At 35.3% G+C, this 288,358-nt stretch overlaps 1 protein-coding gene and 1 pseudogene across 8 annotated transcripts; both read right to left on the bottom strand.

Annotated features, from left to right (window-relative positions):
• Positions 1-1,496: 1,496 nt before the first annotated feature.
• Positions 1,497-1,848, bottom strand: LOC100438947 (NADH dehydrogenase [ubiquinone] 1 alpha subcomplex subunit 5-like; annotated as a pseudogene).
• A 125,139-nt stretch (positions 1,849-126,987) lies between these two features.
• Positions 126,988-273,479, bottom strand: CSNKA2IP (casein kinase 2 subunit alpha' interacting protein). 8 transcript variants are annotated; one of them, XM_063721870.1, is made up of 5 exons: positions 273,222-273,479; positions 269,336-269,419; positions 264,158-264,189; positions 168,547-168,714; positions 127,570-130,082 (listed from the first exon to the last, which is right to left on the bottom strand). In XM_063721870.1, exon 5 carries the CDS (start codon positions 129,810-129,812, stop codon positions 127,605-127,607), a length of 2,208 nt encoding a protein of 735 aa, XP_063577940.1. In that variant the 5' UTR covers positions 129,813-130,082; positions 168,547-168,714; positions 264,158-264,189; positions 269,336-269,419; positions 273,222-273,479; the 3' UTR covers positions 127,570-127,604. The 8 variants fall into 8 exon arrangements, with proteins under 8 accessions (XP_054407660.2, XP_063577940.1, XP_054407653.2 ...); XM_054551685.2 differs by lacking the exon at positions 168,547-168,714 and having other exon boundaries at positions 126,988-130,082; positions 273,222-273,471; XM_054551678.2 differs by lacking the exon at positions 269,336-269,419.
• Between the last annotated feature and the right edge of the window lie 14,879 nt (positions 273,480-288,358).

The following is a 288,358-nucleotide window of genomic DNA, read 5'->3' as shown; positions in this document are numbered from 1 at the left end:
CTAGCTTTGTAGAGTGTGACCTTAGATTGTCTATTTGTGCTTTTTCAGACTTTTTGATGTAGGCGTTTAATGCTATGACTTTTCCTCTTAGCACCACCTTTGCTGTATCCCAGATATTTTCATAGGTTGTGTCACTATTATCATTCAGTTCAAAGAATTTTTAAATTTCCATCTTGATTTTGTTGTTGACCCAGTGATTATTCAGGAGTAGGTTATTTAATTTCCCTGTATTTGGATGGTCTTTAAGGTCCCTTTGGAATTGATTTCCAATTTTATTCCATTGCAGTCTGAGAGAGTGCTTGCTTATAATTTAGGTTTTCTTAAATTTGTTGAGACTTGTTTTGTGGCCTGTCGTATGGTCTATCTTAGGGAATGTTCCGTGTGCTGATTAATAGAATGTATATTCTGCAGTTGTTGGATAGAATGTTCTGTAAATATTTGTTAAGTCAGTTTGTCGAAGGATATAGTTTAAGTTCATTGTTTCTTTGTTGACTTGCTGTCTTGATGACCTGTCTAGTGCTGTCAGTGGAGTATTAAAGTATTAAAGTCCCCCACTATTATTGTGTTGCCATATTCCACTTTACAGTCATATGACTATGATGTTTTAAACATAAGCCTATTCATATGCCAGATAAACTTTAGAAACTATTAATGTCTCTATTACAAAAATTCTGCCTCTATCCTTATGTAATTAGGTTGATTTAGAAAATTAAAGGCCACAGGCTAGAAAAGTGATTTCCATAAATGCAACAAAACGAAAGTTTTTCCAACTACCTCTATGCAATGGGAAATCTTTTTTTTAAGCACCTAATCAATTTCTTCAACTGTACAATGTATTCCTATTTGATAGTTTTCAAATATAGTAACAACAAAATATAATAAAATTAAGACTATATAAAAACCAAGTAAATGGTATGATTCTAATAATGACTAAAATAAAATGATATGTATTATTAATTTTACAATCTATATAATTATATGTTTAAATCTTACTTTACATATGTAAGGTCACTGCCAAGGAGGTTAACCATAATTTCAAATTTTATCACCAGCCACTTGTGCTATTTTATCATATTTGAAAATATTCAAATAGTGATCTATAATTTTTTTGACAATAATAATTAAGGACCTTTTCTTCTTCAAGATAATTTTTAAAATTAAATGATGTATTGAACATACTACCAAAAACCTTTACTTTTTGATTATGGCCTCTACATTGAAGATCTTTCAGAATTATTTAAATTAATTTTAAAATCTTCCCATGACCCCTCTGTTCAAAGAAATATCATCTTTGAAATAATTTGTGTGAATATTTACAAATCAAAAATTGATTCACAAGACCATATTGCCATAATCACTAATTTTAACATTCTCCTAAACATTTTCTATATCACTTTTCTTGATTATAAAATGTCAATAATATGGACACACTCTTAATATAACAGAATATTTAAATTACATCAATTTCCCATCAACCCACCAAAGTCATTCAATAATTATATTGGCCATTTCCACTGATGGGCAGGAGGCTCTTCCACTAATGGCTTCCATGTTTTCCACTGCATCATTTGTCTTGCCAGACTTAGTTCATTTTTACCCAGGAGAATCTCTCTCCTATTTGGCCACCTTCAAGTTGGTCTTCTAATTTTTGAACATCTGATTCCACTATGATCATAGCCGGCTTCTCATTAGTAATCTCTTCTGTATACTTTCTGTATACTTTCTCTATACTGCATTTTTACAGATTTGCTCAAGAACATCAAGAAAATTTGTGTACAATATTCTTGGCCTCTCATGTGGACTCTTGCGTACCGCAAGGCCAGTGGTCTTCTTCAGCACACTCGCCATGACAGACAAAAATGTATATGAAGTTTGATAATCAATCCGGCACCTCTCAAATTACATCACGATAAACTACTTTTTAAAAACCTGAATAATTGTAACATGATACTAAGTAATCTTAATAAACAATTAAATGTTACAATTTAAGAAAACATTCAACTATAAATTATAATCCAAACATTAATATAGAGAAAAATAGGATATCTAAAGAAATATGCAATAAAATACAGGATAGAACAAAACCAAATTTTTTTAAGTATTAGTAAAATTTGATTTATTTTGCTTCTTAATGTTAATAGCCGTCCAATATTCATGACATGGATCTTATACAACATCAGTAGTTTGGAATTATCTTAACAAAGATTTGGTTCAATTACGAGTAGTATAATAGAAAACTCAAAATAACAGTAGCTTAAGCAAGATAGAAATTTATATTTCTTATGTAATCTAAACCAGTCTAAATCTAATATGAAAGTTTTATAATCAGGGTTTTTCAGATTTCTTTGCTAACATTGTCTTGTGATCCTCCCCATACATCATGTCAAAAGAGCCTGCTTGAGCTCAACCATCACAGATACATTTCAACATACGCATTTTAGCCTAAAAAAAAGGAAACAAGGATGAAGAAGAATGTGCATTTCTTTAAAGAATACTTGTCAGAAATCACAACATTCCATCGGCTACCACTGAGTCACCTGTACTCACCTAGCCATAAGGGACTCTAAAAATTTTGGTGTTTATTTATTATGTCCAGCAAAAATCAGGATCCTATTACTAAGAAAGAAACTGAAAGTAGTTATCGGGCAACAACTAGCAGTCTCTGCAATAAAGTCATAATTATAAGTTTGGTATTTCAACAGAAAATCAATCTTCTAACTTTCTTCAACAAAGGATGGAAGTGTCACTATTTAAGCCAAGGTCAGAGAATGACTTCTAGAATCTGAGTGAGATCTACAAGATAGGAACTGGTTTATCTTCAGAACATAAGAACTGGACTTACGTTCTGGACTTTTGTCACGCTCTGAGCCTGAAGCCAGTAGAGCAACTGGTCAGATCCTGACAACAGGGCCAATGGAGAACCAACATATTGATCTAGTAATGTCACTTGAAATTTGAATCAAACTGTGCCTGGAGCCATTTCTATTTATATGTGTCAATAAATGTGTTTCCTTGGTATGCAAGAAGAGGTTAAGAGAAATAAATACATAAATACATAATAGAAAGAAAGAAAGACAGAAAGAAAGACAGAAAGAAAGAAAGATAATTTATGCATTTATTTAAGAGAAATAAATGCATAAATATATAATAGAAAAAAGAAAGAAAGAAAGAGAAAGAAAGAAAAAAGAAAGAAAGAAAAGAAAAGAAAGAAGGAAGGAAGGAAGGAAAGAGAGAGAAAGAAAGAAAGGAGGGAGGGAGAGAGGGAAGGAGGGAGGGAAGTAAGGAAGGAAGGAAGAAAAGAGTTTGTTTCCATAATGATAAGTCCATTTTTGTCAATATTTTCAAACTACTGCTAGGCACAATACACATAAGATAGTGCCCTATATTCACAAAGGCAATGCATGTCTGCTTGTTTATTTTAAATACATTCAAAGGTTTATATATTAAGGTGATACACATTTGCACAATCGCATCAGATCACAGAACATTCCTATAAAGAAACATATAATTAATAAAGTTTTAACATTTCATTTATATATTCTAGACGAATGCTGTCTGGTATAAATACAATGCACACCACAAATGTAAGCCACATGTATAATGTAAATTTTTTTCATTAGTCATATTTTAAAAGGTAAAAAGAGACATAAAATTAAATAATATATTTTATTTACTCAACCTGTCCAAATATTAACATTTCAATCTGTAATCAATATAAAAATATTAAAAATATATTACATTCTTTTTGTCATGTCTGTAAAATCCAGTATGTTCTTTATGCTTGCAGTTCATCTCAATTCAGACTAGACACATTGCAAGTGCTCTATCCACATGTACCTAGTGGCTACCATATGGAATGGCAGTGCTCCAGGCTAAGTTAATTCATAAGGATAATCCATTACATAAAAAGTAGAAGTAATTCATCTATAAAGCAACTGGATCTTATAAATTTGTATGTGAAAGAATGGGTACATGTGAAGAAGTGTGATTATGTTTATACTTCTTTAGGTCTTTGTAAATATATTTTTATAATTTATATTTTTCCTCCATATAGAGCTGAAAATTTATAGGCTAAAAGATCATATAAGCTAAAAGATCACTGGAGCTGTTTTGGTTAAAAGTAACTAAAAACCTAATTTTAACTGACTAAGAGGGGAAAAGAAAAGAATGAATTGGATTGTGTAATTATAAAATCCATGGGTAGGCTCAGATGCTTAAAAGTTAAGATCTAGGAGCTCAACTCTATTATGATCTATGTTGGCTTCACTTTCAATAAGGTAGGCTCTCTTTTTGTGGTAGCTCCACAGAATTCTAGATTTTTGTCCACTTGTTTCAAGTTCAACAGAAAAGAACATGATTTTCCAACTATATCCATAAAACATCCCAGCCTGATCCCTATTGGCCTAAACGGACTCACATGCGTAATTCCTGAAGCAATTATTGGCGGTGACGTGGAAATTTGAGTAAATTGAAATGATTTATTATCTTAGGCCCTATGTCAAAACCTGGAACTGATGACAGAAACTGTACCACCCTGAACCAAGTGTGGACAGTGGGCATTTCTTCAAAGAAAAATTGAAGAAACAGATATAAGAATGAAAAAAACAAGCAGCTGGTATCTGTAGGCTGTTAGCCCTACAGTTCTGGAATCTCAGGGGCAGCGCTACTCCCACACCTCTACTCTGCATTGCCTTAGTGAGGCTCTTTGTGGTGACTCTGTCCCTGTAGCAAGGGACTGAGCTGTCTAAGATGGACAGCCTCAGGGCCCAGGCAGAGACTTGCTACAGGGAAAACTAGGTGGAGGTAGCCATGCCCTACAGGGAAAACCAGGTGGAGGTAGCACTTGCATTCTGCAAGCCTGCATAGTTAGTGCCACAAGGACTTGGCCAAAGCTGATAGCTTATGCCCTCTGGAGTGGAGGTTCAAGCTGCACCTGGGTCCACTTGAGCTATTACCAGGGTAGTTAAGAAGCACTAAACCAGAAGGCAGAGAGAAAAGGTTTGAGAAGACCCTGGGCAGTGAGCATAGATGTTCCCTGTGTGCCCTGGGCCTCTCCCTGGAAATAATTCTGTTCTCTGGAGTCTAGCACTCTGGTCCTGTAATGGGTGGGACAGCCCCAAAAGATCTCTGAAATGCCTTTGAGGTCATTGTCCCATTGTCCTGATAAATAACACCTGGATTCGTTCTATTCATAATAATCTCGTTAGCAAATGGTCTCTTGGCCACACCCTTGGCTTTCTCCCCAAAATGCCTTTTTGTTTTCTTTACATGGCTGGCTGAGAGTTTGACAACATTACATTCTGTTTTCCTCTTAATTATAAAATCTATCTTTAAACTGTTTCTCTCTTCTCATATTTTAGAATGCACCATTAAGGGAAGACAAGCATGGTCCTGATACTTTGCTGCTCAGAAAATTTTTCTGCCAAATATCTTAGTTCATGACATTTAAATGCTGCCTTCCACAAAGTCCTGAGATATGGATATAATTGATATAAGTTCCTTGTCACTTTCTAACAAGGATGGCCTTTCTCCTAGTTTCCAGTAAGATATTCGTTATTTCCATCTAAGACCTCATGTCCATATTTCTACTAACATTCTGTTCACAATCACTTAAGTAATCTCTAGGAAGATTCAGCTTTTCCTACAGCTCTCTCCTTCTGACCCCTCACCATATTCACCCTTAGTGTTCATGGCAATACATGCTTTTTCCACCGTTCACTTCAATTTCTACCTATTACACAGTCTCTACCTATTACCCAGCTCCCAAGCAACTTCCACATTTTTAAGTATTTGTCTGGCAATATTCCACTTCTTTGATACCAGTTCCTATATTAGTCTGTTTCTGCTGCTATAACAGAATACCTAAGACTGGGTAATTTATGAAGAAGAGAAATTTATTTTCTTAGGATTCTCGAGGCTGGGAACTCCAACATAAGGCACCTGCATCTGGTGTCTGGTAAGGGCCTTCTTGCTGTGTCCTCACATGGCAGAAGGGAGAAATATAAGTTAAAAAGCTAGACAAACACCTCATGATGCCTCTCTTAGAAGGGCCTTTGTCCCATTAAGGAGGGGAGAACCCTAATGGCCTAATCATCTCTCAAAGGCCCCACTTCTTAATACCATCACATTGGTAACAGTTACATTTTGGAGAGGATGCATTCAAACCATAACACTTGTGGTGTTTGTTTCCAGTTACACCCATAGTTGCCTGTAATTGTAGTAGGCAACAGGAAAGAATTTGAGGAGTTTTACTGCTGTGCTGAGTCATATAATTATTTTTCCCATGTCTGATGTGTCATCCCAAAGTTTGATTTAGCCCTTCTGCCTCATTTCATCTGTTCTGAACATTAACATTAGGAGACTGAAATGGCAAATGCTGGCATTAGTTACAAATAGTTATTTTCATGTTCGATTAAATTATTTTTATCACATATGTTATTTCTTTGTTCTCTTGATTTTACTAACTTTTTACAATAACCATATATAATGCTACAGCCAAAGAACAGTAAATGTTATCTTTTTTTAAAAAATTAAGTACATTGTGAAAACATTTTCAATTATCCAATAATACAGTCTTAGTTTGTAAATATCCTCTTCTAAATCTATCATGAGCCTTGTAAGATTTTGTTTTTAAAAAGACTGAAACAAAACAGAACTGCTCTGATTTTTCCTAACCCGTGTGTCTGGCCAGGTGTTCGGAAAGGAAGCTTTCACGGGTATCCTTTTCTATAGTCCCTTGCCCAAGGATTGAAATCAATGAATTCAGTTGCCTAAGGTCACAACTAGCCTGCAATTACTTGAATTCTTATTACTCCTTATTTTTATCCTAAAGCTGTACTTTTTGTGTTTTGTTTGTATGGCTGATTTGACAAAAAAAAATCACACCTAACATTACTGAAACTATTTATCTAATTAGAAGTCTACTTCGTCTTTACTCCTTCAGTAAGCCAAACAGTCCATTTTCCAACTGACTGTTTTTTTCTAATGCCTTTTAGCTGGAAGAAAAAGAGCTATACATGCCATCAGTTAATGGGCTTTATTAAAATAATTCTTACTGATACAAGCATAACATTTTAGGAATTTTTTTTATGTGTCTTTCCTCTTGTATTTAGGTGTCTTATGTGGCCTCTTTTCCTCTCACAGTTTATCAAAGAAAATCTCTTTAAGATACACATTTGATTGTATTTTAAACAATAATCTTTCCTCTTCTGTTGCAAACTAGATTGAGTTTGTAGATCTTTTGAAAGAGTCTATAAAATGGGTGTTCATCCCTCTGCTCCTTGAAAAGAACCACAGTTCTACCTAGTCTGAGAAATACCCCATTAGAAACTACCTATATTGACACACATATCTTTAATTATATAATATGCAAACACAAATCTTAGTTTCACACAGAAGTTATTTCATTTTCTGTGGTAAGAGAAGTAATTCTGGTATCCTTACTATTTTATCCAATAGTAAACTAGCTTAATTTGACTGAGAGAATATTGTTTCATTGGAGATAAATGTTCATTTCTTAAAATCTTTTTATTTAATAGAAATATTTGTACAGTAATAAATAATTTACACTTGATTCACACAAGGTTTTCATAGTGCTAAATTTTTATAATTTTACATTTAAAAACACTCATTTTTGTGCTGAGTCACTTAATCAGCCATTTAAAGCACTTGGCATTGTGCCAGGTGCTCCCTTAAGTGCTAAAATTTTGCAGTAAAGAAAGCTTTTTTGTTCCCTGCCCACATGCGGCTTAGGGACATGTGACTGAGAAGGATGTTGATTGTATGATTAAGGCAAATAACTACATAATTAAATTTCCTGTAAAGAAAACTCCAAGCACTATTTAAAAAGTAATAGGAGGACTAACTTGGAAGTTACACTGAAGCTGAGATCATAAGAATGAGTAGGGATTGTCCAAGATAATGAGAAGCAAGAATATTCTTGATTAAAGGAATGGCATGTGCAAAGGGCATGGGGCAAGAAGAAGCATGACTTGATTGAGAAATTGAAAGAAGGACCAAGTCATTGAAACTCATTAAGTACTAGGAGAAATGGTGTGAAATGAAATAAGATCATACTTCCTAAAGCTAAATGTCTTGCTCCCAAGATCTCCTTCCACAGTTGTATTTTCTTACTGACTCCTGATATCTCAACCTCTAAAGAATCATTAACCAATGTACCTATATATATATAAAGCTCATCTTGCCATCACACCTTCTATCATGTACCTAAGTATTCTCAGTTCTTCCCTTTCCGTCTCATCTGACCCTGAGTGCTGTCCATCTTCTAGGGAACAAAATCCTCTGCAAAATCCAGGCCAGACCCATGGCAGGATGAAGAAGTTTTCTTGTATCTTATCCCTCTCCTTAGGCCTGCTGTTGCTTTATTGCTCTGTCAGGTTTTAAAACTACATAAATTTTTAACTCTATGCGGTTCACTCACTCCTTATCTTCAGAAAATGATGCCGTTTCTAACAGAAAAGATAACACACACCAGACATAGTTGTTTCTGGTCTCCAGAAATCAATACAGAAAGTCTCCACGTGAAAAGGGTGAGGATGTCACTGAAAAATATAAGCAACTATGTATTGTAAGCATATGCTTCAAAAATCATTTACCTAAATTCTTGGCTTCCACCAGACTGGTTCTTTGGCAATATTTTGGACTGTCTAATCATTCATGGCTCAGGGTAGACATTTTATTCACTGTTCATGATTAAATCTCCCCAGGAATCTGTTTTCAGCTCTGTTCTCATACTCTATTACTTCTTTCTTTCTTTTTTTTTCTTTGAGACGGAGTCTTGCTCTTTTACCCAGGCTGGAGTGCAGTGGTGCAATCTCAGCTCACTGCAACCTCCGCCTCCCGGGTTCAAGCAATTCTCCTGCCTCAGCCTCCCGAGTAGCTGGGATTACAGGTGCACGCCACCATGCCCGGCTAAATTTTGCATTTTTTTAGTGGAGACGGGGTTTCACCAAGTTGGCAGGATGATCTCGAACTCCTGACCCTGTGATCCGCCTGCCTCAGCCTCCCAAAGTGCTGGGATAACAGGTGTGAGCCACCGTGCCCGGCCCTCATACTCTATTATTTCTTTCAAATGGGCTGTACCATCTGATTTTACTGCTACCCTTTGAAATCTTTCTATTCTCTGATGGACAAACTACCTAGGTCTTTACCCTCCTCCCAGAACATTCTTGCTGTCCACTGGCCTTAAGTAAAACCTGGCTCTTCACCGGGGATACAACTTCACCTTCTCAAATACAAACTGCTCACTCTTCACATGCCTTACCCTGCAGGGAGAGTGACAGTGAATCCTCCTCTCTTCACACTAAGATGGACAGATCCAAATTTCTCCACCCTGTTAACTAGAAGCCCTTTGCCTCCTTTGCGCTGACATGACTTCTCATCAGGCCCCTTCATCTGTCAGCTGGCTTTGCACTTGCTCCCAGATTTCCTCACCCTAAATCCTGCAATGATCATGGATTACTTACTGTCCAGAAGGTTGTTGAATTTGACATTCCAGTCTCTCACTTTTCTACTTGCTCAACTACGGCTTTCACCACTTCCCACTATCTACTAATCCCTTTTATGAGCCGATTCTTTGTTCATCCAATTCAAATCCCATTGTCCATAATTTTAAACCATTTTATCTATGTCCACAACTTTTTTCACTCCTCTGTCTGACAAAACCTATCTGGGAAATCTTAACCCTTGATAAATTCAACCTCACCCAGCTTACTGGATAGAGACGAAAAGAAAAATTTAACTGTGCAGATTAGGGCTACTATAGCTTCATGATCTTCAAATTCATTCATGTCTGGCCATGCATTGATCTTTGTCTGATCTGCTTACTACCTCACTTTCCAGGGTGATTATTCTAAGTTGCTTGTTTTACTCAAACCTCTGAGCATAACTACTTCTCTATTTTGTCCTATAACTTTGCTTTCTGCTTCAAAACAAAGTAAAATCTATTAGCAAAGAACTGACAAACTTGCAACTATAATTGTGTCTGCGTCTATTATTTCTTCCTTAGTTCCTCTTGTAATAAAACCTCTATGGCTCTTTCTCTCACCTGTGCTCTGCATCCATTCCCTTCCTACATGCCCCATGAGCTTGTCTGATCAATTATCCTTATGCCTGCATCGTCAGCCCTCACAGCTGAAATACGGAAAACTTCCTTCTGTCTCATGTTCCCCACCAGCTTCTCACTCTCTCTCCCTTTCCCTTTACAACAAAAAGTATTGAATACTCTCTCTTCATTGTCTTTACTACCTTTATGGTCTTCATTATCTTTATTGTCTTCAATTCTTAACATATTATTTATTCCTAAAACAGACTAACCTTATTTTCTCCTACAACACCCAAAATTTCTTAAAATTGTTGTCTCCAAATTCACCTGATGTCCTTGCCCCAATCAAGTGGAAAATTCTTAGGTCTTAATTTACTCAGTTATTCTTTCTTATCACAGTCATTTCCATTGACTTCCATAACATGAAACTTCCCTGGGTGCCTTCAATTTTTTGTTGTTGTTGCCTTATTATACAATTGATTAATCTTGGTAAAATTTACCATTATTCACTATGCCTTGTAAATAAAATATCTATATATCAATATTCAATATAATAATAAATAGCAATACATCCATATTATTTATTATTTTTGATATCTATTTTATTCTTAACATCATTTCTTTTTTCTTTAAGTTTAATTTATTTTACTTATTTCTAGCTCCCTGTATTTAACACACTTGTCATATATATTTTCAGCTGTTCATTTTGTACTTTAACGCTATTGGTTACCCTCAGTTTGCCACCTTTTAATGCATCCTCAGGCTTTGATGACAGATATGTTAACTGACATTTTGTAGTAAGTATTCATTATTTTCTTTTTTAAAACGTCTATTTTAAGTTTAATGGTACTACTGCAGGTTTGTTACACAGGTAGATTTGTGTCATGGAGATTTTTTATACAGATTATTTCATCACCCAGATATTAAGCCTAGTACCTATGAGTTATTTTTCCTGATCCTCTCCCTCCTCCCACCCTCCACCCTCCAATAAGCCCCAGTGCGTGTTGTTCCCCTCTATGTGTCCGTGTGTTCTCATCATTTAGCTCCGACTTCTAAGTAAGAACAAGCAGTATTTGGTTTTCTGTTCCTGTGTTAGTTTGCTATGGATAATGGCTTCAAAAAATAACAGATGCTGGTGAGGTTGTGGAGAAAAAGGAACGTTTATACGCTGTTGGTGGGAGTGTAAATTAGTTCAGGCATTGTGGAAGACAGTGTAACGATTCCTCAAAGACCTAAAGACAGAAATATCATTCAACCCAGCAATCCCATTACTGGGTATATACTCAAAAGACTATAAATCATTCTGTTATAAAGACACATGTATGTGTATGTTCATTGCAGCACTCTTCACAATATCAAATATTCATTAGTTTCAATCTTATTTTCTTTCTTGCTTAAGGGTTAACTATAAGTATGCTTTTTAAGTGTCCCCAGTATGTGAAGAAAGTAATTATTTTTTTTTTGTGGCTGAAATTAATTTAATTTCAAACGTGTTTTCCTGTTTTCTTCCTATTTCTCTGTTCACTTCTCTTCAAATGCATCTGAAAACTACTTCTTCATCTTCTCATTTTCATTTATACTCTCTTTGAAATATTGGACTTTGGACTCAAACTTCCCCTGAACAATATATTCATTTTCATATCTCCAATAAATATTTCTGAATAAATAAAATCTTTAAAATGTTCAACTATGAAATTGTTGAAAAAATCCCTAGACACAGAGAGATTGACAACACAACTTTAGTCATTGAACTGTTATTTATTCAAGAATTCAAATATTCAAACACTATATTAATTTTAGTCCTTATTTAGATGGCACACTTTTAAAAGTCAGCATAATGATTTCTTAAATATTCAAATTATGGCTCCTTAAATTTTAAAAAATGGCAAAATTAATACCCTCAATAAGCTATGGGTGAAAACAAAAATTTGGCTATACCTTTTTGAAATCATATTATACAATTACTCCTAGTCACATAGAGACTTTGATATTTTTATTAACAGGTAAATGAAAAGTTTCAAGGCTCAGTGGTGTTATTTCTAACTATTTACCCACATTTTTTGCCTGAACTACAAAATGCAAAATTGTGGTAACTTAGAACTATGCCATACAGCTCAGGAATGAAAAGAACACATTTGGCATATAAAAATAATTAGATCATTTGTCTCAAAGTGTTTTCGAGGGAAATCTCACATCATCTGGGGTGATTTTTAAAAATACAGATTCCTAGATGCCAACTAGACTAATATAACAGAGACAGCTGGGGATGGGGGAAGGATGGTGGAGGATGGGGATGGGGATTGGAATGGGGGTGGGGTCCCAAGACTCTGCATTTTATAAACTCAATGGTTATTCTCATGCATCTTTACTTTAAGAACCAATAAAATAAATAAATCTGGTGAGACAAATGTGCTCATTTATGTATGTTTCCAGAACACATACACTGTTCAAGTCTTTGATTGATTTACAGGAGCTCTTTTTATGTTGTAAGGAAAAAATTTAACAGAAAAAGCAAATGTCTACAACTTAAGGAATGGTCACTGGTTTCTATATAAGACGGAATATTATGAAAAAAATTCTGGTTTCAAAAACATACTAATTCTAAATGCTTAGAGTTTGTTTAAGTATTAGAGAGCAGTGCTCTCCAATTCAATAAGTAGAAAATTCATCTATGAAATGTATGAATATGCAGATTCAAAAGGACTGGGACAGGAAGGAGATTCTGAATTTCTAAAATATTTCCAGGTGAGGACACACTTTGAGTAACAAGATTATAGGAAAGAGCTGGCTCATGGTGACAGTCATAACAGTTGGTAAAGTTTCTGTATCATTGCCCTTTCTTTTAAAATATTCTTCAATTATTTCCATTCAGCAAGATAAAAAATATAGAATCTTTGATTCAAAGAAAAAATATGAATGAGATATTTCTGAAATTCTTCTTGATTTTGAAAATTTCATTGACATCATCTTACTTTTACAAAAAGATGCCCTTCTCTACTAATGATGTAATGCAATATAATTAATTACTCAGCAATGAATACCACTATAATATTACTGAGAACAAAAACTTCAGGAACAAAGCGCAATACACAGAATTGTTTTAAATAATTTTGCCTGTAAGGGGTAATATTTTTTAATAGTGTAATCAGAGAAAATGCACAGCAAAAGTGAATACATTTCTGAGGAGTCAAATGAAAAAAAGCACTTTTTAAAAATGAATCCTAAAAAATAATCTTACTGCCTAAGAAGTATTACCCTCACAATATAAAAGTTTAAGATACAAACATAAAAACTGAATAATTTAGGAGTTTGAATTTTATTCCAAATGGACAGAAGTGGCTAACATATGGGAGTGTTCAGATTTGAGAGTAGTTCAGGCTATTTGTGAGAGCTGAAGTCTTAGAGATTCCAACTACAGTAGCTGAGGCTGTATTTGGAGTAACCAGAGGGATTGGCTATTATTCAAAATAATGACACTTTTAAAGGGTAAAGGCCCTGAAAACCCAGTAATGCTGACTCATAAGCATACATTTGTTCTGGGCTTCTAAGGGAATTAGACATGCAATTCCCATTAACATTAACAGGAGACAGAAGTTCTATATCTAATTTCCCTCTCAGCAGGCTAGAAACCAACCCCATAATTTGAAGGATTTGGAGCTTTACGCAAGCTACATTGTGATCAAAAATTGCATATGATGAAATGGAAATGATGGAAAAAAATGCCTTATCCCTAATTTTAAATGACCTTGTGTTCCACAAAGCATCTCAGGCACAAATTAAAATAAAGAACAGTTGTACTGGAGAGTAGCCTTTATTCTTAAACATGAGAGTTACAGCCCTAGTGCCCTGATCTATTAAAAATGGTGAATTCAGCTTGTTGAAATGCCACTTTGAGAATCCATTTTGTGTGAACTGTACAATTTTGTCAGTAAAACAGTTCAATCTGGGTTTACTGCCTAGAGTGGAATATAATGATTAAAAGAATTGTAATGCTTCTCTTAGAAAGGGAAAGGCCATATGTATATAAAAATACTGAAGATTCATTGCTAGCATTGTTATTTTAATTAACATATGTGGTCCTACTTTTGCAGAGTTACATCAGATAGAGGGGAGTTTTTCTTCATTGTTGACATGGATAACAATTATAAAAAATGCACAGGAGTCATTGAAAAATCATGTTAAGGCAAAAGTTAATATTACTCTTACATAATTATGTGAGCTGAAAAGAAAGCCTGTCACTGGAAAAAAGTTGAGATACTTGTCCCCTTAACTCCATTGTTTAATAATAAATAAATTAATTAAAAACTATTCATTAGTTTGAAGAACAGTGTGTCAGAAAATTGGAGTTCGATGCCAACTACCTAAGATTACAGAATCAAACGGCACAAATTACAACTGTAACTTAAATGTTTTTCCAGGCACAAAAGAATTCCCAACATAATATATTGGAGGAAGGGGTGGAAAGGGATAAGATTAAGAGATACCGACAATAAAACAGACAAAATCCAAAAAAAGGGTATTTCAAGAAGGGAGTGGTATAAAATGTCGACTACTGAGATTTTGCCAAATTCTGGAGTTTTTTTTTTTTTTCTCACTTCTCATCCTTACTAATTTCTTATCTTCCTCTTCACTCACTCATCACTCTTACAAGTAGATATTATTTTTGTTTCTGCATTTATTTCCCCCCTTTATTTTCTTGTTGTTGTTGTTTTCCCTGAAGAAGTGATGAGCCTTCCAGATTGAATCCTAATTGATATGGCTCTTTGGGGCAGTCGAGAGTGTTTCATGTGCTCATTTTCCTTCTCCCACAATCTGATCTGGCAATTACTCAGACATGAGGTTTTGGAATTATAATTACAAGAACGTCCCAACTAGTTCTCTCTGCCTTCATTTTCTTTCTGTCCCAATATTTTACCTACTGGACTTATTTTTTAAAACAGTACTTTGATCAAGACATTTGCTTTTTCAGAATGCTTCTACTACTGGCCATTGACTAATGGCATACCATAAACTAATTAACCTGGCCTTTGTGTCATATCACAATGGGATCATCTGTAGCCTTTCTAAGTGAATTTTCCATGATCATGCACACACATCTCCTACTTCAGACAAAATGGACTATTCCTGCAAAAGTACTCATGGTTTCTCTCATTCTGAGCTTTTGCCATTGTCCAAAGCCTTTCCGTTTTCTTGAGTCTGATGTGACTCCTCCTGAATCTTCTTGCACTCAGTTTTTATTTTCATTTCAAGACATATTTTTCATTATATTATGTGTATTAAGTTAACTGCTTTATTCCTTCTGATGGAGTCTATGTTTATAGGAGGCAGAGATGGCTGCCTGGTATTGATATTCTCTGCATTTTCTAATACAAAGCCTGGTAAATCGTATCCACTTAAAGGTACTTTTGATTTTATAAATAAGGCTAAATATTTAAAAGTTATTTATTAGATAGGTTTATGTAAAACTGTATATTTTATGTAAAACTATAAAGATTTATATAAAAATATAAATGATTCATTTAGAAAATCATCACTGAACTCTTGATTCCAAGAAGAGCACCTGGTGTATAGTAGGCATACAATTAAAATCTATTAAACGACTAAATGAATATATGATTAGTACCCACTTCATTCCCAATAGACTCTATTTTATATCACTCACAATTTGTGCCTCTTATTCCCAAATACATAATTCTGGCCAGTCTGATTAAAAAATCTAAGCATATATGTGAGCCTTCCTGACACATGAAATCTAAACAGCATGAAAAAAACAAAGGATGAGAAAATTCAAAAGAAAAGGTATTTCTGTTTGTTACTACGTGGACCATTTGTTAGTAATACTAAAAATTTTGATGATGTTGATAATTATATTATCACCATTTCTAAATTTAATTTTAACTAAAACAGGTTTATCAAAGTGTTCAATAAAAATTTTAATAGTGAGGAACATGTGAAGAAAGCATTTTTTTAAATCATACCAAATGCTGTAAGACCACCAAATTATAAGGTATATTATTTTCTATGAAAAAAATGTCCATTGTATGAAATGTTTTTATGTAACACATCTGGAGATAGGTATCCACTGGGTGGGGTGAAATTTCCTATAACTTCCAGCAGTGAACACCAGTTGACACCATGTCACTGGGACTCTACAGATATTCTGAAGATGACCTCGTGGCTAGAAGCAGTCAAGAGAGAATTTTTTTGTTATCACCCTTTCATGCTTTGAAATGCAACAGATTTATTAAAACTCTTAGATAGAGCCATAAAAGAACTTCATATTATTTTACTAGAGTTACAGAAAAGGAATCTAAAAATAAAATTTCCTCTCTGCTCCTGGGGTCTAGCCACTTCATGTAGCTTTGTGATTTGACATCACAAGCAATTCCAAGGGAGGCTGTGCAAGCAGGGAGGAAGCTGAGGTCAAGGAGCAGCAGGTTCTGGACCTGTGCTTGACTTACTTTGATGATCTTATTTGTTATATCAAATGGAGCAGAAAAAAAGAGGCTCTCCAATGAGCATAAGAAGCTACTCTTGGTTTTAATTCACCCTCTTTGATTTCCCTCAGCAAAACAGATTAAAGATGGGTCTTTCTTTTCTCTTGGTGTTTCTCACTGTGGTACTCACTAGGAGAAAGAAAGAGCTGGCTTTAAAGGGTTCTTTGTCCAGCGTGGTCTCTTTAACTACCGAAACATCTTCCAGGATGAAGTGCTGAGGTGTTTGATGTTGGCTGAACTAGAAATCACTTTCTGTCAATCAAATGCAAACCCAGTAACTGGCAGCCTAGTTATCAAAATCACTCAAAATGATATAGAAAGAAAAAAAAAAGCTCCACATTTTAAATTCAATTTTGAACTACCTTACTCCATTCATTTACATAAATATTTAAGTGCCAACTGGAAGAAATCATTAAAACAGCTCAACTGAAATGAAAAGGATTGTTATGAAGGGCTAGTCTCTAGCACCCGGAGCACACACCTCCCAGGGCGCACAATGCTTAGAGTGCAGAAGTCACGGCCCATTCACCTATTAGTTGATAATGAATGTTGTGGCTGATGTTTCCAAATCAGCAACCATTGCCGGCCCACAAGAGCAAACATGTTTTAAACATATGTTTTACATGGTACAATCACTCCATAAACCACTAGTGTATCTAATGCCATGTATGTGATATTAATACAACCTAAGAGTTGTGCTACAGAGAGATAACACATTTCCCAGCTCATTGGAGGCTCTAATTCATCCCTTATGCCTCACAGCACTTTCCAAGGAGTGTGTTATCTGGAAGTAACACACCCTTGGCTTATGCCTTATTGCTTAATTGTAATCCAAAAATGTCAGATCCAAATAATTACCAACCCGATTTGCCAATACCCATTGTAAGGTTTCTTACTTAAGTGAGCATTTTTAAAATATGTTAAAGTTTTATTGACCTAGAAAAAAGAGATTCCTTTACTCCTTTTTTTAATGATTATCCATGGTGAGCAGAGAGTACTTGGGGAGAAAAGCAGAGAATCAAGGAATTCGACATTTCTACATTTTTTGTTTTTAACGTAGTCCAGCTTCATATCTTTACCTACATTTTCTGCTATATCAAATGAGGCTGGCAATGCATATTGTTAGCAGTATATTTGAGAAAGTAAACTTTTTTTGCCTTTTACTGGAAGATGACAAGACTGAGGCAACTCGATAGGCTATACCTCTAAGATGCAATTTTGTCTTTCATCTACCCTTCTATGTATAGCATTTATTTGTACTAACAATGCTTTGGTACACCTTACAGTGCGATCCTCCCTCACCACCCTCCAAAATGAGTAAAACATCTCTTAATGCATTGGCTTAGTAGTATTACTTCTCTATTTTTGCCCAAAGCAGAGTTTTTTAACCAGATTCTCTGCTGCAAGTAGTTTTCTCTGCCTCTCATCCTACCTACAACTGCCAGTCATTGTTAGAAACACAGCTCTGTGTCATTTGGATTCTAAAAAAAAAAAAAAAAAAAAGTCTTAGGCTGCTATTCTTCTTAGAATCAATGTCTTAAGTTTTTATCTAGAATTAGAAGTTCTAAACTATAGGACCTCAGTTTCCTCAAATGGCTTCCAGTGCATCACCCTCACTTACCTCATGATTAAACTAAACTCAAAAAACATGCTGCACTCGCCCTTTGCTTTCCAACATCTGTGTTTTCTTGCGCTGTTTCCACTTGCATGAATTCCTCTCCCCAAGGCTTTGAATCCGAATTGCATTCCATTTCTCATTTTTTGAATCCAGTTTCACGTATTTCTAAGATTTCTAGACTCCTATCTGATTTGTTCTCTACCTCCACACTGTCAGACTCTATTGGATGCTCATGTGAGCAAATGAATTGAAGTAATTTAACATTTCACATGTAAATGTTTGTAGTTTGAGAAGTGCTATAATAGTAGTTTGAGAAGTGCTATAATAGTAGTTTGAGAAGTGCTATAATAGAGGCAGCACAGGGGCAAAAGGTGCCCAGATGAGGGTTACATAACTCAACCTCTGTAGTCAAGGAAGGCTTCCTGAAGGAGGTAAACCTTGAGCAACAATTGAAGGAAGAGTTTGAAGGAGAAATGATAAGGGCTTTCCAGGTGGAGTGAACACTGTGCACTGCTGGTCCCAGATTATTTCTGTATGTGGTGTCATTGGTTCTGCTCAGAAACTCTCTGACTCTTACCTGGATTCCTTTGACAGTCTTCCTAAAGCCATTCCAGCTGCCACATTACAATCAGAGAGCTTTTCATGGAGGTTGAACACAATTACTTTAAGCTCCAGTTCCTGGACCTTTTCAAGCTTCCCTACACCCATTGGAAGCATTCATGCCCCAGTGGCATGTGCATTTTATTTCATCTGAATGACATATCCTTGCCCCAGTTTTTCATCTAGTTTTATGTAGTTCCTTCTTGTACTTCACAAAGCAAAATTAGTTGATCCCTACTCTGTGTTCTTATGCAAGCTGTTTATCCTTTGATCATAACTATTCCCATTTTATAGCCAGATGGGAATATTTATTTATGCACCTCCAGTGGCGGTCAGGTTGTCATTTTGTGTGTTGCCTGGCTCACAAAACATTCATTTCCATATTTTCAAGCTCTGCTAAGAGAACTCAATTCCATGATTTTTATTTTTCTCTTTTAACAGTGTGGCATGATAGCTAAATAAATTTTTAGATAATATTTCAATTTTTTATCAGTTTAAGGAGAAAAATTATCTGACTTATATTGCAAGCTACTATGATGTCTCCACTTCTCTCTCTCACACACACATACACACACACATACACACACATATGCACACACACACACACACCACCACTGTCACCACCAACAACAATATTAATAGCAGAGACAAATGCTAAGAGGACACTATCTGACAGATATGGTAAAAGGCATAGGGATTAAGAACCTCATCTAAGGATAAGCAGCTTGTGAAAGATAAAACCAATATACAAACTCAGGTCTGTCCTTCCCCAAGGCCACTGCCCTTGTCTTACAGCACACAATATTTTAAGTTATTTTTATTAGTGTTCTATTTTATAATATATGTGGGATTCTTATTGTGTCTTACTTTCCTTATTTCAAAAACATATCCACTCTTCCTCACTGTAGACAGGAGCACTTCCATGCCACCCATATTATGAAAGGGAGGGGGAAGCCTCTCTTTGTGTTCTTCAACTTTATCATGACACTCATCACCTTATAATTAAAGAACAGTTTTATTTCTTGTAAAAGTTTTGGATATTTGAAGTAGTCTGTTTCAAGTTTGATATAGAATAGATTTTTATCCAGTTTGTTTAACTTTGAATGGCAATTTCAGCCCCAACTCAAATCGTGACCTCTGTTAGTTAGGGTTACACAAACTTCTATAACATGTAAACCCAAAATTTCAAAGGCTTAAAAGAATAGAGATTTACTTCTTGCTCACAAAGGGTGTTCATACTGTCAGTGGAGTAGTGAATCTCTGTGCCATAGAATCATTTAGGCTGATGAATGCCCTAGGCATTAGTATCCATCCAACAGAAAGAATAACAACATGAAGAAGCACAATTTATTTCTTAAAAGCCCAGGCTAAAAATTATAAATACACTTTTGTTCACAATCCTTTGATGAGAACTAGTCTTGTACCCTTATCTGGATGTAAAAGGGGACTGTAATTTTCAAATACTACAGGTTCTGATGCTTATAAAATGCTAGAGCTTCCTTCTGATGTAAAAAAAAATACAAATTATTAATACAAAATGAGATATAAGGCTTTGGAAGAGCCTTTCGAAGTGAGGGACCTTAAGGCTTAAGCATTACTAGTATAACAGCTCGTCAGCGTCTAGAGGCTAAAAAAATACAGCCTCTGGCTTGGCAGCTACCACCCAATGATAACCCCTCTATAAAAGGAGAGAACAAGAACTTGGTTATTGTACTTGTTATAAGACAGTTATTTCTCTCTGCCTTACAAATTAAGTGACAATCCCTACCAAGGTAAGATAGGATGTCAAATAATATCTATTATCATATATTATTTATTAAGCAAATTAATAACATAACAAGTTCTAAACATTTCCTAAAGCAAATTGAGCTCTGGTCAATCTGATTTTATTATGTAAAACAAATTATCTAAACAGAGTGTTCATTTTTTGTTTATTTGTTTGATGCTAACATTATTTTGAGAGCCCAGAGCTTTCTCTGACATATATTCTAAAAAGGAGATTGGATGCTGAATTTTAGTCAGAACTATTATGTCCACAGAAGTACACTGCACCACCGCTCAAATGTATGCTCAGTAAATATTACACACTAAGTAGTCATTCTAACCTGTTTGCATTTATAGCTTCTTAAGGGGTGTGTGTGTGTGTGCGTGTGTGTGTGAGAGAGAGAGAAAGAGAGACTTAATATTTCAGATAGTAATTTTACTACAGTGACACAAGTATTTGAATTATGTAAATCAGCCTGGACTGTGAGTGAAAACAGCCCAGCTTTCTTCTCTGGCTCTGCTTTTCCTTGTGGTGAAATGTTACTTAGTTGTCCTCTGTCTGTAAAATAGGAACGTTAATATTTACCCTGTTCACTTGAAAGGTTTCTATACAAACCAAACACATTGCTGTGTGAAAAAGCATTTAGTGGTGATAAGGTACTCAACAGATGTGATATATTACTGGTTATGATAGTCATGATCATAAAAATGATAAAATCCTAACCTTGTTAGGCAAATTACATACATAATGTACAAGTCAGATATTCGTGTGAAAGTTCGCCACTCACTAATTAGGAGATTTTGAACAAGATACATAATTTTTCCATGCCTCAGACTTCTCTTTAAGAGGATGATTTTATATTACACTATCTGCCCCACAGAGATGACATATGAGGATTAAAGTAGAATATATAAAGAGTTTAAAACAGTATCTGTATATTCATTAGATCAAAAACTTATTTTGAATACAAACTTGTTTTCTTTCAAAATCACCTAATTTTTTTAAAGACAGGTAAAATCCAAATTTTATGATGCTAACTCTATCGACCCATCTACTTTAAACCGTCTCTTATTTTCTATTAAATTTGATTCGTTGTTAAGATAAACTCTAGCCATATTTCTTTGGGAGGATGAGTACAATTTGGAATGTGTTTAGTTGTATACTGAAGAATGTGGATTCTGTGGTTTTTGAGTGTGAGAGTGAAGTGAATATAACTTCAAAGTATCTTTATTACTAGTCCCATGTAAATATATATCCATTTCTATATCCATTTCTTCTGATTTCTGAAGCACTGATTTTTTAAAACAAGGCTTTCTCTATCAAACCTCACAAAGTGTTTTTAGAGAGCATTATAAATTCCATAATTGTTTTGAAAGTATGTCAATAATAGCCAAGGCAATTGTTCCACCTTTGTTCAAATTCTCTTGCTAGAAAGTTGTTTTCTTGTTTGATTTATGCTTGTCTTTTGTTATTTCATGTTTTAGAATCTCTAATATCCTCATTATTCTTCGAATCTTTTCAGCATGTTTCTATTATTGGACAGTAGAAATGCCTGAATGTTATTATTTTGTGAATTGTTAATTCAGGGTCTTCACATTGCATTTGAGATATAGCAGAGTGATATAGGAGAGTATGTTATCATCTTGTTCCCATATTTACAAGTACGAACAACTGAGAAAAAATTTCCCCTAAACAAATTCAGGTTATGGTTGTAGGAAAAGCTGCAACTCCTTCATTTTGTTTTTATTTATAAATTGATATTTTATTAAACACTGACAAATATACATTGTAGTTAATTTCATTTATATTCTGAAACACATTGTGAAATGCACTTCAGAGCTCAAGCTATTGATTGCTTGTTTTATATTCTTGTCTTTTAAATTACCTTCTAAAAGGTACATTTCATTATCAGTCACGGTAAGTGAATTAAACAATGTGTAAAGGCGTTCCTCTGTGTATTTTTATCTATAAAAATTTTTACACCATTTGAAATTTGAGTCAAGTTCATGGATCTATCTCTTCTATTGCTTCCTCATTGTACAGTCATAAGAACAATACTTTTTTCATGTCCTTCGCCCACTTTTTGATGGGGTTGTTTGTATTTTTCTCGTAAATTTGTTGGAGTTCATTGTAGATTCTGGATATTAGCCCTTTGTCAGATGAGTAGGTTGCGAAAATTTTCTCCCATTTTGTAGGTTTCCTGTTCACTCTGATGGTAGTTTCTTTTGCTGTGCAAAAGCTCTTTAGTTTAATTAGATCCCATTTGTCAATTTTGGCTCCTGTTGCCATTGCTTTTGGTGTTTTAGACATGAAGTCCTTGCCCATGCCTATGTCCTGAATGGTAATGCCTAGGTTTTCTTCTAGGGTTTTTATGGTTTTAGGTCTAACGTTTAAGTCTTTAATCCATCTTGAATTGATTTTTGTATAAGGTGTAAGGAAGGGATCCAGTTTCAGCTTTCTCCATATGGCTAGCCAGTTTTCCCAGCACCATTTATTAAATAGGGAATCCTTTCCCCATTGCTTGTTTTTCTCAGGTTTGTCAAAGATCAGATAGTTGTAGATATGTGGCGTCATTTCTGACGGCTCTGTTCTGTTCCATTGATCTATATCTCTGTTTTGGTACCAGTACCATGCTGTTTTGGTTACTGTAGCCTTGTAGTATAGTTTGAAGTCAGGTAGTGTGATGCCTCCAGCTTTGTTCTTTTGGCTTAGGATTGACTTGGTGATGAACAGACACTTCTCAAAAGAAGACATTTATGTAGCCAAAAAACACATGAAAAAATGCTCACCATCACTGGCCATCAGAGAAATGCAGATCAAAACCACAATGAGATACCATCTCACACCAGTTAGAATGGCAATCATTAAAAAGTCAGGAAACAACAGGTGCTGGAGAGGATGTGGAGAAATAGGAACACTTTTATACTGTTGGTGGGACTGTAAACTAGTTCAACCATTGTGGAAGTCAGTGTGGCGATTCCTCAGGGATCCAGAACTAGAAATTCCATTTGACCCAGCCATCCCATTGTTGGGTATATACCCAAAGGACTATAAATCATGCTGCTATAAAGACACATGCACACGTATGTTTATTGCGGCATTATTCACAATAGCAAAGACTTGGAACCAACCCAAATGTCCAACAATGATAGACTGGATTAAGAAAATGTGGCACATATACACCATGGAATACTATGCAGCCATAAAAAATGATGAGTTCATGTCCTTTGTAGGGACATGGATGAAATTGGAAATCATCATTCCCAGTAAACTATCGCAAGAACAAAAAACCAAACACCGTATATTCTCACTCATAGGTGGGAATTGAACAATGAGAACACATGGACACAGGAAGGGGAACATCACACTTCGGGGACTGTTGTGGGGTGGGGGGAGGGGGGAGGGATAACATTGGGAGATATACCTAATGCTAGATGACGAGTTAGTGGGTGCAGCGCACCACCATGGCACATGTATACATATGTAACTAACCTGCACATTGAGCACATGTACCATAAAACCTAAAGTATAATAATAATTAAAAAAAATAAAAAAATAAAAAAAAGAACAATACTTTTTTTAGTAACACCCTTAGCATAGGGAATGGAAGTGTCAATGTTCTATAACTTTTTTTGCAGTGGGGCAGGTGGTGGGGGACAGAGTCTGGCTCTGTTGCCCTGACTGGAGTCCAGTGGCGCGATCTCAGCTCACTGAAATCTCCACATCCTGGACTCAAGAAATTCTTGTGCCTCAGCCTCCCAAGTAGCTAAGGCTACAGGCGCACACCACCACACCCAGCTAATTTTTGTATTTTTTGTAAAGATGGAGTTTCACCATGTTGACCAGGCTGACCTGGAACCCCTGGGCTCAAGGGATCCATCCGCCTCAGCCTCCCAAACTGGTGGGATTACAGGCATGAGCCATGACACCCAGCTTATTTTTTATCTTAATAATTATCAATACTGTTGTAATTTTAAAACTTCATATTGAGGTAAGTACTCCAGGAATTTTACTTTAGGAGAACCTAAGAACTAAATAAAGAATGTGGTTGCAGCAAACCTTAAATCATCTTGTTTTTTCTGTGTTCTTTCCATAATAAAAAGTACTAATCTTTGATGTCATAATGTATACTACGAACTCTGTTCAGTGCTTCACTACCTTAGTTTATTTAACCCTTTTGAGGGACTGTGAGGAGGTATTATGCCTGTAGAATAAATCTGAAAACTGAGCTACAGACTGGTTTGTAACAATAAGTGACAATTCTTAGAAATAATCAGACAAATTATTTTTAATAATTAGCTATACACTTAGCAAATGGTAAAACATGGATTTGCAATCATGTGTACCTAATTTTAATGTTCTACTTACTTCCCCCCTTTGACTATAGCATAATTATAGCTATTTCTTATATGCCCTTCATGTAACTGATTATCAATAATGTCTTCATGTCATCTTTTTGTATGTGCAACATTCATAAATTATAATCTCTTTGTGGGCAGGTTTCATTTCATGTATTTTCATATGCAACAAATATTTTAACAAGGTGACATAAATATATTTCCAGAGGAATATATAAATTATGATCAAATAAATGAAAATATCCTAAATTTGCTATGGATTGGAAAGTAGGAATAAATTTTTCATCTTTGTCTTTGATGCTAAAGTATTTCCCTAACCATTATGACTGGCAGTGACAAGACCTTGATAGACCACCAAATTTGGGGCTCCCAGGTGGTCCTATTTAACCAGCTTCCCCAGGGGCAGTTTTTCTCCTTCAGTCTGATTCCCACTAAAGGTAACTCTTAGGCACCATCTGATACTCAAGCAGTTTATTCTGGCAAGGATCTTATAAGACAGTTAGCAGGAACAGGCCCAGTGACCTGGGACAGACACAGTCAGGGGTCAGTTAACTGACTTACTGAGAGGATCTCCCTTTGGAGACTATTCTGAGAGTTTGAGGGATTCTTTCCTCTTTCCTATATCTATATTCAGTCCAGGTCAGTTACTAGGTGCTTCTTTCATAAAGGGACTTTAGCTATTCTTGTAAGGGCAAGCTTTGTTATAAGGTTCATGAAAATTGCATCTATGCTGAGGTGGCCTTGTCTCTAGGGCAACCAGGGTTTTTAGGTCCCATTGTTAAACAGACTTTGTAGTCCCCAGTCCAGTTTGCATTGTACTGCTAAGTGACACTTAGTGAAAGCTCTGCAAAATGTTTGTGTGGGCCTTATGGCTATTGTTCATCTTACAGGTACAATATGTCTCTTATAATTACTATACTGATTTCAATAGAAACCACACATGATTAAGCCTTGCTAAGCTACAAATATTTTAAGAGTGATCCATATTTACATTTATCCTATTCAGAAACAAAACAAATGATTGAGAGTCCATGTATCCCAAATAAATATATATGACAATAACTGAAATAGAACTTTGACTCAGGATGCTGTGCAGTTTCCTGAATAAGAAATTTATACATATATATAAAATATATATATAATTAGGATTATATATATAAAATATATATATGTATATATAGATATATATGCATAATTATATATAATCCTAATTATATGTATATACATATATATACACATATAGATTTATATGTATATACATATATGTATATATATAGATAAATATGTATAATTAGGATATATGTACATATATGTATAATTATATATATCCCTAATTACATACATATTATGTAATTAGTAAATACATATATTTATGTATTTACTAATACAATACATAAATACATATATTTATGTATTTACTAATACAATTATGTATTAGTAAATACATAATTGAATAAATACATATATAATATATATGTAATTAGGGATATATATATATAATTATACATATATGTACATATATCCTAATATATAATTATATATAAATATATATATAAATATATATAATTATATATATATTATATATATTTTATATATATTATATATATATTTTATATATATAATATATATATATTTTATATATATATATATAAATTTCTTACTCAGGAAACTGCACAGCATCCTGAGTCAAAGTTCTGTTTCAGTTATTGTCATATATATTTATTTGAGATACATGGACTCTCAATCATTTGTTTTGTTTCTGAATAGGATAAATGTAAATATGGATCACTCTTAAAATATTTGTAGCTTAGCAAGGCTTAATCATGTGTGGTTTCTATTGAAATCAGTATAGTAATTATAGGAGACATATTGTACCTGTAAGACGAACAATAGCCATAAGGCCCACACAAACATGTATATATATGTATATATATATACCTAATTTAAGCCGAAAAATATAATAACAGCTGCAAATACAATAGCGTGTACAATGTCAGTTTCTTGATGTCAACATCTGATTTTTTTCTGAAGACATAATAACTACGTTTGGTTTATTAAGATCCAGTCTGGCTTTTTCTTCTAGTTTAAGCAGACTCTCCATTTGATCCCACGCTGTTGTTCCTCTTTACTTCTGCTAAAATTGGTCAATTTCTTAATCAGTGACCTTTCTTAGTCCTTGTAGATTAGCCTGAGATATGGCTAATCTAATTCTCAAAGTTTGCTTCAAATATCAAGTCTTTAATGATGCTTTCTTCAGAGGCTTGCTTTTGTTGATAAATTGCAAAATGCCCACTGTTATTAACCACAAGGGCTTCCCCGTGTATCCTGAGTACCCCTAGTAAGATCTATATGCCTTCCTTTTAGGTTCTGTCTGAATTCTGCTGTTTTCTGGAAATACATTGCTTCCCTTAGTGGAAAATTTACTCTAATTCAGAACAGAAAATGCTAGATGACAAGTTGGTGGGTGCAGCGCACCAGCATGGCACATGTATACATATGTAACTTACCTGCACATTGCGCACATGTACCATAAAACCTAAAGTATAATAATGATAATAATAATAATAATAATAAAAGAAAAAAAAAAACAAATGAATTTCCATTCATTGAACAGAAACATGAGTCCCAACAACATACTTTTTCCTTTCTAAAGCATAAAGGTTGGGAGTGCATTTTTATTTAATGGTGTAATGCCTAAGCTTATGCTGGCTACCGCTGGAACACTTAAGTCATGCAAATATTCCTTAACTAGAGCATTTCAGACCAATGAGGGTCCAGAATTTGCTCCCCTCCTCAGCTGTCAGTTGACGTGATTCTGCTAAGAGTATCAGCCTTCTACCAGGAAACTTAGAGGAACAATTTGTCAGCAAATGATAGCGACCTTCATGAAAGGTATACTAAAATATACCTAATTTGGAAATAGCTCATTAAATATTTCTGATTACCCATAAATATAAGCATCAGGTTTTGGCCAAATAAGACCTTCAAAGATAAAGCAAACTGTACCATTTTTGAATGATTGTTTCTAATCTGTAACACACTATAAGAAATATGTAAAAAAAAAAACTCTAGATTATTATTTTGGAAAATAAAAAGATCTGTTAATATGACTTAATTTGTGAGTATGTAGAAATTTCTCCTTTGCTAAAGCATCAACTCTCTTTAATTTAGCTGCATTGGAAATCTCAATTGAGGAGTTATCACTCGTTTTCTCATTTTTCATTTATAGGCAAGCTGTCAAGTCATGTGAGGTACCATTGTTCCACAATACCCAGACTTTGGATTTTGCATGTGTTGACTAATATTCAAAATGATGACATAATTGTAGTTTTCCTATTCTTTAGAAGAAGGTAAAAACTAAACAAAGGTACAGTATTTTGCCAATTATTGGGACTTATTCATTATATTTTTCTACTTGAAATGATTTCTACTATTTTGTTTCTTTTCATGTGAACTATTAAAATAATAACACCATCTGGAGAGTTAACTGAAATAGAACTGAAGTGCTCAGTGTATGAAATTATGTGACTGTGGGTAGTATAGCCCTAAATAATTTATGCTCAAGTACAGCAAAGAAAGCTTCAAAGTGTATTCCTGTGCTCCATCACAAAGTTATACCCCATTTTCAGAACCACTTGAAAACTATTTTTCTGTGGAAAAGTTAAAGTACCCCTTTTTCTAAAACATATATCTGAATTGTTTTTAATACATCAGTTGCTTTTCATGGAAAATTAAAGAAACTAAACACTACTCTACAAACGTCAGAGATTATGTAATGGGACCACTTCATCTGATATGAAAACTGAGAAAGATCACTGGTCTCTCCTGCCTCAGGTCCTTGGAACTTACTGTTCTCTCTGCTTGGAACATTCTTCCCCTTCTCTCTTTGTAAATCTTGACTGACTCTTTCAAATTTTGGCTCAAATGTTGTATGTCAGAGAGGTCTAATATGACCACAGTATTAAAATAGTACCATTTTCTATTCATTCCATCTATCTCTCTATATTATTGCCCTGCCTTTTTGTCTCTTTGACGTTCATTCCACTTGATATTTATGTACCTTTCTGTGTACTCATTGATTTTCTGTCTCCCTATACTAAAATATTAATTTCATGAAAAACAAAAAAATTACTTTTTATAGTTCTGTGTTTCCAGTGCCTAAAATACATCCTGGCTAATAGTAGGACCTCAACAGATGTTTGTTATTAAAAGAAATAAATAAATGAATAAATGGATAAATAAATGAATGAACTGAAAAAAATCTTAATTATATACACCATGTTTTATAAGAACCTCTCAGGATAAGTTAATGGTTATTTTTTATTTACCAACTTCACTGCATGGCTCACTTCCCTCCCTATCTATATACACATAAAACCATAAATAATTTCTAATTTTTTAACTTAACTGTTGTTTATAACCTCAGCGTTCCTACCGATTTCTCAGTATGGAATACTTTTCCTACCATTCCCCACCCCAATTCCAACTATAGGCATTCTGATCATCTTTCAAAGTTCATATTAAAAGATATTTTCTTCACAAAGCTATATTTCTAGTAATAATGAATTAATTATAGTTTTCCCTTCTATTGCCACTGCTGTATTTCTGTTATAATTCTTACTTTAGTTTTGTTTCTGGCTGTGCCCAGGCAGATACTAGAATTTAAACTCTTGATTAGTAAAGGAATTAATTTATCTCTCAATACCATGAGGTATACAACACAGTGCACTGCCTGTTTAAGTTACTTAAAATATTTTGTGGTAGAAAAGAAAGAATAATTTAATCTGATTCAATGTTTTTAGTAAATGTCCACAATAATATTGAGGCTTAGAGAGACTGATGCTAAATGCATCTCAAATTATATTTAATTAATTTGATCTACCTTTTAAAACCATGAAGTCAATTTAGTTGATCAGCTTATGTAGAATTTTTTTTAAAATCAGCAAAATTGTCTCTTCCCTCCAAAAAATATCTATCTATATATGAATTTGGGGAAAGTATGTTTATAGACTGAATGAGGACTACTCTAAACAGCAAAATAAAAAAAAATCTATGTAATCTGCAGAAATTGACAGCCAGATGTTTCTTTAGCTATAGTAATTCATGTGTATTAGAAAATGTTGAAGCTATTACATGTAGTCCTTAGTTTGCCATTGCATTTATTCAAAAATAGATAATATCTAAGACAAGAATACATTTCGACTGTATGTCTAATATATATACACACACATTATAGTTAGCCTGGTGATGATAAAACTTCATGAAAAAAGCTGTGAGGCTGTTCTTTTCATCCAGGCCTTCCAGGTTTCTAAAGACGTTTCCTGATGGGTGGGCAGCCAATAAGTATCAGCACTGCCAACAACTTGACAAAGCATCTGATCCTGCTCTTTGTGGCCATTTCTTAGCATTAGTGGGAAGCAGCACATATTGATACTGAAATCTATTTAAAAGCGAGGTTCCTGACAACTGAACTTCAAGAAGGCAGAGACTTAAAAAATGCACATAGACACATTGTGTTGACAGCAGGCGCTATTGACTTTTCCCGCTGTACAATCCCACGCCAAGGGCTCAGTAAAGGCACAGAAGCCCGAGGGAGAAAAGGAGCTGGTTTTTCTTAAAAACTACCTGCTGTCAGTCAGTTTGGCATCATTTGGGACAGCGGGTGCTCTATAGATAAAACGAAAGATTGTTAGAGATTTTTTCTTTTTTTTTTCTGTTTTATGACAACTCATTGATGGTAGGACCAAGTTGTGATAAAAGTTCAGTTTATCTTGACAAGATAGCTTTTTTTCCAGTCTATTAACCTGATTACTGGCCTGTGACAGATTAAGGAGAGGAAAAACATAGAAATTTGACTTTCCCCGTCTCCTCTTTTTTTTTTTTTCACACACAATCTACAGCTGGATAGTGATAAACCACGCCTGCATTTCAAACACAACTTCCCAAAACCAATTACAATGCAAGTGCCTTGTATTTGTTGTGTTTTTAAAATCTGTCCCTTTTGACATCTCTGATCTACAGGAAGATTATATTTTGCACAGTGTTACCAAGCCATATTGTATGAGGTGAATGAACTGATTGTAAGGTCAGTAGATTGAATGCAAGTAACTCCGTGTTATAGGATTGGTCATAATTTATCAACAGGAAATACAGTGTTCATTGTCAAAATTTCAAAACTAGAATTCCTATTCTGTGACGATAATATAAGGATGCTTTGTGTCTGATTAAGGAGAAAAATTATATGGCTATCTATCGAGAGGTCACAGAAAAGTCTATGGAAGATGCTAAAGCTGATGGAATGTCAAATGTTACAGGAAACAGTGGGCAAACCATGGATGTGTTTGATAAATGCATTTGAACATTATAGATTAAAAAATAAAACAGATGACGGGGGCATTTGTTTTAGGCAATGAATTAATTTTAAGTCAAAGCTGTCACGATTATAACTGAAGAAAGAGAAAAACTTCAAAATGCTCTTGTAAAAAGTGAATTAACAAAGAAAAGGAAAGCAAGGAACCATATGCAACAAGCACAATTTAAAAAATTAAATTTAAAATCTAACTTTTATTCATTTAATTAGGTTCACACATAAATATGTAATTAGAATGAGAAAAATGATTTACCGTAAATTATTAAATGTAAAACTGATGGATACTACAAATAAAATTAAAATCAACATGGCATAATATTCTGAACAGTTAATTTCCTAATACTTTTTTCTACACTGTTGGATTACATAGTCCTTGCTTAGCCTCCCCCTGACAATTATTTTTGTAATGTCTGTTTCTACAGCGAGAATAGAAAACTAGTTCAGACATTCCTCTAGCAGAGTTGATCAAAACTTGTTCTTTAGAATCAATAGTTTAGAAAAGATTCCTTCAGCTTCACAGCTCATTGGTAATGACATACCAAGACTTGATCTGGCCTGGTGACATGCATAAAACATGCAGCTTCACACGCAGGCATCCTCAGCATTTGTCATGCTGCTGCAAGGTTGTGCTCTACAAACAGAAGTCCTGCATAATTCCCAGCCTAAAAGAAAGCAAATGTATGGTGCACTTTTAATTCTTTACAACCATAATTAGAAATATTCCTCAGGAACATTTAATGCTAATATTAAATATTAATTTAATATTAAATTATTAAATATGTAATTAATATTAGTCAAATATTCCTGAAGAATATTCCCCACAGGAAAATACCTTTGACGAGGCATTCATAAGTACAAAATTATTCACTAAATTGTCTAATAATTGAAAGAAATTTTTAAAACTTTTGTGGATACATAGCAGATGTATATATTTATGAGGTGACATATTTTGATACAGGCGTACAGGGTAAATGGAGTATCCATTGCCTCAAGCATTTATCCTTTACTTTGTGCATACAAACAATTCAATTGTACTCTTTAGTTATTTCTGTTTTTTATTTTTTAATTTGTATATATTTTTTGAGATAGAGTCTCACTCTGTCGCCCAGGCTGAAGTGCAGTGGCACAATCTTGGCTCACTGCAACCTCCGCCTCCTGGGTTCAAGTGATTCTCCTGCCTCAGCCTCCCAAGTAGCTGGGATTACAGGCACTTGCCATCACGCCCGTCTAATTTTTGTTATTTTTTTAGTAGTGACGGGGTTTCACCATGTTGGCCAGGCTGGTCTCAAACTACTGGTCTCAAGTGATCCATTCACCTTGGCCTCCCAAAGTGCTGAGATTATAGGCATGAGCCACCGGGCTGTCTTTTAGTTATTTTTAAATACATAATAAATCATTGTTGATTAACCCTTTTGTGCTATCAAATACTATATCTTATTCATTGTATCTAACTATATTTTTAAACCCATTAACCATCTTCATTTCCCCTCATACCCCCCACCTACCCTCATCATTCTTCTCTGTCTCCGAAGATTCACTTGTTTTAGTTTTCAGCTCTCTCAGATAAGTGAGAATATGGGAAGTTTGCCTTTCTGTGCCTGGCTCAACTTAACATAAAGTCCTCCAGTTCCAGTCATGTTGCAAATGACAGATCTCATTCTTTTTTGTGGCTGAATAGTGCTCCATTGCTATATAAATCACATTTTCTTTATGCATTTGTCTGTTGATTGACACCTAGGTTGCTTCCTACCTAGGCTATTGTGAATAGTGCTGCAATAAACATGGGAGTGCAGATATCTCTTTCTATACTCATTTCCTTTATTTTGGGTCTATACCTGGCAGTGAGATTCCTAGATCATATGGTAGCTCTATTTTTTTTAGTTTTTGGAGGAACCTCAGTACCACTCCCCATAGTAATTGCACTAATTTATATTCCCACCAACAGTGTACAAGCATTCTCTTTTCTCCACATCTTCACCAGTATTTGTTATTAGTTGTCTTTTGAATAAAAGCTCTTTTAACTGGGATGAGATGATATCTCATTGTAGTTTGGATTTGTACTTCTCTGACAATCATTGATGTTGAACACCTTTTCATATGTCTGCTTGCCATTTGTATGTTTTTGTTGAGAAATGTCTATTCAGATTTTTGCCCATTTTTAATCAAATTATTAAATTTTTTTCCTATTGAGTTTTTGAGTTCCTTGTATGTCCTGGTTATTAATCCCTTATCAGATGGATAGTTTAAAAATATTTTACCCATTTTGTGGGTCATCTCTTAGCTTTGTTGATTGTTTCCTTCACTGTGCAGGAGCTTTTTAAATTAATGTGATCCCATTCACTTATTTTTGCTTTGGTTGCCTGGGCTTATGGCATATATATGGCACAAGAAATATTTACCAAGATTTCTTAGTTTGGGGTTTTAGATTTAAGTTTTTAATCCATTTTGATTTGAGTTCTGTATATGGTGAGAAATAAGGAGTCTCATTATTCTGCATATGAATATCCAGTTTCCCCAGCACCATTTATTGAAGAGACTGTCCTTTTCCCAGTGTATATCTTGGCACTTTTGTCAAAAATGAGTTCACCGTAGATGTATGAATTTGTTTCTGGATTCTTTATTCTATTCCATTCATCTGTATGTCTTTTTGTATACCAGTACCATACTGTTTTGGTTACTATAGCTCCATAGTATAATTTGAAGTCAGGTAATTTGATTCCTCCAGTTTTGTTCTTTTTGCTCAGCATAGCTTTGGATATTCTGGGTCTTTTGTGGTTTCATATAAATTTTAGGATTTTTTTATTTCTGTGAAGAATGTAATCACTATTTTAACAGTGATTGCATTGAACCTATAGATTGCTTTGGGTAGTATGGACATTTTAACAATACTGATTTTTCAAATCCATGAACATGGAATATTTTCTCATTTTTTATATCATCTTCAATTTATTACACCAATGTTTTATAGTTTTTATTGTAGAGAACTTTCACTTCTTTGGTTAAGTTTATTCCTAAGTATTTAATTTTATTTGTAGCTATTATAAATGGGATTACTTTCTTGATTTCTTTTTCAGATTGTTTGCTGTTGGCATAAAGCAATGCTAGATTTTTCTATGTTGATTTTATATCCTGCAACTTTAGTGAATTTGTTTATCAGTTCTAATAGTTTTCTGGTGACATCTTTGTTATTTCCAATATAAGATTATATCATCTGCAAACAAGGATAATTTGACTTCTTCCTTTACAACTTGGATGCCCTTTATTTCTTTCTCTTGTCTGATTGCTGTATCTAGAACTTCTATTACTCTGGTGAAAGTGGGCATCCTTGTTGTGTTCTGGATTTAGAGGAAAGGCTTTCAGTTTTTCCCCATTCAGTATATTAGCTGTGGATCTGTCATATACGGCTTTTATTGTGTTGACGTATGTTCCTTCTCTACCTAGTTTTTTGAGGCTTTTATTATGAAGAAACCTTGAGTTTTATCAAATGATTTTCAGCATCAATTGAAATGACCATATGGCTTTTATCCTTAATTGTGTTGATACAACATATCACATTGATTGATTTGCATATGTTGAATCATCCTTGCATCCCTGGGATAAATCCCACTTGGTCATGAAGAATGATATTTTTAATGTGTTGTTGAATTTGGCTTTCTAGTATTTTGTTAATGATTTTGCATCAACTTTCCTCATGGATGTTGGCCTGTAGTTTTCTTTCTTTTTTTTTTTTTTTTTTTCTGATGTGTCTTTGTCTGGTTTGGAGATCAGGATAACACTTGCCTTGTAGAATCAGTTTGGAAGTATTCCCTCCTCCTCTATTTTTTGGAATAATTTGAGTAAGATTGGTATTATTATAGCTCTTCTTTAAATATTTGGTAAAATTCAGCAGTGAAACCACTGGGTTCTGGGCTTATCTTTGCTGGGAGAGTTTTGTTATAGCTTCAATCTCTTTACTTGTTAGTGGTCTGTTCAGGTTTTTTAATTTGTTCGTGGCTCAATCTTTGTAGGTTGTATGTGCCTAGGAATGTATCTGTTTCTTCTAGGTTTTCCAATTTATTGGCATATAATTGCTCATAGTAGCCTTTAATGATCCTTTCAATTTCTCTTTTATCAGTAATAATGTTTCCTTTTTCATCTCTGATTTTGTTTATTTGAGTCTTCTCTCTTTTTATCTCAGTCTAGCTAAAGGATTGTCATTTATTTATCGTTTCAAAAATCCAACTTTTCATTTTATGTATCTTTTGTATTTTTTATTTTAGTTTCATTTATTTCTACTCTGATTATTCCTTTTCTTCTACTAATTTTGGGTTTGGTTTGCTCTTGCTTTTTTAGTTCTTAAAGATGCATCATTAAATTGTTTATTTGAAGTTGGTTTTTTTTTATTACTTTTTTGATGTAAGTGCTATTGCTATAAACTTTCCTCTTAGTACAGCTTTCACTTTTTTGGTATGTAGTACTTCCATTTTTATTTGCTTCATTTTTTAAAAATTTCTTTCCTAATTTCTTCATTGACCCACTGACCATTCAAGTGCATATTGTTTAATTTCCACGTCTTTGTATAGTTTCCAAGTTTCTCTTGTTATTGACTTCTAGTTTTAGTCTATTGTAGTTAGAAGATACTTGATATAATTTCAATTCTTTTGAAGTTTTTAAGACTTTCAAAACTTTTGTGGCATAACATATGGTATCTCCTTGAGAATGACCCATGTGCTAAAAAGAAGAATGTGTATTCTGCAGCTGCTGGATGAAATGTTCTCTAAATATCTGTTAGTTCCATTTGATCTATAGTGCAGGTTAAATCCAATGTTTCTTTTTTGATTCTCTGTCTGGATGGTGGTCTGTCCAATGTTCAAAGTGGGGTTTTGAAGTCTCCAGCTATTATTATACTGGAGTCTATCTCACTGTTTAGTTCTAATGATATTTCCTTCATAGAACTGGGTGATCCAGTGTTGGATTCATGTATATTTAAAATTGTTACATTCTCTTGCTGAATTAATCTTTTTAGCCTTATATAATGACCTTCTTTGTCTGTTTTTGTATAGTTTTTGTCCTGAAATCTATTTTACCTTATATAAGTATAGCTATTCCTGCTCTTTTTTAGTTTCCATTTGCCTAGAGTATCTTTTTCCATTCCTTTATTTTCAGTCTGTGTGTCTTCACAGATGACGTGTGTTTCTTGTAGGCAACACATTGTTCATCCTTGTTTATTCATTCAGCCACTCTATGCCTTTTGATTAGACAGCTTAGTCCATTTACATTTAATGTTATTATTAATAAGTAAGGACTTACTCCTGACATTTTGTTATTTGTTTTCTGGTTGTTTAGAGGTTTTCTGTTCCTTCTCTCCTTCCTTCCTGTCTAATTGGAAGAATTTTTAACAGACCAGTATCTGTCTCTGTGTATGTGCTGGCAATGTAGAAGCGGCAGGCTGTCCAATTTGCTTGGGCTCCAGACTAGTAGACTCCAAGCTCAAGCTGAGGAGTTTGTCCTTATTACAGCAGTAGTAGACTGATTAAAAGGCTGTTCATTTTGTTTCGATCTGTATGTTTTTTAAACAGCATTATTGAAATATAATTTATATGCAATACAGCACACCCATTTAAAGTTTACAATTTCTTGGGTTTTAGTACATTTAGCATTGTGCAATCATCACCACAATTTGGTGTGAATATATAATATCACCCCAGAAAGTTCTTACCTTTTAGGAATCACTCCTAACTTCCCTTCTCCCAGCCACTGACAATCACTAATCTAACTTCTGTCTGTATGTGTCTATTCTAAACATTTCATACAAATAAAGTAATATTATATTATTCTTTTGTGTCTGGCTTCTTTCAATTACAATAATGTTTTCAGGGTCGATTCATCTTGTACTTCATTCTTTTTTATTGCCGAATAATATTCCATTATATGGATATATCCTGTTTCACTTATTCATTCACAATTGAAGAACATTTGCAGAGTTTCCATTTTATGGCTACTATGAATTTTGTGCAGACATGGGTTTTCAGTCATCTTATGTAACTGTTAAGAAGTCGAATTGCAACAACAGTCCCCAGAGTGTGATGTTCCCCTTCCTGTGTCCATGTGTTCTCATTGTTCAGTTCCCACCTATGAGTGAGAATATGCGGTGTTTGGTTTTTTTTCTTGCGATAGTTTACTGAGAATGATGATTTCCAATTTCATCCATGTCCCTACAAGGGACATGACCTCATCATTTTTAATGGCTGCATAGTATTCCATGGTGTATATGTGCCACATTTTCTTAATCCAGTCTATCATTGTTGGACATTTGGGTTGGTTCCAAGTCTTTGCTATTGTCAATAGTGCCGCAATAAACAAACGCGTGCATGTGTCTTTATAGCAGCATGATTTATAGTCCTTTGGGTATATACCCAGTAATGGGATGGCTGGGTCAAATGGTATTTCTAGTTCTAGATCCCTGAGGAATCGCCACACTGACTTCCACAATGGTTGAACTAGTTTACAGTCCCACCAACAGTGTAAAAGTGTTCCTATTTCTCCACATCCTCTCCAGCACCTGTTGTTTCCTGGCTTTTTAATGATTGCCATTCTAACTGGTGTGAGATGGTATCTCATTGTGGTTTTGATTTGCATTTCTCTGATGGCCAGTGATGGTGAGCATTTTTTCATGTGTTTTTTGGCTGCATGAATGTCTTCTTTTGAGAAGTGCCTGTTCATGTCCTTCACCCACTTTTTGATGGGTTTGTTTGTTTTTTTCTTGTAAATTTGTTTGAGTTCATTGTGGATTCTGGATATTAGCCTTTTGTCAGATGAGTAGGTTGCGAAAATTTTCTCCCATTTTGTAGGTTGCCTGTTCACTCTGATGGTAGTTTCTTTTGCTGTGCAGAAGCTCTTGAGTTTAGCTAGATCCCATTTGTCAATTTTGGCTTTTGTTGCCATTGCTTTTGGTGTTTTAGACATGAAGTCCTTGCTCATGCCTATGTCCTGAATGGTAATGCCTAGGTTTTCTTCTAGGGTTTTTATGGTTTTAGGTCTAACGTTTAAGTCTTTAATCCATCTTGAATTAATTTTTGTATAAGATGTAAGGAAGGGATCCAGTTTCAGCTTTCTACATATGGCTAGCCAGTTTTCCCAGCACCATTTATTAAATAGGGAATCCTTTCCCCATTGCTTGTTTTTCTCAGGTTTGTCAAAGATCAGATAGTTGTAGATATGCAGCATTATTTCTGAGGGCTCTGTTCTGTTCCATTGATCTATATCTCTGTTTAGTAACCAAAACCATGCTGTTTTGGTTACTGTTGGCTTGTAATATAGTTTGAAGTCAGGTAGCGTGATGCCTCCTCTTTGTTCTTTTGGCTTAGGATTGACTTGGCGATGTGGGCTTTTTTTTGGTTCCATATGAAATTTAAAGTAGTTTTTTCCAATTCTGTGAAGAAAGTCATTGGTAGCTTGATGGGGATGGCATTGAATCTATAAATTACCTTGGGCAATATGGCCATTTTCACGATATTGATTCTTCCTACCCATGAGCATGGAATGTTCTTCCATTTCTTTGTATCCTCTTTTATTTCATTGAGCAGTGGTTTGTAGTTCTCCTTGAAAAGGTCCTTCACATACCTTGTAAGTTGGATTCCTAGGTATTTTATTCTCTTTGAAGCAATTGTGAATGGGAGTTCACTCAAGATTTGGCTCTCTATTTGTCTGTTATTGGTGTATAAGAATGCTTGTGATTTTTGTACATTGATTTTGTATCCTGAGACTTTGCTGAAATTGCTTATCAGCTTAAGGAGATTTTGGGCTGAGACAATGGGGTTTTCTAGATTGGGGTTGGTGGAGGGGAGAGGGATAGCATTAGGAAATATACCTAATGCTAAATGATGAGTTAATGCCGTGCTAATACACGGCAGCATGGCACATGTATACATATGTAACTAACCTGCACATTCTGTACATGTACCCTAAAACTTAAAGTATAATAATAAAATTAAAAAAAGAAAAAAATGTAGAATAAAAAGTGATTTATGTACTGTGATAGCCACAATGTAAAATATGTTTATAGATGCATAGAGAAAAGCCTTAGGAAATATATTACAAAAGATTAACAGTGATTATATCTGGGTAGCAGGATTATATGAATTTTTATCACATTTTTTGCAATAAGCATACAGTGTATTGATAACATAAAAAAATTTTTTTTCAAAGTGAACAAATATGTAAATGTGGGGTAAAGTCAAAATAGGAAAGCTAAATATGTATGGTTAACTAGGAAACCCACCAAGTATCTTAATGATGAGATGAAATGAAGAATTTTCTAATAAAATCTCAGGTAAATAAATTTAGGCTTTATTTAAAAAAAAAAAAAGAAGTCGAATTGCTAGCTCTTATGGAAACTTTATATTTAATGTTTTAAGGAATTGCCAGATTGTTTTCCAAAGCAGTTATACCATTTTACCTTCTCACCAGAAGAACATTAGGTTTACAATTTCTCCACATTCTCCCTGAATGTTTTGTTATCTGTCTTTTTAATCGTAGTCATCCTAATGCATGTGAAATAGGGTTTCATTATGGTTTTGATTTGCATTTCCCTAATGACTAATTCTCATATTTTCATGTGCATATTGGTCATTTGTATATCTTCTTTGAAGAAGTGTCTATTCAATATCTTTGCCCATTTTCATAAATGAATATATACGTGGTATATAACTTATATGTAATATAATGTACAAATCATAAGTGTTATGTTCAGTAAGGATGGGTAATTATACACATCCATGTTAATACCATGCTAACCAACATATGGAATATTGCCATAATCTCTGAAAGTTCAATAATGTTCCTTTCCCATAAATTCCTCTCACCTAACCAGGTAAAACCTCTGATTTCTATCAGCATAGACTGTATACCTTTTCTTGCAATTTACATACATGAATCATCAAATATATGCTCGCTTCTTTTTGTACTTTTTCACTCAACATTATGTTTCTGAGACTAATTCATGTTGTTGCAAGCCTCTGAAAATTTGGGGATTTTATTACTAAGTAATATTCCACTGTAAGACTATAGTACAATTTCTATAGTACTCATTCTCCTTAGTAGACAATGGAATTATTTACTATTAATAAGATTGTTATAAACATTTTTATAGGTCTTTTGATGGGAATATGTTTTCATTTTTCTGGAAATGGAATTGTTTTGTCATTATGTAGATGCATGGTTAGCTTTTTCAAAAATTATCAAACAGTTCTCCTAAGCAATTTTAACACTTTTGCACTTTCACTAGCAATATACGAGCTTCCAGCTACTCCACATTCTCAACATTTCATATGATTAGTCTTTATGGTTTGTTATTGTGATTTAATAATCACAATAAGCTAGTGGTAGCTTATTGTGATTTCAATATGTATTTTTTTCCGAGTACAATGATGTGCTTGTTGAACATTATATATCTTTTTTTTTTTTTTGATGGAGTCTTGCTCTGTCATCCAGTCTGGAGTACAATGGCACTATCTCGGCTCACTGCAATCTCCGCTTCCTGGGTTCACACCATTTTCCTGCCTCAGCCTCCCAAGTAGCTGGGACTACAGGCGCCCACCACCACACCCAGCTAATTTTTTTGTATTTTTAGTAGAGACAGGGTTTCACCATGTTAGCCGGATGGTCTTGATCTCTTGACCTTGTGATCCTCCAGCCTCAGCCTCCCAAATTGTTGGGATTACAGGCGTGAGCCACTGCACCTGGCCTATATATCTTTTTTTAATGAAGTGTGTATTAAGTCTTGTGCCCACTTATATTGGGTTCTTTTTTTTCCTCTGTGTATTAAGGAAACAAGTCTTTTGTCGTGTCGTGTGTGTGTGTGTGTGTGTGTGTGTATGCACGTGTGTATGTATTATTTTCTTCTGGTCTATCATTATCACAAGCCTACAAAGTTTGTCAATATCTTTTGAGGGGCAGATGTTGTCAATTTGATGAAAACTAATTTATCATATTTTTCTTTTGATGACCAAAGAAATTTATGCAAAAGTAAATGATATTTTTAAGAGAAGCCAAGGAATGCTGATAATCTTTAAAAATTGAAAAAGGCAAGGAAATGGATTCTCCCTTGGAGCCTCCAAAAGAGAAAACAACCCTGTCAACATCTTGATTTTTAGTCCATCGAGATCTGCATTGAATTTCTAACCTACAGAAACTTAGGTTGATAAATCTGTATTGTTTTAAGTTGCTAAAGTTGTGATAATTTGTTACAGTAGCAATAGGAAACTAACAAAATAAGAAAGTGTGTTAAAGTAAATAACAGGTATTATGAAAATGGTGTTGCTAATAGAAGGATTGCTTACCTATTTGAAAAATCAGACATGATATAAATGGTAAAGAATAGGGGATTCCTTAGATAATGGGTTATCCAAATTCTTTAATAATAAACAACCATTTTTAAAAGTGGTCATATAACTACATGTCTTTAAAACTGGGAAAATATTTGTAATAGCTTGTGAAGAAAAAAGTGAGTTAGGCTCATTATTAGTTTGTTCACTTTTTGTAAAACTAAATTTATTTACATATGTACATATTAGAATGCCTATCAAAATAGTAACTATCACTTTCTTTATCCATACTATTTAAAGTGACTTTAATTTTTTTCGTTTTTAGTTATCTGTGTTTTCTAGCTTCCAAGAAGAAAACCTTTGACCAGCCTGCTACCATCAGAGATTCTGTGAGAAGACATTATAAAAGCTACTTCCTGTATGCATAATATTTATTATTTGCCTAAGTATTTCCTCCAAAGATTAATGTAATCTGCTTGCCTCATAAAAACAACAAATGCCAAATACTTCTTTTATTATTTTAGCTTACATCCTATCCTGGCAACAGACATGGTTAACTAGGTTATTTCTATGCCCTTTCCTCTGAGTCCCCCCTTGAGCATAATTGACGGCCTTTATGGTGCTACTTGAATTAAAGGAGGTCAAAGACAGAGAACAAATAGCAAGAATGTTGATTCTTTTACTTCTTCCAATGCACTTTGTATATTTTATGACTGTATTGTTCCTTTCAGTAGAGGTATATTTTAATATTAAAATGAAAAATAAGAAAGTTATATAGCCAATTGAGAAAATAACAAATAAATAGAACCCAGGTGTTTGCTCCTCTCCGTACCTTTTTCTAATCTAGTAATCACATACTGAAAAAATAATAATTTGTTTTAGTAGTTTTGTTTTCAAGGAAAGATATGGAAGGTTATTTTCTGATTCAATTCTGTTCCAATTCAGTTCAAAAAATATGAGAATGTTAATAAGTATTTCCTTGGAAAGAGAATTTGATATTGGTTTATAGAATTGACAGGATTTGAGTGAGTGTTCTCACTATTTTCTTCATTTTTTTCTGCCTTCATAACTTTTTGCTGCATTCGTGAATCTAAAGTTATACATCTTGCAAATTTCATATATTTATTGGAGGTAAGTGCAGAGCTTGCAATGTATTTATTCAATTGTATAAAAGGGGTACTTTATCTTGTCTGCTCTATGTATGTTAAAAACCAGAATGTCTACAGCTTTCTTAACTCTAATGCTTTAGTAGTTTGAAAGATAAAAGTATGCAAAATAATGACAAAAAATGGTGAAAAGGTTTTTAGCACAGAAATTTGCATAAGTAAAAAGAAGCAGAATGTTAATAGCCAAGACAGTGGGCAAAATATCTCCAGGACACTTCAGAGATTTTCAAGGCAGCCCCACCCACCAATCACAGGCCCAGAGGCATAGGAGGGAAAAATGGTTTCATGGGCCAGACCCAGGGCCCTGCTGCTCTATGCAGACTTAAGACATGGCACCTTGTGTCCCAGCTGCTCCAGATCCAGCTGTGGCTGAAAAAGGCCAAGGTACAGCTTGGACAGCTTCAGAGGGTTCAAGCCCCAAGCCTTGGTGGCTTCCATTTGGTGTTCCCAGAAGACAAGAGTTGAGGTTTGGGAACCTCTAACTAGATTTCAGAGGATGTGTGGAAACCCCTGGATGTACAGGCAGAAGTCTGCTGCAGTGATGGAGCCCTCATGGCAAACCTCTACTAGGGCAATGAAGGAGGGAAGTATGGGGTTGGATCCCTCACACAGAGTTCCCACTAGGGCACTGCTTTTTGGAGCTGTGAGAAGACAGCCATCATCCTCCAGCCCCCTAAGTGGTAGATCCACCTACACCTTGCACCATGCACCTGGAAAAGCTGCAGGCACTCATTGCTAGCCTGTGAAAGCAGGCTATTACCCTATAGAGCCACAGGGGCAGAGCTGCCCAAGGCCTTGGGAGCCCACCTCTTGCATCAACATGCACTGGATGTGAGACACGAAGTCAAAGGAAATTATTTTGGAGCTATTTTGGAGATTATTTAATGAGTGCCTCACTGGGTTTTGGACTTGCATGGGGCCTGCAACCCCTTTGTTTTATGTTTACTTTAATACTGACACAACACAAAAGCATAATGAAGATAAAATTTAAGTAGATATTTAATTTATATTACTTTAAGTTTGGCCTCTTCCAGGTGGGTCTCTCTCATAATCCAGCACAAAAAAGCTATAACTAGTCAATGTTTTAAAAGCACAATTCTGATCAATACCTTATTGTTACACTGTGGATTTAAACATACTGCAAATTATATATATCGCCTAATACTATTTGAGATCTGTTTTCTTAAAATTTTTTTTGCCATTACAATTTAAGAACTGACAATTGTCTAGATCAGGGACTGTCAAACTGTGGCCCATAAGTCAAATTCAGCTGTAAGTAAAGTTTTATTTTTAACAAGCCCATGCCCATTCATTTACATATTGTTATGGATGCTTTCGCACTGGATAAAGTTGAGTAGTTGCAACAGAAACTCTATGATGTGCAAAGCCTAAAATATTTATCATCTAGCCTCAAAAAAAAAAGCTTGTTGATTCCTGCTTTAGCTGGAAAATAAACATAAATGTTGTAAAAGTATTTTACCAGTGGACATCCATCGACTTTAATAAGTGGAGACAGCAAAGTGAATAATGAGTGGAGAGTTTTCATTAGAAAAGTTTTCAATAGCTGGATAGTAAATTGTACTTTATGCAATCACTGGATTATTGATTACTAACAGATTTTGTTGGAATAACATTTTCAAAATACTTAAATTATGTATTTAAAAAGTAGAGTTATATAATGTAATGGCAATCAAAATCAAGCCACCACAATGATAATTAAAATCTGTCACTTGGTTTATAATTCAGCATTATGATGATCACCCTTGTTAATACAGTTGTTTCGAAAGCATGTATTGCCATTTTCTACTCTACCTAAATTAGTGTGTGGTTAGCTTAATGCATATTGACTTATTTAAGAAGAAATCAAATATCCTGGGTCAATTCTCTATGAAAATATAATGAACCCATCAAAATTACTGGTGTTTATTTACTCACGTGAAGGATGTGCTTATGCCAAAAAGGGTTCTATTTTCAGGAAAACTGTTATACTAGCTCTTACTTGTTTCTAACAATCACTACTAATACATATTTATGTGTATCTACATTTCACAACCTACTCATCTGACAAAGGGCTAATATCCAGAATCCACAATGAACTCAAACAAATTTACAAGAAAAAAACAAACAACCCCATCAAAAAGTGGGCGAAGGACATGAACAGACACTTCACAAAAGAAGACATTTATGCAGCCAAAAAACACACGAAAAAATGCTCACCATCACTGGCCATCAGAGAAATGCAAATCAAAACCACAATGAGATACCATCTCACACCAGTTAGAATGGCAATCATTAAAAAGTCAGGAAACAACAGGTGCTGGAGAGGATGTGGAGAAATAGGAACACTATTACACTGTTGGTGGGACTGTAAACTAGTTCAACCATTGTGGAAGTCAGTGTGGCGATTCCTCAGGGATCTAGAACTAGAAATTCCATTTGACCCAGCCATCCCATTACTGGGTATATACCCAAAGGATTATAAATCATGCTTCTATAAAGACACATGCACGCGTATGTTTATTGCGGCACTATTGACAATAGCAAAGACTTGGAACCAACCCAAATGTCCAACAATGATAGACTGGATTAAGAAAATGTGGCACATATACACCATGGAATACTATGCAGCCATAAAAAATGAGAAGTTCATGTCCTTTGTAGGGACATGGATGAAGCTGGAAACCATCATTCTCAGCAAACTATCTCAAGGACAAAAAAACCAAACACCCCATGTTCTCACTCAGAGTTGGGAATTGAGCAATGAGTACACATGGACCCAGGAAGAGGAACATCACACACCGGGGCTTGTTGTGGGGTGGGGGCAGAGGGGAGGCATAACATTAGGAGCAATACCTAATGTTAAATGATGAGTTAATGGGTGCAGCACACCAACATGGCACATGTATACGTATGTAACACACCTGCATGTTGTGCACATGTACCCTAAAACTTAAAGTATAATTAAAAAAAAAAAAAGAAAGAAAGAAATGCTTCATCTGTTCTCAAAGGGATTGGAGAGTGCTTTAGGAAAAAGTATCACCAAAGCAAACGTATCAAATATATCTCTATCTCGTCTCATTTAAATATGGATTATCCAGTTTTATCACTATAACACACCCATTAAGTAAGTCCAGTGTAATTGATATTTTACAGATAATGAAATTGAATCTCAGAAATCTGTAAGTCGAGTTCAATCACATCACACAGGGGTTAATTAGGATTCTAACTCAGGCCTATGTAAATCTAATATCTTTGCTTATTTTTTCAACATTAGAAAATTATTACATGCTGTATATCATACAAATGTATAACATATATAAATACATATAGCATTAGACATTCAGTATTTTTATAACATCACTAGCAAACATAGGGAGCACTGAGTCTGTCTGTTCCTTCCCCACTGATTTTCTTGAGTACTTTGAGGTTGATGAGTGGATGGGTGTGCATATAGCTCTCTCCTTGGCCAGGTGTGTTTATTTGAAGCAAGTGAGACAGGAGAGGGAGAGGGTGCCAAAAGATAGGCGCTAACGTTTCAGGAAAAAGGAGAGTTTATAGAATGCCACAGGGTGGCTCATTCCTAAACTTTACCTCCATCTCTTCAGCCTAATTATATTCTGTAGAAGTTCAGGTTAATACCTGAAATCTTCTTCCCTTGAATTGTTCTAATGCTATATATCTAGCATCAAGAATTGACCTTTTTAAGAATGTCTGGGCTGTGTTATTTTAAGTTTTTATTCCCATAGTTTTTTGAGGAACAGGTGATATTAGGTTACACGAGTAAGTTCTTCAGTGGTGATCTGTGAGATTTTCGTGCACCCATCACCCAAGCACTATAAAGTAAACCCAAGTTGTAGTCTTTTACCCCTCTCCCCTTTCCCACTCTTCCCCCCCAAGTCCCCAAAGTTCATTGTATCATTCTCATGCCTTTGCATCCTCATAGCTTAGCTCCCACTTGTAAGTGAGAATGTACAATGTTTGGTTTTCCATTCCTGAGTTACTTCACTTAGAATAATAGTCTCTAATCTTAACCAAGTTGATGTGAATGCCGTTAATTCATTTGTTTTTATGGCTCAGTAGTATTCATATATATATATGTATCTACTCATTGATTGATGGGCATTTCAGTTCATTCTGTATTTTTGCAATCGCAAATTGTGATGCTATAAACATGCATGTACAAGTACCTTTTTCATATAATGACTTATTTTCCTCTGGATAGATACCCTGTTGTGGGATTGCTGGATCAAATGGTAGAACTACTTTTAGTACTTTAAGGAATCTCCAAACTGTTTTCCATAGTGGTTGTACTAGTTTACATTCTCACCAGCAGTGGAGAAATGCTCCCTTTCACCACATCCATGCCAACATCTTTTATTTTTATTTTTTATTTTTTGATTATAGCCATTCTAGCAGGAGTAAGGTGGTATTGCATTGTGGATTTAGTTTGCATTTCCCTGATCATTAGTGATGTTGAGCATTTTTAATATGTTTATTGGTCATTTGTATGTCTGCTTTTGAGAATTGTCTATTCATGTCCTTAGCCTACTTTTTGATAGGAGATTGGTTTTTTTTTCTTGCTAATTTGTTTGAGTTCCTTATAGATTCTGAACATTAGTCTTTTGTTGGATGTATAGATAGTGAATATTTTCTCCCACTCTGTCAATTGTCTATTTACTGGTTGAGTGTTCCTTTTGCCATGCAAAAACTCTTTAATTAATTTTAATTAAGTCACACTTATTTATCTTTGTTTTTGCTGCATTTGCTTTTGGGTTCTTGGTCATGAAATATTTGCCCAAGCCAATATCTAGAAGGGTTTTTCTGATGTTATCTTCTAGAATTTTTGTAGTTTCAAGTCTTAGATGTATGTCTTTGATCCATCTTAAGTTGATTTTTGTATAAGGTAAGTGATGAGAATCCAGTTTCATTCGCCTACATGTGGCTTGCCAATTATCCCAGCACCATTGATTCAATAGAGTATCCTTTTCCAACTTTATGTTTTTGTTTGCTTTGTCAAAGTTCAGTTGGCTGTAAGTATTTGGCTTTATTTCTGGGTTCTCTCGTCTTTTCCATTAGTCTATGTGCCTATTTTTATACCAGTACCATGTTGTTTTGTTGGCCTTATAATATAGTTTGACTTTTATGTGATGTCTCCAGATTTATTCTTTTTGCTTACTCTTGCTTTGGCTATGCAAGCTCTTTTTTGGTTCTATATGAATTTTAGAATTTTTTTTCTATTTCTGTGAAGAATGATGATGGTATTTTAATGGGGTTACATTGAATTTGTAGATTTCTTTTGTCACTATGATCATTTTCACAATATTCATTCTACCCATCCATGAGCGTGGAACATGTTTCCATTTGTTTGTGTCATCTATGATTTCTTTCAGCAGTGTTTTGAGGTTTTCCTTGTAGAGGTCTTTCACCTCCTTGGTTAGGTATATTCCAAAGTATTTTATTTTTTCTTCATCTAAAAGTTTGTAAAACATATTTATGGGAATAATCAAAGAAAACTTTCCCAGCCTTACTAGAGATTAAAGTCAAGATGAAAGAAAGAATCTTACTAGCTGTGAGGCAACAGCAACAGGTAATCTATGAAGGAAAATCTATCAGATTAGAAGCAGATTACTCAGCAGAAACCCTACAAGCTAGAAGGGATTGAAGCCCTATCTTTAGCCTCCATAAACAAAACAATGATAAGCCAAGAATTTTGTATTCAGCAAAACTAAGCTTTATAAATGAAGGAAACATAGTCTTTTCCTGACAAAGCAAGACTAAGAGGATTCATCACTAACAAGCCAGCACTATAAGAACTGCTAAAAGGAGCTCTAAATCTTGAAAAAAATCCTGGAAACACATCAAAACTTAACCCCTTTAAAATCTCATGGGACGTATAAAACAAAAGTACATTTAAAAAACCCAAGGTATACAGGCAACAAATAGCACAATGAATGGAACAGTACTTCACATCTCAATACTAACACTGAATGTAAATGGCCTGAATGCTCCACTTAAATGATGCAGAATTGCAGAATAGATAAGAATTCACCAACCAAGTATCTGCTGCCTTCAAGAGACTCACCTAACAAATAAGAACTCACATACACTTAACATAAAGGGGTGGAAAAAGACATTCCATGCAAATGGACACCAAAAGCAAGCAGGAGTAGCTATTCTTATATGAGACAAAACAAACTAAAGCAACAGCAGTTAAAAAGACAAAGAGAAACATTATATAATGATAGAGGGCCTTGTCCAAAGGAAAATATCACAATCTTAAATATATATGCATCTAACACTGGAGCTCCCAAATTTATAAAACAATTACTACTAGACCTAAGAAATGAGATAGATTGCAACACAATAACAGTGGGGCAGTTCAATATTATGCTAACAGCATTAGACAGGTCATCAAGACAGGAAGTCAACAAATAAGCAATGGATTAAATTATACCCTAGAACAAATGGACTTAACAAATATTTACAGAACATTCTACACAATAGTTGGGGAATATAAATTCTATTCATCAGTGCACGAGACTTTATCCAAGGTAGACCATATGACAGGCCACAAAACAAGTCTCAGTAAATATAAGAACATTGAAATTATATCAAGTATCAGACCACAGTGGAATAAAATTGGAAATCAACTCCAAAAGGAACCCTCAAAACCATGCAAATACATGGAAATTAAATAACTTACTCCTGAATTATCATTGGGTCAACAATGAAATCAAGCTAGAAATTAAAAAATTCTTTTGCCGAGTGCAGTGGCTCGTGTCTATAATCCAAGCAGTTTAGGAGGCTGAGGTGGGCAGATCACAACGTCAAGAGTTGGAGACCATCCTGGCCAACATGGTGAAATCCAGTCTCTACTAAAAATACAAAAAAATTAGCTGGGTGTGGTGGCACGTGCCTGTAGTCCCAGCTACTCAGGAGGCTGAGGTGCGGTGGCTCACGCCTATAATTCCAGCACTTTGGGAGGCCGAGGTGGGCAGATCATGAGGTCAAGGGATCGAGACCATCCTGGCCAACATGGTGAAACCCTGTCTCTTCTAAAACCACAAAAAAATTAGCTGGGCATGGTGGCGTGTGCCTGTAGTCTCAGCTAGTTGGGAGGCTGAGGCAGGAGAATCGCTTGAACCTGAGTGGCAGAAGTTGCAGTGAGCCAAGATCATGCCACTGCACTCCAACCTGGTGACAGAGTGAGACTCTGTCTAAAAAAAAAAAAAAAAAATATTATTTTAACTGAATGGTAATAGTAACACAATCTATCAAAACCTCTGGGGAACTAGAATTATTGCTAAGAGGAAAATTCATAGCCTTAAATGCCTACACCTGGGCAGTTTTTAATATACAAAGTGCATTATAGCAGAATTTTTTCTGAAAAATATAAATTTGCCCTAAAATAATTTTTTTAAATAGAAAATCAACCTCACAAAGCATCTGAGATATCTTCAAACCTAAGGGAACTGTCAGGTTATCAACGGCAATTTTATAAATCTTCATCAACTTCTCAGCAGCAAAACACAAAACTGCACAGAGGTTACCTACCATGATCTACCATAATGTAGGTCAACCACATTATCATAGCTTCTAAGGAAAGCATATGTTATATGTGTGCGTGTGGGTGATATCTGTCATAATATTTTGCCACATGTTTATTAATAATCAAGTCCTAGACTGACTTCACATATCTAAGGTAAGACAGGCCTGGAATCTAAGCATTCTAGTGGATTATGTGATTTGACCCATGGACAAATAATATAAATGCTTTCTCCATTCAACTCTCAAGCAAGTAGACTTCATCACTCACAGGACCAGTGACCACTGGGTTAAAATTGGCAAGTGTGCTTTCAAGCCTATTAGCATATTGCTACAGGGGCTTTTTGGTTTGTTTTTTTTTTTGGTTTTTTTTTTCATTGCAAGAAGCTATGTTGTAAAGGACATTCATTCACCTTCGAGCAGCCCTATTTCTCACAGGGATTTTCAATCGTCCAGTTCCTGCAATTATACACTGCCTGAGAAATATAAAAGTAAGTACATCTGTCCTGAAGATGTTTTGCCTATACTTCTTCATTAAAAACAATATAGAACATAAAACAGTCTGCTAAATATTACCAGTAATAATAAATCATATTGACTTTGTTATAATAATCAGAGAAAAAAAGGAGAAATTAGAAAAATACAGCTATAGTTAGAATAAATTACTATAAGATTTTAATTTATATATTCTTTATGTGTTGTTTAAACATAAATATTCTTACAAATAAAAATGTATGACACTCTATTGTAAGTTTTTTCTAATCATGTATTCCTTTTTATTTTTTATAAAAAATGGTATATTAGGGACATATACTTTAAAGTAATACATTCAGAACACCTGGAGAAACTGTTACAACATAGATTCTAATTAAGTTGTGCTGGGTGGGTGCTGATATTTTGCATAATGCTGCTACCTTTAGTCTGGGATAGTATTTTAAGCAGTAAGGTTATAGTAAGGAGCATAGAAATTTGTACCTACTCCATCCAGATAAACAATATCTGTCTGACCAAAAGATCGTAAATATATGTAAATGAGATAAGTCACTGCAAAGTAGTTCTTAATCTAGAAATATATAATGTAAAAATTTATTTTGATGAACAATTTCATTATGTCATTTATTTATTCAGTAATGAAATTTCTACCCTATTCAATTAACTAATTTATTTAACAAATTCTTATATAATCCTCAAATAATTGTATAATGCATAAGCCAGTCCCTTCTCCACATATTTTGTGGTCATGAACTTTATTCTTTTTTACAGTAACCCTATAATGTCGTTGCCATTTTTATCCTTACTTTCCCAGTGAGGAAACTAAAATGTAGAGTAATTGCATAACTTATGTCACAAAATCCATTAATTGTAGCATTCCAGTGACTAGAATATTTCTAGATTTTCATTACAGGGTTACAAATTACACTATGCTAAGGTTTTCTCATATCATTTGCTAAATTGTTCCAGGATAGTCATACACAACATTATGTATTTATCACCTAATATGTGCCTCGTATTCTGTGTAGAGTTTTGTTTGTTCTTATTGAATTTTCTTATTAACCCTATGAGACATCTGTTATTATCACCAGCTTGCAGGTAAAGCTGCAAAGACCTAAACGAGTAAAGTAATTTAAGTTGTAAATTCTGGGCAGCCCCAGCATTCATATCTATAGCATTCAAGTTAGCCTTTAGAAAAGTGTTTGTTGGCTGGGTACGGTGGCTCACGCCTGTAATCCCAGCACTTTGGAAGGCCATGGTGGGCGGATCACAAGGTCAGGAGATTGAGACCATCCTGGCTAACACAGTGAAACCCCGTCTCTACTAAAAATACACAAAATTAGCCAGGCGTGGTGGCACGCACCTGTAGATACTCAGGAGGCTGAGGCAGGAGAATCAATTGAACCTGGGAGGCAGAGGTTGCAGTGAGCCGAGGTCAGGCCATTGCACTCCAGCCTGGGCGACAGAGTGAGACTCCATCTCAAAAAACAAACAAACAAAAAAACAAACAAAAAAAGTGTTTGTTGGCTGGGCACAGTGGCTCATGCCTGTTATCCCAGCACTTTGGGAGACCGAGGTGGGTGGATCACGAGGTCAGGAGTTGGAGACCAGCCTGACCAACATGGTGAAACCCCGTCTATACTAAAAATACAAAAATTTAGCCAGCCGTGGTGGTGCATGCTTGTAATCCCAGCTACTCAGGAGGCTGAGGGAGGAGAATCGCTGGAACCCAGGAGGCAGAGGTGGCAGTGAGCCAAGATCGTGCCACTGCACTCCAGCCTGGGTGACAGAGCAAGACTCCATCTCAAAAAAAAAAAAAAAAAAAAAAAGTGTTTGTCATATTGTTTCCCCAAAATAAAAATCACCTGAGAATGATAAAAAAAAAATGAAAAAAAAATAGAATTCCTCCTAAAAATTGGAAATTTCTATAAAATATATGGAGCATATGATTTTTGTTTTGAGACAGGATCTTGCTCTGTCATCCAGGCTGCAGTGCAGTGGCATAATTATGGCTTGCTGCAATGTCAACCTCCCATGCTCAAGTGATCCTCCTACCTACGCTTTCCCAGTAGCGAGAATCACAGTTGTGCACCACTGTATTAGTCTGTTTTCACACTGCTAATAAAGACATACCAAGACTAGGCAATTTACAAAAGAAAGAGGTTTAATGGACTTACAGTTCCACGTGGCTGGAGAAGCCTCACGATCATGGTGGAAGGCAAGGAAGAGCAAGTCATGTCTTACATGGATGGCAACAGGCATGCGCCATCCATGTAAGAGAGCATGTGCAGGGACCTCCCATGTTTAAAACCATCAGATCTCATGACACTTATTCACTATCACGAGAACAGCACAGGAAAGACCTGCTCCCATGATTCAATTACCTCCCACTGGGTACCTCCCACAACACATGGGAATTCAAGATGAGATTTGGGTGGTGACACAGCCAAACCACATCATTCCACCAGAAGCCCCTCCCAAATCTAATTTCCTCTCATTTCAAAACCTATTATGCCTTCCCTAAAGTCCTCCAAAGTCTTAACTCATTTCAACATTAACTCTAAAGTCTGGAGTCCAAAGACTCATCTGAGACAAGGCTTCATCTTCCATCTATGAGCCTGTAAAATCAAAAGCAGTTTAGTTACTTCCCAGATACAATGGGGGTACAGGCATGAGGTAAATACAGCCATTCCAAATGGGAAAAATTGGCCAAAACAAAGAAGCTACAGGACGCATGCAGGTCTGAAATCCAGTGGGGCAGTCAAATCTTAAGTTTTCACAATGATCTCCTTTGACTCCATGTCTCACATAATGGTCATGCTGATGCAAGAGGTGGGCTCCCACTGTCTTGGGCAGCTCCACCCCTGTGGCTTTGCAGGTTACAGCCTTCTTACTTGTTGCCTTCACAGGCTGGTGTTGAGTGTCTGCAGCTTTTCCAGGTGCATGGTGCAAGCTGTCAGGGATCTACCATTTTGGGGTCTGGAGAATGGTGTCCCTCTTCTCACAACTCCACTAGGCAGTGCCCCACTGGGGACTCTGTGTGGGGGCTCCGACCCCACATTCCCTTCCACACTGCCCTAGCAGGGGTTCTCCATGAGGGCATCACCCCTGCAGCAAACTTCTGCCTGGGCATCCAGCCATTTCCATACCTCTTCTGAAATCTAGGCGGAGGTTCCCTAACCCCAATTCTTGACTTCTGTGCACTCACAGGCTCAACGCCATGTGGAAGCTGCCAAAGCTTGGGGCTTGCACCCTCTGAAGTCGTAGCCCAAGCTGTACCTTGGCCCCTTTTAGCCAAAGCTAGAGTGGCCGGAACACAGGGCATCAAGTCTCTAGGCTGCACACAGCAGGAAGGCCCTTGACTCTACCCACAAAACTATTTTTACCTCCTAGGCCTCTAAGCCTGTGATAGGAGGGGCTGATGCAAAGGTCTCTGACATGTCATGGAGACATTTTCCCCATTGTTTTGGTGATTGACATTTGACTTCTCATTACTTATGCAAAGTTTTGCAGCCAGCTTGAATTTCTGGTCAGAAAAAGAGATTTTTCTTTTCTATTGCATATCAGGCTGCAAATTTTCCAAACTTTTATGCTCTGTTTCCCTTTCCCTTTGGTGCCTTAAACAGCACCAAAATCACCTCTTGAATGCTTTCTTGCTTAGAAATTTCTTCTGCCAGATACCCCAAATTATCTCTCTCAAGTTCAAAGTTCCACAAATCTCTAGGGCAGGGGTAAAATGCCATCAGTCTCTTTGCTAAAACATAATAAGAATCACCTTGCTCCAGTTCCCAACCAGTTCCTCATTTCCATCTGAGACCACCTCAGCCTAGACTTTATTGTCCACATTGCTATCAGCATTCTGGGCAAAGCCATTCAGCAAGTCTCTAGGAAGTTCCAAACTTTCCCACATTTCCTGTCTTCTGAGCCCTCCAAACTGTTTCAACCACTGCCTGTTAGCCAGTTCCAAAGTCACTTCCACATTTTGGGGTACCTTTTCAGCAACGCCCCACTCTACTAGTACCAATTTACTGTATTAGTCCATTTTCATGCTGCTGATAAAGGCATACCCAAGACTGGGCAATTTACAAAAGAAAGAGGTTTAATGGATTCACAGTTCCACATGGCTGGGGAGGCCTCACAATCATGGCAGAAGGCAGAGAGGAGCAAGTCACATCTTACATGGATGTCAGCAGGCAAAGAGAGAGAGCATGTGCACAGAAACTCCCATTTTTAAAACCATCAGATCTCGTGAGACTTATTCACTATCATGAGAATAACACTAGAAAGATGGGCCCCATGATTCAATCATCCCCCACTGGGTCCCTCCCACACATGTGGGAATTCAAGATGATATTTGGGTGGGAACACAGCCAAACCATATCAACCACCATGCCCAACTAAATTTTTATTTTTAGGAACAGTGTCTCCCTACATTGCCCAGGCTGGTCTCGAACTCCTCAGTTCAAATGATTCTCTCACCTTGGCCTCCCAATGTGCTGAGATTACAGGCATGAGATACCACACCCAGACTATCGTTTAACATTTTTTGTTTTTCCCAGTTTAAATAAGCTGATATTTTTTATTTATACTAGTTAAACGATACATAGCTCAATGTCCAATAATTATTTAATGTATTCTTCTTAAAAAGATAATTATTTGCTGATAATTATATAAGAACCATAATAATTTTGAAGACAGGGATATTACTTCAAATTAACAAAATGCTTATAAATAACTAAATTAGTTTTCAGTTTCATGAAAAAATCATATATGGGGGATTAAACTGATGTTTTCTTTTTAGGGGACTATTCAGGATGCTCTTGATATTGATTTAATCAAATACAGTAATATATAGCTGTGTTGCTCACTGCCGATTTAATTATCAAAGTTTTCTGAGAAATATCAGAGGGAAGAGACACTAGGACACAGCAACTAAAAAAAATAATGACCATTTCATCCTAAAAATGTAATAGTATAAATAAAATTGTATCCATAAACACAGAAGGTAAGAGGAGACAAAACCCTGGGAAAGCCACTGACACTAGAGAACAGGCAGAGTGAGTAGGTGCAGCTGCTAGATGTCATTTACTCAGAGATGGTATTACTGTAGTACAGAAACCAATCTGCAACTGCCAGTCAAAGACATAACCTTCACAGTCACCTTTTGCAAATTATCGGGACCATATCCTCCTAATAATAGGGACACATGCAATGGATATGTATTGGGAGTGACACCTGGCTTAAAAGGTTAACCCACATTTTAAAATAAATGTCTCATACTGACAGTATACAAAAAATTAATCACTTTGGATTTTACTACTTTTTTTTAATACTTCTTTCCAACATAAATGTTGGACCATTGATCACATTCATTCTTTTCTCTCTCCTCCTCCCTTCTTCTTGTCCTTGCCTCTTCCACTTTTTGTTTCCTTTTTCATCTTTTTCACTTGCCACAGGGTCCCAGTTCCCAACCAGTTCCTCATTTCCATCTGAGTCCAACTCAGTTCCAGGGCAGGGTACAGATTAAACAAAGGCCAGAGGACTTCCAAGCAAGCCGATAATGTTAGGGCTTCAGCAAACAAATGAATTGTATATATTTTCCCATTTCTGTGTGAGACTTAGGAGCAATTGACTTTCTCTGTATAAAAACTAAAAGCCTCTTTATTTGTCTCTTCATGTTCTTAACCCCTCCCGTTCCCACCACCACCCCAACACACACCACACAAAGCTCCACATCACAAGAACCAGTAGCAATCCACAGAGATTTTACCTAATATACTATAAAAGACCTAAAAGGAATTTACTAACAAAACACACACTTTTGGTTTTGTTTTTTAACGATCCTCTTACTCTCTGTTCTTAGCCTACAGCCATCAATCTCTGCTTTCTCTGTTTCTTTCTCTAACACTAAGCCTTCTGGGCTCCCTATTCCTCCTTCTTGGATCTCACCTGCTCTAGGGATTCTCAATTCTTTTCTTTTTGTCCCCATCTTAATCTCTATACTTGTATGTACACATTGTTACTTAATACCATTTTAAAGTATGTCAAAACCAGTAGATCAGGCACCATTTCCCAAGTGTACCAGCCATACACCTGCCTGCAGTTCGATTATAGAGACCTCTTCCATCACAGCCAGAGCACAGATTCACCCTTACTGGAATAGACCCACATATTCTATATTTGCATTGTCTTTTCTGCCTTTTCTGTCTTTGCAATCACCACCATTTGTGGATTTCAAAAGCATAGTTCACTCTCATGGCATTCCATGTCACATTATTTCTGATCAAGAAATTCATTTTACATAAAAGAAAATTCAGCAATGCACTCCTGCCCATGGAATTATCTAGTTTCACCACGTACTTCACTATCTGGGAATGTTTTGCCTGAGTTTGGAAAAACTAATTACACACTCTGTATAGGAGCTGTATATTCAAAAAATGAATATGTTATATTCACACAAATGATTTTTCAAAGACAAAAATATTACATTGGTTTAAAAGGGTCAGTATTTTAGAATGAAAACAAAATTTGAAAAAAATACGTATTTAGGCCAGGCACGGTGGCTCATGCCGGTAACCGCAGCACTTTGGGAGGCCAAGGTAGGTGGATCACCTGAGGTCAGGAGTTCAAGACCAGCCTGGCCAGCATGGTGAAACCCCATCTCTACTAAAAATACAAAAATTAGCCAGGCATGGTGGTGCACACCCATAATTCCAGCTACTCTGGAGGCTGAGTCAGGAGAATCATTTGAACACCGGAGGTGGAAAGGTTGCAGTGAAACAAGATTGTGCCACTGCACTCCAACCTTGGGCAACAGAGCAAAAAACTCTGTCTCAAAAAATAAATAAATAAATAAATAATAAAAATATATATTTAAAAATCATTATACACCAAATATCTTTGCATTAAGTTACACAAAAAGAAAGTAGAAATAACAAAAATTGATATAAACTCAGTTTTACTGGGATATATAACATTCTGATTCTAAAAACTTACCAAAGATAAATAGAATAATCAAGAACTTAGAATAATTCAGTTAATCAATAGGTTTTTAATTAGTTATATATTGAACATTAAACAACACAGGAATTATATATCCTTGTAAGATACCCATGAAATAGTAACCCAAGAATTTCGCGTTGTAGATCCCAAATACAAACACAATAAATTATCCAAATTAAAAATGAACCAATCGCACACAAATCACAATGCAGTAAAGTTAAAAACACAAAATAAGTCACATCTTTATGTTACTCTGAATTCAAGGCAAGTACATTGATTAAATTCATATACTAAACAATAAAAATTATAAGAAAGTATAAGTTTACCTAATTTCAAGAAGAGCAAAAAATGCTTTTTTGCATAATACTAAAGTAAGAAACCTTGAAGAAAAGAATAAGATAAATATTTGAGTCAAAAACAAAGGAAAAAACATGAATATGTAATCCATATAGGAAAAAAATGGTCAATACACATACAGAAAAATATCTATCTCAGTGGTAATATTTACAAAAGCAATGAGATATTTCTTTTCAATTTCCATATTGTTCAAGATTTAAAGTTGTGATTATAAACAAGTTGGCAAATACAGGGAAATACGTTCTGATACCTTCTGCCAGAGGGTGTGTAAGTTGGTGCAATCTGAAGGCCAATTAGAAAAGCGACCTTTTTGTTTTAATGGTATAGGATGTTCTTTCTAATGGCATGCAGAAGCAGATTGACAGAGAAGCTAATGACGCTGACACCTGATAGCCCTGCACCATCCTGAGCCTCCTCCAAGACTGGGAGGATCCTAGCAACATGTTCACATGGTCCATATGTTTTTCAAAAATTTGCAAAAGTGAGGGGATTTTTGTTTTTACCCATGAAAAATGCCTACTCCAATCAATTAGGTGTCAATGTAGGTTTCTCAAGTGTAAAACTTGTACACATCTGGCAGAGGATATTGATAATGGGAAAGGCTACACGTGTGTGGAAGCAGGGGCCGTAAGGGAAATGTCTGTAGCTTCCTGCTAAGTTTACTGTGAACCTAAAACTGCTCTAAGTAATAAAATCTATTCTTGTAAATGCCCATCTTGCAAAACTGTATCCGTCTAGGCCTCACAAAACTGAATCTAACCTAAAGGTATATTCTTATTTAAAGAAACAAAGTGGAGGGGAAAGAAATAAATATTCAATTAGAAATTTCTCAATGTAATTATGTTTAACAGATTTTATGAATATTTGAGAAGCATATACAGTTCCGTCTGTAAATCTTATAATGTAGTTTTCCTTTTATATAGCTTAACTTTTTTTGCATTACTTCTACCGTATCGGCATTTATTTTTTAAATTCATTTGGCCCCTTTTTTACAGTGCAATAGAACTGTTCCTACATATGCTAAACTAAAAAAAGAAAAAGTCAACATGTAAAGAATAATCAGGTATCCTGAATTTACATGAAGATTCTTTGTATTCTATGAAGAAAGAGATAGAGGATTTCTTTGGAAATCCAGAATGTTAACAATATCAGTATTCATGGAAGCACATGTGAAGGTAGGATGAGAACATAAGGATGCTTTGCCTTCTGTTGGAAAAAAATGTCACTTAACTATGTCCATAAAACAGATTAATTTAGCACAAATGAGTTTATGAATAGCATGAAAAATCAGTCTTGCTATTCTAAATGGTAGTCCAAACATCTTATGGAATATCAGGCACTACATTAATTTTATAAGATGGTTTTAAAATCTAGCATAAAAATTTGTTAAAAGTTTGGTGTGATTTTCTTAATAAATATTCATAACAGTTTCTCATGGGCTTGCTATAAAATCAATGGCTTCTCATAATTAACAAATGGCCACATGACGTTAAGTTGAACTGCCAAGGCAGCCAGCCTTTGGAGACAGCAGATGAACCTGGAGGAGGGTTTCTCCACGTTGCAGGAGATTGGACATCCCAGAACACTGATTCCTCCAGTCTTTTACACTGACCTCTCGGGCTGCAGGCTGGGTTTAGGAAAACAACTCCTTCTTTTTCCTTCAAGACTGTACCTGATTAAAAAACAAATAAATAAAACTAATTTTACTAGTATAAGGGTAGTAAGCATAAAGGGGGAAAGTATAATCTACACTGGAATCTATATTTCTCAGAAATAGCTTTAGTATCACACAAATAACAGACAATCTTCCCATTCTTTTAAAAATGTGGATTGCATCCCACACTACCAAACCCACGTGGGTAGAAAAATCTTGATAGATTGAGAGGCACATTAATGAAAGTTACTATTTTAAACCAAACTCTTATGTTTAATGTATTTTTCTTTGTGCTGTCCAGTTATGTTCTATATTACTTTGGTTTTCTATTATTTACAATATTCAGGTAGATTTTAACAACTACCTAAGATTATTATTTTTATATATTAAAGCTGTAAATTAATGATACTCAGCCCAGAAGTTTGAGGCTGCAGTGAGTTATGAGCGCACCACTGCACCCTAGCCTAAGCGATGGAGTGAGACTCTCTCTCTGGAAAAATTAAATTTTAAAAAAAGATAGCAAGATAGCAAGAGATCAAAAAACAACCCATAGAGCAAAAAATAAATGTATTTTTATTATATGCTTTTTATACAGGTAGCAAATTATTACGAAAGGACATATTTTTCAAAACAGATCCATGATATTTCTAAAAGTGCAACAGAAGTTTTGAATTCTTACGATTCCTGTTTAGGCAAATATTGTACCTCTTGAATAGAAAAACCTAAAAGCAAAAAATAAAAAAAAACGAGTATACATATTAAGCCTGTGCCTATTCTAGATATAGAATCTGTAGTTTTGGGAATCTTTCCCAGAATAAAACATAGTAACAACTTATATTAAATTACCACAAAATAAATAATAGAAAGGCAAAGCATAATATAGGATAAGAACCAGTTATATTGAGAAGGATCAGATGAAAATATAATTACCTCCCAGTGAACACACACATTCACAAAAGAAATACAAATCCACATCACCTGCCAGATCATTTTTCGTTTTTATGAAACAGGAAATTTAAAACACACAATTTATTCTACCTGTTGAAGTAATGTAAATGAAGGTGGGTTTAGTCTGATAACTACACTCCTCTTTAGGTTTACCAAATGGAAAATAGGCCACTGGAGCATATATGCTATCAAATCAGGTTGACATTCAGTCAAAATCTTGTAAAATATCATGTGTCATAGGAAGAAAAACATAATGCAGCAACTATAATAGCAAAATAATGAATTATGAAAGTTTGAATATTTTAGCTTTCCTGAAATAGGAAGGAAATATATACCCATATAGTTTTAGTATTTGTGGCAAACCATATGACTTAGTCATTCTAAAAGTCAGTTTCCACATCCACAGAATGGATTTAATAATATTACCTACTTATTTATAAAAATACTATAAGATGATGATTGTAAGGAACTTATCTTAGTCCCTGAAACGTGATATGCATTTATAAACATTAATTGTTATTGTTTGGTAAATTAGTTTGCTCAAACACAAAGCCAGGTCTTTCTGTCCCCACATCCGTAGTTTTTGTTGCTGCTATCAGTTCCTATAAAACTGATTAAAGATATAACTCATTTTGCTTTCTCTAAATTCAGATAATAAAAAATAAACCTGAGTCTAATTAGGGTAATCCCGTTATCAATGCCTTCTGAAATTGAAATAAACGGCCTCTTCATTAATCCACATATTTTGGTTTTATCTCCACTGCCTGTGTTTCTACATTTATTGAAATATATAGAGGAAACTTAGAGTTAATAATCCAGAAGTAGCTTGTCCTATCTGAAGCAAATCTTAACGGATATATCTATCAATTTATTCCAAAAAGCACTATTGAGCACCTACTAACTGCAAAACACTCTGTGAGGCATTACATGTCAATAATCCTAAAATTTGATAACATACTGTAATTTGTGAATGTGTGGGGAACTATGCGCTCTCATCCTTTACTGCGTATAAGTAGGTATAACTTCCATGAAGGCCAACTTGACTACATCTGTGAAAATTTTAGATGAAAATACCCTTTGAAACAGATTTACCTTTGTTTACACTAGAGATATTGAAAGATTGCAGCATTATTTGTAATAGTAGATGTGGCAACATACTAAATATATATCAAAAAGGAATAAGATACCAATTTTATTGCAAACATGCAACTCAATATGAGGTAACTGTAAAAAAGAAGGAAAGTATACTGTATGTAGTAATAAAAAATTTCTCTAAAGTTCAGATTTATTGCTTAAACTAGTGTGATATTATGCAAAAAATAAATACAAAATATGCCCCTAAAAATATAAAATATGCCCAAAAAACTACATTTACATTTGCCAACAAATTGAAAAAATAAATGTTAAAGAATACATAAGATCTAAGCAGAAGGATACTTACGGGGAAGGGAGTAGGAACTAGGCAAATGAGAGATCAACTTTTCACTATATACCACTTTTCTATTTTCTGCATTTGAAATGGTAAATATTTTACCATTACAAAATAATATTTTTGGATACTGACTACTCTGAATTCTACTAGCTGCTACTAGAAAATAAATTGTAAGAGAACAAAGTAGGCAGCAAAGACATCAGTTAGGGTGCTATTGCAAAGATTCAGGCAACAGAGAATACAGTTGATCCTGGATATATTTCAAAGATACAGCAAAAAAGATTTGGCGAGATTGAATATGGAGTTTAAAACAAAGGGGAGTGTCAAAAAACACATACTAGATGATATCACAGAAGACATGATTTGTGAAAAAAAATTTAAAGAAGTGCTTTATTAGGGGGACATGTGATGCTAGGAATACAAAGAACTGAAATCAAGATGACATCTCTGTGTAAAAAGGATTAGGTAAGTTAGAGACTAGAGATAAGTGGGAGCAATTAAAGACTATTTTACGTTTTATAATTAGTCCATCCTCAATAGCGTGGTAAAAAATGCAATGGAAAGACAAAAATTAGATGAAAGAAACATAAATTTGAAGTTATAGAATTGTTTATTTGTTCATCTATCCTTTATGTAATTATTTATTATAGCTGTTTGCTTACTTGTCACAAACTGTGAAGAAAGTATCTCATGCTTCCACAGTTTGAATTTGTCTCGGGGATATTGTCTGTCGGTTGGTTTGGAGTTCTAAAATGCTATTGTAAAATAATTTCAATTTGAATGTCTTTGGATAGGTGTATTAGTTTGTTCTCACACTTCTATAAGGACATATCCAAGACTGGGTAACTTATAAAGAAAAGAAGTTTAATTGACACAGTTCCACATGGCTGGGGAGGCCTCAGGAAACTTACAATTACGGCAGAAGGCACCTCTTCACAGGGTGGCAGGAAACAGAATGAGTGCCCAGCGAAGGGGGAAGCCTCTTATAAAACCATCAGATCTTGTGAGAACTAACTCACTATCATGAGAATACGATGGAATAGGATGGGGGAGACTGCCCCCATGATTCAATTTTCTCCACTTGGCCCCTCCCATGACACATGAGGATTATGGGAACTACAATTCGAGATGAGATTTGCGTGGGGATACAGCCAAACCATATCAATAGGGAAGTATCCTTTTGTTCCCATGGGGCCTTCCTCTTCTGATTTTCTTATACTGCTAGTGTTTATGCATTGATGTTTGTCTTCTGTAGGCCTGAGTTGCCTTCCCCCAAAATTAAGAGCATCATAAAAAGATATATATGCATCTATATATTCTGCAATGAAAAAATAATAAAGGAAAACTAAAAAGAAGAGTAGGAAAATTTCTATAAAGCCTCCTTCTAAAAATACATTCCATATGGCAGAACACAAATTTGGCTTTGAGCTTTGCCAGCTACCAGTGAGAGGGAGAAGTACATGATTCACAGAGCCTAGATGATAAAAACAAATGAATTGCTATGGGAAAAATAATTGAAAAGTAAGGAGAGGAGAGCAGCAGAAGAGAGGAAAGCAGAGAGGTGGAAAGAGTAAGGGAGGGAAGGAGGGAGAAGCAGACAAAAATAGCCTTTTGTAAGCTATTTAAATCATTCTCCAATAAGCCTTTATAAATATCTGTAATAACATCTCTGAATTTATCATCAGTCCAATAAAACATTTGGATAAGCTTAGTTCTTAAGATATCTTTTAAGGCAGAGAGATGTTAAAATGAAATCCCCATATGAAATTATGTAAGTCACTAGAATAACATGTCATAATAGACAGTTTTTAAAAACACATAATATTGTATATACTGAAAAGTCTTTAGAAATTTATTAATAGAAACTATTATTGGAATCACACTTTTATTAAGTTTGGGATTACAAACCCTTTTAAATGTTTCTGAAACCATTTGTACGTTAAGGGAAGATTTCAAATTTTTTTAAAGGCAGCATGCTAGATGAAAAAAATGCTAGAGACAGGCAAGAAACCACCTATAAAAGAAGGAAATACCACGTCACCTCTGCAGGAGATGGCTTAGAAAAATAATCTGGATCTGCTTCAATTTGCTGAAAAATCCAATGGACAATTAAGGTTCTTAAATCCCACCTGACATAGTGGTATTAATCAAAGTATTGTAACAACATGATGCATTACTGTTAATCTTGCAGTCTGATATAAGTCATTTGTTAAAAATATTAAGTATGAAAGCTTGTGAATGGTTTATGAGAGAGTAAATTTTTATATAATTTACTTTTTTGTAAATTTAACATTAACATTTCAGTACAGTTAACTAGCTGAAGTTTTCAAACGGCATGATATTTCCATCCCCCCATAGCACCCACCACCCCCAAATTTGCCCTTCATCATCTTGTGTATGTTATTGTTTCTCTTAAGATAGAAAAATTTTAGCTATACCTATTTATTCTAAAAAAGAAAACAAATGATAGAAATAGAGGGTCACGTGATCCAAGAAAAATAGAGTAGGCATAATTTTTTGTTTAATACACATGTAATGAAGCACTTTCACTCATTTGCATTGACTACCTGATTCCCAGAGGCATTTGAATTTGTCTACAAAGCTTCCTGGGCAAAGGAAGGACATAGCTAAAAAGAATGTCATGTGGCTGGGTACTAGTGGATGAAGGCAAGAAGTGTCAAAAAGGCGAATAAAAAAAGAAAAGAAAATCTCTAGTTTTATGAACTCATAAGCATTGAATTGTATCTGAAATCATCATCACAGCAAAAATGTGATCAACATATCAGCCTTGATTTAAGATTACACCGAGTCTTTAAGGAAGGCTCCAGAAAAGTGTTCTAGAACTTCTTTCTTATAGAGCCTAGTGCTTGTAGAACACCCAGCATCAAAATGGCCTTGCAGTGCTAAAGATGATGAGTGACCATTAAGCAGCTCACATTAATCTGGGTTTTCCAGAGAGGTATTAGTCAGGGTTCTCCAGAGAAATAGAACCAATAGGATATGTGTATATATAGAAAGATATTTATTTCAAGGAATTGGCTTGCATGATTAGGGATGACAACTCCAAACTTTGCAGGGTGGGCCTACAGGCTAGAGACCCAGGAAGAGTTGATGTTACAATTCATGTCGAAAGGCCAGTGATGGCAGAAGGCCCTCTTGCCCGTCTTTGTTCCATTTAGGCCTTTGACTGAGTAGACAAGGGCCAACCACATTATGGAAGGCAAACTGCTTTACTTAAAGTCTACAGATTTAAAAGTTAATCTTATCCAGAAACACCCTCACAGAAACACCTAGCGTAATGTTGGACTACATATCTGGGAACCATGGCCCAGCTAAGCTGACACTAAATTTAACCATGTGATTATCTTAGTAAATTCTATGTCAGTCAACAGTTACACTCTAATAGGAATTCACACATATTCCTTTATAAGAAATTCATTTCTTTTGTTTACGAAGCAATATGAAGAAAAACATTCAACACAGAAAATTGTAAAGCATCCAGAAATAGTTAATCAGGACCTCCCATAGTAAACTTAAAGAAATATAAAAATTTGTTCATTTATTTAGCTGGTTGTGATTTTCAGAGTATGTGCTTAGTGGTTATAAAAGATGGAAAATGACATCAATTTATGAATTTATTATTTCTATTAATATTTACTTTGCAAGACTATCAGGGACCAGTAGTTCCAAATTAAATCTACATATCTAATTATATCAGTAGTCACAGCCTGTATTCCTGACCCAGTACATAACACGAAAAATCTGCCAGGTGGCGTGAAATGAGGATTTGTACAAACCAAATCAATTTACCTGTGAGTTTCAGAGATGTTAGCATTACCATCAGTGCCTGTTTTGTCTTAAAGCTAATCATGCTTACAAATATCTCTCATAAAGTTATGCTGTGTGATAATCATTAGCTGTGCTAACTTTAGACTATGTCACTTGAATAAAATTGTTGCTCTTCTGTTTAGAGACTTGGATCTAGTGGAGTACTTGCTTCTAATTTTCAGAAGTTAGATATGTGCTGGCAAGAGTGAGTTGGTATCCAATTACTTTTGGATATAGTATACAATGTGTAAAATATCTGTATTATTTAGAATAGCAATATTATTGACAAGTAGCATTATTATTCTTTTTAATTTGAGAGATGACTGGGATTTCTGAAAGATTATTATGCATAAGTTTTATGGCTGATTCAGTTAACTTTTTGGATAGAAAAAAAATACATGGGTTCTTTTTAAACCATTCAGCAGAGAAAGGATATTAAATGAATACATTTTTAAAGCAGGCTAATGCAAATGGGATCTTCAAAAGCACTCTAAGAGGGTTATTTAACTTGTCTACCAGGATGTAATCTATAATTATTAATAGTAGTTTCCACAAGTTTTTAAAAATTGGAACTGCTATTACTGATTGCTATTTTTCCATGGATGTATTTACTAAGAGGACTCTAAGAAGGTAAATCACTCAAATATTTTTCTAATATATTTTTTCATGTATTTGCCCCATGTTATTGTTTCCTTGCTATGAGCAATTTTATAGCATATGATAGATTCATGAGCATCACATAACATCTTTGACAGCTTATTGATATAAGGCTTAAGTTTCCAAAGAATATTCTTTTAAAGAAGAGTTGTTTCCCTTTAATACAATGCTAAGCTTTCCTTTTAATTTTTTACATTAAAAATTAGATTTCCAATTTAATTAAAACTGAATTTCCTTTTGGATCTATTTCGTGTTCCATGTTAAAATATTTATAGAAATATTCTTAACATGGTATAAGTCAAATTGTCAATTCAGATTTTCATTGCATAAATATTTTGTGGCCTAGAATGCAGTGGACGCTAAAAAATTAGAGACATATGCTTACCAATTTATCAGTCTCAGTTACATTCAAAAGGAGTAAAACTATACCTGAGAAATCTTTTTATTCTGCTGATGTCTAATATTTCATTTTCATTACTTTTGTCAACTAATTAATCAATAATAAGTTAATTAATAAATATTCAAAAGCAGAGCATCTGAAAATAAAAAGAATTCGGATAAGTGAAAATGTCCTCAGTCTTTTTAAAGCCAAGGAAAATTCACCACTGTCTGTGAAAGGTATATTAAAGCTCATTGTGTTGAAAATAATAATAATAATAGCCATAGTGAATTTTCTTTTTTTGGGGGGGAGCTTTGAATTCTTTTTTTTTAATTTAATTTAATTTTATTATTATTATACTTTAAGTTTTAGAGTACATGTGCACAATGTGCAGGTTAGTTACGTATGTATACATGTGCCATGCTGGTGTGCTGCACCCATTAACTCGTCATTTAGCATTAGGTATATCTCCTAAAGCTATCCCTCCCCCCTCCCCGCACCCCACAACAGTCCCAGAGTGTGATGTTCCCCTTCCTGTGTCCATGTGTTCTCATTGTTCAGTTCCCACCTATGAGTGAGAATATGCGGTGTTTGGTTTTTTGTTCTTGCGATAGTTTACTGAGAATGATGATTTCCAGTTTCATCCATGTCCCTACAAAGGACATGAACTCATCATTTTTCCATTTAAACAGTCATTTTCATATTTTATTGCCCAATTCAGTGGATATTTTAAACTGACTTCTAAGTGCATATGTAAGTTTTTGCATATCTGACTCCTAGTAGTGTACATACTTTTTTAGGTAAGGTTTTCTTTGACTTTATTACTTAGCATATAATTATATTTTTGCATGTAATTATTTAAGGCAGTGATTTGATTAACACATCTGGATAGCTTGAATACCTGTCATCTTTTCTATATATAGTAAGCCCAGGGGGATTTTTTAAGATAAATTAGTACATATATATTTTTTCTCTTGAAAAGTATGTTTATAATTGTATTGTTTAAGTTTATCAATAATAGATTAAAAGGTTTTATTACAAAGACTTGCAAAGAATCTTTTATAAACTAATAGTTCTTTTGTCAAAATGCTCATTGCTTTTGGTGCCTGAACTCTGTCTAATTAAAGATTTTCCATATGAGTTACTCAGTTTGTGTCTTACGAAGCCAATGGGAACTAAATAACAGTATAGAAATTAACAAAGTATTACATTTTGATTTATGTATGGTTTGAATTGAATATTCAAGGTCATATGAACTACCAATTTGAATAATTTATCTTACACAAATGTAGAGGAAACTAAATATGCATCAACTTCATATGGATGAAGGAACAATTCCCACCGAAATTCATGCTAAAACTTTTAAGTCACAGCTTTTTCCCTGAAAATACACCTTGACACATATGAAAAAATTATTAGAAAATATGAGTCTATGTCCAAACCATTTTGAATCATCTTAAATGGAATGTACCTTTTCCATGGAGCATAACATATATATTTAAGTAAAGTAAAAATGTATTTACAATAAAAAATAGTTACAATTTCACTTAATGATTCAAATTATATTTTTGATTAGCTGCATTCTTTCGTATTCTTCACTAGATGAAGAGCTACATTCAAGCTAGTGGCTTCCTCCCTTGGACTAAATGCAAGAAATTTCAGGAAAATATAACAAATATCAGAAAATAAATATCAAGATTAAGGAGATGAAAGCATGATGATACTGTGTAGTGGGAGGCAAAAATAGTGTACTTATAACCTTTAACATCTTGATGAGGAAAAATATTAATGCAACAAGTAAGGAATAGATATCAGTTGCAGAGAATAGAGCTCATTTATGAAACTAGTGTACCAAAGTTTTTTCATAGCAGTTCAACAAATAAAAATTAATTTTACTTACAAGCAAGACGGTAAAAATTCTAAATATCTTAGCCAACCAAATCTTCAATGTATTAAAATATAATTAATCATCTCAAATAGAGTTTATTGCAGAAGTATAAGGATGGTATAACTTTATAAAATTAAATTAATAAAATTTCTCTTATTTTGGCAAATGAAGAAAAGTTGTATCTAGAAATTAAATATAGAGGCAACAAGAGGTTTTATGACTATCTACACCATGTGTAATAAAGTATCTTAAAATATTAGAATGAGGCAAGAAATCTCTTAGCCGATAAAGATTATTTCAGAAAAACCTGCAGCAAATATACACTTAATATAATTCTAAACGTTAGAAGCATTTCCTTAAGATAAGGACTAAAGCAGATATCCACTATGTATGCTACTCTTCAACTTTGAACTAAAGTTCTGGCTAAGAAAATTACACAGGAAAAAATAAGTAAAACATAGAAACAGTATTTAAATTAACGTGTTCAGAAAGATAACTAGATATATGGATGAACAAGGGCAAGCAATAGTTTTCCTATAATAGAATAGTCAATTAGGGAATATAATAGACAAGAAGTTACCATTGGATAAAATTTGTAATCACAACAAAAAAATAAAACGCACATAGGTATTTATGGCCACACATGCATAAAAGCTTACATAGATAATTTCAAAATGTCTTTATATAGCACAAAAAAGATGTGCATAAATAATATATTTAGTCTATCAATTGATTTAAAATTTCAGATGATTAATATATAATTTTTGTACTAACTTATAAATTTCATGTATTCTAATAAAAAATCCAGCATTAGTTTTGGAGATTTTGATGAAAAACTCTATACTATATAAGAAAAACTTTTGATAGTTAAGATAATTTTAAAATCACAAAAAAGATGTTCAGTGTGTCACCTTATCAACATGAAAAATTAAAAATTATTGCAGTAGATATAGACACAAGAACAGATAGACTATATGTAGTCTATCTATACATAGAACAGATATATCTATCTATCTAGATAGATAGATAGATAGAGATATATATATAGATATATATATCTAAACGTTTTCTGGCTCTTCTCAGGCTTCTTGAGAGCCTACATAGGAAGCTGTCTATTTTCCAGATTAACTTTAAGTAATATACTATTACACGCTTCTGAAACTGGAACAGGCACAGCCTCAATTCTGTGGAGGAAAGATGCACAAGAGCAGAACATCCATGGTCCACCTTTTCAGAACATCAATTTTACTGCAGGATTTGGAAAAAAAAAATTTAGTTGATTTCCAAGCTTAGTTAAAACAAACTTACATAAAGAAATAGAGCAATGTCCCAGAGAAGAGCCAAGATAGCTGAATAGATGTAGCCAGGAAGAGCATCTCCCACTGAGAGAACAGATCACCAAGAAGACTAGCATACTCTAGCAGCTCTTTGGAGTGAAAGCATTCAGAATGGATGAAGGGAGAGACCCTGGCTAAAAGAGGAAAAAGCTCAGAGCCCTGAAGAGGGCTGCCAAGCACCAGGACTCATTACTGGCCCCAAGCAGCTCCTGGGAAAGGGGTGAGCTAATAGGTAAGGAATGGTTTACTCTCACGATGGTTCTCTGGAATCCTAGCTGCAATTAAGACCTCACAACTGCCATGGACATTTGAGTTGACAGTGAGAGCTACTTGGAGAGGGGCAAGGAAGGGAGTCCAGCCTGTGTGGAGCCCAGAGGGCTTGGCACAGGAACAGCTGCAATGGAGCATGGCCAGGGATACCCATCCTCCAAGTCTCACCATACTCCTCTATGTGGCTTTGGCTTTGATTGACTATTGAACCTTGACAGAGCAAGTCTGTCTTGCCTGTGGGATGGGACCACTCAGATCAGAGTACCCTCCTGTCTGCTGGCCTCTCTTAGAGCCCTACCTTGCTGTACTAACTTGCCATGCAGTCTTGCATGCCCGACCAGGGCCCTCCTAAGCAGCTGCTACCAGAGCTTCACCAGCAAACCCTGCCTGTCAGAGAGCTCCAGAAGATGGGCCCCTGCTGACACACACCCACCCACCTATGGCCTCCCTCTACCTCTTTGTTATGCACTCACCTCCCCCTTCCCCCTACTGCTTTGCTAGTATGTGTATGTAGACCTCACAACCTCACTGCCAACAAGGCAGATGCACATAGAACTTGCCTGCCCCGCCAGCACGTGTGTGTACGTACCCTGCCATGCCACACCATCAGTGGTGCACACACTACCCACCACCTCGAAAGCCCTGATGCCACTAGCATGTATGCACACATACACAGGCACCACCACACAGTTACTGCCATGGCACATGTGCATATGGACCCTGCCATGCCACCATCTCACCACCACTGGCTCATGTATGGGAGCACAGACCACACTGCCACTGCCCTGAAAAGCACTTTTGTCACCACCACCCATCACAGATTGTTGCCAGCAGGCTAGTGCCACCTTGGCCCCTCCAGTAGGTGCTTAACCTCAAGGAGCCAGAGAACAAAGCTGTGGACATGGTCCCAGTACCTCCTCCCCTACCCAGAGTAAGAGCACATAGTCCAGGAGTGCTGAGCTGAGACTTGGCCCCATGAAATTGTGCAGAAATTAAGCCAGTCAACAGAACCCAATTTATAGCACAGTCAAACCTTCAGGGAGATCAAATAATACAAAAGCAAAAAGCCTCATCCAAATGGCAGCAACTTCAAAGATTAAATGATAATCAGCTCACACAGATGAGAAAGAACAAGTAAAAGTACCTTGGTAACTCAAAAGCCAAAGAATCTTCTTACCTCCAAATGACCTCACTAGCTCTTCAGCAATGATTCTTCACTGAGCTGAAATTGTTGAAATTACAGACATAGAACTCAGAATCCAGATAGCAACGGAGATCATTAAGATTCAAAAGAAAGTTGAAATACAAACCAAGCAATCTAAAGAATATGGTAAAATGATACAAGTGTTGAAAGACAAAATAGCCATTTTAAGAAAGAACCAAACTGATCTGATAGAGCTGAAAAACTTACCATAATAATTTCATAACACAATCGGAAGTATCAACAGCAGAATAGAACAAGATGAAGAAAGAATCTCAGAGCTCAAAGACCAGTTCTTCAAATCATCTGAGTCAGACAAAAATAAAAAAGAACAAAAAAGAATAAACAAAACCTCTGAGAAATATGGAATCATGTAAGAAAACCAAACCCACAACTCATTGGCATTCCTGAAAGAGGGAGAGAGAGCAAGTAATTTGGAAAACATCTGAGGATAGTGTTCATGCAAATTTCCCCAACTTTGCTAGAGTGGTCAACATTCAATTTCAGGAAATTCAGAGAACCCCTGTGAGATACTACACAAGAAGACCATCCTCAAGACACAGTCATTAGATTCTCCAAGATCAACATGAAAGTAAAAGTATTGAAGATTAATATTGATATTTGTGCACTTGATTATGTCATCATGTTCCTGGCATGCTACAGAGAAAGGGCAGGTCACCTACAAAGGGAACCCTATTAGGCTAAAAGCAGAACTTTCAGTAGAAACTCTACAACCCAGAAGAGATTGGGGGCCTATATTCAGCATCCTTAAAGAAAAGAAAGTCCAACAAAGAACTTCATATCCAGCCAAACCAAATTTCATAAGTGAAGGAGAAATAAACTCCTTTTCAGACAAGCAAATGCTAAGGCAATCTATTACCACCAGACCTGCCTTACAAGAGGTCTTTAAAGGAGTGCTAAACATGGAAACAAAAGACCATTATGAGCACCAAAACCAAAACAAAACAAAACAAACCACATTTAAGTACATAGACAATTGACACTATAAAGCAGCCTCATAATCAAGTCTGCATAACAACAAGCTAACAACATGATGATAGAATCAAGTGTGCACATATCAAAATTAACCTTCAACATAAACAGTCTAAATGCTCCACTTCAAAGATACAGAGTGGCAAGTTTGTTCAAGAAACAAGATCCAACTGTATGTTGTCTTCAAGAGACCCACCTCACATTCAAGGACACTCATAGGCTCAAAGTAAGAGAATGGAGAAAAATCTACCAAGCAAATAGAAAACAGAAAAGAGCAGCAGTTGCTACTGTAATTTAAGACAAACAAGACTTTAAACAAATAATGATCAAAAAAGACAAAGAATGGCATTACCTAATTATTAAGGGCTCAATTCAAAAAGAAGACTTAACCATCTTAAATATATATGTACCCAACACTGAAGCACCTACATTCATAAAACAAGTTCTTAGAGACCTATGAAGAGAATCAGGTAACCACACAATCATACTGGGAGAATTCGATTCACCACTGACACTATTAAGTCATTAAGGCAGAAACCTAACAAAGATATTCAAGAGCTAAACCTGACACTTGACCAAATGGACCTAATACATATCTAAGAAATTTCCACCCAACAACAGCAGAATTGTACCTGTTTCTCATCTGCCTATGGAACATACCCTAAAGTTGACCACATGCTCAGCCATCAAACAATTCTCAACAAATTCAAGAAAACCAAACTCATACCAGCCATATTCTTCGATCACAGTGCAATAAAAATAGAAATCAATACTATAAAAACTCTCAAAACAATACAATTACATGGAAATTAAATAATTTGCTCCAGAATGACTTTTAGGTAAACAGTAAAATTAGGGCAGAAATCAATAAGTTATTTAAATCTAATGAAAATGATGCTACAACATACCAGAATTTCTGGGACATAGCTAAAGTAGTGTTAAGAGGCAAGTTCTTGTGCTGAATACCCACATCAAAAAGTTAAAAAGGAGAAAGATGACAGGTAGCAAGGAGGACTAACTTGCAGCTCCCACTTGGACAGACAGAGCAATGTGTGGAGACGCATATTGTGAATTTTTGCTCCAAGAACTACCAGAGGAAGATACCAGGAAAGCTGAGAGAATCCACCAACTCTTTAAAGGAGGTTGATTGCCACTTCAGCCTCTGTAGGACAACCAAGGAACTCCAAAGACAAATGACATAACCTTTTTGGAGCTCTATGGCCCCATCCACCACCTGATCATCCCTATACTACTGCAGTTAATGTGCTCTTGAAAGTGCCACCTCCTAACTGGAGGCCAACCAACACAAAACCAGCACACTTAACAAATATAAAACCAAGGACCATGACAGAGTCCACTTCACTCCTCCGCTACCTCCACTGGTGCAGATGCTGGTATCCACAGCTGAAAGACATGAGGACAGATCACATCACAGGACTCTGCAGACACTACCCAAGACCAGAGCCTGGTAGCTCTATCAGGTGGCTAGATCCAGAGGAGAAATAACGATCACTGCAGTTATGCTCTCAGGAAGCTCCATAACAAGAGAAAAAGAAAGAGCACCACATCAAAGGAGCACCCTGTGGGATCAAATAATCTGAACAGCAGTTCTTGAGTTCCAGATCTTCTCTCTGACATAGTCTACCTGAATGAGAAGGAGTCAGAAAAACAATTCTGGTAACATGACAAAATAAGATTTTTTAACACCCCCAAAAGATCACATTAGCTCACCAACCACGTATCCAAACCAAAACAAAACTCTGAATTGCCAGAAAAAGAATTCATAAAGTCAACTATTAAGCCAGTCAAGGAGGTATCAGGAAAAGGTGAAGTCCAACTTAAAGAAATAAGAAAAATTGACACAGGATGTGAATGAAGAAATCTTCAGTGAAATAGAAGGCATAAATTAAAAAACAATCACAACTTCTGGAAATGAAGGACACACTTAGAGAAATGCTAAATGCATTGGAAAGTCTCAGCAATAGAATTAAATAAGTAGAAGAAAGAACTTCAGAGTTTGAAGACAAGACTTTTAAATTAATCCAATATGACAAAGACAAAGACAAAAAATATTTTTTAAATGAACAAAGCCTCCAACAAGTCTAAGATCATGTTAAATGACCAAACCTAAGAAAAATTGGTGTTCCCAAGGAAGAATATAAATCTAAAAGTTTAGATTTATCTACATATTTGAAAGAATAATCAAGGAAAACTTCTGTGGTCTTGCTAAAAGTCTAGACATTCAAATACAAGAAGTTCAAAGAACACCTGGGAAATTCAACACAAAAGGATCATCACATCTGCACATAGTTATCTGGTTATCTAAAGTCAAGACAAAGGAAAGAATCTTAAGAACTGTGAGGCAAAAGCATCAGGTAATCTATAAAGGAAAACCTATCAGATTAACAGTAGGTTTCTCAGCAGAAACCCTATAATCCCAGAAGAGATTGAGGTCCTATCTTTAACTTCCTTAAACAAAACAATTATCATCCAAGAATTTTGTATCCAGCAAAACTAAGCCTTATAAATGAAGAAAAAAATACAGTCTTTCTCAGAAAAATGAATCCTGAGAGAATTCACCACTACCAAGTCAGCACTACAAGAACTGCCAAAATCAGCTCTAAATCTTGAAACAAATCCTCAAAATACACCAAAATAGAATGTTCTTACAGCATAAATCTAACAGGGCCTAGAGAATGACAACACAATATTAAAAAAAAGTTATTTAGGCAACAAATGGCACAATGAATAGAAAACATCTCAATACTAATGTTGAATGTAAATGGCCTCAATGCCCTCATAGAAAAGATATAGAATGGCAGAATGGAGAAGAATTCACCAACAAAGATGTCTTGAAGAGACTCACTTGACACATAAGGACTCACATAAACTTAAGGTAAAGGGGTGGAAAGAGATAACCCATGCAAATGGACACCAAAAGTAGAGGAGTAGCTATTCTTATACCAGATTAAAAAAAAACTTTAAAGCAACAGTAGCTAAAAAAGACAAAGAGGGACATTATATAATGATAAAAGGACTAGTCCAACAGAAAAATATCACAAACATAAATATATATGCACCTACCGCTGGATTTCCCAAATTTATAAAACAATGACTGCTCCTAAGAAATGAGATACACAGCAACACAATAATGATGGGGAATTTCAATACTCCACTGACAAAACTAGACAGAAAGTCAACAACAACAAAAAACTTAATCTATACCCTATAATGAATAGACTCAACAGATATTATATTTACAGAACATTCTACCCAACAACTGCAGAAAATATACTCTATTCATCAGCACATAGAACATTCTCCAAGATGGACCATATGAGAGGCCACAAACCAAGTCTCAACAAATTTAAGAAAACTGAAATTATATCAAGTACTCTCTCGGACCACAGTGGAATAAAATTGGAAATCAACTCCAAAAGGTACCTTTAAAACCATGCAAATACATAGAAATCAAATAACCTGCTCCTGAATGCTCACTGGGTCAAAAATAAAACCAAGATGGAAATTTAAAAATTCTTTGAACTGAACAAAGTAGTTGCACAGCTTTTCAAATTTTCTGGTATACAACAAAGGCAGTGCTAAGAGAAAAGTTCATAGCATTAAATGCCTACCACAAAAAATATGAAAGAGCACAAACAGGCAATCTGAGGTCACATTTCATGGAACTGTAGAAGCAAGAACAATCCAAACCCAAACCCAGCAGAAGAAAAGAAATAACTAATGTCAGAGCAGAACTAAATGAAATTGAAATGAAAAAAAAAAATACAAAAGAAAAAGGAAACAAAAAACTGGTTCTTTGCAATAGACCGTTACTGAGATTAACCAAGAAAAGAAGAGAGAAGATCCAAATAAGCTCAATTAGAAACAAAATGGGAAAAACTACAACTGATACCACAGAAATACAAAAGATTATTCAAGGCTACTATGAACACCTTTATGCACATACACTAGAAAACCTAGAAGAGATTAATAAATTTTTAGAAATATACAACCTTGCTAGATTAAACCAAAAAGATATAGGATCTCTGAAGAGACCAATAACAAGCAAAAAGATTAAAATGGTAATTTAAAAAATTATACGCCCCCAAAAAATGTCCAAGACCAGATGGATTCATGGCTGAATTCAATCAGACATTCAAAGAGTTGGTACCAATACTATTGACACTATTCCAAAAGATAGAGAAAGAATGAATTCTCTCTAAATAATTTTATGAAGCCAGTATAACCCTAATATCAAAACCAGAAAAGGATATAACAAAAAAAGAAAACTACAGATCAATATTCCTGATGAGCATAGATGTAAAAATTCTCAACAAAATACTACCAAAATGATTCCAACCGCATATCAAAAAGATAAACCACCATGATAAAGTGGGTTTCATACCCAAGATGCAGGAATGGTTTAACATATGTAAGTCAATAAATGTGATACACCACATACACAGAATTAGAAACAAAAATCACATGATCATGTCAATAGATGCAGAACAAGAGTTTAACAAAATACAGCACCTCTTTATGATTAAAACTCTCAGCAAAATCAGCATAGAAGGGACATACCTTAAGGTAATAAAAGCCATCTATGAAAACCCCACAGCCAACATTGTACTGAATGGGGAAAAGTTGAAAGCATTCCCCCTGAAAACTGAAACAAAACAGGGATTCTCAGTTTCACCACCTCTATTCAACATAGTACTGGAAGTCCTGGCCAGAGCAATCAGACAAGAGAAACAAATAAAGGTCATCCAAATTGGTAATGAATTCAAACTATTGCTGTTTGCTGATGATACAATCATATACCTAGAAAACCCTAAAGACTCATCCAAAAAACTCTTAGAACTGGTAAATCAGTTCAGCAAAGTTTCAGGATGCAAAATTAATGTACACAAATCAGTAGCTCTGTTATACACCAACAGCAATGAAGCTGAGAATCAAATCAAGAACTCAACCCCAATAGCTGAAACAAAAACAAAAACAAAAGCACTTAGGAATTTACCTAGCCAAGGATGTGAAAGACCTCTACAAGGAAAACTACAAAACACTGCTGAAAAAAATCAGATGACACAGACAAATGGAAACACATCCCATGCTCATAAATGAGTAGAATCAATATTGTGAAAATTACCATGCTGCCAAAAGCAATATACAAATTCAATGCAATTCCCATCAAACTACCACCATCACTCTTGAAAGAACTTGAAAAAAACAGTCCTAAAATTCATGTGGAAATAAAAAAGAGCCCAAAAAAGAACCAAAGCAAGACTACGCAAGAAGAACAAATCTGGAGGCGTCACATTATCTGACTTCAAACTATACTGTAAGGCCATAGTCATCAACACAGCATGGTTCTGGTATAAAAGTAGGCATGTAGACCAATGGCACCCATAAGTAAAACCCATAAATAAAACCCATAAATGAACCCATAAATAAAACCAAATACAGCCAACTGATCTTCAACGAAGCAAACAAACACATAAAGTTGAGAAAGGACACCCTATTCAACAAATGGTGCTGGGATAATTGGCAAGTCACATGTGGAAGAATGAAACTGGATTCTCATCTCTCACCTTAAACAAAAATCTATGAAGATAGAACAAAGACTTAACTCTAAGACCTGAAACCATAAGCATTCTAGAAGACAACATTGGAAAAACCCTTCTAGGCATTGGCTTAGGCAAAGACTCCATGACCAAGAACCCAAAAGCAAACACAACAAAACAAAGATAAGTAGACAGGACTTAATTAAACTAAAAAGTTTATGCACAGCCAAAGAAATAGTCAGAAGAGCTAACAGACAACCCACAGAGTGGGAAAAAATTCTTCACAATCTATACATCTGACAAAGGACTAATATCCAGAATTTACAAGAACTCAAAGAAATCAGCAATCAAAAATCAAACAATATAATCAAAAAGCGGGCTAAGGACATGAGTAGAAAATTCTCAAAAGAAGATGTACAAATGGCCAAAAACATATCAAAATGTTTAACATCACTATTTATCAGGGAAATGCAAATGAAAACCAAAATACAATACTACTTTACTCCTGCTAGAATGGCTATAATAAAGAAAATAATACACTTTGGCATGGATGTGGTGAAAAAGGAAAACTTTTACACTGTTGGAGGGAATGTAAACTAGTATAACCACTATGGAAACCAGTGTAGAGATTCCTTAAAGAACTAAAATAAGATCTACCATTTAATCCAGCATCCCACTCCTGGGTATCTACCCAGAGGAAAGGAAGTCATTATATGAAAACGATACTTGCACATGCATGTTTATAGCAGCACAATTTACAATTGCAAAAATATGGAACCAGCGCAAATATCCATCAATCAAAAAGTGAATAAAGAAAATATGAGATATATATATACACAACTATATATATGTGTATATATATGTATAGGTATATATACACACAAACATCATGAAATCCTACTCAGGCATAAAAAGGAATGAAATAATGGCATTTGTAGTAAGCTTAATGGAATTGGAGACCATTATGCTAAGTGAAGTAACTTGAGAATGGAAATCCAAACATGGTATGTTCTCAGTCATACGTGGGAGCTAAGCTATGAGGACACAAAGGCATAAGAATGATACAATGGACTTTGGGGACATCGGGGAAAGGGCAGGAGGGGAATGAGGGATAAAATACTACATGTTGGGTACAGTGTACACTGCTTGAGTGATAGGTGCACTAAAATCTCAGAAATCACTACTAAAGAACTTATTCATGTAACCAAATACCACCTGATCCCAATAAACCTATTGAAATTTTTAAAAAATGTTGAAAAGACCTCAAATTAACAACCTAACATCACACTTAGAGCAACTAAAAAAATAAGAACAAACCAACCACAAAGCTAGCAGAAGAAAAGAAATAACCAAAATCAGAGATGAACTGAATGCAATAGAGAGGTAAAAGAACCACACAAAAAAATCAATGAAACCAAAAGCTGGGTTTTTTTATGGAAAAATAAATAATATTGATAGGCCACTAGGAGACTAATAAAGAAAAAGAGGGAGAAGATACATAGAAAGCAATCAGAAATGGCAAAGAGAACATTACCACGGACCCCATAAGAATGCAAAAAATCTGCAGAGACAATTATGAATACCTATATGCACACAAACTAGAAAACCTAGAATAAACTAATAAATTCCTGGAAACATATGACCTCCCAAGATTGAACCAGGAAGAAATTGAAACTCTTAACAGACCAATAACAAGTTCCAAAATTGAATCAGTAATAAAACCAGAAAAAGCCTACTAACCAGAAAAGCCAGGACTAAACAAATTCACAGCCAAATTCTACCAAATATATAAAGAAGTGCTAGTATCAATCCTACTGAAATTATTCCAAAAAATTAAGGAGGAGAGACTTTTCCCTAACTCACTCAATGAGGCCAGCATTATTCTGATACCCAAACCTGGCAGAGAAACAACAAAAACAGAAAACTTCAGGCCACCATCCCTGATGAACATAGATATGAAAATCCTCAACAAAATACTAGCAAAGGAAATCCAGCAGCACATCAAAAAGCTAATCTACTGTGAACAAATAGGCTTTATTTCTGGGGTTCAAGGTTGGTTCAACATACACAAATAAATATCATACACAAATCATATCATGATTCATCATGATATGGTTTGGCTCTGTGTCCCCACCCAAATCTCACCTTGAATTGTAATAATCCCCATGTGTCAAGGGCAGGACCAGGTGCAGATAATTGAATCATACGTGTGGTTTCCTCCATGCCGCTCTGATGATAGTGAGTGAGTTCTCACGAAATCTGATGGTTTTGTAAGGGTTTTATAAGAGTGCCCCATTTGCAGCCAGCAGAGGTGGCTCATGCCTGTAATTCCAGCACTTTGGGAGGCCGAGGCAGGGGGATCATCTGAGGTCAGGAGTTCGAGACCAGCCTGACCAATATGGAGAAACTCCGTCTCTACTAAACATACAAAATTAGGCATGGTGGCGCATGCCTGTAATCCCAGCCACTGGGGAGACTGAGGGAGGAGAATCACTTGGACCCAGGAGCCAGAGGTTGTGGTGAGCCAAGATCGTGCCATTGCACTCCAGCCTGGGCAACAAGAGCAAAACTCCATCTCAAAAAAAAAAAAAAAGTGTCTTCTTCACTCGGCACTCACTCTGTCTCCTCCTGCTCTGTGAAGAGGTGCCTTCTGCCATGATTGTAAGTTTCCTGAGGCCTCCCTAGGTACACAGATCTGTCAGTCAATTAAACCTCCTTTCTTTATAAATTAGCCAGTCTTGAGTATTTCTTTATAGCAGCATGAGAACAGACACATCACATAAACAGAACTAAGAACAAAAACCACATGATTACCTCAATATATGCAGAAATGGCTTTCAATAAATTTCAATATATCTTTGTGTTAAACCCTCAACAAACCAGGCATCAAAGAAAAATACATCAAAATATTAAGAACTATCTATGATAAACCCACAGCTAATGTTATACTAAATGAGGAAAAACTGGAAGCATTCCCTTGGAACTAGAATAAAACAAGGATGTCCATTACTACTCCTATTCAATATAGTACCAGAAGTCTTAGCCACAGCAATCCAGCAAGAGAAAGAAATAAAAGGCATGTAAATAGGAAGAGAAGAGTTATATTATCTCTTTTCACAGAATATTATTTCATACCTAAAAAACAGCGTAGCCCTTTCCAAAGGCTCCTAGATCTGATAAACAACTTCAAAGTTTCAGAATTCAGTAGCATTTCTGAAAAACCAACAACATCCAAGCTGAGAGATGAATCAAGAACACAGTCCCATTCACGATAGCCACAAAAAGAATAAAATACCTAGGAATACAACTAACCAGTAAGGTGAAAAATCTCTACAATGAGAATTATAAAACATGGCTCAAATAAACACAAATAAATAAATAAATATTCCATGCTCATGGATAGAAAAAAATAAATATTGTTAAAATGGCCATACTACCCAAAGCAGATTCAATGTTGTCTCTATGAAACTACCAAAGACATTTTTCACAGACTTAGAAAAAACTATTCTAAAATTCATATGAAACCAAAAAAGAGCCTGAATAGCCAAAGCAATCCTAAGAAAAAAGAACAAAGACAGAGACATCACACTACCCAACTTCCAACACTACAAGGCTATAGTAACTAAAACATCATAGTACTGGTACCAAAACAGACACATAGACCAATAGAATGGGTTAGAGAATCCAGAAGTAGAGCCACACACCTATAACATATGATCCTTGATGAAGTAGACAATAACAACCAATGGGGAAAGAACTCCTTATTCAATAAATGCTGCAGGGATAACTGGTAAGCCACATACAGAAGATTGAAACTCAACCCTTCCTTTCACCATATACAAAATCAACTCAAGGTGGATTAAGGACTTAAAGTTAAAACCTAAGACTATAAAAACTCTAGAAGGATACTTAGGAAATATCATTCTAGACATTGGCCCTGGCAAAGATTTCATTACAAAGACACCAAAAGCAATTGCAACAAAAGCAAAAATTGGAAAATGGGACTTAAAAAACTAAAGAGCTTCTGCAGAGCAAAAGAAACTATCAACAAAGTAAATAGACAACCTACAGAATGGGAAAAAATATTTGCAAAGGATGTTGCAACAAAGTTCTGTAACCCAGAATCTATAAGGAACTTAAGCAAACTAACAAGCAAAAAAATAACTTCAATAAAAAATTGGCAAAGGACCTGAACAGCCACTTCTCAAAAGAAGACATACACATGGCCAACGAGCATATGAAAACTGTTCAACTTCACTAGCCATTAAAGAAATGCAAATCAAAACCACAATGAGATGTACCTCTAACACCAGTGAAGATGCTGGTGAGGTTGTGGAGAAAACAGATTGATTATACACTACTGGTGGTAATGTAAATTAGTTCAGCCACCATGGAAAGTAGTCTGGAGATTTCTCAAAGAACTAAGAGTTGAACTACCATTCAACCCAGCAATCGCATTACTGGGTATAAACCCAAAGGAATGTAAATCATTCTACCATAAAGACATATGCATGCATATGTTCATTGCAGCACTATTGACAATAGCAGAGACATGGAGTCAACCTAGATGCCCATCAATAGTGTACTGAATGAAGAAAATGTGGTACATAGATCCCATGGTATACTACAAAGTCATAAAAAGGAAAGAGATCATGTCCTTTGGAGCAACATGGATGGAACTGAAGGCCATTATCCTAAGTGAATTAATGCAGAAACCAAAAACCAAATACCACATGTTCTCACTTATAAGTGGGAGCTAAATGATGAAAATACATGGACACAAAGAAGGAAACAATAATTACTGGGTCCTGCTTGAGGGTGGAGGACAGAAGAAGTGTAAGAATTCAAAATGTTTATTACACAGGTGAGTAAACCCCCACAACACACAATTTACCCATGTAACACATCTGCACACGTACCCCTGAGCTTAAAATAAAAATTAGACAAAAACAGAAAATAACTATAAACACAGAAGTTAACCCTTTCTCTCTATGTATATACATATAAGTATATATATGTGAATTCCAATACAAATATTTTGAAAGTCAACAATAAAATGCAGAAACACAATAGAAAAATAAAATGAGTAGGAAACTTGCACATAAAAAACAAAATTTTAAAAGATAATACAAATATAAAGAGACTATCAGCATCATTTTAAGCAAAAAAAAGTAAAAATTCTAAAACATGCTCATTTTTACTGTCTAATTAGCAAAATTTAATAGTGAATTATTACCAGGAGCTGGTGAGGATGTAATGACAAGAATTGCCCCTTAGTCACTGCCAATGATGGCATGGAAACTGATCAGGCATTTTGTCATAGTTTGGAGGCATGCACTGGATATGAATAAACAGTACAGTCCTGCAATTCCACCCTCACATTATACTTTTAGAGATTTCTCTCAGCATTGAATAAGTAGCCATGGGGATGATAATCTTTGCTGCATTATTTTAGTAACAAAGAGTTGGAAACGTCAATGTCAACTCAGCAAAGTGGCTAGATAAATGTGGTAGCTTCAAATAATGAAATTATGAAAGACAATTTAAAATGAATGGTATTTATCGTTCTGGAAGAATTTGTAAAACATAATAAAGAAAGAAGAAACAAGAGAATACTTAGCACCTACATAAATTAAATAAGGAAGAGTTGGAAATGGAGGGGAAGATAATAAGATTAGGGAGAAGGAAATAAAAGAACCAAAAGTAAAACAAAATGAAAACACAAAAGAGATAATGCATGGGTTAATAGCATGTCCAAACTAAACTATTTCTCATTAAACCTTCTAGAAATACATTTTTCATCTACCAGTACATTATGTGTACTTTTTGTGTAAAAAGGATCATATTTTATATAATTTTCTGAGCCTTGTTTTTTTTAACATGTTATAGATAGCTTTCTCTATCTGAGCATAGAGAATTTTGTCATTTTCTAAGGAACTGTATGTCTTTCCACCATACAGACTAATCCAAATTTACTTAATAATTCCCTTACTGGTGGACATTTAGATTACTTGTTCCTTTTCAAAACAATGCTATGATGAACATTTTATAATATTTTTGTAAATGTATGAAACATAACTGTACTTTGTTTACTTAAATATAACTGTAGAATAAATGCCTAAACTTTGAATTGCTGAGTTTAAAATTATTTAAATTCTAATTTTGGTAAATTTTACCAAATTATTCCATAAGTTTTATATCACATGGAAAAGATCTTTTTATTTGAAAACTGTGAAGAAACTTTTCTATTTCTTTGGTGCATTTATGGTTTCTTTTTTATATTTAAATCTCTGAGCCATCTGGAATTTATTTTAGTATAAAGAAAGAAGTTGAGATATAACTTTATTGGGGTAGCCAGTTGCCCCAGCTAGGACTAAATAAACAACATTTTCCCACATTTTCTATCTGTTACGTCTTTCTCTGGATTTTAGTTTCTCATTTATTATCCTTCTCTCAACACAGAACTTAATATTATAACTTTATGTTGTGTATCTAAATGTGGTTGTTCTAGTTCTCTCTCATAAATATTATTTGTATAGTTTCCCTTATATTTTTCTCATGACTGTTTTTCCTGATGAATATAGCATAATTGTATCACATTTGAGAAAAACTGTGTTAGTATGTGGATCACATTTTATTTGGATCACGTTTTATGTGGAGCACATTTTATTTATCGACTACTACACAAATAATTTAAACAAAAAATACTGAATATTTTCAAACAAGAAAAAGATATGCATTACATATTTTCATCTTCTTTTATATCCTGAAACAGCTGTAAAATTTCTTCACCTAAATATTTTAAAGTTCTTGTTAGGTTTATTTCTAGATATTTTATCTTTTAATTATTTTTATAAATAACATTGTTCCATTGTATTTCTAAATGGTTGTTGTATAATAAGATAGTTTTTATATATTAATTTTGAGAACAACTAACTTACCAAATATTTATAATATCTCATAAATTTTCCAGTCATACAATCATATTATATGTACTAAGAATAATAATTTTACATTTTTCTTCCAATTTTGATATTTATTATATCTTTCTTTTGACAATTGACATTGGCAAGAATTTTTAAAACAATGTTAACTAGTAACAGTGGTAGGGAATACTCCAATTATTCATTGCTATATAATAAACCACCTGAAAAGAGTGTATAAAACACCATCATTGATTTTCTTTTTTTATAGTCATATTTTGATTATTCTTTTTTTCTTTCTTTCTTTCTTTATTATTATTATACTTTAGGTTTTAGGGTACATGTGGGCAATGTGCAGGTTAGTTACATACATATACATGTGCCATGCTGGTATGCTGCACCCACTAACTCGTCATCTAGCATTAGGTATATCTCCCAATGCTATCCCTCCCCCCTCCCCGCACCCCACAACAGTCCCAGAGTGTGATGTTCCCCTTCCTGTGTCCATGTGTTCTCATTGTTCAATTCCCACCTATGAGTGAGAATATGCGGTGTTTGGTTTTTTGTTCTTGCGATAGTTTACTGAGAATGATGATTTCCAATTTCATCCATGTCCCTACAAAGGACATGAACTCATCATTTTTTATGGCTGCATAGTATTCCATGGTGTATATGTGCCACATTTTCTTAATCCAGTCTATCATTGTTGGACATTTGGGTTGATTCCAAGTCTTTGCTATTGTGAATAATGCTGCAATAAACATACGTGTGCATGTGTCTTTATAGCAGCATGATTTATAGTCCTTTGGGTATATACCCAGTAATGGGATGGCTGGGTCAAATGGTATTTCTAGTCCTAGATCCCTGAGGAATCGCCACACTGACTTGCACAATGGTTGAACTAGTTTACAGTCCCACAAACAGTGTAAAAGTGTTCCTATTTCTCCACATCCTCTCCTTCTCTGACAGTTGTGTCGGTTTTCTCAGCTTGATGGGAAGTTCTGCTTGTCTTACTTAAGGTTGCTCATGCAGTTGCCCTCAAATTGTAGTTGGAGCTGGAGTTGTCTGGAGACCTGATGGGGATAATATAGCAATGGGTTTCTCTCGTATCCATGTATTCATAAGCCCTTTCCACTGGCCATGTTCTCGCAACATATTCCCTCCTGCAGTGATGTTATACTTCTTACGTGGTGGCTGAAAGCTCTCCAAAGTGCAAAAGTAAAAGTGGCCTAGATCCTCTTAAGACTTAAGTCTGCAACTGGCTAAGAATTACTTCTATCACCTTCTATTAGGTAAACAGTCACTGTGTCACCCAGATTCGATTGACAGTAAAATAAACTTGACCACTCAAGGCAGAAGAATATGCTGTCATCTTTAAACCTATTAGTCAGCCTTTTGCCTACAATTATTTATACTCCTGTCCCATGTAAAGTACACTGACCTCCCTCTAGGACCCCAAACAATTTTATCAGATGTTCTAACTTCAAGAAATCATTAAAATGAGATATGAATGTGGCTCAGGCTCCTGAGAAGGAGTTACTCTTGAGCTATGATCCTTAGAATTAAGAGGTACATTTTTACCTTCGTGTACCCAGGATGCAGCTTTCTTGTGCATCAGGTATATTCTACTCAAGCAGACAAAAGCCACACCTACGTAGCTTTTTCTTGTAGGCCCCACTCTCCCTTGAACTGAGAGTCGAAGTACTGTAGAACCACACCACTAGGATTCTCAGAAGCCCTATTGTCTAGCAGACAGAGGCTGATAAGCGGCATCTTATATTATTCTGAAGTACTAATAGAGTCTTATATCTGCAAGCTCCATATATGAATTCACAGTTTTTTCTTTCCAGTGCCATAAATTTGATCTTTTCTTGAAACTATTTTTGTTTTATTATTATTATACATTAAGTTCTGGGGTACATGTGCAGAACGTGCAGGTTTGTTTCATAGGTATACACATGCCATTGTGGTTTGCTGCCCCCATCAACCCGTCATCTACATTAGGTATTTCTCCCAATGTTATCCCTCCCCTAGCCCCCGGCCCCCAGACAGGCCTCACTGTGTGATGTTCCCCTCCCTGTGTCCATGTGCTCTTGTTGTTCAAGTCCCAATTATGAGTGACAACATGTGGTCTTTCGTTTTCTGTTCCTGTGTTAGTTTGCTGAGACTGATAGTTTCTAGCTTCATCCATGTCCCTGCAAAGGACATGAACTCATCCTTTTTTATGGCTGCATAGTATTCCATGGTGTATCCATGGAATACTATCATTGATGGGCATTTGGGTTGGTTCCAGTCTATCATTGATGGGCATTTGGGTTGGTTCCAAGTCTTTGCTATTGTGAACAGTGCTGCAATAAACATACGTGTGTGTGTCTTTATAGTATATCCTTTGGGTATATACCAAGTAATGGCATTGCTGGATCAAATGGTATTTCTGGTTCTAGATCCTTGAGGAATTGCCACACTGTCTTCCACAATGGTTGAACTAATTTATACTCCCATGGTAGTTCTATTTTAAACATTTTGAGGAAACTCTGCATTGTTTTCCATAATGTCTGTAATAATTTACATTCCCATGATTAGTGTGTAAAATGTTTTCTTTTGTCTGCATCCTCACCAGCACTCATTATTTTTTGTTATTTAGATAGTGGTCATTCTAACTGGTACGAGGTGATATCTCATTATGGCTTTGATTTGCCTTCCCTAGTGAAATTGAATACTGTTTAATATATCTGTTGGCCATTTCCAGATTTTTTATTTTGAAAAATGTGTATTCAGTTTCTTTGCCCGTTTTTTAATTGGGTTGTTTTTTGCTGTTGTTTGGAGTTCCTTATATAGTTTAGATATTAATCTCTTACCAGATACAAGGCTTGCACATATTTTCTCCCATTCCAAAGTTTCCTTTTTTACTCTGCTAATTGCTTCTTTTGCTGCACAGAATCTTTTTATTTGAGGTAGTTCTACTTATCTACTTTTACTTTCATTTCCCATGATTTTAGTGGTATAGCTAAAAACATCATCGCCCAGACCACCGTTAATAAGCTTCTTCCCTAGGCTATCTTCTAGTAGTTTGCTGTTTTGTGTCTCACATTTAAGTCTTAAATCCACTTTGAGTTTATTTTTGTGCACAGTGTGAGATAAGTACCCAATATCATTCTCTTGTGCATAGTGTGAGGTATCCAATATCATTCCAATATCATGTGAATATCCCATTTTCCCTATACTATTTATTGAAGAGATCATTCTTTCCCCATTGTGTGTTCTTGGCACCTTTGTTAAACATCAGTTGACTGTAAGTATGCGGATTTACTTCTTGTGGTGTTTTATCTGAATTTGGTATCAGAGTGATGATGGTGTCAAATGAGTTTGGAAGTGTTTACTCTTCTGTTTATTTTTGTAATAGTTTAAGAAAAAATGATATTAATTATTCTTTGAAGGTTTGGTAGAATTCACCTGTGAAGCCATCTAGTACTGGGTTTTTATTTGTTGGAATGCTTTTGGTTACTGATTCAATCTTTGCATTTGCTACCTCTTTTTTTGAGACAGAGTCTTGCTCTGTCACCCAGGCTGGAGTGCAGTGGCGCAATCTCGGTTCACTGCAACCTCCGCCTCCCAGGTTCACGCCATTCTCCTGTCTTAGCCTCCCAAGTAGCTGGGACTACAGGCACCCACCACCACACTTGGCTAATTTTTTGTATTTTTAGTGAAGATGGGTTTTCCCCATGTTAGCCAGGATGGTCTCGATCTCCTACCTCGTGATCCGCCCGCCTCGGCCTCCCAAAGTGCTGGGATTACAGGCGTGAGCCATCACGCCCGGCCTACCTGACTAATTTTTTATATTTTTTTGTGGAGACAGGGTTTCATCATGTTTCCCAGGCTAGTCTTGAACTCCTACTCTCAAGCAATCTGTCCATGTTGGTCTCCCAAAGTGCTGGGATTACAGGGATGTGCCACCATGCCTGTCAGTCTTGAGAGTTTCAAAAAATTCTTTTTGATTTTCTCTTTGACCCAATGGCTGTTAAAAAATGTATTGTTTAGTTTCCATATATTTGTGAAATTTCCTGTTTACTTATTGTTACTGATTTCTAGTTTCATTCCATTGTGGTTGTAAAAGATACTTGAGATGATTTTGATCTTAAATGTTGTTAAGTCTTGTTTTGTAACCTAATTATTAATCTATCCTGAAGAATGTTTTCTGTGTTGTTAGAAGAATGTGTATTCTAATGCTTTTGGATGGAAAGTTCTGTATATGTCTATTTGTTTTATTTGGCCCATAGTTTTGTTCAAGTTAATGGCTATTGATTTCTGTCTGGATGTTATATACATTATTTAAAGTAAAGTACTGAGTCTCCCACTAGTCGATTTTTCCCTTTGGATCTTGCTTTATATATTTAGGTTCTCTAATGTTAGATGTGAATATGATTATAATTATTTTATCTCCCTGTTGAATTGACCCTTTTATCATCATATTATGACCTTATTTGTCTCTATAAAGTTTTTGCTTAAATTCTATTTTGTCTGATATAAAAGTAGATACTCTTGCTTTCTTTTGAATACCATTTTCATGGGATATCTTTTTCCATCCTTCGCTTTCAGGGTGTGTGTATCCTTAAATATATAGTGAGTCTCCTGAGACAGCATATCACTGCTTATTGCCTTGTTTTTTTTTCTTAATCCTTTCTGCCACTTTATGTCTTTTGATTGGAGAGTTTTATCCATTTATATTTAAAGTAATTATTTCTCACAGCTCTGAAGGCTGGATAGTCCAAGATTAAGTTGCTGGCAAGATAGGTTCATTTTGAGACATCTTTTGGCTTATAGGCAGGTGTCATCTGTATGTGCTCACATAGCCTTTCCTCTGTGTGTAAATGCAGGAAGAGAGAGGGAAATGTCTTTTCCTGCTTCTTCTTACAAACTCACCTACCTTATCAGGTTAGGGTCCCACTTTTATGATCTCATTTAACTTTATTTCCTTATAGACTCTGCATCCAGCTACAGTCATATTGGGGAATTGGGGCTTCAACAAATGAATTTGGAGAGGCGAGAGTTTCAGTCCACAGCATATTAAATAATGCACAAAGCTGAAGGTTTGTGCCCTAATATAATAATATAATAAAGAGGACACATCCATATAACTAACAACTTGCCAAAAATTAGAACATTACCAGTTCCTCAGATATCCCTTTGAGCCAATTCTCAAGCTATCCACCATTCTCCCCAAAGGAAACCGCCATCTTGATTCTAACACCATAGATTAGTTTTCTCAATGTTCGTATTCTATCTCGCTTTATTTTTCCTCAATATTATGCTGATTCGATATATTCATATTGTTGCTGAAACAATATGATGTTATTTTAGTGTTGTTTAGTGATCCATCCTTAGAAGAAACAAAATCACAAGATATAATTTTGGATTTATTGTGTGGTCAATATTTGCCATTCACTCTCCCCAAGACTGTTGAATTTTAAGATAGTAATCAAGTCTAACTTTACGTATTTTATCTCCAGATCTTGGTATTCTGATTGGTCCACAGTTGACACTGGATGAGTATTTGGTGATTGAAGAATCAATTAACTCTCTTTGGGAGATAGGATAGGATGCATGTCTATGGTTTCAATTGTCAGATCCATGTGTATTTCTATGTGCTTGAATCTTTGTTTTGCCAAATGAGAAGGAAACTCCAAGAGGAATAGTACAGGGAATAGGGATGCCTGTAAAGCTGTAGAGTTGCTTTCATTTCCCAGTTGGATGTTTGTTTAGGCAATGGCTTATCAGATCAGACTCTGTGCTATATGAGCAGGAAAGAAAGGAATTAAGCAGGTGGCAGGGATGAGAGAATGGCATGCAGTGGAGCAGTGCACATTCTCATCATGTGCTGTGATCAGCATGTGAGAGTTTCCTTTTATTCAAGGAACACAACCAAAGATACCCAAACGTCAGCTCCCATAACCATACTTCACAATAGAGTACCAGTCAGTGGGTAAAGGGAACCTGGCGGATCTTGCATAACTAGTCAGATATAAGTAGATTCCCATTTGAGGTGGGCTTCAGGGCTTTCCAGATAACTCAAAAGTGAAACAACCACCAGCTATTTGATGCTTGACATTCACAGAAGGTACTGATGAACAGGTTAGTGTAGATGCAGCAATACAGTAATGACCAATACAGAAGGTTAAAAAAAAATGATCCTGCAGCCCTGAGAAGTAGGTTCTTAAAGAAGGAGTGTTCCTGTGAATCAAAGTAATAGCATGATCACTTCGTCTATATTAAAGCAACCATGGGTCACTGAAAACCTGAAATTGAGATTGAAATTAAAACTTCTAGCGGGAATACAATTTTAATAACTATAAGAATGCAAAACATTATAGATGATTCCAGAGGTGATGGTACAGAAAAAAAATATTCAGCAGTTATGGCTAAAAATCAATCACTAAAAAGATTTTAATATATTATTTTGAGTTGTAATTTTGCCATAACCATTGTCATGTACTTTTGACTTTTAAAAATACTATCATACATGTATTCCCATTTGATCTTCAAAACAATCCTATGAAGTAGGTGGGTACATCAGATTAAATAGTAAGTTTAGGGTCAAATGTCACTGGGCCAGTTATTTGGGCTAAGTAGAGTTTTGTGCTGTTGAGGCTAATGTAAGATGTTAAAATCTTTCAGAGAAAATGTGTTTTTGTCTCAGACTACTGTCGTAGCCTTTGAGATGATGTGAGATATGGCAAGCATGTGAGTGAAAATATTTTATTGTATTGTATTTCTGCAATTCAGAATAAAAATTGTTTACTTAGTAACATCTTTATGTCAGTGGCAGGAGCTACTTACCTACAAACAGATAATCTAGAAAATGTATAAGACATAAATCTCAATGAAATCATTTCAACATACTTGTACAAGGTAAGTAACTTGGTTTTAAATTGTTCAGTCTAATGGAGAAAGCACTTGTTTTGCCAAAAAGCATGTGTGCTTTAAAGAAAATAAGATGTTATATTTATGATGTCCACAGTCATTAGAATTAGTTGTTTCTCTAATCAAGACATTTTTAAGAAAGTTAATCTGATTGTTACACTGAAATAGAATGCAGATTGTTATGAAATGTTTTATTATTTGTGATTCCATTTATTATTTTGTCACGTGAACCTTACATTTCAAAATAAGCTATTCTTACATTTTAAAAAATTTGGTTAATTTTTCTCCTTTTCTGTTAATCAAAACACCAAAAATGTACTTTGAAAATGAAGGTCAAAATCAAAAGTCAGAAATTTGATGTTGGAGTTAGTCTATAAAGCCATAGTGCTGAAAAAAATACATATATATATGTATATGTAAAAAATATACATATATATTTACTTTACTACTTTAAAAAAAGCTAGTGGAGTCCTGTGAGTAAATCCATGGACTTGCAAGCTGGGATCCCATTTGGGGAAATAACAATTTTACCACTTTAATAATGTTATGGTTTTTTTGATTCAACTTTGGCTGATTCAAATTTTTTATCTCTTCACATTAATTTCATTTTATGGGGAAATAATTGTTTAATGTACAAAAATAATAGAGAATTGTCCATGTGCTAAATTCACAATTTATCAGACTTCAAAAATGATGCCTAAACGTGGCCCAGGCAGGCCAGAGATTGCACTAAAGTTAGAACTCTACAGAGAAAATTAACGTGGCTCCTATGCAAAGATAAAAATTCATAAACTGTTTTTTATTTTTTATTGTTTCTGACTCTAATTCTGGATTGGAAGTCCTTTCTATATGTTATCTTAAAAACTGTACTCTCTATACTGTGGCATTTCCCAAATTATACTGTAAGCTTAAGCTTATTTTATTATAACTTTCCTACTATAAGTTCCATACAAGGACAGACTGTAATCATCTTGCTTAACATTGTATTTCCAGCATATTAGCACAGACTTTGGCACAACCTGAGTTCTTGCTTACACATAAAGAGCTAAATGAATGAAGAAATAAAATAAGAAAATAAGAAGTGTTCTAAGACAATAATGGAAAATGTTAAATGAAAATGAATATATTTTAGGAAATATTTTTAAAAATCCTTTTCTTTTATAATCAAATCCTCTCCTCACTACAAGCATAAGTTAATATAGAAATTGATTAGGAAACCAAGGGTGAATACATATGACAGAAGGAAGAGTTTGTACCGTAGTGATTTAAATAAAATCAGCAATAGATTTTGGCATGATTATAGACTGGAGACCAGATGTACATGTTGAACTCTGGGTTTCTCATATTTTTCTTATTTAATTAATGTAGTTAAATTATCATGCTTGTTTTCGTGAATACTCAATTATATACTTTAAATATTGTTAATAATTTTGGAATACAATAGTAAATTTGAAATTTACTTTGTTTATCCCTTTGAGACACAATTCTAATATAACAATAGCATTTAAAAAGTAAACATTTTACTAAATGGCAGAAATTTCAAAGTTGACTAAGTCGAACTTTAAAAGTCAAATGTAAAAAATATAATTAGATAATGATCAGAACAATAATCAGTTACTTTAATTCCAAATATTTGGTTCATTAATATATATTTACTGATAAAATAAAATGTTAGCTCTCCCTAAAATAGAAATAATACAATTACATGAAGAATTTGGCTTTAGATTAAATATTACGGAGTAATGCATTTTAATTCAATTTTTTTCTTCTAAAACTCATAAGAAACAAGAGAAAACAAAAGTAACAGAGAGAAAAATATGGTTTTCAGTGAGACAGAAATACATATAACCTCAGATCTTTAGCTGAGAATGAATATGTGTCAATTACATATAATTGGGGCCAAATGAAAAAAAGTATTTAGAATCAATTAGATATTAAGATCTTTGGCTAGCTTCTGTTTTGTACGTGTGATAGACCTGAAAATTTTCTATATACCATTTCTCCATTCTTCTATATAAATATAGCCTGAAGTGAGCCTGAGTTGAGGTAGGAGGACTTTCTGTTAATTTGATCATACCTCCCTTCTCTCTTTTATAATATGAGCATCTTGGTCCACTGTATGTGATTATGATTCTGTTATTTAAACTTACTTATTTTTCACACAACATAGTCTCTACATTCAAACCCATATTTCATCTGGTGCTCAGGGAAACATAAATCTCTTCCAATGCAGCAAGAAAACTTCGCTTCATTGGATTTACTGAGAAATGGTATGCTGGGTTTCAAGTCACACATTGCCCCCCAATTTTTTCACAGTAGATTTCCTATTCCAGATTTTTACTCCATGAAATTATGAATGATGACATTCTTTTGTAGATAAACTGTTTCCTAATATAATCAAAAGTGGAAGAAAGCCAACATGTACAAAATTATAGTTTGGAATAGGTAAGTTTTTCAAGCACAGAGAAATTTAAAGAATATTCGCTCAATTTTCTATGAACTTTTTTGGACGTATGTAATTTTCTTGGGAAATAAAAATGAGGAAATCAATACAGGTGAAAAAATTTAAAACCAATAGAGCAATAACTATAGAATAAAACAAGAAAATTTTTTGGAGAGTTTAAACATGTAAAAAATAATAGGCCATCCCAGATGGGTTCACAGATGATCTGCTTTGCAATTCCATGGAATATTAAGAATGAATTTACACTCTTCCAGACCAGAGGACAAAAAAAGGAACTCTTCCAAAATATTTTGCACAAAGCTAGAATTATAGTGGTACCCAAACTTGACATGTATAATACACACTTACATATAACTACACAATGGCCCCATGTTCAATTACTGATGCAGAAATATTTAAAAAATCAAAAAATCCACAATACACTAAAGAAGTTTGTAAATTGACCACAACATTTTACTCTAGAAATTCAAGGATGGTTCAGTATAGGAGCATGCATTCATAACTTTACCATATTCATATATAAAAGGAGAAAAATACAGTATTATCTTAATAGAAACTAAATGACATTTGTAAAATGTGCAATATCCATTTCTGATAGTAACTCACAACAAGAGGAAAAAAATAGAATTTCCCATAGCCTGACTTTGAAAAACCCACAAAACTCTTTAATTCCAAATTTTAAAAAATCCTCCTTAATGCTGAAATATGCAAATTTCTACTGAAGTGAAAAATGAGGCAAGGATATACTGTTTGATATAAAATGGCCACAAATTTTGTTTCATTCTGTCATTAGGAGCTAAAGTTTATTTTATTTTTCTTAGTCTTGCTCTGTGACTGTTAATCAGTAGAAATAGTGCCAGTTTCAAGAGAAACCTTAAAAAAGGCTGGATAGCTTTTGCTTTTGAGGAGCTCTGCTATGTGAGAAATATAAGCAGCCTGCTAGAGAGACCACATAAACAGACCAAGTGGAAAAACTTGGAATTTTTTTTTGTTTTTGAGACGGAGTCTGCCGCTGTCACCCAGGCTGGAGTGCATTGGCAGGGTCTCAGCTCACTGCAATCTGTGCCACCCAGGTTCAAGCGATTCTCCTGCTTCAGCCTCCCAAGTAGCTGGGATTACAGGTGTGTGCCACCACAGCCAGCTAATTTTTGTATTTTTATTAGTGATGGTGTTTCGCCACATCGGCGAGGTTGGTCTCGAACTCCTGACCTCAGATGGAGTCTTGTTCTGTCATCCAAGCTCTAGTGCAGTGGTGCGATCTCGGCTCACTGCAACCTCTGCCACCTGTGTTCCAGCAATTCTCCTGTCTCAGCCTCCCATGTAGCCGGGATTACAGGAGCTCACCAGCATGCACGGCTAATTTTTGTATTGTTATTTTTCATTTTTTTTTTCTTTTTTTTAACTTTTATTTTGAGTTGAGGAGTATGTATGCAGGTTTGTTACATAGGTAAAATTTTTGTATTTTTAGTAAAGACAAGGTTTCTTGTGTTGGCCAGGCTGGTCTGGAACTCCTAACCTCAGGTGGTCTGCCCACCTTGGCCTCCCAAAGTGCTGAGATTACAGGCGTGAGCCACCACACCTGGCCAGTAGAAGCTTTGAGACTACATGGAGCAGCCATCTCAGCAACCCACCTGAACCCCCAACTGTTGCCACTTGGGTGCAACTGCAGGAGAGAACCTAGGCAAGACCAGCACATGAACCCCCAGTTGAGCCAATGTGACCAACGTATCTATAAGACATGGAAAATAATTTTTGTTTTGAGCCTTTATGAGTTGAAGTAGATTGTTATAGAGTAAACAATAGCTGAAAAAGAACTGTTACTTAGAAGTTGCTCCTGTAATACAAAACTAACACACGTGGCATTGGCTTTGGGGTCTAGTGGTGAGCAGAAGCCGGAGGATTCCAAGAGGCACGTTAGTACAGATTAGAAGGACAGAGAAACAATTGGTTTTAGAGGCTGGAAAAAGACAACTTGTGCTATGAAGTGCTGGAAAGTTTGGCATCAGTGTTGCTGGAAGTACTGTGAAAACTTATATATGTAGTTGATCCTCATTATTCATGGATTCTGTGTTTTTAAGTTTGCCTATTTGGTAAAATATTTGTAATCCCCTAATCATTACTGTCATTTGTAGATATGTGCATAGCAGTGAGAAATCTGAGTCACCCAACACTACGGTCCAGCTGAGGCGAACAGGGCAGTTCTCCTTGTGTTTCAGCTCCCTTACTGTATGTGAATGTTCTTTTTGCGGTCTATTTAGTGCCACAATTTTTACATTTTTGTGCTTTTTATTGGTGATTTCACTGTCTAAAAATTACCCCAAAGCATATTGGCAAAATGCTATCTAATGTTCTAAAGCGCTAAAAGGCTGTAATGTGCCTTATGGAGAAAATACATGTTAGATAAGCTTTGTTCAAGCATGAACATAGGAATGTTGGCTGTGAGGTTTGATGTTAATTAAATCAAAAGTACATATTAACTAAAGTTGCTTTATACAGAAATGCACATAAAACAAGGTCATGCATTAGTCAATTGACAAAAATACTGTAAATAGAGGCTCATGGGAATCTAACCCTGTATTTCCCTTGGGCCAATGATTCAGTATACACTAATTCAGTGTTCACCAGAAACTTATAACATTACTACCTCAAATAAGGAGAAATGGCTTACATATAAATACATACGTGTAGACACTGATAAGCAGATTTCCAGACAGAAGGTTGGTAATGCTAACTGATTTCATGTACATGAGCGTAAGAAAGGAAAAAATTAGTATTCAAGTAAAACCTAAAATAGTGTTTCCAACCTGTGGCTTGCAGTTTGGAAAATAAACTCCTTCTTAGTCTCAGATTATCCAGGCGTCAAAATACTATTAAAACATAGTTTCTTTGTAGCAATTGAGAATGGGTGTTCACTCATGCTTTGGCTCTCTGTTTGTCTATTATTGGTGTATAGGAATGCTTGTGATTTTTGCACATTGATTTTGTGTCCTGAGACTTTGCTGAAGTTGCTCATCAGCTTAAGGAATCTGGGGCTGAGACGATGGGGTTTTCAAAATATACAATCATGTCATCTGCAAACAGAGAGAATTTGACTTCCTCTCTTCCTATTTGAATATCCTTCATTTCTTCCTCTTGGCTGATTGCCCTGGCCAGAACTTCCATTTGAAGTTCTGTGTCCTATGTTGAATAGAAGTGGTGAGAGAGGGTATCCTTGTCTTGTGCCGGTTTTAAAGGGAATGCTTCCAGCTTTTGCCCATTCAGTATGATATTGGCTGTGGGTTTGTCATAAATAGCTCTTATTATTTTGAGATAACGTTCAATCAATACTTAGTTTATTGAGAGTTTTTAGCATGAACAGGTGTCAAATTTTATCAAAGGCCTTTTCTACATCTATTGAGATAATCATGTGGTTTTTGTCATTGGTTCTGTTTATATGATGGGTTATGTTTATTGATTTGCATATGATGAGCCAGCCTTGCATCCCAGGGATGAAGTCAACTTCATCGTGGTGGAGAAGCTTTTTGATGTGCTGCTGGATTCGATTTGCCAGTGTTTTATTGAGGATTTTCACTTCGATGTTCATCAGGGATATTGGCCTGAAATTTTGTTTTTTGTTGTGTCTCTGCCAGGTTTTGGTATCAGGATGATGGCTGGCCTCATAAAATGAGATAGGGAGGAGTCCCTCTTTTTCTATTGTTTGGAATAGTTTAAGAAGGAATGGTACAAGCTCCTCTTTGTCCCTCTAGTAGATATTGGTTGTGAATCCGTCTGGCCCTGGGCTTTTTTTGGTTGGTAGGCTATTAATTACTACCTCAATTTCAGAACTTGTTATTGGTCTATTCAGGGAATACAACTTATAAGGGATGTGAAGGACCTCTTCAAAGGGAACTACAAACCACTGCTCAAGGAAATAAGCAAGGACACAAACAAATGGAAAAGCATTCCATGCTCATGGATAGGAAGAATCAATATCATGAAAAAGGCCATACCACCCAAGGTAGTTTATAGATTCAATGCTATTCCCATAGAGCTACCATTGACTTTCTTCATGGAATTGGAAAAAAACTACTTTAAATTTCACGTGGATCCAAAAAACAACTCGTATAGCCAAGACAATCCTAAGCAAAAAGAGCAAAGCTGAAGGCATTAGGCTACCTGACTTCAAACCATACTACAAGGCTACAGTAACCAAATCAGCATGGTACTGGTACCAAAAGAGATATATAGACCAATGGAACAGAACAGAGGCTTCAGAAATGATGTCACACATCTACAACCATCTGATCTTTGACAAACATGACAAAAACAAGCAAGGGGGAAAGGATTCCCTATTTAATAAATGGTGTTAGGAAAACTGGCTAGCCATATGAAGAAAACAGATACTAGACCCCTTCCTTATATCTTATACAAAAGTAACTCAAGATGGATTAAAGACTTAAATGTAAGACCTAAAACCATAAAAACCCTAGAAGAAAACCTAGATAATACCATTCAGAAGATAGGCATGGGCGAAGACTTCATATCCAAAACACCAAAAGCAACGTCAACAAAAGCCAGAATTGACAAATGGGATCTAATTAAACTAAAGAGCTTCTGCACAGCAAAAGATACTATCATCACAGTGAACAGGCAACCCACAGAATGGGAGAGCATTTTTGCAATCTATCCATCTGAAAAAGGGTTAATATCCAGAATCTGCAAAGAGCTTAAACAAATTTACAAGAAAAAAACAAACAACCCCATCAAAAAGTGGGCAAAGGATATGAACAGACAATTCTCAAAAGAAGATATTTATGCAGCCAAAAGACACATGAAAAAATGCTCATCATCACTGGCCATCACAGAAATGCAAATCAAAACCACAATGAGATACCATCTCACACCAGTTAGAATGGCGATTATTAAAAAGTCAGGAAACAACAGGTGCTGGAGAGGATGTGGAGAAATAGGAATGATTTTACACTGTTGGTGGGAGTGTAAAGTAGTTCAACCATTGTGGAAGACTGCGTGGCGATTCCTCAAGAATCTAGAACTAGAAATACCATTTGACTCAGTGATCCCATTACTGTGTATATACCCAAAGGATTATAAATCATGCTACTATAAAGACACATGCTCTCACTCTTAGGTGGGAATTGAACAATGAGAACACTTGGACACAGGAAGGGGAACATCACTCACCAGGGCCTGTGGGGTGGGGGAATAGGGGAGGGATAGCATTAAGAGATATACCTAATGTAAATGACGAGTTAATGGGTGCAGCACACCAACACGGCACATGTATACATATGTAACAAACCTGCACATTGTGCACATGTACCCTAGAACTTAAAGTATAACTAAAAAAAAAGACACATGCACACGTATGTTTATTGCAGCACTATTCAAAATAGCAAAGACTTGGAACCAACCCAAATGTCCATCAATGATAGCTGGATTAAGAAAATGTGGCACATATACACCATGGAATATTGCATAGCCATAAAAAAGGATGAGTTCATGTCCTTTGTAGCAACATGGATGAAGCTGGAAACCATCATTCTGAGCAAACTATCACAAAGGCAGAAAACCAAACACCGCGTGTTCTCACTTATAGGTGGGAATTGAACAATGAGAACACTTGGACTCAGGGCAGGGAACATCACACACCAGGCCTGTTGTGGGGTTGGGGGAGCGGGGAGGGATAGCATTAGGAGATATACCTAATGTAAATGATGAGTTAATGGGAGCAGTAAATCAACACGGCACATGTATACATATGTAACAAACCTGCACTTTGTGCACATGTACCCTAGAACTTAAAATATAATAATAATAATAAATAATAATAAAAATAAAGGAAATCCTGCCATTTGCAAAAACATGGATGCACCTAGAGGACATTATGCTACGTGAAATAAGCCAGACAAAGACAAATATTGCATGATATCACTTTTGTGTGGAATGTGAAATAGTCAAACTCATACAAGCAGAAAGTAGAATGGTGGTTGTTAGGGCTGGGGGCAGGGAAAAATGAAGAAATTTTGGTCACAATCTACTAAGTTTCAGTTTGCAAGATGATTAAGCTCTGAAAATCCAATGAACAACATGGTGACTATAGTTATAAATACTGTATGGTGTACTTAAAATTTGCAAGGAAGATAGATCTTAAGTGTATTCATCACATGAAAAAAAAGCAAAAGAAAAAATGGTAACTTCTTGAAGTTATGAATATGTTTATTAGCTTTAACACCAATGCATGTATATATCAAAACATCAAGTTGTACATCTTAAATATAAACATACAATTTTTATTCAATTATACCTCAGTAAAGTTGATGGGGGAAGCTAATATAGTGAAGAGAACAGCAGAAAGATGCCAGTTTGATTAGGTCAATGACTGATTTGGAAGTTAGGAAATGGTGACAGACAGCAGAGACAAATTCATTCAGAAGTTTAAATTTTAGGAGATTAACAAGAATAATGGAAGTGAACTATCCAATGAGACTGTTTTCATGTTTTCTTATTTGTTTTAATGGGAGAGTCCTAAAGGAAACCAAAAAAAGATTTATTAAAATGGGAGCTTAATATATAAGAGAAAGAAGGTATAATCTTTTATGTAAATTCCCTGCAGTGAAGTTGACATCCTAAACACCAGTGGAAGCATCCCCCTTAGATGAAAGGAGGACATTGCCTTGACATTGTTAGCAGCAGGAAAATATAGGATGTGGACAGATGTAAGTCTGTGTGTGTATTTGGTATCATCAGGTTGAGAGCATTGTCCTCTGGCAAATCCTTTTCTTCAGTTAATCAGAAGGTGAATAATTACTGAAACTGATTGAGGACGATGAGAAGATTGAAAATTTCAGTAGAGTGGAGAAGGTTTGAAGAGGGCATTGTTTAAATGGAATTATGGTCCTTTTTTCAAAGTCGTGTACTAATACTTCTGAGCAATGTTGAGGGGCTCATTTAAGATCAGTGATCATACATTTTCAGTGAAACCAGGAGGCCCTGGTAGCTAACTCCTTGCTATACTGCTGGACTACTTCGGTTCAAGTACAAAGAAATTGTATGATAGGTTTCTTTCAGGATAGGGATTCTGTCAAATGGATACAATTGAAAAAGAGAGAGTCATGAAAGTTTGTGATATTGGAAAGATAATTCTTGGAAATATGACCCAATTAATCTAAGCTGAATAACAAGAAAATGAAAAAAAAGGAGAAGGCCAATGTATTAGGATAAAAAATTTCAATAGACTACAGTTTGATTGCAGTGAAAAATTATAGTGGGAGGACTTAAATAAACAAAATATGAGAGAAACCTGTGGACACAGTGGGCTGCTGAAGATATTAGGGCAGATAAAATGGAGTAGGAAGTTGAAAGGGAATAAATGTGGATGACTCTGGTGATAAGAAGGTCAAGTACGACATGTGAGGTTAAATAAACTACTTGAGCATTGAAGTGACCCAAGAAGACGGCAATGCTTCTGTTCTTAAGGAGAGTCCATAAAATATATGTTGAAATCTTTTAAAGATTAGAGAGAATTATCTGGAAGCCATCAAATGACAAGAACAAGGAAGGATTAGGTGATATATATGAAGGTCTTAGCTATGTTTTGGTTTTAGTTTTATGAAACACTGGATGACAATGATCTGGATTTAACAATGAGGGGAGGAATAACATAATTCTCACCTTATGTCCTTGAAGTTTGAAAAAAGAAACAGGCACTTCTTGAAAACATTATGCCCGATAAATTTCCACATGAAAGAGGGGGTTTCACTTAAGATAAGGACATTAAGAAAACATTCTTAGAAAAGTTTGCAAATTGAAGGGATTTTGCTAGTTATGAAACTGTGATTCTGGTGGGCACAGTGAAAGGATTTCTGCAATGAAGCAGCAGATTGAGAGTGTGGGCTGAATCAGTACAACAAAGAATTTAGGTGATGTTTTTGGAGAATTTATGATGCAGGGCTTCCATGCTTTTGCTGAAAACCGAGAGGGAAAACATGTATTAATTTAGTCTGAAAACTTGATTTAAGGAGAGTAAACATTAAATGGTTGTTTTCTCTTTTGGCGAAAGTGATGGTAAATACAAGGGTCATGTATTTCTCTTGCTAGCATGTTCACTCTAAGAGGATCCAGAATTCAGACTCAACGTTCTTCGTAGGCTGGATTGTTAATGGTGAATGCAAACGTTATCAGCAGCATTAGTATCAATAATACAACACATACTATGTGCCAAGGCAACACTATCGTAGTATATTATAAATACTAAGCTTATTTAGACTTATTTCGATCACTCAACAACTCTAGGACATAGTGCCTACTATCATTACTATTATATGAGGGAGAAAACTGGAGAATGCAGGGATTAAGTCACTTCCTAGGATCCCAAAGCTAATAAATGGTGAAGCTGAGATTTGAAATCTGGCAGTGTGGGTATATTTATTCTTTTTTAAGACAGGATAGGATTCAAAATGCTTAAATATTGATGAAAAGAAGTTAATATAAAAGATGAGGTTGTAGAGACAGGAGAAAGAAGGTAGATACACAGGAGCCAAGATGGCTAATCACAATCAATATCTCTCTTCTCTTTATTCTTTAAAATAATTCAAATTTTATTCCAGATGATGATGTTACCATTAAAGTATTTTATTTCCCAACCTTCTTTGTATTAGACATTACAACATGACTTTGTTCTCCCCAAGAGTAGAGTGTAGAGTAGTAAGAAGTCAGCTTACTCATTTGAAATGAGATCACTTTTGCTCTCCTGTCTCCTTCTTCTGACTTTCAATGTAGACATAATAGCTAGAGCTCCAATAGCCACATTGGACCAAAGGTACCTTGAGGGATGGCACTGCAAAGTAGGATCCTAGATCCTCAGTAATACCCTGAAGCTGCGAGATCGCCCTGCACTTCCTAACTTCAGAACTATTTTGTATGAGAACAAAATACACGTTTTGTTTTAGCCATTGTTTCAATACTTTTCTGTTAAATGCAGTAAATCATTACGTAAAGCCAAGAAGATATGGTGTTCTGAAGCCAGTGAAAAATACTATTCTTAAAGTGAGAAAAATGCTGGTACTTTATTAGAGAGGAAGTAAGACAATGACTGAAATGTGCTTATTGGATAAGCCCATTTATGCCTAGTGTTCCATTATTGGAACGCTAAGCTTGTGGGAATTATTTATATCCTACTGCTTTAGGTAATCACCAAGGTCTGATTTTTCACCAAAAAAAAAAAAAATTTAACATCAGGCATAAATAGGTTAAACAAAAGGAGGCCATTGATGACTTTAGCAAAAAAAGTTTGAGAAGTATATAACTTCAGGTAAAGACAATAGTGATTGTAGAAGTAGTACATAATAGCAAATAGTAGCAAATAGAAGATAAGAAAATAAAGACAATTTGAGTATATAATGTACTAGAAAATTGTCTCTGAAGGAGAGTATAGAGATAAGTTGGTAAATGGAAGGAGTATAGGATCTAAAAAGGTCTATGTTTTTGGTTTGTTGGTTTTGTTTTATATTAACAGAAAGAATAAACTAGGACATAGTTGACTTATTTTCCAAATTAAAATCCAGTGTATTTTCTTTCTGACATGGTAGAAATTATAAATACATATAATTTAAATATATATGGTGGAGCGAGAGTGAGAGAAAGAGAGAGAGACAGAGACAAAGTGAGAGGTATTTTTAAATGGTGCAAATTTCTATTATTTGTGATGCTATGGGTGAAATTTCCAAATAAAGTAAAATTAATTTAAGAAGACCTTCAAATGAAATAAATAAACATAATAATTAAAGAGAGATAAGTGCCACATATTATAGCACAGGATATAAGTTCGCACTTTCATAGTCTTAATTTGCAAAATCTTGCTAGTTATTGCTAATTATGTCAGAATATTTTTAATAAAATATGTTTAACCTTGTGATTCAGCTCACTTTAGTATGTCACTTGATTTCCAATTTCTAAATAAGAGTTTATTCTGTGAGAATATCTTAGCAGTGAAATATCTGAAATTGAAACAGAATTTCATGCTGCATTTGAGAAGAAAGATTTCAAGAAGATTTCTATAGCAAATAGTTTAGCTGTCACTACATTTTCCAATAGATATTTCACCAGTCTGCTGAAATTTCATCCAAGAAAAATAGAATATGGAATAAATTTATTTCATGTTCTGTTTTCCCTCAAAATAGTAGTTAAAAAAAAACCTACAAATTTTTACCATGTGCTCCTTAGAACATCTTTATACCTAAGACCCAGAAAAGTATGAAATGTTTGTTCGGAAGAGACAAGCAACCTACACATTAAATTATTTGCAGAATTAAGTTAATATATTTGTAATTTAAACTTATGTAGAAAATACATTATGCATTCTATATTGAGACCCTATTGGGTGCATTATCAGAGTTATAATAAGCAATAACATGATTTCATATGCTTAAAGATTATGAGTGAAATGTTTTGAAGTATGAAATAGTTTTGGAGCAAATAAAATCACCCTTTTTTACTGGTCTATCAATCTTCTAACAACGGATCTTCAATAAAGTTTTAGAAGTCTTTCCCAAACACTATATTATCACACTTACACATGGAGGAATGCATGTGAGGCATAAATTCTGCTATATCCTTGCTATGCTCATTTGTCTGTCTTATTAAGCTCATTACAATAAAAATGGACAAAGATAATGTATCTAGTGATGTCCAAAATTAGATATAATTTTAATTTTCCAATATCCAATACACATTCCCACTTCCAAACAATATTCCTCCTAAGATAATATTTAGTAAAAAGAAATATATATGTGAAATTGTGTCAACTGATTTTTCAAAAGGCATTTTCATTTATACCCTAAAAATCTTTCATGAAAGATACTTCTTTTTACAGCTTATTTATATATTTTATTTTATTATACTTTAAGTTCTGGGATACATGTGCAGAACGTGCGGGTTTGTTACGTAGGTATACACGTGCCATGGTGGTTTGTTGCACCCATCAACCCATCATCTACATTAGGTATTTCTCCTAATACTTTCCCTCCCCTAGCCCCCAACCCCCCGACAGGCCCTTCCTGTTCCCCTCCCTGTGTCCATGTGTTCTCATTGATCAACTCCCACTTATGAGTGAGAACATGCGGTGTTTGATTTTCTGTTCTTGTGTTAGTTTGCTGAGAATGATGGTTTCCAGCGTCATCCATGTCCCTGGAAACATATTTCTTTTTTATTTACCTTGTTAAAATTATTGCCATCTTAAAACTATGCCCAATCATCACCAACATGTAAGAACTGAGGAAAGATAAGAATGTAAGACTTCTATGTATGTATTTATTTATTTATAGATATTTCAGTAGATAATATGCACAATGTGGTTTCCAAAAATTGTAAATGATACAAATGGGAATATGAAAAATCTGTTTCTTACATCTTAGTCTTTCATTTTCCCAGAGGCAACAACTGTTAGTTGTTTATTATTTATTATTGCAGAGACAATTTGTGAATATATAAACGAATCAATATGGAAAGAGATAGAGAATCTTTTTAACAAATGCAAAAGGTAGCATATTTCTATGAATGGTTAAACCAGCATCTTGCTGTATTTAATGAAACCTTACTCCAAAATCTTAGATAAAACATCACTCCCCACTATTCCCCTGACCCCAGCCAAAGCCAAAGCAGTACCCATAACCACTTTGGGTCATTTTACATTGTTTTATCTTCTGTACAGTAGTTCACTGTATTTTAGATTATCTTTTACAATTTTGCGTACATTTTTGTTGCCTGTCTTTTACTACTAGAATATAAGTGACTTAAGGTAAGGCACTCTATCTTATTCACTATTGAAATCGCTAGTGTCTATAACAGGACCTAATAGACACTAAGGACTGATGTTTTTCTATTTTGTTTCTTCGACTCAACAATATATCTCAAATATCATTCAATCTCATAGAAAATAATTTTACTTGTCTATGTAGCATTTTATTGTATGAATACACTACAGTTTATTAGCTACCTAATAATAGACATCTACTTTGTTTCTATTATTTTGCTAAGGCAAATAATGCTGCAATAAATACATTGGCATATATATAGTTCACATGTAAAACTACAACTGTTGGATAAATTCCTAGAGTAGAATTGCTGAATCAAATTATATATATTTTTTATATTGATATAGTTTGCCAAATTACTCTCTCAAGAGATTGTTCCAATTTAAATTCTCTACACAATTTATGACAATGAATGTTTCCCATTCTCAAAGATTATCATCAATACATTGTGGGTAAATGGTGTTGTTTTCATTGCTATTTTTATTATGATGATTGAATTTGAGCATATTTTTACACATTTAAAAATCAATGTAATGTTTTGTTGTTGAATAGTTCTTTACACATAATTTTATCAGAAGTCTTTGGTTTATGAGCACTCATTAAGTAAATAAAATATCCTATGTCCTCTTTTGACTACATTTTAGTCTTTTTCTATACATCCACAATTCTAATTTTTGCACATCAGATCTAGCACATTTCTCTTTTAAGACTGTTTTTTACTTTTGTGTTTACAGAAGCTATCCCATTTCAAGATCATAAAAAGTATCCATACTTTCTGTTATTTATTTATATGGTTTCATGTTTTATACAATAATTGTGAGTCATCTGAAATTTATTTACTTGTGAGAAATAAAACTATAATACAGGTTCTTTTTCCATATGGCTAGCCAGTAGTTCCAGTTCTATTTATCAAATAATACTTCTCTTCCAACCAATGTGGAACTTCATCTTCATTATGAACTAAACAATTTAGGTTCAATATCTGGATCCTCTATTCTGTTCTGTTTACATGTTGTCTATGTATGCTTTGATTACCACGGAGATAAAATATTTTTTAATTTCTCATGGAGTTGGTCACCTCTCATTACATTGTTTTACAGCTTTTCAAACTATATTTGCAATTTTGGACTTAAAAAGTAATTTGGCTAGGTCCAAGAAAATCTTAACATTTGATTTGCATATATTTAAATGTATAGATTAATGTAGATATAATTAAAATTATAATTTTAAAACATATTGTACAAGAATAAAGTATACTATTCCATAAAACTTTTCCCCTTAATATTATTTGAAAAAAAGTTATTTTACCCTTTTCTTCCATTTATGTTTACTTTTCATTACTTTCTTTTGCCATTGTGAGGCCATTTATTCCATTATACTTTTGAATTGCTTCTCATTTGTATATAGGAAGGTCATCGATTTGTATATATTCATTTGTATTCACAAAGACTATATTCTTTTATTGTTTAACAGTTTTTTAGTGATCCATATAATTCCTTTACCTTTTTATCTCAATCTTTTAAAAGGTGTAAAGAAGTAGGAAGTCATGACTGGTAGAACGATTTAAAGATGACATCAAGAAAGCTGGGTCTGTCTATCTTCATGCTCTGTCATCCCTAATGTGGGATGTTTATCTTTGTGATCTCAAATATGACAGCTCTACTTCCACATATCACGTTACTTATTCAGGGGGAAATAATACGAATGTCCCCAGGACTTTCTCCTTACAAGGTGTGCATGAGCTGAGACACTCTCACCCAAAACTAACATTATCATCTCAATGACTAGAAAGGTCACAATGTAGCTCTAAAGGAGTCTGAGAAATTATTTTCTCAATATAATCTGTAGTTAAACAAACAAAAAAAAAGCTAAGGGGGAAAGGTTTGGTTTCTAGTGACTGTTCAATGATCCAGCCTATGGTCACTCTGACTCTGTTCTCTCTGGTTCCTTGTTTCACTAAGACTGGAGTTATTCTCTTATCTCATACACGCATTATTATTTCCCATTACCTTGTGTCAGCCATGTAGGCCTATTTCTAGACTAAGAGTTCAGTAGGTCTGTGGCTTCAGACCTCTTAATCACTTTTCTTTTCTATTTCTGATCCATGAGGACATTTTTATATTTTGGAAACCCGGTGTTATGATTTACGATTTCACTTCTAATATTTTACCTATCACTTTAATGGCCTTAGAGTAATGAGAGGGATGACCACAACATATTCTTACAATAACGTCTTGATTGCTAGCATACATCATTGAAATTTTTTATTTTGAGATAATTTAGACATACATAATAGTTTTTAAAATAATGTAACAATTATCAGCTATCCTTTAAGTTAATACCATACAAAACCTTAATCAAACATCGATTGAGAAATTATCTTTGAAGCAATACCATTAAACAAAATTTGTTTAGATCCACCTTTTTTTCACTGTGTTCTTTTTCTGTTCCAGGATGCAATTCAAGATCCCACATTTCATTGTCCTATCTCTTTAGTCTCTTCCAAACAGTACCTTAGTCTTTTCCCTTGTCTTTCACAAGGACACTTGTCAGTTACTTGATAGACTGTCTGTCAAATTGTGCTTGTCTGATGTTTTCACATTTTTAGGTTGAAGCAATGTGTAGTTGGGAAGAATACCAGAGAGGTGATGTGTTCTCCATGCATCCTTTCAGGACACATGATGTCCATAAGGATTTCTGGTAATGTTAGCCTTAATCACATGGCATCTTAATCATAGTGCTGCCTGCCAGGATTCTCCACTGTAAAGTTAGTTTTCCCCTTAGTAATTACAGAATATTTGGGAAAAGTCTGTGTAAATAGCATGTTTCTGTTTAAACTTTCACCCCCTAATTTTAGTGTCTATCAGTGGATCTTGCCTGCAGCAATTATTACTATGGTGATTTTTTTATTTTGCTTTTTTTCATCTAAATTTATTAATTGAAATTCTTCTGTAAGGAAAAGCTGCCTCTACTCCCCAGTCACTCTGTTATTTATTTACATATATATGGATTTATTTTACTTTTTACATTTTGAGTTATAATCTAATATCATAGTTATTTTTTCTGTTGCTCCAGCTGTTTGTTTGGGTCATTGGGAGCTCTTCCATATGGGTTCCTGGACTCTTTCTTTTTTTCTTCTTTTTAAGCACTTCCTTGTTTCTTGGAGTTACAAAATTCTCCAGTGTCAACTGAAAATTCTGCATTTTTATCCAATTTCATTCAGTAATTCCCTATCTCAGATCTGAATTAGCTAGGTCTACAAGAGCCTTATACACTTTCATTGGAGAAAAGTATTTAGAAACCATACTCTGGTTTTGCTAATTGCTACTTGGGTGTCACTGTTTCTATACCTTGTTAGTAGGTATATGTCTGTAGACCAACCCTGAGCATACACATTCACAAATACATATACACATCTGTAGCTATCTCTGTGTCTATCTGTATTTATAATTATTTTTAAGTGCATATTGATTTCTCTGACTCCCATCCAGCACCATTAGACTTTATTCCAGCCTATTTGTAACTTCTCAGACCATGAAAAATCTGGTTCTCATTATCTACTTGTTTAATTCCAGTGTTCAATTAAGTGGCTTCAGAATTACTAACATTTATCCCAGAGAGAAACAAATGTATCAACTAGAGTTCCTTATTTATGTAGTGTCCACTAGTCCTACAGTATCCACTGAAAACCATTTCAAGGTTATTTCAGTCAGCTCCCTTTTCCCTCATCCCCTTTAGTGTCATTATGTCATGTATTCATAACATATTGTCACAAAGCAATGTGGGATCTTGAATTGCATCCTGGAACGCAATCAATATTCCCTCCATCCTCCACTCCCATATACTCGTTGCATTCTTTAAAAATTCATTCTTTATGACGTGCAGTTCCATGAAGTTTGACAAATGCATACAATTGTCCATCCAAAACCACAGTTTAACACAGAACTGTTTCAATACCCCCAAAATTCGCTCCTATGGTCCTTTGTGGTAAACCACTGCCGCGGCCCCAAGATCCCGGCACCCTATTGTCTGTTTCCTGTCTCTATATGCTTGCATTTTCTTAGTGTCAGATAAATAAAAATTATGGTTTATAAGGCTTATGATGTCTGTGAAAGCGCATTTAAGATCCACGTTGCTGTGTGAATCAATAGTTTTTCCCTTGTTATTGCTGAGTGGTATTCCACCATGGAGTTGAACCACAGTTTATTTACCCATACATCTATTGAATGGTGCCAGAGTTGTTCCCAATTTTTAGAGGACATGAATAATGTTATTATAAATATTCAAATACAGATGAATGTGTGAACATATTTTCAGATACCTAGGAGTAGGATTGCTAGATGTGATAGATGTGTATTTAAATATTTATTACCTTTACCTCCAGCATTGTGTGAGAGTTCTATGTGCTCCACCTCCTAGACAGTTATCAGTATTGCCAGTTTGGAGGTTTGTTTTGTTTTTGTTTTTAGTTTTAGCAGTGTAGAGTGATAAACATTGAGTTTGAACTTTGATCCACTACACACTGGCTTTAAAACCTTGGGCAAGTTATGTAATCTCTCTGCTTCAGTCCCCTAAATTGTCAAAGATGGTTAATAACACTGCCTGCCTCAAAGACTTTTGATAATTAAATGAGTTAAGGAGCATAAACTCCTTAATGCTGTCTGACACATATATCTCAAAAATATTAGTTTCTGATTCTTTACCCTCTTTCTGTTCTTATCATCTTTGAATGTACTCCATAAGTCATCAAATGTATTGAACAAGTATTTTATAACAAAACAACATTTCCAGGTAAATTTAATAATTTACACTTGGACTCGTAAGTTTTAAACTCTTTATTCGAAATTGAAGGTTTCTTCTTTTTAACTTTCATAACTTTAATAGCATTTCTGTGTCTCTGAAATATCTTTTTTTTGCCTTTGATTCAAATTCTAAATTTCATCCAACTCTAGTTGTAAATTCCACCTTTCCTATTGCTGACATATTTAAAGCCATTTCAAGCCAAAGACTGTGACTTTCTCTAACTTTCTGTCTATGTATTCTCAAAATTAATGAAAATACTTTCAGAATTATATTGAGAACTTTTTCACAATAGACATGTTTACTTCTAATTACTTGATGTAATTTCTTGTGATCAGTGTAGGTATTTTGAAAAAGTAATCAAAGTGATTCAAATGCATTCCCTGTCAACTAGCTCACAAACCATGATTTACGACATAAATATCTTAACAAATATATCATCCTAATTTTTTAGATATCTAAACATAAGGTACAATGACCTTTCTCATTCTCAAAACTATTTTTTGCTAGCCTTAACAATTCTAAGAGATGCATTTCCAAGCTGCTTTTCCAAATTCCCAGATGACCTGAAAATTATTTTATGGCTCCATTTGAGTTTGAAATGTTTGAATATATGTCCCTTAGTGTTTTCTGGTGGACTGTAATTGATCCTATACTGAGAAAATTAAGGAAAAGAAAATGTTTAGCATACTCTTTAATACACAGAGGAATAAGATGATTTAAATTCCCTCTTTTTTTGAAGATATATTTAAAAACAAATGAGAGATGGGTTCCCTCTATCGAATAGCTTTTCTAAGAAACCTGAGTCACTTAATTTGTTCAACAGAAGTGCTTCTAAATTGTCAGCAATAATAAAAATAATTGAGCCAAATTTTTAAATTTCAATATTACCATTCACAATGACAAAAAGAATTATAATACTGGAAATAATCTTTAAAAGAACCTGTGCTTTTTGATTTTTAAATAAAATTGCAACTCTGCCAATTCTTCACAGCTTAATCCAGGAGAACAGAGTTGCTCTCGCCTGGGATGAGGAAGACATTAGAAGCAGCAAAGTTTAGGGATTGGGCCGTGATATAAGAAGAGAGACAGGAAGTTTGGTTTGTAACCTATTGAGTTTGAGATGACAAATGCCATTGGTAGATAATAAGCAAAAAGTTTGGAGTCATAATATCTGGACTAGAGGTTCAAGTTCAGAAATCATCAGTAAGTAAGCAGCATTGAAAGTCACTCTGTGGAAACTGAATTTCACTAGAATTGTGGTTTTGCCAGAGAATTTCAACAAAAGGAGAATGTGGCAAGAGATTTGAGGGTGTATGCAATATAATTTTTGTAATGGACCAATTTAAGCTACTATAAGAAGCATCTAAGAGGCAAAGGACACTTCAATATTTGTAAAGTGAATGAATTATGGTCCATGGTTGCATCAACATATTATCAGAACAAGAGAACTAAAGGAAATGTGTGAGATGCTTTAAATTGAGATTTTAGAGTATTTGATAGTGAGAAGATCTGGATTATGATCATGGTTTTAAAATGAAAAGAGACAAGTAGGACAAAGAAATTATAAAAATGAGAACTCAAGATATTAAAAGGATCTTAGTTTTACTGCAAGTAGTATTGAGGAGCATGAAAGTAAGCCTGGATCCAAATGAGACTGTCATGAAGTTCAGAAAATGACATAAATAAACAAATAAATAAGATAGTTGGTGACACAATACAGCCTGATAACATGACACCTAAACCTGGGGAAGGAAGTCAGGGATTAGAGAGGGAGAAACAGCCATAAGAATCAAGGAGTAAAATTCCCCTTATGATAAAAAGACTGGTAAATATCACTTTGAAGGAAAAACTTGAGGGTTGCAGTTTCCTCAAAAAAAAGCCTAGCTGTCAACCAATGAGCTTATTGAGAAGGGAATGATTAGAAAAGAGCTGAGCATGTTGTACAGGAAATCTTGCTAAAGGCTGGTTATGGTACAAGGCTTAGAGGAAGAATTTCAGTATTTGGGTAGGAGCTAAGATGTAGGGCTAAAAATGGATGAGCGTGCTGGCCAAGGGTGGATGATTAAAGTCAAGGACTTTTCTCCACTGCTAACTGAAAGAGCAAATGAGATTAATACTACATATCAAGGCAGATATACACAAAGGACAGGTCCTTTATATGTACAGCATGATCCCACATCAAAAAAAAAAAAAAAAGAGTACATGTTTGAATTTGCAAAGGCAAAATATGGGAAAATAATAAAACCTAAGTATTACTTCCTAGGAGGGAAACAATTTTGTATTTCTATAAGATACATTAAGTTATTGTCAGAATTCTTTTAAGTGTGCACTATTTCTATAAGCAAAATTAATAAAAATATAATATGAGCAGAAAACATTAAAGTGTTTTATGTAATGCCAATTGTGTTTTTTAAAATCCTGGGAATGGAGTGAAAGCTGTGAGCAATTCAAAATGATATGCGAAGTTATTAACAGTAAGTAGTTCTCTCGCAGGAGTGGCATCACCAGACAGCTACGAAACTTTCCAACTTTTGAATTTTTCATGACAATCATTCTGATGAGGAAAAAATGAGAGACTAAGGGGGAGGGAGGAAGGGAGTGGAAGAGAGAGAAACAGGGACATAAAGAGAGATAAAACGTTTTTCTGCTTACAAATCCCATACAATTTCTACTAGAAAGAGAGCTAACATGGTGGGGACGTTTCATTTAAGCATATATTTTAGCTACCATATTTTTAACTGCCATATGCCAGGTATATTTCTCTAAGGTCTGGAGAAACAGCAGTTTTCAAGACAGTCAACATCCCTGCCTTATGGGAACTTATATTCTAGAGATCAGTACTTCTCATAGAAATGTAAGTAAACCACATTTGTAGTTTAAAATTTTCCAGAAGCCATACTAAAAAAGTAAAAACAAAAAAATGGTAAAATTACCACTAGTGATATAGTTTATTTAACCTCATATATCCAATCATGATCCATTATCATTTCAATATGTAATTATGCACCCAAAATATTGATGGGACACAGTTGGTAGCATAATGCATGATTCATCTAAAGCTAAAGAAAAGTATTTGAGAGTTTTCTAATTTTTTTATAAGTTGATTTGTTATTTTGATTGGAAGTTCTTTATTTAGAGTCATTGGTAGCTTTATTGAAGATTATTTCACTTTAAAAATACGTAGTTTTTAGTGTCTCCTCATAATTCTGTAACAAATTTTCTGTAACTGAAATAACTTTTACTATCACTCCATATAAAACTGGTTTTCTTTATTGTGCTAGAATCCAAGCCATCTTAGTCTGCCAATATTATAAATTCAAATTTTTCTAATAAAAAATTCTTAAATGTCTGTTAGATATTCCATTTGATTTCAGGCAACTAATATGCTGACTCTTTTTCATTTTTTGATAGAAATCAAAATCACTACATAGCTGCTGAAAATGTTTCTGAATATTGTCTACTCTATTATACTTAACTTTTAACTGAATGCCCAAATAAGTTTTCTGTGTTTCTCTGATGCAGCACATTTCAATTTCCATTTATCATAAATTTTTGACAAACCTTCCACTTTTCTTGTATTTTTCATCATATTGTAAGCTTTTGCATCTTCATTTCATTCTGCACAGTAGTGTGGTTTTGTCTTAAATTTTAAAATGTGTTGATACTTACTTGTAAGCTAAAAATGTCAGTTAATTAGATTATAATCAGAACTATCTTATGTATTTTATCTTAATTTCTAATTACAAGCTACATAAATGTTACTATAACTGATGTTTTCTGCATAAAATAGTCAATCACAAATTACATCAGTGTGCAAAGAAAAATCATTCAAAAGTTATGAATCCATTGATATCAACTAGATCTGTGATTTGCTTGTGTATAATACTGGAAATGCACACTACAGTAAAACAATAATATCTTAAAGTGATGCAATATTTAAGGGAAATGTAGTCCTACCAAAACAATAATGATGTTTATCAGAAAAATGTTTACGCTGCTTCAGTTTTTAAATTTAAAATGTGGCCTTAACCACATTTCAAGTGTTCAATAGCCACATTTGACTAATGGTCATTGTATTGGAAAGTGCAGTTCTAGCCATTAAAAAAAATATTTCACCTACATGTAGACTATATAGTATTAGACTAAGCCCTTTTCTGGAAATCCATTTCTTCTTCGGTAAAACTAGAATTATGAAATACTTCCAACTTCATAGAATATTATGCAACTGTAGGGAAGATCACACATTGGAGAAGATAATTGTAAAAATGTTATTTATTTCTTTAACTCTCTAAACAATTTCCTAAAAATCTTTTCAATAATTTTTCATATCTAAGACAGTGATATGATCTAATCAGAATTATAGATTTATAGTAAATATATCAAGGTATTTTATATGGGATAGAATTTGAAAGTGCAAAATATAATCTCCAGTGAAGGGAAGATTTTTCTCCCCCAAACAAATGGTTTTTGTATTTTATTATTGAAAATAAAGAAATAATAAACGAAATGTTTCCTCTAATAGACAATTCAATGAAATTGCAAACTCTGAAGCAACAAGGGCTAATTTAGAGTTTAGTTATGAATAAGAATACCAAGTGCATATAGTATGATGGCACTTCATGTTACAGATTTCAATAGCTTTCTTTTTATCATAAATGATATGATATGGTCTCAATCTTTTAAAAATTAAATCACTTTCAATTTATTATGCATCTCTGACATGTCATACCTTTTTGATGAGAAGTGTGTGGTTATACTATAGTTCATATTCTGAAGTACTGCAATTAACACTTCTTTAGTGAAAGAGTCTAACACTCCAGTGTTATTTTTTCAAACACTTCTTACTTTGTAGTGTAAGCCTGGCACAAATCCCAGAATGTGATTCTAACCCACCATTTTCCTCACTGTAGAATTAATACAAGCTTTAGGAAAGCCATTTTCTCAAGTAACAGAAATTACTCTTAGCCCAACTCCTTCTACTTCCTACCTAGAACCAAATACTCATTTAAATATTTATTGGCAAGGCATTTGATGAGGGCAAGACACTATACAATGTGAAGTAAGAAAGGAAAGAAAATGTGCTACAATTTCTTAGATTTTAGGGCCCTTACAATCTCATAGGTGAAATGGGAATTAATAAATCAAAAGGATTTATTTGTAAATATAATTAAAGAACCCCAGGCCAGATGCATAGATATGCAAAGCAAGAAGAATCTCTGGCCTAGAGTGATAGACAAGAATGTTGCTATATTATTAATACAGTGGAGCTCAGGTAATGGATAACATATTAAAGTAGTTGGATATGGAAGTGGGGTGTTCTGAATTGGGCTAGGCAACATGAACAAGATCTGAGAGGCAAAAAAAAATTGGGAATATTTGAGAAATTGCAAGAGGCAACAATTAAATGGAGTTTGAAGTACACTATAGACGGAGTACACTGAGAGAGTAGTTGTGAGTGAAAGAGAATTTGATCCAGACAAGATTGTGGGGGACCCTATGTAGCAGGCTGAGCAGTTCGGACTTTGCTCAATGAACAATAGGCAGCCTTGACCTGGGTAGTGATGATCAAAGTAGAATATAAAGATTTACAGGTAGAAGAGGGACTGCCAAGGAATCTTGTAATTAATGCTTTGAATATGGATCTCAGGTCATTATTATTCTAAATCATCAAAAAATGGTTAAATTGTGTAACCAAACTGTAATTTTTTAAAGCCCCATGAATCAATAAATATTTGAAAATGTAACAAAATATTAATAAATTAAGGAATGGTGCTATTTATTTCAGAATTACTGTGTGCCAAATGCTCACCATCTATTATCCCTCCTTATTGAGGGAACGGATTTTCACAGTGATTAAATAACTTTCCAAAGCTGCGCAGTTAGTGACAGAACCAGAATGTGAGTGTGTCTGAGCCTAAGGGTGCAAAGCGCATGATTGCTATCCCTTAATGTTAAAGTGAACTTCTATGTTTTCAAACTGGAAGAGAAACGAATATGCAGACCTGACAGATAATATAACTGCTATGGAGCGAATGTGTCCCTCCAAAATGCATATGTCCAAACCTGTTCTCCAATGTGACAGTTAGGAGGTGCAGTTTGGGGGAGTTGATTAAGTCATGAATGGATTAATACCCTTATAAGCAGCTAGAGAGAGGAGAGCCATGTGAGGACACAATGAGAAGTTCCTCTAGAACTAAGAAGTGGATCCTGACCAGACACTGAATCTGCCAGCACTTTGATCTTGGACTTAGTCTCCTGAATTGTGAGAAATAAATTTCCATTGTCTATAAGCCACTACTTTATGGTATCTTGTTATAGCAGCCCAAATGACTAAGACAATAATTAAATCCATTTCTTGTTTTATGAAAGGCGTTAAGGGACAGATAATTTAAATGATTTTCAGAGATTGCAGAGTTTTCTCGGGAAGTGACTTGTATAAAATGAACAATGTATTTTATGTAACTGAAAGAATAGAGAAATGAGCCTAATTCCACTTTCATTCTTTTTTTTTATCGTATGCATCTCATATGGTTCATTAATTTAAATAATCCTTAATGTGAGTGGTGGTTAAGACCATGTAAATGGGCCAGGCGCGTTGCTCACGCCTGTAATCCCAGCACTTTGGGAGGCCAAGGGTGGCAAATCACAGGGTCAGGAGATGGAGACCATCCTGGCTAACACGGTGAAACCCCGTCTGTACTAAAAATACAAAAATTTAGCCAGGCGTGGTGTCTGGCGCCTGTGGTCCCAGCTACTCAGGAGGCTGAGGCAGGAGAATGGGGTGAACCCAGGAGGCGGAGCTTGCAGTGAGCGGAGATAGCGCCACTGCACTCCAGCCTGGGCTACAGAGGGAGACTCCATCTCAAAAAAAAAAAAAAAAAAAAAAAAACACACATGTAAATGGGTCTTATTATATTAACACATGATCAATTAATATAACAGAATAGTCACTAGGCAGAGTTATTACAAGGATATGAAATGATGTAAGCAAAAGCAGGAAGAAAAGAACTTACATACTCTGTGATCAAGTGGAGAATAGATTTAGCTATGATTTTGAGTTTAAGGACATTCTACGAAAGAGCATGAAAGAATCCTGGAAAATGTAAACCTAAACTCTGTTTCCGTACGGATACATAAACTGAAATTTTCAAAAGCCTAAGTTACCGCCAAGGATCCTCCAGCTTGTGAGTGTAAAAAGCAAGTTCAGTGTCTTACACAGGAAATTCACCAATTCATGCGTTCTATGGGGGCGGGGGTGGGATGGTGGTAGAGAGGGGCTGAAGTTGTTGGGGAGAGACTGGAAAACTAAATGCAGTTTGACGTTGAACCATAATAAAAGATGAATTTGCAAATTTTCCTAAAGAAAGGAAAAAGCCAATAAAAGAGGTTTAAGCTGAGCGTTTTTTTCCGAAGCATCTATTTGACAAATAATGTATATAGATTACTCCAGATCGGAAGGAAAATAAGGAGGAGGAGGTAGAGGAAAAGCAGAATGAGAAGGTAAGAAAAAAGAGACAAATATCACTTCATTACAATAAATCTCAAACACTTGAAAAATAGTTTTGAATGAAGAAAGTCAATCCAGATGGCAGAGAAGCAAAATTTTAGTATAGAGCCTAAAGAGAGAAAGACAGGGAGACCAAGAATCTAGTCCACTAGCCCGTCCCAAACTCTGTTCCACTCTCATGGAGCATACTCCCTTGTTCTTTGCTAATCCTCCAGGCACCCAACTGTCAATCATTTCCCTTAGTGAATCATTTTCTTCATCTATATTAAACTAAAAATTGGTAAAATGGTTTAAAAGTTAATCAAATGAATTAATAATTATTTGTATATTTAGAAGTTTTAAATTCAACAGATTTGGAAAACAAAACAAAAAATATATAAATCTCACACTAAGATTTACATATTGATACAAGGTTTTTTTGACCCTATTAATGTTTTTGACTGGATAATTATTTGGTTAGGGGATATCCTGTACATCGTATAATATTTAGCCACATCCCTGGCCTTTACCTACTCATGACCTAGAATATGTAGAACATCTATCCAGTTATAATAATCAAAAATATCTTCAGACATTACTAAATAGCGCTGGAAACAAAATCAACCCTGGTTGAGAACCACTCTTAATTACATATTGAAATGGAAAACTGTTTGATATATGGTGTAAAGTAAAATGTATTACTAAAATTAATTTTACCTTTTTTAACTTTTTAATGTAGCTATAAGAAATTTTTTAATTATATATAACTCATGGTAAATTTGTATTGGGAAGCACTGTGGCAACCATCATTCCTCTCTGTTTTATACTCTAAAGCAGTGTTTCTCAAACTCTTAATGTGCATAAAACTTACCTAAAGATCTTATAAAAATTCAAATTAAAATTCAGTACGTTTGAGGTTGGGTGAGATTCTGTATTTATAAGATCCTTGGTGATACTAATGCTCCTAACCCATGGATCAAATGTTGCACAGCAGAACTCTTGGGAACTTTCCGTATGTATGCAAAATAGGACGTAAAAACAAATGTCAATGCAGCACTGTTTGTCATAATAAAAATATGTAAACACTGTTCACCCAAAAGTGAATATATAAATTGTAAATAAATTCACACTACACAGTTATATAATGCATATTTATATGTGTATATGTGTGTGTGTACACATATATAACCAGTAAAAAATGAACATGAACTGTATCATACCAGGATAAATCTCAAAAACATAATCCAGATCAAAAACCACATATTTCAAAATGTTAAGTACATTATGATAAAATATATTCAAAGTTAAAAACTTGCAAAAGAATAGATTGTTATGCACTCATTAATATTTACCAAATTTCTTAGACAAATATGACTCACAGCAAGTTCATAACAATGGTTATTTCTGGGGAGTAAAAGATATTGGGATCCTGGATGTTTATACACACTGGAGCTGGCACATGTATCAGTAGTGTTTTATTTCTTTAACACATGAAGTAAATGAAACCAGTGAGGTTTGGGAACCTCCACCTAGAGGCAGAAAAAATGGAGGAAAAAATGGATGGTTTCATGAGCCAGGCCCATGGTCCTACTGCTGTGTGCAGCCTAGGGAGTTGGTGCTCTGTGTCCCAGCTACTCTAGCCATGGCTAAAAGGGGCCAAGGTACAGCTCAGGCCATAACTTCAGAGGGTGCAAGCCCCAAACCTTGGCAGCTTCCACATGGTGTTGAGCCTGTGGGTGCATATTTTTTCCTTCTAGGCCTTGGAGCCTGTGATGGGAGGGGCTGCTGTGAAGGTGTCTGACGTGCCCTGGAGACATTCTCCCCATTGTCTTGGTGATTAACATTTGGACCCTCATTCCTTATGCAAATTTCTGCAGCCAGCTTGAATTTCTCCTCAGAAAATGGGATTATCTTTTCTATCGCATAGTCAGGCTGCAAAGTTTCCAAACTTTTATGCTCTGCTTCCCTTTTAAAACTGAATGCTTCTAACAGCATCCAAGTCACCTTTTGAATGCCTTGCTGCTTAGAAATTTCTTCTGCCAGATACCCTAAAGCATCTGTCTAAAGTTCAAAGTTCCATAAATCTTAGGCAGGGGCAAAATCCCCCAAGTCTTTTTGCTAAAACATAACAAGACTCACCTTTACTCCAGTTCCCAGCAAGTACCTCATCTCCATTTGAGACCACCTCAGCTTGGATTTCATTGTCCATATCATTATCAGCATTTTAGTCAAAGCCATTCAACAAATCTCTAGGAAGTTCCAAACTTTCCCACACTTTCCTGTCTTTTTCTGAGCCCTCCAAACTGTTCCAACCTCTGCCTGTTACCCAGTTCCAAAGTCACTTCCACATTTTCAGGTATCTTTACAGCAGCACCCCACTCTACCAGTACCAGTTTACTGTGTTAGTCAGTTTTCATGCTGCTGATAAAGACATACCCAAGACTGGGTAATTTATAAAGAAAAAGAGATTTAATGGATTCACAGTTTCACATTGCTGAGGAGGCCTCACAATCATGGAGGAAGGCGAAAGGTACATCTTACATAGCAGCAGACAAGAGAAGGAATGAGAACCATCAGATAGCTTGCAACTTATTCACTACCACGAGAACAGTATGGGGGAAACCGCCCCCATGATTCAATTATCTCACACTGTGTCCCTCCCACAACACATGGGAATTATAAGAGCTATAATTCAAGATGAGATTTGGGTGGGGACACAGCCAAACTATCACCCAGTAATAACCACTTTTTTCAACATTTGGTATTTTACTTCCAGTCATTTCATCTCTCTCATATATATGAAACAGATATTACACAAGTGCACACATAGACACACATAATTTTAATGTTTTACAAGGTAGGATCATATATAAACTATACTTGATCTATCTTATAATTTGATATTTTCTCACTTAAATCATAAATGATATAACCTCCTTGTTTTTCTCTGCTATCTCTTATCTAAAGCTTCTGTTCAAAACTTAGATACAGTAGTTTAGCTATTTCCTCTTTGTTTCATTTTCTTCTTCCATCACATGCTCAGGATCACTAGCTAGGCCCAAGAGTTCTCATGAAATATTTTCCTAAAATAGATAGTTCTATTCCTAAAATAAATATTGGTGCAATACTTAAAATAACAAATATTTTTGCTAGGAAAAATATCACCTGTACAGATTATAGTCTATTTAAATACCTTTCTATAAATGAACAATTTCTCACAATTATAAGCAAACAGCGATGGTTACTTATTTATATAACTCTACATTGTCACAATAATTTATTTAAAATAAATTCCAAGGAGGAAGACCATATGGAAAATAGTTATGTATATTATAAAACCTTTGATATTATTGTCAAATTATTATCCACATGTTTCATAACATTTTACCTTAACTGGTATGATTGAATGTGAAAACTCATAGGATCTACTTTCTGTCTCTTGACTGTTATATAGTGTGTTCTCATGTTCATCCCTTTCTATTTAAGGCAAAAAGCATTATTAAGGTGCTATTAATTTTTTTGTATTGTATTTTAAATAATTTTTCCCTCAAACGTAGTAAATTGTGAGTCCTTCTACCCTTCCTTAAATATTTTTTCATCTTTAAAAGATTTGACAGAAATTTACTGACCATTCTGGCACTAACATATGTTGTTCCCTATGTTAGAATTTTCCTGGTATCTCAATAGAAGCTGGAGGAGAGATAGTCGAATATGTGTTGCTTGTATAGACATTTTTACCTATAAACTTCAGTTTTATTTACAAATTAAAATATCAGAAAAATATAGGTTGAAGAATTCTCTGGGGAAAAAAAACTTGAAAGTAGATACTGTTAGAATTAAGAAAAAGACAACTTCCTATAGCATGGAAAAGTTCAGAGCAACTAAATCATAGTCCATAAAATAAAGGAAAGAAGTAAAAAGATGCTACAATGAAACACAAAGTTTAGAAAACAAGCTAAAAGGTGAAAAATTAAACAGTAAGTTGCATCAATAAATAAAAATCTGTTGAACTACACAGTTTAAACTAATTCAACAAATATTTATAGAGTATTTAGTATGATCCAGGTACCATCAGGTCCTGAGGAGTTACTGGTGAACAAAATATACACAGGACCTCTACTCATGAAATTTAGTCTAGTAGAGACGATGTTAAACAATTACAAGTTATGAGCTTCATCAGAGAGTAGTTCAAGATGAATATAACATGTGTCAAAATGGTTTTCTAAAGAGGTTGCAGTAAGCCTTGATCTCATACCTCAGTTCTTCCTCATCATCAGTGATCTGCTGTACATAAGCTAGCATTATATTTGATACTAAAATGCTAGAAAGAAACACTTTTGATGTAAGAAATAAGACAAAGATGATTGCCATCATCAGTAACATTTTTATATAAGTTCTTACCAAGACAACAGGTAGAGAGAATAATTCATATTAATCTTATGAGAAAGATGCAGAACAATAAAACATTACTTATTTCAAAGAATTTAAAAAGAGGAATATCTGGGATACATGTGCAGAGTGTGCAGGTTTGTTACATAGGTAAACATGTGCCATGGTTGTTTTCTGCACCTAACAACCTGTCATCTAGGTTTTAAGCTCCACATGCATTTGATATGTGTCCTAATGCTCTCCCTCTCCTTGCCCCCTTCCCTTGGACCCCCTCCCCCAAAAAGGCCCCGGTGTGCGATGTTGCCCTCCCTGTGTCCATGTGCTCTTGTTGTTCAAGTCACACTTATGAGTGGGAACATGCAGTGTTTGGTTTTCTGTTATTGTGTTAGTTTGCTGAGGGTGACAGCTTTCAGCTTCATCCATGTCCCTAGAATAGACATGATCGCATTCTTTTTTATGGCTGCATAGTATTCCATGGTGTATACGTGCCACATTTTCTTTATCCAGTCTATCATTGATGGGCATTTGGGTTGGTTCCAAGTCTTTGCTATTGTAAATAATACTGCAATAAACATATATGCCCATGTGTCTTTATAGTAGAATGATTCATATTCCTTTGGGTATATACCCAGCAATGGGATTGCAGAGTCAAATGGTATTTCTGGTTCTAGATCCTTGAAGAATCACCACACTGTCTTCCACAGTGGTTAAACTAATTTCCACTCCCACCAACAGTGTAAAAGCATTCCTATTTCTCCACATCCTCACCAGCATCTATTGTTTCCCGACTTTTTAATAATCACCATTCTTACTTGCTTAAGATGATATCTCATTGTGGTTTTGATTTGCAACTTAAAGTAAAATTATATTTTATATATATATATATATATATATATATATATATATATATATATACACACACACATTTTTTAAAGGATCCTGAAATAAGAGAGGCCAGGTGATGACACGTAACCCCACAAGCAAGGTGGGCCCAGTTGTCATAATGAACAGCAAAGTTAGAGTAGCAGCCATAAGGTCCTGAAAACAAAGGCGCTGAGAAGTTGGTTAAAAGAATGCTGTGGTAAAGTACATGAATAGCAAACAAGAGACTTAGTCACCCTACACAATCAAAAGAAATTATGGTCTCCAGATATTTGAAAATTAAATAATATATTTCTAAATAACTAATGGATCAAATAATAAATCAAAAAAGAAATTATAAAATATTTTAACTGAATTAAAATGGAAACACAACTTACTGGTAAAAAGAATGAACTGCTGATGGAAGAAACAACATGAATAAATCTCAAAATAATTATTCTATTTTTCTTTTTTTGTTCAAAATAATTATTCTATGTATAAGAAGAAGATAGAAAATACATACTGCACAATTCCATTTACATAAAATTCTAGATTATACAGACTAACGTATAGTGACAAAATGCAGATCAGCAGTTGTTTGGAGGGCAGGAAGGATAGAAGAGAGATTACAAAGTGGCACAAGAAAATGTTTGAATGTCATCATCAGTTTTTTTATCTTTATATATAATTATCTTGATTGTGACGATGTTTTCATGGTTGTTTACATTTGTCTAAACTTATAAAATTGTATATTTTAAACATGTACGGTTTACTGCATGTTAATTATATCTCAGTAAGACTATTAAAAAATAAAGGCTCAATAACTCTAAAAAAAGAGGAAGAACTTCAATAGCATTAACTCAATATCAATATCAACACACACTTTAGGACACTTATGCTGTTCCCAAAGACTAGGCAAAGAAAATAAAAAACAGGTAAAATACGCTGAACAAAGTTTTCAGTCTAGCAAGTGAAGAGAGATAAGAAATGGTTGCAAGATAGCGTGGTTAAGAGCAGTACAACGAGTGAATACAGAATTTCATGGCAAGAGGAAGGCCAACTAACCCCTTTGTAAGTGAATCAGGAAAAGGCTTCCCTTAAGATGTTAACAGAAAGCAGAGACCTAGAGGATAAAAATGGATAAATGGAAAGATCTTTCTAGACAGCAAAATTGTTTATTTAAAATGTAAGATGTAAGAGAAGGCTCGACACATTCTATGCATTATAAAGAAACCAGCCTGCCTGAAGCATTGGTAGGAGGCTGGAATAGAAAAGGAAATCTGTTTTGAGAGTTTATCTTTGTTCAATCAGGAAAGGAATTTAGACTTTTCCCAGAAAACAACAGGCAGCGATTAAAGGATTGTAAGCAGCACAGTGGCTGCTTATAACCACAGTCACACCACAGTTGTGCTATGACCACAACTAGCAGGGTGGCAAAAGGGATGGAAAAAAAGGACTGGATTCTAGAAAATAATAAGGCCATAGAATTCTTGAAGTTAGAGGGGGACAAGCAATGAGAAAAACATCATGACACCATGGTGACCAATTTATGTCTCAGAAATATGTTCAAAAGTCAACGCGTATGTTTACAAGTTGTATTAATCAGAGTTCTTTTTTTTTTCTTTTTTTTATTACTATTATTATTATTATTATTATTATTATTATACTTTAGGCTCTATGGTACATGTGCACAACGTGCAGGTAAGTTACATATGTATACATGTGCCAAGCTGGTGTGCTGCACCCACCAACTCGTCATCTAGCATTAGGTATATCTCCCAGTGCTATCCCTCCCCCCTCCCCCCACCCCACAACAGTCCCCAGAGTGTGATGTTCCCCTTCCTGTGTCCATGTGTTCTCATTGTTCAATTCCCACCTATGAGTGAGAATATGCAGTGTTTGGTTTTTTGTTCTTGCGATAGTTTACTGAGAATGATGATTTCCAATTTCATCCATGTCCCTACAAAGGACATGAACTCATCATTTTTTATGGCTGCATAGTATTCCATGGTGTATATGTGCCACATTTTCTTAATCCAGTCTATCATTGTTGGACATTTGGGTTGGTTCCAAGTCTTTGCAGAGTTCTTTAAACGAACAGAACTAATAGGATAGATGAATATATGAAGGGAATTTATTAGGAGAGTTGACTCACACAATCACAAGATTAAGTCCCACAATAGGCTTTCTGCAAGCTGAGAAGCAAGGAAGCCAGTTGGAGTCTCAAAACCTCAAAAGTAGGGAAGCCGACAGTGCAGCCTTCAGTCTGTGGCTGAAGACTGGCAAATCACTGATGTAAGTCCAAGATTCCAAAAGCTGAAGAACTTGCAGTCCAATGTTTGAGGGCAGGAAGCATCCAGCATGGGTGAAAGATGGAGACAAGACGTCTCAGCAAGTCTGCTCTTTCCACCTTCTTCTGCCTGCTTTATTCTAGCCACACTGGCAGCTGATTAGATGGTGTCCACCCAAGTTGAGGGTGAGTATGCCTCTCCCAGTCCACTGACACCCTCACAGACACACCCAGGAACAATACTTTGCACTCCTCAATCCAATCAAGTTGACATTTAATATTAACCATCACACAAGTTATTGCCATATCTAAGTGATAAATGGCTATGACCACAACTAGCAGGGTGGCAATGAGGATGGAAAAAAAAAGAGCTGGATTCTAGAAGTAATCATGCCATAGAATTAATGAAGTTAGAGAGGAACAAGCAATGAGAAAAACACCATAACATTATGGTGACAAATCACAGGGAATACAGGAGCCAAGAACTATAGATTCAAAGATGTAAACTCTAAGTGTAAAGATGATGAATTCTGGCTTGGCCATGTGGAGCTTGAGATGCCTGTACCATGCTCCAACTGGAAATGTCCAATATGCAGTCCAGTGACCAGAAAAGATGTGGAGTGGAGAAGTGGGATTGTGAGTCATTAGTGTGTGTAAGAGATACAAATTCTAGCCATTGGAGATAGAAATTAACACTTAAGGTGAGTAAGTAAGGCAACTCCCTCTCTCCCCAGTACCAGTAGACCCAGTGGACCAAAAACATTTTTAAAACATTTTTTATTAACTCATTTTGTTTGTGTGGATAGCCATGATGAACAGGTGACTTAAGAGCCCATAATTAAACTATCAACACAGTCAGCATTAAGTAGGATTATTTGTAACAGTAGTTATTTCTTTCTTCATATTTATTAACTAAAGTTGAATAAATCATTGGACTTCAGAATGTAGGATATTGACATAGAAGAATTTTCCCTACAAACAAATAATTGAAAGAACTTCTCTTTATAGATTTTCTTACCCATCGAACATGATCTGACTTTTCATTAAACATAGGGAAACAGATTAGCATAGATTGGCTTCTGAGGAAAGGGAATATTAATGATCTAGATACATTTAGGGTAAGACAGATGAAGTATTTCTGGTCTATGGCCAACTATGTTAAATTCATTCAACAATAATTACAAAGCGGCTACTATAAGCCAGACATTCAGTCAAAAACATAGGATTCCATTTTGGGCTTCTAGAAGATCACAGTCCATTATTTAACTAGAAAATAGACATAGGATAATAGTTCCCTGGAAATCAAACACTAGTCTCAAAGAACTAAGAGATCAATGCCGTCAAACAGACTAAACGTTAATTTAATCACAATTTCTCATTTTGTCCGGAAAAATTTGAAGAGTGTGTTTGCTGCCTTTCTCCATTTTACTGTATTGTTGTTCCTCACAGGCTTTGTTTTGAGAGATGATGATTGGCTTCGATTTGGTTTTCTGGGATGCAGCTGGTAATCTTTACTGCATATAAACTCAAGCCAGGAGACCCCTGCAGGCAACCGATAGTAACTAAGTACCTTAGGGAATACAGGACGTGAGAGAGTGAGGGTCATAAACTCTTTGGAAGGAGAGGGAGAAGAGGGTGAGATGGAAAAGGAAGAGGAGGAAGAAGATGAAGAAGAGGAGTCAGAAGAGGCAGAGGCAACAGAGGAGGAGGAGGAGGTGGTGGAGGAGGAGGAAGTGGAGGAGGAAGAGGGTGGGAGCAGGGATTGTGGCTGAGAATTGTTTTTTTTAACATAAAACAGCCAGTCAATAGCCTGGGGCTGTTGGCCTATAACTTTGTTTTCAGGGGCTGCCGCCCACCATATTTGCTTCATATTAAGTCCCTGGATATCCCGTTCAGATGTGGGGGAAAACTGCTGTATCTTCTCTATTCCTTCAAGGTTGTCTTCAGGGGCTTCGTTAGGCTGATTTTCTTTCATAGGAAATGGGAGACAAGATGAGAAAGTCTCTGGTAGAGAAAGGATAAGAACTAATTTCACTTCTATTTTGCCCTCAGAATTGGCCTCAGGTGTTGGTATGACAGAAAGTGTTGCACAACGAGGATTTTTCTTTCCTCTAAGATGGTTACATGGAGATTTTATGCAGGAAGCACAAGCTAAGCAAACCACATAATTTGATGACAAACGAGGACCAGGACGAGGATTTGGCCTTCCCCTCATCCTTCTAAACAAAATCTGCCTGCAGAGATCCCTCTGTATTCTGGTATTCGAGATAGAATTGACAATTTTATTTACAACATCATCAGGGGCGGTTCCACCTTTAACAATGCAGGGCTGACTACATTTTAAAGACCATGAAATTTCCGTATTTGATTCTGTCTTTGGAGAAAACTCAAAGCTGCTTTTACTCTGGAGTCTGAAACCTAATGTTGAAGCAGCTGTGTTCCTGGTGCAGTGTTTGGAGCTTGATAATAATCGACCTGAGACATTTGTTTTCGGATGGGGTGATGGTAGATGTGTGACTCGGTGTTTGTCATTTGGTGAAGTGGTATTCTGAAACTTGGAGTGACAGACAGGTGAATTCGTGGTCTGGAAGTTACAATCAAGCATAAACATTGACTGAGAATTGAGCTGAAATAATGGTAAATTCTCAGATGGGTGGACAAAATATGATGATGCTGATTGCCTTGTTTTTGAATGGGACACTGGTAAGCTTCCAATAGTGGGGTTAGAGTTCAATATAGGTGTTTTCTGAAGCCTAGAGTCAAGCAATGGAGAGGTAAGAGCCATTTGATTGGGTTTGAAAGAAGGTGATGTCCAAAATAAGTCACTTGTGTGAAGTTTTGTGTTGAGTGATGGTGAACTCAAAGATCTTTGATTGCGCTGCAGTGAAGATGTCCAAAGGTAGTCCAATGAGGATGTTTTCTGAGGTTTGGATTGAAGCAATGTCGAGCTAAGGGCTTTTCGTTTGGGTCCCAAGGAAGATGATGTCCAAATGGTGTTTATGGAAGGTATTTCTTGATTTTGGAGGCAAAATAATGATGAACTTGAGACTCTTTGATGAGACTTCAATGAAGGTGATCTCCAGCAAACATCTAGGCTTGAAGATGTTGTTTGAGGTTTACAGAAGGGTAATTGTGAACTCAGGGCTGTTTGATTGAGCTCCAGTGATGATGTCATGTTGAGGTCAGATGAAGATGTTGTTTGAGCTTTGGAGTGCAACAAATGAGAGTTCAGGGCTCTTTGAGCAGGCCACAATGAACTTCTCCAGTGGAGGCCTATTGAAGGTGTGTTCTGATGCCTGGCAGGGAACAATGGTGAATTCAGAATCCTATTACAGAAGCTCTGTGAAATTTTATCCTGAGATTTGGGAGAAGGCAATACTGAGCATCTCTGGACCTTCCTATTGGAGCCCAATGGAGGTGCTGCAAAGTGATTGCTATGGGATTGCACTTTGGCCATAGGTTGTTTATTGAATTGATTTAGTTTTTCACCTGTATGTTGATGTGTTAATGTATTGGCTGAGGACAGCTGGTAGAAGTAGTCTAATGGCACAAAGTGTTGACCATAATATGCTAATGGCACCATCTTGTGTTGTAGTAGAGGTCTTTTTAAAAGCAGTTGGCTTGTGGGGATGATTTAGTAACTGTTAGTCTTTTAGCTGGAATCCATGGAAAATGGATACTTTTACATAACAGTTGCTAGCTTTTATCTTGCAATATTTCTGTTAATTCTCAAATATTATAGACTATTCCAAAATTGAAGTGTAGATGAGATTGAAAAAGATTGTCACCATTTGAGATGATCTTCAGTATTTTCTTTAGTTTCCTATACTTTTTTCTCCCGAGTAAATAATGCCTGTTAACAAAATAGGAAGAAGAGGTCAGAAGAGGTCCTGATAGAAATATTAATTTTCTTAAGTACTTTCTTGTAGTGACTAGAGCACAGGTGTTATGTCAAATTCCAGCCACTGCATATGTTGCAGCCACTTAGTGCATCACTATGCGTATCTTTTGAATTAAACTTTCAAAACCCCAATTCACCATCTGTAAAATAGACAAATATGATATTTAACTTATTGGGCTAAAGAATAAACAAACATATATATATTCTAACAGTGCCAAGATATTATAGATGCTCAATAAAATGCAGTAGTTATCACTGGTGCTCTTTTAATTATTGCATTTGTAAAACAAACAAACAAAAATCTGTAATAAGTTTTCGTGTAAAAAAAAAACTCAGAGAAAAATAAAAAGAAAGCTTCAAATGTTTCTTATCAATTCAGATTCAGTTACCCATGACTATCATCTTTTAGTTTACTTCCAAAAGTCTATCGCATATTTTTAGTTCTTATTTGTCACCACTGCAGCATTGAAACTTTTGACTATACCCTTTTAAAACTCCTGTTTCATTGTTATCCATTATTTCTCCACACTCTGATTCTCTACTCTTATCCTCTTATTTTTTTTCCAAGTCTTCACTGAATTTTTTTCTTTTGCTCTCACCCCAATATAGTTCTAAGAGTTATATTACCAGGTCTCTTCTCTTTTCAGTTTATTCCTAAGTAATCACATCAGTGATGTTTAGGATTTTTTTTCTTTATATATATATATATAATTATTATACTTTAAGTTTTAGGGTACGTGTGCACAACATGCAGGTTTGTTACATATGTATACATGTGCCATGTTGGTGTGCTGCACCCATTAACTCGTCATTTAGCATTAGGTATAACTCCTAATGCTATCCCTCCCCCATCCCCCCACCCCACAACAGTCCCCGGTGTGTGATGTTCCCCTTCCTGTGTCTATGTGTTCTCATTGTTCAATTCCCACCTATGAGTGAGAACATGCGGTGTTTGGTTTTTCGTCCTTGCAATAGTTTGCTGAGAATGATGGTTTCCAGCTTCATCCATGTCCCTACAAAGGACATGAACTCATCATTTTTTATGGCTGCATAGTATTCAATGGTGTATATGTGCCACATTTTCTTAATCCAGTCTATCATTGTTGGACATTTGGGTTGGTTCCAAGTCTTTGCTATTGTGAATAGTGCTGCAATAAACATACATGTGCATGTGTCTTTATAGCAGCATGATTTATAATCCTTTGGGTATATACCCAGTAATGGGATTGCTGGGTCAAATGGTATTTCTAGTTCTAGATCCCCGACGAATCACCACACTGACTTCCACAATGGTTGAACTAGTTTACAGTCCCACCAACGGTGTAAAAATGTTCCTATTTCTCCACATCCTCTCCAGCACCTGCTGTTTCCTGACTTTTTAATGATCACCATTCTAACTGGTGTGAGATGGTATCTCATTGTGGTTTTGATTTGCATTTCTCTGATGGCCAGTGATGATGAGCATTTTTTCATGTGTTTTTTGGCTGCATAAATGTCTTCTTTTGAGAAGTGTCTGTTGTTACAACCCCATCAAAAAGCGGGTGATGTTTACGATTTTTAAACGAACTCTAGAAGCTTCTTAAAAAGACAGAACCTTGTAGCTGGCCAAAAGTGATACAAGCATCTATCACTCAACAAAGCGACCTATGCTACTTCTCAAAGGCAATTCACAGGGTGTCATGCCACACAATTTTACTTTTCAGGGTCCAAGTTTGGTTCTTCAGGTTTTAAATAACGATACATGATACAAAAAAAAAAAATACTAAAGTGATCACAACAGATTCTGAAATCAGTCAATTAAGTCGTTGGCCTGAGGCCCTGGAAGAATGAGAAGTTCCATGACTCTTTCTATGTTTCCATGACTTACCAACCCAATTTCTGATGGACAAATTTATTTCTTATGCATGCCAACTTACCCAATTAATTTAGAAATTTCTCTTTATATCAAGGTGACTTTTCACATAGTAACTTTTTCTTTGCATTTATTTTTAAAGTATATCTTATTAGTACCATAATTCACTTGTTTTTTCAAGCCTTACATTATTCTTTTTGGAATTTTCCAAGTACCAACAATATTAGTTACGTATCATTAACTTCTTAATTTTTTGCTTCTAGTCCTGGCTTATCTCTTGAGGTTCCAAATAGTATTTCCAAATAATCAAGCTTCGTTATCCAAAAGTTCCAAAGACAATTCAAACACAAAACAATAAAAAATTAATAAAGTTATTTCTCTTTTCAGAGAAATCTTTTTCTATATCTTCTGTCTCAGTTCCAAACACTTAGTCATTTAATTCAGATTATTTGAAATCATCCCTGGCACATTCACCCTCCCAAGCCATTTAGACACCAAGACCTGTTGATTTGATCACTTCCATATCTTAATTCACTGTTTTCTGTAGAATGCCACCATTACAGGCACACCTTATCTAGACTGTATAATTTTAGTAATTTCTGTATATCTTTCCAACATTACCTCATTCTCTCTCTTCCCCTTCTTTCCTGTGAGACATATAAAAGCAAACTCTTACTGGTGAGACACCACAGCTGCTCACTCAAATATTTTCTTTGCTTTGCATATGCCTGTGTGAGTAATAAACACTGAGGTTTCTTGTGCTTGTTGGACCTGGGGTGAGGGGAGAAAATGCACATGCTACAATATGCTACAGACTATTCTACCAAGCTTCTAGATGGCAAAATGAAATAACTTAATGGATTTGGAGCATGCAAAGATTTCTTAAACAGAGCATACAAAGTAGTAGCCATTAAGAGTTGATAAACTTAAGAACTCCCAATAACCAAAAGACATCATATTAGAAAGAATAAAGCCAAATCACAGAATGTAAAAAAATTTACAATACATATATATATATATGAAAAAATCTCATCTCCATGATAATATGCATATTACTAAGAAAAGGCAATGGAATTAGGATGGGCAAAACACATCAACAACCACTTCACAAACAAGGATATCCAAATGGCTAACACATATATGAAAAAAACTCAGCTTCATTAAAATCAATGGAGTCCAGCCTGGGCAATGTGGCAAAATCCTGTCTCTACAAAAAAAACAAATTAGCTGGGCATATTGATTCACACCTGTAGTCTCAGCAACTCAGAGCCCAGGGAATGGAGGCTGCAGTGAGCCATGATAATGCCACTGCACCCCAGCTTGGGTGACAGAATTAGACACTGTCTCAAAAAAATAAAAATAAAAAATCAATAAAGTGCATATTTAAACAACAGAGAGATACTGCTACACATTATCAGAATGTGACTAACATAAAATTAAAACTAAAAAAAGCAATAATTCGTGAGTATACAGATTAAATAAAATACCCAGAAACTGCTGGTGGAAACGTTAAGTTGATACAACTCCTTTGGAAAATTTCTTAGCTTTACCATTAAATTAGTATTTTTTATTTTATTTTATTTTTGAAACAGAGTCTCGCTCTGTCGCCCAGGTTGGAGTGCAGTGGCTTGATCTCGGCTCACTGCAAGCTCCGCCTCACAGGTTCACGTCATTCTCCTGCTTCAGCCTCCTGAGTAGCTGGGACTACAGGCACCCGCCACCACACCAGGCTAATTTTTTGTATTTTTAGTAGAGACGGGGTTTCACCGTGTTAGCCAGGATGTTCTCGATCTCCTGACCTCATGATCCGCCTGCCTCGGCCTCCCAAACTGCTGGGATTACAGGCGTGAGCCACTGTGCCTGAGCTAAATTAGTATTTTTCATACATTTTAAAAAGTTTACATTCCAAACTGTAATCACCTGTCAATCAATAGCAGAATATATAAATAAATCGTAATATAGTTCTTCAGTAATTACGAAACAACAATGAAAATTAACAGAATATATAGCACGATACAACTACAAAATAATGTTTCTTTTTTTTTTTTGAGACGGAGTTTCACTCTTGTTGCCCATGCTGGAGTGCAATGGTACAATCTGGGCTCACTGCAACCTCTGCCACCTGGGTTCCAGCAATTCTCCTGCCTCAGCCTCCCAAGTAGCTGGGATTACAGGCATGCACCACAACGCCCAGCTAATTTTTTGTATTTAGTAGAGATGGGATTTCACCATGTTGGTCAGGCTGGTCTTGAACTCCTCCTGACTTTGAGCGATCTACCTGCCTTGGCCTCCCAAAGTGCTGGGATTACAGGTGTGAGCCATGGCGTCCAGCCTCAAACTGTTGAATAAAAAGAATCATACACACAAAAAATACTTCCTAATTTTATAGTCAGGATAATAATACGCTTGAGGAGGTAGAGAGTTGGAGATACTGGTAATGTTCTGTTTCCTGATCTGGATGAAGATTGCAGGGATGAATTCACTTAGTGATAATTGAGCTTTAACACTTACAGTATGTGTATTTTTGTTCCTTTACTTCAATAAAAATTGTAAAAAATTATGATGATGCTAATTTAAGAAGACACATCCAAAACAAAATTGCACTGAAAGGTGAGACATTAAAGAGTAAACCAAGATCTGGTACTCAGATGTGATGAAAACTTAACGAGAGAGAGTTGGACAGTGAGGTGGGGGCGGGTAGTAAAGAATGTAATGTTTAAATCCTGCTGTCATATAAAGAGGAATAATCAAATTCAAAACAAATAGAACTAACAAGAGCCTATTTGAGACAGAAACCAGAGAAAAATAGCATTTCTGAATGTGTCCCAGTTTCAGACTTAGCAAAATGACACTTCCATTTCAAAGAAAGTATTTTGCTAGAAGAATGTAAATATTACATACAGATAACTAAAAAATGGGAGAAACTTCAATGAGGCTATAAATACGGGAGAAAAAAAAATACTGCTATGAAAGAATTAACTGAAATAGTCCAAATTATTTTTATAATTCAGTTCCTTAGAACTTTGAATAAACAGATATTTATAATGTTATATGAACATTTTCAGAGTACCATAAATATAGAAAAATTCTCCATTTGTTCTGTGAAACTGCTGTATGTCATTCAGACATTAAAACATGATAAAAATAGTTCAATGTTTAAAAGGAATAGAGCAATTCACTTAGTTCATTCGCAGAAATTCCCAAATAAAATAAAACACGAAATTTAACAGTATAATAAAATAGTCTATTGTGACCCAAGTTGATCTTAAACAAAGCAATGATGTTATATTATTAGGAAGCACTATATTTTGTCATTTTCATAATTAACAAGTAAATCTTAATAGATGTTTTAAGCACCATTTGATAAAATCCAACCTCCATTTCTCATAAAACTCTGTAAACAACTAAGAAAAACTAGTTACTTAATGATAACAAACATATGAAAGCAAAAACAGACTATTCACATGGTAGTTAAATGTGAGCTAGTCCCACTACAAGTTGACAAAAGATTAGGATATTCACTATCACTACTACATTTAACATTGTTTAGGAAAATCTGGCCAATGTATTAAAGAAGAAAACAAAACAAAACAAAAATAAAAAATGAGACATAACCTTTGAAAAGGCAGAAATTAAATTCCCTCCACATGCATATTATATTATTAAAATCCTAATTTAGAATATTGAAAACTTAATAGAATCAATAATATATTAAAATTCAGGAAATGAAGTCATTGCTTACTGGGTAAATACATATGGGTCACAAATTTTCTTCAATACCGATATTTAACAGGATTTATGATAATCATGGATACTTCATATATAATTATCTCTAAAAATTAAATAAAAACACAGGCATCCTATTGCAAATATGACAGGGTACTTGAAAGTTTTGTGGAGAAGAGATAAATGCCTAGTAATCCAGGAAAGGCCACAGTTTTCTATGTTTAGTTCTTTTGTATTTTTCACTTCCCTGTTAATGCACAGATGCTCCTTGCTACTTTATCCTACTTCCTTTTTCAAGACATATTCCTAATAAATGGAAAACTTATCATTGGAAATTGCAATAACTCTTTTTCATTAATAAATAGGAATAAGCAGGATATCAGCAAGGGTATAGAAAATTTCAAAAATGCCGTCAACTAACTTGAGCTAACTGATATTCATAGAATATTCAACTCCAAATTGTTCTTTTAAGTGGACATGGAATATTCACCACAATATTGTAAACCATACAACAAGTGTCAATAAATTTAAGTGAGTTCAAATAATGTGCAGTATGCTCTCAGATTTAGCAATGACATTAAATTATAAATTAATACCAGAAATATCTGTGAATATGTTTCTTATTTATACTACATATACATTTTATACAATGTATCAAGAATGTGTGAGATGATCCTAAAGCTGAACATAGGAAGGGGAGCTATCTGTAGCAATAAACGACGGTATCAAAAAGGCAGGAAGTTCTCAAATTAATGACATTAGCTTCCTCCTCAAGAAATAAAAAAGAAGAGCTCATTAAACTAAAATTAAGTAGAAGAAGGAAAATAGTAGAGATTAGAGGAGAAGCCAATGAGATGGAAACTAGATAATCAAGTATATTGATAAGTGGTTTTTTCAGAAAATAAATAAAATTGAAAACATTTGGCCATACAGATAAAGGATTAAAAACAAAGAGGGCCGGGCATTGTGTCTTACGCTTGTAGTCTCAACATTTTGGAAGGCCAAGGCGAGAGGATCACTTGAGATAAGGAGTTCGAGACTGGCCTGGCCAACATGGCAAAACCCCATCTCTACTAAAAACACAAAAATTAGCCTTGCGTGGTGGCGCATGCCTGTAATCCCAGCTACTCGGATGCCTGAGGCAGGAGAATTGCTTGAACTCGAGAGGCGGAGGAGGCAGTGAGCCAAGATCAAGCCACTGCACTCGAGCCTGGGTGACAGAGCAAGACTCCGTCTCAAAAAAAAAAAAAAAAAAAAGACACAATTACAAATATCAGCAATAAGAGAGGTGATGTTACTGCAGACATTAAACACTACTGATATTAAAAAGGATAACCAAAAAAACATGAAGAATATTATGCCAATAAATGAGACAACTCATATGAAAGAGAGATATTTCTTGAAAGACACAAATTTCCAAAGCTCACTCAAGAACAAATAGAAAACCTAAAATCCCCTATCTTTACTAAGTAAGTTGAATTTGAGTTTAAAGGTTTCCCATAAAAGAAATTTCAGAGTCTGATAACTTCATTGATGACCCTATTTCTTTAAGAAAGAAATAATGCCAATTCTACACAAACTATTTCAGAAAATTAAAATGGAGGATTTATTTTCAACTCAATCTATGTTAAAAACTACTTGATTTTTATTTTATTTTATTTTATTTCAGACTGAGTCTCACTTTTTCTTTTTTTTTTATTATTATACTTTAGGTTTTATGGTACATGTGCTCAATGTGCAGGTTAGTTACATATGTATATATGTGCCATGCTGGTGCGCTGCACCCACTAACTCGTCATCTAGCATTAGGTATATCCCCCAATGCTATCTCTCCCCCCTCCCCCCACCCCACAACAGTCCCCAGGTGTGATGTTCCCCTTCCTGTGTCCATGTGTTCTCATTGTTCAATTCCCACCTATGAGTGAGAATATACGGTGTTTGGTTTTTTGTTCTTGCGATAGTTTACTGAGAATGATGATTTCCAATTTCATCCATGTCCCTACAAAGGACAAGAACTCATCATTTTTTATGGCTGCATAGTATTCCATGGTGTATATGTGCCACATTTTCTTAATCCAGTCTATCATTGTTGGACATTTGGGGTGGTTCCAAGTCTTTGCTATTGTGAATAATGCCACAATAAACATACGTGTGCATGTGTCTTTATAACAGCATGATTTATAGTCCTTTGGGTATGTACCCAGTAATGGGATGGCTGGGTCAAATGGAATTTTTAGTTCTAGATCCCTAAGGAATCGCCACACTGACTTCCACAATGGTTGAACTAGTTTACAGTCCCACCAACAGTGTAAAAGTGTTCCTATTTCTCCACATCCTCTCCAGCACCTGTTGTTTCCTGACTTTTTAATGATTGCCATTCTAACTGGTGTGAGATGATATCTCACTGTGGTTTTGATTTGCATTTCTCTGATGGCCAGTGATGGTGAGCATTTTTTCATGTGTTTTTTGGCTGCATAAATGTCTTCTTTTGAGAAGTGTCTGTTCATGTCCTTCGCCCACTTTTTGATGGGGTTGTTTGTTTTTTTCTTATAAATTTGTTGGAGTTCATTGTAGATTCTGGATATTAGCCCTTTGTCAGATGAGTAGGTTGTGAAAATTTTCTCCCATTTTGTAGGTTGCCTGTTCACTCTGATAGTAGTTTCTTTTGCTGTGCAGAAGCTCTTTAGTTTAATTAGATCCCATTTGTCAATTTTGGCTTTTGTTGCCATTACTTTTGGTGTTTTAGACATGAAGTCCTTGCCCATGCCTATGTCCTGAATGGTAATGCCTAGGTTTTCTTCTAGGGTTTTTATGGTTTTAGGTCTAACGTTTAAGTCTTTAATCCATCTTGAATTGATTTTTGTATAAGGTGTAAGGAAGGGATCCAGTTTCAGCTTTCTACATATGGCTAGCCAGTTTTCCCAGCACCATTTATTAAATAGGGAATCCTTTCCCCATTGCTTGTTTTTCTCAGGTTTGTCAAAGATCAGATAGTTGTAGATATGTGGCGTTATTTCTGACGGCTCTGTTCTGTTCCATTGATCTATATCTCTGTTTTGGTACCAGTACCATGCTGTTTTGGTTACTGTAGCCTTGTAGTATAGTTTGAAGTCAGGTAGCGTGATGCCTCCAGCTTTGTTCTTTTGGCTTAGGATTGGCTTGGCGATGTGGGCTCTTTTTTGGTTCCATATGAACTTTAAAGGAGTTTTTTCCAATTCTATGAAGAAAGTCATTGGTAGCTTGATGGGGATGGCATTGAATCTGTAAATTACCTTGGGAAGGATGGCCATTTTCACGATATTGATTCTTCCTACCCATGAGCATGGAATGTTCTTCCATTTGTTTGTATCCTCTTTTATTTCCTTGAGCAGTGGTTTGTAGTTCTCCTTGAAGAGGTCCTTCACATCCCTTGTAAGTTGGATTCCTAGGTATTTTACTCTCTTTGAAGCAATTGTGAATGGGAGTTCACTCATCATTTGGCTCTCTGTTTGTCTGTTATTGGTGTATAAGAATGCTTGTGATTTTTGTACATTGATTTTGTATCCTGAGACTTTGCTGAAGTTGCTTATCAGCTTAAGGAGATTTTGGGCTGAGACAATGGGGTTTTCTAGATATACAATTATGTCATCTGCAAACATGGACAATTTGACTTCCTCTTTTCCTAATTGAATACCCTTTATTTCCTTCTCCTGCCTAATTGCCCTGGCCAGAACTTCCAACACTATGTTGAATAGGAGTGGTGAGAGAAGGCATCCCTGTCTTGTGCCAGTTTTCAAAGGGAATGCTTCCAGTTTTTGCCCATTCAGTATGATATTGGCTGTGGGTTTGTCATAGATAGCTCTTATTATTTTGAGATACGTCCCATCAATACCTAATTTATTGAGAGTTTTTAGCATGAAGGTTGTTGAATTTTGTCAAAGGGCTTCTCTGCATCTATTGAGATAATCATGTGGTTTTTGTCTTTGGTTCTGTTTATATGCTGGATTACATTTGCTGATTTGCTTATATTGAACCAGCCTTGCATCCCAGGGATGAAGCCCACTTGATCATGGTGGATAAGCTTTTTGATGTGCTGCTGGATTCTGTTTGCCAGTATTTTATTGAAGATTTTTGCATCAATGTTCATCAAGGATATTGGTCTAAAATTCTCTTTTTTGGTTGTGTCTCTGCCAGGCTTTGGTATCAGGATGATGCTGGCCTCATAAAATGAGTTAGGGAGGATTCCCTCTTTTTCTACTGATTGGAATAATTTCAGAAGGAATGGTACCAGTTCCTCCTTGTACCTCTGGTAGAATTCGGCTGTGAACCCGTCTGGTCCTGGTCTTTTTTTGGTTGGTAAGCTATTGATTATTGCCACAATTTCAGCTCCTGTTATTGGTCTATTCAGAGATTCAACTTCTTCCTGGTTTAGTCTTGGGAGGGTGTATGTGTTGGGGAATTTATCCATTTCTTCTAGATTTTCTAGTTTATTTGCCTAGAGGTGTTTGTAGTATTCTCTGATGGTAGTTTGTATTTCTGTGGGATCAGTGGTGATATCCCCTTTATCATTTTTTATTGCATCTATTTGATTCTTCTCTCTTTTTTTCTTTATTAATCCTGCTAGTGGTCTATCAATTTTGTTGATCCTTTCAAAAAACCAGCTCCTGGATTTCATTAATTTTTTGAAGGGTTTTTCGTGTCTCTATTTCCTTCAATTCTGCTCTGATTTTAGTTATTTCTTGCCTTCTGCTAGCTTTTGAATGTGTTTGCTCTTGCTTTTCTAGTTCTTTTAATTGTGATGTTAGGGTATCAATTTTGGATCTTTCCTGCTTTCTCTTGTGGGCATTTAGTGCTATAAATTTCCCTCTACACACTGCTTTGAATGCATCCCAGAGATTCTGGTATGTTGTGTCTTGGTTCTCGTTGGTTTCAAACAACATCTTTATTTCTGCCTTCATTTCGTTATGTACCTAGTATTCATTCAGGAGTAGGTTGTTCAGTTTCCATGTAGTTGAGCGGTTTTGAGTGAGATTCTTAATCCTGAGTTCTAGCTTGATTGCACTGTGATCTGAGAGATAGTTTGTTATAATTTCTGTTCTTTTACATTTACTGAGGAGAGCTTTACTTCCAAGTATGTGGTCAATTTTGAAATAGGTGTGGTGTGGTGCTGAAAAAAATGTATATTCTGTTGATTTGGGGTGGAGAGTTCTGTAGATGTCTATTAGGTCCGCTTGGTGCAGAGCTGAGTTCAATTCCTGGGTATCCTTGTTGACTTTCTGTCTCGTTGATCTGTCCAATGTTGACAGTGGAGTGTTAAAGTCTCCCATTATTATTGTGTGGGAGTCTAAGTCTCTTTGTAGGTCACTCAGGACTTGCTTTATGAATCTGGGTGCTCCCGTATTGGGTGCATATATATTTAGAATAGTTAGCTCTTCTTGTTGAATTGATCCCTTTACCATTATGTAATGGCCTTCTTTGCCTCTTTTGATCTTTGTTGGTTTAAAGTCTGTTTTATCAGAGACTAGGATTGCAACCCCTGCCTTTTTTTGTTTTCCATTTGCTTGGTAGATCTTCCTCCATCCTTTTATTTTGAGCCTATGTGTGTCTCTGCACATGAGATGGGTTTCCTGAATACAGCACACTGATGGGTCTTGAGTCTTTATCCAATTTGCCAGTCTGTGTCTTTTAATTGGAGCATTTAGTCCATTTACATTTAAAGTTAATATTGTTATGTGTGAATTTGATCCTGTCATTATGATGTTAGCTGGTTATTTTGCTCATTAGTTGATGCAGTCTCTTCCTAGTCTCAATGGTCTTTACATTTTGGCATGATTTTGCAGTGGCTGGTACCAGTTGTGCCTTTCCATGTTTAGCGCTTCCTTCAGGAGCTCTTTTAGGGCAGGCCTGGTGGTGACAAAATCTCTCAGCATTTGCTTGTCTGTAAAGGATTTTATTTCTCCTTCACTTATGAAGCTTAGTTTGGCTGGATATGAAATTCTGGGTTGAAAATTCTTTTCTTTAAGAATGTTGACTATTGACCCCCACTCTCTTCTGGCTTGTAGGGTTTCTGCTGAGAGATCCGCTGTTAGTCTGATGGGCTTCCCTTTGATGGTAACCCGACCTTTCTCTCTGGCTGCCGTTAACATTTTTTCCTTCATTTCAACTTTGGTGAATCTGACAATTATGTGTCTTGGAGTTGCTCTTCTCGAGGAGTATCTTTGTGGCGTTCTCCTGAATCTGAATGTTGGCCTGCCTTGCTAGATTGGGGAAGTTCTCCTGATTAATATCCTGCAGAGTGTTTTCCAACTTGGTTCCATTCTCCCCGTCACTTTCAGGTACACCAATCAGACTTAGATTTGGTCTTTTCACATAATCCCACAGTTCTTGGAGGCTTTGCTCATTTCTTTTTATTCTTTTTTCTCTAAACTTCCCTTCTCGCTTCATTTCATTCATTTCATCTTCCATGGCTGATACCCTTTCTTCCATTTGATTGCATCGGCTCCTGAGGCTTCTGCATTCTTCATGTAGTTCTCGAGCCTTGGTTTTCAGCTCCATCAGCTCCTTTAAGCACTTCTCTGTATTGGTTATTCTAGTTATACATTCTTCTAAATTTTTTTCAAAGTTTTCAACTTCTTTGCCTTTGGTTTGCATATCCTCCCATAGCTCGGAGTAATTTGATTGTCTGAAGCCTTCTTCTCTCAGCTCGTCAAAGTCATTCTCCGTCCAGCTTTGTTCCGTTGCTGGTGAGGAACTGCGTTCCTTTGGAGGAGGAGAGGCACTCTGCTTTTTAGAGTTTCCAGTTTTTCTGCTCTGTTTTTTCCCCATCTTTGTGGTTTTATCTACTTTTGGTCTTTGATGATGGTGATGTACAGATGGGTTTTTGGTGTGGATGTCCTTTCTGTTAGTTTTCCTTCTAACAGACAGGACCCTCAGCTGCAGGTCTGTTGGAGTACCCGGCCGGCCGTGTGAGGTGTCAGTCTGCCCCTGCTGGGGGGTGCCTCCCAGTTAGGCTGCTCAGGGGTCAGGGGTCAAGGACCCACTTGAGGAGGCAGTTTGCCCGTTCTCAGATCTCCAGCTGCGTGCTGGGAGAACCACTTCTCTCCTCAAAGCTGTCAGACGGGGACACTTAAGTCTGCAGAGGTTACTGCTGTCTTTTTGTTTGTCTGTGCCCTGCCCCCAGAGGTGGAGCCTACAGAGGCAGGCAGGCCTCCTTGAGCTGTGGTGGGCTCCACCCAGTTCAAGCTTCCTGGCTGCTTTGTTTACCTAAGCGAGCCTGGGCAATGGCGGGCGCCCCTCCCCCAGCTTCGCTGCTGACTTGCTGTTTGATCTCAGACTGCTGTGCTAGCAATCAGTGAGACTCCGTGGGCGTAGGACCCTCTGAGCCAGGTGCGGGCTATAATCTCCTGGTGCACCGTTTTCTAATCCGTTCGGAAAAGCACAGTATTCGGGTGGGAGTGGCCCAATTTTTCAGGTGCCGTCTGTCACCCCTGGAAAGGGAACTCCCTGACCCCTTGCACTTCCTGAGTGAGGCAATGCCTCGCCCCTGCTTCAGCTGGCGCACGGTGAGCTCACCCACTGACCTGCGCCCACTGTCTGGCACTCCCTAGTGAGATGAACACAGTACCTCAGATGGAAATGCAGAAATCACCCGTCTTCTGCGTCGCTCACACTGGGAGCTGTAGACCGGAGCTGTTCCTATTCAGCCATCTTGGCTCCTCCGACCCTTCTAACTTATAGAGTCTCGCTCTTTCACCCAGGCTAGAGTGCAATAGCACGATCTCGGCTCACTGCAACCTCTGCCTCCCAGTTCAAGTGATTCTCCTGCCTCAGCCTCCTGAGTAGCTGGGATCACAGGAGACTGCCACCATGCCCAGCTAATTTTTTATATTTTTAGTAGAGACTGGGTTTCACTATGTTTGCCAGGCTGGTCTCAAATGCCTGACCTCAGGTGATCTGCCCACCTCGGCCTCCCAAAGTGCTGGGATTACAGGGGTGAGCCACCGTACCCAGTCGATTTTTTAAAAAGCAACTATGCATCAATATTTCTTATAAATATAGATTTAAAAAGGTAAGCCAAATTTTAGCCAGTAAAATCCAACAATATGTAAAAGGTAAAATACACTTCCCCCAAATTCATGAACCGAGTCTTTTCATAGGAAAACACCAGACAAGACCAAATTTGACAAAATATTCTAACAATACTCTTTAAAAGTGTCAAAGTCAGTAAAAATCAAGGAAACAGAATATTCACAGATTGGAGAAATTTAAACCTAATGACTAAATGCAAAATGGTATTCTATATTGAATCCTGGCTCAGTAAAAAGCCCTTCATAGAAAAAAAAATGGTAAAATGCTATTAAAGTCTGTTAAGGATATTGTACCCCTGTTATTTTTTTTATTTTTATTTTTTGATAAACATACCCTGGTATGTTAGATGTTTAGATGTTAATATAAGAAAAATCTGGGTGAAGTGTTAGAATGCAAAAAAGTTTGAATATCTATTCAAGATAACTTTGTAAAGGAAAAAAGCTGAAAGACCAACAATTACCTGATGTCAAGTCATTAAAAAACAGCAATAGCCAAAACAGTCTAGTATTAGCATAAAGGTAGACAAACAAGTAAATGGAACAAAATACAAAGTTGGGAAAAAGACACATGTATTAAAACAGCAAATTTTTTGACAAAAGTGTATAAGCAATTCAGTGGAGAAAAAAATCAGTATTTTCAAATGGTACTGTAATAATTGGATGTACATCTGCAAAAAAAATGGAAAGGAAGAAGTAAAATTGTCTCTGCAGATAACATAATCATACATAGAAAACCCTAAAGCCCACCCCAAAAACTATTAGAACAAGCAAATTCAGTAAAGTTGTAGGATACAAATAAACATACAAAAATCAGTTCCATTTTTATACATTAACAGCAAACTGTCCAAAAAAGAAATAAAGAAAAACAACAGCATTTACAATAGCATGAAACAGAATAAAATACTTAGGAAAAAAATTACCCAAGGAGATGAAAGTTCTACTCACTGAAAAGTATAAAACAACTGATGAAAGAATTGGTGAAAACTCAAATAAGTGGAAAAATATCTCATGTTCTTGGATTGAAAGAAGGAATATTGTTAAAATGTTCAAACTACCCAAAAAATCTACAAATCCACTGGAACCCATATCGAAATTCCAATAGTATTGCTTGCAGAAATAGAAAAAGCAATTGCAAAATTCATGGAAACATAAAATATCCTGAATAGCTAAAGCAGTCTTGAACAGAAGTAATTGGAGTAAGCACACTTCCTGATTTCATACTATATTACAAATCTACAGTAATCAAAACAGTATGGTACCAGCATAAAATTAGACACATAAGCCAATGGAACAGATTGGAAGCCCAGAAATAAACCCATACATATGCAGTCAATCAATTTTCAACAAAGGTACTAAGAATATGGGGAAATAATGGACTCTTAAATAAATAATGTTATGAAAACTGGATATCCACATGCAAAAAAAAATCATTAAATAGGACCCTTCTCTTAGACCTTACACAAAAATCAATTAATTCATAATGGATTAAAGACATAAATGTACCTGAAACCATAAAACTCCTAGAAAAATACATAGAAAAAAATCTCCATGATATTAGTTTTAGTAATGATTTTTTATATGATGCCAAAGGCACAGATAACAAAAGCAAAACTAAATAAGCAGGACTACAGCAAACTGAAAAATTCTTGCATAACAAAGGAAATAATCAACAAAATGAAAAGGTAGCTCACAGAGTAAGAGAAAATATGTGAAAACCATATATCTGATAAACAGTTAATATCCAAAATACATAAGAAACGTATACAACTCAATAGAAAAAAAATAGCCAATTGAAAAATAGGCAAAGACCTGAATAAATGTTTCTCAAAAGAAAATATCCATATAGTCAGCAGGTATATGAAAATATGTTCAACATCACTAATCATCAGGGAAATGAAAATCAAAAACTACAATGAGATACCATCTGTCACCTGTTAGAATGGCTTTTATCAAATAGTCAAAAGATAAATGTTGGCAAGGATGTGGGGAAAAAAGAACCTACTAGTAGGTATATAAATTGATACAGCCATTGTAGAAAATAGTATGGAGGTTCCTAAAAAATTTAAAGACAGAAATACCATATGATCAAGCAATTCCACTTCTAGGTATATACCAAAATAAATTAAATTGGCATCTCCAAGAGATTGCAGCATTATTTATAATAGCCAAGATATGAAAACCATTCTGAGTCAGTCAATAGATAAATGTATAGAGAAAATGTGAGAGGTGTGTGTGTGTGTGTGTGTGTGTGTACAAACAATGGAATACTATTCAGCCTTAAAAAAGAAGGAAATCCTGTCATTTGCAACAACATGGATAAGGCCAGAAGACATTACACTAAGTGAAATAAGACAGACTCAGAAAGACAAATATGCATGATCTCACTTATATGTGAAACCTAAAAAAAGTCAAACACACAGTAACAGAGTAGAATGACAGATACAAAGGGCTAAGGGATAAGGGAAAATGGGAGATATTGGTCAAAGGGTTTAAGAGGTTAATAATAATGCACTGTATAGTTGAAATTTGAAAGGAAGTAGTTCTGATGTGTTCTCACCACACACACACAAAATAATGGTAACTATGAGTCGATAGATATGCTAATTAGCTTCGTTACTGTAATTACTTCACAATGTATACATATATCAAAACATTACATTGTAGACCCTAAATACATATAACTTTATTTATCGATTACACATCAATAAAACTGGAAAAAAGACACATGTATAAAAAAGAAATGTGATTCATACCTCAAAGTAAATACAAAAATCAATTCATAATGAGATCATGGATCTACTGTAAAACCTAAAACTATATAAGTTCTGGAACAAAAATTTTTTTAAAGTTTGTGATTTGGGGTTGAGCATAGATTTTTAGATGTGAAACCAAAAGCTCAATCAATAAAAGAACAAATGAATAAATTGAAATTTATGAAAATTTAAAACTTCTGCTCTTCATAAGACACTGTTAAGAAAATTAAAAAAAACATAAAAATAGAGTAATATTTGCAAAGCATTATCTAATAAAGACTTGTATCAAGCATATATAGAGAAAACTCTCAAAATTCAATAGGAAAGCAAGCAATCAAATTAAAAATTAGCTAAATATTTGAACAGTTCTCCAAAGATGATTTGGAATGGGATATAAGTACATGAAAAGATGTCAATATCATTATTCTTTAGAGGAATCCAAATTAAAATCACATGAGATACCACTAAATAACTTCTTGAATAACTAAAAATTAAAAGCTTGACCAAACTAAGTGTTACAAGGATGTGGAGGAACTGAAACTCTCATACACTGCTGGTGGGAGTATAAAATAGTACTAGAAGTTTGGAAAACACTTGATCCTTTCTTTAAAAGTTAAATATACATGTACCATATAATCTAGCCATTCCACTCCCTGTATTTACCCAAATGAAAGCATACGCTCATATAAAGACTCAAAAATACGTTCATTGCAGCTTTTTTGAATAGTCAAAAACTATAAATAATCTACTATCCATCAGTAGACAAATGAATCAACCAATTGTAGTAGTTCCACGTAAGGGAGTATACCTGCCACTAATTTCAGGAATCCCATCTGCAGTCAAGTGTCAGGGAGCAAAATGCTTACACATCAATAGACAATAAAGCTGGTATAAAACAGAGTCCCACCATTCAAACTCAGCCAATGTTTCAAAGTAAGACTTTCTGAACAGTACAGGGTACAATGAGGCAAATGTTTTGTTTTCTCAATAAACCACCAAAACAAAAATAGGTGGACCTTCCAAGTCAAAAGAAATCTAAGATATAGTCCTTCAGGGAACCCATACAACAAAAATACAAATAATGAATAGATGCCTTAAATATCAGTGAAGATGCATTTCGTATTTATATATGTTCAATATTCTTGTTGTATGTATAGATTTAATTTTCTAGCAACTTCTACTTCACTTAATACTCGGCATATGCAATATAAAATTGTTTCTTTTTATTTTAGTCCAGAGTAACCTAGCATTGTTTGTTTTAAACTGTGACAATATCAACCCCTGCCTGCCAAACTCTAACATCTAAAATACCATTAGGCCTATATTAATTTTTTTTGTAACTCAAGAGATTTCAATTGAGAGGTTTTCTTAGATTTAATTCTTAGTGCACTAAGTTCAGAGAGTGATCATTCTAAGAGAATAATCCTCTTTTGGGAACCAACTTCATAAGCTTCTCTGGTTCAGTTATACAGAAGGCTTCAGAAGAAACCTCTGATATGAGGCTTATCTTGTAGCTTGACATGAGTACCTGACGTTTCTGCCTCGTCAGGCTCAGGTATTCAGCTCTAACTTTTATACAAATATAAACCCACAGGAATATCTCTCAGATTTATACTTTAAGACTACTTTCTCCAAACCTTTTCTCTGTCATACATGCACAAACATGCAAACTAATTGATATGTATTCCGACACATAAAAGAGCTTCTCACCAAGAGAAGTTTTATGAAAACTAAAACACTGGTTATTTCAATGATTGTTAGAGATAGAAATGTGAACAAATTTAATGCTAACCAATCTTGTAGGCTATTTTTTATTCCCTGAAGAAAAGTAATCCTGAGAGGACTATGTTCTAATGCAGACAAAAACAAAAATAAACATAATTCCTAGGCTACTATTTCCAGAACTAGCTCTACAATTCTCTATTCCAAATAAGGGATTTGAGTAAATTCTGCCATTTTCACCTGTAATTGAGTTGTCGACCAAATGTACAGACATGTTACTGTAGTGAACTTGAAGAAACTCTATCCCTGAGCTCTGTAGGAATCCATCCAGTAGCCAAACAACATCACCTTGCAGCTGTATTAAAAGATGTCTATATTCTCTATCCTCACCTTGACAAGCTCAGTAACTGTGGGCTTAGCATGTGGAGTGCTGAGTCAGCCTAGCTTAGCCACGCTTTGAATATGTTCCATATATAGCATTTGTTAAACAAATGCCATATATGATGTTCCATGTATATGTTCCATATATATGACGTTCCACGTATATGTTCCATATATATGACGTTCCACGTATATGATGTTCCATATATATGACGTTCCACGTATATGATGTTCCATATATATGACGTTCCACGTATATGATGTTCCATATATATGACGTTCCACGTATATGATGTTCCATATATATGACGTTCCACGTATATGATGTTCCATATATATGACGTTCCACGTATATGATGTTCCATATATATGACGTTCCACGTATATGATGTTCCATATATATGACGTTCCACGTATATGATGTTCCATATATATGACGTTCCACGTATATGATGTTCCATATATATGACGTTCCACGTATATGATGTTCCATATATATGACGTTCCACGTATATGATGTTCCATATATATGACGTTCCACGTATATGATGTTCCATATATATGACGTTCCACGTATATGATGTTCCATATATATGACGTTCCACGTATATGATGTTCCATATATATGATGTTCCACGTATATGATGTTCCATATATATGATGTTCCACGTATATGATGTTCCATATATATGTTCCATGTATATGATGTTCTATATATAGCATTTGTTTAACAAAACTACAGAATATTATGTTTTGTAAAAATCCATTGATTTTCATGCTTCTGTATAATTTTTTTGCTTTTAATTTCAGGAAAATGTTCTCAGAAATAACTTTAAAATATGAACCTTCCATAGATAAAGCATCGTAACTGCTCTCTTCCCTTATGATAGGGGCATAGGATGCAGAGGAAGTTAAAAAAATCTAAACCGAGTTCAAAATATGAGAAAGATTGGAGATTAGGAGCAAGGGGTGGAAACCTGACATGGTATGAAGCAGGGTAAATTGTTAGCAATTATTCTTTCCTCTCACAGTATCCCACTGTTGTCACCACTTTTTAGAGAATATTTCAGAGCAGTTCATCCACAAAAGAAATTTTGAGTCACAAAAGATATTTTTCTAAAATCTTAAAGGCACAGGAGAAGGAAGAATAGGAAATTCAATTCAAAAAATTATTATAAAGCCAATTATTACAGGTATAAAATTATAAAGATTATTAAGGCATTTGCAGTCCAAACTTAAGGAAGGGAATGAAAGACAAAGAGAAAACTAAACAGACCACAAGAAGCAAAATAAGGAAGAAAGTGTTCTGGAAATTAAGAATAAATATAAATTCAGTAATTGAAGTAGAAAGTGGTAAAAAAAAAAAAAAAAAAAAGGAGAGAGAGATTACAGAGTGTAATATATGAAAAAATTCTAACTTACAGTTGGAAGGAAGAAGAGAAGGAGGAGGGGGAGAAGAACCAATGAAGGGTACAATACGGGAACAACAAAAGAAACAAAGGTGAAAAAAAATTGTAAATGTCTAGGGAATATTTTTAAGGAACATTAGGTAGAATCAAATTATAATTATTTCAAGGGTGATGACTGAGGTTATTGAGTTCATTGCTATCTTACTCAAGAGGACAGCTCATATTTAAAATTTATAATGAACTCATACAACTCATAGCAGAAAAAAAAACCCTGCTTTTAAAATAGGCAAAAATCTTAATAGACATTTCTCCAAAGAAGACATAAAAATGGCCAATAGGTATATAAAAATGTAATCAACATCGTTAATCATCAAGAAAATGCAAATTAAAACCACTGTAATTTCACATATAACTGAGATCATGATGCAATATTTGCCTTTCTTGCCTAGCTTATTTCACTTAGCATAATGTTCTCCAGGTTCACTTTATGCTATCAAATATGACAGAATTTCCCCATTTTAGGACTGAATACATCAAAACATCACACTGCACACTATAAATATATACAGTTATTTGTCAATTAAAATAAACTTCAATAAATAATAAATATTTTTCAAAAACCTTCTTTGATATACCACCTTATATCTGTTAAGATGGATATTATCAAAAAGTCAAAAGATTGAACAAATGTTGGCAAAGGTGGGAAATAATGGAAATTTTTTTACACTATTGGAAATGTAGATTGACACAGTCAGTATAAAAAACAATATGGAGATTTCTAAAGAAATTAAAATAGAACTACAATATAACAGCAATTCCTCTTCTGGATGTAAACTCAGAGGAAATGAAATCACTATCTCATAAAGATATCTACCTGCTTATGTTCATTGCAGCGTTATTTACAATAGCAGAACTATGAAAATGACCTACGTGTTGATGAAGGGATGAATGGATAAAGAAACTGTACTCTATATGTACACAGCATAATACTAGTCAGTCCTAAAAAAGAACCCGATCTTGCTATTTGCCACCACAGGGATGAGCTTGAGGGACATTATGGTGAGTGAAATAAGCCAAACATAGAAAGAAAATTATTGTATGATCTCTTTTATATGTAGAATGTTTTTTAAAAAAGGTCAACAACTATACAGAGATGGAGAACAAAACAGTGGTTACCAGGTGGAGGCAGAAAGGGTGGGGATCAGAAGGTATAAGTATGTAGGATTAGCAAGTCTAAAAATCTAATGTACAACATAAGAATTATAAGTAACAAAATTGTGCTGTATGGAGGATTCATGTCAAATGAGTAGATTTTAGCTGCTCTTGCCAAAAAATGGTAACTATGTGAGATTATAGTCATGTTAATTTGCTCACTATAGTAACTTTCTTATTATCTATATGTTTCCTATAACATCATGTTGTATGCCTTAAATATGCACAATAAAATTTATTATTTAAAAAATATTAGGCTGGGTGTGGTGGATCACATCCATAATCCCAGCACTTTGGGAGGCTGAGGCGGGAGGAACACTTGAGGTCAGGAGTTCAAGAACAGCCTGGCCAACATGATGAAACCCTGTCTCTACTAAAAATACAAAACGGTTAGCCAGGAGTGGTCATGCGTGCCTGTAGTCCCAGCTACTTGGGAGGCTGAGGCAGGAGAATTGCTTGAACCCAGGAGGCGGAGGTTGCAGTGAACTGAGATCGTACCACTGCACTCCAGCCTGGGCAACAGAGCGAGACTCTCTCTCTCTCTCTCTCTCTCTCTCTCTCTCCATAGATATATATATATATATATATATACACATATATATACACATATATGTATGTGTGTGTGTGTGTGTGTGTGTGTAGATATAAAAAATAACTTTTTTCCAAACATACCTTTTTTTCTCTTCACAATCGTGAAGAGAAAAAAAGGTATGTTTGGAAAAAAGTTATCATTGAGGAAAGTGTGGAGTGTGGTTGATTTCATTAGAATAGAGACACACTTGAGTAGATTGTTTAATGGAAAAGAACCACACAGGACATGGGGGGTTGCAAGGGAAACAGCATGCACCACAGTCCAAATAAGAGGAAGATTAATTGGGCAAACACATGAAGTGGAAGATATGAAAACAAAGCACTGATAAAAATTCAAGCTTTACAATAAAGAATTTTTTTTCATTTTTCCTAAAACCTATGAGAAAGAAAATGGATAGGAAAAAAGATACAGGGACTTTGAAGTCAAAAAGATTTAAACTGTTGACAACAGCTGGTCTTGTAAATTAGTAGACAAGGTTATTTTCTGAGAGAAGGAATGCTAATAATCTGAAAGCATTTATTTTGCACACTTGTGTTTAAAATCATGAGCATTCACAGAAAATAACATGCTAACATATATCCTAGTGAATTAAGGAAATGATCTTGTTACTATGTATGTAAATAAAAGGAAAATGTTTGGTTTTGCCCATGCTTTGAAGAATTGAAATGAAAATAATTCAGGAAGTTAAAATAAGTTCACCAAATAAAAACAAAAATAGTTTATCTTTTTTCTAATACATCATGTATGTTAAAAATAAGGAAAGAAGGGAGGCAGGGAGGGAGAGAAGGGAAGAAGGAGGAAGGAGAGAAGAAGAGATGGAGAGAGAGGGCAAGCCCCAAAGAATATTCTTTTTTAGGACATTTTCAGGAAGTATACAACCTACCAGTCAAAGGAGGAGAAAGACCACTATTGCAAAAACATTCATAAACAGAATTTATATATGTCAAAATCATAAACAGTATCATAACAGTTACACATCCAGCTCAGTTCTCACTCACCTATAGTCATGAATAATACCTTATACATTAGAAACTATTTGATGTCATTTGATTTGCCAGGAAAAACCTCAGACTTGCCACAATGACTCTAAATTTACACATAGGCTGCAGGTTCACTGTGAGTAGACTAACACCTCCAGTGGCAAAAGCTGGAGTTTAGTATGTCTGTGTGTGAAAAGAATCAGGGGGTGGGAAATCCTTAATAATGCTACACAAAACATATAGGTCCAAATAGGAGTTGCTCCTTAGCTCCATCCAGGAATTTCATACTATAGCAATACATATGGCCTATCTGCCATAGACAGAAGGGATTCCCTATATACTTTAAAAGAAACGATGGGACATAGGTTTTCCAGACTTGTCTCTTGATAGAGCAACCACAGGCAAACTAGGATCTAGGGGTTACCTAGGACAAATTATAATTGGTTTAGGTAGAGATAGAGATAAAAGTATAAATACATAGTTACAGAGACACAAATACACATAAAGATGTAGATACAAACATTAACCAAAACAGACCTTGACATACACATTCTATTGCAAGACTTTCTGCCAATAAAGCCTCTTTGTTCCTCTTTGCATAGGAATCAAACATTTGTCAAGATGTAGGATCCAGGATCTCAGGATCACAAATAAAAAAGAAGGTTCAAATGTTGAAATGCTCAAAAAGACTGCTTCCATCCTACCCAATTAACATTCTTCCTCTTCAAGTCCAATAATCTTCCAATAAATGCCCTCCACCAGGTTCCTTATTGAGACACTGGTAAGTACTGGAAATGCAGAAAACATAAAATTGACCCTAGACAATATTTTAGGTATAAAGAAAATTATTTCAAATATAGTTCTTCTATGTTTTTGAAATTAATGTTTTAGAAATCGAATTAGTTATGCACTATTTTGGCCTATCTACTTAATTAAGAAAATACCAAATACCCCTTCTAACAGAGTTGTGTGGTAATATAAATTCTTAAAATAAAATTGTATATTTTTGTTCTATGAAACATAGAAATAGCTAACCACCTGGGTGATTCATAATTTAAGTATTCTAATGATAAGTGTAATATTCATAGTAGAAGACATAGAAAATAAAGAAAAATATATCATCGAGAAAACAAAAATGACTCAGTTACTGCCTATGTATCATTCTATTGTTACTATGTATCTGCATTTTTATACAAATACGAGATTGTACTACTAAGTTTTTCTTTATTGAATGAAATAATAGATATGTTCAGGTTATTAAATATATTCTTTTCAAATAATATCTTAATCAATGTCCATAGTCCATAATTTTCCATTATTTAAAAGCAAAGCTCTGAAGATTATTATCATAACCAATATTTTTGTACATTTTCCTTTCTTTAGATTAGTTTCTACAATTAGAATTATTTTTAAAAATTTGTATTTTAAGAGTTTTACACACATTCCTAAATTTCCCTTCAGTAAATTATTAAAACAACCAAACATTCCCATCAGTAATATATGAGTGACATTTAGCTCCCTTGCAAACACTTGCTCTAGAATATTTGTAACATTTATTTCTTTGCTTGCCTCTATCCCATGGCGTCTTGCTTTAATATTCATAACCTGAATATCAGCTAAATTTTGGCCATTTATGTTTCTCTGCTGTTAACTCCTTGGTCATTTTTATTTATCCATGTTTCAATAGATGTGTTTATCTCTTTGTTAATGAGTGTAAGTGCTTGTTATATATAGTAATTTATAGCTTTAGTCACATATACTACAAGTATTTTCCCTTGGTCATTTACCAAAATAATTCATCATGCCTGAGAAATTGGCTGATTCATCCAATGTGATAATTTTATCAAGATTTATATTTTTAAACAGCTTTTACTTGTGCTGTGTGTGAGAGCATATACAGGAGTTCTAATAAAGTTAATAGAGAAATCTACAAGATGCCAGATCCTATGAGTAAATAGAAAGCAATGTCTTATAATAATGATTATGTTAATTATAAGGACCATCAACTTTTCAACATAAAAGCACAGTTAAAAAGCTTGAGTCTCTTCTCTGTGTTACTCTCAAATAGCTGAAGTGTATGTGTGTGAATGTGTGTATATAGTCAAATCAAGAATTCATCACATTCTCACATTCACCATCTCGTAAGTGGTGTGACCTTCTCTCTCAACTGACAAGTCCAGAAATGCTTCAAAGAGGAAATGGCCAGTGAATTGCTTTGAAGGATCATTTCACCATTAAGTATTAGGGAAAAGTCATCCTATGAAAAACAAAAAAGCATGAAAGAAAAGCATTCACTGTGGCAGTAACTAACTCTGGACCCTAAAAGAGGAAGGGCAGGTGTTGACTATTGGAAAAATTCAGCCGGAAACAAAGAATGGTCTCCTATACAGTTACAGAAAATGTAGAGCTTACCCTGAGGGTAACCGAAGATCTGGGAAAACAGTCAACTAGAAAGTGAGATCAGGCCAGGCACAGTGGCTCATGCCTGTAATCCTAGCATTTTGGGAGGCTGAGGTGGGCAGATCACAAGGTCAGGAGTTCGAGACCAGCCTGGCCAACATGGTGAAACCCCATCTCTACTAAAGATACAAAAAATTAGCTGGGCATGGTGGCTTGTGCCTGTAATTTCAGCTACTCGGGAGGCTGAGGCATGAGGCAGAGGTTGCAGTGAGCCGAGATCGTGCCATTGCACTCCAGCCTGGGTGATAGAGTGGGACAAGAAAGAAAGAAAGAAAAAGAAGAAGGAAGGAAGGAAGGAAGGAAGGAAGGAAAGAAAGAAAGAAAGAGAAAGAAAGAAAGAAAGAAAGAAAGAAAGAAAGAAAGAAAGAAAGAAAGAAAGAAAGAAAGAAAGAAAGGGAGAGAGAAAGAAAGAAAGAAGAAAGAGAGAGAAAGAGAGAGAGAAAGAGGGAGGGAGGGAGGGAGGGAGAGAGAGAAAGAGAGACAAAGAAAGAAAGAAGAAAGAAAGAAAGAAAGAGAGAAATAAAGAAAGAAATCGTTAAAATGAGCAAGACTGTAAACACCCTAGGTAGAAACCAAGTAGCACAGTGTCTTACTAATCAGTTTCTTGTGCAGTATGATCGTTTGAGACTGGGAGTTCAAGACCAGGCTAGGCAAGACCGCATCCCTACAAAACAACAAAACCATTTAGCCAGGCATGGCATCGTACACTTGTAATCCCAGTTACTCAGGACGCTGGGACAGGAGGATAAATTGACCCGAGGAGTTCGAGGCGGCAGTGAGCTATTATCGCCCCAGTGCACTCCAGCCTGGATGACAGAGTGAGACTCTGTCTGTAAAAGAAAAAAAAAAATAAGATATATTTTCAAAGCCGTTAAATCAATCTGCAAATGCGTTTGCCCCTTGACATAATAGTTCCAACAAAATGGTTGAAATAAACTACCTTTTATTTTATTTCATATTTTTTTGATACAGAGTTTCGTTTTGTCACCCGGGCTAGAGTGCATAGTGATCTTGTCTCACTATGCCACATCCCGAGCTCAAGCAATTCTCCTGCCTTAGTCTCCCAAGTAGCTGGGACTACAGGTGCATGTCACCAAGCCTGGCTAATTTTTTTTTTTTTTTTTTTTTGGTATTTTTACTAGAGACAGGGTTTCACCATGTTGGCCAGGCTGGTCTTGAACTCCTGACCTCAAGTGATTCTCCCGCCTCAGCCTCCCAAAGTGCAGAAACTACATTTTAGAATATTGTAGATTATATTATCTCTGGCCTAAAATTTGCATATATAACATTTCTTACTCATTAATGAGGTCACAATTTAACAGCATCTTGAACAATCTAAACATCTTAACTATATGAAAATTGAAACTATCAATGATAATGAAACAGTGTATCAAGTTATCATAAGATCAAACATTTACACAAAGTAACTTTCTTCCAGGAAATGGTCACTAGGTTTAAAACAGCAGTGACAAGAATTTAAGTGAAATGTGATACACAGGTCTCTAGAAAGCAGCTGTGCAAACAAAGGGAAGAACCTTATAGAAAACCATGACATATTAAGGGACCTGTTGATTACACTGCATGTCCAATTCAAGATATTTTGCTTATATAAAATCAAGAACGTAGCCTCCAATGGATAATTTGGTAGGTTACACATTGCCTTCATATTGTTTGATTCATGTTTTCCACTTAACAGAACACCCCTAGCCGTCTGAAATGAAGATGATTAGATTTCAGTATGCAGATTTTGTTCCAAATGCATTAAACTAGTTAACGCATATACATAACATTTCTGGATCACAGTGTATTTGATAATAGCCAAATGCCAATTATTTTAGGATAAGAATGAAATAAAATACCTTAAAATATCATCTTTGGGAAATAGCTAGCAATATTAAACTTCTAAATGCAGGACATTAGTTTTCTTGTTATGTCAACCAAAATATTGTCATAATGACAGGAAACATTTCAGTTTTCTGCAATTTGCTGAGTATAAGCATTACATAACCTTTCGCTTATTAGAAAATAAGCTTTAGAACTTTTTGACATAAACTCCTGTTAATATCTTCATCTAAATTTTCGCTAGGTTAGGTCATCTTTTAAGAGGTCTTCAGTTTTAAAGATAAATGTAATTTTTGTACCCTTTATTTTATAATTTAAAAATTTTTGTTTAAGCTCCAGTGTTGTTCTTTGTAGGATATTTCTTTAAGTCATCCCAAGAAAAAGCAAACTAATTACGAACAGACGTACATTAACTTTTGGTTATCTTTTTTACCTATTCAATATTTTCTGTTTTAAAATGTACAAATTGAAAAATCTTTCTATAAAAGACAGCCATACAATATTTTCTTTTAAAAATATTATCTGTGACTATAAAGAATTTTGCCATATGTTGTTTCTAAAAATTATATTGATAATATAAAGAAAAAAATTTAAATCTACTTAGATCTTTGTATCACAAATATCTCAAATCAGGATGATTCCATTACACTTTTATTATTTTTTTATTACTCTAATTTCCAAATGCTTTTACTCAGAGAAAACTGGGTAATGGCAAAGGAAATAATATCAAAATAATAATGATAAAGACATGCAGTTATTCAGTCATTGCTATGTGCATTAATTCCTCCGCTACTCTGCAACAACCCTTTTCAGTAGATATTAACATTAATGACATCTTTGTGAAGAGCAATGAGCTGGCCCTGCGGTCTACACCCACTGAGTGTGTCTTCATGGTTTCTCTCTTCAAAGGTGGATAAAAAGAGTCCTTTTTGGACTTCCCCTCTGGACATAAAAGGCCATCTAATTTCTGTTTCTCTATCTTTAAAGGATAAATAACCTTCAGAACCACCATCTCCTCTCCTCGGCTCTCTCCTGACTGTTGCTGGCATCTGTTTTCAGTCATCCTCTACATACCTTTCAAGACTTTTCTCTTCATCTGCCTGACCTTTTCTCTTTGACCCAGATCTCTGCACCTCTTTTCTCAATTTGCACTCCTTTTTCCTAATTCCTACTCCTAAACCTTTCTTCTTTTTCATATCAAGCTCATCGTTTTTGTTTTCTCACTTCTAATACTATCAAAAATTGGTGTCAACAATTTTAAGTATTTGAGGTAAAATCCAGATGTTTATAATGAGCAGCAGTGCCAAACACAAGACAGTTAATATAAACAATATGTTTATAAACTCCCTTGTACTGGCTAAAATATTTTTAACTCATACAACTAGACTGAGTACTGAATGTGCATAAGAAAGAAGAAAGCATTAGAATCATTAAATTTGAGAACTCATACATCTTTATTATTTTCATAACTTTTTCAGACTGGAGTACCTATAAGGTAGGGAATTTGGATTTTAGCATTATTCTTTAAAAGCAAATGTATATTTTTATTTCAATTTTAACACTATCTAAGGACTAATTATTAAAGCAATTAGGCTTAAATATCAAGTTTATATTGTAAAAAATTACAATCAAAATATTTCAATTTTAACTTAATTAATTATAATAAATAATTTTTATTATAGCCAGTCTTCTTTATATTAAGGGACATAACAAAATTTTGTAAGAACTCATTATGATCAGGAAAGGCACTGTAAAACAGGGATTCAAGAATTGTCATATTCTGATTTTTTTTTAATCTAGATTAGCTAGACCAAAATTACAAGCTCAACTCTGTTGTTTTCTAGCTCTATGATCTTGCAAAGATGATATAACTTCTGTAAGCCTCAGTTTCCTTATCTGTAAAATAAAGACAACAATAGTATGTGTCTCAAGTTTGCTCTGAGAAATAATTGTAAAAATGTAAATAAAGTGTTTGGTATAATGTTCAATAATGCATACATGATCAGTAAATTACTATTCTTATTATTGTAAAACAACTACCACTGCCTCATATAGTACCAGCTCTACTTATGCGGATTCCTCTCTCATAACTCCATTCAGTCTATTTTTGTTTGGATCTTCTTGTCTATGAGAACCTATATTGGCATCCCTTAGTTATGTAATTGTGAGGAGAAAAAAAATATTGAGATGTATTTGAGTATTTGATAAAAATTTCAGGCTAGGCGCAGTGGTTTGTGCTTGTGATCCCAGCTCTTTTGGGAAATTGAGGCAGGAGCATGACTTGAGGCCAGGAGTTGGAGACCAGCCTGAACAACCTAGTGAGACCTTGTCTCTATAAAGAAAAAATTAAAAAAAAATTCATAGGCCAAATGGAAATTAATGGTACCTAATTAGTGTTTGTGTGCATGTGTGTCTTATATATTGAAATTATACACACACACAAATTCTAATAGAGAATGACAAACGTACATGAGATAAATGGATTTTGGCCTTCTAAATCTGGTATTTCCTTTAATGTAAAGCTATTGATTTTTTAAAGTTTCTCAAAAACTATAAAATTTTTTTAAAACCTCCCAAATTACTTTTTTAAAGTTTGTCTAAACTTTGCTTCTGTTTTTAAGTAAGACAGTCCTTTTTCACCGGGATCTCTATCATATTTTATAAAAATGGTAACAAGAAGCAAAACTCTAGCTGGAGAAAATGTCTGTAAAACATAGACACTCTTCTTGTTGAATTAATCCCTTTACCATTATGTAATGGCCTTCTTTGTCTCTTTTGATCTTTGTTGGTTTAAAGTCTGTTTTATCAGAGACTAGGATTGCAAACCCTGCCTTTTTTTGTTTTCCATTTCCTTGGTAGATCTTCCTCCATCCTTTTATTTTGAGCCTATGTGTGTCTCTGCACGTGAGATGGGTTTCCTGAATACAGCACACTGATGGGTCTTGAGTCTTTATCCAATTTGCCAGTCTTTGTCTTTTAATTGGAGCATTTAGTCCATTTACATTTAAAGTTAATATTGTTATGTGTGAATTTGATCCTGTCATTATGATGTTAGCTGGTTATTTTGCTCGTTAGTTGATGCAGTCTCTTCCTAGTCTCGATGGTCTTTACATTTCGGTATAATTTTGCAGTGGCTGGTACCGGTTGTGCCTTTCCATGTTTAGCGCTTCCTTCAGGAGCTCTTTTAGGGCAGGCCTGGTGGTGACAAAATCTCTCAGCATTTGCTTGTCTGTAAAGGATTTTATTTCTCCTTCACTTATGAAGCTTAGTTTGGCTGGATATGAAATTCTGGGTTGAAAATTCTTTTCTTTAAGAATGTTGAATATTGGCCCCCACTCTCTTCTGGCTTGTAGGGTTTCTGCCGAGAGATCCACTGTTAGTCTGATGGGCTTCCCTTTGATGGTAACCCGACCTTTCTCTCTGGCTGCCCTTAACATTTTTTCCTTCATTTCAACTTTGGTGAATCTGACAATTATGTGTCTTGGAGTTGCTCTTCTCGAGGAGTATCTTTGTGGAGTTCTCTGTATTTCCTGAATCTGAATGTTGGCCTGCCTTGCTAGATTGAGGAAGTTCTCCTGGATAATATCCTGCAGAGTGTTTTCCAACTTGGTTCCATTCTCCCCGTCACTTTCAGGTACACCAATCAGACGTAGATTTGGTCTTTTCACATAGTCCCACATTTCTTGGAGGCTTTGCTCGTTTCTTTTTATTCTTTTTTCTCTAAACTTCCCTTCTCGCTTCATCTCATCCATTTCATCTTCCAGGGCTGATACCCTTTCTTCCATTTGATCACATCGGCTCCTGAGGCTTCTGCATTCTTCACGTAGTTCTCGAGCCTTGGTTTTCAGCTCTATCAGCTCCTTTAAGCACTTCTCTGTATTGGTTATTCTAGTTATACATTCTTCTAAATTTTTTTCAAAGTTTTCAATTTCTTTACCTTTGGTTTGAATATCCTCCCGTAGCTCGGAGTAATTTGATCGTCTGAAGCCTTCTTCTCTCAGCTCGTCAAAGTCGTTCTCCGTCTAGCTTTGTTCCGTTGCTGGTGAGGAACTGCGTTCCTTTGGAGGAGGAGAGGTACTCTGCTTTTTAGAGTTTCCAGTTTTTCTGCTCTGTTTTTTCCCCATCTTTTACACCTTATACAAAAATCAATTCAAGATGGATTAAAGACTTAAATGTTAGACCTAAAACCATAAAAACCCTAGAAGAAAACCTAGGCATTACCATTCAGGACATAGGCATGGGCAAGGACTTCATGTCTAAAACACCAAAAGCAATGGCAACAAAAGCCAAAATTGACAAATGGGATCTAATTAAACTAAAGAGCTTCTGCACAGCAAAGGAAACTACCATCAGAGTGAACAGGCAACCTACAGAATGGGAGAAAATTTTTGCAACCTACTCATCTGACAAAGGGCTAATATCCAGAATCTACAATGAACTCCAACAAATTTACAAGAAAAAAACAAACAACCCCATCAAAAAGTGAGCAAAGGACATGAACAGACACTTCTCAAAAGAAGACATTTATGCAGCCAAAAAACACATGAAAAAATGCTCAACATCACTGGCCATCAGAGAAATGCAAATCAAAACCACAATGAGATACCATCTCACACCAGTTAGAATGGCAATCATTAAAAAGTCAGGAAACAACAGGTGCTGGAGAGGATGTGGAGAAATAGGAACACTTTTACACCGTTGGTGGGACTGTAAACTAGTTCAACCCTTGTGGAAGTCAGTGTGGCAATTCCTCAGGGATCTAGAACTAGAAATTCCATTTGACCCAGCAATCCCATTACTGGGTATATACCCAAAGGACTATAAATCATGCTGCTATAAAGACACATGCACACGTATGTTTATTGAGGCATTATTCACAATAGCAAAGACTTGGAACCAACCCAAATGTCCAACAATGATAGACTGGATTAAGAAAATGTGGCACATATACACCATGGAATACTATGCAGCCATAAAAAATGATGAGTTCACGTCCTTTGTAGGGACATGGATGAAATTGGAAATCATCATTCTCAGTAAACTATCGCAAGAACAAAAAACCAAACACCGCATATTCTCACTTCTAGGTGGGAATTGAACAATGAGAACACATGGACACAGGAAGGGGAACATCACACTCTGGGGACTGTTGTGGGGTGGGGGTAGGGGGGAGGGATAGCATTGGGAGATATACCTAATGCTAGATGACGAGTTGGTGGGTGCAGCGCACTAGCATGGCACATGTATACATATGTAACTTTCCTGCACGTTGCGCACATGTACCATAGAGTCTAAAGTATAATAATAATAATAATAAAGGAAAAAAAAGAAAAAAAAAACATAGACACTCATATTTCATTGTGATTAGTTTATTAAAGAATGCATTTGGATAAAAATATAAGGTGCATGTATAGACAATCAGTTTAAAATGAATAAAAAAGGAAGACTTTACATCTAAATCAAAATTATTATATCTAGAAATGGCATGATAATTTCACCCTAAGTCTAACAGAATTCTACCTAACTACACAAGGAAAAAAATGTATTCTCTGTCTACAAGATTACCTTCTAATTTCTATCATATTTTCAAAATTCATAAGAATGTTCAATAAAATACCAAGCTATTGAAACTGAAGACTCTGATAAGAAAACAACTCTACATTTAAGCATTTAACGCAACATATAATCAATCATGGAAATGTACTGTATAACTTTTTTATTGCCTTTTTTTTTCTTGGTACAACAGCAGAAGGAAGGCATAACCTCAAAATCAGTTAATGTAGGAAACCAAGAAATATATTGAATTTAATCCCTATGTTTCTTTATTTTTCCTCCCACAGTAATAAAACTTTCTTCTCTGGAGAAGCTGTATTATTTGAGTAGAAATATGGAGTAGGCAAGTTTCAGACACACTTGTCTTCCAAACCCAGACCCTGAATAAAAACAAACTTTAATCGTTTTCTTGGCAACAGTTAAAAAACAAGCAAATATACCTTAGAAAGGAAAAACAGGTTTACACCTTTCTGATGTTAAGTGATTAGTTAATAGGAGTTACTTCTGCTAATATAGAGTACTATTCCTTCCCTAAAGGACTCATAAACTACTCCAGGCAACACCTAGCTAAATTAGCCACTTATTAAATTGTACTATCCTTTTAATTCACCTCTGAACTCTTTGAACAGGTTATTAAAGGAGGCAGCCAAAGTTTCCTTTTGCACCTGCAAATAACAATTGAATCTACAATTAAGGATCATTTCCTCTTTTTTGAAATTCTAATAATGGCATTAAAACAAAGTGTAATATTTTTATCTGCATCTGGTCAGACTATTTCCTGGCATTTGTGATGAGGTAACCGGATGAATGTATTAAAATGCTACAGAAAGATGCTGAGATAATCTCTAGATGACTTCAGAAATTCAGGCAACTTCTAGACACTGGAGTATACAAGGATGTACATAGACCACACACCTCAAAAGTCACTTTAAGGGGGGAAAAAAACTTTAATTTCTACATGAAAGCGAAAACTGTTCCAATGTTTAATTTGGATGAAACACATTTAAGAAAATATTATTTCTAGTACACTTAGAGTTGATTATCCAAAAAGTACTTTTTTCTTTTCCAAAAAGTTTTAAAACATTTAAGACAATTTGCCTTTCCCCAAACAGTCACATATCCTTTTCTCATATCCACTTTCCTATATATATTCTTTGGAGCAGTTCCCATTTTTTATCTGCCAGAGTTCTAGACACTTCCAAAGCCTTTCCCACACAACTCCTCTTTGAAGCCTAAAGATTATATTCAATATATGTATTAATCTATAATAAGCTATTGTATGTTACTAATTACTCAATTTGTATGTTACTCAACTCTTTTTAAATTAATCTAAAAAAGCCTCTTTCTTAACTCCAAAAAATAGTTCTAAATTTTAGCATTTTCTAGAAAAGTTCTTTGCCACTAACATTCTCTGCATTCGTATCCCTAAACTAAAAAATGCAAAATACATAGTAAAATATTTATAAGAAAATTTTACAAATGTTCAATATCATTGTATATTTCATAGCACAAAATATTTAACTTATTTTACAAATTTTAGACCCAGAAGAAATCGAAAATATTTAGTTTAAGCTTGCCATCTGTGGATGGGGAAACTGAGTCCCCAAATAATGAAGCATCTTGCCTAACATTACACAGCCAGTTAATGGAATGAAGTTCTCCCAGGATTGTCCTGGTTTAATTATAGTGAGCCTGTTCTCTCTCAAAACTATCTCAGTTTGGAAAACAAAGCATTAGCTCACCCTAGTTAATGTGACTACTCAAGTGTAAACCGGAGGTCAGCTTCCAGTTTAGAACTTTTTCTCCTCGTCTCCTCAAAACAAATTTTTTAAAGTACTGAATCCTAGTCCCTATGCAATTATTGGTACAGATAACTTTTCGATGATTTTTTTTTTTTTTTTTTAAGACAGAGTCTCACTCTGTCTCTAGGCTGGAGTGCTGTGGCACGATCTCGGCTCACTGCAACCTCCAACTCCCTGGTTCAAGCAATTCTCCTGCCTCAGCCTCCTGAGTAGCTGGGATTACAGGTGCGCACCACCATGCCCAGATAATTTTTGTATTTTTAGTAGAGACGGAGTTTCACCATTTTGGCCAGGATGGTCTCCATCTCCTGACCTCGTGATCTGCCTGCCTCAGCCTCCCAAAGTGCTGGGATTACAGGCGTGAGCCACCACACCTGGCCAACTCTTCCAAGATCTTTAAAAGTAACTAAACTGAAACCAAACCAATCTATAAAAAACCTAAAAGTGATTACAGAGGAATACATATTATAAATTATATTTTTTTGTTGTTTTATTAGACTGTAAATTTATCTACAAGGGAGATCAAAATAAGTTCTATAGGAAAAGAAGCAACACAGAAACACATGGGGGACAATTTTGAGGCATTTATATTCAACTTATTAACAAGGCATCACATTATTCAAATGAAAGATGTGTAGTACATATACACCATGGAATACTATGCAGCCATAAAAAAGGATGAGTTCATGTCCTTTGTAGGGACATGGATGGCTGGAAACCATCATTCTCAGCAAACTATCGCAAAGACAAAAAACCAAACACCGCATGTTCTCACTCATAGGTGGGAATTGAACAATGAGAACACATCCACACAGGAAAGGGAACATCACCCACCTGGGCCTGTTGTGGGGTGGGGGGAGGAGGGAGGGATAGCATTAGGAGATACACCTAATGTTAAATGACGAGTTAATGGGTGCAGCACACCAACATGGCACATGTATACATATGTAACAAACCTGCACGTTGTGCACATGTACCCTGAAACTTAAAGTATAATAATAAAAAAAAAAAAAAGATGTGCAGTAATACTGGTAACAAGGCAGTGGCTGGAAAGTCAATGAAAAGTGAGGCATTTAAGTTGTGGATATTGAGGAAATTTGAAAGGTAGAGAGTGGATAGAGATTAGAAAAGATTTCACAGAAAAGATGTCACATCTCAGAGAGGACTTTAAGGACAGGCATGATTTCTGGAACCACAATGCTAGAGAGGCAATCAGGCTAGAGAAAAAAGCCTAAGCATGCTCAGGGAATGCAAAGTAGGTGAGACAGGCTGAAGACAATTTGATGGCTTTGGGAGCGGTGATACATGAGTTTGAGGACAATATGGAGATGTAGGGGCAGAAAAAAATGTGGTATCTTTCCCCACCCATCATAAGGTTCACGACCAACACTCTTAATAACAAAAGACAACTCAACAAGGGAAAAACATAACATATTTATTTCATCAGAGTCTTACGTGACACAGGATCCTTCAGTATGAAGACTGAAGGGAACACTGTCTAGTTTTATGCTTAGATTTGGTAAAGAGTGAACAGTGTGTGTAAATGTGATCGGACACAAAGGGAATGCTCTAACAGTTATCGAATTAGTGGAGAAGCCTGGTGAGGCCTGTCTGGATTCTTGGCCTCTCTCTGTGTGGTCTTCCTTCCTCATGGGAATAAGGCAGAACCCCTTCTGGAATGAGGGTCTTATGATCTACTTTCAGACAAGTTAGGTCAGAAAATTTTTTTAGGGGCAGCACTTACACAGAAAGGTAGGGTTAGAGTCATATCCCTAGCTTTTATGGCTGGCTCTATGTCATAAAATGTGACCCACCTCAGGGAAGAGGAATCCTAGTTTCTAAGGCCTAGCTTGGGGGAGGAAGGTAAACAGGAGAAAGAAGCGTCAGAAAAGAGGCTTTGCTTCTAAGGCCCTTCCAGGGTCCTACAGTTCAAAGTTCTCAGCATGCCAAACCACCATACTTTAAAGTAATATCTTTTGAGCCCCAACAAATAGGAATATGAATGCATGGATGGTTATTTTATGTAATCTAGTAGCCAGTAGGAAACTAGTAAACATTTCAGAGAAGTTGACAATAAGTAAATTATTGTGATAATCTAATAGAAATCTGTAAATTTACAGTATGATTTTAGAAAGTTGTTGCAAATCTTTAGCTGTAAAGAGTAGAATCAATAAGAACATGAATTTGCAAATTAATAAGATTTGAAGTTGAAATACAGTCTCTGCCCTTTGTTGAGTGTTTTGAATAATTTTTTCAGCCTTTGTGGATTCCTTTCCAGATTTCTCCTTTGTAATCTAGGATAATAGAGAGTTCAGTATTGTTATGAGGATAAATAAAAATTAACATATTGAACTCTGTAAATGTGACTGAAATTGGTAATAATAAATGAATAACGATGGTGGGAGTAGCAATGGAGAAGCAGAGATAAATTGTGAGAGACACTACAGAGATAGTCTATCCAACTAGGACTCTTGAATAAAACACTTGTTTTTAACACTGGGCTGAGCTACATGAACAATCAGTCCTTAATGACAGTAATTAAATTTCATTTGCTTTTATGCCAAGATTTTTTTAATTAGTATTTCTCATCTTAGGAAATGATAATGCCTTGGAAAAAAAGTTGCTGATTTGTAATTTTTTACAAATATATAGCAGGCATACAAAAGGAAATCAGATTAAAAGTGTTTAAGAATAGTTTTACAATAATATGACTGAAGAGTCTCGTCTTGGTCTATAATCATAATTGGTATTGCACCGTATTCTACTTACTGCTCAACTTCAGTCAAACTTCAAATACAGCCACTTTCATTTAATTGAGGGCAGTATGCCATGAATTCTGAAACATCTGCCACAAATTGAGCAGGACCATTAATGGGATTTGAATTTGGTCTAACTCTGTTAATGGCCCTCCAATAAAATAAATTCTTAGGTACCTTCAATGTAGGTTGACACTGTGGAAGAGGTAGATAGCTGGCTGCAGACGCTAGCATCATTAGTATTATGTTAGTCAGACACCAATGTAAAAATGAAAATGTACGTAAGTGTGAAAAACTACACTGGCATTGACTTAAAATTTTGAGAGAGCAGTTATGGCCTGATAATGAAAAGACAACAATTTTTTTCTGTAATTAATAGTACATTTATTGATTTAAGCAGTAGGTTTCAGAAAACACCCTATAAGAATTTCAAGCATATTGGACTTTATTTTAACCTAGAATAAATTTTTCCTAGTCATGAACACTAAGAATTTTGACTAGAAGACAATGTTGCTCACATTTTCCTATCAAAAATTCAGTAAACCCACATATATACAATTATAAAAAGGTTTGCCCTCAAATTTTAAATACTGGCCATTTTAGGAAGCTGATTAAGATTTTCAGTTTAGCAACAGTATGAATATCATCAGTTCGAGTTTGTTTGTGTTCTTGTGGTTGCAATGCAATAGGTAACTATCCAGCAAACTCAATGCCCACCAAAATTTTATATGCTATCAGGATCATATGAAGATCTTCCTTCTTCCTGAATAATCAGATAGCATTTGCTGGAGCTATAGCTCATCAGCTTCAAACAGTCCAGTGCTGTTTTAATTATTTTAATTATGAACTTATGTAGTATTTCTTTCCTTTTAAAAGTCTGTACACTTTTGTATTTTAATTTTGATTTTGTTTGAATTTCATGAAAAGATTATGTTTAATGAAAAAGACATCCTGTTAGCATGATATAACTCAACCACCAGTTTGACTAAGGAATATGGCCAGAAGTGCCTTATAGGATCAAAAGACATTTCTTACAAAAAAAATTAATTTATATTTCCTTTCAATACGTATCAGCTTTTGTGAATCCTGAAATTATCTTGGTGGTATGTCAATCAACCTGTTCTATTTTGAAATCTCCCTTGATGACTCTGATATTAAATTTTCATCTAATTCAGCATTACAGTGCAAAAAAATTGATTAACCTTTCATTCTTTCAAATATGTTACCACTTACAATTCACAAAATATTTGATACTTGGTAATGCATATTATATGAGGTGTTTATAATGTTTAAAATATGATGTATTTCACCTTGTTAATTTGAATAAAGTAATTCAGGTAAAGAACATCATACAGTAAATATGACTGTCTTTTCTTCCTTCTCTTGCATTATGACTGTCTCTTCTCCTTTCTCTTGCATTCTCTTCCCTTCTCTTCTCTGCAATTTGTTTTCTTCCTGTCTTTCTCTTTACCCTTTTCCTGAAATATATATAATGCATACATAATGTGCATTATATATAATGCATATTAAAATTTATCTCAAAACATTTTTCATTAATCATAAGTTTAAAATTATTCTGCTGATTCAGATCTATAATCTATAAGAACCAGATCTTCTTATTTAGCTAAGAGAAAACTCATATTAAGTTACCACAAATCCTCGCCATGTAACAATGATTCTGTTTGACTTTGAGCTGTGTTCATTCTGTACTATATGTGCCATGAGAAAGTTCAGTTACGATACTTTTAAAGGCCACAAGTAATAGAAAAGAGGAAATACTTCATATAGCTTTCAATCCAGGAAGATGGTGGTTTAAGTGAAGATAACCTCTGAATTCCCTTCTCCATAAACCTCGGTATTGGCTTTGCCTCCCTCTTCACCTTGGTTTTATCCTCAGTTTGGTTGATAGATAACTATAGAAATTCTTAGAATATCATATAGACACACATGGAAATTTTCAGAGATGGCCAAGAGACCATATTCTTCTTGTGCCTCTTTCTTAAGAATAATTAAATTTTTCTCAGATGCCCACTAGCAAACTTCTTCTCATATTTTCCTGGCCACAATCAGTTCACTTGTCCATTCCTAAATGAATTTCTATGAAGAGTGCTGAGATGATGAAAACAGAAGTAAATATTCAACTTCCAACCCAGGGAGTGGAGGACAAAATAGGTATCCCCAGAGGCATCTGGGAAGGTGAGGGAGGAATGGATACTTCAACAATATGGGGAATATTTGACAATTTACATTTAGAAGGCAGGAAATGGGATGGAATGGTATTTGTAGGCAAACAACAGAACCTGCTTGGTATTTTGCTTTCTCATGTGAACTCTCCTGTCCATCACCCTTCAAAGACCCTGGATTTGTCCACCTAGGCCACATCTGACATGGGACTAAGGAGTTCTAAGAGCCTTTGCGGGGGCAGAGGAGAGTGAAACTTGGTGATAAATGCTGATAAAATTTGCCTTAGGTATTGAACTTTTTAGATGATCATCACTCAGCCTTGGGATCTCTTTTCGACAATACAGCAATCCATCAGTACCTTTATCAGTCTTTTGGTCTTCCCCTAATTCCAAGAGCTAGTATGGATGATCAAAGTAATTATCATAGTATCATAGCTTTGAATCTTTAAATGTCCACGACCCACCATACAGGTACTTCTGTGAGTGGCTTCTTTTTCTGACTGTCCTGACTCTGCCTTGAAATAACTGTTAAAGTACCATTGGGTAGGGAAACTATAATGCAACTTGCTTTGCATTACAACTGGTTTTCATAGCAACCCTGATTTTTGTTTTGGTTTGGTTTGGATTTTTTCTGGGAAGAGAATGATTAAGAGAAGATGCTTGGTCGAGGCCTAGGAATTTAGGGTTGTTTGTTTTTGGTTTTGTTTTTTGTTTTCTAGCTAAGTTTTCTATTTGTCTGCCTTTGCCTGTCCTAACTTTAGCTTGGAATTCAGCTTTCTCCATTTTGGCAGACTGGTGGACACAAAGTTAGCTCAAATGTTGACAATAGGTAGAGAGATCCTCTCTCAGGAAGACAAATATTTTTTTTTTCTTTTTCTACATTTGGATGGACCACCTCACTTAATCTCTTTACCAGACCTACAAAGACTGAAAAATACTAATACACCATAATACCCTACTTTTTCTTTCTGCTCCAGTATTGGTAGACAGGTAGTTTGTATAGCCAAAAGCAGCAGGAAACAGTGTACTCGAATACTTCTTGTCACTTTGTGATGGCCATCAACTTCCACATTGCAAACAAAGGATCCTTACTACCCAATCTCCTCCATGCCCCCAAGTCTATATTTTAGGTCTGTTATTTGGAACATCTCATTTTTTTATCTAAATTTTGTTCCTGTTGAGATTTTTTTGGCTTGAAATAACAAAAAATTGGGGCTCAAAAATGATTCAAAAATAACACATTTTTTAACAGCATGATATATAATAAGTTCTAGACATGAGTAAATGACCAGTCCTGATCACAAACTAAGATTTTGTACTAAACTAATCCATAGGAACTGGAGAATACCCAGTCCAGTGGAGACAGCAGCAGCAGAAGTAACAATTTCTGCGGGCAGAGGCGACAGCTATAAGTAATCAAGATCAGCATCCAAGCCTGGCAGTGGCAGGTGGTACAGGATGTGTCTGCTCTGTTTTTAGCAACAGAAAGCACAACATCCCCAAGGGAGAAGTATGTGATATTTTCACTGTGATGCTAGCTGCAGCCATGGCTCCTTTATTCCTGATTCTTTTCCAATTCTAGTTCTGCTGCCTTTTCAGAAATCAATAAATTTATTTCCTGCTCAAATCAATGTATTTTACTTGCTTGCAACCAAGAATAAGACCCTAAAGTTGTGCTGTTTAAATTTGACTTTCATATGGAGTTGAATTATAAAAATAGAAAAACTAAACACGACAAAATTAACTAGATATTGAGACAGAAATAACTTATGTGTACAAAATATGTAAGAAGTAACAAAAATGGTTATTTAAAAATCAAAACTATCTCAGGTTAAAAATATTGTAAATAATATTTAAAACACTTAGTAATTGAAATTAAATGTCACCAAAAAATTATCTTTGCTATATATAGGATGCACAAATCAGAAAGAAAACTGTACAACTAAATAATAGAAAAAATAGAACAAAGGCATAAATAGCAATTAAAAGAATGCAATTTTAAAAATACTTATTAATTTGGGATCAATAAGTAATAAAATAAAAAAGTGACCACTAAATTTAAAAAAGAAAACAGCAATCTTTTACCATTTTAAGTTTAACAAATTGACCTTTTCAAAATAATAGTCAATTCTTATGAAGGTCTGCAGAGACCAAATCTTTATAACCTTGGTAATAGTATAATTCAGTATAAAATTTTTAAAATACTGTCTAGCCAATACACACAGCCTGAAATTTGTTTGTACTCAGACTCATTCTGCTTCCAGGTATTAGCATTAATCAAGAATATGAGGAGAAAGATATACGAGCTGTGAACCAGAACTCTTATTCTTAATAGTATTAAAGTTTTAGAAGCAACCTAAATACGTAATGACAAGGGAATCACTGAATCCAAGCTCATTTACAGGATTTATATTATAATATTATAATACAATTAATTATTTTAATATCATTAATATAATACCATATAATAATATTATAATACCATTTTTTAAATTATTGGTAAGATTTCAAGATAGTTTCTTTTTACTTTAACTGTTTTTATTCCTAAATGAGTTTGTATTTTGAAAAAATTCATTCAATTGTTTTTATAGCTACTTTGTTGTATATATTTAAAGTTTGCAGCATGTTTTGATATACTTATCTTCATATATATATACATAGTGAAGTGATTACTACAGTTAAGCAAGTTAACAGTTGCTTAACATATAGTTGCCTCTCCTTTTTTGGTTAGTAAGAGTACCTAAAATGTACTCTCTTGGCAAATTACCAATATACAATACAATATTACTAAATATAGTCTTCATGTTGTACATTAGATTCTTTATGCCTTAGATTTCAGATAGATGATAGATTTCAAATTTTTATTTCTGTTTATATGTATTATATATTTAATAACTATTTTTGAGTAAAATAGATATCAATTGATATATGGAATTAAATAATTACTGAAACTTAGATAACTGTTTATAATTAAAATTATTTCCTAAAACATTCCTTTCATTAAAACAATTGTGAAAATATTAACTGGTTGGTGCTACTAGTATATACTTTTTAATTATTCATTCAGTAAATGAGCATAGTTCAATTTTTCTACAAAAATAACATAGTAAGGAATCTCATAAAAATGAAAAGCCAGCTCAAGTGTCTAAAAAACAAACTACTAGAATAAAATATGGATATTTTAAAGAAACTGAAACAGAAATGTTTTAACACAATCAAAATATCTTATAAAAATAACATATTTTACAGGAAAAAACAACATTACATCATGGGAAAATGACTTGAGCCTTATCTATTATAAATCCAAAACCATTTCACATAAATTTAGACTATCAATAGGACCTCTCCTTTTTCCTGATTCATATAATCAATATATAGCTGCTTAATTTTTCTAAAAGCATGCCACATTTTTACTTGCTTCACTTTGGGAATATTTTTTACAACTTTACCTTTCCAGAAGTTCAAATTAGTTTTCTTTCTTGTTGCTGTTGGCAGAAGACCTGTGCCCACAACTCATCAAGAATTCCTAGATTCTTATCCATGTAATTTATGTAATGGTTTCTAACTTTATTTTAAAACTCCAAACTTAATATTTTTTAATAAGTTAGTCTTTCTTAATTTTATTTCCATAGTTTCTTGGGGAACAGGTGGTATTTGGTTACATGAGTAAGTTCCTTAGTGGTGATTTGCGAGATTTTGGTGCACCCATCAGCTGGGTAGTACATGCTGTACCCTATTTGTAGTCTTTTTTCCTTCACCCCCTTCCAACCCTTTCCCCATGAATCCCCAAAGTCCATTGTGTCATTCTTATCCCTTTGCATCCTCTTAGCTTAGCTCCCACTTATGAGTGAGAACATACGATGTTTGGTTTTCCATTCCTGAGTTGCCTCACTTAGAATAATAGTCTCCAATAGTCTTTTTTTAAGACTATCAAGTGCAGTAGTGAGAAGAAGGGAAAAAGGAAAGAGTGGAACAAGGAGCTCAATCTGTAACTGACTGTGAACAATTGACTGAGATAATTCACTACCTTCAGACCAGCCCCAAACTTAATATTCTAACTTGAACCAATTCCTTACAACCTTCTGTATTTGCTGTTATCCTGGAATTTAATTTTTTATATTGCAGGATTTCTTCCACTAATTCTGAAGTTCAATTGTTCATTTATCTCAAATTTTATGTTGCTTTAGTAGAATGCATCTTAAAATAACTTCCCAAAATTTTTAAGTCTTAGCTTTATTATCTTCTACCATTTAGTATTGCTAATTTGAAGTCTAAACAGACTTTAAATAAAGTCATCCCTATATTTAGAAGAAAGCTCATTTCTTTTTGTTTTCTGGAAGTTTTTGGGTTTTTCTCTTAATCCTTGAAGATCTGCAATGTCACCATTTCAGTAGATGGGGTGTATGTGGATGAGGAAGGGTGCAGGATGGTGTCTATATGTGTAAGAATGTTGTTTTTGAACATTGTTGTTACTACTTCGTTTTAGTTGTTCCTTTGCATTACATTGACTCTTCTAAAAATCTGAAAATTTATCTTACATTTACTTTCCTCTTCTAGCTTTATTTTCTCCTTCTAAAATTTTTCTAGCCTGGTATTGGATACTCTATAACTGGTCTCCAGGTCTCTTACATTTTCTCATTTTCCATTTCTTTGTCTCATCAGTATGCTGGTAAATATTCTCAAATTGATCAATTCATCCTATGGATGACTACTAGATTTTTCAGCCCTCCTACTGAATATGACTCTTCAGCAACTTCCATTTTAACTTTAGGAGCATTATCTTGTTATATGTATAGTATATATAATGAAAATGTATAAATGTTCATATATATTTCTATTTTATACAATAAGATAAGCAGCAGCAAAGGCTGCTGTTTATGTAATACACATATGTATGTATAGATTTGAGAAGATATTCCATCTATAGAACAAGAAAATGGCAGCCTTTTCTTGTTCTTTAGATGCAATATCCTATCAAACCCTTCTTTCAGGAATAATTAACAATATTTAGAAGGTACAGTGCTGAATAGTGAGGAGTCCCTCCATCCTTGGTTGAAATATTCATCATGCATGTAAAGCAATAGCCAAGAAAGATGTCAAGCTGCCACCTATTATTTAAAAAGGTCTTAAAAAATGTTCCTACTTGACCAGGCGCGGTGGCTCACGCCTGTACTCCCAGCACTTTGGGAGGCCAAGGCGGGCGGATCATGAGGTCAGGAGATCGAGACCATCCTGACTAACATGGCGAAACTCCGTCTCTACTAAAAATACAAAAAAGAGTTAGCCGGGTGTGGTGGCGGGCGCCTGTAGTCCCAGCTACTCAGGAGGCTGAGGCAGGAGAAAGGCATGAACCCGGCAGGCGGAGCTTGCAGTGAGCCAAGATCGCGCCACTGCCCTCCAGCCTGGGCGACAGAGCGAGACTCCGTCTCAAAAAACAAAACAAAACAACAACAACAAAATGCTCCTACTTAGGAAAGAGTTTAGAGATCAATTTAAAAGAATACTAAAGTCTAAAGGGTTTCACATATTTCTTGACATCATCAATAAAGACTTCCTGGAAAAGCTGTAATCCAGGGCCATCTGATAATGATGAAAGGTATAGAGAACATAGCCTCGTTCAGAAAGCCAGCTATTTAGCTAGTCTGAATATCAAGTAATTTTGAGGCTTACAAATGATGAATTTTCTGCCCTAAATTAAAGTCAGTGTAGGCCACGTTAGAGAGATTAAAAAGCAGAACGTGAGATAAGATTTGGGACACAGAAGAGCCATAGTATTGGGAAAAGGGAAACTTCTCCCAGGTACTTCCCAGGCATCCTTTTGGATACCTTAAATACGTGCTGTGGGGCACTGGCTTCCTAATAAAGTAAATAACATCTATATGAAAACTCATTTCTGGGAAAGAGCCTGGAGGCAAATAACCCAGTCTCATCTCCGAGCTCATTGCGTAGTAGGCAGAAGACACAAGAAGTGAAGGGAAAGGCAATGACCAAAGTGCCAGGACTCATGCTGGAGATGCTGGAAATCTTCTAGGTGAAGACTAGATTGGAGAACCATGTTTGGACATGAACTGTGGTATTGGTTAATAGCCATTGGACCATAATATCCAAGAATACAAGTAAATCAATAGCTTACTGAGATTGTTAAAAGAATTGTGTTACCAATGAAACCCCATATCTAAAATCAAGAGCCAATATTTGCTAAAATTTTAACAGATGCTCTGACCCAAGGGGAAATAAGCTGGACCACACTTATTTCAGAGAAGTTAATTGTTTTATAAATCACTTAACTGCACATAAATATTATAAATATCTGTAGATATCATTAGTCAATTATTATGTACCAATTAGAAAAATAAATGCAAGTAAGAAATGGAAACAAGTTAGGAATACCTAGTCTAATTCTCATGTCTTACAAATGAAGATGCTAAGTCTCATTTGGTTATCTTCTTTGCCAAAGAACATATGGCTACTAAGTAGATGTATATTCAGCCCTCAAACTGTTTTCTCAATATCCAGTATAGTTTTAGACCATACTACTTCTAATAAATCCATAATTTATCCTCTCATTACCTATATGGCCTACCAATAGATATCATGAGAACTCACTATCACAAGAACAATATGAGGGCAAACGTCCCCATGATTAAATTACCTCCCACTGAGTCCCTCCCACAACATGTGGGGATTATGGGAACTACAATTCAAGGTAAGATCTGGGTGGGGACACAGAGCCAAACCATATTGTTCTGCCTCTGGCCCCTCCCAAATCTCATGTCCTCACATTTTAAAACACAATCATGCCCTTTTAACAGTCCCCCAAAGTCCTAACTCATTCCAGCATTAACCCAAAAGTCCAAGTCCAAAGTCTCATCTGAGACAAGGCAAGTCCCTTCAACCTATGAGCCTGTAAAATCAAAAGCAAGTTAATTGCTTCCTAGATACATTGGAGGTACAGGCACTGGGTAAATACAGCCATTCCCAATGGGAGAAATTCGCTAAAACAAAGGGGCTATAGGACCCATGCAAGTTTAAAATCCAGCAGGGCAGCCAAATCTTAAAGCTCTGAAATGATCTCCTTTGACTCCATATCTCACATCCAGGGCACGCTGATGCAAAAGATGGGCTCCCACAGTCTTGTGCAGCTCTACCTCTGTGGCTTTGCAACCCACAGCCCCCCTTCTGGCTGCTTTTACATGCTTTTAAGTGTCTGCCGCTTTTCCAGGTACATGGTACAAGCTGTCTGTGAATATACCATTCTGGGGTCTGGGGGATGGTGGCCCTCCTCTCATAGCTCCACTAGGTAGTGACCAAGTGGGTACTCTGTGTGGAGGCTCCGACTCCAGATTTCCCTTCTGCACTGCCCTAGCAGAGGTTCTCCATGAGAGCTCCACCCCTGCACCAAACTTTTGCCTGGACATACAGGTGTATACCAGACATCCTCTGAAATCTAGGTAGAGGTTCCCAAACCTCAGTTCGTGACTTCTGTGCACCCACAGGCCCAATACCATGTGGAAGGCACCAAGGCTTGGGGTTTGAACCCGCTGAAGCAATGGCCTGAGCTGTACATTGGCCCCTTTTAGCCACCACTGGGACACAGAGGACCAAGTCCCAAGACTACACAAAGCATCAGGGCCCTGAGCCTGGCCCACGAAACTATTTTTACCTCTTATGCCCCCAGGCCTGTGATGGGAGAGGTTGCCATAAAAGTCTCTGATATGCCCTGCAGACATTTTCCCCATTGTCCTGGTGACTAGCATTTGGCTCCTTGTTACTTATGCAAATTTCTGCAGCCAGCTTGACTTTCTCCTCAGAAAATGGGTTTTTCTTTCCTATTGCATTGTCAGGCTGCAAATTTTCCAAACTTTTTACTCTGCTTCCTCTTGAACGCTTTGCTGCTTAGAAATTGCTTCTGCCAGATATCCTAAATCATCTCTCATGAGTTCAAATTTCCACAGATCTCTAGGGCAAGGCAGCCTCTTTGCTAAAGCATAACAAGAGTCACCTTTGCTCCAGTTTCCAGCAAGTTCTTCATCTCCATCTGAGACCACCTTAGCCTGGACTTCATTGTCCATATCACTATCAGCATTTTGGTCAAAGCCATTCAACAAGTCTCTAAGAAGTTTCAAACTTTCCCACATCTTTCTGTCTTCTGAGCCCTCTAAGTCTCTAGGAATTTCCAAAATTTCCCACATTTTTCTGTCTTCTTCTGAGCCCTCCAAACTGTTCCAATCTCTGCCTGTTACCCAGTTCCAAAGCTGCTTCCATATTTTCAGGTATCTTTACAGTAGCACGCCCCATCGCACCCCCCCCCCAATCCTCCGTGGTACCAATTTACTCTATTAGTCTATTCTCACACTGCTAATAAAGAGACACCTGAGATTGGGTAATGTATAAAGGAAAGAGCTTTAATTGAGTCACAGTTCCATAGGACTGGGGAGGCCTCAGGAAACTTACAATCACGGTGAAGGTGGAGCAAACTCATCCTTCTTCACATCATGGCAAGAAGGAAAGCTGCTGAGCAAAAGGGGGGAAGGTCCCTTATAAAGCCACCAGATCTCATGAGAACTCACTCACTATCACAAGATCAACATGAGGGTAATTGCCCCCCATGATTTAATTACCTCCCACTGGGTCCCTCTTACAACATGTGGGGATTATGGGAACTACAATTCAGGGTGAGATTTGGGTGCGAACACAGAGCCAAACCATAACAAGGCTAGTGCATTATAAGCATAGGAATTACTTTGTTAAAATACAGATTCTGATTCAGTAAGGCTGGAGAAGGACCTGAAAGTCTGCATTATTATCTAGCACCTACTTGCTATTGATTGCTAGTTCTTGGATCACATATTAACTCCAAAGGCTATGGAGCATTCATTCTTCCTTATATCTAAACAGACACTTGCCATGGACCATCAGAATGTCACTTTTAACTCTTGGCATTAAGGCAATATTTAATAAATTACAATGTCTAACAAATACTCCAGTAACCTTATATCAAAAAAGCATAAACAAGATTTTAAATATTCATGGTTTTCATAATTTTGCATAAATATCAAAAATAATGTTTTATAAATTCCTTTAGGTTTTTTAATTTTTGTGGAAAAGACTATTTTTACTTAAAATGGGCATTTGCTGTGTGAAAATATTTAGAATGCTTACCATGAAACTTTAGCTGATATATTCTTGTTCCTTTGCAGCAATTAGCAAATTGCCACAAATTATATATGTAGAATAAATGAATTTTTAGTGAATTTCTCACTTGATTTCCCATGATTTCAGCTTCTTCATTGGATAAAATCAAGACTATTTTTTTTTGTTCTTTTTTTTTATTATTATTATTATACTTTAAGTTTTAGGGTACTTGTGCACAATGTGCAGGTTAGTTACATACGTATACATGTGCCATGCTGGTGTGCTGCACCCATTAACTCGTCATTTAGCATTAGGTATATCTCCTAATGCTATCCCTCCCCCCTCCCCCCATCCCACAACAGTCCCCAGGGTGTGATGTTCCCCTTCCTGTGTCCATGTGTTCTCATTGTTCAATTCCCATCTACGAGTGGGAACATGCGGTGTTTGGTTTTTTGTCCTTGCGATAATTTAAACTATACTACAAGGCTACAGTAACCAAAACAGCATGGTACTGGTACCAAAACAGAGATATAGATCAATGGAAAATCAAGACTATTAAAACCTTGCCTACTACTGCCAACAATATCTAGCATAACACAAAGAATGTAAATATGAAGGTCAGAAAACTTGTTTGGAGTTCTACCAAATAATCTTGGTGGAAAAGCACACTCTTCATAAATGACATAAGGAATATGTCAAAATATGTCAATATTTTTGTATAACTAAAAGTTATACCAATGCTTATTACTTGCTACCACTAATACTGCTCCCACTACTACCACTAGTATTACTACCATTTTATAGAAAGTAAGGAACATTCATTATGTCTGGACATTTACACTATTTAACACAGAATTATTGCAGAGCAAAGATATTTTCTTCAGTCAAGTTTGTGTATTAGTTATACAATTGACAAGAAAACAGAATTCACCAAATAAAGTCCATCTCAATTTATATTTAAGCTATGATAGTTGAGATATATTTAAAAATAGAATTTAAAGGATTAAAGTATAACATGTTAACTAAAACTGATATTTATTTTTATTACTCTTATGTAGGTTTGCAAAAGTCTTAACTTTTGGAAAGGAAGAATACAATTTGGTTTGCCTTTAAAGCATCCTGATGCAAGAAAGAGAAGCATGGATTATCAAGAATACTAAATGTCACAGGGAGCTAACTACAATTTATTTAAACAACATTTACAAAATATTTTCAAACATAAGTCAACCTTATAATTTATATTGTAATATAGTTGTTGCTCTTCTCTAGAAAATGTGATTTTTCTGATTATGATTGTGTTATATGCAATTTTTCTGAATTAATTACATAATAGTTAAGATTATTCAGAAGAATAATTTTAGAAAAAACTAGAGTAACATTTCTAAAATGATATGTTAATGATATGACTCACATATACAAATTTGCATAAGTTTCTGTTTGTAATTCTGGATTTATTCCAAAAAGAAATTAAACAAACATGAGTTTGAAACCAAAATCTGCAGTTATGTCAACCTCTTTAGATTCATTCCTTAGGCTGTCAATATTATTCAATTATCCATTAATAACTTGTTTCTTAAAATATTATATAATTACACTTAGGTTTATGTCACAAGATTTTCACATTCAAAAGAAGAAAAAAGCTTCGTTAAAGGTTGCAATGGGAAATAATTTATAAAGGCATAACTGGTAAACTGGAAGACATTACTTTTTCACACACCAAATGTTGCAAGCCATCTTCTGAAATTGTTTGGTCCTGAACTTACCTTACTTCACTAACAAGAGCTGAATTATAGATATCAACACTTGATGGGTGGCTTCTTACAGACATAGAAATCTTTCCATGTGAAAGCTGATGACAGAGCCTTGCACACTTTGCAGTAATTGTGTTAAGGAAATGATTGCTTTTCTTTTTATGTTTTTAAAGCATTTATCACTAGATAAAGTTATAAATTTTTAGTACTTATTTAAAACTGTCTGTTTCTCCCAAATACCATGTCTCTTTTGAGTTGCCCTCAGACACCTTCATAAAGAATAAAATATTGTTTGTACAACGTCACATTATCCTGGACCTTGAAACTACCTTCCTTCTGCAGCAGATCTTAACTCAAGCTCATCAATAACAGGCAAAAAGGTAAGTAGAGTTGTTTCTATAGAATGTATCACATGAATACATAGACCAATTAATGTTATGCCAATTTAACATGAGAAAAATATTTTTTCAGAGCACAACTCTTCTACAAAGATTATGAGTTCAGTTAGCAGACTGATGTTTATTCAACTAAGCATGAAGTTTATTTTATAGGAAAAATTAGGCCTGGAACTGAGTGTAGAAGTAGGGACAAGTAAGAGTTGAGATTCCCTGAATATCAGATGAGAAGTAATTTAAAGGAAGAGTTGGGCAAGTATATCCGAGTTGAAATACGCAGAGAAGAACCATCAAGATGGTGACAGAAGCCAGGTTTGTGTAGCCTAATTTTTAAATGTCTCCTATATTAAGTAGATAAAAGGGTTTTAGAGATTTCTAGTGTGTGATTTTTAAGTTTGCTCATTTTTTGCTGGAAACGTTGTATGCAATCCCTTTTCCTGGGTTTACTTCACCAAGTAGCTGGTCAGGTTAAAACTCACTTGAAATAGCCCAGTAGGAAATTAATTGTGATGCTACTCTTCTACATTCTGGAAGAACAAAATCCACCTTCTATCTAAACTGCCTCCTTTTTTAAATTGGCACTTGAAACATCATTTTGGAGGAGAAGAAACAACGAGTACAAGGCAAGAGTGGGGACTGAAGGATCAGACTCGTGTTCAGCTCCCCAGGCATGGAAACTTGATCAGGTTTTCTTCACATATTAGTGCCTCAAATTCCTCGTCTATGAAATGGGCTTTTTCCATGCTACAAGGACCTGTTCTGCTGCTGGAGTCCATTTCATCTACTCCTTGCTCCCAGACATAGCTCCCTGATCTGTCCCATAGCTTCCAAAGTCTGTGCATTGAGACAGAGGAGACTTCTAACTCCTTGTAATCTTGACGCTTCCTTTATCACAACTTCTAAAGGACTAGAAAAACAGAAAGGAGAAAAAAAAGTGTACCCAGCAGTCTCCTTTTCTTCTGCTCTTTAATATAGAGGATCACTTTCTCTATTCTACTTGTACAAACATCAGTCCTGTTTTTATGTTTATATTTCCTGTGAATATTACATTATCTACTACATAGGGACAATGAATGAAAAAAAATGATAAACGAAGATGTTCATCAATCTATCACAAATTTACCAACAGTTCTGTTAGGATTGCTCAACTGGTGTCAGAAAAATAGAAATCTAGACATAACATCTAAGAAAACCTCAAACACTGTGACACGGTAAGTTGAGCACCTCTCAAGTGTTCCATGCTGGACAACATCACAGATTCTCACCAGGCTTCTTCAAGGATCAGGAGGATGAGAATTTAAATAGGTTATCTCAAAAGTTATGTTGTCCTCTTCAAAATTCATTTTTTCAGAAAACAATAATCACAATTACAAAAAAACTAAATATACTAAAACTGTACACAGTAATGTGAAATCACATTTCTGTTTTTAGAGAAAACAACTGAGAAAATAAGATTAGAAGATGAAGATATAATAAGAAAAAAGTAAATATTTTTAAAGGGAGTAGGATTCATTCTATAAAAAGGAAACGAGGAGGTAAAACAGAGAACCTCTGCTCACTAGGGCTTCTAGTGATTTACTCAAACACTTTCTGTTTCTATTAAGAGAATGAAAAGAAACCTATTTATTTGAGAAATTTTCAAATTGACAATGAAACTATGCTGTCAGAAAGGCTTTTAAAAGCTTAGTTACATATGCCTCCTCTTATTCAATGTCATTTTTGTAGTAAACTATATTAAGACCCTATAATAGAAAGCTGAGATATAACTCATAATTGTTTTGGACCACAAGTGTTAGACTTGAGCTTATTACTCAAATTCTAAAATTTTTCTGTGGGTGGTATCTTAAAGCTCAAAGAGCAAATCACTTTTTAAATGTCTGAATATATCTAACAAATACTTACTGAGTATTCACTATGTACCAGGCCCTGTGATAGGCACCAGATAATAAGCAGTAAGTCACACAGATGGTATCCCCTCTATCCTCATGAAGTTTGCTGTTTAAACTCATCAAACAGTTCTAATATTTAAACCCAAATCAAATATATTACATTTCTGTCCTAGAGGTTAAGGAATAGATGGGATTTTAAATGCATTATTTTATTATTTGTTTTAGAATTTACTTACAAATGGATACACATCATTACAAAGTTACTTACAAAAAAAAAGTCTAATAAAAGTTTTTTGCCAATGTTTTCATTTTAAAAGGAACATAGATCAGAATGAGACAGAGAGATGCACAGAAACACATGGACTGTCAGATGTAGCAAAAGATGGGCAATATTTTGCTAATTTGACAAGTTAAATAGCACATAGATTCATAGTGTAGCTGTGTTATTAAATTTATATTCAAAATGCTGTGGAAAAAATATGAACATTTATTCCAAAAGCATGTAGACCCTTTGAAGAAAATTGTTTCTAGAATAGTTTCTGCTAAAAGTCATCCTTATGGATAAGCTTACAACACTGCTAAGAGCAAATCCAGATGGCTTTTGGGAGCTGTGCTATGTCGGTGGAGTTGTTTCTTGATAAAAGGAGGGAAATGCTGTCCTTATGTAAAATAAAAATAATTTTAAAATGCTACGAGGCCAGGCACAGTGGCTCATGCCTGTAATCCCAGCACTTTGAGAGGCCGAGATGGGTAGATCTTCTGAGGTCAGGAGTTCAAGACCAGACTGGCCAACATAGTAAAACCCCATCTCCACTAAAAAATACAAAAAGTTAGCTGGGCATGGTGGCATGCACCTGTAATTGCAACTACTCAGGAGGCTGAGGCAGGAGAATTGCTTGAACCCGGAAGGTGGAGGTTGCAGTGAGCTGAGACCGTGCCACTGCCCTCTAGCCTGGGCAAAAGAATGAGACTCCATCTCAAATAAATAAATTACTATAAATATAAAAGAAAATCATACAAACTAATAGGACACCTTAATTGTAGCAAGATAATGGTTGCTGCATATGGGAGGCAGTGCTGCCTTGTGGAGTTATGGGGGAACTAGACGGCCTTAGCAGAGAGGTCTCCTATATACATACGTATCTTCAATATATGAAGAAGCCAAGACATGGACATAATAAATAATAATCATAAATCTTAAAAGTGCCTTCTCTCAATGATTATCAACGTAAGTTATAGATAAATAAAGTTTGGAATGGTTTTTTAAAGAATGTTATGCAAACCTGGTGGATCTAATGCTAAAAAAGAAGGTGAAAACAAGAAGCTAAGACATCTCTCTTCAGAGACGGGAGGAGGAAGAAAGGACATGATAATGAGATAGGTTTTAAATATATCCTGCACGAATTCCCCCTGCGTATATGTTCTCTGTAAATGTATCTCTTAGTGTTTAAATTTGGAAATTTAAATACTAATTTTATTAAATATTTCAATCTATATCTCAGACTGTTATAGTTTCCCCAACTCCCGTCACGTGAGTTAGATCCTATGTAAATGAACCCAATATCATTTCTGATTGGACCAAACCAACATGATTCATTGGCCTCTACAAAGTCATATTGCATTCTTCTTAATTCTTTTTTCCTAGCTGTCATATACTTATATGTCATAAGCCAAATAACATACCTTCCCAAAGACATAACACTTAGTCTGAGCCCTGAATATAATTTAAATATTGATTGATCTTGCTTTTCCAGAATTTACACTTCACTCACCTTCTAAATTATCTTGTCTTCCTCATGAATGAATCTACTGCCTATTAAACATTTTTATGTTGTAGAATCATATAAATGTTAATCTTATTTTATAATAAACAACAAAAATATAGCTTATTATACATATTATAATCAGAAAACACATAAGATTTTATAAATCTCATTTAAAAAGTCTCTCTCAAGAGATCCCCCATGCTTTAACTTTTGTGCAGAGATGGGATATTGATCTCATTTCACATGACAACAAAGTACTAACATAGGGAAGACAGATTTGCCATTCAGTCTCACTGGCAAGTACTAGCCAGATGCAAGACAAGTGGGTATAGTATTAAGCTAACCATTTAGTAGCCAACAATAATATTTTTCTTGGAACTGACAGAGCACCACAACTAGTTAGAAACAGTGAGACATACCTCTATGATAGTTCCTAATTCAAGTGCTAAGCCTGCCAAGTATAAATTTTACATTTATGCTGTTCCAGAGTAGACCAGCTATTCCAATCCCTAGCTACACACTGGAATCACCTGAAGAGATATTGAAAAATACCAACATCCAAGCCCTATGTCAGACTAATAAAATCATCATTTCTCTGGTAGGGGCCTGGGCATTATCAGTTTTTTGCAATATCTTCCCAGGTGATTCTGATGTCATGGGAATGGGAGTGTGAATGTATTGGTTTTTTTCCTCTGTGCTGATTCTTCATAACTCCCTTAGAGCCTTCTGGATCTAAAAATATCCTTCTCTAAAGGAAATACCAAACAAGACTTTCGAAGGACTGGCTTGACACTTAAAACAAACGGTTTTTTATAATGTTTGTTTTATAATTGGGATTTATAAATTTATAATTGGGATTCTCTTTGTCGTTAAATCTTCATATTCAAGAGAACAAATTTCAAAGCAGAAAGTGACAATAATAATGAACCAAATGCCTAATCTCAAATAACATTACTCTTAAAAGTTTACTTCCTTTTCTCAAAGAACTTGAAACAGAACTGCCATTCAACCCAGCAATCCCATTACTGAGTATATACCCAAAGAAATATAAACCATTCTGCCATAAAGAAACATGCACGTATATGTTCATCACAGCATGATTCACAACAGCAAAGACAAGGAATTAACCTCGATGCCCATCAGTGGTGAACTGGATAAAGAAAATATGGTACATATATACCATGGAATACTACACATCCATAAAAAATAATGAAATCATGTCCTTTGCAGCAGCATGAATGGAGCTGGAGGCCATACTCCTGAGTAAATTAATGCAGGAACAGAAAATCAAATACTGCATGTTCTCATAAGTGGGAGCTAAACATTGAGTACACATGGACACAAAAAAGGGAACAAAAGACATCAGGGCCTACTTGATGGTGAAGGGTGGGAGGTGGGTGAAGGTTGAAAAAGTACCTATCACAGTGGTCCCCCAACCCTTTTGGCACCAGGGACAAGTTTTGTAGAAGACAATTTTTCCACAGACCGTGGGGTGAGAGAATAGTTTCAGGATGATTCAAGCACATTACATTTATTGTGCACTTTATTTCTATTATTATTACATTATAAGATATAAAGAAATCATTATACAACTCACCATATTGTAGACCCATGGGAGCCCTGAGCTTGTTTTCCTGAAACTAGACAGTCCCATCTGGGGGTGATGGGAGACAGTGACAGATCATCAGGCATTAGATTCTCATAAAGAACCACGCAACCTAGATCCCCTACATGCACAGTTCACAATAGGGTTGGCGCTGCTAGTAGAATCTAAAGCCACTGCTGATCTGACAGCAGGCTCAGGTGGTATCGTGAGCCATGATGTGAACAACTGTAAATACAGATGGCTCTCTTGACAGTGGCTCACCTCCTGCTGTGTGGCCGAGTTCCTAACAGGCCACAGACCAGTACCAGACGGTGGCCTAGGCGCTGGGGACCCCTGACCTATCAGGTACTATGTTCATTAACTGGATGATGAAATAATCTATACACCAAAACCCACAACATGCAATTTATCTATATGACAAACCTGCACATGTACCCGCTGAACCAAAAATAAAAGTTGGAAAGAAAAAACTAAATGTATAAATAAAAATAAATTTTTTTAAAAAAAAGGTTTTACTTTTCTTTCCCCTTACCTCCTGTCAATGGCTAAGGCTAATTGTAAGTAGTAAAATATGATTTTATGCCAGGCTAAATGCTGCTGAAGAATAGAGGAGAAAGTCCAACCCACAAGAGAGAACACACGCCTACGCGCGTGTGCGCGCGCGCACACACACACACACACTCTGACATTCAGTTCCCTGTAGACATTTGGAAGTTGTCAGCAGTAGCATAAAGACAGTCCTAATTATTAAAATTACTCTTGTGTGGGGAGTGCTTTAGAATAAGATGCCGACAGGCATGCAATATGTTAACTGCACCACGATCTTTTTCTTTTTTTAAAAAAAGAAAATTTTTAGGAGCATTCCACTGGCTTTCATCAAAATACCTCTCCCCACCTCAGTGACATATACCCTTTCAAACATTCCAGTGAAATTACCAATAAATTCTGATTTCATAAGGAATCTAATGCCCTAAATATACTTTTTATTATTGAGTTTGTTCGATGAAATTTCTAATACCTACAATTATAAAATTTACTACAGTCCCAATTTCTCATAATGTTCATACATAATCACATTTTTACCATTACTCAAGTCATATACAGTATCATAAAGATGCTGTGATTAAATATACATTTTAAAATATTTTTCAAAGCAGATTTCTTTTAGGTCCCAAGTACAGTTAACTAGCTAGACCTTGTTCTACCAGAAATGATTTTATGGTTTATATTCTAATATACATATGTACATACAGAATTGTCACAGGCAATTCAAGTCAAAATATCACATAGTCTAACATTAACCTCTATGGATCATAGAAAATATCAAATAGGCAGGAGAGCTACAGTGTAGAAAAAAGAAAGGGCTGATTTATGTTGCTTCAGGAAGAAGAACCAGGACCTACAGTTGACAGTAAATAGAAGCAAATTTACAATCAATATAAAACAAAATGAACAATCAGGTCTTACTAAAAAATGTGGGCCACCTTGTTTAGATTGCCTGTCATACACATAGTTGGTTCTTAGTGGGTCCAACCTGGGAACTCACCATCTTTGAAAATAATAAAGCTACAAAACAGTAGGTTACAGAAAACTGATTAGTTCTCAGCCTGCTTCACAATCCATGAAGGGAGTGTCAAATATTCATTCTCAGACACACTGAACCACCAGCCCAAACACAAGCACCCTTGTCCCTGCAAACTACGGGATGCCTCCTCAACCAGGCCAGGAGAGGTAATTAAATATTTGGGTTTTAAAATGCCTGCCCTTCCAGCTCCCAGGCGACCTTCTGTTGGATCCAGATAAACATGAGGAAAGCACATGCTCAAATCTTTATCTCAAGGCACAGAGGCAATAAAAAAAGGATGAATAAATAATAAACATTAAATACTAACAAATGTGGATATTGTGTAAATAAACTAAATTGCCTTCCCATTTTTCTCTTATCACATTTTCCCTTGTGTCTATCAACGCAGTATATAAACTAAAAGCAGGACATTTTAGTAAAAAAAAAAATTCATGTTATCTCATCAGTGTCTAGTAATCTTACATAATGCTAAGTAGTTTTGATCTCATTTGCAAGAAAAACATTTATTTGATAAAAAATATATTGAATTATATATAATATTTAATAATGCAGTGAACTGGGGATAATTCAGAGAGACACTCATAGTTCTGTAAATTATTTTCATGCCATAATATTGCATATGAGCCTGTCCACTAAAAATTGTTAGCATGTGCAATTAAAAGAAAAAAATACCATCTAATTTGACAACTAAACAAATAGACATAAAGCTGCTTTTATTTCAAATGATAAAATCTCAGCTCTTTGGTCAAGCAGCTTGAATTTCAGGAATATTTCTTGAAAAGAAAGTAAATTAATGGGGTAGGATTTATAGATATGTTGTCTTGAACTGAGCATCATTCCATCTATGCTCAGAAGCTTCTGACAATGAGTGGATGTCTTAAGGGCGATAAATGTCTGTGATTCCGTGGTATAGTATAGCAAGTGTTTCAGGAGGGAAGACTTTGTAGAAGTATAATAATTTCCATTCAGCCTCAAAGCTATAACAATGCATTACTGATCTCTCACTGCCTCTTAATTTTAATGTCATCTGATCTGTTTATCTGAAGGTTCAAAATGCTATTGGATCTCCTTAATCTCAGCTGTGTGCTAAAATCAGGCCTGTGACTCTATAGGGAACATCCTGACTCTGTAGAAAGATGCAAAAGCTATAAACAAAAAGCAAAGGCAAGTGGCATTTTTGTGAATCCCCTTGATTTCTATTCCTCTGGCTGACTGAAACTTCTATCACCCTTTTCCTTTTCTTTTTTTTTTTTTTTTTTTTTTTTTTAATAGGGAGTCTTGCTCTGTCGCCGAGGCTGGAGTGCAGTGGCCGATCTTGGCTCACTGCAACCTCTCCATCTCCTGGGTTCAAGCGTTTCTCCTGCCTCAGCCTCCTGAGTAGCTAGGACTACAGGCGCGCGGCACCACACCAGGCTAATTTTTCTATTTTTAGTAGAGACGGGGTTTCACCATGTTGGCCAGGATGGTCTCCATCTCCTGACCTCAAGCCATCCTCCTGCCTCGGCCTCCCAAAGTGCTGGGATTACAGGCATGAGCTGCCACGCCTGGCCCACCCTTTTTCATTTAAGCCTTCTAGAGAACAAAGAGGTTAACTTTGGCTTCTTTGTTTCTGAATTTTGACAAAGATTCACTTTAGGGCATCTCAATAGAATTTAAGGTCTAATGGAGAAATGTTATACTCTCAGAGGTCACACTGCCAAAATGATTCTCTTCAGGTTGTAGGGACAAAGAAAACATTACACCTCCAGAATCTGGCTTTAGGGCTTGTAAAGGAGGCTCTGTGCACCAATGTGGTTCTTGAAGTCAGATGGACTTTGCAAGGAATTATACCCAGAACACCTCATTGGTATGTGAGGATTAAATGAGATCATGTATGTAAACTGAATAATTTAAAGTTTGGCACAGCAGATAGTGGCTTCTCTCTCTTTCCCGCCCCCTCCCCACTCTTATAGTTTCATTTAACAATCATAGTTCCCTTATCTAGGTGTTGTTATTCTCAGTATAAAAATAGGTGGGAAAATGGAAATTTCAAAAGATTAAAAACTTAAATCATACCATGAAGAACATCAAAATCAGTTTTTACCCAAGCCTATCTGATTCCGCTACACCAGTCTATTTCTATAATGTATGATACCATCCTCATTGTTTTAACCCTGTAGATTGCTTCTTCTGAATAGGAAGACACCCTCAAATAATTCTAAAGTCCTGCTATGTCAGTGCCTTGAATTTATCTTCATTATAAATTTTCTCTTAATACTCTGCATTGGGAAATAAAAATCATATTCTATTTTCAGAGAATAATGTTGTTACTTGCAAAAGTTTGGTTATTTTTGATTTGAGTTTGGGGGTTTTAAATCAATAAATGAAATAACTGTGAGGAATTTAGGAAGAAAAAGAAAAAAGAACATTAACATTGTTTATGATTCTACCCTCTGAAGAACTCTAATAGTGTTTTGCTGTGTGGCTTTTTATGCTCTTACATGAAGGTAAATTTAAATACTTGTGTGTGTGTGTGGGTTTTTTTTACAACATTACTATCATACTAAAGTCTTTGGTAACCTGACATTTTATTTTAAAATACCAGTTAGAAATCTTTGAGCACATAGCTTTTAATAAATTCATAGTTTTCTGTTGAATAGCATATAATTTATTTACCTAATCCACATAAGACTTTATGCTCATCTTTCCTGTTTAACTAACATACCACACAGTCCTAATCCCCACTGGAGTCTATGTTAGTCATTTCGATTTCATTAACATACTGTACTGTCTACTATGCATTCATCATCTTATTTAATCCTATTAATTTTACAGTCTTTCTGTCATTATTTAGTACCTGCAACACCACCCCACCAAGATGTAGACATTTTAAAAATTATATGCTCTAAATATGAGGAAACATACTCTGGAATCTATAATGTTCTGCCTTTTAAAAATATCCTGTTAAAAAGTCTTTGTTGGGCTAGTTGCTATGGCTCATGCCTGTAAGCCCAGCACTTTGGGAGGCCAAGGCAGGTGGATCATGAGGTCAGGAGATCGAGAGCAGCCTGGCCAACATGGTGAAACCCTGTCTCTACTAAAATTACTAAAATTAGCTGGGCATGTTGGGGCACACCTGTAGTCCCAGCTACTCGGGAGGCTGAGGCAGGAGAATCGCTTGAATCCAGGAGGCGGAGGTTACAGTGAGCAGAGATCGTGCCTTTGCACTCCAGCCTGGCAACAGAGTGAGACTCCGTCTCAAAAAAAAAAAAACAAAAAACAAAAAACAAAAAACTTTGTTGGTACAATTTTGCTGATATTTTAGGTTTTCTTAGGATATGTTAATACAAATTTATATAAATATATATGTTACTCGTTACAAATTTACAAATAACGTTTGTAAGGTATTGTACTTTTATCAGTAGTTTAAGAGACAGTCTGTTTCCCTAGACTGTAATATTATTTATAATTGTAAAATATTGTACCAAAGAAAAGGCAAAATTTCTACCTTGGCATTGTATTTAAGTTCCTGCCTGTGATTATCAGTGTTAAATATTTTAATATCTTTATTTACTTAATTTGTCTTTATTCTTTCTTGATAACACGTTATTTGGCTATTCTTCTATTAAGGAAATTATCTTTTTCTTATTGATCTTAAGATTTTCTAACAAACTGGTTTGATTAACCATTTTTCATGTATGTTGCAAATATTTGTCACTTTTATGTTGGGATTTTGCATTATTAATTAATCACACTTCTCATCCCCATGCCACATATACATAAAAATACCTATGCATATGTTTTTTTATTTTGAAAAATATTAAATTCACTGAAAGTCTGAAAGGGCAGTACAGAAAAACCTATATGATTTGTCAACAGCTCTGCAATACCTATTGCCTATCTACATATGTAAGCATGCACACACACACACACATACACACACACTCACCTTTGTCAAACCTTTCAAAAGTAGGCGTGAATGTACTTCTAAAAGTATACTTCACTCTTAAATACTTCAGCATGCATCTCTCAAGAAGGAAAATATTATTTCCAATGAAACCACAACATCATTACCACACTTAAGAATATTAACAATCATAGTATTATTTAATACACAGTTCATAACACAAATTTTCCCAATCATCCTCAAAATGTTTTTTCAAGATTCAATTATGTATAGCATTTGAATCTTTAGTTCTCTTAGTGCATAAGAGTTACACCCTCTCCTAGGTCTTTCTTGATACTGACTCCTCTAAGGGTCCAGGTTAATCAGCCTATACACCCATCCTGCTTTCCAGATATATCTGATGTTTTTTCAACATTAGATTCAGGTCAAACATACCTGACAAGAACACAACATAGGTGAGTAGGCATAATTCCCAATGCATTATATCATGAGTTTATGCCTACTGAATTAAAAATTAAATTAAAGTCACAGGAGGCAGATGGCATTAATATACTAATTCAACTTTCACCGGAAAAAATAAAAAACTTAGCAATAAAAAATTTAGCTTCTGAAAGCCAAAATAGGGATACCTACTTCTATCCATTAAAACTTACCATTAACCCTTGCACCATATCATGTGTGTGGCTGAAAAATGACAATTCATATATAGCCACGTGCTGCATAACATTTTAGGCAACAATGGACTGCATATATAACTGTGGTTCCAAAAAACTATAATTCTGTATTTTTACTGTATCTTTTCTATGTTTAGATACAGAAATACCAGTGTGTTACTATCTCCTTACACTATTAAAAACAGTAACATGCTGTACAGATTTGTAGCCTAGGAGTAATAGGTTATACCTTATGCTCTAGGTGTGTAATGTGCTCTGCCATCTAGGTGTGTGTTAGTACACTCTACGATGTGCTCATGACAATGAAAGCACCTAACTACACATTTCTCAAAATGTATCTCTATCACATGACTGTCTAGTGGCACAAGACTGCTCCTATTCCTGCTAACCACAAAAATTTCATAAATGTGCAGTTTAAAAAGTACATGTGAGTACCCAAGCATACTTAAATCACTCCCAATAACTGAAACTTATTACAAAACAGGAATGAAGAAAAGCAATGTATGCTGCCAAGGAGAGAAAGATCAGGTTTGATACAGTCACAAGAATGGGATGAGCCTCTCCTTGTCCAGGGAAGAAATAAAGGTCCAGAAGAATGATGCCAGTGCTATCCACTGCAGAGAATTGAGTAGAAGGCCTTTCCCCACCATGGAAGGCAAGAGGAGCTGCTGTGGAAACATTGTGAACTGTTGCTTTTTAATTTTACTCATGATGGATTCTTAAAATATACACATAGAAACCCACAAAGTCAGTAATTAATTTTATATAGTCAAAGCTATAAATATATTATATTTGTTCCTTTTCCCTAGTACTGATAAAACTATCACCCTTTCAAAAATAAAGTGAGTACCTATCATAGTTGTTTATGACTTATTTTTCACACCAAACTCTCCTAATTCATTTCAAATTTATTTTTATATGTAGGGCATATTATATTACCCTTTCTCTTGGGGAATTCTTCTAACAGTGTTGTCAAATAGAAATACAATGCAAGCCACATAAGTAAGTTCAAACTTTCTAGTCAGCACATTTTAAAAAGTAAAGAGAAACAGGCAAAATAGATTTTAATGACATTTTTATTCAAGCTGACCTTTCTAAAATATTTTCTTGTTATATGTTGAAATATATTTAATAATATAAAATAAAATATTAATTCGATATTTCACATTTTTATAATAAGTATTTGAAATCTGTAATGTATTTCTCACAAAACATCTCAATTCAGACACTAAATTTTCATCAGCAGTACTTAGCACATATTTAGATTTAATAAAGTTACCACTGAAAAAATAAGATAGCCATATCTAAGTTGTTTCAAACAAACTTAAAAATTTTTCACAAACTGAATTATCAGCTTTAAAATTAAACTTAAATGAATTACATAAATTTTTTCTACGAAATCCGTATCTGTTTAGTTGCTGATTTAGTGGCTGAGCAGAGATTCAATTAGGTGAGAATCTTTAAAATACTACCATATATTTAATGCAATAAACTTATAATGCAAGCTTATAAGATCTTATTCATTACGTAGGTAGACGAGGCAGAGACAGGACAGTTAGGTACATAGATAGATAGATAGAGTGAGTGAGCTAAATTTATGGTAAATTTTATGTCACATGTAGACATTGTAGAATGTCTCAAGTAGGAAGAAACAAGATGGCCTCCATTGCTTCAAAATTAGAAGAAAACAGATTTGTTCAGTGCCCCACAAACAACTATACCTTGAAAATGCATTTTAATTTAATCATATTATTTGATGTTCTCATTAGAGTTAATAAAGAGGAAAATGTTATTCTAATCAAGATAAAGTTATTTTCATATTCACTTTACAGTGACTAATAAATATAAAATTCAACTGTATTTATAAGGAAATTTACAGTGCATACTTAATTTATTTTTTTATTATTTTTTTAGAATGTATTTTTTTTTAAATTATTATTATTATACTTTAGGTTTTATGGTACATGTGCGCAATGTGCAGGCAAGTTACATATGTATACATGTGCCATGCTGGTGCGCTGCACCCACTAACTCGTCATCTAGCATTAGGTATATCTCCCAATGCTATCCCTCCCCCCTCCCCCCACCCCACAACAGTCCCCAGAGTGTGATGTTCCCCTTCCTGTGTCCATGTGTTCTCATTGTTCAATTCCCACCTATGAGTGAGAATATGTGGTGTTTGGTTTTTTGTTCTTGCGATAGGTTACTGAGAATGATGATTTCCAATTTCATCCATGTCCCTACAAAGGACAAGAACTCAACATTTTTTATGGCTGCATAGTATTCCATGGTGTATATGTGCCACATTTTCTTAATCCAGTCTATCATTGTTGGACATTTGGGTTGGTTCCAAGTCTTTGCTGTTGTGAATAATGCCACAATAAACATACGTGTGCATGTGTCTTTATAACAGCATGATTTATAGTCCTTTGGGTATATACCCAGTAATGGGATGGCTGGGTTAAATGGAATTTCTAGTTCTAGATCCCTGAGGAATTGCCACACTGACTTCCACAAGGGTTGAACTAGTTTACAGTCCCACCAACAGTGTAAAAGTGTTCCTATTTCTCCACATCCTCTCCAGCACCTGTTGTTTCCTGACTTTTTAATGAATGCCATTCTAACTGGTGTGAGATGGTATCTCATTGTGGTTTTAATTTGCATTTCTCTGATGGCCAGTGATGGTGAGCATTTTTTCATGTGTTTTTTGGCTGCATAAATGTCTTCTTTTGAGAAGTGTCTGTTCATGTCCTTCGCCCACTTTTTGATGGGGTTGTTTGTTTTTTTCTTGTAAATTTGTTGGAGTTCATTGTAGATTCTGGATATTAGCCCTTTGTCAGATGAGTAGGTTGCGAAAATTTTCTCCCATTTTGTAGGTTTGTCAAAGATCAGATAGTTGTAGATATGCAGTGTTATTTCTGAGGGCTCTGTTCTGTTCCATTGATCTATATCTCTGTTTAGGTATCAGTACCATGCTGTTTTGGTTACTGTAGGCTTGTAATATAGTTTGAAGTCAGGTAGCGTGATGCCTCCGCTTTGTTCTTTTGGCGTAGGATTGACTTGGCGATGTGGGCTTTTTTTGGTTCCATATGAAATTTAAAGTAGTTTTTTCCAATTCTGTGAAGAAAGTCATTGGTAGCTTGATGGGGATGGCATTGAATCTATAAATTACCTTGGGCAATATGGCCATTTTCACAATATTGATTCTTCCTACCCATGAGCATGGAATGTTCTTCCATTTCTTTGTATCCTCTTTTATTTCCTTGAGCAGTGGTTTGTAGTTCTCCTTGAAGAGGTCCTTCACATCCCTTGTAAGTTGGATTCCTAGGTATTTTATTCTCTTTGAAGCAATTGTGAATGGGAGTTCACTCATGATTTGGCTCTCTGTTTGTCTGTTATTGATGTATAAGAATGCTTGTGATTTTTGCACATTGATTTTGTATCCTGAGACTTTGCTGAAGTTGCTTATCAGCTTAAGGAGATTTTGGGCTGAGACAATGGGGTTTTCTAGATATACAATCATGTCATCTGCAAACAGGGACAATTTGACTTCCTCTTTTCCTAATTGAATACCCTTGATTTCCTTCTCTTGCCTAATTGCCCTGGCCAGAACTTCCAACACTATGTTGAATAGAAGTGGTGAGAGAGGGCATCCCTGTCTTGTGCCAGTTTTCAAAGGGAATGCTTCCAGTTTTTGCCCATTCAGTATGATATTGGCTGTGGGTTTGTCATAGATAGCTCTTATTATTTTGAGATACATCCCATCAATACCTAATGTATTGATAGTTTTTAGCATGAAGCGTTGTTGAATTTTGTCAAAGGCCTTTTCTGCATCTATTGAGATAATCATGTGGTTTTTGTCTTTGGTTCTGTTTATATGCTGGATTACATTTATTGATTTGCGTATATTGAACCAGCCTTGCATCCCAGGGATGAAGCCCACTTGATCATGGTGGATAAGCTTTTTGATGTGCTGCTGGATTCTGTTTGCCAGTATTTTTTTGAGGATTTTTGCATCAATGTTCATCAAGGATATTGGTCTAAAATTCTTTTTTTTTTGTTGTGTCTCTGCGAGGCTTTGGTATCAGGATGATGCTGGTCTCATAAAATGATTTAGGGAGGATTCCCTCTTTTTCTATTGATTGGAATAGTTTCAGAAGGAATGGTACCAGTTCCTCCTTGTACCTCTGGTAGAATTCGGCTGTGAACCCGTCTGGTCCTGGACTTTTTTTGGTTAGTAAGCTATTGATTATTGCCACAATTTCAGCTCCTGTTATTGGTCTATTCAGAGATTCAACTTCTTCCTGGTTTAGTCTTGGGAGGGTGTATGTGTTGAGGAATTCATCCATTTCTTCTAGATTTTCTAGTTTATTTGCATAGAGGTGTTTGTAGTATTCTCTGATGGTAGTTTGTATTTCTGTGGGATCGGTGGTGATATCCCCTTTATGATTTTTTATTGCATCTATTTGATTCTTCTCTCTTTTTTTCTTTATTAATCTTGCTAGCGGTCTATCAATTTTGTTGATCCTTTCAACATACCAGCTCCTGGATTCATTAATTTTTTGAAGGCTTTTTTGTGTCTCTATTTCCTTCAGTTCTGCTCTGATTTTAGTTATTTCTTCCCTTCTGCTAGCTTTTGAATGTGTTTGCTCTTGCTTTTCTAGTTCTTTTAATTGTGATGTTAGGGTGTCAATTTTGGATCTGTCCTGCTTTCTCTTGTGGGCATTTAGTGCTATAAATTTCCCTCTACACACTGCTTTGAATGCATCCCAGAGATTCTGGTATGTTGTGTCTTGGTTCTGGTTGGTTTCAAAGAACATCTTTATTTCTGCCTTCATTTCATTATGTACCCAGTAGTCATTCAGGAGCAGGTTGTTCAGTTTCCATGTAGTTGAGCAGTTTTGAGTGAGATTCTTAATCCTGAGTTCTAGCTTGATTGCACTGTGATCTGAGAGATAGTTTGTTATAATTTCTGTTCTTTTACATTTATTGAGGAGAGCTTTACTTCCAAGTATGTGGTCAATTTTGGAATAGGTGTGGTGTGGTGCTGAAAAAAATGTATATTCTGTTGATTTGGGGTGGAGAGTTCTGTAGATGTCTATTAGGTCCGCTTGGTGCAGAGCTGAGTTCAATTCCTGGGTATCCTTGTTGACTTTCTGTCTCGTTGATCTGTCCAATGTTGACAGTGGGGTGTTCAAGTCTCCCATTATTAATGTGTGGGAGTCTAAGTCTCTTTGTAGGTCACTCAGGACTTGCTTTATGAATCTGGGTGCTCCTGTATTGGGTGCATATATATTTAGGATAGTTAGCTCTTCTTGTTGAATTAATCCCTTTACCATTATGTAATGGCCTTCTTTGTCTCTTTTCATCTTTGTTGGTTTAAAGTCTGTTTTATCAGAGACTAGGATTGCAACCCCTGCCTTTTTTTGTTTTCCATTTGCTTGGTAGATCTTCCTCCATCCTTTTATTTTGAGCCTATGTGTGTCTCTGCATGTGAAATGAGTTTCCTGAATACAGCACACTGATGGGTCTTGAGTCTTTATCTAATTTGCCAGTCTGTGTCTTTTAATTGGAACATTTAGTCCATTTACATTTAAAGTTAATATTGTTATGTGTGAATTTGATCCTGTCATTATGATGTTAGCTGGTTATTTTGCTCGTTAGTTGATGCAGTCTCTTCCTAGTCTCGATGGTCTTTACATTTTGGGATGATTTTGCAGTGGCTGGTTCCGGTTGTGCCTTTCCATGTTTAGCGCTTCCTTCAGGAGCTCTTTTAGGGCAGGCCTGGTGGTGACAAAATCTCTCAGCATTTGCTTGTCTGTAAAGGATTTTATTTCTCCTTCACTTATGAAGCTTAGTTTGGCTGGATATGAAATTCTGGGTTGAAAATTCTTTTCTTTAAGAATGTTGAATATTGGCCCCCACTCTCTTCTGGCTTGTAGGGTTTCTGCCGAGAGATCCGCTGTTAGTCTGATGGGCTTCCCTTTGATGGTAACCCGACCTTTCTCTCTGGCTGCCCTTAACATTTTTTCCTTCATTTCAACTTTGGTGAATCTGACAATTATGTGTCTTGGAGTTGCTCTTCTCGAGGAGTATCTTTGTGGCGTTCTCTGTATTTCCTGAATCTGAATGTTGGCCTGCCTTGCTAGATTGGGGAAGTTCTCCTGGATAATATCCTACAGAGTGTTTTCCAACTTGGTTCCATTCTCCCCGTCACTTTCAGGTACACCAATCAGACGTAGATTTGGTCTTTTCACATAGTCCCACATTTCTTGGAGGCTTTGCTCATTTATTTTTATTCTTTTTTCTCTAAACTTCCCTTCTCACTTCATTTCATTCATTTCATCTTCCAGGGCTGATACCCTTTCTTCCATTTGATCGCATCGGCTCCTGAGGCTTCTGCATTCTTCACGTAGTTCTCGAGCCTTGGTTTTCAGCTCCATCAGCTCCTTTAAGCACTTCTCTGTATTGGTTATTCTAGTTATACATTCTTCTAAATTTTTTTCAAAGTTTTCAACTTCTTTGCCTTTGGTTTGAATATCCTCCCGTAGCTCGGAGTAATTTGATCGTCTGAAGCCTTCTTCTCTCAGCTCGTCAAAGTCATTCTCCGTCCAGCTTTGTTCCGTTGCTGGTGAGGAACTGCGTTCCTTTGGAGGAGGAGAGGCGCTCTGCTTTTTAGAGTTTCCAGTTTTTCTGCTCTGTTTTTTCCCCATCTTTGTGGTTTTATCTACTTTTGGTCTTTGATGATGGTGATGTACAGAAGGGTTTTTGGTGTGGATGTCCTTTCTGTTAGTTTTCCTTCTAACAGACAGGACCCTCAGCTGCAGGTCTGTTGGAGTACCTGGCCGGCCGTGTGAGGTGTCAGTCTGCCCCTGCTGGGGGGGTGCCTCCCAGTAAGGCTGCTCGGGGCTCAGGGGTCAGAGACCCACTTGAGGAGGCAGTCAGCCCGTTCTCAGATCTCCAGTTGCGTGCTGGGAGAACCACTGCTCTCCTCAAAGCTGTCAGACAGGGACATTTAAGTCTGCAGAGGTTACTGCTGTCTTTTTGTTTGTCTGTGCCCTGCCCCCAGAGGTGGAGCCTACAGAGGCAGGCAGGCCTCCTTGAGCTGTGGTGGGCTCCACCCAGTTCAAGCTTCCAGGCTGCTTTGTTTACCGAAGCGAGCCTGGGCAATGGCGGGCGCCCCTCCCGCAGCCTCGCTGCCGCCTTGCTGTTTGATCTCAGACTGCTGTGCTAGCAATCAGCGAGACTCCGTGGGCGTAGGACCCTCTGAGCCAGGTGCGGGCTATACTCTCCTGGGGCACCGCTTCCTAAGCCCGTCGGAAAAGCACAGCATTCGGGTGGGAGTGGCCCAATTTTCCAGGTGCCGTCTGTCACCCCTGGAAAAGGAACTCCCTGACCCCTTGCGCTTCCCGAGTGAGGCAATGCCTCGCCCCTGCTTCGGCTGGCGCACGGTGCGCTCACCCACTGACCTGCGCCCACTGTCTGGCACTCCCTAGTGAGATGAACACGGTACCTCAGATGGAAATGCAGAAATCACCTGTCTTCTGCGTCGCTCGCGCTGGGAGCTGTAGACCGGAGCTGTTCCTATTCGGCCATCTTGGCTCCTCCCAGTGCATACTTAATTTAAAGGTAAAAAGCTAATTATCCCGCACTACAACATAAAAATTTGTAATTTTAAATACCAAATATTTCTTACCCAATCAGCAGTTAAAATGAGAAATCACTTTATATTTTGGTGACAACATTAACATTTTATTCAATGGTGTTTGTTTTGCTCCCTCTCTCTCTATATATATAACAAAAGTCTTTATTTTAAAGAGTAATTTTGGATACCCAACATCAAGTTTTTATCACCAGAATTCATACAATAAACCACCACTCTGATAAGAACTCATTGTGAAGTTGATTTCTTGTCATTAGAGCAAGGAAGTAATCAAATGGCACCATTTAACAATCATTAAATTCATATTGGATTTCATGTTACAATAATGAGAATAGAAACTAGAATAAGAAAAAGATGACTAAACTTTAGGAAATTATTTATATTTAACCTGAAAAGACAAGTTTTAAAGATAATAACCAAAGTCGATAATCTTATACACCATCACTTTGAAGATTTATTGAACCATTCTCAATCAGATGACCACAAAACATAAGTCTTTTAAAAGACTTCCGTGGCAGGACAGCTTCCGGAGTGGATGAGTGGTTCACACGGCAACAAATGAGAAAAAGAAGCCAGAAGTTTCAGAGATCTTTATAAACATCTGAGTCCCAATGATCTCAAGCATGAATGCAGGTTGTCACGTACCTTAAGGAACAGACTCTTTCTATGAATAGCTATAGGAATAAATCACTCTATAAAAAAAGCTCTCCCAATTTTGGAAATATGTGGAGGTGGGTCATCTTCAGGATATTCTAAGCTTTGGGATTTGATTAAAGTTATCGCCCCATGTAGTTTTCATGATTTCATGCACAGACCTTTCTTTTTGAGCTCAGTGAGCCACATTTTCCTGTGAAATACAATGAAACCCCCATAAGTTTTTAGTTATTTTGTAACAAAATTTGGAATCTTTCTATCGAGGACTTCAGAGTTTTCTGATGTATTGATTTAGTCCAACTAGGATTTCTCAGCTACTGTTGGGTGAAGGGTCTCTTGTAACACACAATGATACTAATTCAGGCACAGACAATGGCCTTAGGGTAGTTAAAAATATATCACGCTGATGCATTTGTTACGGAAGTTAAATACTATCACTGCTTTCATAACTGTTCCTGTAGTAAAGGATAATTTCAGTTTTTATTGTTTCATTTTACAAGTGGCCAATAAAATAAATCATATATATCCTGATAGAAAATTAAAAACAATATCACTGACTTTACTAGGAGATGGAGCAAAAATACAAATAGAAAAGAATCTGAAGAAAACAAAATAAAACTAAATGATCTTGTGACTAAATAACTTGCTTCTTAAATCATATTCAACTTGTGAACAGTACTGTGCATGTGTGCTATAATTTGTCCTAAGAATATTTTTTGTCCCTATACATTCTGTTAAATAAACTAATTTTTTTCTATTTGCCTCACTCTCTATAATTTGATACTCCGAGAATTAAGAAAAAATATTCTATTTACAGCAAAATTTTCTTCTGTACCTGATCACCTAGACATTTTCTCCCCAAACTTTGAAGAAAGAAATCATTTTCGCATGTAACAGAGGCAGCTGGTTTAGCAGGGAATGCTATCATGGCTTAGCCCATCCTGATTCTCGGCAGCTAATTTGAATAGCTAGCTGAATTCTGCAAGCAGCCTCCTCCATTTTCTCAGAAAATGTGGGGAAGCTTGGAATAGGACAGGAGACAGAACAGAGCATAGAACCAAAGTAGGGAAAGAGAAGAAAAACGGAAATAGAGGAAGTAACTGCTGAGGCATGGCTAATCAGAAAGGACACTTCATGCATATTATGGACCCATTGTGATAATAAAATTGGAATCAAATTGCCTACACAAACCACTTGAGACACTGCAGCTTTAATTTTTAAAGTTATGAAGACACTTGACACAGAAGGGGATCAATTATCACTAGTTTTCGTGCAAATACTTACTTAAGCAATGCTGTGGGTCAGAGTCAGTAGGAAAATTGCAGGCTTGCAGCCACATAATGGCAACTAATTACACTATTACTGGGCCCCTTTTCAATGGCCTCTGTTGGCAGTAGTGGTCATAGCTGACTTATTCTGATTAAATTTCAAGGAGCCTAAAGATATGATAAATGTATGTATTTGCCAAAACTGGTTTGGATCATGAAACCACCAAAAAAACATTAAAACAAAAGGGAATCCTCCAGTTAATTTGTTAGGTACTCAAATCCTTGAGATGAGCAGTGTGGTGCCATTTAATAACGGAATGGAGGTTTTCAGTATGGCATAGAAGCAGCTCCCAGATCGCAGTGGCCCCCCTTTCAATGGCAATCTTGAACATATACATTTGGAAAGATGGGAATTTATACTGCTCCATGCTATATGGGACAGTTAATAGAGTACTTTACGTTAATAAAGTAAATGGAGTACTTTACTTTCTGTTAGTAACAGTTTTGAGAGCCTGGTCAGGCACTGGCTTTATTCTGAATTGTCAAGCCTAGTTCAAGTTTTCTTTTTTATTATACTAAGGTTGATCAGCTAATTTAATAGAAACATCTCTACTCTCCTTTTTGGTTCCACCCCACAAAGTATTGAGAGATAAATATTATCTCCATAATGAAAAGTCTGTCAACAAAACAGCTAGTCTAATAGACAAGGAGACTGAACTTCATTTTTGAGTTCAGGAAAACAAACCATTAGAAACTAAATGAGGGTTGTCAGACTTGCGGTAACAATAAAAATAAACAAACCTCATTTATTGCCTCTATTGCCTCTATCTCCTTTACTCTGTCACCTTTATGAAACCTGCCTAAGTAGACATGACATTGAACACTGAGCATTTCTTCCTGTCTTACTTCTATTTCTTTTCTCTGGGCAATTTGCCCTTAAGAAGTGAATTAAGTACTGGTGAATTAATTTATTTCTGTTCAACTGAATATACCGCTTTATTGTATATTTTAAAATTAATTTATTACATATAAAAATAAATTGATTGCAGCCGGGCACAGTGGCTCATGCCTGTAATCCTAGCACTTTGGGAGGTCGAGGTGGGTGGATCACCTGAGCTCAGGAGTTCAAGACCAGCCTGGCTAACATGGTGAAACCCCATCTCTATTAAAAATACAAAACTTAGCCAGACATGATGGCAGGTGCCTGTAATCCCAGCTACTCGGGAGGCTGAGATGGGAGAATCACTTGAACCTGGGAGGCGGAGGTTGCAGTGAGCCGAGATCACGCCACTGCACTCCACCCTGGGTGGCTGAGCTAGACTCTGTCTCAAATAAATAAATAAATAAATAAATAGATAGATTGCATACTATTTTCTTCAATCTCTTCCAAAGAATATCACCTTTACAGTAAATAAAGCTTTGCTTGTGAAAGAAGCTCTAAGCCATTTAAAAAAGTAAAATGTGTGTGTTCTCAGCCTATATGGCCACCTGTCACCACTTGCCTGGAGAGTAGGCATGACACACTGACCTCCATTAGACGCAGTGACTATGATTCCAAAAGTGAAAAGAGGTTATTTTCAGCGCTACATATGCCGCCAAGAAGCTGACATTTTGATGTCCACTCCTCATTTTGCTAGCTTGAATCTACTAGCATAATATTGTTCTGTATCAATCCATAAAAACATAAAAACATATTCACACATTTAACGTACTAAATGTTACAAGAAATGCATAAATATGCATTCAGAACCTCCCTCTCTTTTTTTTTCTTTTTTTTTTTTTTTACCTTTTCTGAAGATTTTATTTCTTTCTAAAACATATATTAGGAAAAGAATATTTGCGCAATGCCAGGTAATACCTGGCACACGATAGAGTAAGTGATTCCACTCTGGCGCCCCCAAGTCCGCACAGAGTCTGAGGAGGTAGGATTGAAAAGCTACTGTTTTCTATTGATACTGAGCCAATATGGTTAGTAGAAGAAGAAGTTTTCTTTCTTCTGTCCTCTTTCTGGTCTACTTGAGGGTGGGAGGCTGTTAGCCGTGTGATAGGAACTAACAGCATTACATGCTACAAAAAGCAATTGCCTGAGCAATTTTCCTAAGCCAGAGCCAAAGCAAAGCAAATGCAATACTCCCCCTCACCTCGGTGTCGGCCACATGAGAGTGGAGCTACACCGTGATCTCCACAGGGCAAATTCCATGACAGAAACTGGATTCTGTGGCCAATTGCATGGCGACATGGGTCTGCCACAAGAATGGAATTTAAATATTGAACACTACATACATTTTTTTTCTTTCCAGAGACCAACAAAAATAAAGAATTTTAACTACACAGGTGCATTTGCTTCATTTCATTGAAAGAAAACACCTTCCAGCCAAAGAAAGATGCACAATTTTATTTGGAAACACTAGTATCATATTATATTTTGGTATTTTAATATGAAGTCCAATGGAACAGTTGCCAATAATCCCATCTTAAAATCATTCAATCAGTGTTATACCCTTTAGCTGAAATAGGAACAAAGCATTCCCTAAGATCTGATCATTGAATATTGAGTGTTTCTTCCCCCGTTTTAGAATGTTATTTATTTCAAAAAATTATCTCCTCACTTCTAGAGAGATAAGAGAAAAACGAAATGAAAAAGCTCAACTGCCAGCTAAAGCTTTTATAGATAACATTTAAAGCAACTGCGCTTCCCGTGGCCCATGCCTAAAAATATAACTGAATTGTATTCGTTGAATTCTAAAGGCTCAAAGTACATATAACCATTATGCATTAAGAAAGTAACTACCTGTGCTTAACTTTCTTATTTTGCTTCTAGTTTTGGATAAAATTTTATTGTTTCAATTTCAGTTTCAAAGCAACATAATCATGATAGCCATTTATTTTGGTTTTTAATATAAAATTAGCCTTTTCATATCTTGAAGTCATTCAGGTTTATTTTCTTCTATTTGAATTTTTTATATATAATACAAAAGCATAGGCTAGAGTTGACCAACGAGGTTAATTAAAAGATTACATATTTTTTATTTTATGAAATTATAGACTCTTAAAACCAGAAGAAAATCTTAGTGATTATCTAATATAGCTCCACTCATTTTTTTAGATGAAAAAAAACTTAGGTTCAGAGGAAATGAATGCTTTACTTAGAATCACATGGCTAGTACATGGCAAAGTTTATACTAGAATGCTTAGACTTTTCATCTTAAAATATTTTTATTCTGCAAGCTCCCTAATGGAATAAAGAATAAAACAGAGTGCTAATCACATGATAGGCAAGTGGGTGCCTAGGACAAATCAGAGAAAAGTGAAATAAAGGAAAAGTGCCTTAAAATTGTTGTTTTGGTCAGGGTTCCAACGGGAAATATATGACATGCTCAAATTGAAATAATTGGAAGAGAGTTTAATAAATAAACTACTTATCAAGGTACGGGCAGGGTATAAAGAAATCACAAGAGATATTGCTAGAGTTCAGGGCTAGAAATCACTAAGCTATTATTATTCCTAGGCCTAACCCAAAGAAGATAATAGGGTTTCTGAAAGCCAAAGAGAGAGCTCTGTAGCGAACTCTACTTTGACAAGCTTTCTGACTTTCAATCAAGATGCAGAGTTAACATGAGGTGATCCTACAGGGAAGGAGGCAGGGGAATGAACTCAATGACCTTTCTCCCCTTCCTCTGATCTCCTGCAGCAAACATCCTGCCTAAGCTCACTGGAGATTAAAAGGACCTTTTGATATACAGATCAGTCTCCCTGAATAAGTAGCAGAGTGAAGGGCAAAGGACAGATCCTGTTAAAGAAAAAGTTATTCAGGACATATTAAAGATGATAAGACCGAGTTTATTCAAAGACTTGGGGGAACATGGTGATAGGTATAGAGACCACTGCAATGGTATTTTGCATTGCGGGAAAGAGATTGTACTTGACTCCAAATACAGCATGGGCAAGTGGAATTTATAGTGAAAGAACTGGGTGGGGGTCACGGATGGAAAATTACTAAGAGGAAACATCAAGGTAAAGGTGGATTCTAGCTAAACCAACCTAGCAGGACTCTTGTTGAAAGAAGGCTAGGTCAATCAAACGTCACCTAAAGAATGGTGGAGGATAAAGAGCCTGATCAGATATTGAGGGTGATCCAAATATTAGGAACAGGGGGTTCTTATTAAACTGACTTAGCAAGATTCTTGCTAAAACTGGATTTTACAAAGAAGCAAACAGATAGATGGTAGAAGGCTCAGAACCTTGACGAAACTTTAGTCACACGAAGAATTTTTTTCAATCTAAAGGAGTAAATGAAGGCAGAGGGGTGATGTTTGGACAAAAGAAGAAATAGAATAAAAGGTCAAAGAGAAAAAGGCATCAACTTAAGAATTAGGGACAAAAAAGTATTAACACAGCACAAGAGGAAGAACACCCCAGAATGATGGAGTTGTGTGGATAATAATAGGTTATAAAGTCATGTTTCTAGAAAGAGAGAAAAAAAAGAGTAAATGGAGAGGAAAAGGAAAGACTGAGGCTTAAAGAGGGAAGGTTGAAGGAGTGAGGTGTTAAACAGATTAAAGTTTAAATTAAAAAATACTATTTTCATGTAAACCTATTCCAATTGGGCCTGGGCTAGAGGAAGAGTTTTCTTGGACAGCACTGATCTAACATGTAACATATGTTTTCTTGGACAGCACTGATCTAACATGTAACATATATATTGTATTAACCATATAAGCTGCTTGTGAATATTGAGGATTTTCTTGTTACTGCAGTCTCTGAAATGCATTCACTTTTAATCTGAAATCCTTTTATTTTGCAGGGCTGGCACAGGAGAATTTTGCAGCATTTCCATTGGTGTTAAGTTATCTGACTTTCCCAACATTTCACTGTGTTTCTGTGTTGACTCCGTCTACTAGCAGCCCCACACCTTTCCTGAACAATTGTCTATGGGCTTCTTCCCCAAAACTATCTGTTACACATGCCATGCACATTCTAAACCATCCCTCCTTCAACTTTTTTTTTTCTGATATTGCTGTTTCTTGTTTCTAGCTATTTAAAAATTCATTTCTTCCAAAGAGACCCTCAAGCTATATGCAAACCAAAGAAAAGGAATATACCGAGTATGCGGAACTTTCCTCCCCCTATTATCAGAAAAGAATTGAATCTACTTCCATCTGCTAGAAGACTTCATATGTGTCTCTGCCCTTGTGTCACACCCAGCAGCCCTCCCTTTTCACCAGCAAGTATCAACTTCTGTCCAGATTTCTTTGCCAAAGCATTGACTTCTTTCACTAGGACATTTACAAAACTCCAAATGAAATAATTTTGTTTAAAACAATTTATAATTATGCTATCATTTGCCTACAGTTCTTATATTCTTTGAAATTTCATTGAGCCCTCTAAGCCTGAGCTCCTTCATCTAGAAAAAGTAAATAACAGCTTCTTTATCATAGGTTGCTAAAATCATGCAAGATAATGCATGTAAAGTGCTGATCACAGTGCTGCAAATAATAAAAGCTCTTTAAATGTTAACTATTGTTATTATTGCTTTCTAAATGGCTGTCTGTGATGGGCTGATGATTTATTGTGAAAGACGGTAATGAAGCAAGCTAAGGGGTCAAGGCTACTCTACCAAGGATGAAAATAAAAGAACAAAGCTGCCCCATTACAATCCCTTGGTGTCAATGAGTAAGATATTCTCTAATGACAAGCTGGTCTTTTTCTCAGAAATGGAACATATTTATCTCCATAAATCAAATTAGCCAGTCTAGAATAAAGTTACATTTTTCAATGTTGACTTTATTTTTTTAGAATTTGTATTTAATGAATCATATTTGGGGGCATTTAATTTAATCTTGAACAAAAAAACCTAATAAAAATATTGCAGAGGCTAGTTTTATAGGTATTTTTAAATATTTGAGAAATAGTTTTGCAAATGGACCACCAAAATGATGGCCTTGGAAAGGCTTCCTGCGCTATAAGCATACAATCTAGGTAGGAATATAGGTAAATTGTCTGAAGTGAAAAATATTATTCTGAGACTGAACTAGGATTGACAGAACCACATAAAATAAGCCAAATTAAAACCACTATAGATTATGCATGAGATCATTAGGACATAGGGTTAAATAATTAAAGATGGCCCTTTAATTTTAAATTGGTTTGAATTTGAAAATATACAGAAGCAATCTCACAAACACCTTGTACTCACCACTCAGATTTAATAAACATTTTAATACATTTTCTTTAGATAATTGTGAGAAGACATCAAAAAATGAAGGTTTGATCAAAGTCCTTTTTGAGCAACCTAGTTGATTCTATTCCATGCCATCATCCCCCTTACATTCTGGATATAATAACTGTTCTGAAGTGCACACTTCCCATCCTTGTTTTTATACTGTTTATGTACAAATATATGGTGTACTCTTTATGTACAAATATATATGTGTGTGTCTACACATAGCATATATTATTTTATGTTTCCAAATTTGAAATAATAGGTAACATATTGTATAAATTCTTAAGAGATTGCCTTTTTGTCTCAACATTTTTGTATTGATTTTCTTTATTCATTGTGACTGCTGTATATAAACTTATCCAATTTTAATAATAGACATTTAGGTTGTTTCTAGGTTTTTACCATAAGCAACAATGTAACATTGAATAGTTCTGCATATTTTCTTGTGCACATATGCAAGAGTTTTTCTGAAGTAAATTCGGAAGCACTTAGAATCAGAATGCTGGATCCTGGTCAATTTAACTAGATATTGCCAAATTGCTCTCAAAACTTGCATCAATTTCTACAACCACTACCAACATATAAGGGTTCCCTTTATTCTATATGCACACAAGCACATGGTGCTGCCAGAATTTGCTAAATGTTCATTGTTTTGGTGAACATAAAATCAAATAACATTGTTTAGATTTTACTTAAAAGCCAAAGTTAAAATAAATTTTCAAATAAGTGTCTTCCAAGCAGTCCGTTACTGGGTTATGAATGTGATGTAGCTTGCCAAATTTCCATTTAACCCATTTTGTACCTATGTGGAATGTTATGATGTATGATATCTACAAGTTGCCAAAAGAATGACAGAAAAAAAAAAAAAGACATACAAGATTGCCCCTCTTTCAAAAGCAAGGAAAGACAGTTGCCCCATCCCATTTTTCTCATGGACAAAAGTAACCAGACACTCAACAAGAGCTCACTTAATAAATCAGATTTTTAAGCTAATTTACACTTTTATAAATATTAGCTTCCTTGGAAATGCTTCTGTTTGCTTCTTCATTCTCTCCTCCTCTCCCTCACATCCTTTTTTTCCCTGTGTTCTTCTTTTTTCCTTCTTCTTAAGAAAAGCCCATTTAAATATACTCAGTTGCAAAGTTGGACTAGCTAACTACTTAAGACATGGCAAAGATTATAACTTCCCACTGAGATTTTGCAAGTGAGTCTTTTTCATTAATAGAGCAGCAGGATTTGAGGATTTTATTAACTCTCCATTTAGAGCCTGATAATCCTAATAAACCTCTTTCTCCTAAAAGACTTACTTTATCTACTCATTCATATTTCCATGGTAGTAGCAGCACAATCTGTTCCGAATTAAATTTTCTGCAAGGGGTATCTTAGCTTCTAAGTTTAGTCCATAGAAGATAAGTTTTTGTTTTATAATTTAATGAAAATTTCTATAATATACCATACACTTGCTGCATGAACTGAAGACTATTAACTAATAGGCCTCTGTTTCATTGTTATTGTTGCTATTCAAATAATCATAGGTTATGTACGCATATGGTCATAATTTTATCTAAATAATGATAGTTCCCCAAAGTTAATCTTATTTTGAAAATTATAAAGAAGACATAAGATCTTCTGAAATCATCAGAATTAATTCTTTAAGTAAGCAGTCTATATTATTATTCATTTTATAAGGCCTTATATTTGACTTTTGTGAATTATGTTTTAATGACTGCTCAAAAAACAAAGAGCAATAGTATTAAATGCTTTGCCTAATATTTGAAGACAAATGATACACTGCTCAATAACATATGATAAATTCATATCATTTTTCATCATAAAAAAATTGCACATATTTCAAGGCCTTAACCTAAATAACCTAACTCAACCTATTTATACTAATTCATCTTCTGTTATTCTTCTACACACACCCTACACCTCAGTCAAATTTCTTACTGATCCTTAACTTCTATTAATCAAATTGTTCCATGCTTTTCTCCCTCTGTGTCATGAACCATACTATCTTTATATGAACACTTTTACATTAGTTTCTTGTTGCTTATATAACAACGTGCCACAAATTTAGTGTCTTAGAATAACACAAATTTATTATCTTCCATTTTTGTAGGCTAGAAGTCTAACAGGTTTCACTGGGCTAAAATCAAGGTGTATTTAGAGCTATGCTCCTTTTTCAGCTTCTAGGGGCCACCTATAATTCCTAGTTTGTGGTTCCATTCTGCCATCATCAAAGCCTTCAATGTTACATCTTGCTGACCACCCTTCCATAGTCATATCTCCCTGTCTCTTACCACGCTAGAAAAAGATCTCCAATTTTAAGGACCTATACAATTAGATTAGGTCCACTATGATAATCCAGGATAATCTTATCTCAAGGTTCTTAACGTAATCACATCTGCAAAGTTCCTTTTGCCATATATGATAATATACACATGGGTTTGAGAAATTAGCACTTGGAAACCTTTGCAGACCATGATTCTGCCTACCACCCCTTTCTCCTATTCCTCCCACCTATCAAAATTTCCGCAGCATTAGATTATGTAGTGGGTGGCTCAAACTAAGAAGGATCATTCAGCTCAACCTTCCATTTTAGAAGTAAAGCCACCAGTCTCATTACTGGCAGGGAGTCAATTCTTGGCAAATATTTGTTAAATACTGAATGAAATAGCTTGCCCTTCACTGCCTGGCTCAGAAAATAACATTTCTCTGAAGTCTTAATTATGCCATCTTGAATAGATTTCTCACTCAAGACTTCTCTAGTATTTATTTACCTTGCCACTAATATGTAATTTACCATTTGTTTTAAACAAGGACAGATGTTACTTTTCTACTCTCAAATATTATATTCATTATATGCTTCATTTTATGATGCTTCTATTATGTGATTTTCATTATATGATAATGTTTTATACTTTTTGCTTTTTGATTCGTCAAGTATTCATTCTGTTGTGGATTCTGTGTAATTTCTGTGCCATATTTTACTAATCTGGGTCAGTTCTATGCCTCAAGGCAAGGTTCAGTTTCCCCGGTTCATTTTTCTTTCTGAACTCGCCTTTGTAATTCGCTTCACTGGAAAACACACGAGGTTAGGATTCCTCATTTAGGGGCAGGTTTTCCGTCTCTCCTTTGTTGTTCAGCTTCGCTAATTGTAGCTGGAGTGGCAACTCAGTTGGATTAGCACCCTGGGGCTTGCTGTCTTTAATTTGCAGAGGAAGAAGTAGGAAGCCATATTCCAGTCTCAGGCCTGTGTGCCTGCCATACTTCTGCCAGAAGACTCAGTTTTATTTATCACTTCCTGCTCAATGTCCAGCACCTTACCAGCATATAGTAAGCACTTAATAAACATGTATCAAATGAATAAATGTAAGGATGAATAAAAGATTGACATAAAAGTTAAACTCTTATTGGTCTGTATTTGGGAGTCTGACCTTTGGATGCAGGAGCCGAGTGAGTGAGGAGTTTGGCTACCCTAGTTCTTTTCAACTGATCCTGGATAATCACTTCTAAATATTTCTTATATTGGTGACATATATATTTTTTGGAATGTAGATGATATATTTTTTTCAAATGTTTAAGTCAATAAATTGTATTCAAAATGTTAACAATAAAGCCTCAGACAACCATTTTGCTCTAAGAATGAAATAACAAAATCTTTTATAACAGAATTCAAATAACATAGTATTTCCAAACGAATTCCAAAATGCTTTCAGTCTTTATGCTATTGTTGAGGAATGCATCCCTCAAAAATGGCCTCATTAAAAAACACCACCTATATCAACGTTCGTGTCCTATTAAGTTAATATTTTATTAAAATTATGTCTTTTTGTTTGTCTTTCTTCTCTGACAGACTTCCTTATGTGCATCTGATACATCTTTGTATCCTTAAACCTAAGATAGTTACTATTTCTATAAAAAATCATTTATGAATAAGTGAGTGGATATTTTGTTTGATATTGTTTCTTCTTCAGATATCTATTGAGCATTAATATGTGCAAGAGACTGTGAAAGCTACACAAATTTTAGCACTGAACAAGACATAAATATTCCCTGCCATCAAAGTGTAAGAATGAAAAACAACTACAAATAATGAATTGTCTGTCTCCCTGTATAAGGCTCCTGTTGTAGATAAATCAAGATGTCTTTATAGTATCTCAAGACTTCATGGCCAAACTAGATTTCAACTTGTAATTGTTAAATAAAGCCTCCTCACTTTCATATCTGACATCTATGCTTTCTCTTCGCTGTCAAGATGGGATCTTTCTCTATTTCTAAAAATAAGCCCAGCAGAGTGGAAAGAGTTTCATTAGTTAAAATGGAACATATACTTTGGTATATACAGCATTTAAGAATTTTTAAGTATATACACACCCAATTTATTTTAGGATTAATTTATCTAACTGGTGTGTGGATTTAAATAATTTTTGTTAATTATGAACTTTGTGCATTCATATTAGTGGGGTCCTTCAGCATTAATATTCTTTATAACTTTAAGAGTTCAAGGACAGAGAGAAAGTATATTTTTCTTTCTTGTTCACATAATAAAACAGAAGCATGGAATTTTTAAGTATCTTATTCTAAGTCATATAACGAGTCTTGATTAAAATCACTGCTAGAAATCAAAGCTTTTTGTTCAATGGGTTCAACAATGGGCCATTCATCTTCCATAGACATTTTGCATAAGTAATAGCAGCTCAAGTTTAAGAACAATTCCAGTGGCCATAACATCTATATTCATTCTACATTAAAGCATTTAATTTTCTGTTTATGAATTCAGCATATTTCTCTGAGTTGGACATAGTTCAGTGTTTTATTATAGGAAATCATATTTTTTCCTGTAGGTTGTCAGGAAACAGTTACCCAATTTTACTTAGTTAGAACAATGGTTCTCATCCAAAAAGCTGCTATAAGTAATGAAAATGAAATCAATTTACTGGCTCAGCTCCCAGATTAAGGATTGCTTTATGAATAAATAAAATAGTAGATGGCATCTAAAAGGGGAATGAACAATTTATGTATTATCAGGACACATCTTACTTTTCACTTTTAGTAAAATGAAACACTTACTATTTGGACTTAAAATGCCTCAAACTGTGATGTTATTTTGAAAAAAAAAGAGATAGGAGATATCCTAGTAATAACAATAAATAATTTAAAGGCGGTTTTCCACAATAATATTATATACACCTAAACAATTTTAATATTTTATGAATATAAATACTATAACACATCACCCCTATTTCACTTTCAATTTTTCTTCCTCAGTCTATTAAATTAAGGCAAACTCTTTCATATTTTATATCTTTCTAGTGATACACTACAAAGTAAAAATGACTGCTCAGATGCTTGTTCAATAAATCTCTGTTATTTGTCAATTTTGTAGTGTTACATGAGGGATTATCAGCATTGTGACAAATTATTCTCTATCATTATTCTTGTTAATCATAGTAATTTTATAGAACTTGACAAAACTAATAAAAGATTAATAATGTTACAAGTGCAGCATCCCAAGTATAGTATTGTAAAGGTAGCACAAACATAAGAAATCAAAGTAGAAAACTGACAAAATTGGAAACTTCAGGAGGAAAAGACAAGATGCACAGGATAGTCTTGACATACTTCTAGCTGAAATACATTTGAAGTAGAAAGACGAAGAGCAAGAACTGAGAGTGTCCCTTTCTCCCTTTCTGTAATTCTTACTAAAATCATTGTGTCTTTGCCTAAGATTTCACCTGACAGCTATTCCCTATTGGGCGATAAATGTTTATCTTCTACTCAGATCTATTTACAGAGCACCAAGCACACTTATCATCTATCTATTTCACATGCCCTCTTGTTTTTCTTAAAAATATCACTGTCATACATTTGGCACACTGATGCCAACCCTCAACTCCTCCCTTTTCCTTACCTGCCATATTCAAGCTATCACTAACTCTGTTAGTATTTTTTCTCTAAATTACCTCCTGAATATATCCAACTCTCTCCATTTCCAATTCACCATGCTAGTTCAAGCCACCACTTTGGACTATTGCTATACCCGCTTAACTGTCCTCTCTAATTCGACTATGGCTTTACTCCAATCCACTCTTCACATGGCAGCCATACTGATCTTTTTAAAATGTAACTATTATAATCTTATGCTCCTGCATAAAGCCATTTAGAATAGAGATTTGGCTTCAAGATCATTATCTAGCCACGAAGGTATCTCTCCAGCAAAATCTAACACTGCGCTTCTCCTCGCTCTCTCCTAACTACCATGATCATCTCTCAGAACCACAACCTCACTGTGTTTCCTTCCACCACAGGTCGTTTCTCATGTTCCTTGTTGTGGATAGAAGGTGCTTCACTCCTCGCTAACCTAGTCAGTTCTTGTTCAGGCTTCAGACTTCAACACCTTGCATTTTCACAGGAAAACTTTCTGTATTCTCCTCTTAAGGTCAAGTTACTTGATTATATCCCTTAAAGAAGTAGGTAGTCCTCTTTTATTGCACTTAATGTGTGACTCTTTTATCAATGTCTGTTTCTTCTCCTAGATCACAAACTCATAGTCAGAGAAGACCTAAGATTTGACTAATCATGGTAACTCCAGAACAAAGCAAGCGACTGCATATAGCAGATACTCAAAAAATATTAGTTCAATATAACCGCCAATTAAAGTAATTAATTGTAATAAATGATTATAAAATAAAAATTGTAAACAATACTGTCTTGAATAACATAAAAATGTGAAACAGGAGTATACTTAACAAGACATGTGAAAGACATGTACATTGAAAACTCAAAGAAAATTTATGAGACAAAAAGAAAAAATTCGAGCTATATACCACTTCAGTTTATTGGTAGACTCAGTATTGTTAAAATGTTGATTCTTCCCAAATTTTTCTGCAGATTCAGTTCAATCCCAATTAAAATTCCAACAAGCTTTTCTTTGTAGAAATGGATAAGCTGATTTTATCATTAATATAAAAATGCAAAAGATTTTAAATAGCTGAAACAATTTTGAAAAAGAAAAAGTTAGCAAATTTTTATTATCTGAAAGTGTATCTAGAACACCGGCAGAGAAGAGAGAGTTCTAAATTAGATATACAGGTAAGATCAATTTATGTTCACAAATGTAGTATGGTCACTAAACAAAATAAAAGATAGTGTTTTCACCAAATGGTGTTGGAATAACTGGAAATCATTACAGAAAACATTAAATTTGACCCTTATTTCATATCATTCTCAAAAATTACCTGAAATGGATCATAGAATTAAGTGTAATGCTAACACTATAAACTTTTAGAAAAAAAGGAGAAATTTTTCATGATTATTGGATAAACAAAGATGTCTTAGGAAATACCATAAAAATTGATAATTGGAATTCATAAAAATCTAAAACTTCTACTCTTCAAATTACACCATTAACAAAATGAAACTAGGAGAAATTTTACGCATAAGTGTATGTGTATATATGTGTGCATATGAGTATGAGTGTGTATACTTAAACACACATGCACACAAATGTTCATTTCATATGCACACAAATGTTCATATGTTACACATATGTGTAAACAGAACAAAGGACTTTTTTAACCTTTATTTTAGGTTTGAGGGTACATTTGAAGGTTTACTATATAGGTAACCATGTGTCACCGGGGTTTGTGGTTTGTAGTTTATCACCCAGATGTTAAGCCCAGTACTCAATAGTAGTCTTTTCTGCTCCTCTCCCTCCTCCCACCCTCTCCTCTCTCAGTGTCTGTTGTTTCCTTTTAGAACAAAGGGCTTGTATCCAGAATATATAAACAACAATGACAACTCAATAAGGAAACAATCCAATCAAAACTCTGGACAAAGGACTTAAAGTTTTCACAAAAGGCAAATATGTAGTCAATAAATACGTGAAGCAGAGCACAGTATCATTAGCCATCTTAGAAATGCAAATTAAAGCTGTGTGTGCTGGCTCAGGCCTGTAATCCCAGCACTTTGGGAGGCCAAGGGGGGGTGCATCACCTAAGGTCAGGAGTTCGAGACCAGCCTAGCCAAAATGGTGAAAATCTGTCTCTACTAAAGAATGTAAAAATTAGCTGGCCGTGGTGGCAGACGCTTGTAACCCCAGCTACTGGGGAGGCTGAGGCAGGATAATCACTTGAACCCAGGAGGCGGAGGTTGCAGTGAACTGAGATCATGCCATTGCACTCCAGTCTGGGCAACAAGAGCAAAACTCCATCTCAAAAAACAAAAATTTTTTAGAAAAGAAATGCAAATTAAAACTGAGACACCCATATCCATTGCTAAAACTTAAAAACACCAAATACTGGTGATGATATGGATAAAATTAAACTTTCATAAACTTATTTAGTAATGGAATATGGTACATTCACTTTGGAAAATAGCTTAGCAGTTTGCTACAAAGGTGAACATACACATATCATTATATGTACCCAATATCACAGAGAAATAAGACAAGTGTCCCCACTTGTCTTTATACACAGTTTATGTTGTTAAATTTTTACTCAATACTCTCTACACCTTCTAACTTTAAATGTAAACTACTTATCTACTGAGAACACCATATCCGTCACATTTCTCTCAAGCAAAGGCCACACATTGCCCCTCACACCACATGAAATTATGTAGAATTGGGTCTTTTTCACCATTGTCCCCTAGCACTGCTTTCAGACCATTACCCTTGCTCATCTGTGGACTGTCATTTCAGCTCTTCAACCCTCCTCATCCTCTGTACTGTCTACCGGTCTCTTGGTCATTTTTTCTTATTCACTAATAACCTTGGCACCCAGACCACATTGTTCCTTTCTGGTCAAACTGCACTATCAGCTTTAAATTCTACATTTTGAATTTTACATCTCAAATTCTACATCTCCAGTGACATTCTTCACCATTTTATTTTAACTACACACTTGTCTAACCATAAAGTAAACCAAGCAATCACATAAAACTTGTTTCAGAAATTTCACTGTTTGACCACAATCTCCTAAATTCTGTATATGTCACTCTGCTATTGCACTTACACTTTGTCTTTAAAATATTGTTGAATTTATGGCACCATTACCCTAAGTACATATATATGTATATGTGTATGTACACATCCATCTATTTGTGTATTTATCTATATCGATCCACTCTGTCTATATTATTTATCAACTTCACGTCTGTTTGTATTCCCCCTGACTATTTTGATTCAACAAATTATCTACTACTCTCCTTCCATTCCTAAAATTCCTTTTCCCATGTATACATACCAAATCCCTATCTCTACGTGAATACACTAAGCACTTTCTCCATGCTTATAGTCTAGGTTGAGAAATATCTAACTATTACACACGTTGACATCAAAAAATGTAATAGTCTTCAGTTGGTCAGTTTTAAAATTTCTCAAGACTGAGTAAGTTTACCTGAAATGCTTTCTTCCATATTCCACATAATGACTATATCAAACCTTCTCTAATCTGCTTAAACTTAAATCCTTCATCTTACCTCACAGTATCTGCAGATACATGAGAAATGTCCTTCGATTGTCACTACAGAAGATATCATGTCACATACAGCTATACCCATTCTTTCTCCTTTCCTCCTGATACAAAGGGCAAAATCCCCTTTATCCCTTTCAAGGCCGATCCTCCCCTTTATTTCCCAGATAAATTCCAGTTGTTTCACCCTTCCCTAAACCTTGTGCTGTTAATTATCTATCTCTCAACTAACACAACTGCATTTTTAACCTCCATCCCACCTGCTTTAAAGTGTGTTCGTATTGCCCTATTTTAATAAAATTAAATAAAACAAAAGCATCTTTCCTCAACCCAATAGCCCAGCTAACTATCCTATTTTTCTTCTCTCCACCCAAACTTATGTAATATGTTGATTGCTCTTTTTTCCAATTCATCACATTTTTTATTTCCAGTTTATTCCAATCTTGTTTCAACTTACATAAATACAGGGAAACTGCCTTTATCAAAGGCACTAATGTCTTACCCACTTCAAAATTCAATTACAATGTGTTTATTGTACCTTACTTTAATTGTTGAAAGAATTTGAACTGCTGGCTGCTTCCTTCTTTTTGGAACTCTCTCTTTACTAAATTTTCATGTCACATATTCTCTTAGCTTTTTCACTATTTCTGGGGCCATTCCTTCTTAGTTTTCTTTGCTTGTTCTTTCTTTTCCATCAGTGAATTTCTCAACATTTCTCCTACATCTCCTTGTCTTCTCTACCTATTCTCTATCCCTGTAGATATCTAATTCCTTTCATTGGGCTTTAATAGCTATTTTGGGGTGTGTAACAATTTACCTATGTCCAGACCACATATATCTCCTGAATTCTCTCCTGAATTCTGAACCACATATCCAACTGCCTACTTGACTCTAACATATTCACAAATTCCAGTTTGAAACAATATGTATTATCTTCTATTGCTTTGGTTTGCCCTGTACTACCTACTCCTTTTCTGTGTTTTCTATTTGTTAAAATGGCACTCCAACCTCTGGTGATCCATCCAGAAATCTGGGGCATGTTCCTAGCTATTCCCTGGTTTTCACTCCTTCTCACGTCCAACTTACTACAAATTCTTTTGATTCTACATCCTAAAGTTCTTGGTTCTACTTATTTTCTTCCACTAAAGCGCTCATCAATGCACCATCATTTCTTTAACAAACTGCTGCAATCACCTCCTCACTATTCCCACTGAACCACTCAGCTGCCTTCCTCCACCTCATTATCTAATTTCAGAGTCGTCTTTCCTAAAATGCATATATGATCATGTTACTCTTGCCATAAATTATTACAATGACTTCCCAAGCTATGATCTCCAACAAGGCTTACCAGATTGTACACAGTCTCATGACTTTCTACCTCTACAACATCATATGCAGTTAGTTCCCCTTTACTGCTTCCACTCCAAAGATGATGAGTTTATTAGTTTCTCAAACAAATTATTATTTTTCTTGCCTCTGGTTCTTGGCCCCTGCTGTACCTTCTGCCTAGAGTATGTTTTCTTTTTTCACTCTTCATCTGGCTGTGACCCACATAATCATGAAGTTATATCTTAAATATAACTTTAAGTACAACAACAAAATAACTATTGCAGCTTAGATTTTCCTTGGTATATACACGTTTAGAAACTTATTTCACTTTGCAGGTTTGCATTTGCTTTTGAAATATTCTAACTACTTTTATGCTCTCCATTGTAATATCTATGAATAAAGGTATTATGTCCATTTAGGTTGTAGCTATATGCCTAATACCTAGCACGTTGTGTAGCACAGAGTAGGTTGTTAATATTTGTTGCAGGAATAAATGAGTAAACAGTATAATTCAACAGTGCAAAAAAAACAAAAATAATAGTTTGAAAAGCTATCCTCAAGAATGGCAAAACTAACATTTTTAGTTCTTATCATGAATTAGGTATTAATATCAGGGTATCTACAAATCTCTAGATATACATATCTACACATCACAGAAATAGACATAAACATAGGCTTTTCACTTGGTCTTTGCAGCTGCCTATTAAGTATTATTGTCCTCATTTCGCCTAAGCAGAAACTGAGCATACAAAGATTATGTAATTTGCCCCAATCACACTGCTAGAAAATAGCTGAAACTGAACACAGGGAAGTTTGATTCTAGAACACAAATTCTTAATCATATGGGAAGATTTCCTTTTAAATAAGCACCAATGTTTTTAATTTTTACCTTTTACGTAGGATCTATAAAACAAAATAATTGTATTAATACCATCATAAATATATTCATCAGATTTATTCAGTATACTACATATGCAACACTATCAAAAGCAAAATATATGATGCAGAAACCTAAATTTCAAGACCTTAAAATAATCCATGGCAAAAACATTTGGATACTTATATTGCCGCACTAATTATTTCAGACTGCTCAAGAACTCCTCAGTTAATACTCCATGAAATAAGTGAAACCTTCACACCTAATAGAATTAATGTACCTACAAAGCATACAACTTGTAACCAGAGAATTAGAGTGAAATTAAGAAATGTCCACTCGATTTAGTTATTTATTCTTTTGCTATATTTTTTCTCATCAAATATTTGTGACTGGTACGTCCTTCAGAGAAGACCTCTCATTGGATGTGACGTTGAGTTATCGGCTTAATGAGGCATGCCAAAGCTTCATTACTAACTCTTTTGTTTCCTATACATGCCACCATTTTCTCAACAGTTCCAGGTCAGTGTCACTATGCCAGAGAATGTTCCAGCAGTAACTTTATCCTGGGTTGGATAGAGCTTTTATCTTTAAAATCTCATGACCTCATGTTTAACCTTTACCAAAATGCTTAATGCTTAATCCAAAAATGCTACATGTAAGGTTTTCTGTAAGGGAGACTTTTGGTCTGTTTGCCAGCCTCATTTGATTCCAATCAAGTATATCAGGTCTATTGTAACAATTTTGAACTTATCCTTATCCAAATGTATCACACCCTCCTCCACAGACACAAACCATCCTCCTCCCCAAGAAGCTTTTCGTGCTTCTTATGTCCATGGCATAGATGAAGGGGCTCTAAAGTCCCGTCCACCTTCAGAGCTAAGCCTGTTCTCTGATTCTGACAAGCCGTTTTTACATTCTGTTCCCCAGACCATTGTGAGGGTACTTGTTTTACACAAACTATTCTGGTGATCTTCTTGGAGGAAAGGAAGTGTACTAACACGGTTTCTTTCCAATGAACAGAACCCAGCCATTACTTTTAGAGAACACTTGTGCTGCTTAGGAGAAAAAAAATGCCTCCCCAATTAAAAAAAAAAAAAAAAAAAAAGCACAGGGTTTTTAGTCTCTTTAGTTCCACTACCATGCATGCCAATGTGTATTTTTGTAATAGATTGCCACTATTGGCTCTGCCCTTAAAATGCATTCAGAATCCAACCTCTCCTTACCATCTTTGCCCCCAATACACTCGTGCAAGCCACGAGAAGCTCCAACCTGGATTATTTCGTCTGTGCTAACTGTACTCCTCGCTTATACCCTGAATCTCCATGCAGTCTATTCTCAGCAGAGTGACTTTTTTAAAAGTATGTCAGATATTCTTATTCCTCTACTCACTCATTTCCTATATCAACAAGGAGAAAAGCCAGCATCCTTACGATGCCCTGTAAGTCCTTCCATGAGCTGGCACCCCTGAAGTCTCCAACCTCGTTCTCCTCTGCTCTCATCGTGCCTCACTTCTCTCCCGCCACATCGGCTTTCTAGCGGATCCTCAAGCACAGCCAGACAAGGTCCAGCCTTAGGGCTTTTCCACTTGCTGTTCCTTCTTCCAGGGACAATCTTCCTCCTGATGAAGCTTGTAATACCTCATCAAGCCAATAACTAACATCCTCATCTTCTCACATTGGCAGAGTTGTTTTTTTTTTTAATTAAATGTTGCTGTCTCAGTGAGCTCCTTCCTGAACCCCCTATTTTAAATTGTAGCTTTACCCAATCACTCCTAATTTTCCTATTTGGTGCTCTCTTATTGTTCTATGGAACACTAATTATCATCTAATATAGTTACATAACTTTTTTATTTCATTGTCTATCTCCTCCCAGTAAAATACAGCAAATGAGGGCACGGCTTTTGGGTGATTTGGGGTTTACGGTTTTTGTGGAGGTTTTTGGTCTGTTTGGTTCATTGTTATAACCTCATTTTCTAAAGCAGCACAAAGGAGACAATAGATAATTACTGAATATTTGTTAAATGAATGAGTCAATTGATGCTATTATTTGGTATTAAACCAAGCAGAAGGTGGAAATAATCTAATATAGACAGTAGCTATAACTTCCATGGAAGACCTCATTGTGGCTAAACAGGCAGCCTTAATTCGACAGATGTTCAAGTAACCAAAAATTGAAGCAGACAGCTTGACTAACTAGAAAATGTTTGTATCTATACAGGGATATGAAGGTTTTCCAGAACAGCAAAGGGAGGATGAATAAGATGGCAAAGAACTGGACAGCCAATCTTATATCTGATTACTGTTAATAAACCAACTTTTTTCACTTCCTGACTTGGATGCGTTTATATTCTCTATCCTAACATTGAATTACAGACTTGCATTTAATTAGATAATAGATTCTGTACATTTGCACTTCCTGTAAAATAAAAAACCCTCATTTTGACCTTTTTAATTGACTTAATCTGCCAAGATTCTGACCAAAGACTGTAACATTTTGACACTACATTTTGCAAAAAAAGCTTTTATATATTGAAGCTTGATCAAATTGAATAATATATGTGCAGAAACTGGAAATATGTACTTTGCTCAATATAGCCTAATTAACATAATTGGTCTAGCACCAAAAATGACTAGAAGAGTTATATATTTTTACAGATATTAAACAGACCACTGTTTCATGTAAGACAATAATAGTACGTGAGTGTTTTTGTGTGTATGATTTAATCATAAATTTATACGAAACATAGTAATCAGTAAAGAAGTCATGGAATTGTTAGAAACTAAAATAGAAATGATAACAGAGGAAGTCAAACAATAGAACTGCCATCAGAAAGAAAAAATAAAGAGTTGTGTGCACAAAGAAGCAGGAAAGACTTTATTAAGCAGCCAAATTTGGGGAAACACTATGGGAAAGGAGGATTATAATAATGTTTATTTCCTAGCACTTTGGGAGGCTGAGGCAGGAGGATCATTTGAGGCCAAGAGTTAGAAATCAACCTGGGCAACACAGCGAGACCACGTCTCTACAAACACATTTTTAAAATTAGTTGGGTGTGGTGGCATTAGCCTGTAGTCCTGGCTATTAGGGGGCTGAGACAGAAGGATCCCTTGGGCTCAGGAGTTCAAGGCTGCAGTGAACTATGATCATGCCACAGCACTCTAGCCTGGGCAATAGAGCAAGATTCTATCTCTAAATAATAATAGTATGTTTACAGTTTATCTGGAAACATATTATTTTTGATATATGTTAGAAATATACTTAAAATATTTTTAAAGGCAGTTCCAGGTGGAAGAAAAGGAAAAGAAATAAAATTCACATACCAATACCATCCCATAGATTATTATGGTAATGATGAGCTACATACAAAATTGTAATGCACTACCACAAAAAATATGGTTTAAAAGTTAATGGCAATCATGCAAGCACATAACTGTAAGGAAGATAGATTAGTAAAAACATGTGTTTGGCTGGGCACGGTGGCTCATGCCTGTAATCCCAGCATTTTGGGAGTCTGAGGCGGGTGGATCACAAGGTCAAGAGATAGAGACCATCTGGGCCAACATGGTGAAACCCCATCTCTACGAAAAATACAAAAATTAGCTGGGTGTGGTGGCACATGCCTGTAATCCCAGTAATCCTAGCTACTCGGGGGGCTGAGGCAGGAGAATCACTTGAACCCAGGAGGCGGAGACTGCAATGAGCCAAGATCACGAAACTGCACTCCAGCCTGGCGACAGAGCAAGACTCCATCTCAAAAAAAAAAAATGAAAAGCATGTGTTTGCAGTCAGGTGTATTTAAAGGATAGTGGTTGTTGCAATGCTGAAATTAACAACAAAAGTATAAAATGACTAGATTGAGAATAGAGTCCATGTTTCCTATTCACTTTCATCTTCATTTTTCCTGTTGACTTGTGTCTCCATGTGACTTCTCATCCACTGTTTATTGGTGGAAGATTTTCACTTTTGTTTCACTGCATTTCCATCCCAGATCTCCCATCCATCTCAATGCCTGGCGTTATTAGTGGTGACATCTTTATTCATGTGAATTGCCCATCTAACAACTGATCTCTCAGTTCCTTGACTTCCTCACTTATGACCATCTTTTTCTTCTTCCCCATATCAGCTACCCACTTACATTGTCAAACTCTGGTCTTTGTCATTACCAATAACTATGCTACATTAAAACTCTCCATTTAACATTTCATTCACTGACAACCACATGTTTTTCTTCCATTCCACTATCAACTGTACCCCCCAATAACATCCAAAATCCATATGATTAACCCCACCAATTTACCTCAATTCTGGTACTCTGTTCACTTTCTATATTTACACTCTGCTTTCCCAGTTTAGAACACAAGTTTGGTCATTATAGTCACTCCCTGAAAATGGCCTCAATTATTTTGTTGTGTCTCTGTCATACTTTCCTGACGAAACCTCAAAGATGGCTTAAACAAATCATCTGTTTTCTCTGTAGTTTCTTTATAAGAAATTGAGTATTGCGGCCGGGTGCAGTGGCTCACTCCTGTAATCCCAGCACTTTGAGAGGCCAAGGCAGGTGAATGACCTGAGGTCAGGTGTTTGAGACCAGCCTGGCCAACCTGGTGAAACCCTGTCTCTACTAAAAATACAAAAAATTAGCTGGGCATGGTGGCTGGTGCCTGTAATCCCAGCAACTTGGGAGGCTGAGGCTAGAGAATCACTTGAATCCGGGAGACGAAGGTTGCAGTGAGCTGAGATCACGCCATTGCAGTCCAGCCTGGGCAACAAGAGTGAAACTCTTGTCTCAAAAAAATAAAAAAAATAGCATAGAAAAGAAATTGAGTATTACTGCAAAAATATTTCACAAATGGACTGCCATATTTCTCAGTTTTACATCTCCCAAATGAATCAATTTTCTTACTCTCTGGCTTATATGTCATGTATTTTCCACTATCTTCAAACAAACCCAAACGACCTCAGAATTGCAGAGTCTTCATGTTTCTTGTTCACTTTCACCTTCATGTTTCCTATTGACTTTTATATTTATGTGACTTCTCACCCTTGTTTTTTGAGAAAGTAGAAGCCATAAAAGATAATTCTCTCATCCTTTCACCTTCAAGTCTTAAAAAAAATCATCTTATAAATTCATCTTGTATTTTTCCTGTTAGAATGGAATAGGCATTCCATGACTGTCTAAAGGTAAGTCAGCTACAGCCACAGATTTCAACGGCTCTCATCTTCTTGAGGATTTCATTCCATCAGTTGCATTTCCTTTGCTTGCTTTACCAATTTCTCCCTTTCTTTTTATTTTTTTCCCAATAAACCTATAAATATGTTCTAGTAGTATCTATCTTAAAAATAAACATTTTTGAACCTACATTCTCTTCCAGGTACTATCTCATTTCTTTTTTTTTTTTTATTATTATACTTTAAGCTTTAGGGTACATGTGCACAATGTGCAGGTTAGTTACATATGTATACATGTGCCATGCTGGTGTGCGGCACCCATTAACTCATCATTTAGCATTAGATATATCATTTCAAATCATTTTGAAAAGAAAAAAAACAAAAAAAAAGGTTATTTAATAGTTGTTTACTACTGTCATCTTCAGTTTCACTTACTCCAGTTACTCTTCTACTTCTTCCAATCTGGTTTCCACCTGCCCCGCATAACTTATATTCCTTATTTCAAGGTCACGAAAGACCTTAACGTTTGCAAAATTCAATTGAATCTGTTTTATTCTTGCATAATGACTCAGCAGCATTAGCTCACGACGCCTCCTTCTTGAAACCCTCTCCTCTCTCACCTTGTGTATCACTGCACACACCTAGTTTTCCTCCCACCTCACCACTCTTTCATTTTCAGTCTCCTTTGCTAACTATTTCTCCTGCTACCAATGTGAAGTTACTGGATTGCATCAGGATTCTACCTTGAGCCACTTTTTCTCTTTGTCTTATACTCTCTCCTGCAGTGATTTAATGGTATGGAATATCTTTATGCTATTTCCAAATCTTCATCTCCATCTAACATCTTTCCCCAGTTCTAAAGTTCTATATCTATCTGCCCACTTTATATCTCCAACTTGGATGTCTTAGGTTAGTTTCCTCCAACATATGTCATCTCAAACATAATTTTTGATCCCTCTTCTCATGTCTCCCCAATCTTTGTCATCTCAGAAACTGACAAACTATTTTCTCATTTCCTTAATTTCCCTCACAGCCTTCAACCAGTCTATTGTGCTGCTCTTTCAATTCTACCCCCAAATATATATCAATCTGCCCACTTCTCTTGTTTCTATTGTCTCTATCTTAGTTAAGCTATCAACATCTTCCACCTGGAAAACAGCAAGTCTTTATCTTGACTCCCTCCTTCCATTCTTCTCTTACTCTAGGCATTTTCTATAGCCACAAAAACTGTTCACTTTTAAAACATAAGTTGAGTAATATCACTTCCTTGTATGAAATGGTTTCAGGAGTCCCTGTTGCTCTTTGGGGAAAAATGGCTCCTACCAGGATCTTTTCATTCCATAATACACCACTGTTCTCTTCTATTGCGTGTCACTATACAACAGCCACACCGGCTTCCTTTTTTCTCCTCATTCCTGCCATGTTCTTTCCAGCCTCAGAGCCTTTTACTTGCATTCCCATTACGAGTCTCTTTCCCTGGCTCTTCAAATGTCCAGTGTTTTTTGTTTTGTTTTGTTTTTTAATTTTGGGTTTCAGAAAAAGAAAGAAAGGAGACAGAGAGAGAGAGAGAAAGTCAGTCAGTCCCTGACCATCCAATCAAAAAGTGGCCCTTTTCTACTTTCAGTTATTCTAGATGCATACACTCTTTCTTTCTTAGCATTTTTCACAATGTTTATCTTGTTTTATGTATTTGTTTCCTGGTTTGCTGTGCAAAGTAATTTTCATGGGGGCAGGGACTTATCTATCTTATTTACTATAGTATACCCTGTCCAAAGTAGGTCCCACACAAAGTAGCCACTCTGGAAAATGTTTCTGTGCAAAATTTATTAATGAATGCACTACTATATAGAGACTAATTAGAAAAAGTTATTATATTCTATATTCTGTACAAATCTGCAGGGTCAAAAGCAGAACTAAAGAATAAGAAGAGGCCCGGCGCAGTGGCTTATGCCTGTAATCCCAGCATTTTGGGAGGCCGAGGCGAGCAGATCACGAGGTCGGGAGATCGAGACCACCTTGGCTAACACGGTGAAACCCCGTCTCTACTAAAAATACAAAAATAGTAGCTGGGGGTGGTGGTGGGCACCTGTAGTCCCAGCTACTCGGGAGGCTGAGGCAGGAGAATGGCGTGAACCCGGGAGGCAGAGCTTGCAGTGAGCCGAGATCACGCCACTGCACTCAAGCCTGGGCGACAGAGTGAGACTCCGTCTCAAAAAAAAAAAAAAAAAAGAATAAAAAGAAACAGGTGTCCATAGGCTGTTCAAAATGATGAATAATTCCCAGGATCTAGCCTATGACTAACGAAGCACAGGAAATGCCACTTAGGCCGTATGCTTATGAGTACACAGTAAAGTGGCTCCCTGGGTATCCATCTGGAAAGAGAGCTAAAAATAATGAAGACTTGACTCTGCACCAAACATTGTGCTAGGTATTTTATATATATTACCTCTATTAATACATCACTCTGAAGTGTGCATTGTCATCATCATTTTATAGATTAAAAATTCTGACCTCAGAAAGATAAAATTGCCTAAGATTTCACAAACAGTGAACGATGGATTTTAGATTAGAGATTATGTCTGCCCAACTCCAATGTGCATAATGTTTCTACAATGCTACATAATCTCTTATATTTTTTATTTTAAGATATTTGTTAGTGCCCATTGGATTTGAGAGTTAAGGGGTAGGCCCAGAAAAGGCCTTTGGGAGCCCTATGTTTAATCTTCTACAGGACCTCCGAAGGAGAAGAAGAAGATGAAGACAAAGACAAAAAAAATAGTAGAGGGAAGAGAGGGGAGGAGGGAGAAAAGGAGAAGGAGAAGAAACCTGAGATCATTTTGTTGGCCTACAATGTAAACTGTTGTGCAATGCCACAGAGTTAACCAATAGGAAATGTGAGACTAGAAACTGGCTTCCAGATCTTATCCAGTACTTTCGTTGAAACAATTCACTCTAATAGAAAATTGAAACTCAGAGCTAAATAATAATCTACCCAAAAAGGTTAGATTTGCATTGTACACAAGTGACCCAACTCAGCAATCACATTTTTAATTTATGTTAAAATAAGATTGATATCATACTTCTTGGATATGAACTTCCAAAGGCCAGAGTTGCTTCAATGGGGGGACAGATCTCCTAGGGGCATTGATAAGCCTACGATTAATGTCTTCTGCATCTTTCTTATTCAAATCTTTAACACTGGGCCCAATGCCCTGCTTCCAACCAACTATGAGTTTGTTTTTGTCCAGAAATATTTTCTTGATGGACAAACAAAGAAGCTGCTGAGGAGGCCTGCAAGATAGAAACCACAACAGCAAAAAATAAGAAAACAAAAATCCTTTATAGGAAAAATCAGAGTTGGTTTGGACTTTTCTGTATGTATTTTGCAGATTAATATATTTAGATTGCTCATTCAGAAGTACCATAATATTCTCAGTGCTTGAGGTCTCCACAGGTCTTAACTAAGCCCCATCTATTGGCAGCTTCTGCCTAGCCCTCCCCGTTCTGTTAGGGAGGAGGCAGTGTCACTCTTCTGACTGTATCACAAACTCACGCCACAGATTTATTGGGACCATCTGCCCTTCATTTCCTCAATACTGATGTCCTGACTATAGAGGATTGTACCAAGGATCGGTTTCTATCTCAAAGGTAGCCATTCTTTGTAAAAAGACAACTCTGAGATGGCTTAGTCTAAGAATCATATTCGGAAGAAATATCCTGCACCAAGTAGTGACTAACTGAACAAGCTAGATTGAAAAGGATATAGAGAAACTCTTCATGCTGCAGGAAAATTGGGTGAAGATGCAGATTGGGAGAGAACAAAGAATACGCCTACAGTAAAAGTGGTTGCCTGTGGTCACTTTCCTTGGAATGAGTAGAACAGGCACTCATAGTTGATCTCCTGGCCAGAACAAGTTATCTTCTAAGTTCTTTTTTAGAAAAACAGTTTATTGAGGTATGATTGACACATGCAAAGGTGTGGATATTTAATGTATATAACTTGATACATTTTTAGATCAGCATATACCCATGAAACCATCATGACAATTAATGCCATAAACGTATCCATCACTTCCAAACAGTTCCTCTTGCTCTATTCTGAAACCAATCTTATAGGAATCTCACACCTGGTCTTCCTTTACTGTCATTATCTCTCACCATTCAATTGTGTCGCTGCTGAAATTGCTTTTCTCAATCTTGCAAATGTTTATTTTATCTGCCAACTTAGCCACAGTGGGTCTCCATGCTTGGAGTCTGAAGATACACCCTCTTGAGAACCACTCACTTATTCCAGCAGCTGTTTCCCACATACAACAGCACCAAGGCTAGGCCATGAATGCCTTCCCACCATAGCCTCATGCTTTGTTATAACCAGTAAGACTTCACCACCACCTACCTCCAACAGTAACAGTAATAGTTAGTACCTTATATTCAATCTAAAGAGCCAGCCCATACTATTCCTTTCCTACAGGAAATTTCATCTCAGGAGCCTCTTTTCCCCTCCCTGTCTATGGGCTTTGGCCAATACCATTCAGAATCATTCTGCTTGATTTTCCAAATTGCAGTTTCAAAGAGAAATATCCAAGTTACTAATTGTCCTCTGCCCCTTGAGAAGACCTCAGGTCTTTATTTACAAACCGATGTTATTTTTCTCTCAAGGAACACATTTTTTGGCTAGGAACATTTAAGAGTGGTAACCTTCATGAACAAACCTTCTGCCACACCCTAATCTCAGGACGGGGACCAGATCCCAGCCCTAACTTGGCATAAGTGCAGGCCACTGAGGTTTTTCCCTGCTTCAGGGGCTTTTGTCTCCACTGAACATAAGCAAGAGCCTGGCATTTTAAGTAACCTCTTTCATGGGGAACCTATTTAATCTCCAATTTGACTGGCACCCTGTTTACACATGTATAAAGAATATACATCATCCCAAACTCTCTAATATCTAGGCTCCTTGGCAGGAATAAACTAAACACTTAGCTGGAAGATATTAGTTTTGATAGATCAACATGTGTAAGAAATAAAAATAAACCTATGAATGATTTGCCTCCTAAAAACTTTGTCATTAGATAATTGGTCTACACCCTTCACTCTCTTTTTCTGACACAATATTTTTACTTATTTTTTTTTCTGTTTCCTATAGTTACTATGTTGCTTTCTTGTCTTAATTCTGACTCATATTTTAGGTCAGTAATCTACCTTACTCTGTTTTACATGGGTCAATGCCAGTCAACGAAAGTATAATTCTATAGCCTTAATGTCTAAATAATGCTATCTAGAAATAGCTGTTTTTCCTGTAACAGTTTTATGAATAGGTTTTAGTGTTATTTAAATAAATATTTTCTAAAATTGCTACTGATCTAGTGATCTTAATAAATGACACTCTAAGATAATCAAATATAATATTTAAGAAATATTAAATATAATCAAAGATAATATTTAAGAAAATTAAACATTAAAACATAGTTTGTGCCCTTGAAATAAGATCCTTTTTGTGAGCCACTAATATTTATTGATATAATCTGATATTCCCTTTGGCTAGGTCTTTTGGCTCTTAAATTGTAAACACTTGATTTCTTTCAACATTGGTACTTTAGTCATCCTGGCCTATTATCTGTATTTGTGGTTTGGCCTAAATGGGGTGATTTACCTTTTCTAAGTAAAAATTATTTTTGCTTTTTTTTAATAGTTTTTAGCCTTATAATTTATTTCTATTAATTAATTCTTTTCCCAATAAAAATTCATACCTATCACATTTATAACAATGGAGAACTGCATTAACAGTTTTTAAAGCATGTATGCTTTTGTCAAGCTTTTCACAAATTGATATTCTATATTTACAACATTTTTAGTTTTACTTAAATGTTTTACAGGTTGAAATGGAATCTTACAAATTTAATATGACATTTAATGTAGTGGCCATAGTAAATGATACCTAACATTAAATTAGATGACGAGAATCACTTCTGAGGAAGTTGTTTGATATCTGCATGAGATAGCCTTAGCATGTTAAAAAATAAAGTCTTCCTGAAAAATAAAAACAATAGCCTGCATTACAAAGCAATGACAACAAGTGCAACTAAATGCTGAAGAACTTTTAATACACAAAAAATCAAATGTTGTTATGATTGGCCTAACAATGCCAGGACCTGCCCTAACAAATTTAGGGGCAATAATTAAGGTAATCTCATATATTACCTTTTCCCCTGTTTTCTTTACACTGAGTGGGTTTGTACATTATCTTTTGTATTTTTCAGTCAATATTAATTCACAGGACTAAAGGGGGAAGACCCAGCGGGTGGAGTTGAAGAAGATTCAAACAACTCAGACCCTACAAAAATAAAATTTTATCTGTAAACTTGAAAGAACTTTAAAGACATTATGATATGAAGCAGAATTATCACCACTATTAATTGCACAGGCATATTAAAAGGACTCCAGAAAGTGACCTCCTCTAAAACAGAGAATGCCTGTAGAAAATATGTCTTAATCTTCTCTTCTGCACTTAGATAAATGTCAAGTATATCTACCACCTCAATTAACCATAGAAATAAGCTGTCAAAATCTAATTCTTTTTTTGACAAGGCGTTTATTCTGAAACCAGCAGAGGGAGAAACAGGCAGTTCCGTCAGAAAGAAACAAATGTCACAAAGGTCTGTGCCACACGGGGAGCTTTCCATGTGCAAAATGCTAATTAGAGCTATGGTGAATCTAGGCTAACATGTTCAGGGTTTGTTGACTGAGCTCTAGTAAAACTGGAGCTCTGTGGTCAGATTGACTTTGGAGCCAAGATCATTAACAAAAAAAAGATGATTTTCATGTCTAGCAATGCCAAGCAAAACGTGAATGAATTAATGAAATGAAAGCATTTTACCTTAAGGTATCATATAGTCATTTGCAAAGATGAAGGCAAGTTTTTATTATAAGCATTTATTTTATGTTTGTTATTATCTTGAAAAAAATTATGGAGCAGCTTTTGAAACCACTAATACTAACACAATTAAACAAAGTTAACAGATGGTCATCCATTCATTCAGTTACATAACATACATAACAGATATTTATTGTATTGTGTACGTTTAAATAAAGATAAATGTGGAAAATGCATTAGGATACACAAAAAAATTATAAAATGCCAATTCTTTCCCTTATAATACTATAAACAGTAACAAAGAAAAGATAGGTATATGCTACCACAATATAAATTTTAAGAATTCGTTGGTCATTCAGCAATACCAATGTATTCATTGATAGTTTAGAGCTATATTATTCAGTACAGAAGCCATTAGCCATATGTGTCTATTTAAACTTAAATTTTAATTAATCGAAATTAAATTACACTAGAAGTTTAATTCTTTAGTCGCACTAGCCAGATTTCAAGTGCTCAATAGCCACATGGGGCCACCAGTTACAATATTGAACAGTTCATTTTCTTCATTGTGAAGAGTTTTACTGGAAAGCACTGGTTTAGAATATAGAAATCTATCAAGTCACAACAATATACAACTGAGTTGAGTCTTCGTGAGTGGAAAAGACAGAATTTTGATGTATTCAGAAGTTCAGTTCATGCTATTCAAAAGGAGGTAGCATAAACAAAACTGAAAAAAATATCCAGAAGGAGTGAAGTATATAGAGGAAAGAGGAACTGCATTTACTTATCTATAATTTATTCATTTATTTACTTTTACTGATGAGACAATAAAGGGTAAAAGTGGGGGAAAGTTACATATGTAAGTTAAAACCACATCATTAATAAATCTGAATGACAAAACAATTGCATAGCAGCATAACAATTATAACTGTTTTGCAGACAAGCATGTCTTGAAATATGGTATGCAATATGATTTTAAGTCGTACACTGATAACATTTTTTAGTTTGATGGCTATATATGTATTTTTGAGGTATGTGAAAAATGGAAATCATATCTCATTAGCACATAAAATCTGTTATATCACTGATATTGCTTAAACAAGGCTGAATTTTTTTCAATTACGAAAGAGTGAATTAAATAAAAGTCACATATGGTCACTGTGTAGACCTGAAGAGTCTTTTCAGGTTTTATGACCAGTGCAGTTCTGTGTGTTGGTTAAAATCATCAAATACCAGATGTAACACTGCCCAAATGTGCGATCTTGGGAATATTACTTACACACCCTTTTTATGCTTCAGTTTTCTCTTCCACAAAATGAAGATATTAAGAGTGACTGTGTTATAAGATTTGTATGAAGGCTAATTATAAAGTACTTAAAAGAGTGCTTAGCATGCAGTAAGCAATAATTTTTCACTATTATTACTATTAATATTTACAACATGATCAATAGTGTGTTTTAAGAAAGTTAAGCCATCAACAGAATGCAACATGGTTGAAAGGAGGCATTACAATCTGAAAAAAAAAAACAGTTGTAATACAGATTCAATCATTCATAGGTCAAACAGTACCATGTCTGAACATAGTAGCAGTGATAGAAATGTAGAGAAGCAGACAAATGTTATAGACGTAACAGAGTTAGAATAAACAGGGTTTAACAAATAATTTAATATGAAAATGAAGAAAAGATAGAGATAAAAGAAAATACCAAAATTCACAAATCTAAGTAGAGGGGCACCAGTATATAGTGAGAAGGAGAAGTTTGGGAAGAATGATGATGGGTTTCATTTCAGAAATATTGACTTTGAGGTTATGGCAAGGACTTCAGGTTAAGAACTTCAGCAGTGGAAATAAGGGTCTGGATCTCTGCAGAAAGTCAAACTACAGATTTATAAATCACCAACCCATGACTAATTGTTAAAACCGTGATATCAAGTGAGTTTGCCATTGGAAGGAGGGTGGAGAAAGGGATTCTTGAGGAACGCTTTCCTTTTGTAGGTAAAATGAGGAAACTGAGACAATGATTGAGATTTAGAGAATTCAGAGATGTGGATGGCAAATCAGAACACTGTATCACAGAAACCAACTTACAAAAGAGTTGCAAAAAGGAAAAGACAAACAAGAGTATTGAGTGCTGCCGAGTGGTTAAAGAGGATAAGAATTGAGAAAAGTCATTGGGTTTAATAACTAGGAATTGCTGGTAACCTTAGAATAAAAAGTTTGGTAAATGCCAGAATCAGTGCTTGAGCTTAACATAAAGGTCAAATGTTGAGGCTCTTTCAATAAATGTAGCCACAAAAAGAATGAGGGAAACTCTGATAGCATGACAAAATGGCAGGAACAAGGGAAAGGTCTTGTTTGTTTTTGATTTGAATATACTCGTAGGCTGAAAAAAAATAGTGAATGTAAACAGTAACTGAAACTAAGATAGAATATAATTCAAAGAGCTAGATCTTGAAGCTAATGAAATAAGAATACATAGAGGAAATACCAGAAGAACTCAGCCTTGGAGTGGGAGGGGAATTTTTCTCTTAGAAGAAAAGAATGATGAAGATAGGTGAAGATCTGTAGCAAGGTGAAGACTGAAATTAGCCATTTTAAGGAACTAAGATCAAAAGGCCTCAGTATTCATTCACCTCACTCAAAAAATATATATATATATTTGCTGAGTGCCTACAATGTACCTGATATACACTATTCTAGAGCTGGCTATACTGAAATAAATAAGAAAGGTGGGAAATTGATTTGAATAATTAATATATTTTAGAGTGGGAGAGGAATACAATGAAAAAATAGAAGAAAACTGAGGTCAAATCACAGAGCACACAATATTTAGAAATATAGAAAAGTGGGGAAAAGAGGAAATAATGTAGCAATGAATGATAAAAATAATTTTAGATAATGAAATGGCTTTGGAGAAAATTAAATCATACAATAGGACAGAGTAAGATGAAAAGAATAGATTTTGGTCAGCCAGGGAGGGAAGGGAAGCCTCTCTGGGTTTAGATAATACAAGCTGAAATTTGAATAGGATTGAGCACACTGTAAGGAGATCAGTGGAAGGAACTCTCCAGAAAGAGGAAGTAACAACTAATGGGGATGACATAAAATGGGGTTGATTTTAGCCTGGAGAGATAGGAAAGGGACAGAGTGGCCATTGCACAGTCCAATTGAAGAAGAGAGCATGGTGTCTTGAGTGAATATGTGGGTCAGGAGTGAAGTTTTGAGTTTTTGTGAGAATAACTTTGGAAGAGTTATTGAGAAATAAAGAATATTGAATATAGAGTAACATCATTTGCTTCCTTCTCTTGTTCATGTATGCTTCTAAAATACTAGTAGGCTCCCTTTCCCCATTGTTTGCTGTAGTTTGGGTTTTTAGGCCCTTTCTGGGCTATAGAGTTTTTTCCAGGTTATTTTACATAAATTTGAGGGGGTATCAACACTTTCCTCTGGGATCCAAAGATCCAGGGAGATGCTTAGAGCTGTGACTAGATCACTGACAGACACATCACAAATCTTAACCCAACTTTGATCCCAGAGTCTTCACAAGTGATCACAACCAGAGGCCTCTCATAACTTCTCCTCTAAAATACTAATATAGCTTTGTAATCTGACTCTCAACCCTAGTACCAAATTCCCTTCCCTTCTACCATAAGGTTCACCCCAACAACAGGATAGAAGAGAACCAATCTTCCGGGAGATCAGCGATGGCTTGCCTTGTAAGAGGAGAGTAGTAAGGACATGTTATCTGTTCAAAAAAGGGTGGTAAAACTAAGATACTTTTTACTGAAAAGATTTTCTCAGTTTGAAAGAGAACTAACAGACACTGGGCTTACAGAAAGTCATTCAGAATAGAGCAAGAAGTGAACCATTCAAATGTGGCTGCAGTTTGTGTATCACAAATGGGATCCTTCTGAGAATACTAGAATAGAGAATTATGACAGTGAGGTGACTTAGCCTTAAACCTTATTCCTTTACTTTTCTTTCTTGCTGGTAATTTTATGCATGAGGTTGTGGAGGCTACTCTATGATAGTATAGACTATATACTGATAATTTTGATAATCTATGATGAGTTCTGTGATGTCTTTTTCTTCTTGTATCTTTTTATTCCTACCCTGATACCAGTCGTCATCCATTGGGAATCTGTATAGTTGGAATATATTTGAATAACTTCTATATACTTTAGCTCTACTTTTTATTTGACCCAGAGAAACAACAGTGGGTCCCAAGTATTCCCATCTGTTTTAGAAACCTAAAGTCAGTGAGATGAAGTCTAACCTCAAGAATTTAAAGCAAAGTAACTTGTGAGGAAATACTGTAAAGAAAATATTGGGTAGTTTGGCTGTAGCATAATTAATTAAATTTTCTGGGTTTCAAAAATTTCAATTGCAATAAAAGTACATTTTGATACGCTGTTTTTACAATTTTCATTAGCAAATAAATGTATGTAGAGAGAAACAATAAAATTGATATATTGGGAAAAAATACTGGTAGACTTTAAGAAGGTATCCATATCAGTCTTTACTCTTCCATCTACACCTATTGCCTAGATGATCTCATTCAGTTCCTTGGTAAAATTTGTTTGTATGTTGATGATTCCCAAATCCATATCTTCAGCCTGGAACTCTCCACTAAAGACAATACCATTCCATCAATCGTCCAGCTGGCAACCCCACTTGATTATCTCAGAAGCATCTCGAATTCAACACGTACAAATCAGAATTCTTCATTACTGCCTCGCACCGAAATATACAGCTCTTCCTCCAAAATATGTCCTTAGTTAAACCACAATGGCCAATTTCACTGCTACAACCTTGATTTAATTCACCATCAACTTAATGTGCACTATTTTAATAGGATCCTAACCAGCCTTCCTGCTTCAACCCTTGCTTCTGTGTAATCTATTCTCCATCCAACAGCTAAGTGATCCTTTCCTAAAGGAATCTGTACAGAATTGGTATTGTTTGTTCCTTAAATATTTGATAGAATTTACCAAAGAAGCCATATATACCTAGAGTTCCTTGATAAAATGGATTTAAATTACAAATTTCAATAATTCACTATTTATTAATTCAGGACTATTAGGTTATCTCTTTTTTCTCAAATCACTTTTATCTTTCAAGAATTTTGTCCTATTAATTTTTGTAATGTATTAGCATAAAGCTGTTCATAGGAGTCTCTAATCTTTCAAATATGTTTATTCTGATAGTTCATCTTTTATTTTTTATATTGGTAATCTGTGTTTTCTTATTTTTGCTTGCTCAGTCAAGTTATTTATCAAGTTTTTTTATTTTTGAAAATAATTAACTTTTGGCTTTATTGCATTTCTCCATTTTATTCATTTCTAAAAATTTTAAATTTCTATTTCAGTAATTTCTGCTCTTAACTTCATTATTTCTTTTTTTTTTTTTTTTTTTTTACTTTCATTACATTTAATTTGTTATTCTTTTTCTAGCCCATGAAAGCAGAAGCTTTGACTTTCAATCTCCCTTCTTTTGTGGGGGAAGAATTTATTGTTACAAATTTTCCTCTAAACACCACTTTACTATATCCCACAAAATTTGATATTTTAAATTTTGTGATTTCAATTTCATTCACTTCAAAATTTCTTGAATTTTCTTTTATTTCTTCTTTAATCCATTGATTATTTTTAGAGTTTATTAGTTGACTTTCAAACACATGTGATTTTCCATTTTCTTTACTATTAATTTTTAATCTAGTTCCACTGTGGTCAGATAATATACTTTTGGTAACTTCAGTTCTTCTGAATGTATGAATACAGTGTTTTATTGCTCAGAATATAGTCTAATTTGCTAAATGTCCCACGTTCTTCTGAAGAGAAATATATTCTACTGTTGCTGGCTAGAGTATTTTATAAATAACAATTAGGTCAAATCATCTGAGAGTATTGTTTAATTTTTCTATATCTTTACTGAATTTCTGTAAACTTGTTCTATCAATTACTGAAGAGTAACATAATTTACACCTGTAACTGTTAATTTGTCTATTATTTCTTGTAGTTCTATCCAAGTTTTTTTTCAAGTATTTTAGAGGTATCTTAGTAGATGAATTCACATTTATAATTGTTATATCTTCCTGTTGTATCAAAACTTTTATTAGGAAATATCCACCTCTGTCTCTAGTAATAATCCTGTGTTAAATCTATTTAATGTGCTGTTACTGTAGCCACTTCAGCTTTCATATCCTTACCATTTGCACATTATGGTTTTTCTATTTTTTTACTTTCAACATATTTATATTCAAAATGCAATATAAAAAAATTAAACCAAATACATCTCTTGTAGGCAAGATATATGTGGGTCTTGCTTTTTTTATCTATTGTGACAATCTCTATTGATTGAAATTTGTTTACATTTAAGGTAATTAATCATTATGCCTGGACTTATTTCTGCCATTTTGCTATTCATCATTTGCTTGCCTCACTTGTATTTTGTTCCCTTCTTCCTCCCTTCTTTGGGTTAAACAAATTTTTTGTCGTATAACTTAACTTTTCTTGTGTCTTTTTAGCTAAATTTCTTTACATTTTTTAATGATTACTCTAGAATATTAACACTAATCTTTAAATTGTTTCAACATATTTAAATATTGACATTTTTGGTGATATATAGGAGGCTTGTAACAATATAGTTTCATTTAACACCCTTGTCCTTTGTGTTATCATTTTCATATATAATATTAGATTGGTGCAAAAGTAATTGCAGTTTTTGCCATTAAAAGTAATTGCCAAAACTTTTGCATAAAAGTAATGGCAAAAACCGCAATTACTTTTGCACCAACCTAATACATCAACGTATGTTATAAACTTAACCATATAGTGTTATAAGCTTGGCTTTACATAGCCATAGATCTTTTAAAAAATTAAAAATTAAAAGATAGCTATAAATATCTACTTATATATTGGCAATAATGTATAACATCTGGCCCTTTTTATTCTTTCATTTATGACTGATTACTTTTCAGCCTGAAGGTCTTGTTTTTACTGGTGCAACAAACTATCTCAACTTTTGTTTATTGGAAACTCATTTTGAGAGACAGCTTGGCTGGGTATAGAAATCTTAGTTAACCTTTTTGTCATTGTGTTCTTTAAGCACTTTGAATATGTCATTCTAATGCCTCCTGGCCTCTATTATTTCTGATAAGAAGCCAGCTTATAATTTTATCATAGTCCCCTGTACTTAATTGATTTATTTTTCCTTTGCTGCTTTCAATGTATTCCATTTAATGGTTGAGTCTCAACATTTTAACTATAATATGTGTAGATGTGATTTTCATTACTTTGCAATTTGAGACACATTGAGCCTCCTGTAGGTATAAGTTCATACTTGTCTTCAAATATCAGAAGTTTTCTGCTATCATCTCTGGAAATGTTTTTCTGTCCCTTTCTCTTTCTTTTGTTCCTTTTTGACACCAATTACGCATATGTTGAACCAGATGATACTTTTTCACCTGCCTCTGAGGAAGCTTTGTTCATTTTTCTTTATTTTTATTTCTGCCCTTTGGGTTGGATATTGAACTATGTTCATGTTAACTGACTCATTCTCTGCCATCTCCAATCTACTTTTGAACACATCTAAGGTATTTTAATTTTCAGTTATGGTAATCTTCAATTTTAAAATTTCTATTTGGTTATATTTTAGTTTTAGTTTTCATTTCTCTATTAAATTCCCTGTTTACTCTGCAATAACTCATTTCCTTTCTATCTTTGAACATATTTTTCTTTATTGAAAACTTATAATAGCTGCTTTGAAGTCTGTGTTAATTTGACATTGTGACCCACTTGCAATCAGTTTGCATTGATGGATGGGTTTCTCCCTGCATATGCATCACATTTTCCATTTTATTTCTTATTTCTTATTTCTATGGCTAGTAACTTTTTGTTGCAAACTTGTCATGACCGTTTGCTCAGGCTGCCATAACCGAATACCATAGAGTGGTTGGTTTAAACAACATAACTTTATTTTCTCAGTTCTGAAAGCTAAAAGTCAAAGAGGAAGGTGCTGGCTGATTCAGTATCTAGTGTCTCTTCCTGGCTTGCAGAGGGCTACTTTCTCATTATGTTCTTACCTGGCCTTTTCTCTATGTGCGTGCAAGGAGAAAGAGAGCAAGAACTCTCCAGTGTCTCTTCTCATAAAGAAAATAATCTTATCAAATCAAGGCTCCACTTTTGTGACCTCATTTAAATTGAATTAGTTCCTTGGGACTAATTGATTCCATCTCCAAATACAGTCACATTGGAGGTTAGGGCTTTAACATATAAATTTGGGGGGACACAAACATTCAATCCATAACAGATGTGAAAGTTGCAGAATCAAAATGGATTTACTTGTGTTTTTTCAAAAAAATGAAGAAGGAAAGAAAGAAAGAAAGAAAGAGAGAGAGAAAGAAAGAAAGAAAGAAAAGAAAGCAGGCAGGCAGGCAGGAAGGAAGGAAGGGAAGGAAGGAAAGAAGGGAGAAAGAAAGAAAGAAAAGAAAGAAAGAAGGAAAGAAAGAAAGAAAGAAAGAAAGAAAAAGAAAAAAAGAAAGGAAGGAAGGAAGGAAGGAAGGAAGGAAGGAAGGAAGGAAGGAAGGAAGGAAGGAAGGAAGAAAGAAAGAAAGGAGAAAAATGGAGCCAGGGAAGGCCATGAAGTGTCCCTTCATGGAAGGGAGGGTTCTCATGTGTGAATGCTGAATAACAAAATCTATCATGAAAAACTACAAAAAAACACAACTTTGCACGAAAGTCATTGAGATCTTAAGCAAAAATTACTTCTGTGAATATATCTGTCTAGCCACTGCTGGTCCAGCCTTCGACTGATGTCACTTTTGTTATTGATCCTTGTATTCAAGGATAATTATCTCAAAATAATCATGTAATGTTTCTAATTTTCCCTTTTAAAACCTCAGTCTTTTCTTTGTCTCCCTGAATACGCATACAGTTTACTATGGCACTTGTATCCCATTGCAATGCCCATTCCAAATAAATATTATTTCTTTCATAGTGTCTCCTCTCTGTTATTTAGGCTGGCACAGCTGGTGTGTTACAGTGGCTCTGAAATCTCCTTTCTTCTTCATAGGATTGCTAGGTTTCGGTTCCATAAGCCACTAACTTGCCTGGAATCAAACTGAAATTTGTCTCCCCCACGGTGTGAAGAAGCTGATATACTGCCAAGTGTTCTTGGATTCCAGTTGCTGCTTTTTCAGCCTAGGCCCCTGGTGGCCTCCTCCATGTCTATTTTGTTTAGGAGTCTGCCAAATCTGAGTTTATGCTCAGATTTAAAGGCTCACCCTTTTGGTGGTTTCTTGCCTCTAGGTCCCCCTAGTAAACTTCCAGTTGCTCTTCTTATGCCAGAATTCTACCTTGTGACAAATCAATCTAATAAGGTTTCTGTTTTCTGCCACCCAAACTGTGTGTGGCCAGGGAATGTACTCAATCAAAGACAGGACAAACTCCAGTATCTCACCAGAAGCAATTCTGTCTTTCAGGAACAGGCCCACCTCTACTCTCTCTCCGCTTTGTCAACAAACTCCCTGGGTTCATCCAGAAATTTTGCAGAATTTTTGCTCAGATTTCTGGATTCCAGCTCTTTGGTGGTGCTCCTTCTTCTAGAATTTTCCCTTAGGTATTCAGCAATTCTTCTGCCCTGAAACTGAGTCATGTAGGCTGAGGTTTTGCAATAACAAGCCACAATGTTACACTTTCTACCTGATGCAGTAGCAGTATTTCAGTATTAAACTCTTCTGAAGTTTTTGTCTTCCTTTGGTTATTTTCCAGTGCCTTCAAATTACTGTTCTTAATGATGTTCCAGTTTCTGTAATTGTTTTCTGCAAGAAAAATAGTCTGAATTTCTCACACAACACACACACACACACACACACTTGAAAATCCAAAAATTTATTTTTCCTTCAACTACAGCAGAATACAAAGTCAATATCCTACAAGGCTGTGCATTCTCTAACCTCTGCCTAAACAGCTTGTCTCATCTCTTTTCAATCTCCTTTTTGTTCACTATGCTATAGCCATAGTAGCTGTAGCTGATAATCAATAGGTTGCCTATCCAGTAATTTACCCAATCCTTGCCCTCCAAAAATAAATTTTATTTCATGTCCTTCTTTTTGCCATGAAGGTTATGTGTCTCAGGACTGTGAGGAGTATAGGGTTCCTCTTCGCAGTCATACCTAGATGTGGGCCTGATTTACCTAAGTGTAGCTCTTTCCCCCACCAGTGATTATTTCAGGATTGATCATTTGGAAGATTTGGGGAATATGTGAGGAGAGGTTTACAGAGCTTGTGAGAAAGTTCCTCCCCACTCTTCTAAGAGACTTTTTGGAATCAGCTTTCTTGCCCTCTAAACTTGAATGAGGAAGATCTGTTAGCTACCGGCATCCACCCTACAATCACAAAGTGAACTGCCCTTCAAGGGGTACAGATCAAAGGTCAATGCAAACACATTGGGAAAGAAAATAAAAGAAGAAATAAACTCTGGATTCCGAATGATGGGATCAAACAATCCTGAAAACAACCTGACCTTTGCAGTTCTAGTTATGTGCATGAAAAAGTATCCTAATTACTTAAACCTATAGGAATTTTTTGTTTGTTTGTTTCTTGTGGAAGAAATCATACTGGCATTCTTTCCACCACAGAAATGCCAAACTTGTTTCTGATTTAAGATATTTTCAATTATTACTACTACTTCTTCAGGTCTCTTTCTCCAAATCTTAATTTGTCTGTCTCTATGGCATTGAAACCTCAATTCAAACGCCTCTTCAGACAGTGTTTTTCCAACCAGCCTAGCTAAAACAGTCTCTCGATCACTCTCTAGCCAACTTTTCTATTTTGAACTTATCATTATGTGATATTATATAACTTCAATTTTCCCTTTGTTTTGTCCATCTTTTCCAGCAGAAATATCACCTGCTTGAAAGCAAACGCTCTGTCTTGTTGCTACTGTACCCCCAGTGCCCAGAAGAGGACCTGGCAACTAGTGGGCCCTCAATAAATGATTATTAACTGAAAAACATCTCAATTTGGCTGCAAACAGTTTTAACAATGAAACTCATTCCCTATTAGAATAGAATTCCTTCAAGCTTACATTATAAAACTAGTTTACTTATAAGAGAAAATGTTAATGACATTGTCTGAAGTCCACATTGTTTAGCTCATACTTTCTAATCCCCATAATTCTTTGGAAATTTATACTCTTCAAAATATTGGTATATTCATTTTCACAACAGAACGCTCACTGCTACTTTAAAACTAGGATTAAAGGTCAAATTCCTGATAACAACTCTTTTTTCTTGAAAAATAAACCAAATACTGTCCCCTTAACCATTACTCATAAGACTTGCATTTTTAATAAGTGCGTTCCAAATGAGGTTTAGTTCAACCAGCCTTTGCAAATTAGCAATAGTTCATATGCCCAAAGAATAAATTCTTTAGATAACACAGGAGTTCTGTTTAGCAGTATCAGATGGATTATTCCTGAGTGTTGAAAAGGGCCATGTGCATTTTGTTGGTGTGAACGGCTTGCATTAACCTGTTCAGACTTAGGGATCTGTTTTCCAAAGCACTGTCTTCAACAAAGTTAAAGGCCAGTTTTGAAAACCCAGATTTCTGAGTGTTAAGGAAATGTATATGTGCAATGTGGAAACCCCTTATAACTTCTTTTTTGTTGTTGTTCTTATCTCCAAAATCTTTTTTTATCTTAGTTACAAATACTGTAGGACAATAATGCATGACAAATAAAACATCATGTGTTAAGCCGCTCTCATAATCTCAAGCATTATCTTTACTGCTTTCTTTCCCCAATTTCCTTGTCTCTGTCCCTATGACACCTTCTGTACCTCAGCCTTAAATAACCAGTGCCCTTATACATAATTAAGGATTGCTCTGAGAATGACTTTCACAAATGAAGCTTTGGCTTCCCCCGAAACTATTTGACTCTTCTTTTTCACTTTTATTTCCTTTTCTATTTCTGTATATCAGGAAGTTCCTTTTGATAACAATGAGGGAGCAGGCTCAAGCACAAGTTAAGTTTCTGAAAGTAAAATTTCAACTTACAATATTGATTATGCGCTGATATGGTTTGGCTGTGTCCCCACCCAAATCTCATCTTAAATTGTAGTTCCCATAATTCCCATGTATTGTGGGAGGGACCCTGTGGAAGACAATTGAATCATGGTGGCGGTTTCCCCCATACTCTTCTCATGGTAGTGAATAAGTCTCAAGAGATCTGATGATTTTATAAGTGGCTTTCCCTTTCGCTTGGCTCTCATTCTGTCTTGCCTGCCGCCATGTAAGAAGTGCCTTTCGCCTTCAGCCATGATTGTGAGGCCTCCCCAGCCATGTGGAACTGTGAGTTCATGAAACCTCTTTTTCTTTATAAATTACCAAGTCTCAGTTATGTCTTTTTCAGCAGTGTGAGAACAGACTAATACATGCCCCTATTTAAGAAAGATTTCCTTGTCCTTTGCATTCACTCCAATTACATATTTTGCCCTTACTTTGCCTTGCCTTCCCCCTCCTTCAATATAACCACTACCTGTTTCTCTTTCTTAATCCTAGAAATTGGTTGTAACTTTAACATTCCAATTAAAGTTATCCTATATGTATCCGTTCTCTGCTAAAATATAAACACGGTAGGGGACACAGAATTATAGCTTGAGGATATAAAGTATTCTGTTTTTAACTTCAAGAATCATTTGCAAATCAAACTTTACTACTTGTTGACGTGAAAATTTCAAATCTCTTTTAGAAAAATAAATTTTTCTCTCATAATTTGCCTTATAGGTTGATTTTAAGTCTTCCCAGCTTTAGCTGGTTTTCAGTTGACCCACTCCAGAACATGATGACAACAAGATACCCACATACAACTGTGGCTTAGCCATTATACAAACTGCCCAAACTGGAATGCCAGTGTTGCCTTGTCACTCCTGTGCTCTGAAGCATTTTAATCATGGAACTGGCCACAAATGAAAATCCACAACCTGGCACAAGTCTGTAGCTCTGTGGGACCTCAAAGTGCTGGACTTTAAAATCCTCTGCCAAAGACCAAATGCTACAGAGCAGGAAAGCCACACTAAACAAAATCAGATGAAAGAGAATATTGCCAAAAGGCAGTAACGTTTGGACTGATTTTCACATTATAATCTCGTTGGGTACAGTATACATTGATGATGATCTCCTTTCTTAGTCTGAAATTGGCACCACCTTTTCATTCAATCCTCATCAGAAAATTTAAGTAAATAATAACCCCCTTAAAAGAGTACATCATTAAAATGATCATAATAATATGTTTCCCTGAGTTAAAATGGTATTACAGGGCTGATCTTCCATGAGATTATCACATAAATATTAAATCAACAGCCAAGAAACTTGGGGATTCCACAGGCATTGGCCCTTTGATATAGACTCATTGTCGTACATTCCTCTATTACAAGAAGCTTCAGGTGACCCTATACCTAGAAGATATTGGAGTTTCTCCCTATCACTGGTGAAGGAACTAGCCAAAGAAGCCAAAAGGGGCACTGCATAAAGATTAAGTTCTAAACAATGATATCAGGATCTTTTCTTGGGAAGGGATACATGAACAAGACCCAGATTACTTTAGGAGTGATGACAAGTAATGAGCTCCAGAAAAGCAAATCCATCCATTTATTAGATTTTCTGATGGCAGGTTGAGGACCTGGGAATGTTTCCTTACCCATAAAATGAGGTGTCCCTCAACTTCTTAAATTTTCCTTAAGGCCCAAAGAAACTCATTCAATATGACAAAGTACAAAAAATTCCCATAGTCTTACCCTCCACCTACATTTCAGCCAATATCATGGGTGATCTGAATGTTCATAAATATGAATGATCAAAAATCCTGCCTGAAAGTTATTAATTTACCTCAGTTCTAATTACATTCACTTCGATTCTACTTCATTTAGATTTAAAATTACTCAAAGCTGTTCTTTCCCTGGTATTGTTAACAGTAATGTTCTGCTTTCTGACCATATCCTCTAATCCTTCCAGCTGTCTTGTATATTTTGATCTATTTCTATTTTAAACTCATTGGCAATGTAGTCAGTGATTAAGTGTGTGGGCTCTTAAATCAGGCTGCTTGGATCCACATCCTGGATCAGACACTTCCTAGCTGTGTAAACTTGGGCAAGGCCTCAATTTCCTTATCTAAAGAAATTGGAATTATATTTAATCTAGCAGATACTCATAACTGCATACTAAATTTGTTACAAAGATAAAATGAGATAATCTGGAACAGTTAGCAGAGTGTAGGTGTAGCACATTGTAGGTGCTAAATAAATGTTAGCTATTTTTCACTCATTTATTCCTAAATTTGTTAATTTTCTTATAATTTCTTCCATATCCAGTCTAAAATCTCTGCTTCATTATATTTTCCACATAGATAAATTTAGCCAACTAACTTCTCTGCTCCACAACAAGTCTGCTGGAAACTGGTGGAAAAATTATATAACTCTGGGAATTAATACAATAATTAATTTCAGGCCTTAAAATAGCAACTGTTCTATGGTATGGTTCAGTAAGCCTTTTACAAGTCATCAATCAACAATATCTCTAAATATTGACAACATGTATTACCAACTTTTAACCCACTCTTCCAACATCCTATATTATCTCCTTTCTATAAAAATTTTAAAAGATACTAATAATTCTTTATTATTACTTAAATTATCTCCCTTTTTCCCTTATATTTTTATACTCCTGTCTCACATTCTTTTATGTCTGCCCTAACGTTTGCTGAATCCAGGGCAATAGTACAAATGGAAGCCCTCATAAAATATTTTTAAATATTTAAAAGTTATATTTTATAATCTCTTGATTTCACCCAAGATGAAGTAACAATAACTAGATTTACCATCCCACCTGAAGCAATATGCCCTCCAAAAAAAAAACAGACAAAACATATAAAATGATGTTTTTCAAAACACTGGACACAAGTCAAAAAATTACAAGGATCCCCGAGAGGTGGGAGACATATGAAGTGAAATTTACACTTGATTTCATTTACTACCCTGAGAGAATTCTTGGACCATGGCATGATGAGGGAGAATTCAGGAGGATCCCAGTGAACTTCCTGAGTTGAAGAGACAGAGCTGAGAGTGCAGGGAAGATAGGCTACTAGACTGCAAAAGACAGACTACCAGAGAAGAGAGTATTGCACAGAAGCAGGACCTGGGAAATCCACAAAGGATTTCCTCAAGTATCATGCAGAGAGATGATCACTGCGAGGTAACTATCCAAAGCCAGGGGAAGAAAACCTCGGGAACAATGCCCTAACACTAACACAGGGTTAGGAAGCATGCCTTTACCTACCAGCCAGATTCAGAACATTTATTATGTACAGGTGATTTGGTGGAATACTCAGAAAAGTCTTGCATCAGTGGTGAGGAAAAATTAACTTATAGCACTAAACTGAAACCCAGTGAACAAGTCATAAAAGCAAAACCAGAAAGGATAAAACTATTTCCAAGTAACTTAACTGTGTCCTGGAATGACATTCAAGAATATTTATAGAAATACAAAACATATCTAGCACTCAGAAAGGTAAAACTAACGATGCATGACATCCCATCAAAGTTTATGAAACATGCAAATCAATGATTATCAAGCATGAAAGCAAAGATACCAAGCAAGAAGAGAAAAATCAGTAAAATGAAACCAATCCCCAAAATAACACAATTATTAGAAGTAGCAGAAGGTAATAAAATGGTTATACTAACTGTATTCAATTAAAATTAAGTAGAGACATGAAAGATACTTTTTAAAGGCCCAAATCTAACTTCCAGAGATGAGAAATTTAAGACTGAAGGGAAATACACTGAATAGGATTAATGGTAGATTAGACATTGCAGAAGAAAAGATTAGTAAATTTGAGAATATAAGTATAGGAAATATTAAAAATGAAATACACAGAGAAAAAATATGAAAAATTTAAAGAGCATCTAAATGTTCTAGTTTAATGTATAACAAGAAAATAAGCCTTGAAGAGGGTAGGGAGGAAAGTCTTGTATTTCTTATACTGCCCGTCCCCGCTCTGCAGGCAGTGTAGCTCAAAGAGAAAATTTGTGTGCTCAAGGAAGGGAGAGTAAAAGCGTTGTGGGAATTTGCTTTGGAACTCATTGCCACCCTGTCACAATGGAGCATGACTTTGGACAGAATTCCACTGACGCCCACAGAGGGAGCATTTAGACCAGCCTTGGGCCAGAGGGAAAAACGTTAGCTGCAGTGACCACAGGAGTGTGGGTATCACTTCTCCCCCAACTCCAGGTAGTGCAATGCAGAGAGGAGCCTTAGGGAAAAGAGAGGGAAGAGTACAAAGACTTTGTCTTGCAACTTTGGTACCAGCTCAGCCACATTAAAATAAAGCACTAGGCAGATTCCTGAAGCTCCTTACTCCAGGCCTTTGCTCCTGAACATCATTTCTAGATCCACCTAAACTGAAACGGAATCTGCCACCTTAGCGTGGTGGAGCCAGCCCCAGTAGGATTTACCACCTGCTGACTAACATGAGCTTTGGCTTTGAATAAACATCAGGAGCAGCCAGGCAGTAGCAGCCATGGGCCTTGGGCAAGCCCCAGTTCTGTGCTGGTCTAAGAGGTCATGGGTGTCATGTATCAGTGTGGTGTCAGCAGTTGTGGCTACAGGAGTATCTATGTCACCCCTCCCTCAACTCCAGGCTGCTCAGTGCAGGGAAAGACTCCTTTTCTTTAGGGAAGAGTGAGGGAAGAAAGATCAAGACTTCACCTGGAAATCCAAGGAATTCTCCCTTATCTTCCTCAAAAGCACCAAGGCTTTCTATCTAGAAGTCTGCAAGAATCACAGCATTGCTGGGTTTAGATCACTCCCTAGTGATGAAAAAGCTGCAGTGAGCAAGGGTTTAGGTAATAACCCCCAATATTTATTAAATTCTTGGAAAGCTCTCTTAAGAAGGACAGGTATAAACAAGCCCAGACTGTGAAGATCGGAATAAATACCTAACTCTTCAATGACCAGATATCAATGAATGTCCAGCACCAAGAACATCCAGAAAAAACATGACCTCTCCAAACAGACTACATTTGTCACCTGTGATCAAGCCTTCAGTGACAGAGATATACGACTTCTCAGATAAGAAATTTAAAATAGCTGTCAGCTGTCTTGAGGAAGCTCGACAGACTTCAAAATAACATAGAAAAGGAATTCAGAGGTCTATCAGAAAAAGTTAAAACAGAGATTGAAATAATTTTTAAAACTTCTTGAGCTGAAAACTTTAATTGACTAACTGAGGAATGCATCAGAGTCTCTGAACAACAGAACTCATCAAGCAGAAGAAAGAATTAGTGAGCTTCGAAGACAGGCTATAAGAAAATACACAGAGGAGAAAAAAAGAAAAATGAAATACAAGGTTTACAAGAAGGCAAAGTAAAAATTATTGGCCTAACAGAGGAGGTAAAGTAAAAGATCAGAGTAGAAAATTTATTTAAAGAAATATTGACAAAGAACTTTCCAAACCTAGAGAAAAGTATAAATATCTAGGCATAAAGAAGGTCAAAGAACACCAAGCAGATTTGACTCAAAGACTACCTCAAGGCATGTAATAATCAAACTCTTAAAGGGTAAGGACAAAGAAAATATTTTAAAAGCAGCAAGACAAAGGAAGAAAATGACACATAAAAGAGTTTCAATCCCATGTTTAGCAGCAGGCTTCTCAGTGGAAAACCTACAGGCCATAAGTAAGTGGAATGACATATTCAAAGTGCTGAAGAGGAAAAAAAACTTCCAACCCAGAATATTGTATCTGAGAAAATTATTTTTCAAACAGGAAGAAAAAATAAAGACCTTCCCAGACAAAAAAAGCTGAGGAGTTTCATCAAAACCAGCCCTATCTTACAAGAAATGCTAAAAGGAGTTCTTCAATCTGAAAGAAGAGAGCACTAACAAGCAAAAAGAAATTACCTGAAGGTATAACACACTCACTGGTAAAAGTAAATACACAGACAAATACAGAATACTCTGTCACTGTAATTTCCATGTCTAAACAACTCATAAATTTAGTATGAAAACTAAAAGACAAATCTACCAAAAATAATAATGACAACAATTATATTTTCAGAGATAGAAAATATAAAAAGATAAATAAAGACAACAAAATATCAAAAAATGCAGTGGGGAATGGATTTAAACTGTAGAGTGTTTTAGTTTTCCCTTTGCTTGTTTTGGCTGTTGTTTGTTTGTTTATTGTGATAAGATCTAAGTTGTCATCAGTTTAAAATAATTGGTGATAAGTGTTATTTGTAATTCTCGTGGTAACCACAAAGCCCAAACCTAAAATGAAAACATTAAAAATAAAAAAACAAAAAATTAAAATATACTACCAGAGAAATCCACTTATACACAATAAAAGACATGAAGAAAGGAAGAAGGGAGATGAACAAAACAACCAGAAAGCAAATAGCAAAATGGAAGTAGTAAGTTCTTGTCTATTATTAATAACATTGAATATAAATTGAACTAAATTATCCAATCGAAAGCTTGCTTATTCATTCAGAGTACCTGAATGAGTAAGAAAACAAGACCCAACTACATGCTGCCTACAAGTAACTCACTTGACCTGTAAATACACACATAAACTGAAAATTAAAAGATGGAAAAAGATATTTTATGCAAATGAAAACCAAAAAAAGAGCATAAGTAACTATACTTACATGAGATAAAATGGATTTCAAGACAAAAACTCTTTAAAAAGACAAAGAAAGTCATTGTGTCATTGCAAAGGGGTCAATTCAAAAAGACACAGCAATTATAAATATATATACACCTGACACGGAAGCACACAGATGTATAAAGCAAATCTTATTGGAGATAAATAGAGAGAATCACCCCTACACAATAATAGTTGAGGACTTCAACACCCAACTTTCAGCACTGGACAGATCATCTAGACAGAAAATCAACAAAGAAACAGACTTAACCTGCACTATAGACCAATTGGATCTAACAAGTATTTACAGAATATTTCATCCAACAGCTGCAGAATACACATTATTCTTCTCAGCACAAGGAATATTCTCAAGGACACACCATAAGATAGGCCACAAAAAAATCTTAAAAAAATTATAAAAATTGAAATCATGCCAAGTATCTTTTCTGATCACAATGGAACAAAACTAGAAATTAATAACAAGAAGAACTTTGGAAACTATACAAACACTTGGAAATTAAACAATATGCTTCTGATTGACCATTGGGTCAATAAATAAATTAAGAAGAAAACTTAACATTTACTGAAACAAATGAAAATGGAAATACAACATACCAAACTCTAGTGAGTACAGCAAAAGCAGTACTAACAGGAAAGTTTATAGCAATAGATGCTTACATTAAAAATAGAAAGACTTCAAAAAAAAACAACCAAATGATGCATCTTTAAGAACTAGAAATGCAAAAGCCTACCAAACCCAAAATTAGTAGAAGAAAAAAAATAATAAAAGATCAGAGCAGAAATAAATCAAAACCAAAAAATACAAAAGATAAACAAAATGAAGTTTGTTTTTTGAAAAGATAAACAAAATCAACAACCTTTAGCCAGACTAAGAAGAAAAAAAAACCAAATAAAGGAAACTAGAAGCGAAAAAAGAGACATCACAACTGATGCCACAGAAATTAAAAGGAGCAATAGAGACTATTATGAGCAACTATATGCCAGTAAACTAGAAAACCTGGAAGAAATGAACTTCTAGATGTGAAAAATACAAATCTGAAAAGACTAATAACAAGTAATGAGATAGAAAAGAAGGAAGCATAAGTAACTATACTTACAAAAAAAAGAGCATGAGTAGCGATACTTACATAAGATAAAATTGATTTTAAGACAAAAAAGTCTCTCAGAAAAAAAAAAAAATCCAAGGGCCAATAACCTCACTGCTGAATTCTACCAATGTTTCAAGTGGAACAAATACCAATCCTATTCAAGCTATTCCAAAAACTCCAGGAGGAGGAAATACTTTCAAACTCATTCTACAAAGCTAGAATTACCCTGACACCAAAATCAGACAAAGACACAACAACAACAAAAACTGATGGCCAGTATTTCTGATGAACGTACGTGCAAAATTTTCAACAAAATCCTAGCAAGCCAAATTCAACAACACATTAAAAAGATTCATTATCATCAGGTGGGATTCATCACAGAGATGCAAGGATGGTTCAACATGCACAAATCAATAAACACAATGCATCACATCAACAGAATAAAAGACAAAAACCATCTGATAATTTCAACAAATGTTAGAAAAAACATTCATTACAATTCAATATCCTTTCGTGATTAAAAAAAAAGAAAGCTCACAATAAACAGAGTATAGAAGGAACACACCTCAAAACAATAGAGGCCGTGTACGACAAATTCATCTATCACACTGAATGTCCAGCAACTGAAAGCCTTTAGTTTAAGATCTGGAACAAGATAAGGGTGCCTATTTTCATTACTTTCATTCACTGTAGTATTGGAAGTCTTAGCCGAAGTAATTAGATAAGAGAAAGAAATAAAGGGCACCCAAATTGGAAAAGAAAAAGTCAAATTATCTTTGTTTGCAGACAATATTATTTTATATTTTGAAAATCCTAAGGACTCCACCAAAAATCTATTAGAACTTTTAAATGAATTCAGTAAAGTTCATAGATACAAAATCAACATACAAAAATCAGTAGCACTTCTATATGCCAATAGCAAACAATCTGGAAAGAAAACCAAGAAAGTAATCCCATTTGCAATAGCTTTAATTAAAGTAAAATACGTGGGAATAACTTTAACCAAAGAAGTGAAAAATCTCTACAGTGAAAATTATAAAACATTGATGGACTGGGTGCAGTGGCTCAAGCACTTTGAGAGGCAGAGGTGGGCAGAACGCTTGAGCTCAGGAATTTGAATCTAGCCTGGGCAACATGGTGAAACCCCATCTCTACCAAAAATACAAAAGAAAAATAGCTACTTGGGTGGCTGAGGTGGGAGGATCGCTTAATCCTGGGAGGTAGAAGTTGCAGTGAGCCAAGATCATGCCACTGCACTCAAGCCTGGGTGACAGAGCCAGATCCCATCTCAAAAAGAAAACCACTGATGAAAGAAATTGAATAGGACACAAAACAAAAGATATTTTATGTTCATTAATTGGAAGAATCAATATTGTTAAATTGTCCACACTACCCAAAGGAATCTACAGATTCAATGCAATCCTTATCAAAATAACAATGATATTCTTCACATAAATCAAAAAATAATAATCCTAAAATTTATATGTAATCACAAAAGACCCAGAATAGTCAAAGCAATCTTGAGCAAAAGGAACAAAGTTGGAGATCACACTATCTGACTTCAAATAATACTACAAAGCTATAGTAAGAAAAACAGCATGATACTGGCACAAAAGCAGACACAAAATAGAACCCAGCAACACTAATGGAACAGAACCCATGAATAAAATAATGCATTTAAAGTCAACTTATTTTTGGCAAAAGTGCCAAGAACATACACTGCTAAGAAAATTGGATATCCATATGCAAGAGAATGAAACTAAACCCCTATCTCAAATCATATAATAAATAAAATTGAAATGGATTAAATACTTAAATTTGAAATCAAAAACTATGAAACTCCTAGAAGAAAACATTGGAGAAACATTCCAGGACATTGGACTGGGCAAAGATTTCTCCTAAAACCTCAAAAACACAGGCAAATAAAGAAAAAATAGATAATGACATCACAAAAAGCTAAAAAGATTTTGCACAACAAAGTAAACAATTAACAAAGTGAAGAGACAACCCACAAAACAGGAGAAAATATTTGCAAACTATTCAACTGACAAAGGATTAATAACCAAAATATAAAAGAAACTAAAACAACACACTAGAAAGGTAATTATCAGCAGCAGCAGCATCATCTAATTGAAAAATGAATAAAATATCTGAATAGATATTTCTCAAAAGAAGACATACAAAAGGCCAACAGATATAAGAAAAAATGCTCAATACCATTAGTCGTCAGAGAAATTCACATCAAAAGCACAATGAAGTATTATGTCAGCCCAGTTAAAATGGCCTTTATCAAAAAGACAAAAAATAACGAATGTTGGTGAGGATGTAAAAAAAAGGGGAACACTCCTACACTGTTGATGTGAATGTAAATTAGTATAGCCACTAGAGAAAACAGTATGGAGGCTCCTCAAAAAAGTAAAAATAGAACTCTCATATGATCCAGAAATCTCACTGCTAGGTATATATCCAAAACAAAGGAAGCCAGTATATTGAGATATGTACCCTTGCATTTTTATTACAGCTTTATTTCCAATAGTCAAGATATGGAATCAACCTAATTGTTCATTAACAGAAGAATAGATAAAGAAAATGTGGTGCAAATACACAATGGAATATTATTCAGCCATAAAAAGAATGAAATACTGTCATTTGCAACAACATGGATGGAACTAGATAGAGGTCATTATGCTAAGTGAAATAAGCCAGGTAGAGAAAAACAAATATCACATGTTCTCACTCATATGTGGGAGCTAAAAAAAAAATTGAATCCATGAAAATAGAGAATAGAATGATGGTGGTTACCAAAGGCAGGAAATGGTAGTGGGCAGGCAGGGGTTAAAAAAGGATTAATTAATGGGTACAAAAATACAGTTAGATAGACGAAATAAGTTCTAGTGTTCCGTAGCATGATAGGGAGACTATGGTAAACAATAATTTATTGTATGTTTCAAAGTAACTAAAAGAGTGGATTGGAACATTCCTAACATAAAGAAATGACAAATGTTTAAGGTGTTAGATTTCCCAATAACCTTGATTTGATCATTATACATTGTACACTTGCATCAAATATCCCATGTACCCCATACATATGTACAACTACAATATATCCATAAAATTAAAAATTAAAAAAATTAAAGAGCATCAGTTAATTATGGGACAATTTGAAGCAACATAATATACAAATATAAAAATATTATTTCTGAAACACTCCCCCAACATCAGAAATCACATATTTTTCAAGAGCAATCAGACCATTTGCCCACACAAGACCATAGTCTAGGGCCTAAAACAAGTCTTCATTAATTCAAAGGCATTCTAGTCATAAAAAGTATGTTCTCTAACAACAGTGGAACTAAATTAAAAATCAATGAGAAATTTGTTGGAGTTCATTGTAGATTCTGGATATTAGCCCTTTGTCAGATGAGTAGGTTGCGAAAATTTTCTCCCATTTTGTGGGTTGCCTGTTCACTCTGATGGTAGTTTCTTTTGCTGTGCAGAAGCTCTTGAGTTTAATTAGATCCCATTTGTCAATTTTGGCTTTTGTTGCCATTGCTTTTGGTGTTTTAGACATGAAGTCCTTGCCCATGCCTATGTCCTGAATGGTAATGCCTAGGTTTTCTTCTAGGGTTTTTATGGTTTTAGGTCTAACATTTAAGTCTTTAATCCATCTTGAATTGATTTTTGTATACGGTGTAAGGAAGGGATCCAGTTTCAGCTTTCTACATATGGCTAGCCAGTTTTCCCAGCACCATTTATTAAATAGGGAATCCTTTCCCCATTTCTTGTTTTTGTCAGGTTTGTCAAAGATCAGATACTTGTAGATATGTGGCATTATTTCTGACGGCTCTGTTCTGTTCCATTGATCTATATCTCTGTTTTGGTACCAGTACCATGCTGTTTTGGTTACTGTAGCCATGAACAGACACTTCTCAAAAGAAGACATTTATGCAGCCAAAAAACACATGAAAAAATGCTCACCATCACTGGCCATCAGAGAAATGCAAATCAAAACCACAATGAGATACCATCTCACACCAGTTAGAATGGCAATCATTAAAAAGTCAGGAAACAACAGGTGCTGGAGAGGATGTGGAGAAATAGGAACACTTTTACACTGTTGGTGGGACTGTAAACTAGTTCAACCCTTGTGGAAGTCAGTGTGGCGATTCCTCAGGGATCTAGAACTAGAAATTCCATTCGACCCAGCCATCCCATTACTGGGTATATACCCAAAGGACTATAAATCATGCTGCTATAAAGACACATGCACACGTATGTTTATTGCCGCATTATTCACAATAGCAAAGACTTGGAACCAACCCAACTGTCCAACAATGATAGACTGGATTAAGAAAATGTGGCACATATACACCATGGGATACTATGCAGCCATAAAAAATGATGAGTTCATGTGCTTTGTAGGGACATGGATGAAATTGGAAATCATCATTCTCAGTAAACTATCGCAAGAACAAAAAACCAAACACCGCATATTCTCACTCATAGGTGGGAATTGAACAATGAGAACACATGGACACAGGAAGGGGAACATCACACTTCGGGGACTGTTGTGGGGTGGGGGGAGGGGGGAGGGATAGCATTGGGAGATATACCTAATGCTAGATGACGAGTTGGTGGGTGCAGCGCACCAGCATGGCACATGTATACATATGTAACTTACCTGCACATTGCACACATGTACCATAAAACCTAAAGTATAATAATAACAATAATAATAAAAGAAAAAAAATCAATGAGAAAGATCCCTGGAAAATCCTCAAATATTTAAATAATGATAGCATACTTCTTAATAATTAATGGGTTAAATGGAAAGAGAAATTAGAAAGTATTTTAACTGAATAAAAACAATTTTGAAACTACATATCAGAAAGCAATATTAATGGGAAAATGTACAGAAGTCTATACAGGTTCTAGAGGTGTGACCAAAGACATTTAGACCCAGAATTCTCAAGTCTTTCAGTAGGATGTGTCCCTTTGGAATGCAGATTTTTTTTTGCCTTGGGTACATATGTGGCCAAAAGACCAGAGGAGATCCTTTTATAGTGCAGGCTCTGGGTAGGAGCTCCATTTGCCTGGATGTAAGAGAAACACTCAGAACATACATATGATAAGTCTCTCCCATTTTAAAACAAAAAAAACTTTCTTTATTCTGTGTACCCAATTATCCTCTATTATTTATTCAAACTTTTTGAAATTATAGTCTAAACTCAATCTACTCTACTTCCACACCACCATCACCCTTTCTCATTTATTTCTTGAAATCTGCCTTTAACTTCCACCAATCTTAAGTTCTTCCATGCAGATCAACGATAGCTTCCTGATTTTCCAATGACATAAAGACTCTTAAGATAGTATCTTGCTTTGCATTGCTGGCATGTTTCACAGGGTTGATCATGCCCTGCTCACATTCTCCCCTACCTTGGCATCCATGATAGCCAAGGTTCTTGGTTCCTATCTCTCTTTTCCTCTCTGCCCTTTTTATTCTCCCCAAGAACACTTTGCTTTATGTAGTAGCCCTTAAAGTGTTATCAATACCTAGGCTTCCATTCCTAGCCTTGACATCAAGAGATCTCTCTTTATGAAGTTACACACATCCATAGTTTTAATTATGATTAGTATAGTATATGCACGTATTTCTTACTTGGAAGACTTTAGTATATCTTTAGAGCTATTTCTGTTCCCAGTCTCATGGGTTTTTTTTTTTTTAATCTCTTTTCCATGCTGCAGCTCTCATGATCTTTCTGAAATGTTCATTTGCTATTAAAACATTTAATATTTCTCCACTACCGTCAGGGTAATTACTACTTCCTAGCCATGGTGGACAGGTGCATTTTCTTTCAGTTCTTGCCTACTTTTCCAGCTTCACTTGTCACCACTCCCCTGTGTACTATGCATAACATCTCTCACCTAAAATATTCACCCATCCTTCTGCCTACAATACCTGTTTTACAGTTTATTAACTACACAGGTTCTCAAACTTTATGCTTCTGTTCAGCATTCCTTAGCTTTTGTTGTATGAGTATTACCCATTCTATACCACATACAGATTTAAAAAATGATAATAGTAATGGCAACTACCTCTTATTGAGTGCTTATCATGCAGCTCACCTAATTATTACAACCATCCTATGAGATAGATAATAGCACTCTTACCCATATTCTATACTATCGAAAGTGGATTGTATTAGTCTATTTTGTGTTGCCATAAAGGAATACCTAAGGCTGGGTAATTTATAAAGAAAAGAAGTTTATTTAGTTCACAGCTCTGCAAGATATGCAAGAAGGGTAGCATCAGCAACTGCTTCTGGTGAGGGCCTCAGGAAGCTCCCAGTCATCATGAAAGATGGAGAGCAGGCATGTCACATGATGAGAGATGGAACAAGAGAGAGAGATGGAGGTGTCAGGCCTCTTTAACAATCAGATTTCATGGTAACTGATAGAGCAAGGGCTCACTCATTTCTACAAGGACTGCAACAACCTGTGATGAGGTATCCACCCCCATGACCCAAACACCTCCCACACTGGGGATCAAATTTTAACATGAGAGTTGGAGGGGATGAATATCCAAACTACATCACAGGCTTAGAAAGTTTAATGACTTACATACTGCTAAAAATACACAAGTCAAGATTTCGACTCAAGGCTATCTGACTCCTAAGCCTGATCTCATCAACTTCTCAAAATTCTTTCCTTAGTCCTTCCATCACATAAAGCATATTTTTATAATAGATATTATTAGAGTGTAATTGAAATACTTCATTATTATCTCTACTTCACTTAATTAAGGGGATCTTGAAAGCAAGGATTTTCTGTCAAGATAAGCTAAGTAAAGCTCCAATAATACCCCTAAAATCTCAGTAGTTTAACACTCTCATCCTACTTTTCCAACACTGGCCAGGAGAATAGCTGAGTTTATTGTGGTTGCTCAGAGACTCAGGCTCCCTCTTGACATATGTTTCCATGGCAGGGACGTGAAAGGACTGCAGAGTCAGGCACAAGCAATTAAATTTTAATAAGCAAGTAACAAATTCATATCTAATGGTAAGGAGGTGGACAAATCCAATTGAATAATACCATCCACTTATAAACAGAAAATGAGAATATTGTGAATAGCTCTAATGAGTATCACAAATTTTGTTTTTTTATATTCATTTCCTCTGTGCCTTGCACAGTTTTAGTGCAAAGTAGCAGTTGACTTAATAAGTACAAGTTTGTTGAATGAATAAATGAGTGAATGCCTTTCCAGAATCCAGAGATATGTGGGGCTGAAAGACTAGGGGAAGTGGGGGGAGTTGAAGCTAAATCATCTGAGTAACTTTCCCTAAAAAAAGAAGTATGATACACAAAGCAGTATCCATCCAGATAACAAAGGGAAGTATTTCTCAAGAGAGTTTGCCCTTAATTTTTTAGACAACAAGTATTGTAAGATTTCTTAAGAGAAGCTTGAGGGGAATTTATCCTTAGTTTGAGTTTCCTAAGCTGGTAGAGTTTATTAGAATTGGCCCTTTGCACGTGTCTCTCAATTTCTGAAGGAAGTTTAGGACGAATTTCTTTTACACCTCAATATCATATTGAGTAAAGAGTAATAAACTGTCAAGAAACCTGCCTAATTTGAACTCACCCTGTAAATGCCTGTGAAACTTGAGAGGGTTATTTGCCCTCTTAGTCTCACTATTTCTTCATTTTTAAAATACAATAATTAAGCTGGGTGTGATATCACAAGCCTGTGGTCCCCGCAACTCAAGAAGCTGAGGCAGGAGGATCATTAGAGCCTGGGAGGTTGAGGCCGCAGTGAGCTGTGATCACGCCACACTGCACTCCATCCTGGGTGATGGAGCGAGACCCTAACTCAATAATAAATAAATTAATTAATTAATCTATAAAATTATCTTCAGATTCAATATTTCTTTTTTTAATCTTCTGATTTTCTAATTATGGAGTATAAAATGCTTGTATTGAGCATTAAACAAAAACCTCAAATACATATTTCACATGATCTTGCCATTTTCTTTACTATAATTTATATGACCAAATATAAGATAAATTTCTTTTTCCCAAAATGACACCTCAAAAAATGAGTTAGTTTAAAATCAATTTTTTCAAAGGGTGCATTCTCAATTCCTTTGTCTTGAATAGCATTTCAGGCATTGAATGAACACATTAGCCCAAAATTGCCTTCACCAGTGTGAGTTTTATGTCTGCCTGTATTCAGATAGATAGATAGATAGACAGATGAGAGAGAGTGAGTTAACATGAACTCACTAACACTAAAACATTTAGTAAAAACTAAAACATTTTTATCATTTTAGTTTACATGACTAAAACAGTAAAAAAATGGAATTACAAAAATTAGCATATATTTAATAGTGATTCCTGGAGTCTGACCACACAATATTCAACTGTTGGCTACTGTGGTAAACAAGATTCCTTTAAAAGCAATATGATACATGGTTGTATTGTGGAGATTAACAAAAATAATAAAAGTTTTAATGCTATGTAAATGGATACTTATGGCTTGGGACAAAATTTCCAGTAACAGCATCAGAAATAGATACAAAATTATAAATGATGAACTCTGAAAATCTGGTGACTTAAAAGAATGTTTCCTTTGATGAAAAACCAATGTTTCATGGAATATGGAATGTTTTAATATTAAAGTTTCAACGTAAATTTGATATGAAAATATGTGATATTAAATACATCTTTGTAGCTAAATAAATTGGCTTTCTCATAGGAAAATGGGGAGTTATCTTACATTTAGTGTTGTTCTGTATTGGACATAAAAGATTTAATAGATTGTAATATTTGACATGGGAAATGACTACATATTGTTAATTGAAATTTTTTATTAGACAGTATATGATGTGATATCATTCTTGTAAAAATGTCTATCTACACAAAGTTACATCTTGGTAAGATGTTCACCAGTATATTGACTATGGTTATCACTAGATAGTGGTATGGGATCAAGGACAACTTTTTTGTTTTGGGCTTTTGCCTCTGTCTGAATTTTCTACAATATATATTATAATAATTTTGAATTTAGAAAAAAAAGAAATTAACATTGTCTTTGAAGCCATGTCTACTTCGTACCTCATTACTTGATCTACAAAAACAGATGTATTTGTCTAACAAGCTGTCTTTCATTTGTAGCAGTCCTCTCTGGTATATTATTTTTAATTTCCATCTCTCGTCTATACTTTTTAATATGAATGAAGTTTTCTCTCTTTGAATTTGTTATTAAAGGATAAGAAAAATTCTGTATTTATTATATATGTTCAAATAATAAAATAACACTTAGTGAGGCAAGTGAATCCAGTGATGAGTATTTCTTCATTTTCTAATATCAGAAAATTAATTCAGTTTTAGTCCTTGCCTTATTTCTAATTCATCAGTGTTAAAGGTGTTCTTAGTCCTCAGATGAGAATCCAGAATTCTGTGTTGAGGATTAGCAGGAAAAAGTTTCAAATTACATTGTCTATCTTGCTCTTCTGCCTGACAGAAAATCAAGCTCAGCTCTCTTCTTTGGATCCTAAAAATGTGAGTGTGCATGTCTACTGGGGGTGAGAGTTGGGAAAGTGAAGTACAGTGACCAACAGATCATATGGGAGCCTAGAGACCTCTAGCAGCAGCAGCCCTCGATAGTAAAGAAACATACTGACAAGGGCTGTCTGGATATGTCTTCTGTTTTGAAATCTGTAGCTTTACCTTTTCACTTAGTGTCCTCTATGGTTTCTTTATGTTTATTTTGGTTATTTGTTGTAATTTGTCCCTTAAAGATGAAAGGTGAAAGATAGTCTGATAAGCTTCTGTTTCAACATCTGGCGTTTACTACAGCTCTGTGAAGCTGATTTTTTTTCATCATCTTTGAATTTAGTGTATTTGTTCCCTTAAGACCAACGATTGCACAGACATTGCAATAAAATAAACTTCTCATTTTCCAAATTTTCTCTTTTGCCCCTCTCATCTTTTCGCCCCCTTCCCATCCCAATAAACAAGAAGACAGTCCTAGCGATGAATTCCTCAATGAAGGCATGCCAATTAATCAACCAGATTATACTTGTAGTTGAGACACTCTACAAAAAACTTTCCTTCACAAGGAGATTAAGTCTTCATGAGGAGTTAAAACCAGTTTAGGAAACAATTAAGGTATAAACTAAAACTGAATTGGTAACTCAGAGAAAGGGAAAAGTGAAAAAGAAGAAAGCACCATGGAGAATCTGGCCTTTCAAGAAAGGAAACGAGTTTCATGAGAAAGGAATAGTTACCAGAATGTCCTTGGCTGGAGAAAGAGCACGGGGAGAGGGTAAAGGTACATGTATTGGGATGGAGTGAACAATTCTGCCTAGAAAAGGCTGTGTTTAGATACTGAAAATGAAGGCACTTGATGAAAGGAAAATCATATTATTCATTTTATTGAGCAGTAGTGACAAGAAGGTGCATAGGGATTACGAATGATCCTGAAGACCAGAAACAAAAGTGCAGCCTTGTATAATAAACTCGAACTACCAAAGTATTGTAAGAAGTGATGCATCAAACTAAAATTACCATTTTCTGCTCAACATCACTAATCATCAGGGAAATGCAAATTAAAACCACAATGAGATACCACTTCACTCCTGCAAGAATGGCTATAATTTAAAACACACACACATGCACAAATAGATGTTGGCATGGATGTGGTGAAAAGGGAACATTTTGACACTTCTGGACGAAATGTAAATTAGTAAACCAGTACAGAAAACAGTGTGGAGACTCCTTAAAGAGTAAGAGTAAATTTACCATTCAATTCAGCAATCCCACTACTGGGCATCTACCCCCTAAAAAAGAAATCATTATATGAAAAAGATACATGCACACACATGTTTATAGCAGCTCAATTTGCAATTGCAAGAATATGGAACTAACCTAAATGCCCATCAACCAATGAATGGATAAAGAAAATCCAGTATATATACACCGTGGAATATTACTCAGCCATAAAAAAGAATGAAATAATGTCTTTTGCTGAAACTGGGATGGAACTGGAAGCCACTATTCTAAGTGAAGTAAATCAGGAATGGAAAACCAAATACCACATGTTCTCAGTTATAAGTGGGAGCTAAGCTTTGAAGACGCTAAGACATACAAAGCAATATAATGGACTGTGGAGACTCAGGAGGGGTAGTTGGGAGTGGGGAGAAGGACAAAAGACAACATATTAAGTACAGTGTACACTTCTTGGGTGAGGGGTGCACTAAAATCTCAGAACTCACCATTAAAGAACTCATCCATGTAACAAAAAACCACCTGCACCCCCAAAACTATTGAAATAAAAAGGTAAAAAATAAAATTATTATTTTTATTAGATTGGCAATGAACTGTAAAAAGAATGGAAAGGGGGGAGAAACATCGAGAAAACTTGGAAAATCGATGCAGTAATCTGGGTTTGAAGAAATAGAGCCTGGATTAGGGTGGAAATGATAATGAAGCAAAAAGAGTATCTCAATAAAACAATTCAGAAATAAAAATAATAAATGGTGACATACTGGGAAAGGGCAGAAAGAAAAAAACATAAAAGAGTTGGATATATCCAGAAGCATAAAAGGACTGTGGAACAACTGACAGAAATAGAAACATTGAGATGGGGCTCATTTCACAGGATTTGTACTTGTCCATATTCTTACTATTTTTTTGGTTCTCTAAGTAGCTGACAGCTAGTAAGAAGGACTTTGTTGTACTGACTTCAACGCGGTGCCCAAAAAAGGGCTTTTCTGGCCACTTATTGGTTAAGAGAGTGTTTACACAAAAGAATACAAAAGGGTTTTCAGGAAACCCTAAAATGATATTTTCCAATACAGAGAGCTGAATGTTCTCACTACTCTTTAGATATATCTGTTAAGTCAAATGTTAGCTTTTCTGTCTTACTTAGATGACATTTAGATTTATCGTATGTTTCACTTAACTTAGAATAAAAAACAAATATGTATATTTTCTATAGTGTCTTCTGGATTTACATGTACATCCTCTGAGTTTTAACAGCCCTTTTGAAGTCTAAGTAGAATAGGCAATACACTGTGTTCACTGATATCGTTTTGAAACTGTCTGACCCATTATTACATAAAGATGAGTATTTCACTTAATAAAGCCTTAGAGTAACACAATTTGTTACACCATAATTAAAAATGGACACATCTGTTCCATTTTAATTCAAATCCCTTTGAACATAATTACATAAAGCTGCAAGAACAGAAATTCTCAGTCTTAGATATTTACAATAAAAAATCATTCTGTCTACAGAAACTACATGGTCAAAGGACAATTTGTAAAATGAAGTCAAATAGAAGTCTCTCAGTCTGTATCAAAGCATGAAATAAAGTGAAGGTGCTAGATTAAAGTACTGTCCCCATATAAAACCTGTAATTAGTTAAGGAAACCCAGGTGAAAGAAAGTCTTTATAGAAAGTATTACCATTCCATCTTTGTGGAGAGGTACTACTTCTTTATATTCTCTTATCCCATAGAGAGATAAAAGAGAAACAAATACTAAGACTAAAGGGGAAAACAAATACAGGAGATACTCAACATGTATGTGTTACCTTTCAGCTTCCTAATAAATTATAAAATTTTCAGTCATATTAAATGGATAGAGGATATACAAAACAGTAAATCATCTTGAAAAGGTCTTGATATCCAAAATACAGGTATACCTTGAAGACACTGCCTGTTTTGTTCCAGACCACTGCAACAAAGCAAATATTACAATAAAGTGAGTCAAAATAATGTTTTCGTTTCTCAATACAAAAATTATGTTTACACTACACTGTAGTCTATTAATTGTGCAATAGCATTATGTCTAGAAAAGTGTACATACTTTCATCTAAAACACTTGATTGCTAAAAAATGCTGACAACCATCTGAGCATTCCATGAATGGGAATCTTTTTGCGGATGGAGGCTCTTGCCTCAATGTGAATGGCTGCTGACTGATCAGGGTAATGGTTGCTGAAGGTTGGGATGACTGGCAATTCCTCAAATAAGGCAAACAGTAAAGTTTGTTGCATTGATTTCATAAAAGATTTCTCTGTAGCATGCAATGTTGTTTGATAGCATTTTACCCAAATTAGAACTTCTTCCAAAATTAAAATGAATCCTCTCAAACCCTGCTACTGCTTTATCAACTAAGTTAATGTAATATTCTAAATCCTTCATTGTCCTTTCAGCCATGTTCCTAGCATCTTCACTAGGAGTAGACAAGAAACCACTTTCTTTGCTCATCCATAAGAAGCAACTCCTCATCCATTCAAGTTTTATAATGAAATTGCAGCAATTCGGTCATATCTTCAGGCTCCACTCCTATTCTAGTTTCTTGCTATTTCCACTACATATGCAATTACTTCTCCCACTGTAGTACTGAATTTCTCAATGCGGGTTGGAATCACCTCCTTCCATTTCCTGTTAATAGTGATATCTGACCTCCTTCCATAAATCATGAATGTTCTCAATGACATCTAGAATGATGAATCCTTTCAAAAAGGTTTTTAACTGAATTTTCCTAGACCCATCAGAGGAATCACTATCTATGGCAGCTATAGCCTCACAAAATGTATTCCTTAAAAAATAAAACTTGGAAGTCTAAATTACTCTTTAATCTATGTGCTGCAGAATGGATGTTGTGTAAGCAGGTTTAACAACATTAATCTCCTTGTACAGTTCCATCAGAGCTCCTGAGTGACCAGATGCATTGTTAATAAATGGTAATATTTTCAAACATTTTGAAAATATTGTGAAAAATATTGAAATTTTTTTTCTGAGCTGTAGTTCTCAACATTGGGATTAAAATATTCAATAAATCACCCTGTAAACAGGTTGCTGTCATCCAGTTCTTTGTTGTTCCATTTCTAGTGCACAGGAAGAGTAAATTTAGCATAATTATTAAGGGTTTTACAATTTTTGAAATGGTAAAGGAGCCCTGGCTTCAACTGAAGGTAACCAGCTGCATTCACCTCTAACAAGAGTCAGCCTGTCCTTTGAAGCTTTGAAGCCAGGCATTGACTTCTCCTTTGTAGATATGAAAGCCCTAGATGGATTCTTTTTCCACTGTGAAGCTCTTTCATTTACACTGAAAATCTGTTTAGTGTAGCCACATTCATCAGTGATCTTAGGTAGATCTAGAAAACTTGCTGCAGCTTCTCCATTGACACTTGCTGCTTAGCCTTGCACTTTCATGTTATGGAAATGGCTTCTTTCCTTGAACCTTATAACCAACCTCTTCTAGCTTTAAACTTTTCTTCTGCAGCTTCCTCACCTCTTCCAGCCTTCGTAGAATTGAAGAGGGTTAGGGGCCTTGCTCTGGATTTGGCTTTGGCTTGAGGGAATGTTGTGACTGGTTTGATCTTCTATCCAGACCACCAAATTTTTCTCCATATCAGCAATAAGGTTGTTGCACTTTATTATTTGTGTAGTCACTGGAGTATCACCTTTAATTTCCTTCAAGAACCTGTTGTTTGCATTCTCCAGTTGGCTGTTTGCTGCAAGAGGCCTAACTTTCAACCTGCCTCAGCTTTCAATAGACCTTTCTCTCTAAACTTAATCATTTTTAGTTTTTTATTTAAAGTGAGAGACGTGCAGCTCTTCCTTTCATTTGAACACTTTAGAGGTCATTGTAGGTTTATTAAATGACCTTATGTCAACAATATTGTGTCCCGGGGAATAGGGAGATCTAAAGAAAAGGAGAGAGATGGGGGAACGGCCAGTTGATGGAGAAGTCAAGAACACATACAACATTCATCTAGTTCACTGTCTTATGCGAGTGCAGTTTGTGGCATCCCAAAACAATTATAAGAGTAACATCAAAGATGCCTAATCACAGATCACCAGGACATATAATAATAATGGAAAAGTTTGAAATATTGTGAGAATTACCAAAGTGCTACACAGAGGCATGAAGTGAGCATGTGCTGATGAAAAAATGGCATTGATAGACTTGCTCAATGCTGAGTTGCCACAAACCTTCAATTTATAAAAATGTAATATCTGTGAAGCTCAGTAAAGCAAAGCACAATAAATGAGGTATGCCTGTAATTTTTAGATTAATAATAATCAAATGTAAAATTAAAGAAAGCAGAGGTAAAGGAAACCCTGTGATTTTAGAATGAATTCTGAGAATTTAATAACATGAGTTAAGTGGGAAGCCATGTACACAAATATTCCTGAAATGTAGGTTGTTCATCTGTTTTATTTATGTTTCCATATCCTGAAGATGACTTAATGAGGGGATGCAATCAGGATTAGCTAAGCAGTGAGAACTTGGAGGGATCAGGGTGGCAGTTAGATTTATATAAATATTTGCAGAGACTGGGAAGAGCAGATGCTCATATAATCCAGACAATGTGTGTGCACTTGATTTTAAAATAAAATAAAACAGTTGAAAGCCAAAATATAATTAATCAGAGGAAATGCTTTAATCAACATCTTCCAAATCTTTAAGCACTGCTGAAAAGATTAAAGAAACATAAAAGAAATTAAAATATGATATTCAAAAGGAAACCAGAATTAGTCTATTTCTGGCATTTTTCTTTTATTTCAGATGTGGGATGGAGTACACAATTAATTTGCATTTTCAATTGCTGTCAACTAGTGAAATTTCCTGGGTGTTTAAGGTACTAAATAAATTCCCTAAGACTTACTGTATAATTTACAATGTGGTAGTGATATCTGTCCCTTTATTATTAGTTTATTACAAGAAATATGTACACTTGCCCTTATTTCCTGTAATTCTAAACAGAGATCTTTCCAATGGAATGGGAGACAGCAAATTTAAATGAGTGTCAGTTTTATATTAATAGGTTAACTACATAGACTTTTTTAAAGTTGCATATCAAGAAGAAATTGGTACATCAAATCCATATGGTTATCCAATTTCTATCATGTAAACTCAAAATAAGAACAATTAGCTTTGAACTCAGTCTGGGGCTCAGTTCTTCTAAAGTCAATAGCTCTTGCTATTATTTCTGTTGTTTCCTCCCAATATTTGATGAGCTGCTCAATATGAATCTGTAGTTATTATTAGAGCTCAGAGAATAACAATATAAATGGAAAATTTTAAAACAATATATGGAGGAAATAAAAAACATAATATAAACATTTAAAGCTCAAAGCATTCATTTTTTCTAAATAGAAAATTTTGTTGGTAATGGAAATTACCACATATGTCTCACCAAAGTATTATTAACAGTTTGCAAAACGAAGGTGAGCCTCTACAGATAGTTAACAGCTTGCTACTCCGTTAATTTCAAGAATATCTTTGAGTAGAATGGGAGCCTGGTTGCAATTTCTGGCAGAAATATTATCAGCATCTACTAAACTTCTACCACAAAGTTTTTAGCACTAAAATCTTTGAAAGTTTATTCCTGCAAAAACATTGTGGAAATATTCTTATTTAAATGACAGGTGTCAGAATTTCTCATTATGTGCCATCCTATAAATAAATCTTAATAGTAGGGAAGACTATTTGAATAATCTAGATGATTTATTGTGAAATATTGACTGAAAAATAAAAGCAGCTATGTGGCATTTTTTTGTGTTCTACCATAATCAAGTTAACTCTGAAGAGCACTTTGCACTAATTTGCTTATATGTTAACTGTTTGATATTTTCTGCTAATAAGAGAAAAAAATCTGGATTTAAATGAATGAAAGACATACGGATTTTTGTGTCAGTCTCCCAATGACTTTTGTTTAGTGATTTATGTGCAATGGCCCTTTGATCCCCATATCACTAACCTTATTTACTTCATTTATAATAAGTTTACTACTATTAAAATAATTTATATTTTATTATCAGAAAATAATTCTGAACAGTAGCCCTATTTGATTCCTATACCAATGTCATTCTTTATCAAATGTCATTGTGTTACTCAAATTAGTGACTTTCACATAACAAGCTAAACTAATGACTCATAACCAAGCCCAATAATAATGCTGAATAAGAATATGGCCATTTCTGTCAACAGACTCACTGGAGTGATAAGGAGCAAAGACTAGTCATAAGAATGCTCCCTTGGTTCTATCTCCTTTTTTCTCAGTTCTTATCACTGTACCGCAAAAAGGGACATAGTGTTTAATTATTATGGCTGTTGAATACCATTTTCACCATCTTACCAAGCTCATCACTTGTCAAAAGGAAATGAAAAATTAAGTTCTGTTGGTGACTCTGAGACAGGGACACAATATCTGGAGATCTGAACATCATCTCTGCCATTATGTTGCTTTGTACTCTTCTCCTTGGGCCATTTCTGCAAGATGAGGGGATACGCGCCCCAAGGCACTTGTGTTCTGGGCATTGTCAGCAGCAGCCCATGGCATAAATGTAACCACATACGAGAATGGCTCATGAATCTGGAAGTATGCTGTCCTGGATTATGTCTCCTACCCTTATGTGGCTATTTAAGTGTAAAAATAAAGAAATTAATAGTAAATATTTAAAATTCAGTTTCTCAGTAATACAAGCCAAATAGCAAGTGCTCACAGCCCCATGTGGCTATTGGCTACCAAGAAAAGAGAAAATTCTACATAAGTGACTATGCTATGTGTATTATTTTCTGGAAGCAGAGGTAATACACACCAAAATTATCAACGTACAAAAGTATTAATTTGTTTCCAAGGAGTAATGAAGGTGGTAGAGTCATGTATACACAGTTTTGCATTTTGGGTTTTTTTTTAACCTTTCTCAGATCCTTTTATTTTTTTTTCTGACAATATAGACATGTGAAAATCCCTTGCTTTCTTTTTAACAAAAAAGTTCTTAGTATTGCTAAAAGAAAACTTCAGCTGAATTACATTTAAAGGAGTTTAATTGACCAATAAATGATCCGTCAATCGGGCAGACCTCAGAATCACAGCAGATTCAAGAAAGACACCGGCAACAGCCACATCGTGGAAGAAGATTTATGGACAGCAAAAGGAAAGTGACCTACAGAAAATGGAAGTGAGACACAGAAACAGATGGATTGGTTACAGCTCAGCATTTGCCTTATTTGAACATGGTTCAAACAGCTGGCTACATTTCATTGGCCAAAACTCAGTGATTGGCACAGGTGTGGGCCATGATAGGTTTACACCCCGACTTGTTATAATTCATGATGTACAGAAAAGCTTTTAGGCCAAACTTAATATGTAAGGAGGCAGCTTTAGGCTAACTTTGATGTAACAGAATATATAAGTTCCTGAATTCTGAAGCATTTCTTAATAGTCATACCGAACTCTGAAGGCATATACCTATACAATATTGTAGCAAAGATTTGTTTTAAATATTATTTACTATACCAGACTACTTGCTAACACTGAAAAAGACATACACACATACAAATAAAAACTATCAAACAAAAACACTTAAAAAATATTCATACTGTTATATATGTCAGCAATCTGGGAATGATCCGTTTCATGACTTAGATTTAATAATACCTATTGACATTTAATTTTCTATAATCCTCTGCTTATCAAGAGACAAAACACTAAGTAAAAACACATCAATATATGAGTGATTATAGACCATCACCATCGTTTTCAAACATACCAAAATGTATACATTCAAATACATTTTTACTTTCTCAACTAGTTACTTTTCAGAAAAATTAATTCCCTTCAGATTCTCTGAAAGTTTATAGCATTCATGTTATCAGATATTAATACTTCAGGAGCATAATTTTGTGTCTGAAAATAATTCAAGGTCATCTAAAGCCAAATCTGGGTCATAATTCTGGATAAAATCAAAGTGAAACTAAAAGTAGTAAGACTTTTTTTTCCTGTGGGAATAATAATGAGGTAGCATTTATTGAGTATCCAAGAAATATCAAGAAATGTTTACTGTTTAACATAATTATTCTTGTCTTCATCATTATTTTCCATCTTACAGATGAGGAAACAGCTGCTCACAGAAGTCTCATAACTTACCTAAAGTTACATGTCAGGCACATTTTAGAACAAGAATTCACACACAGAAATATCTAGCTAGTCTAAATCTAGGATGCTAAGGTTAATGCTCAATGAGACATTTTAAAATTCATTTCTTGTTTATAATCATTTTTACCTTTACAATTTCTATTATAAAAATGCCTATATTAATAATGATTCAGGTCAATATTGATTGTACATTTTATGATTTTGGTTTTTGAAAGAAAATAGCCTCTGAACCCAATTATTCCTCCAGACATATCTTGATTTTTTTATATAGAATAGCAATAAAACCCTAAAATGAAAATAAAACTCTTCAAATACTTACTAATTAAATTATTTTTTAACATTTCATATTATTTCACATAAGAACTTGAATTTTAATTGAAAAGTAAATATGTATTTGCATAAATTTGAAATGTGGAAAAAATATGAACTATAATTTGGATGCATATGTTTTAGTATGTTTACAAAAGATTAACAAAATTTGACATAAAATAATATTTGTTCAGATCTGGAACACAAACATTGATTCTAATGTATTTGTTTATGAAGTTGGAATACAGCTTTAAAATATGACTTAGAATGGTTATCTCACATGCAGTTCAGTAAGACAAAGGCTCATATAAATATCATGTACCATCGAACACTATCAATTAAGTATGTAAACCCAAGATAAAGTTGTTCAGGTGGCATACCAGACTAAGTGGAATTATTGCAGACAGTTTGTATCAATTAAGAAAGTTCAAGCAGTTATTTAAATACTTGAGGCTATTCATTAGCCCTTAAAGCTCACAGAAATAACCAAAGTGTAATTATATCCAGCCTAGTGATTGGCACTTAAGTTTATAAGAGGTTAAGAAAGCCCCACAGGTCATGATTGAACAAACAGCTCCCGATCACAGCACCAGTGATATCTTAGAAGAACACAATGACAGGGGAGAGATCTTGGTACTAAAGAATACGCAGTTTCTGAAAAGTGAGGAATTTTAAATAACTATTATTTGAGAAACTTTCCAGTGAATTAGCATAAAATATATCATTATGAATAATTCAGTTCATCTCTAACACCGTGTACATAAACTACAGGCAATTTTTTAAAAATTTAAAGTGTTATAAATCCTAAATTCAATCACAGAAGCAGTGTTAACAAGTACATTCCTTCTTGGAGGTTTCCTTTCTCTAGATGTGTCTTAACCAATTTAATCATGCTCCTAAATACTACCTCATGGCAGGCAATTAAGACTCTATAAGACTCAGAATATACACCTCCATACCCATTTCTTTTGAAAAAAGGAAAGAAAATTACTTAGCTATAAGCATACTCTCAACGAGTCATAATCACAATGACTCTAAACCTTTTAAACCCAAGCTCTTTCCTGGTACGTATAGAAAATATTTTATCCAGGAAGTTTAAAGTCATTCCATGTCCTTGCAAATAGGCAACTGTACATCCAGTTCTTAAGGACCAATGCATATCTAAAAATATTAGCTTTACAATTTTATATAGGTAGAAAATTGTGAATGGAGACAGTTATAATAATGACCCAGAAGAACAACAAAGAAAAGAAAACAAAAACTACTTCAATAGGTCTTAAAAAGGTGTCTCTCCACTTAAGGACACAACCATAAGTTCTCCCCCCCATAATTGCTGCTCTGGTTAACATTTTTTCACACAAAAATTATATGGTTTGCCAATGTTCAAAGATTTACAAAGAGTACTTATTAAATCTATGCTGAAAATAATTTAACTTGAATGATTCAGAATTTTCTGCAGAATTCTTTTCCTGTCCCAAGTGTCATCATTACATACGTACACCAGTTATCACTGAACAATCTTGTAGGTGCAGAATGCATCGGAAATGGACTTTCCCTGTACATACCTTAAAATATTGTGAGTGCTGGGTATAAAGCTTAAAGAAAAAAAATCAACATATCAAAGAGGTATCTGCACTCCCATGTTTATTACAGCACTATTCACAATAGCCAAGGTATGGAAACAACCTAAGTGTTCATCACTGGACAAATGGATCAAGAAAATGTGGCACATATACACAATGGAATGTTATTCAGCCATAAAAACGAATGAAGTCATGTCGTTTGCAACATGGATAGAACTGAAGGACATCAGGTTAAGTGAAATTAGTCAGGCACAGAAAGATATTATCACACAAATATGGGTGCTAAAAAGAAAATGAACTCATGAAGATGGAGTGGAATGATGGTTACCAGAGGCTGGGGAGGGTAATGGGAACTGGGGGATAAAGTGAGGATTGTTAATGGGTACAAAAATACAGTCAATAGAAGAAATAAGATCTAGTGTTCTATAGCACAATAGAATGACTATAGTTAACACTAATTTAATGTATATTTTTAAATAATTGAAAGAGTGGAATTAGAATGTTCTAAAATAATAATAATGGCTTGAGATGATGGATACCCCAATTACCCTGGTTTGAACATTACACATTGTATGCCTGTATCTAAACATCACATGTACCACATACATACATACAACTATTATGTACCCATAATAATAAATTTTAAAAATTAAATTAAAAAAATAGATAAAACATAAGTGGGGATAAATCTGCTTTTAGTTTATTTATGGCCACCTCTTAATAGCAGAGATCTGAACAAAAGTTTATTCACTGACATTTTTTAGATGTTGGGTTTACAGGTTAACAGCACTTCAGCATATACTGAAAAAAATAGCCCACCAATTTGCTCATACATACATATGCACACATAAACTTATACAACACAAAAGGACTTTAGCACACTCTTGTACAGAAGCAGCCATGTAGCCAGGAACTCACCACCACACTCTAGCTGCTGAAATGTCCTTCTCATCCCTATAGCTGTAGTGATTCCTGGGTCTTCATTTAATTTTCACTGGTGAGGAAACAAACGTCTAGAGTCTCCATTAACCCATTGCCTTGATCCTTGATGACATGAGAGCCTTAATAGTCTACCCTCACTGCTGGAAGATGAGGGTGTGGAGTGTGAACAAGAGGCTCTGTTTCCACTCCCATCCTGAGGCCCACTTCATAATGGGAGATGTGTTCCAGAATCTTGGGTTGGAAGTTAGAATAAGTTTCACCATAGAAATAAAAATCTGAAGACCTGAAACTTTCCAGATAATCAGTAATACAATTCAGCTACTTTATACAATTTTATGAACTAACCAGAATAAACTACTTCATATAATAAAAATATTATTAGAAAAATGCATTCTGAGCTTTTTAAAACTTAAAAAATAGTTTTTGAAATAGATCCTATTCACTGTTTAAAGAATGTTCACAAATTAAAATCACAAAGGAACAAATCATTTACTACTCTCCAAAATCATAAAATTTTACATAATTTTTAATAGACATACTTTTCAAATACTACATTGAAAAATGACCAAGTTGTAAATACTAAAGGCTAGGAAGCAAAGGGCTTTGCGCAATATAGAGGGGAAATGATAATTCAAATTACGTATTTTTGTGTACAATTTTTTTATTCTAGCTCAACTAGCTGTTTTATCTTTTCTTCTAAGACCTGATAAACTGGGTAATTCTCCCTTTTTATCCTGTATTTTCACTTTTGTCTTGCTCTTTACCGGATTATGCTAATTAGCATACTAACAAAACAAAATCTTCTCTTGATCCTACTCTCTACATTGACTAGTACTCCATTTCATTTCTCCCCATGCAAAGTAAAACTCTGAGTTGCCGTTACTTATTATTTCCAATTATTTTTTTCTCATTTTCTCCTAAACTCATTGCAACCAAGTTTTAAGCCATTCCACCAAAACTGTTCCTGCCGCAATTATTACTTACTTCTGCATTGCTCAATCCAATAGTCAGTGTTCTGCCCTTGGTCCAATAGCAGCATTTGACACATTTGATCATTCTCTCCTTTTAGGCACATTTTCCAGGACACCTTCCATTCTTGGTCTTTCTTTTCTCTCTGATCACGTCTATGTAATTGCTCAGGTTTTCTTCTCTATCTCCTCCCTTAGTGATCTTACCTCGTTCCACGACTTATGTTAGCACTTTAAAGACATTATTCCAAAATCTTTGGGTGTCTATGGTTTCTAATTAGAAGTCAGTGGCTTTGTGGATCATTGTTTCCCTGTAGGTAATGAGTCACTTTTCTCTTGCTGCTTTCAAGATTTTCTCTTTACCTTTGGTTTTCAAAAGTTTGACTATAATGAGATCGGGCATAGTTTGGGTTATGTTTACCTTGATCTGAGTTTGCTTAGGTCTTTGAATCTGTAATATTGAGTCTTTCACCAAATCAGAGAAATGTTCAGCCATTTTTATTTCAACTAATTTTTCTGGCTCACTCTTTTTCCACTCTTCTGGACTCCAATTACTGTTGTGTTGGACCTTTTGATGTTAGATTCTTAAATTTCTGTTCAAATTTCTGAATCTTTATTTTCTAGCTTTCCCAGATTGGATAATTTCTTTTGATCTTTCTTAAAGTACACTGACTCTTTCCTATTTATCTCCATGCTACTGTTAAGCCTGCCCATTGAATTATTTAATTCAGATGCTGTGTTTCTTAGTTATAGAAATTTAATTTGGTTCTTTTGTATGTTTTCTGTTTTTCTGTTGAGAATTTCTATATATTCATCCATTATAAGCACCTTTAGATTTCCTCACTGAGCACTGATATGGTTTAGCTCCAAATCTCACCTTGAATTGTAATAATCCCTGTTGTGGGAGGGACCCAAGGGAGGTAACTGAATCATGAGGGCAGGTTTTTCTCGTGCTGTTCTTGTAATAGTAAGTAAGTCTTACGAGATCGGATGGTTTTATAAAGGGGAGTTCCCCTGCACATGCTTTCTTGCCTACTGCCATGCAAGATGTGACTTTGCTTTGTGGAAGTGACTTTAGAACTGGGTAACAAGCAGAAGTTGGAAGAGTTTGGAGGGCTCAGAAGAAGACAGAAAAATGTGGGAAAGTTTGGAACTTCCTGGAGACTAGACGAGCTCAGAAGACAGGAAGATGTGGGAAAGTTTGGAACTTCCTAAAGACTTGTTGAATGGCTTTGACAAAAATGCTGACAGTGATATGGACTTGTTGGGAACTAGAGCAAAGGTGACTCTTGTTGTGCTTTTGCAAAGACTGGTGGCATTTTGCCCCTGCCCTAGAGGTATATGGAACTTTGAACTTGAGAGAGATAATTTGGGGTATCTGGCAGGAGAAATTTTTCATCAGCAAACGTTCAAGAGGAAGCAGAACATAGAAGTTTGGAAAATTTGCAGCCTGAAGATATGATAGAAAAAGAAAGCATTTTCTGAGGAGAAATTCAAGCTGGCTGCAAAAATTTGCATAAGTAATGAGGAGTGCAGTGTTACTCACCAAGACAGTGGGGAAAATGTCTCCAGGGCATATCAGAGATCTTCACAGCAGCCCCTCCCATCACAGGCCTGGAGGCCTAGGAGGGAAAAATAATTTCCTGAGGTCGAGTCCAAGGCCTCCCCACTGGCTGCCCTGCTGTATGCAGCCTAAGGACTTGGTGCTCTGTGTCCCAGCTGCTCCAGTAATGGCTAAAAATGGCCAAGGTACAGCTCAGGCCATGGCTTCAGAGGGTGCAAGCCCCAAATCTTGGCAGTTTCCACATGGTGTTGAGCCTGCAGGTGCACAGAAGTCAAGAATTGAGGTTTGGGAACCTCCACCTAGATTTCAGAGGATGAATGGAAATGCCTGGATGTCCAGGCAGAGATGTGCTGCAGGGACAGAGCCCTCATGGAGAACCTCTGCTAGTGCAGTGCAGAAGGGAAATGTGGTGTTGGAACACTCACACAAAGTCCCCACTGGGGCACAGCCCAGTGGAGGTATGAGAAGAAAGCCACCATCCTCCAGATCCCAGAATGGTAGATCCAACAACAGCTTGCACTGTGGGCTTGGAAAAGCCAAAGACACTCAATGCCAGTCCAAGAAAGCAGCAAGGAAGGAGGCTGTACCCTGCAAAGCCACAGTGGCAGAGCTGACCAAACCATGGGAGCCCACCTCTCACATCAGCGTGACCTAGATATGAGACATGGAGTCAAAGGAGATCATTTTGGAGCTTTAAAATTTGACTGTCCCACTGGATTTCAGACTTGCATGGGACCTGTAACCCCTTCATTTTCTCTAATTTCTCCCGTTTGGAACAGCTGTATTTACTCAATGCCTATACCCCCACTGTATCTAGGAAGTAACTAACTTGCTTTTGATTTTTCAGGTTCATAGGCAGAAGAAACTTGCCTTGTCTCAGATGAGACTTTGGACATGGACTTTTGGGTTAATGCTGGAACGAGTTAAAACTTTGGGGAGCTATTGGAAGGCATGATTGGTTTTGAAATGTGAGGACATGAGATTTGGGAGGGGCCAGGAGTGGAATGATATGGTTTGCTTCCGTGTCCCACCCAAATCTCACCTTGAGTTGTTATAATCCCCATGTGTCATGGGAAGGACCCAGTGGGAGGTAACTGAATCATGGGGGCGAGTTTTTCCCATGTTGTTCTAGTAATAGTGAATAAATCTCATGAGATTGAATGGTTTTATAAAGGGGAGTTCTGCACAAGCTTTCTTGCCTGCCACATGTAAGACATGACTTTGCTCCTCATTTGCCTTCCACCACGATTGTGAGGCCTCTTCAACCATCTGGAACTGTGTGTGAATTAAACCTCTTTCCTTTATAAGTTACCCAGTCTCAGGTATGTCTTTATTAGCAGCATGAGAGCAGACTAATACAAGCACAGTTAAAACGGCAACTTTAAAATCCTTGCCTGCTAATTCCAACAATGAGTCATCTCAGGGTTGGCCTCCACTGCTTCTTATTTCTCTTGAGAATGGTCACATTTTCCTGATTTTTTCATATGTTAAGATTATATTCAGAACATTGCAAATGTTATGTTGTAGAGACTCTATATTCTATTTTATTCCTCCAAAGAATGGAATTTTTGTTTTATTAGTTAATTTAATTGGACTGAAACTGCAAAATCTTTCTCTCTAGAGGTAGCTCAAATGTCAGTTCACTTTTGTTGTTCTTAGCCGAAGTCTTTCCCACACATGAATGGTGTAAGTGTCAGCTAGAGACTTGATAGAGTTTATTCACAGAGATTAGGCCTCCCTCTTCTGGCTCTCTGTTTCCCATTCACTTTCTACTACCTGTGGTTGCCCCAAATTCTGTCTTCTAATTCTTCAGACGAAAAAACTTTGAGGTTTTCCACTAGAGTTTAGACACTCTTTGCAGAAACTACTGAAAATGGCATTCAGGATAAAATCTACAAAATGAGAATCTCGCCCAATGCTTTTTACACATTTTAATTTTCCTCCATAATCGGCCTGGCTTATAAACTCCCACAGCCTTTGAGTCATTCTTTTGGTATTTTATCTAGAACTTATGGTTATTATTTGGAAGATGGTCAGTTAGATTACTCAAACATATTAATGGGAAACCAGCCCCCAGTTCGGACCATGACTTTAAATCTCTATGCTGAAAACTTAATTTCCAATTGGATGTTCCAAAGTTAACATGCTCAAGATTAACCTCCTGATCTTTTCTCCAACCCCAACCTGCCCCACAGCCAACCTTCCTCATCTCAGGAGATCTCAATTACATTCTTTCAGTAACTCCAGACAGAAAACTTTGAAGTTCTCTTGATCCTCCTTTCTCTCATATCCTTTATCCAGTCCTGTAGGAAAATGTGTTGTCTCCACCTTTAAAATAAACCCAAAATCTGACCACTGTGCTCACTTACACTGTGGCTATTATCATTTCTTGCAAGGGTTGTAGCAATAACCTCCTAACTGATCTCATTGTAACCATTTTGTCCCCTTGGTCTATTATATTCATGGCAGCAGACAGAATGATCCTTTACAAAGGCAAATCAGATCATTCTCCTTTTATTAACACTCAGATGGAGTTATCTTCTACCCAAAATAACAGCCAAATTCCATCAAATGAGCTGTAAGCCACAAAGATGTGCCCCCATTACCTCTGTGTCCTCTTCTACTACTCCTAATCTCCTAGTCTTCTTTCCCTTAAATATGCCTAGTGTGCTTTTGCCCTAGGGCTTTGACTCCACCTGTTCCCTCTCACCTGGAATGCTCTTTCTCCAAATCCCAGGTTAGCGAACCACCTCACCTCTATCAAGAGTCTGCTTAATCTTACCTCCAAAATGAGGCTGATTTTGACCCTCATATGTAATACTGAAACTTTCCCACTCTCTTTCCTGTGTCACCTGCCAGAATACAAGATTCAGGAGGTCATAGCCTTCTGTCCTCAGTGTGTCTCAGGTATCTAGAACAGTGGCTGGCTCATAGCAATTGGTCAATAAATATGTTGAACAAATGAATGGTAAGCCCCATCCTATCTGATCACAGAAAAAAGAATTTTAGTCATTCCATGCTATTCTTGTTCATTTCAAGTTTAAATGTTTTTCATTCAAAATGTCCCTTTTTCTTTCTCTCAACCTGGTACCTAATTTTTTCAGGGCCTTATATGGAGAGGCAGGAGGCCAGGAGGGGATGTCTGTCTGTGAGTTCCCTCTGAAATGCATGGTCATTTGTTTGGATGGCCTCTTCCTTTCCTGGCCTCTGTCCTTGCATCTCTTCCTATTGCCAGTCTCTGACATGGGTATTATTACTCCGTGATCTGCAATAGCATCAAACAACCAAAACTGAGAAATCAGTTTAGTTTACTGGTTCTTTCCAATTGTGCCCCCTCTTTGAAGGCAGTGGAAAGTTTTAGCTATGTTTCTATGTTTCTCTGGAGTCCAAAAACCCCTAACTCTTTTTTTGTTCTTAAAGACAGGACCTCACTCTGTCACCCAGGCTGGATTGCAGTGGTATAATCCTAGCTCAGTATAAGCTCAAACTCCTGGGTTCAAGCTATCCTCCCACCTCAGGCCTCTGAGTAGCTAGGACTACAATTGTACATCACCACGTCTAGCAAAATTCTTTAAAATTTTGCTAGAAATGGGGGTCTTGTTATGTCGTGCAGGCTGATTTCCAATTCCTGACCTCAAGCAATCCTCTTACCTTGGCCTCCCAAAGCACTAAAATTACAGACTTAAGCCACTATGCCCAGCCAAACCTGAAATCTTTATCAGGACTTTATTATTCTGGACACCACAAAATGCCATCGGGACCCACGCCCTTGTCAACATAGGAAATACCTACAAGAGTAGAGTCTGAGGAATTCCTAAAACTGGTTTCCTCTGCTTTTGGATATCCCAACTTCTCTTGGGATTTTTTTTTTAATCAATGCCCCCTTTATCTGCTTTGGGTACAGAATAGAGGCAAACCCCTAAGCAGGTTTAACCATTTCGCTTCCTCTCTTCTATTTCCCTCCATAGTTCAGAGGAGCTCTTGACAGGAGTGGAGAGTTCAGAACTGGATAACAAATATTCTTTGTAAATAATTTTTTCTTGCATAAGAAGTGAAGATTTTGAGTTTAAAAGCCAAGGATTTGACACTTTTTCCTAGGGTCTCCCCCACCCCCCAGTTTTTTGTATACCTCTGTGAACCTTGAAAATCTGAGACAAGTCTCAGTTAATTTAGAAAGTTTATTTTGCCAAAGTTGAGGACGCACACCTGTGACACAGACTCAGAAGGTCATGACAACATGTGCCAAAGGTGGTCAGGGCACAGTTTAGTTTTATACATTCTAGGGAGACATGAGACATCAATCAACATATGCAAGATGAGCATTGGTTTGGTCTAGAAAGGAGGGACAACTCGAAGCAAAGGTTGGGAAGACTCCAAGTAGGAAGGCGGCTTCCAGGTCCTAAGTAGAGAAGAGACAAATGGTTGGATTCTTTTGAGTTTCGGATTAGCCTCTCCAAAGGAGGCAGCCAGATATGCATTCATCTCAGTGAGCAGAGGGGTGACTTTAAATAGAATGAAAGGCAGGTTTGCCCTAAGCAGTTCCTAGCTTGACTTTTCCCTTTAGCCTAGTGATTTGGGTGCCCAAGTATTTTCCTTTCACACATCCCATGACTAATTTCTAGACGCCTGCACTGGAAAGAAGGGTTTCAAGGCCCAGGAAAAGAAAATGAAAGAAGTTTAAATGTGGGGGAGTCAAAGCAGGCAAGAAAAGGGGGAAGTGACAGTGAGATTTCAGTTGACTCTTCAAAATATTCATAATTTTTATCTCTAATCTTTATCACTTGAACAACTTCTTATACCTGAGTTAGCTTTCTGTTAAAAAAAAATGTAACGAGAATAAATGAAGATGAGAAAACTCAATTAATCTTTTCTCACAAGGTATATTTCCACAATAATACTAAATTTACCCAGTGCTTTTAAGACACTAAAGGAGAAACCATATGCTGGCTCTTAAGGTCTGATGAATTAAGGGAAAAAATTCAGATTGGATAAGAGTGTAAATGCCTGCTGAGCCTAAGTATCACTTAGAGATTCAGGCACACATAAGTGAAGAAAGAAAAAGAATTATCCCCTTTGACATAAAGTATTGGGAAACCCAATATTAATGTTCTATAAAGCCAAAATCTAAATGAAGAAATTCTTAGCCTTAATGAAGGTCATATGTAAACATACAGAGAATGCCACACTAGTTTTACAAGGAAACTTGGGAAATTAACTTCCACACATGATGAACTCTGAGGTTTTTAGAGGAAAGTAACTGCCTATATCCCAAATAATATATAAAATGTAGTTTCTTTTGCAATTAATGAAGTAATTGAAAGTGGCTACTTTTTATTGCAAAAGAATAATTTTTAAAAAAAAAAATTAGATCCTCAGGATGTTTGTACAGACTTTTCCTTTGGCCAGGCACAATACCCCTAGCCCAAGTCTCTGCCGCAGCTGAAACAGCGCTTACTCAGAGAGGCCTTCCCAGATACACTAACCAAAAATGTCAGTTCCACCTCAGCTCTATTACCCACTGACTCTATAGTCTGTTCATATAATTTTGTAACTGTATGTTTGTTTATGTATTTACTCCTGTATCATTGGCATTCTACATCAAATTATAAACTCTAAAATACAAGCTGTGACTCTACTGAACTCTTCAAAGTGTATCTATCACTTAGCATCATGTTTAGTAGATAGCAAGTAACATGGTTTGGGTCTGTGTCCCTGCCCAAATCTCATATCAAATTGTGCTCCCCAGGGTTGGAAGTGGGGCCTAGTAGGAGGTGATTGGATCATGAAGGCGTTTCTCATGAATGGTGTAGCACCTTCCACTTGGTGCTATTCCCATCATAGTGAGTGAGTTCTCACAAGATCTGGCAGTTTAAAAGTGTGTGTCACCTCCACCCTCACTCTTGTTTCTTATCCCTCCAAGTAAGAGATGTTGCTCCCCATTTGCCTTCCACCATGATTGGAAGCCTCCTGAGGTATCCCCAGAAGCAGAAGCCACTATATTTCCTTTACAACCTGCAGAACCATGAGCCCAACCACTTTTCTTTGTAAATTACTCAGTCTCGGGTATTTCTTTATAGCAATGTGAGAATAGACTAATATGGTAAGTAATTGATTAAACATCTATTAAATGAATGAAAGAAAAAATCGATTAAAAATGTGAGTTAATTGCCCTGAGAATTTTTTAACTGATTGATAGTTTTCCAAACGACAAGTATTCTAGTACTTATTAAATGTAACAACCTTTTCCATTTTTATCTTTTTTCAAAACTTCATTAGTTCTAAAACTGTTGTGTAATAGTGTGCTGGTTAACAACCTGCTCTCTAAATAAAAAGAAATGTATGTATATATGTAACTAAGTTTATCGTAAATGTACTGACATGAAGGATATGTGTTATACAATTTACAAATAGTAATAAAATATATCATATTCTTTACTGAAAATTTCATGTAGCCAGTTAGTTCTCACAGAATATTTTTGTGGATTCTTTCTAAACTCTTGTATCCACAGTCAATCTATATTTGAAATTGACAAATGAGTTTATTTCTAAGGTAGGTATCAGTTGACATTTTTACTTATGTTATTGAATACAATAAAAATAACAAAACAGATATGTCAGAACTTTACATATCTGTCAGTGGTGTGAGCAACATTTGCTGAATCAGGTAATAGTTTTCAAATACTAAAATAATTTTCTCAAATTTTATGGTCTTCACAATGTAACACCTATACATGGAGCACATTTTTAAGTTTAATCTGCAGTATTAATATGTTTTCCATCACTTTCTTATGTGAGGTCAAGAGTAGAGAAATTTTTCTACAGTCAGATAGTAAATAGTGAGTCTTCACAGGGTAGGTAGCCTCTGCCATAATTACTTCTCTCTGCCTTTGTAATCTAAAAGTATCTATGAACAATGTAAACAAATGGGTTTGTCTGTCTTCCAACAAAATTTTATGTACAAAAACAAGCAATAAGCTGGATTTTGCCCAAGGGCTACAGTTTGTCACCTCTTATACTTAGATAATTAACACAACCACAAATCAGGCCTGATTTTTAGCATGTGCCAGTTTCATGGTGCAAATATTCTCACCATTACTAATTTTAAGTTAGCAACATAACATCATCGTATGCCAAATTAGAAAGAGATGGGAAATAAAACACCATTATCTAGTATTTCCACATCATAAATCACATATATAAATAACCTAAGGAGTATGGATAATAAGAACAGGTAGTAAAATAATTAGAAATTGATGAGTTTTTGAGTATTTATTAACTTAGTTGTTAACATATTTTATTTACATGGAAACTTATATAATTTAATTTATTTAATTGCTGTGCTTAAAAATTGATGCATAAAATTCCTGAAAACTTAAGAATCTGCTTTCTTGAGCTGATAATAGGTGTGGGTTCCTGCACATCATAGCCATAGCTGTATTTCTTTCTTGAAACCCTCTCTACTCTCTGCATCTCCTACTTTGATCTGGTTTCTTCTTCCTTCTTTGAATTTCCTTTATTTATTCTCAGGCAGCTTATTTTCCTACTCTCATTTTCAATTTGTAGAGTTCAGTGTGACTCTCTTCTTCCATCTTAACATAATCCGCCAGCAAGCTACCCTGGCATAAATTCAATTACTGCTACATTGCTGGTTATGTTCAAAAATATATATTTAGCTCTGCATTATCATTCACACTTCTAAATGGCCTGCTTATTTTTTAAAAATATTTTCATTGCGTGTTTTGATTCTTTACTGTCATTTCAAATTTAATGAGATTTAAAAAAGACATCAAATTTTCCAAGCTCTTCTCCTTCATGCCTTAATTGTTCAAGGTTATGCCACCAGATCAGCTCGAAATTTTGAATTCAACATCTTCTTTGCCTATACTTAGTCTCATCAATACTTTCTGCTAAATGTCTTCTATTTACATCTCTCTACATTCACATTTCTACCATATAGCTCACACTGAATTATACCAACAGCCTCTCAGCTGATCCCCCTTGTCTTCAGCCTTATCATTCAGTGGTTTCTTATAATGGAGTGAGATTTGCTTATTCTAAATCCTGAGTTTATCATACTTAAATCCTTGATTAAGACCTAAAATTTCCCAGCATGATGGCTCATGCCTGCAATCTCAACACTTTGGGAGACCGAGGCAGAGGATCGCTTGAGGCCAAGAGTCTGAGAACATCCTGGGCAACATAGTGAGACTCTACAAAACAAAAACAAAAACCCAGTTAGTCCCAGCTACTCAGGAGGGTGAATGGAGGATCACTTGAGCAAGGGAGTTGGAGATTGCTGGGAGCTATGATCATGGCACTGCCCTCCAGCCTGGGTGATAGAGCAAGATCCTGTAGCAAAAAAAAAAAAAAAAAACTTAAAATTGATTTTATTGCTTACCTCATGAAACCTAAATTTCATGCCTCGTTTCAAGGGCTTAAGAAATTTAAATGAGTTTGTCTTTACTCATCATTGTCATTATTCAATATCTCCTCAAGTAGATAAATTTTTTAGGTATTGTAACTTATATTTCATTTTTATATGAGTAGCCAATAAATAACTTCTTGATTTATTTTTTAACTGCTGATGTATTTTTAAACAATTGGACTTGCATTAGGAAACTCAAAAGCTGTGTTTCTATTTAAGCAATAAAAATACAATAATTTTAAAAGCTGCAGATATTCTAAAAATGTTTTACATGGAAAAACATATCATTCATTGATTTATTCAACAGATTGGTTAAATAAGCCAAGTTCTAGGAATTCTGCTAAAAGCTAAAAATACTAGGATGAATAAGATGTACTTTCTGGCCCCAGAAAGCTGCAATTTACTCAAATAATATTATAATCAATGTACTTTTAAAATAGTGTTGTTTCAGAAAGTTTGCAGATTTGGGGAAAAGGGTATTAAAAACTAAAAACCCATGTGTCATTTAAAGGGCTATTTAAAGGAAGAACCCTTTGTTGGAGAATATTTTCTTCATTAGGCTAATTAAATAAACATTTAGCAATATATTTTTATAATTAACTTTTTAATTATATATTTAATTCTAGGCAATAATAAATGTTGTGAAGATATTTGAAAACAGTTTATCTCATGAGATAAAATAATAATGGAGATTTTCATGGCTCAAACATTTGATTTAACATACATTTTTGGAAGATAAAAAGATTTACATTTATTGTTCAAAGCAATTTTTGGTTATAATATATTTTACACAGCAAATCAATAATACTATTCCCACAACGTAGATTTTTACACGTGGCATAAAAGAATCTTTAGTTTTACTGATCCAGTAAAAAGTCTTTAGTTAAAAGAAAATTGAAGTTTTACCATGAACAACTGTCAAAATTTTAGAACTATTTATTATAAAGCTGTTGGACAGACAATACGAACAGGCTTTTAACTCAGTTATAGGACAGTATAACACAGGCAATATTTCTACATCATAAAAGTAATAGCAAAGAACAATGATTAAAATCCAGAGTATTTAAATCCTTATTTATATTTTTAAATAAAATTAAAACACATTTAGGGAAAGTACATACATACTTTTAAGGATATAATATCGATATCGTTTATCCACCTGGATTTTGTGAAATTCTTACTCTTCATTGTTACGTTAAGCGTTAAAAATTAGCTTTCTTTATTTCAGGAGGATTAAGTAGAAATCTGTCTTCACTGTTTCATTCGCTCTATTGGTAGACATTAAATCTCCTTTAATGTCTCCTAATTCATTAAATCTCCTTTAATGAATTAAATGTCTTACGAATATGTAAAGACAGAAAAAAATAGTTTTGGTGAACATTTTCTTGAATGACTTTGTGTTTCTAATGTAATAATCTGTATGTTATCTTTAAACCACTTGAAAGTATCTTTGGGCTGAAAAAGGAAGATGGACAAAGATCTGTTTCAGTTCTGAAATGCTATGATATCACACTTCAAGTCTTTTTCTTAAATAGCCTTAAGAGCTCCTAACATACTTTTTTCCCTAAAGTCAATGGAGATGTGATATCTTTTATCCATTGAGAATGTTTTTAAATTATCCAGTAGTTATCCAATACCAAACTTTATGCTAATTGTCAGTAACCAATTCATTGTCAATTTTAGACGCATATGATGTGAGAAAACATGAAATAAAACTCTTCTTCCAGGCCTCTTAATCTGCCTTTAAAGGCATATGCTGAGGGTGCTCTAAATTTGTTTTGTAAAAAGTAATATTATTGGAATATTCACACAAAGTTACTTCTTTAAAGACAAAAAAATTAGCAGGGTCTATAAATTATGTACATTTGTTAAAATAAATATTGCCACAGTAGAAAGAAGGTAGAATCACTAGTGGAAACAAGGGTGAGAAAGAACACGGGAGAAAGAAAGAGAGAAATCCGCACTGCATTCAAAACCCAATTCTACAACCTACTAGTTGCCTTACCTCAGAAAGTTCCATACCTTTTAAGCATCATTCTTCTCATATATTTGCTGTGAGAATGATAAAGAAACATATGAAAAACACTTATTATTACTGGGTTCTTTTACCTTAACACTGAAATAAACAATAACACTGATCTCATTTTTGTTGAAGCTTACTATATACACACATTTTCAGGGTTGTTTGTGTTTTTTTTTTTTTTTCAGTTTTTAAATTCTTTATAAAGAAGCTACATGGACTCATCTGTTTAGCAGCCAGTACCTAGAAAGTTGGTCATGTATCTTGAGTATGGGTTACTTTCTGTGCTAGTGAATCATAAATCTATATTAAAATGAGTCCAAAGTAAAAACTGTCAGTATAAATGTACTGGTTAAAGATTTACAAAGTTTTTGGGAGAGCCGCCTCCATACGGTTTTGATTCTCCACTTCTTTATGTCTATGTCTCTCCGTGGAGCTTGCCCTCGTCTTCCCTCAAAACTCACCAAAGTGAAAATAAATCTCCCTTCTGAAACTGTAAGATTGCATTGAGCAAAACTCAGCTAGTGTCTTTGAAACAAACTGGTACCAAGTCATTTAAGGAGGTAGGGCATCTGGTCACAGATTTCTGTTGAGCTATCTCTTGTTTCTGCTGCATGACCCAGCCAGATCTAATAGTTCTGCTGCTTCTAAGCCATGCTTAGGGGCCATAGGAATCTTCGTTGACACTGCTCTTGATCCCTCCTGCCAAGCCATTCTACACTTTGATCTTGTAAACTCTCCAGCAGTGCTAATTGATACAAAGAGTAGATTGTTGCAAATCTCAGTACCTTGAAATTTCTTCCTCAGCTCCTTCCCCAAACTTCTAAATAATGGGAAATGTTTCCAGTGTGGAAGGGAAACACCACTCTACAGTACAATGTGTTCAACATATTTTGTCTATACCCTTGAATCACCTTTTTTTTTAACTCTTCCATCATTTCTTCAAATTCTTCTAGACTTCAGCTTTCAGAAAACAAAATACAGACAGACTTGGAGTCTCCTTTGCATTCTGTCCATACCTGGTTTGGTGTCCGCAGTGGCAAAATGCCTCCTAAACAGACCAAAGTAAAAGGAAAACAGAACATAGAAAAACATACACAGATTAAGATTGTAAAATTGTATTAATCCACAAAGGTATCATTGCACCTTTTTTAAATTTCACTGAAATCATTGGAAGTATATGAAGCCTCTTAAGAACTCCTTACTGTTCTTATCCCAATGTATTGTTTTTGCTTTTGTAAGTAATTATTTTAGAACCAGCTATGATACCATTTATTAAAGTCTGTGATAAAAATGGCCCCTGGCTTAGCTCTTTTTGCTTTACCAAATTCCACATTACAGAAAACTGGGTAGAGAAGCAAGTAATATGGTGAGAAAAGCCTGCCTTCTACCTCAACTAGTCTTACCTCAAATAGAACTGCAAAGGATGCTCAATCCATGTTTTACTTGAAGTTCAAATTGCATATAATTCCTATGCTTACAAGCCCATGAGTTTCAACTATTTCCACACCTAAGTATATTACTGTACATTGTGACTGTTCCTCCTGTATCTTCAACCCCTCTTTTTCCCCTGATTCCCTCTGTTTAGTATGTGAACTTGAAGTACAAGTCTTCCCTTCACCCTTAAGCCCTGTATTAGTCTATTTTGACACTGCTATAATGATACCATCTGATACTGTGAAATTTATAAACAAAAGAGGTTTATTTGACTCACAGTTCCACATGACTGGAGAGTCCTCAAAAAACTTACAATCATGGTAGAGGCGAAGCAGAAGCAGGCACCTTCTTCACAAGGTGGCAGAAGAGAGAGAGAGTGAAGGGAGAACTGCCAAACACTTTGAAAGCCATCAGCTCTCATGAGAACTCACTTGCTATCATGAGAACAGCATGGGTGAAACCATCCCCATGTTCCAGTCACCTCCCACCAGGTTCCCCCTCGACACATGGGGATTACAATTCAAGATGAGATCTGGGCGTAGATACAGAACCAAACCATATCACACCCCATTCACCTTCAACCTTCACAGCAAAACTTAATGAAAATGTCTATAGTCTGTCTCCAAAATCTCTCCACCCCTCTTTCTTCAAGCCATCACAATAACTAATACTTCAAAGAAGCAGCTCCTACCACAGCAA

Source organism: Pongo abelii, chromosome 2, assembly GCF_028885655.2.
Source record: "Pongo abelii isolate AG06213 chromosome 2, NHGRI_mPonAbe1-v2.0_pri, whole genome shotgun sequence".
NCBI classification, from domain to species: Eukaryota; Metazoa; Chordata; class Mammalia; order Primates; family Hominidae; genus Pongo; species Pongo abelii.
The sequence above is the reverse complement of the archived record's forward strand: the minus strand, read 5'-3'. Positions and strand labels throughout refer to the sequence as shown.

What these genes read in the sequence shown, in the direction of transcription:
- CSNKA2IP (XM_063721870.1), bottom strand. Translation starts at nt 129,812, where the DNA reads ATGGTGCCATTAGCATATTATGGTCAACACTTTGTGCCATTAGACTAC.